The sequence below is a fragment of the Bufo bufo genome, chromosome 1 (genome assembly GCF_905171765.1).
Source record: "Bufo bufo chromosome 1, aBufBuf1.1, whole genome shotgun sequence".
Lineage (NCBI taxonomy): Eukaryota > Metazoa > Chordata > Amphibia > Anura > Bufonidae > Bufo > Bufo bufo.
The window spans coordinates 206,996,076-207,284,433 of record NC_053389.1 but is presented as its reverse complement, the minus strand read 5'-3'; the positions used below and the strand labels follow the sequence as shown (position 1 = coordinate 207,284,433).

The following is a 288,358-nucleotide window of genomic DNA, read 5'->3' as shown; positions in this document are numbered from 1 at the left end:
AGTCAACCTGTCAGCATTTTCAGTTGACAGGAGGATGGGCTTATCAGTTATTATGCCCCCAGCAGCACTAAATACCCGCTCTGACAAAGCAGGCCAGCACTTCCAAGGCGTAGAGCGCCAGTTCGTGCCACGTGTCCAGCTTGGACACCCAGTAGTTGTAAGGCACAGAGGGATCATTGAGGACGCTGACACGGTCTGCTACATTCTCCTTCACCATCTTCCAAAATGTTTCCCTCCTTGTGACACTAGGCCGTGCATCAGGGTGAGGGTGCTGGCGGGGTGTCATGAAACTGTCCCAGGCTTTGGAGAGTGTTTCCCTGCCTCTGTTGGAACTGCTGTGTGTTCCCCTCGTCTCCCCTCCTCGGTTGCCCAAGGAACTACATACTCTGCTGCCAGCGTTGTCAGCTGGAAATCTTTGGAGCAATTTTTCCACAAGGACCTTCTGGTATTGCACCATTTTGCTAGTCCCCCTCACCACAGGAATGAGAGATGAGAAGTTATCTTTGTAGCAGGGGTCGAGAAGGGTGAACAACCAGTAATCGGTGTTGGCTAAAATGCGTATAACGTGAGGGTCACGGGAAAGGCAGCATAACATAAAGTCAGCCATGTGTGACAGAGTCCCAACAGACAAGACTTCACTGTCCTCATCAGGAGGATGACTCTCAATCTCCTCATCCTCTTCCTCCTCTTCGGCCCATCCATGCTGAACAGATGGAATAAACCTGCTATTGGTACTACCCTCTGTAGTGGAGGCAACCGTCTCCTGCTCCTCCTCCTCCTCCTCCTCATCATCCAATTTGTACTGAGAAGACGAACGGAGGGTGGTCTGGCTATCACCCTGTGTACTGTCTTCCCCCATTTCCACCTATTCCACATGCAAAACAACCGCCTTAATTGTGAGCAGCAAGCGTTTCAGTAGACACAGAAGTGGGATGGTTACGCTGATAATAGCGGCATCGCCACTCACCGTCTGGTTAATTCCTCCAAAGTTTCTTAAAACCTCTCAGAGGTCAGACATCCATGCCCACTCCTCACTTGTGAAGAGTGGAAGCTGACTGGAAAGGCGACGACTATGTTTCAGCTGGTATTCCACTACAGCCTTCTGCTGCTCACAAAGCCTGGCCAACATGTGGAACGTCGAGTTGCAGCGCATGCTCAAGTCGCACATCAGTCGGTGAGCTGGCAATTGTAAGCGCTGCTGCAGCGTTGACAGGCCAGCGAAAGATGTTGATGACTTGCGGAAATAGGCACACACGCGGCGCACCTTTACCAGTAACTCAGGCAAATTTGGGTAGGTTTTGAGAAACCACTGAACCACTAAGTTGAATACGTGGGCTAGGCATGGGATGTGTGTGAGATTGCCGAGCTCCAAAGCTGCCAAGTTACAGCCATTATCAGACACAACCATGCCTGGTTGTAGGTTGAGTGGCGAGAGCCACAGCTCAGTCTGGTCTCTTATCCCCTGCCACAGTTCTGCGGCGGTGTGCTGTTTGTCACCTAAGCAGATCAGCTTAAGCACGGCCTGTTGACGCTTCCCCACTGCAGTGCTAAACTGCTTCCAGCTACCTACTGATGGCTGAATGGTGCTGCAATAGGATAATTCTGAGGTGGAAGTGAAGGAGGAGGCGGAGGAGGAGAAGTGGGGGTTGGAGCCACTATTGTAGGTGGTGGCGGAAACCCTGATGGAAGTAGGGCCCGCAATCCTTGGTGTCGGTAGCACCTGGGCCATCCGAGGGTACAACTCGCTCCCGGCCTCAACGTTCACCCAGTGTTTCATCAGGGAAATGTAGCGTTTCTGGCCAAAAGCACTTGTCCATGTGTCAGTGGTTAAGTGGACCTTCCCAGTAACTGCGTTGGTCAGGGCACGTGTGATGTTTTACAGGACACATGCTGGTGTAAGGCGGGCACGGCACACCATGAAAAATAGTGGCGGCTGGGTACTGCATAATGAGGGACGCCCGCTGACATCAGGCTGCGGAAGACCTGAGTGTCCACAAGCCTAAATGGCAACATTTCCAGGGCCAGAAATTTGAAAAGTTGCACATTTAGTGCTATGGCCTGTGGGTGGGTGGCTGGGCATTTGCGCTTGCGTTCAAATGCGCTGGGACACGGAAGTGGATGTGGTGGCTGATGGTGCTTGCGAAGGTCAAGGTGCAGGGCAGGAGCATCCCTTCGACAGGGGATTGTCCAGCACACAACACAGGGGAAGAGGAGGCAGTGGTGTGACCCGCAGACACAGATTGGGGATCCAGGTGTTCGGGCCACCTATTATGGTGCTTTGATGCCATGTGGCGGATCATGCTGATGGTGGTGAGGTTACTAGTGTTCACGCCCCTGCTCATTTTTGTATGGCGCAGGTTGCAAATTCCAATTCTTTTGTCGCCTGCACTTTCCTCAAAAAAGTGCCAAACTGCGGAACACCTACCCCTTGGCAAGGGAGATTTCCGCAAGAGTGTGCTACGGGGAACAGTTGCGGGCCTGTTTGGTGTGGCCTGCCTTCTCCCTTTTACCACCCCACTGCCTCTTCCAGCCTGTTGCAGTGCTGTGGATCCCTCCCCCTCTGTACTGCTGTCCTCGCTCGGCTTGCCACCTTCCCAGGTTGGGTCAGTGATTTCATCGTCCACCACCTCCTCTTCCACTTCCTCACTCTGCTCATCCTCCTGACTTGTCGACCTAACAACAACTTCAGTTATTAACAACTTTGTCTCATCATCATCATCAACCTCTTGAGACACTAATTGCTGTTGACTTATTGGCAACTGTGTCTCATCATCATCATCCACCTCGTGAAACACTAATTGCCGTTCCCCACCGTCATCTTCTTGTGACTGTGGATGCTCATGAGTTTGGGAATCAGGGTACAAGATCTCATGTCCCTCTTCAAGCGGGCTTGTCGGGAGGCCCAAATGAAGGAATGATGCTGAAAATAGCTCCTCAGAATATCCGAATGTTGGATCACTTGTTCCGCAAGACTCTCCATGGTAGGAGGAAGGAGGATCAGGATGAGAATTGTGTTGACCAGATTCTTGGCTACTGAGACTGGACTTGGTGGAAGACAGGGTGGTGCTTAACCGACTGGAAGCATTATCTGCTGCAATCCATCTGGTCGCACTGGTCTGACTTTGAGAGCGTTGTTCTGCGCCGCCCAGCAAACTGGAACATTAAGCTAGGTATCATGGATGATTGTTTTTCTTGTGCCCTGGCAGCAGGCACAGTTTCAACGTGCCCAGGGCCATGGCCTCTGGTGCACCATCAGCATCACGGCTACTTTCCTGTCCCTTACTGTTGACCTTCTTCATATTAAATGTTATATATGCTTGAAAGTATGTCACACGTACAGTAGCGTAGGATTTGTAAGTGTATGTGCAAAAAAAAATATATTATTTGGGATATAGAAAAGTCACACAGGAGATATACAGCAGATAATGTCTTTGATGTCAGCAGCAGCTAATAAAAATTACAGGGAATGTCACAGGTATTTTGGATGTGGAAATGTTACACAGTAGAAATACTGCAGATAATTTCGCTGATGTCAGCAGACATTATCTACGGAAAAAGTACACTGGATGTCAGAGATATTTTTGGGATGTGCACACGTTACACAGGAGATGTAGCACAGATAATATCGCTGCCTGCAGCGGCCTAAATATTGCACGCTATTTAGCACAGGATGCGCTAAAAATAGATATTGCTGCCACATACAACAGTCCTTAAAAAGACTTTTGGGTCTCTAAAGTTCTAGCAATTTAGCGCAGGTTGCCCTAAAAATATATATTGCTGCTGTCACATACAACAATAGTCCTTAAAAGGACTTTTGGGTCTCTGACTAAACTTCCCCCCAAAAAATTTCACTCCCTAAACTATCTTTCCCTTTTTCAGCACAGCTTTCCCTGACTAACACTGAGCCGAACATTCGTCATCTGGTGCTATATAGCACCCGATGACGTGTTCCGGCCAGCCAATCACTGTAATGCCAGTAACCAACATGGCTACGGCATTACAGTGAAGGGTAGCACTTATCTGCACGTTTATTGGCTGCGTAGCAGCCAACAAACGTGCAGGGAGGAGACTCAAGCATGGTGTTCGAGCACATGCGGTATTCGGCCGAATACTGCCATGTGCTGAACTACTCTTAATATGACAAGTGGTGGCAGCTAATATTCCTTAGCTGTGGATATAAGATAGATAATAGGGGAAGATTTAGAGTAACCCTGTGACTCAAACTAGCAGAGTGGGAAGTTAAATTTAAAATCTCGGGGACCCTTTGGCTATGTACACCATTCAGAGGCAATTTTTATTTATGATTGCATTTTATTTTTGGCTAAAAATTATATTTTCAATTGGCCTTTATTAAAAATATTGAGCTGTTCTGTCACAAAGGGTTAACAGTTTTTCTAACTGTGTGACTGGTACTTTTACTTGCAGTTTGTGCTGGTCATCTCATAAACCTTATCTCTAAACTACTAAGAGGTGAAAAACACTTATTAAAGCCACATTCCTATCAGTAAGATAAGAACTAAGCTATAATAAGTGTTTATACTGTCAGAGAGCAGAGATAAGGAGCCCGTCAGCTCCCCAACTGATGGAAAAGAGAAAAAATCCACAGGCTTCTTCTAGAGCATCTCAGCTATGTACAGAAAAAAATGACTCCATATTTTTAATAAAGACTAATTGAAAAAACTATTTTTAGCTCAAAATTAGTACAATGCAATAATAAAAAAGAATTGCCCCCAAAGGTGTACAGAGCCTTTAAGCAGTGGCAGACACAGATAGCAATAGTTAATATGGGTTAATACGCTTACAATTTGTATATATTTTTTTTCATACTAGGCCATGTAACGAGGCCCTTATAACCCAAATGAGTAGCTTCGTACTGTCCCAAGATCATGTTATTCGGACATCCAGAACCATGAGAACCTAATGTCCCCTTTTCCTCAGAGAAGACACCACACACCTCTGGTTCATGTGAACTCAGAACATAAACTGATTTATTGAGGCAAAACAACAGTTTTCATATCCCCCTCCCCAAGATGTGAGGGAAAAAAACAGTTTCAAATCTCCCCTCCTCTCATGGCAGGCCCCATGACATTATCACATTCCATTGCCCTTATAAGGCTTTACAGGTAAACAATCTTAAAGGGAACCTGCCATGTGGATATTTGATTATAATCTAATTATATACAATCATTAACTACTAAAAAGTACCTTAGATGTATTCACTTACTGGTGTGACAGATGGTTACCTCATAATATACACACAAAGATGCCACATGCCGCATGCTAATGCTGATTTGAGTCCAGCGTGATGTCATTGAGTTCAACGTTTATTTAATTCAGAGATATAGCCACTCCCTTGCCCACCTGCTGCTGATTCATATGGAAAAAAACTGTCAATCTGCAGCCGGTAGGCGGGGAGAGTCAGGAGCTCATAAATATTCATGACTTCCCGCACCTGCGCCGTGCGCTTCTGTATTCTCCCGGCGCCAGCTTCCTCACTACGCCTGCACCAACTACGTTACAGTGAGGAAGCCGTCACCAGGAGCACGGCATTCACTCACTGCGCCTGCGCCGAATACAGAAGCGCACGGCGCAGGCGCGGGAATTGGTACGAGATACTGAGAAGTTTCACGTCAATCAACAGGAGCGGGGCGGGCTGAAGGGACGCGATGGGCGGCTGAAATGGTTAGTGGACAGAGCCCTCTAGGTGCTAATGACGCCCACATAGCACCTAGATGCTCCTTAGCATATCTATAAAAGTAAGTTTTTAAGGTGAACAGCAGCAGACAGTTGATAAGTAAGAAAACTGTTATGGACTGCTGACACTAGCACATCGCTAGTGTCAGTCAGCTAAATAGGACCAAATCTGGTGGTAGAAGCCCTTTAAAGAAAGTGACCCAGCATTTTGCTAAGAGAATCAGTCACTTATTTATGTTGCTCTTAGTTAGGACACCATAAAACTGGTGACAGGTTCCCATTAAGTACAACTGTTAATCTGTTGTTGCCGGGCAGAGTCTCCGCAGGGGATGGTGGACACAGTTACAGCCCTTATTCTGCATAGGGGAAGAGATGATAGGATTTCTGCACAGTTCATGACATACAACCATGGCACTTGCTCTCCTGATGTAACAGGCCACACCTATAACTCTGCACAAAACATAACTGTACACAACCAGTCCCCTTAATGCTCCCACATAGTGATTATTCCCCTTTTGTACCTGCACATAGTAGTAATGCTTACACTGTGCCCCCTTCACAGTAGCTATGCCCAGATGTGTCCCCTTCACAGTAGTTATGCCCAGAGATGCCCACTTTACAGCAGTTATGCCCAGATATGTTCCCCCTTCACAGTAGCTATGCCGATATATGTGCCCCCTTCACAGCTATGCCAAGATATGTGTCCCTCACAGTAGTTATGCCCAGATATGTGCCCCCTTCACAGTAGTTATGCCCAGATATGTGACAAGATATGTGCCCCCTTCACATTAATTATGCCCAAATATGTGCCCCCTTCACAGTAGCTATGCCAGTTATGTGCCCCCTTCACAGTAGTTATGTCTAGACTTGTGCCCCCTTCACAATAGTTATGTCCAGATATGTGCCCCCTTCACAGTAGTTATGCCTAGATATGTGCCCACTTCACAGTAGTTATGTCCAGATATGTTCCCCCATCACAGTAGTGATGTCCAGATATGTGCCCTTCACAGTAGTTATGTCCAGATATGTGCCCCCTTCAGAGTAGCTATGACCAGATATTTCCCCCTTCACAGTATTTATGTCCAGATATGTGCCCATCACAGTAGTTATGTCCAGATATGTATATAGATGGGGGGGCACTCGACTATATGGAACTAATGGATAATCGATGCAGTATTATGATTGTTAAAATTATATTTAATCAATCAACATATTAGATGCAATTTCAACCACATTAAATCACATTAGTAATAAAAAGGCGCCATGTAAAAATAATTACATTAAATCATATACATAATAAAACACTAAATAAAATCATGCACATTACAAAACCCTGATGTTTGCAGACATAAAACAGCTACTCGGCAAACGCCAGGTGATTGATGGTACCACTATCACCTCAATAATAGGCAGAATAGGGATCACTGTAGCTCGCCTCACACTATTTTAAATAGTTCTTTATTGCAATTTTTTCAATTCATACAAAATTTTGCATAGGTTATCTTGTTAATACAGAGTTACATAAATTAATTACATATAAGTATTTCCCCGCCTCTCCACCCATAGTTTGTCAGTTGCCTCAAAAAAAAAAAAAAAGTTTTTTATTAACCTCCTCCCTCCATTGCCCCTCCCCCCAACTCCCGTCAGTTTTTATTTAGCCACCTCTGCCACAACCTGGTGAATCAGTGTTTTTTCTTCAGACTGGTCAAACAAAACTCCTCACTGGCTAGCGACATCCTTGTGCGGTTCTCCCATTCTTTAACTGTAGGGGCCTCACGCCCCGCCCCCCCCAGTGCCCAACTATACATTTTCTGGCTTGGAACAGTAATTTGGTTGCAATTTCCTTGTGTTGAATCCCTTCCAAGCCATCCAGCACCCCTAAAATGCATTCCTCGAAATGTCTAGCCACTGTAAACTGGTGGTGTTCCTCTATTTTTTCGATTATCTCTGCCCAGTAGTTTGGGATTTTTATACATGTCCATAATATATGTATATCGTCCACCCCTATCTCTCCACACTTTTGGCAAGAAAAAACTGTGGTACTATAAAACTTCATTAACTTTTTCGGAGAGTAGTAGAGACGATACAATATATTAAATTGGGTTATTCTATCAGAGAAATTTCTTGAAACCCCAGTCTTTGCCTGTAAAGTCTTCCCGCACGGGTTCCAAAATGCCCTAACATTTATGGGTCAGGTTATCGACTGCCCCTCTGTCATTCTTTTGGTGCGACAGCCATTGGTATATTCTTGAAATCAATTTCCTGCCGGGTATTAACTCAGTAATATTCTCCAAAGGCTGTGGCAGAGTGGCTATTTGTGTGCCTTTCCCTATCGTCTTATACAGTGTATGTTTTAATTGTAAATAATAAAACCTCGACCCTATATTTTTCAGTTGGTATTTCCTTTTTAGCTCTTCGTAAGGTATTATATCCCTTGCTTCCCATACCTGTCCCAGTTTGTATATTCCGTATTTCCACCAGATCTTCTGATCAATTAACTCTAATTCTGTGAGGCCAATATTGTCCCATAGTATGGTGTCTACATATAGCCCTGTTTGGGACCATAGTTCTTTTACCATCTCCCAGCTCCTGGCCATCAACAGAATCAAAGGTCTATGTTTACCTCCCTGTTGGGCCAGAATACCCGTTTCTATTACCTGAAAGACATTGCATTTCTCCAGTCTTTTATTTATCCCTGCCATTAGATTTTTATAGTTTTGCGTATTGCTCCATATTATCATATTTTTTATAATCCCTGCCCTAACGAAGAGTTCCAAATCTGGTACGGACAATCCGCCCTCCCTCTCCTGAATACTCAGTATCTGTGTCTTTATCCTCGTTTTTTTTCCTCGCCATATTAAATCGGTCAATAAGCTAGCTATTATTTTAAAGTATCTTTTAGGGATTATCACTGGTGTATTCCACAAGGCATAGTTCAAGGTGGGTAGTACACACATCTTAACCAGTGAAATACGTCCTGCCATCGAGATGTACAGTCTTTTCCATACCTCTACTTTCTTCTTAATTTCCTTAATTTTCGGAATCACTTTTAATCTAACATAATCATTGGGGTCCGGAGTAATCTGAATTCCCAAGTATTTAACGGGTTCATTCCTCCTCTTAATTTCCACTGTCCCGGTCTAAAATCGTTCAGAGGATCAATCAGGATACATGCCGATTTTGACCAGTTTATACTGAGTCCCACATATTTACCAAATTGCTCAAATACCTGAAATATCCTATTTAGTGATACATGTGAGCCCAAATAAATAGCATGATATCGTCCGCATATAAGGCAATTTTTTCCTCGTGGGTATGATATCTGAACCCCTCAATTCCCGGATCCTGTCTAATCATATTTGCAAGCGGTTCAATAGCTATAGCAAAGAGCAGAAGGGAGAGGGGACATCCCTGTCTAACCCCTCTGCCAATTGGTATGCTACCTGAATGTTCTCCGTTTACTATCACCCTTGCCGAAATTTCCATATACAATAGTTTTACCCATGTGACAAAGCGATCCCCAAATCCCATTTTCTTCATTGTGTTAAACAGGAAGGGCCATTCTATCGTGTCAAAAGCCTTTGAGGCGTCTATAGTTACAATCAACCGTTCTCCGCTGTTTGTGGGTTCAAACTGGGTGTTCACAAAATATCTCATGATATTCTCTGTGGTAGTTTTGCCCAACATGAATCCCGACTGATCCCCATGAACAAGCGCCGATATCACACTCCTAAGTCTATTTGCCAAAATCTTAGCTAATATTTTATTATCTGTAGTAATCAGTGAGATAGGACGATACGAGTCCATCAGGGCCGGGTCCTTGCCTGGCTTTAGGATAAGTGTGATCAAGGCTTCCCGCATAGAGTCCTGCAGTTTTCCCACCTGCTTCGCTGACTCCCAGACTATGAGCAGTTTCGGGATTAATATTTCTTTGTATTGAGCATACACCTCAAACGGGATGCCATCTATGCCTGGAGCCTTGTTCTTTGTTATCCCATTTAACATCTCATACACTTCTAAAGGGGTTAAGGGAGCTTCGAGGGACTTGCATTGATCTGTTGTTAAGCTTGAAATAGTGATTTCATCCAAAAACTGTTGTATTTGCTCTGAATTTTTGTTTATCTTACTTCTATATATATCGACAAAATATTTTTGGAGTAGCTCTATTTTGGCTGTTTGCTCAGTATTCTTGTGTCCCGTTTTATCCATTATACAATGGATATAGTTATTCTTTTTTATTTGGGTAATTCCAAGGCCGCTAATTTTTTTCCAGGGATATTTGCATGGATATAATTATCCCTTACATAGTTTTCTTTTTGTTGTTCTGCCAATAAGAGCAATTCGTCCTTTAATTCCGAGGCCTTTTCTACCCAGGTAATATAGTTTTGATCTGTAGTATTTGCAATATAATTGTTTTCATTTTTTTCTGCCTCGACTTCTAACTTTGTTATTTTCTCCCTTATTCTTTTCTTATATACCCCTGTGTACTTTGTTATAATCCCTCTAATATAGGCCTTGGCAGCCTTCCATATTATATTGACTGTCGTTGATCCATCGTTCGTCTCGAAAAACTCCCTTATCTCTTGCAAAATCTTATTGTGTGTATCCATCATATTTATCCATCCTATACTTATGTTCATCCCTCTTTTTTTTTTTTTTTTTTGTGTGTTTTAATATTTATGTTAATTGGATGATGATCCGAAACACCCCGTTGCCCATATTTCCAGTGAGCCTTTCTCATTTGTGAAAACTAAATCTATCCGTGATAGACTCCTGTGAGTCTTTGAGAAACACGAGTATTTACGTGAATTGGGGTGCATAACCCTCCAAATGTCGATCCAACCCAGCTCTTTAGTGATATTTTTTAATTTGGATCCCATACAGGGACCCTGATTATTCCCCAGTTTACATCTATCTATTCTTGCATCCATAACATTATTAAAGTCTCCGACCCCCAACAGTGATTTATCCCCTGCCTTAAGTGCAATGTCATAAATTTTTAATAGGACGTCGATTTTAAAGGATGGCGGTATATACACACTTCCTAATAGCCATGCTCTGCCTTCCAGTAAGCAGTCCAACAGGACGTAGTGGCCCTCCTTATCTATAGTAGCTTTCACTATTTTTATATCTATGTCCCGATGTATTAATATGCTTACTCCTCTCGCATATGCTGAGTACACTGAATGGAAAGCATATTGCATCCATGGTCTACTTATCCCATCCCTAGTCTCCTTCGTCAGGTGGGTTTCCTGCAAGCAAACTATTGCGGGAAGAGATCTATGTATTACATCAAAGACCGCAACTCTCTGGGAGCCCCTACTCATCCCCCTAATATTCCATGAGATAATTCTCATGTTTTTTTGTTCATAATCCTATCCATTGCCAGAGTTTAGAGGGCCCCCGTTATTGTAAAAGGGTCGGGAATATTGAGGCAGGAGAAGGAGGGGGATGGCACTGCGGGGGTAGAGGAGGGGGACAATGGGGAAGAGAAAAAAAAAAAAGGCGGCAACTGGCAATCTCACCCATCCCTCACAAATGATCCAGGCAACCTAGGTCCTGGTTCTCTAAACTAGCATTCCCCCTTACGGCACACCGTACATCCCAGCCCACCGCTCAGTCCTTTATCTTTTCCTTAACCCATTCTCCCGCCGCCTCTGCTGTCTCAAAGAACCTCGATTTGCTTTCCCACTCAATTCTCAGCTTAGCCGGAAACATCATTGAATATTTAGCATTCTTTGACAGCAATATTTTTTTCACATCCATAAACCGGCTTCTTTCATTTACCGTTTCCTTTGCATAGTCGGGAAATATCATAACTGTTGTACCCGCATAGTCCAGCCTTCCTTTCCTTCTTGCACTGCACAATATCTCCTCCCTGTCCCTGACCGAGAGCAGATTCAAGATCATTACCCTCGGTCTTGTACCTGGAGGAGGTATCTTTGCCGGTACTCTGTAAGCACTCTCCACAAAGCTTTTATATTCAGAAATATCCTGGCCCAGCTGTTCCCTCAACCAATCTTGTATACAAAAAAACAAGGGTCTTGCCCCTCTACTCCCTCTGGGAACCCCAGGCATCTCAAAGTTGACCTCCTGGCCCTATTTTCCAACTGTATTAGTTTATATTTTATTTCCTTATTTTCTACCATTAACATGTTTTTCTCTTTAACCACTGTCTGCTCTATATCCTCCACTTCTGATGTTCTTCTCTCTACTTCTGTCAGTCTATCTTTATAGTTTTGTAGATCCGCCCTAAGGAGTCCGACCGATTCCGTGATGTTTCCAGTCTGGATAGAGAGGTCCCGTATCGCCGTGTTACATTTTCTTATTTCCTGAAATATATCTTGCAGGCTAGGAGCCTGCTCCAAAGCGGCTCTTTTTCTTTCGGCCTAATCAGGCCATTCACATATAATAGTATAACCGTATAACTATCGCTTGCACATAAATCAACAATTTGCATATATTCACGGTCAGTTATCAGTTGACAGTCCTTCTTTACTCTCTCCCCAGACTGAGAGCCTTCCCCTACCAACACCGATTCCGAGTTTCCCTCCAGTAGCAGTTCCTCCTCCTGGTCTAATAACCCATCCTCTTTTTTTTTCTTTGCAGGGCTATGTCCGCGCATGCTAGTCAGGAGTAACTGTTTCGATTTCTCATTTCTTTTAGGCACTGGCGAAACCGTAGTGTTAAGCTCCAATTGCCCCTTTGCCTTTTTCCCTGTGCCCTGTCTCGCCATTGCCCTACTTCACCCCCGACCACCTTTTCCTCTTCCTCAGGATAGCCCAAACCGTCTATCAGTGTAGAGCAACAGAGGGGGACAGTTCACATATAATAGTATAACCGTATAACTATCGCATGTACATAAATCAACAATTTGCATATATTAACGGTCAGTTATCAGTTGACAGTCCTTCTTTACTATTAGTAGTGTAATAACAATTAGTTAATTAGAAATTGTACAATTAATAACGTCGGCAGTTAGTATAGCAGTAACTCTACCACCTGTACTCAAGCCAGCAAATTTTCTTATAGCCGCAGGCAATTATGCATTAACAGTCTATCTTTAGTTGATAGTAGTGTAGTGCGGTTAACTAAACAGAAGCTCAGCAGTTAGTAGCAACAGCAGTTCCAGGTTGTTAGTTCGTAGAGGTTATTTATGATATTTGGATAAGTTTCTGTTTACTCACAGTTGCCAGTCCCCGTACTTTCTCTTGTAGTTAAGTTACACTGGTGGTACTAGAATGCTGCACTGGTTTCAAGTTCCATACCGTGCTAACCATGGACAATTAGACCCTGGGGCAAATTAGCGGTCTCTCCTTTATAACACATCGGCTAGTCAGATTGAGGTTCAGGCCGCTTCAACATTTTTTAATGCATGCAAATAGGGATTTCTCTATAAAGGTGCTGTTGATGATATAAACACTCCCTGCTCCAATCCGCCAGGTGTATTCTCCCTCTAGCTGATCTTTCTAGCCCAATTCTCCACCTTTGTCACGGTCTAGCACCTGGGTGTCGACCAGAATTTGGGGGAGGGGCCACACAGATTCCGCCTGTATTGTTTAGAACCTGTTGTTATCACCCCCACTATCCCCCAACCCGCGCTACCAATCCCTTGCTATCGGATCCGGTTAGGGTAACACAGTTCCAGTGCGGGTATGACAGGGACACCCGAACAGATTTCCAGGGGGGGGGAAGCTCCCGCACCTCCGACCGACCCGCCACTTTCACACCTCCGTCCTATAGATTTACCAAGAGGGTCCCTCAGGTGCTTACCACCCACACCAGTGGGATGTTGACCTTCCGGCAGTGGGACCTCAACGTGGGGCGATTAGTAGACGGCCAGCAGATATGTAAGCCGAAAAGCGGGCGAGCGGTATCCAGCATGGCATCAGGCACCATCAGCTGTCTTCACGGCCGGCACCATTGCGGGAGCTGGAGTAAGCGGTTTCCCCGGCAGCCTTAGAACGAAGATCGCGGCAGAATCAGGGCATCAGGGCTTCACTTGGAGCGGGATCGCATCGGGCTGGGAGCACGGACGCCGACGGGGGGTGCGCACATCATCAGCGTGCGTCCGCACGCATGCTCCTCCTCCGGGCTCGCCTCACACTATAACTATAACATAGATGAATGGATATCAGTCCGCAATATCAACTAGAATAGATAAGTGGATATCAGTCCACAATGATGGTCAACACAGTCCGAAAAGAGAAGACCAACAACGCTATGTGGCAACAGGATATTGTTATTCACCACAGGTGCGTAGTTGTAGCTCGCTGCCCAATGTGCTGGTGCAGCGTGTTGCCAAATATATCTAGACTCAGTATGGTACAGACAAACTATATGCACAAATGTTCAGTACATTACCCCTCCAGATGACGTGTGTTGGAATTAAATCCTCTTAGGACAGATCAAGTCTCCATGCGGTCAAGACGCCAGGATAGTTGTGTAGGACCTTCCTGCTTGTTCCCGTGATCCCCGGTCACGTGATCTAAGTTTGTCCACGTGATCCGGTAGGGGGCGGTGTCGGAGGCTGTATCGGAGGCTGTATCAGCTTGTAACTTTTATAATAGTAAGGCGCGCTCCTGCTTCGTTGTCACTTAGCTCAAATCGATTGGTTCTTTAAAGTCTTTTAGAACGCCATGCGATATATGGGCTCCTTTGGGTCCTGTACCTGCTATCTCCAGACGCATTTCGGGGTCTGAACTTGCCCCTTCCTCAGTGGTGGAGTCTAGATATATTTGGCAACACGCTGCACCAGCAAGCTACAACTACGCACCTATGGTGAATAACAATATCCTGTAGTCACATAGCGTTGTTGGTCTTCTCTTTTCGGACTGTGTTGACCATCATTGTGGACTGATATCCACTTATCTATTCTAGTTAATATTGCGGACTGATATCCATTCATCTATTTTATAGTTATAGTGTGAGGCGAGCCTACTTCTGCCTACTATTGAGGTGATAGTGGTACCATCAATCACCTGGCGTTTGCCGAGTAGCTGTTTTATGTCTGCAAACATCAGGGCTTTGTAATGTGCATGATTTTATTTAGTGTTCTATTATGTATATGATTTTATGTAATTATTTTTACATGGCGCCTTTTTATTACTAATGTGATTTAATGTGGTTGAAATTGCATCTAATATGTTGATTGATTAAATATAATTTTAACAATCATAATACCGCATCGATTATCCATTGGTTCCAGATAGTCGAGTGCCCCCCATCTATATACGTACCTTTTTTGTTTCTTACTGCGACCAGGGGTAGGCCGCAAGGGTTGTGCACCGCATCCAGGTGATACAGGAGGTTTTGAGCCACTGTACTATATACTTATGTCCAGATATGTGTCTTCTTCACAGTAGCTATGCCCAGATATTGTCCCCCTTCACAGTTGCTATGCCCAGATATTGTCCCCCCTTCACAGTAGTTATGTCCAGATATGTGCCCTTCATAGTAGTTATGTCCAGATATGTGCCCCCTTCACAGTAGCTATGACCAGATATTTTTTCCCTTCACAGTAGTTATGTCCAGATATGTGCCCAACACAGTAATGTCCAGATATGTGTCTCCTTCACAGTAGCTATGCCCAGATATTGTCCCCCTTCACAGTAGCTATACCCAGATATTGTCCCCCCTTCACAGTAGTTATGTCCAGATATGTGCCCCTCACAGTAGTTATGTCCAGATATGTGTCTCCTTCACAGTAGCTATGCCCAGATATTGTCGCTCCTTCACAGCAGCAGTGTGATGTCTGACACTACATCGCGCTGCTGCTCTGGAGCCAGGGCCGTATTTTGATTTTATGCTGCCCTAGGCACTTTAGTGCCAGCTTCCTCCCCCAAATAAAGTACATATTTTTGAGATAACTGACAGTAAAATGCTCCCTAGGCCTTAAAGGGGTTGTCCAAGTTATATTTATTGATGACCTAGCCTCAGGATAGGTCATCAATATCAGATCGGCTGGGGTCCGACACTCGGCACCCCCGCCGATCAGCTGTTTGAAGAGAAGGCGAGCACCGTGCCAGCGCTGCCTCCTCTTCATTGTTTACCTGCTAGCCGTTGCATCTGCAGCGGTGAGCAGGTGTAATTACACCCAAGCCGTCACATTCATTTCAATGGTACGGATAGCTATAGAAGCGATCCGTACCATTGAAATGAATGGGACGGCTTGGGTGTATTTACACCTGCTCACCGCTGCAGATGCAACGGCTAGCAGGTAAACAATGAAGAGGAGGCAGCGGTGGCACGGCGCACGCTTTCTCTTTAAACAGCTGATCGGCGGGGGTGCCGAGTGTCAGACCCCAGCCAATCTGATATCGATGACCTATCCTGAGGATAGTTCATCAATAAATATAACTTGGACAACCCCTTTAAGCTATCCCTCAGGACTCCCTCATACGCTTGCACAATTAAAGGGCTGACCTGTTACATGTGCACTTGGCAGCTGAAGGTATCTGTGTTGGTTCCATGTTCATATGTGCCCACATTGCTGAGAAAAATTATGTTTTATTATATGCTCTCTCTGTAACTGCTGTGCCCTCTGCACTTCGACATGGCAAGTTGTGATGACATTTTCACTGCCGGGCCCTGTCAAAGTAGACAGGGAGCGGCAGTTTCAGAGAAACCGGAGCCTCTAGGTGTAACGGGAACGCCCCCATTGCTCTTAGAGGCTCATTTGCGTAAATCATTTTTCTCAGCAATGCGGGCACATATGAACATGGGACTAACACAGATGTCTTTAGTTGCCAAGTGCATACTTAACAGGTCAGACAGTTTCATAGGTTCAAAACTGCTGACAGATGCCCTTTAAAGCAGTTGTCTGGGTTCAGAGCTGAACATGGACATATCCCTTTCTCCCCTCACTCAGCCCCTCTGACATTTCATACTTTGATGCTCTCCCTTGGCCTGCACTGTAAAGCAGTGCCCTCAGTACTAATAATGCACCCCTAATAGAAATAAGGCCAACCTTTGAGGCACTCCTATGGAGCCCTCAGTAGTAATGCCCGCCACCACTGCCCACAGTATTTATAATGTTCCCTGCAGTGCCCCTAGTAATTATAATGCCTCCTGCTGTACCCCCTGGAGTTATAATCTTCTCTGTAGTGTCCCAATACATTTTAATGCCTGCCTTTATCCTTCAGTCTTCTATACAATACAGTCCCATGTAAATAGCATCACTCCTCTTCCTCCAGTCTTCTATACCATGCAGTCCCATGTAAATAACACCAGTCCTCTCCCACCAGTCTTCTATATGATACAGTCCCATGTAAATAACCTCACTTCCTTATAGTCTTCTAAAACTTACAGTCCCATGTAAATAACTTAAAGAGGACCTTTCATCTGTTTTACTTATAGGAGCTAAATACCTGTACTTGTGGGGTACCCAGGTTTTTTTTTTAAACATTGCCCGGCTGCGCCCGCCTGAAGTTCTCGCACTCGCAGCACAGCCATGGAGAAGGAGACGCCTATTGAGAAACCCTGGCGTCTCCTCTTCCCTGTTCCGATGCTCAGTATTTATATACTGAGTGCGAGAACTTCAGGAGGGTGTACCGGGGCATAAAGGCGATGTTTAAAAAAAAGCTGGGTGGCAGTATCAGCGGGGGGTACCCCACAAGTACAGGTATTTAGCTCCTATAAGTAAAACAGATAAAAGGTCTTTAAATCCGCTCCTTCAGCCCCTCCAACACATAGTCCCATGTAAATAACATCAATCCTCACCCTCCAGTTTTCTATAATATCCAGTCCCATGTAAATAACACCAGTCGTCTCCCCCCAATCTTCTGTAACATACAGTCCCATGTAACTAACACAGATCCCCTCCCTTCAGCCCCTCTAACATACAGTCCCAGTTAAATAACATATTTCCCTACCACTAATCAAGGAGGAGGTATAATAGGGAAGAAGTGAACCACATCTCCCAACATTTCTCTGGCACTTACATTCATTCCATGGCATGATGATTTTTCTTACTTCTCTCCACTGCTGAGAGCTGCCTCTTTCTGCAGTGGTCACATGACGGTGACCTCATCACAGGTCCTGCCACCACTTCCACTGTTGAAAAGATCACATGACTGTGATGTCATCGCAGGTCCTTCAGTTATGGAGTATAGACAGAACAGGCAGCAGATGATTCACAGTAAGTCCTAATCAGGCCCCCACCCCCAATGCCCTATAAATAAATAAATAAAACACCTCAACTGGCACTGGGAAGGGTCCCCTTCCCTCTCTGGGCCCCTGTGCAGCTGAACCAGCTGCACAGGCGGTATGTCCGCCCCTGCCTTTAAGCTAACATCCTGAGTCTAAGTCGTGATGCTGACAAAAAGCAAAAAAGAAAACATGTATGGCAGAATGCATCTTAAGTTAAATTCAATACCTTTATTCTAATACAAAACAAGGAAGTTTAACAATAAACTAAACAAAAGGTGCAAACATGCATGAACAACATCCTAACCCCTCACTTATATATGTTTTTGGCTCCCATAGAAGTGAATAGTGGCCACCTCCCCATTCACTCTCTGTCTGGGTGCTGCTACCAGCGCCCACCTCACCAGACAGGAAATTGGCTGGGACACTCCATTATGGAGATAGGTGACAGTCCCGGAGGTGGGACCAACATCTATCAGTTGGGAGTACCCTTTTAAAAAGCATATTAGCCTTGTACTCGAGACAGATATACTCCAAATGGTTCACCTTAAAATTACATTTGACTATTACAATCTCAAATCTTGCCATGTATTCTCAATTGGATTAAGAGACCAGTACTTTGACTAAGCATAGGTAACACATGATGATCTATCAGCAGTATTTGATTCCCACTTACTGTACAGTACCCCTGGGTCCACCAACAATGACAGTTGGCTGTGACTGACAGTCAGGATTCTACTGCACCAGTATGGATGAAAAAGTAGCCACAGCACAATGGTTCCCTTCGTCATCTGTCAATAAAATTGCTTATTGGGCAAAAACGTCATTAAAGTATAATAATGAAAACAGCAATATGACTTCCCCCCAAAAAAGTTCACATACGTGGCAAGTTACATGAGCACATCCTGTAGATCTTGTATAATTAATATTTTTAATTTGTCTTCCAGCCTATTAATGTGCTCTGAGGCATATCAGCATCGTTGGAAGATTGCCTTCTGTATTTAATAATTCATAGTCTTTCACAGTCTGTGAACTATTAAATACCGTAGTGTTTTCTTCATCTTCTGATGTTATGGGGGTTAGTCTGTATTCATTACTAGGATCTAGGACTAAAGTGCAGGATGTCAGTGGCGTAATTAGAAACATTGGGCCCCACAGCAAATTTTTTAACTGCCCCCCTCTCTTCCAGCAACTTCTTCACAACTTCCCCAACTCACATGCAGCCCCCAGCCCAGCAGCTGCTCCGTCCGTTTCCTACAGTGTCACTGTATATAATGTCATTGTATAACACTGTTGAGGGGGTCCTGACAAAATAAATTCTTTAAGTCCTCCTCCCGAGGGGGGCCTCTTGTGAGTTCGGGCCCCAAAGCAGCCGGTTCCCCTGCTTCTCCTATAGCCAGGGGCGTAGGTAAAGGCTCATGGGCCCTGGTGCAAGAGTTCAGCTTGGGCCCCCTACTTTGTGGCAAGGGACAGGGAAACACATAGCCTTCGTGCCACCTGAGGCAAAAATTGAAACAGCACCCCCCCCCCAATCCAAATTCCTGACCTAACCCCCTCCCTTCAGCCAGAGGTGTAACTTGACCAGCATGTACTTTCTATAATACCAGTGTCCTCTTATATGGCACAAGGGACTTTGGGCCCCCTCAAGCTCCTGGGCCCGGTAGCGACTGCTACCTCTGCACCCCCTATAGCTACGCCCCTGCCTATAGCTACACCCCTGCAGGATGTTCACTATAAATAGTGTAGCCAACGGCAGGCTGTCAAGTAAGGATGGTGGTAGACCCTGTGACTGATTTGGGACAGAAAACAATGCCAGGTCCACGACCCTCCCCATGGCGGAGGGGGGGCACTCCAAATTTTGCTATGGAGTCATATGATTTCTGTGTACACAACTGACTATAAATGATGAAATAACTATCATCCTATTCTGGGCTCTTCTCAGAATCTTTAGCACATCTAGGACCCAGTCCTGAAATAGATCAGTTAAACTTGCTAAAGTTATTCCGTGAAAGTTTCTTGCAGAAACTTGGTACTGATAAAATACTGAGGCAAATTTATCAAACTGTCTAAAAGTATTAAAAAGTATATATATATATATATATATATATATATATATATACAGTACAGGCCAAAAGTTTGGACACACCTCATTCAAAGATTTTTCTTTATTTTGATGACTATGAAGGCATCAAAACTAAGAATTAACACATGTGGAATTATATACATAAGGCCTCTTTCACACTTGTGTTGTCCGGATCCGTCGTGTACTCCATTTGCCGGAAGTGCCCGCCGGATCCGTAACACCGCAAGTGAACTGAAAGCATTTGAAGACGGATCCATCTTCAAAATGCGTTCAGTGTTACTATGGCACCTAGGACGCTATTAAAGTCCTGGTTCCCATAGTAGTAGTGGGGAGCGGGGGAGCAGTATACTTACCGTCCGTGCGGCTCCCGGGGCGCTCCAGAATGACGTCAGAGCGCCCCATGTGCATGGATGACGTGATCCATGCGACACGTCATCCATGCGCGAGGGGCGCCCTGACGTCACTCTGAAGCGCCCCGGGAGCCGCACGGACAGTAAGTATACTGCTCCCCCGCTCCCCACTACAGTTTACCATGGCAACCAGGACTTTAGCGTCCTGGCAGCCATGGTAACCATTCAGAAAAAGCTAAACGTTGGATCCGGTAATGCGCCGAAATGACGTTTAGCTTAAGGCCGGATCCGGATTAATGCCTTTCAATGGCATGCTGCAGTATTTTCTCCGGCCAAAAAACGTTCCGTTCCGGAACTGAAGACATCCTGATGCATCCTGAACGGATTTATCTCCATTCAGAATGCATGGGGATAATCCTGATCAGGATTCTTCCGGCATAGAGCCCCGACGACGGAACTCTATGCCGGAACAGAACAACGCAAGTGTGAAAGAGCCCTAACAAACAAGTGTGAAACAACTGAAAATATGTCATAATCTAGGTTCTTCAAAGTAGCCACCTTTTGCTTTGATTACTGCTTTGCACACTCTTGGCATTCTCTTGATGAGCTTCAAGAGGTAGTCCCCTGAAATGGTCTTCCAACAGTCTTGAAGGAGTTCCCAGAGATGCTTAGCACTTGTTGGCCCTTTTGCTTCACTCTGCGGTCCAGCTCACCCCAAACCATCTCGATTGGGTTCAGGTCCGGTGACTGTGGAGGCCAGGTCATCTGGCGCAGCACCCCATCACTCTCCTTCATGGTCAAATAGCCCTTACTTTCAAAGTTTTCCCAATTTTTCGGCTGACTGACTGACCTTCATTTCTTAAAGTAATGATGGCCACTCGTTTTTCTTTACTTAGCTGCTTTTTTCTTGCCATAATACAAATTCTAACAGTCTATTCAGTAGGACTATCAGCTGTGTATCCACCTGACTTCTCCTCAACGCAACGGATGGTCCCAACCCCATTTATAAGGCAAGAAATCCCACTTATTAAACCTGACAGGGCACACCTGTGAAGTGAAAAGCATTTCAGGGGACTACCTCTTGAAGCTCATCAAGAAAATGCCAAGAGTGTGCAAAGCAGTAATCAAAGCAAAAGGTGGCTACTTTGAAGAACCTAGAATATGACATATTTTTAGTTGTTTCACACTTGTTTGTTATGTATATAATTCCACATTTGTTAATTCATAGTTTTGATGCCTTCAGTGTGAATCTACAATTTTCATAGTCATGAAAATAAAGAAAACTCTTTGAATGAGAAGGTGTGTCCAAACTTTTGGTCTGTACTGTATATATATATATATATATATATATATATATATATATATATACAAAGGAAAAATGGCGGCACTGGCTGTAAATAAGTGAAAAATAGGGTGCACGATCCTAGGGAATAGACTTCTCACCCCACAAATAGAATCCAGAAAAAGGACGGCACTCCAGTAAGATGTAAAAAAAATGATGATACCTTTATTCAACCATCCAGTGCAACGTTTCGGCTCTAAATAAGCCTTTTTCAAGCAGAGATACAAGGTGAGTAGAAACAAACTTATAAGTGAATCAATTAACAAAGACACACCCATCTCTGGGGGTGGCTACACAATTACAAACATGTGAGTAAATCCTGAAGACACATCCCACATCGGGTGTGTTCACAAAACAAATCAATGTCATGATAAGGAAGTGCAAAACACTGAGTGCTGGATAAAAAAACATATATATCACATAGTTACACATTGCAAGTGCATTTATAAATGACATATTCCATGTGGATCCAAGGACACATACATCGATCGGGCACACATGACTAATCGATGCGTGCGTCCGGTACCCCATGCATGTAAAGGACAGAGTGGGAGCATAGAGATATGGACAATTCGACATCACCTGGAGACACATTCCATGCGGCTATACGGTATTGTGAACATTCCAACACATAGACACGGCGTAACCTTCATCCCGGACTTAGAACGTCATCAAAGCTTGCCGACATTGCTGCGTCATCAAGACGCCCTTGGCTGGTAACGGCGTATGCCCAGTATCGATCTATGTTACAGAGCGCCATCTTTGAAGCTGGAGTAATACCCTTAACCTGTGTAGCAGCATACTGAGGTATATTTAAGCATCAAACCTGTATAGAACCAGAGTGTGGCGGTCAAGACAGGTAGTGACAACAAGGTAAACCAATGTGTCAACAAACCATACCCAGGTATCAATCCTGTACACACACGGGAACCGCAGTGTGTAAACAGGTACATACTGTGGGTGTCATACTGCAGCTTTCACTCAAGAGGGCTCTCCTCTCCAGGTATACAGATGCCACAGGGGGTAAATCCAGCCGGCCAAAAGAGAGAATCTGGGCTGCGACGCCTCAAACCAGTACCACAGAACATGTGTATATATATATAAGTCCCAGGAGATTATTAAAGGGAACCTGTCACCGCGTTTTTGGGTATAGAGCTGAGGACATGGGTTGCTAGATGACCGCTAGCACAATTCCTCCACTTGCTCCTGCCCAAGAAAGTGCTGAAGTGAAAAATGGTGATCTAGAGATAAAATAGAAAAATGTATGAATATATATTTTAAAAAAAGAGAAATCTTGAAACAGATGTTAAAGGGAACCTGTCACCGGGATTTTGGGTATAGAGCTGAAGACATGGGTTGCTAGATGGCCGCTAGCACATCCGCAATACCCAGTCCCCATAGCTCTGTGTGCTTTTATTGTGTATAAAAAACGAATTTGATACATATGTAAATTAACCTGAAATGAGTCAGAGCTTGAAAATATGACTCTTCTCTGGTCACACAAGTAAGATATGACTCTTTTATGTTAATTTGCATATGTATCAAATCGGTTTTTTTACACAATAAAAGCACACAGAGCTATGGGGACTGGGTATTGCGGATGTGCTAGCGGCCATCTAGCAACCCATGTCTTCAGCTCTATACCCAAAATCCCGGTGACAGGTTCCCTTTAACATCTGTTTCAAGATTTCTCTTTTTTTAAAATATATATTCATACATTTTTCTATTTTATCTCTAGATCACCATTTTTCACTTCAGCACTTTCTTGGGCAGGAGCAAGTGGAGGAATTGGACACAGGAACATCATACACAGGAGCGTTATTTCCATGGGCTATGTGTATACAATATTATTATTTATTACATTTTTATTGTGTTTTTTATATATTTTTCCATATTACTAGGACCGGCGAACCTCCTGGGACTTATATATATACACATGTTCTGTGGTACTGGTTTGAGGCGTCGCAGCGCAGATTCTCTCTTTTGGCCGGCTGGATTTACCCCCTGTGGCATCTGTATACCTGGAGAGGAGAGCCCTCTTGAGTGAAAGCTGCAGTATGACACCCACGGTATGTACCTGTTTACACACTGCGGTTCCCGTGTGTGTACAGGATTGATACCTGGGTATGGTTTGTTGACACATTGGTTTACCTTGTTGTCACTACCTGTCTTGACCGCCACACTCTGGTTCTATACAGGTTTGATGCTTAAATATACCTCAGTATGCTGCTACACAGGTTAAGGGTATTTCTCCAGCTTCAAAGATGGCGCTCTGTAACATAGATCGATACTGGGCATACGCCGTTACCAGCCAAGGGCGTCTTGATGACGCAGCAATGTCGGCAAGCTTTGATGACGTTCTAAGTCCAGGATGAAGGTTACACCGTGTCTATGTGTTGGAATGTTAACAATACTGTATAGCCGCATGGAATGTGTCTCCAGGTGATGTTGAATTGTCCATATCTCTATGCTCCCACTCTGTCCTTTACATGCATGGGGTACCGGATGCACGCATCGATTAGTCATGTGTGCCCGATCGATGTATGTGTCCTTGGATCCACATGGAATATGTCATTTATAAATGCACTTGCAATGTGTAACTATGTGATATATATGTTTTTTTATCCAGCACTCAGTGTTTTGCACTTCCTTATCATGACATTGATTTGTTTTGTGAACACATGCGATGTCACTACCAGAGCTTTGAGACGTTCTCACAGCTCTGTTTCTCCACCCCTGTGATGATGTCACTACTAGAGCTTGGAGGAGTTCTCTCTGCTCTGTTTCTCCGCCCCTGTGATGAGGTCTTTACTTTCTGTTTCCTTCCTCCCAGCTGTTCCTCCTGTGTTTGATTTCTCTGCCTTTAAATCACCCCTCCTCCTTTCTAGGGTGCGGATTATATTTCTCATTTGAGTTGTATCTCTTGCTTGAGTATCTTCACTTGTGTGCTATCATTTCACTGGACCTGTGTTCTGCTGCAGCAAGTACTCCGGATATTGCCAGCTGTCTTTGGATCTGTCTTCACTGCTTCTGCAGCTCCTTCAGTTAAGTGTGCAGACATTGTAGTGTTTCTGTTTGTTTTCTGACTGGATCCGAGGCGACCCCGTTTCCGTCCATATACTGAGCAGGGCACCGGTGGCCGTGCCCCTTACACTATTGTAGGGGTTACAGTGGTCATTAGTCTTAGGTACGCGGGCATGCCTTGTTCCACCATTTGGATCCGGGCATGTGCTTAGCAGCATAGGGAGAGCTTTGAGGGTCTGACAGGGGTCACCCTTTATCCTCCCTAGTTTGGGTCCGGCCAGTAGCTCTATTTACTGTGTATGCTCTTGTTGCTCACATACAGCCGTGACATTATAATCCGCCAAAACTGTCCTTTTTGACATGGATCCGCTTTCTGGCCTGGTTGACCGCATGCAGGGTCTTTCTTTGGAGGTAGCGGATCTCCGTCAATCTATGACTCAGCTTCATGCATTGGGCTATGCTCCGGCCCATGGAGTCTGTTGCGAGCCAAAGGTCTCACTTCCGGAAACGTTCTCCGGGGGCAGAATTTTGTTCGCTTCAGAGAGGCATGCAAACTCCATTTTTGCTTGTGTCCCCATTCCTCTGGTAATGAGGAGCAGAGGGTGAGGATTGTCATCTCCCTGGTCAGGGGTAATGCTCAGACTTGGGCTTTTTCGCTGCCATCAGGGGATCCCTTCCTTCGATCCGTGGAAAGATTTGATGACCCGGATCGTGTTGCTCTGGCCGAATCTAACTTACGTTTTTTATGCCAGAACAAACTGTCTGCGGAGCTTTATTGTTCTGAATTTCGGAGATGGGCAGCTGATTCAGGTTGGAATGATGCTGCACTCTGGAGTCAGTTCTGTCATGGTCTCTCAGAGAGATTGAAAGATGCGTTTGCTTTCCATGAGAGACCAACGTCCTTAGAGTCTGCCATGTCATTGGCGGTATGCCTTGACAGGCGTCTAAGAGAAAGAAACGAGACCTCTCTGTCCAGCCATTGTCAGTCTAGGGGCAGTGGTGCGGACTCATTCAGTGTGCAGGGGCCTCATCCTGTCTCGGTCCACTCTGAGGAGGAGCCCATGCAGCTAGGTCGACTTGCCCCTGATAAAAGAGGATTTACTCCTCAGAGTATGGTGTGTTTTTGTTGTGGGGGCATAGGTCATTTGGCAAATGTTTGTCCGTCTAGGAGATTCTTGAACTGTACTAAGAGCGATAATAAGAGAAAAACCTCAAAAGGTAAATCATCAAACTCTGCTTCATCTGCTACTTTGGGCAAAGTTGATGTAGGAATTGATGCTTTTCCTCTGGCCTGCAGTTCCCGTTTTCTCCTGTCTGCCAGGGTGGCGCTAGAGAGCAAAGTCATTTCTTGTGAGATTTTTGTCGATAGTGGAGCGGCCGTCAATCTTATTGACACTCAATTTGTAGCCATGCATGGTTTTCAGGTTTGCACATTAGAAAAGGATATACCTGTTTTTGCTATTGACTCTGCTCCACTCTCACAGAGATCTCTGAAGGGCATTGTTCACAATATCCGGTTAGCTGTAGGTGACACTCATGTGGAGGATATATGTTGTTTTGTCCTTAACGGATTGCCTTCTCCTCTAGTTTTGGGGTTACCCTGGCTCACTAGACATAACCCCACTATTGATTGGCAAGAAAGGCAAATAAATGAGTGGAGTGACTTTTGTAGAGAGAATTGTCTCACAGCGACTTTTACATTGGTGTCTACTAAAACTGTGCCATCATTTCTCTCTGATTTATCGGATGTGTTTTCCGAGAGCGGTGTTCAGGAGCTACCTCCTCACCGGGAGTTTGACTGTCCCATTAACCTCATTCCCGGCCCCAAGCTGCCAAAAGCACGCCTCTACAATCTCTCACAACCGGAAAGAATTGCAATGCGAACCTATATCTCCGAGAGTCTCGATAAGGGGCATATTCGTCCCTCAAAATCACCTGTTGCCGCTGTTTGTTTTTTTTGTTAAAAAAAAAGATGGCTCTCTGAGACCTTGCCTAGATTTTAGGATGCTGAACCGTATCACGATTCGCGATCCCTATCCCCTTCCTCTGATCCCGGACCTCTTCAACCAAATTGTTGGGGCCAAGGTTTTTTCCAAATTGGATTTGAGAGGCGCGTACAACCTGGTCAGGGTCAGAGAGGGGGATGAATGGAAAACGGCCTTTAATACCCCTAACGGGCATTTCGAGAATCTCGTTATGCCTTTCGGCCTGATGAATGCTCCGGCCGTCTTTTAGCATTTTGTTAACAGTATTTTCTACCATTTAATGGGGAAATTTGTATTGGTGTATCTTGATGATATTTTGATTTTTCCCCCTGATGTTCAGACCCATCAGGATCATCTTTTTCAGGTTCTGTGGATTCTGCGGGAAAATAAATTGTACGCCAAGCTGGAGAAATGTCTTTTTATGGTATCGGAGATTCAATTTCTGGGTTTTCTCCTCTCTGCTTCTGGTTTTCGCATGGATCCGGAGGAGGTCCGTGCTGTACTTGAGTGGGAGCTTCCTGAGAATCAGAAGGCATTGATGCGCTTTCTGGGTTTTGCGAACTATTACAGAAAGTTCATTTTTAATTATTCCTCTGTTGTCAAACCCCTCACTGACATGACAAAAAAGGGGACGGATTTTTCCTCTTGGTCGGAGGAGGCGCTTGCAGCTTTTTCTAAGATTAAAGAGAGTTTTGCGTCTGCTCCCGTCTTGGTGCATCCCGATGTTTCCTTACCTTTTATTGTTGAGGTGGATGCTTCCGAGGTGGGTGTGGGTGCGGTTTTGTCCCAGGGCCCTTCTCCTGCCAAATGGCGACCCTGTGCCTTTTTCTCTAAAAAAACTCTCCCCGGCAGAGAAAAACTATGATGTGGGAGATAGGGAGTTGTTGGCCATCAAGTTGGCTTTCGAGGAATGGCGCCATTGGTTGGAGGGGGCCAGGCACCCTATCACCGTTTTTACCGACCATAAGAATCTGGCATACTTGGAGTCGGCCAGGCGTATGAATCTGAGACAGGCCAGATGGTCTCTGTTCTTCTCCAGATTCAATTTTGTCGTTACATTCCGCCCTGGGATCAAAAATGTGAAGGCTGATGCTCTCTCTCGCTGTTTTCCGGGAGGAGGAAACTTCGAGGACCCGGGTCCCATTTTGGCGGAGGGGGTAGTTGTTTCTGCTCTATATTCTGATTTGGAGGCCGAGGTCCAGGCTGCCCAGACTGAGGCACCTGCCCGTTGCCCTTCTGGGAAGTTGTTTGTGCCTCCTGAGCTACGTCACAAACTCTTCAAGGAGCATCATGATACTGTTCTTGCTGGTCACCCCGGGAGTAGAGCCACGGTAGATCTCATTGCTCGGAGATTTTGGTGGCCGGCTCTTCGTAAGTCGGTGGAGGGTTTTGTGGCTGCTTGTGAGACGTGCGCTCGCGCTAAGGTCCCTCGTTCACGGCCTTCAGGTTCCCTTCTCCCGTTACCCATACCTTCCCGTCCTTGGACACACCTGTCCATGGACTTTATCACGGATCTTCCTCGTTCCTCAGGAAAGTCGGTGATCCTGGTGGTGGTGGACCGTTTTAGCAAGATGGCTCATTTCGTACCTTTCCCTGGTTTACCCAATGCTAAAACGTTGGCGCAAGCTTTTGTCGACCATATTGTTAAATTGCATGGCATTCCCTCTGATATTGTTTCCGATAGAGGCACGCAGTTTGTGTCCAGATTCTGGAAGGCTTTCTGTTCTCGCCTGGGGGTTCGGCTGTCCTTCTCTTCTGCTTTTCACCCGCAGTCGAATGGTCAGACTGAGCGCCTCAATCAGAATCTGGAGACATAATTGCGCTGTTTTGTGGCAGAGAACCAGGAGGATTGGTGTTCATTTCTCCCTCTTGCTGAGTTTGTTCTGAACAACCGTCGTCAGGAATCTTCTGATAAGTCACCATTCTTTGGTGCATATGGGTTCCATCCGCAGTTTGGGACATTCTCGGGAGGGGCTCCTTCTGGTTTACCTGAGGAGGAGAGATTTTCCTCGTCTTTGTCTACCATTTGGCAAAAGATTCAGAGTAATCTTAGAAAGATGAGTGAGAAGTATAAGCGTGTGGCTGATAAGAGACGTGTGCCTGGTCCGGACCTGAATGTGGGTGATCTGGTGTGGTTGTCTACAAGAAATATTAAACTGAAGGTTCCCTCCTGGAAATTGGGTCCCAAGTTTATTGGGCCTTATAAAATCTTGTCAGTCGTCAATCCTGTTGCCTTCCGTCTTGATCTTCCACGGGTTTGGAAGATACATAATGTATTTCACAGATCTCTCTTAAAACCATATGTCCAGCCCACGGTACCCTCCTCTTTACCTCCTCCTCCGATTTTGGTTGATGGCAATCTGGAGTTTGAGGTTTCCAGAATCGTGGACTCTCGCATTGTCCGCGGTTCTCTTCAGTACCTCGTTCATTGGAAGGGTTATGGTCCTGAGGAGAGGATGTGGGTTCCGGTGTCGGACATTAAAGCCACTCGCCTCATCAGGGCATTTCAAAAGGCTCATCCTGAGAAGGTGGGTCCTGGGTGTCCGGAGTCCACCCGTAGAGGGAGGGGGGGGTACTGTCACTACCAGAGCTTTGAGACGTTCTCACAGCTCTGTTTCTCCACCCCTGTGATGATGTCACTACTAGAGCTTGGAGGAGTTCTCTCTGCTCTGTTTCTCCGCCCCTGTGATGAGGTCTTTACTTTCTGTTTCCTTCCTCCCAGCTGTTCCTCCTGTGTTTGATTTCTCTGCCTTTAAATCACCCCTCCTCCTTTCTAGGGTGCGGATTATATTTCTCATTTGAGTTGTATCTCTTGCTTGAGTATCTTCACTTGTGTGCTATCATTTCACTGGACCTGTATTCTGCTGCAGCAAGTACTCCGGATATTGCCAGCTGTCTTTGGATCTGTCTTCACTGCTTCTGCAGCTCCTTCAGTTAAGTGTGCAGACATTGTAGTGTTTCTGTTTGTTTTCTGACTGGATCCGAGGCGACCCCGTTTCCGTCCATATACTGAGCAGGGCACCGGTCGCCGTGCCCCTTCCACTATTGTAGGGGTTACAGTGGTCATTAGTCTTAGGTACGCGGGCATGCCTCGTTCCACCATTTGGATCCGGGCATGTGCTTAGCACCATAGAGAGAGCTTTGAGAGTCTGACAGGGGTCACCCTTTATCCTCCCTAGTTTGGGTCCGGTCAGTAGCTCTATTTACTGTGTATGCTCTTGTTGCTCACATACAGCCGTGACACCCGATGTGGGATGTGTCTTCAGGATTTACTCACACGTTTGTAATTGTGTAGCCACCCCCAGAGATAGGTGTGTCTTTGTTAATTGATTCACTTATAAGTTTGTTTCTACTCACCTTGTATCTCTGCTTGAAAAAGGCTCATTTAGAGCCGAAACGTTGCACCGGATGGTTGAATAAAGGTATCATCATTTTTTTTCATCTTACTGGAGTGCCGTCCTTTTTCTGGATTCTATATATATATATACAGGGAGTGCAGAATTATTAGGCAACCATGTTCTCAATGAACTCAAAAAACTCATTAATATCAAAGCTGAATATTTTTGGAAGTAGTTTTTAGTTTGTTTTTAGTTTTAGCTATTTTAGGGGGATATCTGTGTGTGCAGGTGACTATTACTGTGCATAATTATTAGGCAACTTAACAAAAAACAAATATATACCCATTTCAATTATTTATTTTTACCAGTGAAACCAATATAACATCTCAACATTCACAAATATACATTTCTGACATTCAAAAACAAAACAAAACAAATCAGTGACCAATATAGCCACCTTTCTTTGCAAGGACACTCAAAAGCCTGCCATCCATGGATTCTGTCAGTGTTTTGATCTGTTCACCATCAACATTGCGTGCAGCAGCAACCACAGCCTCCCAGACACTGTTCAGAGAGGTGTACTGTTTTCCCTCCTTGTAAATCTCACATTTGATGATGGACCACAGGTTCTCAATGGGGTTCAGATCAGGTGAACAAGGAGGCCATGTCATTAGATTTTCTTCTTTTATACCCTTTCTTGCCAGCCACGCTGTGGAGTACTTGGACGCGTGTGATGGAGCATTGTCCTGCATGAAAATCATGTTTTTCTTGAAGGATGCAGACTTCTTCCTGTACCACTGCTTGAAGAAGGTGTCTTCCAGAAACTGGCAGTAGGACTGGGAGTTGAGCTTGACTCCATCCTCAACCCGAAAAGGCCCCACAAGCTCATCTTTGATTATACCAGCCCAAACCAGTACTCCACCTCCACCTTGCTGGCGTCTGAGTCGGACTGGAGCTCTCTGCCCTTTACCAATCCAGCCACGGGACCATCCATCTGGCCCATCAAGACTCACTCTCATTTCATCAGTCCATAAAACCTTAGAAAAATCAGTCTTGAGATATTTCTTGGCCCAGTCTTGACGTTTCAGCTTGTGTGTCTTGTTCAGTGGTGGTCGTCTTTCAGCCTTTCTTACCTTGGCCATGTCTCTGAGTATTGTACACCTTGTGCTTTTGGGCACTCCAGTTATGTTGCAGCTCTGAAATATGGCCAAACTGGTGGCAAGTGGCATCTTGGCAGCTGCACGCTTGACTTTTCTCAGTTCATGGGCAGTTATTTTGCGCCTTGGTTTTTCCACACGCTTCTTGCGACCCTGTTGACTATTTTGAATGAAACGCTTGATTGTTCGATGATCACGCTTCAGAAGCTTTGCAATTTTAAGAGTGCTGCATCCCTCTGCAAGATCTCACTATTTTTGACTTTTCTGAGCCTGTCAAGTCCTTCTTTTGACCCATTTTGCAAAGGAAAGGAAGTTGCCTAATAATTATGCACACCTAATATAGGGTGTTGATGTCATTAGACCACAGCCCTTCTCATTACAGAGATGCACATCACCTAATATGCTTAATTGGTAGTAGGCTTTCGAGCCTATACAGCTTGGAGTAAGAAAACATGCATAAAGAGGATGATGTGGTCAAAATACTCATTTGCCTAATAATTCTGCACACAGTGTATATATATATACACTGCTCAAAAAAAAAAAGGGAACACAAAAATAACTCATCCTAGATCTGAATTAATTAAATATTCTTCTGAAATACTTTGTTCTTTACATAGTTGAATGTGCTGACAACAAAATCACACAAAAATAAAAAAATGGAAATCAAATTTTTCAACCCATGGAGGTCTGGATTTGGAGTCATACTCAAAATTAAACTGGAAAAACACACTACAGGCTGATCCAACTTTGATGTAATGTCCTTAAAACAAGTCAAAATGAGGCTCAGTAGTGTGTGTGGCCTCCACGTGCCTGTATGACCTCCCTACAACGCCTGTGCATGCTCCTGATGAGGTGGCGGACGGTCTCCTGAGGGATCTCCTCCCAGACCTGGACTAAAGCATCTGCCAACTCCTGGACAGTTTGTGGTGCAATGTGACGTTGGTGGATAGAGCAAGACATGATGTCCCAGATGTACTCATTTGGATTCAGGTCTGGGGAACGGGCGGGCCAGTCCATAGCATCAATGCCTTCGTCTTGCAGGAACTGCTGACACACTCCAGCCACATGAGGTCTAGCATTGTCTTGCATTAGGAGGAACCCAGGGCCAACCGCACCAGCATATGGTCTCACAAGGGGTCTGAGGATCTCATCTCGGTACCTAATGGCAGTCAGGCTACCTCTGGCGAGCACATGGAGGGCTGTGCGGCCCTCCAAAGAAATGCCACCCCACACCATTATTGACCCATGCCAAACCGGTCATGCTGGAGGATGTTGCAGGCAACAGAACGTTCTCCACGGCGTCTCCAGACTCTGTCACGTCTGTCACATGTGCTCAGTGTGAACCTGCTTTCATCTGTGAAGAGCACAGGGCACCAGTGGCGAATTTGCCAATCTTGGTGTTCTCTGGCAAATGCCAAACGTCCTGAACGGTGTTGGGCTGTAAGCACAACCCCCACCTGTGGACGTCAGGCCCTCATATCACCCTCATGGAGTCTGTTTCTGACCGTTTGAGCAGACACATGCACATTTGTGGCCTGCTGGAGGTCATTTTGCAAGGCTCTGGCAGTGCTCCTCCTGTTCCTCCTTGCACAAAGCCGGAGGTAGCGGTCCTGCTGCTGGGTTGTTGCCCTCCTACGACCTCCTCCACGTCTCCTGATGTACTGGCCTGTCTCCTGGTAGCGCCTCCATGCTCTGGACACTATGCTGACAGACACAGCAAACCTTCTTGCCACAGCTCGCATTGATGTGCCATCCTGGATAAGCTGCACTACCTGAGACACTTGTGTGGGTTGTAGACTTCGTCTCATGCTACCACTAGAGTGAAAGCACCGCCAGCATTCAAAAGTGACCAAAACATCAGCCAGGAAGTATAGGAACTGAGAAGTGGTCTGTGATCACCACCTGAAGAACCACTCCTTTATTGGGGGTGTCTTGCTAATTGCCTATAATTTCCACCTGTTGTCTATCCCATTTGCACAACAGCATGTGAAATTGATTGTCACTCAGTGTTGCTTCCTAAGTGGACAGTTTGATTTCACAGAAGTGTAATTGACTTGGAGTTACATTGTGTTGTTTAAGTGTTCCCTTTATTTTGTGTGTGTCGTTAAAAGTATCCCCCATAACAGTGACCTCTACAGCACCCCACCCTTTTAACAGTGAACTCCACAGTCCGCCACCCCTTAACACTGACTCCCCCACACTGCCCCGCTACTTTAAAATGGGAGCTCCTCATCAGCCCATCCACTTAACTTTGACCTTCACAGCAGCCCGCCCCTTTAATAGTGAGTTTCACAGCACCCCACTCCCTTGACAGTGACCTCCTCAGGGGCCCGCCCCCTTTACAGTATCCTCCACAGTACCTTGCTCCCAGAACAGTGACCCCACAGTACCCTGCTGCTTTTACAGTGACCTACACAGCAGTTGCCCCTTTAATAGTGGCCCCTTAACAGTGATCTCCACAGCGGTCTGGAGATCACTGTTAAGGGGCCACTATTAAAGGGGCAACTGCTGTGGAGGTCACTGTAAAAGCAGCAGGGTACTGTGGGGTCACTGTTCTGGGAGCAAGGTACTGTGGAGGATACTGTAAAGGGGGCGGGCCCCTGAGGAGGTCACTGTCAAGGGAGTGGGGTGCTGTGAAACTCACTATTAAAGGGGCGGGCTGCTGTGAAGGTCAACGTTAAGGAGATGGGCTGATGAGGAGCTCCCATTTTAAAGTAGCGGGGCAGTGTGGGGGAGTCAGTGTTAACACTAACATCCACAGTGAACGCCTCTTTTACAGTTACCTCCACAGTCCCCGCCCCTTTAACAGTGACCTCCACAGCGCCCTGCCCCTTTAATGCTAGGGCTACACGACGACATGTGTCGCGCGACATTTTGTCTCAACAATTTTTAAAATGATAAGCTATAGTGTTGCACTGAAAATCCAGGACTATCATTAGAAAAATTGTTGCGACATCAATGTCACGCGACACATGTAGCAGTGTACTTGTGCCCTAAGTGTCGTGCAACTTATTGTCATTGTGTAGCCCTAGCCTAAAGCTGACCTACAGCAGTGAAGAAAAATGGCTGGGTTGTTATGTAAAAACCTGGAGTAAAACTGTGTGTATGTGGAGACTAAGGACCTGCAAGCTTCTATTGGCTGATAAGGTGCATGTGACCATGTGTATAGCAGTTGAGATATGAAGGTGTAGCGGTCAGAGGAGGGAGAGACTGCAAAGCAGGATTCAAGTACAGTACAGCGGACAAGGGGACTGAAGCAAAAACCGTCTTTATTAAAGAACCAGATGTAACTGCCGGAAAATCGGATTAACAGTATAAACAGGTTTACACAGATTACATTAACACGAGTCAGAATAAATGCGTTCCACAGTATACACATCAGAGTCCAGGCTACACTCAGCTAGTATACTCGTATCTAGCCCTGCTACCCAGGGGACGCTTCTGCAGCGCACTGACTAAGTCCCTGACTCTATAACCTATCACAGATAAGCACCGGTGCCACTCACAGTTCTGAAGATTCTCTTGGATCCAATAAAATGCAGTCTGGCTCCAGGTCCGGTCGCTTGCTTGTCTGTCTTTCTCTCTCTGGTTACAGCAGATGCAGATCTCCACCTCTGGCAGGAAGGATCCGGCTGGTCTCTATACACACCCCCACTCCTCTGTAACACACAGTGAAGTCCTCTGTGTGCAGCTCCACAGCCGTCAGGAAAATCTCAGCTAATATAGCCTCCTGCTGCTCCAGTCTTTTACTGTTATCTCTCAGCAGTCCATCTCTCCCTGTTATCTCAGCAAGGCCCCCAGCAACTTCTGGAACAGCCCGGGAAACTTCTTAACTCTTTCTTAGCCTCTGGCCAGCACTACTCAGGTTCCTGTTTAGTCACAGTGGCCTCTGGTGGCCGGAGGGAAACATGACAGTCTGCATAGATATAAGTGCTGGAAATGCTGCTGGTTGAATCAGGGCTGCCTCTTACAAAGGGAAAGACTTACAGGCTTGTATTGGCTAATGCAGATAATTTTTTGGGAATATCTTAGGAACGGTACATCCTAGAAAGCTAAGACCCGGTCTAAAACCTTACCGGACACCTGATGTAACTATGTTCCAAATTTGAAGATCGGTCCAGTCGTTTGGTCGCTCATAAAGAACAGACAGACAGACGTCAGGACAGACAGAAACTCATTCTTTCCCAGATAGTAAGTGATATGTGTACCAAGTTTAGTAGAAATTGATCAATGAGTTTTTGAGTTACAGAACAATATGTGTGTAGCAAAAACAGTTGGAGTATACAAACTCCATGCAGTTGCTGTGTATGGGCATATGACCCCCACAAGATTTCTTTCCAGGTAGCAAGGGATGTGTATACCAAGTTTTGTTGAAATCCATGGTTGCATTAAGGCTGCATTACGGGGAAGGTAGCTGCCGTGATCTGTTGCTGGTGTCTTCCCATTCCACTCCATGGTTTTCTTCCCGCCCTGCACACTGCTTGGCTTCCAGCCTGTTCCCTGTAGCACCTCACTAAGGGCCAATGCACGTCACTTCCTATTCTTTAAAGGTTTTGCACATGTGACTTGAGTAACTAATCCCAGCACCTATATAACTGGTCCAGTCCCCTTCCCAGGTCCCTGAGCATCAAAGTTTTCTGTGTCCTGCAAAGTTAGAATTTGTTTGTGCTTGAGTTCCTTTGTTCATGGCCTGTATTCCACTACCAGTCTGATCCTTGCCTCTATGTCTCGACTCTCCTGTTGCACATCCGGATTGCCTGCCTGTATCTGTGCCGCCTGCCCTGGCCCATTGCTTGTACAAATATGCCTCTGCCTCATCCTTGGTCCTGCACTGTCGCTCTTGGTTACGAATCGGCCTGTTGATTACATCCATGCCGTTGGTACTTTGCTCTGGTACTTTGCTCTGTTTATCTATCCCCACCATTAGGATACTGTGAAGAATGAGGGGTTCACTTAGACAACGGTTTTTGAGGAGGTTGGTAACGTGACACAGTGGGTTCACACCCGCTGGTTTATGACAGCTATGCTGCTGCTTCGGCACTGCAGAGAAAAGTGCTGCCCTTTTGCTGACATAAGATGTGGTTTTACATCAAGACACGGAGGCGAGTATTGCTATCTCTTCCTTTACTGTCCACCAATAGCAGCAAAGAAATTTACATAAAGAACAATGTAACCATGGTAACAACCGTCCCACCCCAGCCAGCCCCTATAACAGGCCGCTCCTCTTCTGGATCTTCCTCTTTCTTTGCTGCTGCCACCAGATAAGTGCTGCACTATACTGTTTTTTTTGGTTGTCTACTTATATATTTATATATTTATATATATATCTCTATTACTGTTCATGCGGGGGGTTTTTCCCTTAGGTTACCCCTTCTCACCTGGTTCGGGGGGGTCCTGTCCCCTCTCTATTATGGGCATTTTCCCCCCTCATTTTCCCCCCCACCCTGTTCCCCGCCGCCGCTGCCACTTTGCCCTCTGTGTGTTTTTGTCCGATCGCTTTTAGCTCTCTGTTTGTTTTCTCACCCCCTGGGCCTTAAGCCCGTCTTCTCTGGGCGCTCTGCGCCATCCGCGCTCCATACCTTACTTCTCCGGCGGTCGCGAGATCTCGCGAGACCTCGGCGGTCATCTTGGATTTGTATCTTCGCCTATTCTCGCACGATTTCGGCGGCCATCTTCATTCCCTACAGCCCTGCTCACCCAGTCAGACTCCGGTCTCCCGCTCCTTCGTCTCTGGGGTGATTAACCCCTTACCTGCCTTCCCCCCCCCCCCTTAGATTGGGCTTAGTAGCTGTCTGTGTTCGTTCTCCTGGGGTTCTTAGGTTCCTCCCTATTGCCTATTTGCCTCATTTACCTGCCAGCATGTGTAGTACAGACCAGCCACCCACCCATACTAGCCACCTATCCTCCCCTGATGATGCTAGGATTGTGGGAGATGCTCAGACGCTGGCACTGCAGCGTTCAGTATCTAATGCCATTATGGCAGCTATGGGCTCAATGTCCTCTATTCTTTCCCAGAGCATCTCACAGGCCTTGACTGCCCACCCTCCTAGAGAGGTCCTGCAGACGGCCCCATTGATTAATCCGCAGTCTACCAACTTAGATCCTCCTGTTTCACAGGAGAATGTGACTGGTGTGCGTACTACCACCCATGAAAGCGTGCTGGGATTACGCAAAAGAGCCTTGCCGCGCCAGGCAGAACGGGCACGTATGTGGAAATGTGCTAGAGCACAACCTTGAAGTGACTCTGACTCCGAAAGGGGTTCAGACGAGGAGGCTTTTGTGGAAGCTAGTTTCCACTCTGAGGAGGATACCCCTGATCAGGTATCAGACCCCATTGGCCCCACGCCTTCGACTTCTTTAGTCAAGGACTCCTCATCATCCGCTACCAATTTGGCCACTTCCCAGGTGGACCCTTTGGACGAACTCATGTTCGACCCAGATGCCCTCCACCACCCGAGATCGGTGGAGTGGCTTCTGGCGGATCATGTAGGTAAATACCTTGAACGCTGCGTTCACCACCCCTCAGTAAGGAGGCACGCAGCAAGCTTAGAGCTGAGCGCCCCAGGCCCTTGGTCCCCAACAAAGTTTGCGACACTCCGGTTGTCGATCCGAAAATGACACAATTCCTGTCTAAGACTGGCTGGAACCCCCGTAAAGGGTTGGATTCTGCTTTGCGGAGCTGCCAGGACAAGCTCCTTGATGTATTCGGCCCTTTGACCAAACTGTTTGAGATGGCCGAGGTGGCCAGAGCAGATGGCTCTCCGATAGATCTGGAGGAACTGCGAGGCTGGGTACAGAGAGCAGGGAATGCCAATACGTCCCTGGCCATAGAACGGCATAAGGCCATTCTGTTCAAAATCGACCCCAAGTTGGCCAACCTTGCCCCTACCGAGGCAGGTAAAGATGCGCAGGGCCTTTTATTCGGCGATTCCTTTATTAAGGACCTGAGTCGCTTTGTGGGGGCGTTTACGACCTTAGACAAGGCCCAATCCTCTATGCGTTGAGTATTTCAGGGGCGTGTCTCCACCAGGGTCGGCAGTAGAAGGGGCCGCCTGTCCGGCCGATCCACTTTTCAGGCCCGTAGAGCGGGCCGAGGCTCCTTCAACCAGAGACCTCCCTTCCAGGAACAGAGGAACTCGTCGCCCTTCTTCCCAGCCAGAGGTGGACAGTGGCACTCCAGGTCCTTCCGAGGAAATTCCAATTCCAGGAGACCTTTTGGTAAGTCCTCCCCCAGTGGGGGATTTTTCGGACCATTGCATCGGGGGCAGACTCCGTAATTTTTTCCATGCCTGGTTAGCCATCACGTCAGACCCTTGGGTCTTGACCACAGTCAGGGGTTTCCACATCAAGCTCGTAGACTCCCCAAGACTCCTCCCTCCCCAACCCCCTCCTTTTGTGCTGTCAAGTCCCGATCGCAAACGAGCGATAGAGAGGGCTTCTCCATCCCCAGGGGAGTCCTCAGCAATATCTTTCTTGTACAGAAGAAAGGCGGTCAGATGCGCCCGGTTATAAATCTGCGGGCTCTAAATACCATGGTTCGCTATCGCAACTTCAAGATGGAGGGGATTCACCTCCTCAGAGATTTGCTACTTCCGGGGGACTGGATGGTGAAATTGGACCTCAAGGATGCTTACCTGACGGTTCCGATTTCCACACAGTCCAGAGACCTGCTCAATTTCCTATGGAGAGGGGAGATTTGGTGCTTCACCTGCCTCCCTTTCGGCCTGTCCTCGGCGCCTTGTTGTTTCACCAAGCTGATGCGTCCGGCCATGTCCTGGCTTCGCAGTCGAGGCGTACGTCTGATTGTATACCTGGACGACATCCTTATCATGCACCAATCCAGGTCAACCTTGCTAGTACACCTGCGCTGGACATCAGATCTCCTCTCACGCCTCGGATTTCTCCTCAACCTGGAGAAATCTTGCCTTACCCCGCTACAGAGGATAGAGTTTCTGGGATTCACCGTGGACTCGATCGCGGAATCGCTCAGCCTCCCTATGACAAAGTTGCGCTCTATTCGCAAGGAGCTTAGGCACGCTCTGTCCGTCCCCCAGTTGTCGCTACGTCATCTAGCCCGCATCATTGTCCTGCTAGCCTCTTCGATCCAAGCTGTGTTCCCGGCTCCCCTGCATTACCACACCCTTCAGCGTCTGAAGATCGCACACCTTTGTTTCGGTGCAGCGTTTGCGGATACAGTGACCCTGGATTCGGAAGCTCGAGAGGAACTCCACTGGTGGATCAACAAGCTGGAGGCGTGGAATGGCAAGGCGATTTTCGGTCTTCAGCCGGAATTCACGGTGGAATCGGATGCGAGCCTCCAGGGCTGGGGGGCCTACTGCGACAGTATCTCCACGGGCGGCCATTGGACGGTAGACGAAACGCGCCTCCACATCAATGCCTTGGGGCTTCTTGCCGGTTCCTTTGCTATTCGGAGCTTCACCAAAGGGATGGCCCATGCGTGCATCAGGTTACGTATGGACAATGTTTCAGCCGTACGGTACGTCAACCGTTTGGGAGGGACCCATTCGGCGACTCTAGCGCATCTCGCGAAGGACTTTTGGTCCTATTGCCTCTCCAAGGATATCATGGTTCAGGCAGAATACCTTCCTGGTCTACGCAACACTCGAGCGGATTGGAGTTCCCTCTGCTATATGGACAGCAGCGATTGCAGGCTGGCTCCGGAGATGTTCTCATGATATCCGATGTCTGGGGTCCTTTTACCATAGACCTTTTCGCCTCGAGACTCAACACACAACTTCCTCGCTTCTTCAGCTGGCGTCCGGATCCGGAGGCGGAGGATGCCTTTCTTCAGGACTGGTCCGTTTCTTTTCTGTACGCTTTTCCACCTTTCGCAACGACCCCGAGGATGCTGCGGCAGGCTCGTCGCCAGAGGGCTGACTTGGTCGTGGTGGTCCCGTTTTGAAGGACTCAGAGTTGGTTCCCGGCTCTGCTGGAGCTCATCATAGATGTGCCCCTTCTTCTTCCGAATCAAGTGGATCTTCTTCACGACCCTCGGGGGCTACGACATCCGCTCATGCTCGAGGGATCCCTACAGCTGCTAGCATGCCGAATCTCAGGATACCCGGAGAGGTCGATGGCAATTCGGAAGCAACTAGACGCCTCCTGGACAACGCATGGGCTCCCAGCACCAGAAAATCTTATCGGGCAGCCTGGAGATCTTGGGCTAGCTGGTGCTTGGAACGGGACCTGGATCCCATTTCGGCGCCTGTGAGTCACCTCTTACAGTTCCTTACCTCCTTATTTGAGGCAGGGAAAGCTTATAGAACTATTAACCTATTCAGGTCTGCCATTTCATCCACTCATCAGGGTTTTGAGGGTATCCCTGCGGGACAGCATCCTTTGGTGTGTCGCTTGTTACGTGGTTCTCACCTGGCTCGCCCTCCTCGGCCTCGTTTTTCTACCACTTGGGATGTTTCCTTGGTATTGTCCTTCTTCGCTTCCTGGCCCAGCAACCCGGATCTCTCCTTGAGACAGTTATCGGCTAAGTTGTTAATGCTCTTTTGTCTTATTTCTTGTAAAAGGGTGTCTGACATTCGGGCTCTTGATCACAACGCCAGATCCTTTACTCCTGAAGGCGTCTCCTTCAACATTTCCAGACGAACCAAGACTAACATCAGGGAAGTATCGTATCCCAGTTTCCCGTCTTCGCCGGCTCTTTGTCCGGTGGCCTGTTTGCGGGAATATGAATCCCGGACGAGGGCTCATCGCTCTTCTTCGATTCCTCAACTTTTTCTTTCCATTCGCCATCCCTTTGGCCCGGTCTCCAGCCCGACTTTAGCTCGTTGGATGAAGTGGGTTATGTCCCTGGCTAGAGTGGATACTTCCATCTTCACTGCACATTCGGCGAGAGGTGCCGCTGCTACCTCTTTAGCGATTTCAGGTGCGCGTTTGGAGGACATGTTACGTTTAGCTGACTGGTCGAGGGTCACGACATTCAGGGAGTATTATTTTCGTCCTCCTCCTCATCCGTTTTCTACCATAATTGACCAGCTTTGAACTTGCAATAGGAGCCTACGTGTCTTGATGTAAAACTACATGATTTTCCTAGTCTATGACGTAAAGTCATGGTTTTATTAAAGACATGGAGGAGAGTATTGCCCGCCTGGATTCTTTTTCCCATCCCTTTTAGCTATTCTGAGGGTTTGTATTATTTTTATTTTACTATTAATGTGGTTATGCTTACATGGATTGTTTATTAGAATTGTTTTCAGGTTAAGGTCTGACAGATGATGTCTGGTTTCTACCTGGTATTTACACTGGCCATATTGTCTGTTTTCTTTTTTCAGGCTGACATTCTACTGAATACAGGACACTACATCCTTCTGTTTTCTCTTCAGACATTTTAGCCAGGTTGGCGGCTTAGCTATTTTTGTCAGTCCCATTGAAATGAATGGAGGGAAGCACTTTACAAGCTAAAAAATGTGCTGGTCCCTGAGGTGGGACCCATACGTGTCAGGGTTTGGGTGCATATCTAAATCATTGTTCATTGTCCAGAATTCCGGGTATCATTTACAGAACAATTTCACAGTGGTTGCTTGCCTGACAAACCATCTATTACATGATCACACACAAATTATTACATGATACTCTGCTCATCTAAAGGGGTGGTTGTACGTTAACTCGAATAATGGCTCATTCATTGCACGGTCAAATCAATTATCGACTCATTTAAAGGAGCCTTAAGTGTCCATGAATTCCACATTTAATGGAAGCTAAGTGCACAATATTATTGCTAAATCACAAACTTTACAAGAAAGAAAAACATATCTCGTAATATCTGCTCGGTTTCAAGCTGCAGATGGTGCAGAAAATTATAATGCTCCATACATTCGCTTATTATAAATGTGTTACACTTAGAAGCACTTGAGCTGCAAATTCATTAATTAGCAGACTGTTTTCATAAATGTCCCAGATAGAATAGTACAGTCGTGGCCAAAAGTTTTGAGAATGACACAAATATTAGTTTTCACAAAGTTTGCTGCTAAACTGCTTTTAGATCTTTGTTTCAGTTGTTTCTGTGATGTAGTGAAATATAATTACACACACTTCATACGTTTCAAAGGCTTTTATCGACAATTACATGACATTTATGCAAAGAGTCAGTATTTGCAGTGTTGGCCCTTCTTTTTCAAGACCTCTGCAATTCGACTGGGCATGCTCTCAATTAACTTTTGGGCCAATTCCTGACTGATAGCAACCAATTCTTTCATAATCACTTCTTGGAGTTTGTCAGAATTAGTGGGTTTTTGTTTGTCCACCCGCCTCTTGAGGATTGACCACAAGTTCTCAATAGGATTAAGATCTGGGGAGTTTCCAGGCCATGGACCCAAAATGTCAACGTTTTGGTCCCCGAGCCACTTAGTTATCACTTTTGCCTTATGGCACGGTGTTCCATCGTGCTGGAAAATGCATTGTTCTTTACCAAACTGTTGTTGGATTGTTGGGAGAAGTTGCTGTTGGAGGGTGTTTTGATACCATTCTTTATTCATGGCTGTGTTTTTGGGCAAAATTGTGAGTGAGCCCACTCCCTTGGATGAGAAGCAACCCCACACATGAATGGTCTCAGGATGCTTTACTGTTGGCATGACACAGGACTGATGGTAGCGCTCACCTTTTCTTCTCCGGACAAGCCTTTTTCCAGATGCCCCAAACAATCGAAAAGAGGCTTCATTGGAGAATATGACTTTGCCCCAGTCCTCAGCAGTCCATTCACCATACTTTTTGCAGAAGATCAATCTTTTCCTGATGTTTTTTTTGGAGAGAAGTGGCTTCTTTGCTGCCCTTCTTGACACCAGGCCATCTTCCAAAAGTCTTCGCCTCACTGTGCGTGTAGATGCGCTCACACCTGCCTGCTGCCATTCCTGAGCAAGCTCTGCACTGGTGGCACTCCGATCCCGCAGCTGAATCCTCTTTAGGAGACGATCCTGGCGCTTGCTAGACTTTCTTGGAAGCCCTGAAGCCTTCTTAACAAGAATTGAACCTCTTTCCTTGAAGTTCTTGATGATCCTATAAATTGTTGATTGAGGTGCAATCGTAGTAGCTACAATATACTTGCCTGTGAAGCCATTTTTATGCAACGCAATGATGGCTGCACGCGTTTCTTTGCAGGTCACCATGGTTATGTCACTACCAGAGCTTTCAGACGTTCTCACAGCTCTGTTTCTCCACCCCTGTGATGATGTCACTACTAGAGCTTGGAGGAGTTCTCGCTGTTCTGTTTCTCCGCCCCTGTGTTGAGGTCTTTCTCTTATTATCACTCTTAGTACAGTTCATGAATTTCCTAGACGGACAAACATTTGCCAAATGACCTATGCCCCCACAACAAAAACACACCATTCTCTGAGGATTAAATCCTCCTTTATCAGAGGCAAGTCGACCTAGCTGCATGGGCTCCTCCTCAGAGGGGACCGAGACAGGATGAGGCCCCTGCACACTGAATGAGTCCGCACCACTGCCCCTAGACTGACAATGGCTGGACAGAGAGGTCTCGTTTCTTTCTCTTAGACGCCTGTCAAGGCGTACTGCCAATGACATGGCAGACTCTAAGGACGTTGGTCTCTCATGGAAAGCAAACGCATCTTTCAATCTCTCTGAGAGACCATGACAGAACTGACTCCGGAGTGCAGCATCATTCCAACCTGAATCAGCTGCCCATCTCCGAAATTCAGAACAATAAAGCTCCGCAGACAGTTTGTTCTGGCATAAAAAAGATTCAGCCAGAGCAACACGATCCGGGTCATCATATATCTGCCCCAGGGCCACAAAAAATCTTTCCACGGATCGAAGGGAGGGATCCCCCGATGGCAGCGAAAAAGCCCAAGTCTGAGCATTACCCCTGAGCAGGGAGATGACAATCCTCACCCTCTGCTCCTCATTACCAGAGGAATGGGGACACAAGCAAAAATGGAGTTTGCATGCCTCTCTGAAGCAAACAAAATTCTCACTGCCCCCGGAGAACGTTTCCGGAAGTGAGACCTTTGGCTCACAACAGACTCCATGGGCCGGAGCAGAGCCCAATGCATGAAGCTGAGTCATAGATTGACGGAGATCCGCTACCTCCAAAGAAAGACCCTGCATGCGGTCAACCAGGTTAGAAAGCGGATCCATGTCAAAAAGGACGGTTTAGGCGGATTATAATGTCACGGCTGTATGTGAGCAACAAGAGCATACACAGTGAATTATCTACTGACTGGACCCAAACTAGGGAGGATAAAGGGTGACCCCTGTCAGACCCTAAAAGCTCTCCCTATGCTGCTAAGCACATGTCCAGATCCAGATGGTGGATCGAGACATGCCCGCGTACCTAAGGCTGATGACCACTGTAACCCGTACAATAGTGGAAGGGGCACGGCCACCGGTGCCCTGCTCAGAATATGGACGGAACCGGGGTCGCCTCGGATCCAGTCAGCAAACAAACAGAAACACACAATGTCTGCACACTTAACTGAAGGAGCTGCAGAAGCAGTGAAAACAGATCCAAAGTCAGCAGACAATATCCAAAGTACTTGCTTCAGCAGAACTCAGGTCCATAGAAAGATATCACACAAGTGAAGATACTCAAGCGAGAGATACAGCTCAAATGAAAAATATAATCTGCACCCTACAAAGGAGGAGGGGTGATTTAAAGGCAGAGAAATCAAACACAGGAGGGACAGCTGGGAGGAAGGAAACCGAAAGTAAAGACCTCAACACAGGGGCGGAGAAACAGAGCAGAGAGAACTCCTCCAAGCTCTAGTAGTGACATCATCACAGGGGTGGAGAAACAGAGCTGTGAGAACGTCTCAAAGCTCTGGTAGTGACAGGTTAACAATGGAAGAACAATGATTTCAAGCATCACCCTCCTTTTAACATGTCAAGTCTGCCATTTTAACCCAATCAGCCTGACATAATGATCTCCAGCCTTGTACTCGTCAACATTCTCACCTGAATTAACAAGACGATTACTGAAATTATCTCAGCAGGTCCTTTAATGACAGCAATGAAATGCAGTGGAAAGGTTTTTTTGGGATTAAGTTAATTTTCATGGCAAAGAAAGACTATGCAATTCATCTGATCACTCTTCATAACATTCTGGAGTATATGCAAATTGCTATTATAAAAACTTAAGCAGCAACTTTTCCAATTTCCAATATTTATGTAATTCTCAAAACTTTTGGCCACGACTGTAGAGTGGCCATTATCCCAGGCCTGTACTATTCATTAAAGTAGGGTACTTGACAACAATGAGGACAGGATTTTTAAAACAAAAGAAAGCACTATTATCTAAAATATACTATAGTACAGTGATGGCGAACATATGGCACGGGTGCCAGAGGCGGCACTCAGAGCCCTCTCTGTGGGCACCCGCACTCTGGAAAAAGTCTATGGTGTACAATATACCTTAGACTTTTCCTGACATTCATCAGTGCAGGGCGCACCATAAACAGCACAGGCAGCACACTGAATGTAGGCAGGCTATTATAGCTATATGATAAAGTACATAGAGGATATACTATATTGGACTGAAGTATTCAGGTTAAATTGCTTTGTTGGCACTTTGCAATAAATAAGTGGGTTTTGAGTTGCAGTTTGGGCACTCGGCCTTTAAAAGGTTCGCCATCACTGCTATAGTATAATCAAAACCATTTAGAGCTCTTCCTGACCAGACACATTAATACATGCAACTTCAAATGCCGCAACTTTATTCTTGTTTGATTATTTAAATAATTTTTGCTTCTTTTTCATATACATGGACACTTATTTTTATGCCGTTTTTCTTATGATGTTTTTTAATGCAAAAAAAGGTAAAATAGCACAAAGTGCAATATGAGGTGAGTTCACATCACTGCTATATATTACCATTGTTATGCTCTTTTACAGGAGGAGAACATCAAAAAATATTGGAAGTACTGGATTTGGCACATAGCTGAGATGAATGGAGTTAAACAGAATGGAGTATGTTCGAAATCAGTTTTTTTACCAGATAAAAAAGTCAGCATGCAGGACTTTTTTGTTCGTCCTTTTTGACGGCCCCAAACTGAGCTTCCAATGCAGATGTGAACAAGCCCTAAAATACATTGCTAAATTGTGTCTCCTTTCCATGACAGTTGTTTTAAGAAGCAATATAAAGTTTACAGTGAATGGGGTGGGACTAAATGCTGTGATGTGGACTAGTGGTGGTGTTCTTTTTTATTATATAGCTATAGGGGTACTGAAGTAACAGATGAACCTGGGCCCTAAAGCTTAAATGTGCACAGTGTTATAAATGGCATGTGGCAAGTAAGGAGAGCATTTCCAACCTCCTTTAATTTTTTTTTTCTGGACAACAGAGCAAAAATTGCAGGCAGCTCAAAAGTTTCACTAATATATGCCCTACTCCTTTATATTGTCCCCGTGTTTTTATAACTTTGACCTATGAAACACTCTTGAATCAAAGGTACAAGAGAGCACATCTGTTCTGTAAAATTAATTAAGACAGGCATCAGACACCAAGATTAAGACAAACCCTGACATCTGACACCAGAAACTGATGTAGACTCAAATAGTGAGACTCCAGACTTCTCACCCCAAAATGAAAGGATTGTATGGGTCACAACTTAAAGGCTATATACACCTTCAGGGACAATTTTTTATGAATGAATTTTAGTCATTTGCGGCTAAAAATATATATTTTTTTCAATTATTGAGCCATTCTGTCACAAAGGGTAAAATGTTTTTTCTAGCTATGTGAATGGTACTTTCACTTTGTGCTGGTCATCCAATAACCCTTATCTCTGAATTACTAAAAGGTCATTAACACTTATTTAAGCCACATTCTTATCACTAAGATAAGAACTGAGCTTTAATGAGTGTTTATAAGGTTAGAGAAGCCCATCAGCTACCTGCCTGACTCAGCAGAGAGAAAATACAGATCCTGCTAGTAGATAAACTCAAAGCTGTGCAGCGAAAATGGCACTTTTTAGTACAGGAGGACTGGCGAGCTGTGAATGCAGCACTCCCTGTGCAGGCTCTGTGGCAGTGCCAATAAAGTAGGGAAGAAAAAAAAGGTTATTTTAAGCCCCCATTATGGCAGTGAAAACAAATGCTTTTGAATCACTTCTGTTAGCTGTAAAATGACTGTGCGTTACTATTAGGCAAAGTTCACACTTCCCTTATTTAGTAATTAACGGGTCAAAAACACAGAAGAGGTGCAGATCTTTTCATGATACCTTCTCTGAGAGTAGGATTACAGCGCCACATGTCGGCGCTGCAATGAACTGTACCAAACACTGAAAGGCTCAAGAACTGGCCCATCTTCTGCTGTAAGTACATATGGAGATTTTTAGAGAAGTAGTGACTGCTTGGGACTCTCTACCTTACAGTAGCTCAGCACAAGCCATCAGTTCACTGAGATGTGCAGAGTCAACCACATGGAAAAGGAGGGACTGTAGTACCAGCAACTTGGCCAGGAGCATGTTCACCTTTTGCGCCATTGGATGACTGTACACATAGTGTTGCTTGTTTGCAATTGCATCTGTGAACGATTGCTTAAGAAATGCGTGATGAGGAGATCGGAGGAGCATCAGGACTATGGTTGAGCGAACCCGAACTGTAAAGTTCGGGTTCGTACCAAACTTTAGGATTTTTGGAACCCGGACCCGAACCCGAACATTTCAGTAAAAATTTGGGTTCGGGTTTGGTGTTCGGCGATTTCTTAGTGCTTTTTGAAATCAACAAGCGTTTAACTGTGTGACCTTAAAAGCCATCACAGCCATGCCTACTAATGGCATGGCTGTGATTGGCCAGTGCAGCATGTGACCCAGCCTCTATATAAGCTGGAGTCAGGTAGCGCTGCACGTCACTCTGCTGTTACTAGTGTAGGGAGAGGATGCTGCTGGTGCTTTCAGGGAGAGGATAGGACAGAATCTGTGATCAGAACTCCAATTTAACTCAGCGATCTACATAGATTTAGTTGTGTGGGTGCAGTGCACAATCTTTTTACCCTGCCCTGAGCCCAGTGACAAAAAAAAATAACTTTTATCCGTCTGTTAGTTAGGTGGGTGGTGGCTGCGGCCATTTTATGCAAGATCAGTGCATCAGCACTGCATCTGAGCTTTTGTGACATTCAAATACAAGCTTGAAATACTGCACTAATAATCTGGTTTTAGAAAAACACCCTTTTTTGGCAATATACAATATCTGGTGCATTTGCAGGATTAGTCAGTGTGCAATTTAAGCTAGAAATACAGCCATAATTTTCTGGGTTTTTACAAACACCCTTTTTTTTGCAAAATACACTATTTTACAGCCCTTGATGCATCTGCACATGTGAAATTCAAGCGTTATATACAGCTTTCATATTCTGTTATAAAAAAAACAACCTTTTTTTGCAAAATACCTAATATTGCAGCCCTTGCTGCATCTGTGATTGTTAAAAACAAGTTTTAAAAAATTAAATAATTTTCTAGCTTTGAAAAAACACAAATTTTTGGCAATATCCAACATCTGGTGCCTTTGCAGGATTATTCAGTGTGCAATTTAAGCTAGAAATACAGCCATAATTTTCTGGGGTTTTTAAAACACCCTTTTTTGGCAAAATACACAATTTTACAGCCCTTGCAGCATCAGCACGTGTGAAATTCAAGGGTTATATACTGCTGTCATATTCAGTTATTAAACAAACACCCGTTTTGGGCAAAATAATTAATTTTGCAGCCTTTGCTGCATATGTCATTTTGAGATACACACTAGATACTGTGGTTATATTCAGTTATTTGAAAAACAGCCATTTTGTGAACAAAACTTAAATTCCGGCCTAGTCTGGATCAGTACGTGTGAGATACACCCTTTAGATACTGTGGTTATATTATTCTATTAATAAAACACCCTTTTTGGGCAAAAAACACAATTTTACAGCCCTTGCTGCATCTGAACGTGTGAAATTCAAGGTTTATATACTGCTGTCATATTCTGTTATTAAATTAACACCCATTTTGGGCCAAAAACTTAATTTTGCAGCCTTTGCTGCATATGTCATTGCGAGATGCACCCTTTAGATACTGTGTTTCCATTAAGATATTTGCAAAAAAGCCATTTTGTTCAAAAAACCTTAATTCCGGCCTAGTCTGGATCAGTACGGGTGAGATACACCCTTTAGATACTGTGGTTCTATTCAGTTATTTGAAAAACAGCCATTTTGTGCAAAAAACTTAAATTCCGTAATAGTCTGGATCAGGACGTGTGAGATACATCCTTTAGATACTGTGGTTCTATTCAAATATTTGCAAAACAACCATTTTGGGCAAAAAACTTTAATTGTGGCCTAGTCTGTATCAGGAAGTGTGAGATACACCCTTTAGATACTGTGGTTATATTCTTCTATTAATAAAACACCCTTTTTGGGCAAAAAAAACTTTAATTGCAACCTAGTCTGCATCTGTACGTATGAGATACCACCTTTACATACTGTCGTTCTATTCTGCTAATAATCAAACAGGGCAAGATCCTAAATTTGAGAAATATGAGTAGAGCGTTGCTAGTGGAGATCCTTTTGCATGGAGAGGATGTGGTCGATCTGTGCCAGCTAACCTTCCTCAGGTGCTAGTAGGCGACAGAACCTGCAGCGGTATTTGGTCAGGCCTAATGCGGCTCTACGAATGGTTAGGCCAGAACAAGTACAGGCGATAGTAGATTGGGTTGCTGACAGTGCCTCCAGTTCCTTCACATTGTCTCCCACCCAGTCTCCTGCTGAAAGATCAGAGTTGGCACCTGCAGCCGATGTCCATCAATCTTTCACCTCACCCCCTAGCAAATCAGCCAAGCAGTCTGAGCCCCAAGTGATGCAGCAGTCTCTTCTGCTTTTTGATGACTCTGTTAGCAGGGTTTCCCAGGGCCATCCACCTATCCCTGCCATAGAAGTGGAAGAGATTGAGTGCACCAATGCCCAACCACTTATGTTTCAAGATGAGTACATGGGAGGACCATCGCAGCACGTCTCGGCTGATGACAAAACACAGGTGCCAACTGCTGGGGCTTTCGAAAGTGTGCAGACTGACAAGGAGGGCAGGGGTGAAGACTGGGTGGAAGATGATGTGGAGGACGAGGAGGTCCTCGACCCCACATGGAATCAAGGTCATGCGAGTGACCTATGTAGTTCGGAGGAAGAGGCGGTGGTCGCACAGAGCCACCAGCACAGCAGAAGAGGGAGCAGGGTGCAAAAACGGAGCGGCCGTCCTCTAGACAGTACGATTGCAATGTGCTGACGACAAGACACGAGAGGTTCTCAACCTGAGCACAACCTGCATGACCAGGCATTTAAGTGCAAAGCACGAGCTGCAGTGGGGTAGACACCTCAAAAACCAAGAAAGGTCTCTGGCTCCTCCTGTTTCCTCTTCTGCTGCAGTCTCGGCCTCTTCATCCACCTCTGGAGTGACAGTGCCTTGCGGTATCCCAGCAGGCCAGTCAGGCCCTGGATATGTGCTGAATAGTAAGTTTTTCTTTTGTTGATCTGAGGCTCCATTCCCATTCTGATACTTTTCTTAACCACCTCCCGTCCGCACGTTGACTAAAAACGTCCGGGAGGTGGTTCTATATCTCTGAATGGATGTTTCTAAACGTCCATTAAGAGATTGCAGCTGCATGCTAATTGTGCAGCTGTAGATCGGGTTGCCCGCTATCAGTGACAGCAGGGCAACTCTTAGAGAAGGCAGGGACAGTTCCCAGGTGTCCCTGCCTTCTAGATCGCTGTATACATAGTGCAGGAAGCGCTATGCAGAGAGTGCAGGAGCTGTCAGGTATTTCACAGACCTCGAACAGCCCTGCACTGAGGCTGTACAGCGCAGTATACCACTGTACAGCCTCTCTGGGGGGTGTATTTCCCCTGTAACTGGGGCTACTATGTCAGCCCCAGTTACTGGAGAAATCAATAGTAAAAAAAATTAATAAAAGTGAATTTAAATGTCCCCAGAGGTCTTGTATGACCTTATGGGGGACAAAAAGTGTAAAATAAAAAATTTAAGTGTTAAAAAAAAAAAAAAAAAAAAAAAAAAAAAGGTTTCACATAAAAATAAAAGTAAGGAATAAAAAAATAAAAAATAAAAAATATAAGACAATTAAATAGACATATTTCCTATTGCCATGTCCATGACAGCTGGCTCTATAAATATATCACATGATCCACCCAGTCCGATAAACACCATTAAAAAAAAAAAAAATGTCAAAAAAAGCCATTTTTGTCACCTTACATCACAAAAAGTGCAACACCAAGTGATCAAAAAGGCTTATGTCCCACAAAATGGTACCAATAAAACCGTCACCTCATCCCGCAAAAAATGAGCCCCTACATAAGAAAATAATTTTAAAAATTTAAAAACTATAGCTCTCAGAACATGAACACATTAAAACATTATTTTTTTGTTTCAAAAATGCTATTATTGTGTAAAACTTAAATAAATAAGAAAAAGTATACATATTAGGTATCACCACGTCCGTTATAATCTGCTCTATAAAAATGTCACATGACCTAACCCCTCAGGTGAACGCTGTAAAAATAAATAAAAAAAAACTGTGCTAAAACAACCAATTTTTTGGACACCTTTTCTTCTGCGCCCTGCCGTGTGCCAATACAGCAGTTTATGACCACATGTGGGGTGTTTCTGTAAACCACAGAATCAAGGTAATAAATATAGAGTTTTGTTTGGCTGTTAACCCTCGATGTGTTAAAGAAAAAAATGGATTAAAATGGAAAATCAGCCAAAAAAGTGAAATTTTTTAATTTGATCTCCATTTTCCTTTAATTCTTGTGGAACGCCTAAAGGGTTAACAAAGTTTGTAAAATCAGTTTTAAGTAACTTGAGGGGTGTAGTTTCTACAATGGGGTCATTTATGGGGGTATCCACTATGCAAGCCCCACAAAGTGACTTCAGACCTGAACTGGTCCTTAAAAAGTGGGTTTTGGCAATTTTCTTAAAAATGTTAAGAATTACTTCTAAAATTCTAAGCCTTCTAACGTTTCCAAAATGATGTCAACATAAAGTAGACATATGGGGAATGTTAAGTAATAAATATTTTATGAGGAGTCACTTTCTGTTTTAAAAGCAGAGAAATTGAACTTTTGCAAATTGCTAATTTTTCCAAATTTTGGGTAAATTTGGGATTTTTTCATAAATAAAGGTGAACTATATTGACACAAATTTATGACTGTCATGAAGAACAATGTGTCACGAGAAAACAATCTCTTAATGGCTTGGATAAGTAAAAGTGTTCCAAAGTTACTACCACATAAAGTGAGAAATGTCAAATTTGCAAAATTAGGCCTGGTCAGGAAGGGTGCAAATGGCCCGGATGTGAAGTGGTTAATATGCAAGTTAGACATGTGGTACAATTATGGCATCTCCAATGAATTGCACTTGTTGCACTTAATCTCCACTCCTTTTTGTGGCCAGTCCCTCCCTGGCTGCTTTTATTGAAAGAGCAGGCAGTAGCAAAGCAGCCAGGGAGGGGCTGGCATACCCAAGAGATGGGGTACCAAACAGTTAAATTACAAATTCAGCTCTGTAATTGTATGTCATTTTTAATTATCTTTTGAGTTCACATCACAATGCCCCAAATTAGGGGAACATGAAGCTGTGCCGTTAAGATGACAGGATTCACCATCTGCTAAGACAATGACGGTTTAATCATTATTTTAAGACATTCATTCTTAGTGTTTCATTGACATTTAAGTGTTTTCTCAAGAATTGCTTAATAAAACAGTGTATCACATTTCCTTCCCTATACAGTGACCACTGAGGTCAGTAGAGATGGCCTTGCGGTTTGCCCGGCAGTCGTTTTGCGGTGAACTTTGCTCATTCGCTGTTCGCCGAACAGGCGAACATATGGCGATGTCCGCCAGTGCCATATTCTTTGCATTGTGTACAACTTTGAACCACGGCACATCCATCAGTTGGGACAGGACAGCCAATTGAGACATTTCAGCACATGGACACACCCCCTACCCTATAAATAAACCTGATCTGGCCGCCATTTTACATTCAATCTTTTGCCAGTGTAGGGAGAGATTGCTGTGTGGAGCAGGGGCAGACTGTTAGAGACACCAAACGCTAACTAATAGGGCCATAAAAGTCCTTTTAAGGACTGGTATAGGTGTGCTATCGATAGGTGTGACATGCTGAGGGGTGTAATATACTTATAATATACTTTCTAACATAAAAAGTATATTATAGTGCATTTGTATTGTGCAGCCGTTCTGTGCGGTTCTGCTGCAATACTGCAACTATACAGAGGGACAAACGCTATTGCAACAACTAATTGCAACTGGTGTGCTATACCAATTGCTCGCCCGAAAAACGGATTGAGGCAGGGGTGTGATATACCTATAATATAAATTCTATATAGTGCATTTGTATTGTGCAGCATTTGTGTGCGGTTCTTCTGAGATACCGCAGCTATATAGAGGGACAAACGTCATTGAAACAACTTATTGCAACTGGTGTGATATACCAGTTGCCCCCCAAAAAAAACTGATTGAGGAGGGGGTGCGATATACCTAGAATATAATTTCTATATAGTGAATTTGGATTGTGCAGCATTTGTGTGCGGTTCTGCTGAGATACAATAGCTATACAGAGGGACAAAAAACATTGGAACAACTAATTGCAACTGGTGTGACATATCAGTTGCCCCCAAAAAAATCTGATTGAGGCAGGGATGCGATATACCTAGAATATAATTTCTATACAGTGCATTTGTATAGTGCAGCATTTGTGTGCGGTTCTGCTGAGATACCGCAGCTATACAGAGGGAAAAACGTCATTGAAACAACTTATTGCGACTGGTGTGATATACCAGTTGCCCCCCCCCCCCCAAAGAACTGATTGAGGCAGGGGTGTGATATACCTATAATATACTTTCTTTATAGTGCATTTGTATTGCGCAGCATTTGTGTGCGGTTCTGCTGAAATACCGCAGCTATACAGAGGGACAAAAGCCATTGGAACAACTAATTGCAACTGGTGTGATATACCAGTTGCCCCCCAGAAAAATCAGATTGAGGCGGGGGTGCTATATACCTAGAATATAATTTCTATATAGTGAATTTGGATTGTGCAGCATTTGTGTGCGGTTCTGCTGAGATGCTGTCACGGCGGACAGGATATCAAATACATAGAAAAACAAACAAACAAGTTTCTAGGCGAGAAGCCAGGGATCAAGGTCACCTCCTGATAAATCCCTACCAGCTCTCCCTATACTGCTATGCCCACATTCAGACTCTTAAGGTGGGAATAATGTGTCCTCGTGCCTGGGCTGAAAATACCCTAGAATCCCTGAGATGGTGAAAGGGGAATAGAGGCAGCCTGCTCCCTCAGAACCTGGAGGGGCAGGCGTCTCTTTAACAGCCTAGAAAGGAAATCACAAGAGAACAGAAAAACCACTTATCTTTTCTGAGCAGGAAAAGCCAATCCTTTCTTCCTTACTTCCACAGAGCCTGACAGAAACTATAACCCGCAAGGAACACTGGGAGTGGGTGTGATTTAAACTGAATCCAACGACCCCACCCAGTGCACCTGAAGGAAGGCGGATCTAGCTCGACTCCAAAACAAAACAAAAGACTAGACACGTGCTGCTAATCTAGCAGACCTCCGCACATAGCCTGAGCAGGGCATGACAGATGCAGTAGCTATACAGAGGGACAAAAGACATTGGAACAACTAATTGCAACTGGTGTGACATATCAGTTGCCCCCCAAAAAATCTGATTGAGGCAGGGATGCGATATACCTAGAATATAATTTCTATATAGTGCATTTGTATAGTGCAGCATTTGTGTGTGGTTCTGCTGAGATATCGCAGCTATACAGAGGGACAAACGCCATTAGAACAACTAATTGCAACTGGTGTGATATACCAGTTGCCCCCCAAAAAAACAGATTAAGTGGCTCTATATATCTGCTTCCACAAATACTGCTCTTCTATAGGGACTTTGTCAGAGGATCATTTTGAAAATGACAGGCAGAGGAAGAGGCAGGCCATTCCACAAAGATGGTAGAGATTCAGCAGGTGCACCAGGCCGGAGCATAAGTGGGAAGTTGAAGAAGGTGCGTGTGATTACGTCAAAGGACACACCAGAGTTGGTTGAGTGGCTCACTTAGCCTTCCGCTTCTGCACCCTCCTCATCCGCTGTATCATCACCTTCCTCACTCTCTGCTGTGTGCACCCCCAAAGACACCACCACCACCATAGCCCTTCCACTCGATTCAGAGGAATTATTTTCCCATCCAATCCCAGACCTTACCAATGCGCAGCCATTCTTGGCATCGGATGAGGAAGAGGAGGTAGCAACGGCCGCCTCCCAGGACACCGGCACATGGCTCTGCAGTGTGGGCTTTTTTTAACTTGTCAGCTGCTGATAATAGTGTTGCCATCTACAGCCTGTTCTGTCAACGCATAAAACGCAGTAAGCCCAACACTCACCTAGTGACGACCGCCTTAAGAAGGCACCTGGCCTCCCATCACCGATCCCAGTGGGAGCAACGTCGTCAAAACCCACAAAGCCACACTCCCAGCGCTCCACGTCCTGCCTCTTCTCCTTTCTCCTCCCATTTGTCCTCCACTCCACCTCCCACCGTGCCGTCTTCACGTTCATCTGGCAGAAGGCAGGCTTCCGTGGCCCAAATGTTAGATAATCCTCTTGCCCAATGGCTGAACGCTGGCTTGTCAAAACTGCTAGCCCACCAACTACTGCCATATAAATTGGTGGACTCAGAGTCCTTTAGAAAATTTGTGACCATTTGCACACCGCAATGGAAGGTCCCCGGAAGGAAATATTTCTTCCAGAAGGGCATCCCAGCGCTATATGGCCACGTTCATCGGCAAGTGAATGTATCTCTGGCACACAGTGTCGGTGCCAAGAAACGTCTGACCACAGACACGTAGTCTAGCAAACACGGGCACGGAGGATACATAACTTTTACTGCCCACTGGGTGAACCTTCTGATGGCCGTCAAGCATGTAACCCATGGCACCCATGTGGATTTGGTGTTACCGCCACAGATTGCATGCAGGGTTGCCTCTTCTTCTCCTCCCCCTATTTCATCCTCCTTCTCCTCCTCGTCTGACTCCTCCTTTTCCACTGCTACCGCCTCTTCCGCTGCACCCCACAAGCTCCCCAGAACCTATTTGATGTGCCAACTGAGACGTTGCCATGCTGTGCTGCAGCTGTTGTGCCTGGAAGCCAAGAGCCACACTGGACCTACACTGCTTTCAGCTCTGCGGCCACAGGCTGATCAGTGGCTAACCCCGCTCAATTTGACAGCTGGTAAAGTGGTGTGCGACAACGGTGCCAATCTGATGAGCACGCTGAAACAGGGCAAAATGACACACGTGCCGTGCAGCGATTCATTGCCAAATTCCCCGGGGTCCAGGACGTCTTGCGGCAGGCCAGGAAAATCTCTGGCCTTTTTTGAAAATCTTACACGGCCATGGCTCGCCTTGCTGACGTTCATCGGCAACACTACTTGCCCGTCAGACGTCTGATTTGTATATGCTTGATAGGCTTCTCCAGCAGAAACGTACCGTTCTCAGCCAGCAGATAAGAGAGAGGTGCAGGTCCTGGTGGTCTGTAGCGTACGCAGAAATGGTGGTATTAGAGGGTCCAAATTTCTCCCAGACGCGTTTCGAAGTCTTATGGGTTCTGACTTCTTCCTCCTGAGGGTTCTGACTTCTTCCTCCTGAGGAAGAAGTCAGAACCCATAAGACTTCGAAACGCGTCTGGGAGAAATTTGGACCCTCTAATACCACCATTTCTGCGTCCGCTACAGACCACCAGGACCTGCACCTCTCTCTTATCTGCTGGCTGAGAACAGATTGCCCCGTGCCTGCTAAAGAAATCCCTGGAGCTACACTGTTCCACTCCACCTTAATTGGAGCAACCCAGGATTTAAGCACAAGGGACGCTGAAACAGCAGAGACCAGAGGAAAGCCTTTTTTGTGCTTTGGAGGTAAGGGAGTAGTACAGCTCATAAAGAGGTGGGACGCCACCAGAGAGCTGGAATCCCGAATTATTCAAGTTAATCTGTGAAATTGATACAGTGTTTCTATAACGAAATATTGACTTTGTGAGCCGACCAAATATATAGTGTTGGATTGATACAACACTTGTAACTCACAGCCAATAAACGAACTGAAACCACGTCCTGCTATCTGGGAAAATTATACAAATGCATTCCAACATGTTTAATGGTGACTACTAATGCCGAATATTTGGTGACCATCCAATCGAGATTCTGGTTTGAATGACTATTATATCTGTTAACCAGAGTATATTGTGAATTGCGGTTATTGAGTTTTTGTGGTTATCAAATATATGGTGATGGTCTGATCAACACCCAGCCTGAACGATCACCTTTATTTGATGACCTGACTACATTTGCTGCTAGACACATAGGTTCAACGAATACCCTATTCCTCAGCCTTTAACATAATAATCGTCATTTTAGTGACGTTTTAATGGTTTTATTGTGTATTTCTACTACAATTTACGTATCTTGTATGTTGATTTTAGATGCATGATTTTTAGTAATTTGTGACCTGCAGAATATTTGAATATAATAAAATCAAATGTTTGAGCAGTCTTCCGGATATATGACTGCCATATCTTTCTTGACTATCTATTTGTACTCGCCTGCAGTAAAATTAATATCTAATGACCGTCAAATATACCTCCAGCTACAAAATTACTTGTACCTGTTATTGAATTTCAACTATTATCATTTGGGGTTTTTTCAAGACGGGGGATTTTGTTAGCCATGTTTTGAATCCAATTTTATATTTTTTGTTCTTTTAAACATATGTATTTGACATCTATTTGTACTGCCCTGCAGTAAAATTGATATCCAATGACCGTCTAATATACCTCCAGACACATAATCAATTGATGTTTACTGTCAGGTGAATGCCTAATTTTTGGGACCTGTACTCCCGTGGTCTAAAATCGTTAATTTCTAACGATAATTTGTTTTCCCTTAGTCCCAACAGCAGCACAGATGGGGTTAACTGCCCCCCATGGACTGGTAGGACCGGCGGAATTTTTAATGAGCCCAAAGAATAACCAATAGAAGAACTCCAGCTCCCTTAAAGGGAGGGGTTCGCCCCCCAGCCCAGCGTGTTTATACCAAGAAAAGGTACTTAGGGCGGGAAAATTTGTGTGCTGCTGTTGGAACTAAGGGAAAACAAATTATCGTTAGAAATTAACGATTCCCTTACGTCCCACCAGCAGCACAGATGGGGAGATAGCAAGAAGAATCCCCTAGGGAGGGTCCTCATGCCCGGCAGAAGTAAGAACTGTCTGCCCAAAAGCCGAAAACTCTGCTACCTTAGCATCTATTCTATAATGAGAGATGAAGGTTGATTCAGAGCTCCAGGAAGCCGCCTTACAGATCAACCGTCGCGGGGAGAAGACTTATCTCCGCGACAGAGGTAGCTACGGCCCTAGTAGAATGGGCCCTCACAAACTCCGGAGGATCTAAGGATTGGGAGGTGAAAGCTTCCCTAATGGCTTCCTTGATCCAGCGACTAATAGTAGTTTTAGACGCCTTGCAGCCTTTAGACTTACCGGCAAACAGGATGAAGAGGTTCTCATCTATCCTGAATTCTCTGGATCTATCCACATAGATCTGGAGGCATCTCGATATGTCCAGTGGATGTCGGACTGGAACATCAGAGGAGGAGGCGGAGAATAATGCAGGTAGAGAAATTACCTGATTGATATTTTGAAAAGTTGGAACCTTAGGTCTAAAATAAGGTAGAAATTTTAAAAGGACTCTGTCCTGTAAGAAAATGATGTATGGGTGTAAAGCGGAGAAAGCTTGTAGCTCCGAAATTCTTTTGGCTGAGGTAATAGCCAGAAGAAAGACCACCTTGAGTGTTAGAAATTTAAAGCTTGCCTCCTCCAAAGGTTCAAAGGGGGGAGATGCTAACCCCTTGAGAACTACTGATAAGTCCCATTGGGGAACGGGTTTCAGTATCGTAGGCTTCAATCTTTCTGCTCCCTTAAGGAGGCGTTTGATGAGCGGGTCCCGAGAATATGGCCTGTTGAGACAGGCCGAGATGGCAAAAACTTGGACTTTCAGGGTAAAAGGGGAGAGACCTCTTTCCAACCCATCCTGGAGGAATTGTAAGATCGCAGAGAGGGGCGGATCTGCAGACGCCACCTGGTTGGAACTACACCATGAGGTGAAGATCCTCATGATCCAGGAGTAGGCCTTTTTGGTAGACTCTGCTCTAGAATGCGACAAAGTTCTCAGGACCGACTCAGAGAGCCCATCCACTCTGGGAAGGGACTCATCAACCTCAAGGCTGTCAGGTTGAATCTGTGCAGATCTGGGCAGAGATGCGTGTCCCACGACACCAGGGTCTGCTCCGGGGGGAGTTTCCAATATTGTCCCCGACTCATCTGAATGAGCTGGGTAAACCAGGATCTCCTGGGCCAAAATGGTATGATGGCTATTACCGAGGCCTGATCCTGACGGATTTTCATCAATACCCTCGGAATCATGGAAAAGGGAGGGAAGATGTAAGCCAGCCTGAACCTCCACGGTATTGTCAGAGCATCTATCGCCAGGGGGTTGTCCTCCCTGTATAGGGAACAGAACCTCTGTACCTTGGCATTGAACCTGGTTGCCATAAGATCCACTTCTGGCATACCTCATTTGAGGACTAGCTGCTTGAAGATCTCCGGGTGCAGTGACCACTCCATGGTCGGTAAGCCGCGACTTAGGTGATCCGCAATGAAGTTGAGGGAGCCTCGAATATGAGTGGCAGATAGATGGGATAGGTTCATCTCTGCCCACCGTAGAATTACCCCAATTTCTGAAAGAAGGGGTAAGGGTCTTGTGCCTCCCTGCTTGTTTATGTAAAGCACGGCAGTCATGTTGTCTGACTGGACTTTCACAGCTTTGCCCCGAATCTGAGGGGCGAAGTGAAGGAGGGCTATCCGGATAGCACGCATCTCGCTGAGATTTGAGGAAAGATGCCGCTCCTGAGGAGACCAAGATCCCCAAACTGGGGATCCGTCTAAATGGGCGCCCCAGCCTACAAGGGACGCGTCCGTAGTCAATATGAGCAAAACTGGTTAAGTCATAGACTTCCCTGCTGGTAGATGGAACCACCATCTGAGGGAATTCCGGGTTTGGTTGGATAGGGAGCACAGGGAATCTAGCCCCGCCGGGCTGCCGTTCCATTTGTTTAACCTCTTAAGGACACATGACGTACCGGTACGTCATGATGTCCTGGTACTTAAGGACACATGACGTACCGGTACGTCATGTGTTGTTCCGATCACTGCCGCCCGGCCGGCAGTGATCGGAACCCGGTGCCTGCTCAAATCATTGAGCAGGCACCTAGGCTAAATGCGCGGGGGGGTCCCGTGACCCCCCCATGTCGGCGATCGCGGCAAACCGCAGGTCAATTCAGACCTACGGTTTGCTGCGATTTCTGCAGTTTCTGGTCCGCGGGGATCAGAAACTTTATATGCCTAAAAAAAGTTTTATTCACCCCCCCCTGCACCCCCGAATGATTTTTATGGTGGCGGGAGGTGCAGGGGGAGGGTTGCGGGCGGTGTGGGCGGTGCGGGAGGCGGGCGGTGCGGCAGGCGGGATCGCGATCCCCCGCCCGCCTCCCCTTGAAAATTCATTGGTGTTCAGTGGGTATACCAGGGTGCCAGCACATTGCTGGCACCCTGGTATAAACGGCTGACATCTGCGATGCGATGTCAGCCGTTTAACCCTTTCCATACAGCGGTCCGTACGGACCGCTGTATGGAAAAGGTTAACAGCGCAGGGAGCTCCCTCCCTCTCCCATCGGGGGGCTGCTGTGCCTTTGCAGCCCCCCGATGGAGAGGGAGAGAGCCCCCAGACAGCCCCCCGAGAGATCCCCTCCTTACCCTTCCCCGTCTGCGAAGTTCTGAGCAGACGGGGAAGGTTCCCATGGCAACAGGACGCCTCTCAGGCGTCCTGCTGTCCATGGTGCTGAACAGATCTGTGCTGAAAGGCATAGATCTGTTCAGTGTAAGTAAAATACAGTGCAGTACAATATATATTGTTCTGTACTGTATTATACAGACATCAGACCCACTGGATCTTCAAGAACCAAGTGGGTCTGGGTCAAAAAAAAGTGAAAAAAAAGTAAAAATCAAAAAACACATTTATCACTGATAAAAAATGAAAAAAATAAAATTCCCTACACATGTTTGGTATCGCCGCGTCCGTAACGACCTGATCTATAAAACGGTCATGTTACTTTACCCGAACGGTGAACACCATAAAAATAAAAAATAAAAAACTATGATGAAATTGAAATTTTGCCCACCTTACTTCCCAAAAAAGGTAATAAAAGTGATCAAAAAAGTCGCATGTACGCCAAAATTGTAACAATCGAACCGTCATCTCATCCTGCAAAAATCATACCCTACCCAAGATAATCGCCCAAAAACTGAAAATACTATGGCTCTTAGACTATGGAGACACTAAAACATCATTTTTTTTGTTTCAAAAATGAAATCATTGTGTAAAACTTACATAAATAAAAAAAAAGTATACATATTAGGTATCGCCGCGTCCGTATCGCCCGGCTCTATAAAAATATCACATGATCTAACCCCTCAGATGACCACCGTAAAAAAATAAAAATAAAAACGGTGTAAAAAAAGCCATCTTTTGTCATCTTATGTCACAAAAAGTGTAATAGCAAGCAATCAAAAAGTCATATGCACCCCAAAATAGATGCCAATCAAACCGTCATCTCATCCCGCAAAAAATGAGACCCTACTTAAGATAATCGCCCAAAAACTGAAAAAACTATGGCTCTTAGACTATGGAGACACTAAAACATTTTTTTGGTTTTAAAAATGAAATCATTGTGTAAAACTTACATAAATAAAAAAAAATTGTATACATATTAGGTATCGCCGCGTCCGTGACAACCTGCTCTATAAAATTACCACATGATCTAACCTGTCAGATGAATATTGTAAATAACAAAAAAAAAAACGGTGCCAAAAAAGTTATTTCTTGTTACCTTGCCGCACAAAAAGTGTAATATAGAGCAACCAAAAATCATATGTACCCTAAACTAGTACCAACAAAACTGCCACCCTATCCCGTAGTTTCTAAAATGGGGTCACTTTTTTGGAGTTTCTACTCTAGGGGTGCATCAGGGGGGCTTCAAATGGGACATGGTGTAAAAAAAAACAGTCCAGCAAAACCTGCCTTCCAAAAACCATATGGTGTTCCTTTCCTTCTGCGCCCTGCCGTGTGCCCGTACAGCAGTTTACGACCACATATGGGGTGTTTCTGTAAACTACAGAATTAGGGCCATAAATAATGAGTTTTGTTTGGCTGTTAACCCTTGCTTTGTAACTGGAAAAAAAATATTAAAATGGAAAATCTGCCAAAAAAGTGAAATTTTGAAATTGTATCTCTATTTTCCATTAAATCTTGTGCAACACCTAAAGGGTTAACAAAGTTTGTAAAATCAGTTTTGAATACCTTGAGGGGTGTAGTTTCTTAGATGGGGTCACTTTTATGGAGTTTATAATCTAGGGGTGCATCAGGGGGGCTTCAAATGGGACATGGTGCCAAAAAAACAGTCCAGCAAAATCAGCCCTCCAAAAACCAAACGGCGCACCTTTCACTCTACGCCCCGCTGTGTGCCCGTACAGTAATTTACGGCCACATATTGGGTGTTTCTGTAAACAGCAGAGTCAGGGCAATAAAGATACAGTCTTGTTTGGCTGTTAACCCTTGCTTTGTTAGTGGAAAAAATGGGTTAAAATGGAAAATTAGGCAAAAAAATGAAATTCTCAAATTTCATCGCCATTTGCCAATAACTCTTGTGCAACACCTAAAGGGTTAACGACGTATGTAAAATCAGTTTTGAATACCTTGAGGGGTGTAGTTTCTTAGATGGGGTCACTTTTAGGGAGTTTCTCCTCTAGGGGTGCATCAGGGGGCTTCAAATGGGACATGGTGTCAAAAAACCAGTCCATAAAAATCAGCCTTCCAAAAACCATACGGCGCACCTTTCCCTCTACGCCCCGCTGTGTGGCCGTACAGTAGTTTACGGCCACATATTGGGTGTTTCTGTAAACGGCAGAGTCAGGGCAATAAAGATACAGTCTTGTTTGGCTGTTAACCCTTGGTTTATTAGTGGAAAAAATGGGTTAAAATGAAAAATTAGACAAAAAAATGAAATTCTCAAATTTCCTCCCCATTTGCCAATAACTCTTGTGCAACACCTAAAGGGTTAACAACATATGCAAAATCAGTTTTGAATACCTTGAGGGGTGTAGTTTCTTAGATGGGGTCATTTTTGGGTGGTTTCTATAATGTAAGCCTCGCAAATTGACTTGAGACCTGAACTGGTCCCTAAAAATTGAGTTTTTGTAAATTTCTGAAAAATTTCAAGATTTGCTTCTAAACTTCTAAGCCTTATAACATCCCCAAAAAATAAAATATCATTCCCAAAACAATTCAAACATGAAGTAGACATATGGGGAATGTAAAGTCATCACAATTTTTGGGGGTATTACTATGTATTACAGAAGTAGAGAAACTGAAACTTTGAAATTTGCAAATTTTTCCAAATTTTTGTTAAATTAGGTATTTTTTGGTGCAAAAAAAATTATTTTTTTGACTCCATTTTACCAGTGTCATGAAGTACAATATGTGACGAAAAAACAATCTCAGAACGGCCTGGATAAGTCAAAGCGTTTTAAAGTTATCAGCACTTAAAGGGACTCTGGTCAGATTTTCAAAAAATGGCCTGGTCCTAAGGTGTAAAAAGGCTGTGTCCTTAAGGGGTTAAGACCTCCGACTGAAGAGGTCGGAGGTGCCATAAAGCCCAAGGGACTGCATCCGCAGCCTCTGACATGAGCCCCAACATCTTCATGAGGGTCCGTATGGAGACTCGTCGTGGTACGTAAAGGAACCTTGCCAGGTCCTGAATCCGCGCTCCTCTTTCTGGCATCAACTGGAGGGACATCTCCAGAGAGTCGACTACGAATCCTAGATAATGGATAGAAGTTGAACGGCTCACGTTCGACTTCTGCCAGTTGATAATCCAGCCTAAGCGGAGCAGAAAGGAAATTGCGACACGAAGATGATGGGAAAGTAAAGGGACTGAAGAGACTAGAAGGAGCCAATCGTCCAGGTAAGGGACAATGGTCAGTCCCTGGAGTCTCAGAGCTGCTACCACCGATACTACCACCTTGGTGAAGATAAGGGGGGCAGATGAGATTCCGAAGGGGAGGGCGGCAAATTGATAGTGCCTGCGCACTCCTGAAATCTGGACCGCGATCCTGAGAAATGTCCGTGAGGAGGGATGGATCGGGATGTGGAGGTAAGCATCCCTGAGGTCCAGAGTAGCCATCACGTCCCCAGGACTGAGGAGGTGGCTGACTGACCTTATGGTTTTCCTACGGAACCTGGTTCTCCTTACGAAACGATTGAGGAATCTCAAATCTATGATCATCCGGAGATCTCCTGTCTTTTTGGGTACCAGGAATACTGGAGAATAAATCCCTAGACCCCTCTCCCCTGCTGGTACCTCCTCCAGGGCTCCCTTGGAAATGTAGTCCTGGATATAGGACTCTAGGATCCTTTGTCTGGCCGGCAAAAAACTGTGCGTGGCGATGAATTTTTCTGGGGGGAGAGAAACGAGGTCTATGGAATAGCCCGTAGCTACTATGCTTTGGACCCAGGGATCTGAGACTTCCTGGGCCCATACGTGTTTGAAAAAGGAAAGACGCCCCCCTACAGGGAGGTGAGGGAGGGGTACGGGAAAATCTAGAGGCGTAACAACAGGGGTAGCAGGGTTTATCCAAGAGCCTCTGAGAGGCCCATAGTCAGGAGGGCTTTGCCTCCCTGGTGGGTTTACGGGAGCGTCTAGAGAACTTTCTAGACGGCCCCCCCAGTCTCTACGTCCAGCCTGCTGTCCTGGTCTACATCCAGCCTGCTGTCCAAGCTTGTCTACCCCTGACCCGAAAGGGCTGTTGGGGGAGACTTTTTCCCTTTTTATCCGAGAGACCCTCCATAATGGAGTCTAATTCTGAACCGAATAAGCGGTTTGGTTCGAAAGGAAGCCCACAGAGGTTCTATTTGGAAGCATTGTCGGCATTCCAGGGCTTTAGCCACAGAGGTCTCCTAGCAGCAGACACTAGAGCCATTGTTTTGGCTGCCAATTTCAGCTGTAGCTGGGACGTGTCGCACAGGAAATCCATGGCCAGATTCACGGATTTGAAAGCGGCCAGGATGTCGTCTCGGGAGACACTCTGGTCGACATCCGTTTGGATTTGGTTCAGACTGGCTCTAAGGAAAGAAGAGACCTCAGTGGCCGCAATGGAGGTTGAGGCCGAAGCTGCGGCCGCCGAGTAACCCCTTCTTAGGGTGCACTCTGCCCTCCTATCTAGAGGGTCCTGCAGACTAGACCCATCGTCTGCAGGAACCAGAGTGCGCCTGGACAGTTTGGCTATCGCCATGTCCACCTTAGGTATGGAACCCCATGATTCCACTAAGGGTTTAGCCATCGGAAACATTAACTTAAATTTCCGGGTGAGGACTAGGCCTTTTTCTGACTTTTTCCATTCTGTGCGCATCACAGAAAGAAGGGTCTCATCTGCCTTAAAGACCCGCTGAGTCCGGCAGGCGGGATCGGAAGACTCCCCTATGTCGACATCATGGTCCCCCGACCTGATGGACTTTAGTAGCTTCTGTGTCTTTTCGGGGGGAAAGAAACATGAAGTTGATTCCTCCTCATCCGTCGGTTGGTTCCAGCAGAGGAGCAGACATTACTGTGAGTACCCACCAAACACCACACTTAGCCCCAGATCACCCTCCATCACCTTAATTAACCCCTTGATCGCCCCCTGTCAATCACCTAGTGAAAGGGAAAAAAGTGATCAGTGTAAACTGTCACTTTTTTTTTACCACTGGTATTGACTGATAGTTTTAGGATAGTTTAGGTCCCTTGGTTAGGTAGTTAGCGTCAGTTAGCGCCCAGCCCACCGCACCGCAGTCACTTATTCGCTGATTAGCGTATCGCTAATCAGCATTTGTACTTTTATAGTATCTGTAAGTGATCAAAACTGATCACAGTCAGATCTATAATTGTATTAGTGTCACCTTAGCTCGCCCTCCACCCAAAACGCAGTGTTTGCCCGATCAGGCCTGATCGGTCGCCCACACGTGCGTTCACCCACACCCACCCCACCGCAGTGACAACATTTTTTCTTTTTTTTGATCACTGCACAATCACTTTACAAGCACTGCGGCGATAAAATCAGTTTTGGTATTTTTTACCAATCGCAGCGGCCTCCGGTACTTCGCTAGCCTCCCATTTGTAAGACAGGCTTGCTTTTTTTCTTGGGTAGTCTCAGGGAATACCCCTAAATTTAGTAGTCCAAATGTCAAACAGGGGGTATTCTTCTGAAGAGGCCTACAGGATTCTGACCCAGTCGGATGAGGAATGGGAACCCTCATCTGACGAATCTAGCGGGTCAGAATATGAACCTGTAGAAAGCAGTGGCAGTCTGACCCAAAGTTCGGACGAGGAGGTTGAGGTCCCTGATAGCACCAGGCGTACCCGGCCCCGTGTCGCTAGACCACAGGTTGTGCAGGATCCGTTTCAAGGGCAGCAGAGTGGGGCTGGCACTGTCGGATTACGTGGTGAGGCATACACCAGCAGCGCAGCCCATCCTGGACCTAGTACCAGCACTGCCGTACAACATGGTGAAGTGGCGAGCACCAGAAGGGCAGTTGAAGCTGGTACAGTGGCACAGTACGGTGGCTTTCATGCCCAGCCTTTCCGGTGGAAACCAGTCCAAGTTTCCAAAATTAAAATTTTTCTGGGCCTTCTCCTCAACATGGGTCTAACCAAAAAGCATGAATTGCGGTCATATTGGTCCACGAACCCAATTCATCACATGCCCATGTTCTCTGCTGCTATGTCCAGGACACGTTTTGAGACCATCCTGCGTTTCCTGTACTTTAGCGACAACAGCACCTCTCGTCCCGGAGGCCACTCAGCTTTTGACCGGCTCCACAAAATTCGGCCCCTCATAGACCACTTCAACCAGAAATTTGCAGATTTGTATACCCCTGAGCAAAACATCTGCATAGACGAGTCCCTTATACATTTTACCGGGCGCCTTGGCTTCAAACAATACATCCCAAGCAAGCGCGCCCGGTATGGGGTCAAATCTGTGAAAGGGCCACAGGCAATACCCACAAATTTCGGATCTATGAGGGTAAAGATCAGACCCTGGAGCCGGTCGGTTGCCCTGACTACCTGGGAAGCAGTGGGAAGACAGTCTGGGACTTGGTGTCACCCTTATTTGGCAAGGGGTACCATCTTTATGTGGACAATTTTTACACAAGTGTGCCCCTCTTCAGGCATTTGTTCCTAGAACAGATTGGCTGCTGTGGCACCGTGCGACCTAAGAACTGCTCGCGGTGAAATGGAGAGACAAGCGTGACGTTTACATGCTCTCCTCCATTCACGCAGACACGACAATACAAATTGAACGGGATACCCGTGTCATTGAAAAGCCCCTCTCAGTCCACGACTTTAATGCGCTCATGGGAGGGGTGGACTTCAATGACCAGATGTTGGCTCCCTATTTAGTTTCCCGACGCACCAGACGCTGGTATAAGAAGGTGTCTGTATATTTAATTCAATTGGCTGCCTATAATAGTTTTGTTCTCTACAGTAAGGCTGGGAGAACACGATCCTTCCTCAAATTTCAGGAAGAGATCATCGAGAACCTCCTGTATCCAGGAGGTTCCGTGGGCCCCAACCACCAGTGTAGTGAGCCGTCTACACGAGCGACATTTCCCCAATGTCGTTGCTGGTACCTCAACCCAACCGTCACCCCGAAAAATATGTTGTGTCTGTAGCAGGAGTGGAATAAGGCATGACACCCGCTATTTCTGTCCTGACGGCGCTGACCACCCTGCCCTATGCTTAGGGGAGTGTTTCCGGAAGTACCACACACAGGTACACTTAGAATAGGGATTGCATCTCACAGGACAGGCACACAGGGCTATTAGGGCCCTTTTACTCACAGCTGCTGCAAACCTCTCCTTTCACCTGGGATAAAGTGCATAATGTACTTCGCCACATCTTTGGGCGATTTGCGGTTTGCACATTGTCCCATGGGGAAGGAGAGGTTTGTCCTATAAAGGTAAAAAAAAAAAACGGTAAGCAAAAAAAGTTAACGTTCAGTTCAATAAAGTTTATATGTTCTGTTCAAAAGTTATTATAAAGTTAATAAATTTATTGCGTTGCGGCCTGGTTTTTTCTTTTTTGTTTTGTTTTTTTTACCTTCCAGGTGGACCAACCGATCGACTAGCTGCAGCACTGATGTGCATTCTGACAGAAGCATTGCGCTGCTGTCAGATTACACAAAAGTCGGTGTATGCGGCGCTGCAAGACGATATTTCTCCTCTGCAGTAAAAGATACGTTTGCCGAGGCATATGAGCTGAGGAGGCGGCGGTGTTCATATACTTTGGCAAACACTGTATATAAAAAAAATAAAATAAATCCCGGCAATGATTTATTCATTCACATCGATTGATGTGAATTGAGAAATCTGGTTTGCCAGGGCATACGGGCTAAGTGGGTATGGATGTTGGGCGGAGCTCCTATGTCCTGGCAGACGCCTTTCCCCTCCTTTTTTCATCCACATTGATCGATGCGAATGAAGAAATCTGTGCCGTTCATTTTTTCTTTCAGCCCAGAGGCTGAACGAAAAAAAAAAAATCTCATTGCCCGTATGCTCTATATAAGGAGAATAGCAGAAACTCCTAATGCTGGCCATACATGTAATGATTGCGGAGACCCTCAAATGCCAGGGCAGTACAAACACCCCACAAATGACCCCATTTTGGAAAGAAGACACCCCAAGGTATTCACTGAGGGGCATATTGAGTCCATGAAAGATTGAAATTTTTGTCCCAAGTTAGCGGAAAGGGAGACTTTGTGAGAAAAAAAATAAAAAATCAATTTCCGCTAACTTGTGGCAAAAAAAAAAAAATTCTATGAACTCGCCATGCCCCTCATTGAATACCTTGGGGTGTCTTCTTTCCAAAATGGGGTCACATGTGGGGTATTTATACTGCCCTGGCATTTTAGGGGCCCTAAAGCGTGCGAAGAAGTCTGGGATCCAAATGTCAAAAAATGCCCTCCTAAAAGGAATGTGGGCCCCTTTGCGCATCTAGGCTGCAAAAAAGTGTCACACATGTGGTATTGCCGTACTCAGGAGAAGTTGGGGAATGTGTTTTGGGGTGTCATTTTACATATACCCAAGCAGACCGAACCTCACAGTATATCCAATCAGCTTCTAAATTATGGTTCTCGATCACGCCCCCTAGTGAGGCCCCTAGCAACCACGTCACAAACGAAGCTTATATAAGCTAGCCGCGAGGAGGACACGCTCACACTCTGCCCTAACCCCTGAAGACGCCGTGTTACGGCGAAACATGTCGGGGGGCAGCGTGAAGCTCTAAGTTTTATGACAGCTAATCACTGAGACCTAGTATTATTAGGGAAATGAATTGCACAGTGCATATTGAATACACAGGCAGCGCGCGACCTGGTGGCATAAGTGTGCATTAACCCTCTTTACCTAGTCAGGTGACAGTCCTGACAAGGTGGTCTACCAGACATATAAAGGCCAGTGATCACTGAAATTTTTAACCTAAAATTGCTATTCACACCAGTAATATTAATTAATATGAAATAAAAGTTAAGTCTTAGTTAAGTAGGTAGGTGCAGGAAAATTGGTGGTATTCAGTCCAAATGGACATTAGTAGTAGTGTAGGGTGAGAGAAATATCTCGGTCAAATGCCAACTTTGTATAAAAAAATGGGGAAAGTTTTTTTTTTTTTTTGTTTTTTTTTTCTTACAAAGTCTCATATTCCACTAACTTGTGACAAAAAAAAAAACTTCCATGAACTCACTATGCCCATCATGAAATACCTTGGGATGTCTTCTTTCCAAAATGGGGTCCCTTGTAGGGTAGTTATACTGCCCTGGCATTCTAGGGGCCCTAATGCGTGCGAAGTAGTTTGAAATCAAAATCTGTAAAAAATGGCCGGTGAAATCCGAAAGGTGCTCTTTGGAATGTGGGCCCCTTTGCCCACCTAGGCTGCAAAAAAGTGTCACACATCTGGTATCCCCGTACTCAGGAGAAGTTGGGGAATGTGTTTTGGGGTGTCATTTTACATATACCCATGCTGGGTGAGATAAATATCTTGGTCAAATGCCAACTTTGCATAAAAAAATGGGAAAAGTTGTCTTTTGTCAAGATATTTCTCTCACCCAGCATGGGTATATGTAAAATGACACCCCAATACACATTCCCCAACTTCTCCTGAGTACGGCAATACCAGATGTGTGACACTTTTTTGCAGCCTAGGTGGGCAAAGGGGCCCACATTCCAAAGAGCACCTTTCGGATTTCACCGGCCATTTTTTACAGATTTTGATTTCAAACTACTTACCACAGATTTGGGCCCCTAAAATGCCAGGGCAGTATAACTACCCCACAAGTGACCCCATTTTGGAAAGAAGATACCCCAAGGTATTTCGTGATGGGCATAGTGAGTTCATGGAAGTTTCTATTTTTTGTCACAAGTTAGTGGAATATGAGACTTTGTAAGAAAGAAAAAAAATCATCATTTTCCGCTAACTTCTGACAAAAAATTAAAAGTTCTATGAACTCACTATGCCCATCAGCGAATACCTTAGGGTGTCTACTTTCCAAAATGGGGTCATTTGTGGGGTGTTTGTACTGTCTGGCCATTGTAGAACCTCAGGAAACATGACAGGTGCTCAGAAAGTCAGAGCTGCTTCAAAAAGCGGAAATTCACATTTTTGTACCATAGTTGGTAAACGCAATAACTTTTACCCAAACCATTTTTTTTTTACCCAAACATATTTTTTTTATCAAAGACATGTAGAACAATAAATTTAGAGAAAGATTTATATATGGATGTCGTTTTTTTTGCAAAATTTTACAACTGAAAGTGAAAAATGTCATTTTTTTGCAAAAAAATTGTTAAATTTCGATTAATAACAAAAAAAGTAAAAATGTCAGCAGCAATGAAATACCACCAAATGAAAGCTCTATTAGTGAGAAGAAAAGGAGGTAAAATTCATTTGAGTGGTAAGTTGCATGACCGAGCAATAAAAAAGTGAAAGTAGTGTAGGTCAGAAGTGTAAAAAGTGGCCTGGTCATTAAGGGTGTTTAAGGTAGGGGAGCTGAGGTGGTTAACAACCGGATCTGGAGAACTGGAGGGAAATGGCTGAATCCCATGCCTGGAGGGGGTAACATTTTTGGGTGGTGGAGAGTTGCACCACAACCAGGAAGAACTGTTCCTAAAACATTGTAGGCCTATGGGTAGCTGGCATTGACTGCATTAATAAAATATGGTGAATGGAGAGCTGGCTGTGGTCCTGTGAGCCCACTTTTAGTCTGCTGCTGGATACAACCACTTTGAATGGTAGAATGGGAATCATTGGACTTATGAGACCCAGGGGGTTAATGCTATACTGTAATGTGGTCCACAGTTAAAAGAGTTATTCCCATACTGTAATCTGGTTTACTGCTAAAAGAGTTAATTTTTGTTAACTATTCTCTTTCAGTAGTACAACTGGTTAATATGACTATATTCTGCACTTGTATTCCAAAAGGCTGTATACGGGAAGAAAGTAGTTAGCATGCAACCTTTAGAGACAGTTTCCGGGTGGTGGGCTGACCCCACCCTCCTGCTTAGAGAGTTGCTAGCAAGTAAGCCAAGAGAGAAGATGTGTGTAGTAGTTCTTGGTGTGTAAGCCAGACAAGCTGTAGCTAAAGCAGGAAAAAAAAAAGAATCCTTACTCAGGGAAACACAATCCTTATGAGCGAAAAGCTGCCAGAAAAGCAACTGTATTAATGACCAACCTCTGAGGGAGAGAAGAACAGACTTCTATAGAAGGTTGAGGACCATTAAAAGAGTGCATGGACAAGAAAGTCGGTGAAAGGTAACCACTTTTATTGCTGTAGATTTCACTGCATGTGGTTTGAATTATATTGCTTCAAGTGCCCAGCACACTTTGAAGTAAGAAACAAATTGCACTCCTTTTTGTCAGTTGAGAAGATTGCTTGTATATATAGAAAAAGTCTCAGGCAGGACCATCCTAGTAACCACCAACTACACACAGCCTTCAAGAAAAGCCTACCTTGTGATATATTTAAAGACAGTGCCCATTACTTAGAATTGTACTGTGCCACTCATCATCCACTCAGGAAAAGAGAGACTGTGGGGCACATTTATTAAGACCGGCGTTTTAGATGTTGGTCTTAATAAAGGCCCATAGCTGGCGGTGGATCTGCCAAAGTTATAAAAAAAAGCGCAGGCCTCGCATCCAGCACTAGTTCTAAATGTAAGACAGCTTCCAAGCATAGAAAATGGTGAATAAAAAACGGGCCTACTGTCCCACACCCTGGTTGATTTCGAGATAGACCTGTTCTTGTCTATACGCAAGTTATATCTTAAGAGATTGTTCTCTGAAACTACCCCCCAGGTCCTCAACCCCTTACAGGGGGAGGTTCCTGCCACAATGTCTATTACTGATTTTCATTTGTCCGGTAAATTCAGTGATGAAGAAATTTCCTGCATCCATTTCCTTTCCAGCACTGAACCAGATGAACCCACAGAGGGAGTAGAATATTCCAATAAATACACAGGAGGCATCAGGTCCACCTTCCTTCCTCCCATGCCGGCCGGCTCACCTATTGACCTTTTCCATAAACAAGTTTTGAAAGAAATACGTGCGCTGGTGTACCCAGCAGCACCTTCCAACCTTTCGGTGGAAGAGTCTGACGCTTTATTGTGGTTAGGGAAGCAGAAAAATATGGTGATTAAGCCGGCCGACAAGGGAGGGAATGTGGTCCTGATGTCGAGGGAGTATTATATGGAGGAGGCCAATAGACAGCTGGGAGATAGTACGGTTTACAAGAAGCTTAGGGGGAACCCGATACCAGAAATATCTTCCAAACTTTATCGGTTTATTGACCAGCACATATACAATGGGTTTTTACCTAAAAATTTCAGGGATAAACTCGTGCCAGCCTTTCCAAAAATCCCCACCTGGTACTTTGTACCAAAAATTCACAAGTCCCCTACCCGGCCACCGGGACGCCCCATTGTGGCGGGTATCGGTTCAGTGCTGGAACCTTTATCCGGCTATATTGATTGGCTCCTTAGACCTTTACCAAGGAGCACTCCGACATATCTTAAGGACACGGGAGACTTCCTCCGGGCACTCCGTGCCTTGGAGTGGCGGGAGGAATTCAGTCTCGTGTCCTTAGATGTCGAGAGCCTTTACACCAGAATACCCCATGATCTTGGTTTGAGGGCTGTTGACACAGTCCTGAGCAGAAGCAATAAGAGTGCGGTTTTCATTGAATTCGTCCACAGGGCATTGGACCTTGTTTTGTCAAACAACGTCTTTCAATTTGATGGACAGTGGTACCGCCAGGTACTAGGTACGGCAATGGGCACGCCTGTTTCGTGCACATTCGCCAACCTGTACCTGGCGGTATTTGAGGAGACCTATATTTTCGCGGTGGATAACCCCTATGTGAGACACATTAGCCTATTTCTGAGATATGTGGACGACATTTTTCTGGTCTGGTCGGGGAGCGAGGAGTCTTGTCGTGCATTTGTCGACCATCTTAACGTATGTAACCACATGAACATGAAGTTCACCATCAATTTTGGTGGTGAAGTTCTGGATTTTCTAGATGTACATGTTATGGTTAAAGATGGAGCGATACACACCTGTGGTTATCGCAAGCCGACAGCGACTAACTCGCTCCTCCACCAGACCAGTTTCCATCCAGCATCCGTCACACGCGCAGTCCCATACGGGCAGTTTGTCCGTCTGCGTAGAATCAATGACACGGACGAAGGTTTCCTTCGCCAAGCTGAGGAACTCAGGGCTAGGCTCATTGATAGGGGTTATCCGCCGCGAGAAGTCTCCACAGCTTTATTAAAAGCATCCACACTTGAACGTAATTCGTTGCTCACTGAACGGAGCAACAGTACCAAACCTTCACGCTTCGCTTTTACATTCCAATATAGTCCGGTTGCCGAAATGGTCCGGCAGAGTATCAATCGAAACTGGGACCTCCTCAAGGGAGACCCCACTCTTAATAGCTTCACTGAAAATAGACCATTGGTCACATTTAAAAGATGCCCCACAATCAAAGACAAATTAGTCAGAAGTGTTTTCTCTTCACCAAGAGATGAAATTTGGTTAAAGAAACCGATGGGCAATTTTAGATGTGGCCATTGTTCCTTCTGCACACTTAATGTCTGTTCCAGGAATCTACAAATAGGCAGTGTATCACATACAGTACGGGACTTTATTAACTGCCGTACGTCATACGTGGTATATGTAGTTTTCTGTCCCTGCAGACGCTTCTACATTGGAAAGACAATTCGCCCCCTTTTTGAGCGCATTCGCGAACATGTTGGTTCCATTCGATCAGGCAAAGGCAGCCCTCGCCTCATTGAACATATCCGCACGGCCCACGACGCGTATCCGCGTTGTCTCTCCTTTGCGGGCGTAGAGCATGTCCGCCCTATCCCTCGGGGTGGTGACCGGCATCGCCTACTCCTGCAGAGGGAGGCAAGGTGGATTATGCGTACGGAAGCCATGCGTGCGGTAGGAATGAATGACAGAAATGACATGTCTGTATTCTTGTGACATTCCAGGCGCCCATATATGGAGGGACTTTGTGGCGATTTGTCTTTCCCATGTAGAAGCAGATCCTCCCTTTTCATCCCTTGCAGCAAAAAGCTTTGTAGCTGTTCTATCAGGCCTTATACACGTACCGCGGACTTTGGTCCATGTTAAAGCATTCTGATCCATTACCGTAGCTTAGACCAGTTATCTCATTTCCGAATCTCTTACATGCTCTAATATGTATTTTGCAACATTCGTCCTCTCTATGTATATGCTCCCTTTATTTGTCCTAATTCTGGCCCAATTAACCATATGATTGTAACCTAACCTGTCGTTTTGCATGTAATTTTAACACGTCATATCCGTGGGAGTGAGATACTTGCTGACGGCGTCGGCCGTCCCCTCATCCACTTTGCATAAAGCGCACATATGCGCAATGACGTAATCAGTGGCCTGAGGAAGCGCGTCTGAGCGCGCGAAACGGCCGTCGCTGCTCGCAACTATGTGTCCGCCCTGGATCCCCACTGCTACCTGTTGAGGAAGCTACAATAAAGGATACTTTTTGATACACTTCGGTGAGTGCCGCAACTTTGTTTTTCACTTCTCTCTCCAAGTTGCCATTTGTATACTATACACTATTTTGCTGAGCACCACGTTTAGAAGTGTTCCTGACTGCATCTGGCTCGGTTTTTGCAAGGCGTATTCAGTGCATGCAGTGCCGCCTGTTCACGGTTCATGTCTCCCTCCTCTCTCTACTGTCCCACACCCTTTACCCACCCACAATTTTACAACTGGTGTGAGCGGAGCGAAGTCACAGATAGCGGTGCAACTAACCGTTGCGCTGCCTCTGTGCCTGAAATACAGCTTAGTAAATAGCCCCTATATTTTGCTTTAACCAAGCTGGCCTGCTCATTTGTTTGCATGTCCGATCAGTTCTCCTGCTTTACCATCACCAGGCAGGAGCCCCCAAAACTGGGTGCTACCTTCCCATCAATGCATGACCCAAGGTGCTCTGAAGTGAGTTTTTGCCACCATGAGAACTACCACCACTCCTGTTCTCTGTCCTGCTCCCCATACAGGCCTGTTTCAACAATACTCTCTAGTAGAGATAACCATATGTATGTTTTAGACCTAAAAAGAATCTGTCACCCATTGTATGCTGCCCTATCTGAAGACAACATAAACTGGAGACAGAGACTCTGAGCAAAACACTGGGTCATTTGCTTGAATTTGATCAGTCATTTTGCTAATATCTGTACTGAGCAGCTAAAGCACTCAATACATTGCATGAGCTTGGGAGTCTTCATATTCATGGGCCTCTGGCTCCCACCTACCCCGATACTGACTACTATAATATAAGAGCTATCAGTGGTAGTGGGGTGTTATCAGCCAGAAGCTCGTGAATATGAGTAACTCCAGTGCTGGATTCATGCTGGAGCAGCTCAATATTCATTTTAGAAAAATATCTGGGTCAATTCAAGAACATGACCAAGCCTTTTGCAGATGCTGCCCTCAGATAGGGCAACATAAAACTGCCACCCTGCGTCACTATAATTTGAAAGTAGCGTGTGCCATCTGAATATCAGAATATCGCGCACACCTGTTAACCACCTCAGCCCCCAGTGCTTAAACACCCTGAAAGACCAGGCCACTTTTTACACTTCTGACCTACACTACTTTCACCGTTTATTGCTCGGTCATGCAACTTACCACCCAAATGAATTTTACCTCCTTTTCTTCTCACTAATAGAGCTTTCATTTGGTGGTATTTCATTGCTGCTGACATTTTTACTTTTTTTGTTATTAATCGAAATTTAACGATTTTTTTGCAAAAAAATGACATTTTTCACTTTCAGTTGTAAAATTTTGCAAAAAAAAACGACATCCATATAGAAATTTTGCTCTAAATTTATAGTTCTACATGTCTTTGATAAAAAAAAAATGTTTGGGTAGAAAAAAAATGGTTTGGGTAAAAGTTATAGCGTTTACAAACTATGGTACAAAAATGTGAATTTCCGCTTTTTGAAGCAGCTCTGACTTTCTGAGCACCTGTCATGTTTCCTGAGGTTCTACAATGCCCAGACAGTACAAACACCCCACAAATGACCCCATTTCTGAAAGTACACACCCTAAGGTATTCGCTGATGGGCATAGTGAGTTCATAGAACTTTTTATTTTTTGTCACAAGTTAGCGGAAAATGATGATTTTTTTTTTTTTTTTTTTTTTTCTTACAAAGTCTCATATTCCACTAACTTGTGACAAAAAATAAAAAGTTCTATGAACTCACTATGCCCATCACGAAATACCTTGGGGTCTCTTCTTTCCAAAATGGGGTCACTTGTGGGGTAGTTATACTGCCCTGGCATTCTAGGGGCCCAAATGTGTGGTAAGGAGTTTGAAATCAAATTCAGTAAAAAATGACCTGTGAAATCCGAAAGGTGCTCTTTGGAATATGGGCCCCTTTGCCCACCTAGGCTGCAAAAAAGTGTCACACATCTGGTATTGCCGTACTCAGGAGAAGTTGAGGAATGTGTTTTGGGGTGTCTTTTTACATATACCCATGCTGGGTGAGATAAATATCTTGGTCAAATGACAACTTTGTATAAAAAAATGGGAAAAGTTGTCTTTTGCCAAGATATTTCTCTCACCCAGCATGGGTATATATAAAATGACACCCCAAAACACATTCCCCACCTTCTCCTGAGTACGGAGATACCAGATGTGTGACACTTTTTTGCAGCCTAGGTGGGCAAAGGGGCCCATATTCCAAAGAGCACCTTTCGGATTTCACTCGTCATTTTTTACTGAATTTGATTTCAAACTCCTTACCACACATTTGGGCCCCTAGAATGCCAGGGCAGTATAACTACCCCACAAGTGACCCCATTTTGGAAAGAAGACACCCCAAGGTATTCCGTAAGGGGCATGGCGAGTTCCTAGAATTTTTTATTTTTTGTCACAAGTTAGTGGAAAATGATGATTTTTTTTTTTTTTTTTTTTTTTCATACAAAGTCTCATATTCCACTAACTTGTGACAAAAAATAAAAACTTCCATGAACTCACTATGCCCATCAGCGAATACCTTGGGGTCTCTTCTTTCCAAAATGGGGTCACTTGTGGGGTAGTTATACTGCCCTGGCATTCTAGGGGCCCAAATGTGTGGTAAGGAGTTTGAAATCAAATTCTGTAAAAATTGACCTGTGAAATCCGAAAGGTGCTCTTTGGAATATGGGCCCCTTTGCCCACCTAGGCTGCAAAAAAGTGTCACACATCTGGTATCTCCGTATTCAGTAGAAGTTGGGGAATGTGTTTTGGGGTGTCTTTTTACATATACCCATGCTGGGTGAGAGAAATATCTTGGTCAAATGCCAACTTTGTATAAAAAAATGGGAAAAGTTGTCTTTTGCCAAGATATTTCTCTCACCCAGCAGGGGTATATGTAAAATGACACCCCAAAACACATTCCCCACCTTCTCCTGAGTACGGAGATACCAGATGTGTGACACTTTTTTGCAGCCTAGGTGGGCAAAGGGGCCCATATTCCAAAGAGCACCTTTCGGATTTCACAGGTCATTTATTACAGAATTTGATTTCAAACTCCTTACCACACATTTGGGCCACTAGAATGCCAGGGCAGTATAACTACCCCACAAGTGACCCCATTTTGGAAAGAAGACACCCCAAGGTATTCGCTGATGGACATAGTGAGTTCATGGAAGTTTTTATTTTTTGTCACAAGTTAGTGGAATATGAGACTTTGTATAAAAAAAAAAAAAAAAAAAAAAAAATCAGCATTTTCCACTAACTTGTGACAAAAAATAAAAAATTCTAGGAACTCGCCATGCCCCTCACGGAATACCTTGGGGTGTCTTCTTTCCAAAATGGGGTCACTTGTGGGGTAGTTATACTGCCCTGGCATTTTCCAGGGGCCCTAATGTGTGGTAAGTAGGTAAATGACCTGTGAAATCCTAAAGGTGCTCTTTGGAATATGGGCCCCTTTGCCCACCTAGGCTGCAAAAAAGTGTCACACATGTGGTATCGCCGTATTCAGGAGAAGTTGGGGAATGTGTTTTGGGGTGTCATTTTACATATACCCTTGCTGGGTGAGAGAAATATCTTGGCAAAAGACAACTTTTCCCATTTTTTTATACAAAGTTGGCATTTGACCAAGATATTTCTCTCACCCAGCATGGGTATATGTAAAATGACACCCCAAAACACATTCCCCAACTTCTCCTGAGTACGGCGATACCAGATGTGTGACACTTTTTTGCAGCCTAGATGCGCAAAGGTGCCCAAATTCCTTTTAGGAGGGCATTTTTAGACATTTGGATACCAGACTTCTTCTCACGCTTTGGGGCCCCTAGAATGCCAGGGCAGTATAAATACCCCACATGTGACCCCATTTTGGAAAGAAGACACCCCAAGGTATTCAATGAGGGGCATGGCGAGTTCATAGAAAAAAAAAATTTTTGGCACAAGTTAGCGGAAATTGATATTTTTAATTTTTTTCTCACAAAGTCTCCCGTTCCGCTAACTTGGGACAAAAATTTCAATCTTTCATGGACTCAATATGCCCCTCACGGAATACCTGGGGGTGTCTTCTTTCCGAAATGGGGTCACATGTGGGGTATTTATACTGCCCTGGCATTCTAGGGGCCCTAAAGCGTGAGAAGAAGTCTGGAATATAAATGTCTAAAAAATTTTACGCATTTGGATTCCGTGAGGGGTATGATGAGTTCATGTGAGATTTTATTTTTTGACACAAGTTAGTGGAATATGAGACTTTGTAAGAAAAAAAAAAAATAATTCCGCTAACTTGGGCCAAAAAAATGTCTGAATGGAGCCTTACAGAGGGGTGATCAATGACAGGGGGGTGATCAATGACAGGGGGGGTGATCAATGACAGGGGGGGTGATCAATGACAGGGGGGGTGATCAATGACAGGGGGGGTGATCAATGACAGGGGGGGTGATCAATGACAGGGGGGTGATCAATGACAGGGGGGGTGATCAATGACAGGGGGGGTGATCAATGACAGGGGGGGTGATCAATGACAGGGGGGGTGATCAATGACAGGGGGGGTGATCAATGACAGGGGGGTGATCAGGGAGTCTATATGGGGTGATCACCACAGTCATTGATCATGCCCCTGTAAGGCTTCATTCAGACGTCCGGATGCGTTTTGCGGATCCGATCCATCTATCAGTGGATCCGTAAAAATCATGCGGACGTCTGAATGGAGCTTTACAGGGGTGTAATCAATGACAGGGGGGTGATCAGGGAGTCTATATGGGGTGATCACCACAGTCATTGATCACGCCCCTGTAAGGCTTCATTCAGACGTCCGGATGCGTTTTGCGGATCGGATCCATCTATTAGTGCATCCGTAAAAATCATGCGGACATCTGAATGGAGCTTTACAGGGGGGTGATCAGGGAGTCTATATGGGGTGATCACCACAGTCATTGATCATGCCCCTGTAAGGCTTCATTCAGACGTCCGGATGCGTTTTGCGGATCGGATCCATCTATCAGTGCATCCGTAAAAATCATGCGGACATCTGAATGGAGCTTTACAGGGGGGTGATCAGGGAGTCTATATGGGGTGATCACCACAGTCATTGATCATGCCCCTGTAAGGCTTCATTCAGACGTCCGGATGCGTTTTGCGGATCCGATCCATCTATCAGTGCATCCGTAAAAATCATGCGGACGTCTGAATGGAGCTTTACAGGGGGGTGATCAATGACAGGGGTGTGATCAATGACAGGGGGGTGATCAGGGAGTCTATATGGGGTGATAACCACAGTCATTGATCACGCCCCTGTAAGGCTTCATTCAGACGTCCGGATGCGTTTTGCGGATCCGATCCATCTATCAGTGGATCCGTAAAAATCATGCGGACGTCTGAATGGAGCTTTACAGGGGGGAAATCAATGACAGGGGTGTAATCAATGACAGGGGGGTGATCAGGGAGTCTATATGGGGTGATAACCACAGTCATTGATCACGCCCCTGTAAGGCTTCATTCAGACGTCCGGATGCGTTTTGCGGATCCGATCCATCTATCAGTGGATCCGTAAAAATCATGCGGACGTCTGAATGGAGCTTTACAGGGGGTTGATCAATGACAGGGGGGTAATCAATGACAGGGGGGTGATCAGGGAGTCTATATGGGGTGATCAGGTGCTAATAAGGGGTTAATAAGTGACGGGGGGGGGTGTAGTGTAGTGTAGTGGTGCTTGGTGCTACTTTACTGAGCTACCTGTGTCCTCTGGTGGTCGATCCAAACAAAGGGGACCACCAGAGGACCAGGTAGCAGGTATATTAGACGCTGTTATCAAAACAGCGTCTAATATACCTGTTAGGGGTTAAAAAAATCACATCTCCAGCCTGCCAGCGAACGATCGCCGCTGGCAGGCTGGAGATCAACTCTCTTACCTTCCGTTCCTGTGAGCGCGCGCGCCTGTGTGCGCGCGTTCACAGGAAATCTCGCGTCTCGCGAGATGACGCACGGATGCGTCCAGGAGGAATGAATCAACCACCTTCCGGACGCATCCGTGCGTTAGGCGGTCGGGAGGTGGTTAATGCGCAGCTGCAAAGTGATGCCGCTAAAAGCACTTATGAACAGAAAAGGGGAAAAATATATTACAAAATCACTTGTGCTACTTGGCAAATGTGTTGGATGCCACATATTCTGAACACCTGAAAATGTGTAAGTCCTCTCAATGTGCAGTAATCTAGGGCATTCAATTGTATCATTTCATTTTTATCTACTGCAAATAGGCCCAGATTACTTATCTATCAGGGGTGTAGCTATTGGGGTGCTGAGGTAGCAGTTACCACGCCCAGGAGCATGAGGAGGCCCAAAGACCCTTGTGCTACATAAGAAGACACTGGAATTATAGAAAGTGCATGCTGGTCAAGTTACACCTCTGCCTGGAGGAAAGGGGTTAGGTCAAGAATTTGGCATGGGGGGTGCCGTTTAAATTTTTGCCTCAGGCAGCATGAAGGGTATGTGCTTCCCTTCCCCTGGCCGCAAAGCACTGAGGGGAGGGGGGCCCAAGGTGAACTTTTGCACCAGGGCCCAAGAGCCTTTAGCTACGCCCGTTCTCTACTGATGTTATAGATTATTATAGAGGTCGGAGCTCCATTGTTCTGATATAGAGCCTACCATCTGCCTACCTTCTCCTAGAGTCAAATGATGACATTGCTTTTCCCCCACTGTCAAAACTAGGGAGAGCTCATTATCAAATTTAGATAGTGTCCGTTGAATTCAATGCTGTCTGTGTAAATCAGCATCATGCAGCCTATCCTCAGGAGTCAGAAATACCGTAAGTGTGTCATTTAATTCCGTGTTACTGGGTGTCAGAGGGCACAGCAGGCCCCTATTCGGTGCCCCCTGAGAACAGTACAATTTGTAATTCCTTGTGCACAGCCCTGATTATTGACTGTATGTCATGTTGTTACAAAATATTTTAGGTAGACATAATTGTGAAACATTGTTAAATGGAGCCCTCAGATATCATTATCTAGCAGAAAGGATAAAAACATAAAACCTGGTATTGACTTTAGATAATAATAATTATGCCATGCATAATATTTATAAAATTATTATAAATCACACAGCCATAATTAGTAACAAAATGAAGTTTTAGCCAGAAGGACATTGGTATTTAAAGATGACCTCTGGTAGAAAATGTAGGCAATCTGTAATGTTTGCTGTAAATACTGTAGTAACATCAAGATTTATGATCACCCAAAAAAAAGTCCCCATGGTTTTATTGTTGAAAACTAGCACAATTAACAATGATGTGCGATACAGTACACAAATCCATACATGACATGTCGACAGGTATAAGGGGCCGCAGCTGCCTGTGTTCAGTGGGTCTGTATTGTTTATGGCCGCGCAGTACCTTCAATACCGCAGGCCATTAACAATGCAGATCCACTGAACAGTGCAGACTCATTAGTTTAATTAGAGACAGCTGTGCCCATAAGACCACACCATGGTCACTTCGCAACAGCAAAATGACTGTGCCGTTTGGTCATACCCTTAGAATAGTAAGAGTGATCAAATCATAGAGACCTTTTTTTCTTTTTAAAAGCCCGAGGAGAGTGCTTTCTATACCCGTGCAACAAAATCGTGCAGCGTGCCACCAAAAAAAATGTGCACAAGGTTACGGTCTACCACAGGCCCTCTCCATAAGAGAAGGGCTCCCCATAAACCTTTCCCAGTCCCTCCGGGCCAGAAGGTACCTGCAAAGGACCGAGACAAAAGGCAAACCCCAGCCGAAGTTGGGGGTACACCCTGGCAACCCTCAGTGGAAGCCGAGAGCACGACAATCTGTGCTCCGGCCTCCACCTAGGCTGCCACCCTAGGTGTTGGCATGGAGCTCAACAATATTAGATCTGGGCTCTCCCTGGAGAAGAATCCAAGGAGTTTTGCAGGGGCGTGAGGAACCAGATGGCCACACCCCTCCCCAGACCTCAAGGGGGGTAACCCATAAGGGTGCCGCAACCCCTAGGAATCTTTGTGACCGGAACAAGATGGCAACCCCCCCAGACCTCAAGAGGGGTAGCCCATAAGGGCGCCGCAACCCCTAGAAATCCTTGTGACAAACAAGTGAACACACAGTGAACAGAAAAAAATAAAGTAAATGTGTGCTAAAACTCAGCCTAGACAATCGGACATAAAAATGATTCCTCCTTACGCCAGGCCTAATGGCTGGGCAAAGAATAGAGGTGAGTGCACTCAAAATGTGAGAAAGGGAAGTGGTGCAAATGTTCCCTCACTCAGTGGGCTCCCACCCCCATTGAGTTCAGGCACCCCAGGGTCAACACTCCTGGGGCACTTCTACACTTCGGGCTTTCAAACACCTCAGGCCCTGGCTTAGATCCTTCAGGGTCGTTAGTCACCTAGCATAGGGCACTAATGGCCAAAGCAGTATACCCTAGGGATACCCTTTAGTTCTTTGCCTCACTGTCACGGCGGGCGTGCACTCAGAATAACAGAAAACCTACCAGCCAGGCTCTGGGCGAGAGACAGGGGAAGGGTCACCTCCTAGCTAATCCCTGACCTCTTTCCCTGCACTGCTCAGTCCACCTGCAGACCTTTAAGGTAGGTATGAGGTGTCCCCGTGCCTGGGCTGACAAAACCTTAACCTCCCTGAGATGGTGAAGAGGGGAAATAGGAGCAGCCTGCTCACACAGAACCTGGATGGAAAAGATGAAACAAAATAACTAAACCAGAAATCACACTTATCTCTCTGAGCTGGAACAGACAGAGAACCTTCCTTCCTAGCTTCCAAGACCACAATGATTTGTATAATCCGCTCAGAGCACTGGGCTGGTGAGCCCTTTAAACTAATGACCCCACCCAGTGCACCTGATGAGAGGCGGATCCAGCACGGCTCCAAAACAAACACTAAACTCGTGCTGCAATCCTGGCCGACCTCCGCACATCGTCAGAGTGGGGCATGACAGTACCCCCCCTTCTACGGGTGACCTCCGGACACCCCGGACCAACCTTATCCGGATGGGATCTATGAAAAGCCCTCACCAGTCGGCTGGCGTTGACATCCACCGCCGGAACCCACATCCTCTCCTCAGGACCGTATCCCCTCCAGTGCACCAGGTACTGAAGGGAACCCCGAAGAACTCTCGAGTCGAGAATCCTGGAGATCTCAAACTCCAAGTTTCCCTCGACCAGAACAGGAGGAGGAGGCAATGGCAATGGTTCCACCGGTCTCACATATTTTTTTAGTAAAGACCTGTGAAACACATCATGGATCCTCCAAGTCTGCGGAAGATCCAGCTCGAAACGCCACAGGATTGATTACCGCAGAAATTTCATACGGACCAATAAATCTAGGACCCAGTTTCCAAGATGGCACTCTCAATTTGATATTTTTAGTGGACAACCACACCAGATCACCCACACACGTCCGGACCAGTCACACGTCTCCTGTCAGCCATTTGTTTATACCTCTCACCCATCCTCTCCAAATTCCCTCGAATCCTCCGCCAGATGGAGGATAAGGCAGAAGAGAATCTCTCCTCCTCTGGCATCCCAGAGGAACCAGACCCAGAAAAGGTACCAAACTAAGGATGGAAACCGTATGCGGCAACAAAATGGCGACTTACCCATGGACTCCTGCCTACGGTTATTCAATGCAAATTCTGCTAAGGACAAGAATGAGGACCAGTCCTCCTGATTCTCAGCCACAAAGCACCTCAAGTAGGTCTCCAGGTTTTGATTAGTACGCTCCGTCTGACCATTCGACTGCGGATAAAAAGCCGAAGAGAATGAAAGTTGAATGCCAAGCCGAGAGCAGAAAGCCCTCCAAAACCTGGAGACAAACTGCGTGCCCCTATCAGAGACCACGTCTGAAGGAATACCATGCAATTTCACAATATTATCCACAAAAATCGTAGCGTTAGGCAGATTCGTTAGTGGTATAAAGTGAGCCATTTTACTGAAACGGTCAACTACCACCAAAATCACTGTTCTCCCAGAGGAACTCGGCAGATCCGTAATAAAGTCCATAGACAAATGCGTCCAAGGACGAGACGGAATAGACAATGGAAGAAGCGAACCAGGCGGTCGAGTATGAGCAACCTTTGACCGAGCGCAGGTTTCACAAGCTGTCACGTAATTCTCAATGCTCTTACGTAACCCTGGCCACCAGAACCTCCGGGATACTAGATCACAGGTGGACTTACCACCAGGATGTCCAGCGAGAACAGTATCGTGATGTTCCTTGAACACCTTATATCGTAGGCCCTCAGGAACAAACAACCTCCCTGGGGGACAAGAACCAGGAGCCCCCTCCTGGGCTCCCAACACCTCCATCTCCAATTCAGGGTACAGAGCAGAGACCACCACCCCATGCGCCAAAATCGGAGCAGGATCTTCTGAATCACCTCCCCAAGGAAAGCTGCGAGACAAGGCATCTGCCTTGACATTCTTGACCCCTGGGCGAAAGGTAACCACAAAATTGAACCTGGTAAAAAACAGTGACCATCTGGCCTGCCTAGGGTTCAGACGCTTGGCAGATTGCAGGTAAGTCAAATTCTTATGGTCAGTATACACCGTAACGGGGTGAGACGCCCCCTCTAACCAGTGACGCCATTCCTCAAAGGCCAACTTGATAGCCAACAACTCTCTATCTCCAACATCATAATTCCTCTCGGCGACCGAGAGCTTCTTGGAGAAGAAGGCACACGGGACCCACTTGCCAGGAGATGAACCCTGAGACAGCACCACCCCGACCCCCACCTCTGATGCATCAACATCCACTATGAATGGTTGAGACACATCCGGCTGCACCAGAATGGGAGCAGACGCAAAACGCTCCTTAATAGCCGAAAAGGCCTGCAATGCCTCATCCGACCAGACAGAGACATTGGCGCCCTTCTTGGTCATATCAGTAAGAGGTTTTACTATGGTAGAATAATTCAAAATACATTTTCTATAATAATTTGTAAACCCCAAGAACCGCATTAAAGCTTTCTGATTCTCTGGTCGGTCCCACTCCAGAACCGCCCGGACCTTTTCGGGGTCCATACGAAAAACCGGAATCAGAAAGCATGTATCCCAAGAACGGAAGTTATTGCACCGCAAACAAACATTTCTCTAATTTGGCATACAACTTATTCTCCCGAAGGATCGTCAAAACCTGTCTCACATGATCCTGATGGGTCTTCAAATCAGGAGAATAAATCAAAATGTCATCCAGGTAAACTACTACGAACCTCCTCATCAAGTGATGAAAAATGTCATTGACGAATCTCTGAAATACTGCTGGCGCGTTCGTCAACCCAAAAGGCATCACCAGGTTCTCAAAATGACCCTCGTGCGTATTGAAGGCCGTTTTCCACTCATCCTTGATTCTGATCAGATTGTAGGCCCCTCAAATCCAACTTGGAGAACACCTTGGCTCCAACAATCTGATCAAAAAGATCAGAGATCAAAGGAAGGGGATATGGATCGCGGACTGTAATATGGTTCAATTCCCGGAAATCCAAACACGGTCTCAGTGATCCATCCTTTTTCTTTACAAAGAACAAACCTACTGCCACTGGAGACTTAGATGGTCTAATATGACCCTTTGCCAAACTCTCGGCGACATACTTTCGCATGACCTCTCTTTGATACGTCTATCCAACCGTATAGCCAAAGACATAGCATTCTCCAGAGTATCCGGTTACTCATGAAAAGCCAGGGTATCTTTCAACCTTTCAGACAACCCCTGACAAAACTGACTACGTAACGCGGGGTCGTTCCACCCCGACTCAGTAGCCCATCTCCTAAACTCTATACAGTAAACCTCTGCAGTACATTTACCCTGTAGTAAGTTACGCAATATCGATTCTGCCATCGAGACCCGATCCGGATCATCGTAAATCAATCCCAGGGCTTTGAAAAATTCCTCCACCGGCCGGAGGGCCAGAGAACCGGGCGGCAGAGAAAAAGCCCAGGATTGCGCGTCCCCTTTAAGCAGAGACATGATGATACCAACCCTCTGATCTTCATTACGTGACGAAAATGGACGCAGTCGAAAATACAATTTACATGACTCTTTAAAACGGAAAAAATCATCCATATCCCCTGTAAATTTCTCAGGAAGAGCGACTTTAGGCTCCCCACCAATTTGACCTGTGTGACCGAACTACGCAGATCCGCAACCTCTAGGGATAAACCCTGCATGCGGTCAACCAGTGCATCAATTGACGCCATCACAAAACCACTGAGTGATGGCAGTCACAGTATGGCGGATTATAATGTCACGGCAGGCGTGCACTCAGAATAACAGAAAACCTACCAACCAGGCTCTGGGCGAGAGACAGGGGAAGGGTCACCTCCTAGCTAATCCCTGACCTCTTTCCCTGCACTGCTCAGCCCACCTGCAGACCTTTAAGGTAGGTATGAGGTGTCCCCGTGCCTGGGCTGACAAAACCTTAACCTCCTTGAGATGGTGAAGAGGGGAAATAGGAGCAGCCTGCTCGCACAGAACCTGGATGGAAAAGATGACACAAAATAACTAAACCAGAAATCACACTTATCTCTCTGAGCTGGAACAGACAGAGAACCTTCCTTCCTAGCTTCCAAGACCACAATGATTTGTATAATCCACTCAGAGCACTGGGCTGGTGAGCCCTTTAAATTAATGACCCCACCCAGTGCACCTGATGAGAGGCGGATCCAGCACGGCTCCAAAACAAACACTAAACTCGTGCTGCAATCCTGGCCGACCTCCGCACATCGTCAGAGTGGGGCATGACACTCACATTCTGGTGGCCTGATACTGCCTCCAGAAATGATAAGAACAGATACCACGCTTCATCTCAGTCAAAAGGCGGAGACCTTTTTTATGGTTCTTGATCTCCATCACTACAGAGCAGGATTCTGGTTGGCTGGATGAATTGCCTTAGACGTAGCTCAGGAGTTACTGGTTCTCATTGAACAGAAACAGGGGGAGATTTATCAAACTGGTGTAAAGTAGAACTGGCTTAATTCCCCACACAACCAATCAGATTCCTCCTTTCATTTTCCAAAGGAGCTGTCCGAAATGAAAGGTGGAATCTGATTGGTTGCTTTGGGCAAATAAACCATTTCAACTTTACACCATTTTGATAAATCTCCCACACAGTGAGTATTCAGAAACCTCTTCACAGGCAATGCTTCATGGGAATAAGTGTGCAAATTAGTCGGTGTCAAACTGTAGCTAATATCTGTGGCACCAATTTGGTTTTTATTTATGAATAATATATAGAAAAGGAGAAATCACATTTGTACACATTCTGATCTTCATTTACAGCGCTATTCCCATTAACATTCACATTTATCCCTCATCCCTTTCTACAAACTTTTTTTTTTTTTATGCAATTAAATAAATTGAATCGACGAGAAAAAAAAAAATATCACAATCCAAACAAGTGGGATCTTCTCTTTGATTGCTCCGCAGCTCTATTTGCACGAGGTCATGTTTTCATAATCCTATCCATACAAATGAGTGTACTTCAAACCACAAAGCTTCAACGAACAATTTATAGATATAGAAAAACAGACAAATCAATATATAACTGAAAACTAATAAGAGTACTTTCACACTTGCGACAGAGTGATCCAGCAAGCAGTTCCGTCGCCGGCAATCTGCATGCAAACAGACAGCATTTGTAGACGGATCCGGATGCAGATCCATCTCACAAATGCATTGCAAGAACAGATCCGTCTGTCCGTTTGTCATACGGACAAACTGATCTGTTTCTATATTTTTTTTCCACATTTTTAAAGGTCTGCGCATGCGGTATTTTTAATGTCAATTTATTTCAATGTAAATTAATGCCAGATCCGGCATTCCGGCAAGTGTTACGGAGTCTTGAACGGAGATAAAACCGTAGCATCCTGCGGTATTATCTCCGTTCTAAAAAGTCAAAAAGACTGAACTGAAGACATCCTTATGCATCCTGAACGGAATGCTCTCCATTCAGAATGCATGGCAATAAAACTGATCAGTTCTTTTCCAGTACTGTATAGAGCCCCTAGGAAGGAACTCTATGCCGGAAAAGAAAATCTGTGGATGGCACTGTTATGGGGTGGGGGGTCTGTAGATGGCACATATATAACAATGCCATTCACAGATCACACATAACAGTGCCATCCACAGATCCCCCATAACAGTGCCATCCACAGATCCCCCATAACAGTGTCAGCCACAGATCCCCCCCTGTAACAGTATCCTTCACAGATCCCCCCCATTACAGTGTCCGTCACAGATCCCCCCATAACAGTGTGTCATCCACAGATCCCCACATAACAGTGCGTCATCCACAGATCCCCTATAACAGTGCGTCATCCACAGATCCCCCCATAACTGTGCCATCCCCAGATCCCCCCATAACAGTGTCCTTCACAGATCCCCCCATAACAGTGTCCTTCACACATCCCCCATAATAGTGCCATCCACAGACCACCATTAGTTCCATACCCACCAAAAGCACACCTTTTGGTTAAAAATATTTTTTTCTTATTTTCCTCCCCAAAAACCTAGGTGCGTCTTATGGGCCGGTGCGTCTTATAGGGCAAAAAATACGGGTATTTGCTGTTCAACGGTGCAGTTATATGTTCTAAAGCCTTTTTGTCATGTAGTAGTGGCAAAATAAAAATATATTTGCCGTTCAGTGGTGCAGTTATATGTTCTAAAGCCTTTAGTGGGGTGTATAAGTGGAAAAAATAAGGGCCTATTTGCCGTTCAGCGGTGCAGTTAAATGTTCTAAAGCCTTTTGTGGTGTGTATATGTGGAAAAATAAATATATATTTGCCGTTCAGCGATGCAGTTATATGTTATAAAGCCCCTTTTGTCATGTAATAGTGGTAAAATATAAATATATTTGTCGTTCAGTGGTGCAGTTATATGTTCTTAAGCCTTATTGTGGCGTGCATTAGTGGCAAAAGATAAATATATTTGCCGTTCAGCGGTGCAGTTATATGTTATAAAGCCCTTTTTGTTGTGTAAAATAAAAGGGGGCTCTGATGTGGTGATCCAGCCTACCACAGCAACCACTGCATCACCCAGTGGCACGCACCCGGTTTCAGGCATTCAAGGCTCCAGCACCTCAGCTGAAGGGAGCTGTCTGTCCTTCCCATCATCTGCTGGTCCTTATCAGGGGCGTAACGATCGCGGTCGCAGGGAGTGCGACTGCGACCGGGCCCGGCGGGGGGAGGGGGCCCGCTGTACTAACATGTAATGAAGCGCTGTGAAGGGGCCCGGCATGAAGTACAGTGACAATGCCGGGCCCCGTCAGGGCGCTCCATTACATGTTTAATATGAGGCAAGGTGGGGGAGGTTTGCGCAGAGGGGGTGGGAGGAAGAGGGAGGACGCGCGCACTCACTCACATACACTCGGCCCGGCAGTTCTTGTCACTGCCGGGCTGTCTCCAGATCATCAGTGAAGCAGGAGCTCTAGCGCTCCCTCTGCTGGCCGCACATCGGGCTGCTGGCTGTGGGAGGAGCTCTGAAGGCCCGGGAAACTGCCTTTAGTACAGCCAGCAGTGCGATGTCAGTGTGGCAGCGCAACATCAGGGAAGAGGGTAAGTATGTGTTTTTATTTTATTTTCCTAACACTGCAGACTGGGGGCAAAGGGGAAGGGGGGGGGGGGTTGATGGGCACAACTAGAGTGAGGGGGCACAAAAGTGGGCATCTCTACTGAGGGGGCACCTAATCTGCCATAACTACTGTGAGGGGGGCACATAATCTGGCATAACCACTGTGAGGGGCACATATGTGGGCATATCTAATGTGAGGGGCACATAATCTGGCATAACCACTGTAGGGGGGCACATATCTGGCATAACTACTGTGAGGGGGGCACATATAAAGGCATAACTATGAGATGGCACATATAAAGGCATAACTACTGTGAGGGGGGCACATAATCTGGCATAACCACTGTGAGGGGCACATATGTGGGCATATTTAATGTGAGGGGCACATAATATGGCATAACCACTGTAGGGGGCACATATCTGGTCATAACTACTGTGAGGGGCACATAGTCTGGCATAACTACTGTGAGGGGGAACATATCTGGCCATATCCACTGTGAGGGGCACATATCTGGGCATAACTACTGTGAGTGGGCACATATCTGGGCATAACCACTGTGAGCGGGCACATATCTGGGCATATCCACTGTGAGGGGCACATATCTGGGCATATCCACTGTGAGGGGCACATATCTGGCATAAATACCGTGAGGGGGCATATATTTGGCATAACTACTGTTAGGGGGCACATATTTGGCATAACTACTGTGAGGGGCACATATCTGGGCATAACTACTGTGACAGGAACAAAGGTGGGCATAACTGCTGTGAGGGGCCACAAGAAGGACATAACTTTTGTGAAGGGACCACAAGGTGGGCTTAATTACTGTGAAAGGCCACAAGATGGGCATTACTACTGTGAGGGGCCACAATGTGGACATTAGTACTGTGTGGTAGCACTTAGGGGAAATGTCCTAAATTACCCTGCTATACATTGGCATAGCTCAGTCTACCAGGCCAGCAGAGCGCCCCCAGCTGGTAGTTTCACAGGGGTAGTCACCATCCCTTCCTTATGTGATTATTCTTTTTTTTTCTATCACCACAGGGACCTTGTTCTGGATCCAGCGGACATCACACCGACGCCAGCGACACCCTGGATGAGGTAGGACCAGATTTTATTAGGATTGGGTGAGTGTAGCCATGCATTGGGCTCTTTCACACGAGCGGATCCCGTGTGGCTAATCTGCTGTGTGAAAGAGAGCCAAGCCCCGCTCCGGACAGCAGAGACACCGAGCAGTAACATGATTGATAATGCTCCATGCCTCTCTATGATCGTTTTGCTACAAAATCACGGTGACCACTTTATCTCCCTGTGATTTTTTAGTAAAAAGGTCACAGAGAGGCACGGAGCATTATCAATCGTGTTACTGCTCCGTGTCTCTGCTGTCCGGAATGGGGCTTGGCCCTCATTCACGCAGCGGACTAGCCACACGGGAAAGCCATTAGTAAGAAAATCTGCCGCTTCTTTATAAAAATCGGGGGGTAGGGGGGCCCCGATACAAAGTTTGCACTGGGGCCCATAACACTCTAGTTACGCCACTGGTCCTTATGCTCCTGCTCCTCGCCCTCCTACTCCTCGTCAGTCATTCCGTCAGCAATCGATAACCAAAGCGATTGCCAAGGGACAACAGTATGTGTGCACTTATCCAACGGCGCAGAAGCTGAACGTGCTCCTGTCCAAGTTGCTGGTGCTACAGTCCCTCCCTTTCCAAGTGGTGGACTCTGCACCTTTCAGAGAACTGATGGCTTGTGCCGAGCCGAGGTGGGGAGTCCCAAGCTGTCATTTATTTGCCAAAAAGGCAGTACCAGAACAGAACAGAAGATGGGCCAGTTCTTGAGCTTGTCGGTGTCTGCCAAAGTGCACGGCAGCGCGACGTGTGGAGCTGTAACTACGGTCAGGGACAATACTTGTCCTTTACGGCCACTGGGTGAATGTGGTTCCTGCACAGCCACACCAGCAATTTGGCCAGGTGATGCCACTTCCGCCTCCACTTTCTCACGCCGTTGGTCCTCCGACAATGTCGGCCTCTGCCTCCTCATCCTCCACTGTGTCTTTAGCCTCAACTGCAGGAACAATTCACAGTGCCCCTCTAGCATACCACATGTGCAGGGCCTGGCGGTGTCACGCTGTTCTGCACCTCGTTTGACTGGGCGAACAGAGTCACACAGGGGAGAAACTGCTCCGTGTCCTTCATCAAGAAATCGAATCCTGGCTTTCTCCGCCACAACTCAAAATGCGACAAATGCGCATGCGCAGGTGACCACGTCATGCTGTCCCATACCAGTCATGTGATGGGGGCGTGACCGTGGCGGATCGCTGCAGAAGCTGTCCAGCGGTAGGTATGGGAGGGGCTGCTATGTGTGATAGTCCAGCCCCTACAACAACACACGTACCGATGCTGGGGGGAAAAAAGTAACAATCCTCTCCAGCATGGGACCAAAACGGGGGACTTATTTGACAGTCCGGTCGCGGGTATAGATAGGAATAATAGCAATATAAGCTACGCAAGCGTTCCACTATACACTAAAGTAGGGAACTATCGGCATATAGCCGCTACAGGTTAAAAGTGAAATAATCAAACAGGGGGCATAGCCTAAGTGTGTCGTCCACCTGCAGATCTAATGATGTGACGCAGAGTGGCCCACGAGCTGATCTGCAAACAGGAAGAATCAGCCCATAATGTATCTGTCATATATGGGGACACCAGTGGAGGCCAATTTGTAAAAAATTAGCATGATGGAGATGATAGGGGATAAACTCCAAAACATGTAGTCACAATAGGAGGGAAGAGAGGGATACAAACAATATACATGGTCCACACAGGAGATAACTGCTCTTAGAGGAACTGTATACTAATAATGTATACAGGGAGTGCAGAATTATTAGGCAAGTTGTATTTTTGAGGATTAATTTTATTATTGAACAACAACCATGTTCTCAATGAACCCAAAAAACTCATTAATATCAAAGCTGAATATTTTTGGAAGTAGTTTTTAGTTTGTTTTTAGTTTTAGCTATTTTAGGGGGATATCTGTGTGTGCAGGTGACTATTACTGTGCATAATTATTAGGCAACTTAACAAAAAACAAATATATACCCATTTCAATTATTTATTTTTACCAGTGAAACCAATATAACAATATAACATATAACAAAAACAAATCAGTGACCAATATAGCCACCTTTCTTTGCAAGAACACTCAAAAGCCTGCCATCCATGGATTCTGTCAGTGTTTTGATCTGTTCACCATCAACATTGCGTGCAGCAGCAACCACAGCCTCCCAGACACTGTTCAGAGAGGTGTACTGTTTTCCCTCCTTGTAAATCTCACATTTGATGATGGACCACAGGTTCTCAATGGGGTTCAGATCAGGTGAACAAGGAGGCCATGTCATTAGATTTTCTTCTTTTATACCCTTTTTTGCCAGCCACGCTGTGGAGTACTTGGACGCGTGTGATGGAGCATTGTCCTGCATGAAAATCATGTTTTTCTTGAAGGATGCAGACTTCTTCCTGTACCACTGCTTGAAGAAGGTGTCTTCCAGAAACTGGCAGTAGGACTGGTAGTTGAGCTTGACTCCATCCTCAACCCGAAAAGGCCCCACAAGCTCATCTTTGATGATACCAGCCCAAACCAGTACTCCACCTCCACCTTGCTGGCGTCTGAGTCGGACTGGAGCTCTCTGCCCTTTACCAATCCAGCCACGGGCCCATCCATCTGGCCCATCAAGACTCACTCTCATTTCATCAGTCCATAAAACCTTAGAAAAATCAGTCTTGAGATATTTCTTGGCCCAGTCTTGACGTTTCAGCTTGTGTGTCTTGTTCAGTGGTGGTCGTCTTTCAGCCTTTCTTACCTTGGCCATGTCTCTGAGTATTGCACACCTTGTGCTTTTGGGCACTCCAGTGATGTTGCAGCTCTGAAATATGGCCAAACTGGTGGCAAGTGGCATCTTGGCAGCTGCACGCTTGACTTTTCTCAGTTCATGGGCAGTTATTTTGCGCCTTGGTTTTTCCACACGTTTCTTGCGACCCTGTTGACTATTTTGAATGAAATGCTTGATTGTTCGATGATCACGCTTCAGAAGCTTTGCAATTTTAAGTGCTGCATCCCTCTGCAAGATATCTCACTATTTTTGACTTTTCTGAGCCTGTCAAGTCCTTCTTTTGACCCATTTTGCCAAAGGAAAGGAAGTTGCCTAATAATTATGCACACCTAATATAGGGTGTTGATGTCATTAGACCACACCCCTTCTCATTACAGAGATGCACATCACCTAATATGCTTAATTGGTAGTAGGCTTTCGAGCCTATACAGCTTGGAGTAAGACAACATGCATAAAGAGGATGATGTGGTCAAAATACTCATTTGCCTAATAATTCTGCACTCCCTGTATAGTGAGCTGACCTACAGGGGAGGTCACAAGAAGCAGCCATATTGTAATTGGTCGTTCAGGCCGAGGGGTTGGGTGGTCTTTAATTTAAAAATCCACCAGCACTCTCTCTGGAGGATCTTTTTGTCCCAGTCTCCCCCTCGTGGTGGCTTCCTGATGTTCTCTAGGCCTATGAATGTTACGACGGACGGACGTCCGACGTGGACAGAGTGGACATGTCTTGCCACTGGGGTATCCCTGTTGTTGCGGATGTCCCCCATGTGTTCGCCTATGCGTACCCGTAATTCCCTACGGGTCTTACCCACATATCTCATGCCGCACTCACAGGTTAAAAGGTAAATAACCCCAGTGGTGCGACAGTTGATGAAATCACGGATATGATGGGTAAAGCCCGTTGGATCCGCTGGTAGGGACTTGCACTGTGTGATGAATTTACAAAAAGTGCAGCGGCCACACTTGAAACATCCACGGACTGGACTATGCAGCCACGTACTTTGCTTAGGGGGATTATAGTGGCTGTGAACGAATCGGTCTCGTAAATTGGTCCCTCTCCTAAAGGTCACTGACGGGTGGAGGCTGACCGCGTCGGCCAGATCTGGGTCCATCAAGAGGGTACCCCAGTTCCGTCCGAGAATTTCTTTAATTTTTGCGGCAGCTGTGTCAAATGTGCTTATGACCCTTAGTACATTTGGACGCTCAGCTTTCTGGTCCCCGGTCGGATGTAACAGTCTAGTGCGTGTCGTCTGTTGTGCTCGCTGGTAGGCCTGTCTAAGGGTATTGTCTGGGTATCCCCGTGCTAGGAAGCGTTCTCTTAGTTCACCCGCCTGCCGTGTGAATTCCTGCTGGTCAGAACAGTTGCGTTTGAGCCGTAGGTATTGGCCCACAGGAATCCCCCGCTTCAGTGGGACAGGATGGCAGCTGTCCCAGCGAAGCAGAGAATTGGTGGAGCTCTCTTTGCGGTATATGGTGGTCTGTAGGTCCCCTTTAGTATCTCTAGATATACATAAGTAAAGAAAGGGGAGATTATTCCGTACAATGGATGAAGTAAATCTGAGATTAATGGTGTTATGATTTAACTCCTCCACCAACCTACCGAAATCGTCCTCTGAGCCGCTCCACAAGATGAAAATGTCATCTATGTAGTGAGCCCAGAGGACGATGAACTCCGTGTACCACCCAGGCACATCACCAAAGACAGTGGTCTCCTCCCACCAGCCCAGGAGCAGGTTAGCATACGATGGTGCGCAGGAACTTCCCATCGCAGTGCCCCTGAGCTGGTGGTAGATGCGTCCGTCAAAAAGGAAACAGTTGCTCGTAAGCACAAAGCTCAGGAGATGGAGAATCAGCTCATTGTGCGCAGCAAACTGTAATCCTCTAGCCCTCAGATAGTGTGCAGTGGCTGTAAGACCCTTGTCGTGGGGGATGGAGGAATACAGGGCCTCAACGTCGATGGAGGCCAAAAACCAGCTAGGTTTGAGGTTGAGGTGCTCAAGTTTCGAGAGTAGGTCACCTGTATCCCTCACATACGAAGGAAGGGACTGCACAAACGGCCCCAATATGCGATCCACATAAATCCCGCAATTTTGCGGGAGACTGTTCGATGAGGAAGAAGAGGCAGAAGACCCAGACACACTGTGGCAGTATGCAGTGGAGATGGAGGCAGGGAGTCCCTCTGAATGACTTGCACAAATGGCCCGATGCATACTCACTTGCTTGCGTAGTGACAGCCGAATTGTCACCATTCAGCAGAGGGATAACTTCTGTCTCTCCACCTTGTTGGACCCTCGCTACGGGTGCAAAATGGGGGCCTTTTTACACCCACTGAGAGGGAGGACAAACTGAACTACTATAGAGACATCCTATGTAGTCAGTTGGCTGCTGCCTATCTGCGCCATCATCCATCCTCTTGCAGGTTTTACAGGGGGGCCCTCTGTGCTCATGTTCCACTGCCATGGCTGCTGGGGAGGGTTGGGGTGGCAGGAGCAGTACATCAGCATCAGCCTGAGTCTAGAGTCGCCGATGAGCAGTTTTCTTCAACCGCCTAGTGAAGAAACTACTCACCAGCAGCTTGACATAGAGCAGGACCTGAACCAGCAAGTGGTTGCATACTTGGAGTGCACCCTGCCAGCCATCATTGAAGATCGGCTGGACTACTGGGCAGCCAAACTGAATTTGTGGCCACAACTGGCCAAATGTACCCTGTAAAAGCTGTCCTGCTCGGCCAGTAGTTTGGCATCAGAGCGGGTGTTTAGCGCGGCGGGGGCCGTAGTTACCCCAAGAAGAACTTGCCTGTCGACCCAAAATATGGAGAGACTAACCTTTGTCTAAGGTGAATCAGGCGTGGATCAGCCAGGATTTCCACCCACCAATGCCTGATGCATCAGACTAGATCATCCATGGTGCCACACTAACACTTTGACAAAAGAGACCGGTTTCTTCTGGCTACCTGTCACTGCCAGATCTCTGAGAAGTTCTGACCGACGTTCTTCAGTACCTCTTGCATGATGTTCTTTTGTTTTGGTTTTGTTTTGTCATCTCTTCTCCCTCTCCCAGCTGTCATCTATTAGCAGTGATTGCCTCCCTTTAGATCCCCTCCCATGCTGCTTCACTTTGCGGTTTATACTACTTCCTGGATTGTGCTCACTGCTAGATGCTGCAACTGCTGGTCCCTCAGATAAATCTATTCCTTTATTTGTGTTTTCCTGTTGGCTTGATTCTAGGTGACCCTGACTCCCTCCGTATTGAGTGCAGGGAGCCAGTGGTCGTGTCCCCTCACTATTATAGGGTTTTCAGGTGTCACTCAGTCTAGGTACGTGGGCATGCAGTTTTCTATCATAAAGATCTTTGCATGGGCTGAGCAGTCAGGGAGAGCTCTAGGGCTTTTATAGGGCTCACCCATATGTTCCTTAGTTTGGGATCAAGTCAGTCGGATCTTTATTTGTGACTTCTAGTTTTCTGCAACACCTTCCGTGACACTACCTGCCTCAGCTACTATTCTGATCTGCCACCCGCCTGATGCCACACATCTGATGCCAAGTGCTCCTTCTTACACCCACCATTGTCAGCAAGTACTGTTATTGCCACCCACCTCCCCACTCTGTCACCGGGTCACTCTGAGGTCTCCTCATGCTGCTGTCACCTCCACACTATATCACCTTACCACTCTGTGGTCTCCTCATGCTGCTGTCACCTCCACACTATGTCACCTTACCACTCTGTGGTCTCCTCATGCTGCTGCCACCTCCACACTATGTCACCTTGCCACTCTGTGGCCTCCTGATGCTGCTGCCACCTTCACACTATGTCAACTTGCCACTCTGTGGCCTCCTGATGCTGCTGCCACCCCCACACTATATCACCTTGCCATTCTGTGGTCTCCTCATGCTGCTGCCACCTCCACACTATGTCAAACTTTCCACTCTGTGGCCTCCTGATGCTGCCGCCACCTCCACACTATGTCACCTTGCCACTCTGTGGCCTCCTGATGCTGCTGCCACCCCCACACTATGTCACCTTGAAACTCTGTGGTCTCCTCATGCTGCTGCCACCTCCACACTATGTCAACTTTCCACTCTGTGGCCTCCTGATGCTGCTGCCACCTCCAGACTATGTCACCTTGCCACTCTGTGGTCTCCTCATGCTGCTGCCACCTCCACACTATGTCAACTTTCCACTCTGTGGCCTCCTGATGCTGCCGCCACCTCAACACTATGTCACCTTGCCACTCTGTGGCCTCCTGATGCTGCTGCCACCCCCACACTATGTCACCTTGCCACTCTGTGGTCTCCTCATGCCGCTGCCACCTCCACACTATGTCAACTTTCCCCTCTGTGGCCTCCTGATGCTGCTGACACCTCCAGACTATGTCACCTTGCCACTCTGTGGCCCCCTGATGCTGCTGCCACCTCCACACTCTGTCATTGTGCCACTTTGTGGCCCTCTGATGCTGCCGCCACCTTCACACTCTGTCATTGTGCCACTTTGTGGCCTCCTGATGCTGCTTCCACCTCACCACTATGTCATAGGGGCACTCTGTGTACTTCTTATGCTGTTCCCACCCTCCACACTTCATGACTGTACCACTATTTTGCCTTTAGGCCTGGCTGAAATCATCTTTTATTTGACCCTTCTTCTGATTTGTCAGAAGGAAGGAAAAATTAGACGCACAACAGATCCTCTCTGTGTAGCAGCTGTAAGGCCTGTATGGTCCCATCAGAATCGGCTTGTGATTCGATTGCCAAAAGCAGGAGTGGGTACAAAACACAGAAGACATGCAAATTTTCCATTCACGTGTCATCTCTGTTTTAGATTCACTCCTGTTTTTTTTTTTTTCGCATTAGCAATACTGATGGATTACTGACCAAATGCTGACCGAGTGAAGGCGGATGCTCCACAGACCGGATCCATTTTTTTGTGGGTTATTGTTCTGATGGATCAGTGCCGTCAACACAAACTTACTGCTGACACCCTCTCCACTCTCTCGGGGGGCTCTACTTGTATAAGCTTTTAATAGAACAGGGTCTGTAGACATTTATGTGCAATCAGCTGACGGTGTAAAAGGAGTGCGCTTCTTCTTGATGCTAACATCGACCTGTAAGGCTGAGTTCATACTTGAGTTATTTGGTCAGTTTTCGCCTGTGAAGTGTACACTGATTCTAAGAGTGACGCCTGTCATCTGCATGTCATACTGACTCACAGTATTATTTCACTACCACAGCAGACTCTCTATGCGTGTTACTGCAAGGCACAGTGTTCTACACCACTATAAAGGCTCTCTGCAGCATTTTTGAACGCGATTCGCGGCAAATAAATTCGGATCGAACATAATTTTTTCAGAAAATTCAGAAAAAAACAGCCATGTCGAATTTTAGAAAAATTTGCTCATCTCTAGTAATAATAAAATAATAAGAGCAACAACAGTACTACTAGGAGAGGAAAATTCTGTTAATGTGTCATCGGATTATCCACTTCTTTTCAACACAAAACTTCAATGCAATATGCAATTTCAATTCACTGATTGAGATATGTTTAGATTACGTTCACCTCTAGCGCCGATGCTGCCGCCTCCACAACTGAGAGGGGCAGCTCTATGTGTTTGTCTGCTATATGTTGTGTGTCTAAGCCCCGGCTCCTGATGATATACGTTCTAAGAAACGCGTCGAGCAAATAATGGGCATATTATAGACATACACAAACGCTAGCTGCTAGGTTCAAGGCGATGTGCCGTCCCGGGCACTGAATTATCCGTGAAAGGGTGGAATTATTTGGGGCTGAATTAGGAGTAGCTGGGGACCTTGGAGTAGCTGTGCAGGATGAGCATACAATAAGGCTCTGAAGTTTACTGCAGACAGCACCCTGGCCCATGTCTCTCCTGGTTACAATGCCCCTCCCCCCACCCCTCTCTTAGTGCTCGGTTTCTGTTGATTTACTTGTGGTAGTATCACATCAGAACTGCTCCACAATTGATAGGGGTTCATCCACCTTGTAAGCTTTTGTCCGGCGAATATGTTCACCCCATATACCCAATACAAGTGAAAGGGGTGTAACATATGACTGGCTGGAGCTAGTGCCTTTTCAGGCTTTTTTTGCTATACAAGGGATAACCCCTATTGTGAACACAAGTCCCTGTAGGACAGGGATGGCCAACCTGAGGCTCTCCAGATGTTGGAAAAACTACAACTCCCAGCATGCCCAGACTGCCAACAGCTATCAGCCCACAGCAGGGCATGGTGGGAATTGTAGTTTTACAACAGCTGGAGAGCCTCAGGTTGGCCATGCCTGCTGTAGGACATCACTCTCGTTCTATATTTTAAGGTATACCAATAAAGTCTAACATTTTAAGTATACAATAATACAAACGTTCAGTAGTTCAGTGACCAATATGCAATTTCACAAGACCAGCAGCAGAAAAATAATCATAGGTAACCAATCCGAAAATCCTTCTGATTAAAAAACTAATTTAAAGAAGTTATCTAGGCCTTTAAAAATTGATGATTTCTCCTTAGGATAGGCCATCAATATTAGATTGGAAGGGCTCCATTTTCTGATCAGCTGTTTGGAGGAGTGAGCGCTGTAGTCTCTGCGTTTTTTACGTTGCTCTTACACCATCGATGGACGTCACGTGGGTGCCCATAAGAGAGGAAGAGGAAAGGAGTTCAGAAGGAGCAGCAGATATGGAGGAGAAGCAGGCAGAACTCGCAGTGCACAGGAGGCAAAAAGCAGACTGCAAATGTATCTGGAGCGAGCCATCCACCATGCACGGTCACATCTTGCACTCCCAGAACGCCGGCACATGGCTCCACAGTGTGGGCTTTTTTTAACGTGCCCGCTGTTGACAATAGTGTTGCCATCTGCAGCCTGTGCAGTCATCGCGGTAAGCCTAACACTCACCTAGGGATGACCGCCTTAAGAAGGCACCTGGCCTCCCATCACCGAGCCCAGTGGGAGCAACGTCGTCAGAACCAACAAAGCCACACTCCTAGTGCTCCACGTCCTGCCTCTTCTCCTTCTCCTCCCATTTGTCCTCCACCATGCCATCGTCGTGTTCATCTAGCAGAAGGCAGACTTCCGTGGCCTAAATGTTTGAGCGTAAAAAGTTGATGACGCCAGATAACCCTCTTGCCCAATGGTAAGTGAATATATCTCTGGCACACAGTGTCGGTGCCAAGATACATCTGACCACAGACACGTGGTCTAGCAAACACGGGCAGGGAAGGTACATAACTTTTACTGCCCACTGGGTGGACCTTCTGACGGCTGTCAAGCATGTAACCCGTGGCACTCGTGTGAATTTGGTGTTACCGTAATGGATTGCATGCAGGCCTGCCTCTTCTTCTCCTCCTCCTTCTTCATCCTCCTTCTCCTCGGCTGACTCCTCCTTTTCCACTGCTACCGCCTCTTTCACTGCACCCCCCAAGCTCCCCAGAACCTATTTGACGTGCCAGGTGAGACATTGCCATGCTGTGCTGCAGCTGTTGTGCCTGGAAGCCAAGAGCCACACTGGTCCTGCACTGCTTTCAGCTCTGCGGTCACAGGCCGATCACTGGCTAACCCCGCTCAATTTGTCAGTTGGTAAAGTGGTGTGCGACAACGGTGCCAATCTGCTGAGCTCCAGCAGCAACATGCCGTTAATGACTACGTGCAGCAGGACAGGTTCTGGGGAGCTTGGTTTCTTTTCACTGCACCATTGGCTGCTCATGCACGACGCATGCAGACTTCTGTGGCCAATTGATGAGATCACCAAACTGGTCAGTCGCAGCCAGGGAACCATCAGTGACTTCATATCTTACACCTTCTTTCTGGAGTGTGCATTGCGTCGTGTCATTGATCAAGCAGTCAAGGAGCAGTAGCCGGAAGATGAGGAAGTCGCAATGCTGACTGAATTTCCAGGGGGGGGGTGACAAGTCAGCAGGAGTCTGAAGAGGAGTCAGAGGAGGATGGTGGCTGAGGGGAGGAGAAGGAGCAAGAAGAGCAGGCTTTGACGGGGACTTTAAACTTTTCGGGGATCCCTGGTGTTGTCTGTGGCTGGGGGGAGGAGACCGAAGACGACATTATCCTGGGCGATGAGCAGGAGCAAGGGCGCTCCACCGCTTCCAATTTAGTGCAAATGGGGGCCTTCATGCTCCAGGGTTTGAATAGGGACCCCCATATAAAAAGCATAAAGGGCAAGGACCAGTACTGGGTGGCAATGTACTTAGACCCTCGGTACAAACACAAAATGGCGGACATGTTACCAGTATCACAGAGGGCTGTCAGAATGTAGCATTTCCAGGCCTTGCTGCGAGAGATGCTGCATTCTGCTGTTGCGGGCGCTGGCAGAGGAATTTTCACCCACAGCAAAACAGGTGCAGGTATCAATCCTACCGCGCCTGCAAGAAGAGGGCAGTTTGAAGATGTGTTGGTCACTTCGGATATGAGATCATTCTTGCAGCCAACCCATCGACAGCCGCCCTCCGGATCCAGCCTCAGGGAACGCCTAAACCGACAGGTGTCCGAATACATCGGGCTAACGGCCGATGTGGACACTTTGAGAAGCGAGGAACCCCTGGACTACTGGGTGTGCAGGCTTCACCTGTGGCCAGAGCTGGCACAATTTGCCATGTAACTCTCGACTTGCCCCTCGTCCAGTGTCCTGTCCGGAAGGACGTTCAGCGAAGCAAGGGGGATCATGACCGATAGGCGCACTCGCCTAGCTCACGACAGTATGGACTATCTCACATTTCTAAAAATGAATGAGGCATGGATCTCTGAGGAATTCAACATCTGTAACGACCATGTGCAATTGAATTTCCTCATGCCAGCCCACACATATCCGCCACCACACAGAACAAAGAATGGTCCTTGTCTTATGTATATACAGCGTCATAAAAGGCCTTTTCTGTCAGATGAATGCCTAATTTTTGAGGCCTCTACTACAGTGGCCTACAGTAAAATTGTTATTCAGTGAACGCCTAATGTACCTCCAGCCACATAATCACTTGTTCTTTTCTGTCAGGTGAATGCCTAATTTTTGGGGCCTGTACTGGCCTAAAGTAAAATTGTTATGCACTGACCGTCTAATATACCTCCAGCCACATAATTACTTGTTCTTTTCTGTCCGGTGAATGCCTATTTTTTGGGGCCTGTACTTTTTGAGAGTTTCCCTTTAAGACGCATACAAATGGCCCCTGATTAAAATACATATTTTTTGTGAGAATTTTTGCCATTGATCCCCCTCTGGTATGTCACTGTCCATGTTGTGGGACGATTTGTGCACTTCTAGTAAGTATTTGATGGCTGCAAATATGACCTGATGGTTTTTCAGGTTCGCCTGCCATTAAAGTGAATGGGGCCCACCGCAAACGCATGGTTCACGAACATTTGATCGCGAATGCGCGTTCGTGAAACGTCCCGGCCGATGTCTGTCCATCACTAGTGATAGGGAGAGCTGAGACACGCCCCCTTAGCTGCAGCACAAAAGAAACTCCCCTTGAGCTGTCAGCTTGATAAAAATCTAGCAGAGCAATGAACAGGGAGATCTCTGGATCCGTGTGAGGCAAAAGGTTCTAGATTCGTTTTTAGAAAGAGATTGTCATGTAGTATTTGATGTCTGATTTTCATTTTTTACATTAGTCATGGGATAACCCTTTTAACATGTGTGTATTTACTGCTGACCAACAATGATTTTTAGGTCAGCGTAAAAAATGTGACTGATGACATACAAGTGAATTATCACTTAGCCTTGGATCATTTTAGGTGTCTACACTGGACAATGATTGTGAATGACTGTTCATATGAATGACTGTCCTGCCAATAATGGCTCTTAATGGGTATAACCTCCAGGATTGGACTGGGGTTCCTTAATGGGCCCAACCTCCATATCATCAATAAAGTCAAAATAGATGTCTCCAAAGGAATCTCCAAAAGTATTTTTCTCCTGGGTCTTTGGACCCATTATGGGTCAGAGCCTTGGCCCACCAGATGATTCCCTGGTACTCTGCTGAGCCAGTCTGATGCTGATAGCCTCTTTAAAACTTTCAAAGGTCAAGTAAGCTTTCTATGAATGTGTCCAATATTGCCACCAGATTACAAGGGATCAGGGAGCCATGTGAATGAATGAATCATGTACTATACTGTGCTGTGGAACATGTTGTCTGTATAGTAATAATGAGAAAAAATGACTACATATGATCAAAACCTAAATCTTGACAAGTGTAGGAAATAACACAGTGACATTCCCATCTGAAGCAGAAATGCCATTAGTCTAAATGGGCTCTATCATGGTGGGCTGCTCTCCTGCTCCTTCTGTATACTAGTAAATAATGCAGGAGAAAGTGAACATTTAAAGCAGAAGTCACAAATCAATCAGGGAAGGGAAAAGAAGGCATTGTGATGAAATGGAGAGGGGAGAGGGGGGGTGTGAGGGAGCGAAAAGTAGGAGAGGAGGAAACAACAAGAGCGCAGCCCTGACAGAGCTGCAGATGGGAGGTTAGCAGCCGCCGCTCAGGCAGCAATGAGTTAACATTGTGTGTGTGTGGTGGGAGGTGGAGTTTCACACTTCCATGCATAGGTGTGCCTGAAGCCCTACTGAGAGAAGGCACATACTGCAAGGTGAGGGGCAACCCGAAGAGCTTGGCAAAGTTTTCCCCTAGTACAGAACCAGCGCTGGGCCCAGGATGCTGGTGAAAGAGTACCGGATCTGCATGCCACTAACAGTGGACGAGGTAAGCCGGGGATCCTCTTCTCCTCTTGGTTTGGGTTAGACACTGTAGTCTCCTCTTTCTGCAAAAGCCAAACGTGCTTCATCCATTGCAGCGTGAACGCAGCCAGAATGGTGGGCTGCCTGCGCCAGCTGGAGGGGGCATCTGCCCGCCGCCCTTTGTGCTCCAACCACGGGCACGTCTCCTGGAGCCAGCGCTGACATACGCAGGCTGAATGGTACCACAGGCAAGTGTGCCTACGTCAAAGCATTTTCTGGCTGCCCGTGCCAGTCTGCATTCACCCTGGAGAAAATACCGCGATGGAAACCGCATTCCAGCGCTGCCTAGAACTTGTAGGCACAAGCCAGTCCAGCAACACATCTCCTGTGATCCTTCTAATTGCTGCACTTTCCCACAACCTCCAGGACCTGTCCTCTCAAATGTCCCCATTGCTTCCCAGAACCAACACAAATTGTGCAGATTAACTTGATGTTAATCCCCCTTTCAATCCCAGTGAAAGTGAATCTCCACAGAATAGCATGGTGTGCTCCTGATAAGTTTCTGCAGAACTCAGTGGTTTGCAGGCATGGATCTCATCTTTCAAAACTAACCATGCAGAACCTGAACATACATGTACATGGGGGTCTGGGAATGGGACATATCATGAGCAGGACCCTCATCCTTCACTTCTTCCACAGTGGCAGGCCGTCAGCTCTCCAGTATGAGGACCCCTCTCTTGCAAGAAGTTTCATCCTAGGGCATAACAAATTTGATATCTCAGCTCCTTTGGCCCTGTGAATGTGACATGGGAAAGTGAGGGTAAATTGCAGTCATGTTGGAATGAAGCTGGTCTTCATGTTGTAACTTGAATCTAGAGTCTCATAATATCTCGTATGCCTGCATTCCGGAGAAAAAAAGACTTTTTGTGGTTTGCAAATGACCTCCTGGGTGCAATGGTGCCTGGTTGCACCTAGGGGCTATCTGCATACCACAAAAAATCTTTTTTTTCTCTAGATTGCTAGCAGATATGGAGAAGCCACAGATATCATGAGACTCTGCTTTGGTCTACAGTGGCCCACCACTTTACCTACTAGTGTGTGATGACAGATGCCCTAGTTCCTAGTGCGCAGTGCAGGGAATGCTTTCTGCATCTGTGGTGGCCAGGGTCACGGGAGTGAAAACAGGGACACATGCATGCCAGCCACCTTACCTCCACCTCTGTGGTATCTGTAGAACTGATCCAGGGCATGCGCAATAGCCCTGGAGCTCTTCTACTGAGCTAGTGCCGACGCTTCAGAAACGTCCAGGCACAGGCAAGCGGCGCAATGGCATCATCAAAGAGTCGCTTACCTGTGCTGTCAATTAGGACAGAAGTAACCCCCCTCAAAAAATCAGGAAGTTTACGGCTTTGGACCAGTGACAACCCTGAACTGATGAGATGGGACAACCCCTTAACCAATCAACACGAGAAGTCAATTATTTTTTACTTATCCCGGGTATAGATTTAGTGACCCCCCATAGTCCAGACCCCAAACTTTAATGAACTTCCAAGACATAGAAGGATATCATTCACTAATGTATCAGATATTGCGATTCTTTTTCAAGCGCTTTGTTTCCAAAATAGACACATTTCATAATATGAGTAAGTTCACGTGGCCCGCAATATCATCTTGACTATTAGAATTGGTGACAATGTTCCTTCATGATATAGAAAGATGATTCATGGATCGCAGACGTTTCGTTGAGACGGAAAAAAGACTTGATATTTTCATATGGCTCCTCTTCAAGAACTGTGCCAGCCCTTAGCAATGTTCAGAGAAAGTGTTTACATCTTCAGAGCTTCTCAGTTCTTCTGTAACATTCACCAGTCCACTACGGGTATTACATTTTACGCGTTACTTCTCACCCCATTCACAAGGTAAAGCGGGTAATAAAAGATAAAACCAATGGCTCATTGAAGCGGAAAGTTGGGTGTTCTTCATGAATCCTCTATTTTTTTATCTCCAGCAGACACATTCCTTCTGTGAGATGAGGAATGGACCCACAAGTGGGCCATGCTGGTAGCAGGGCACATGACCAGTTGCTAACATACACTTTGCAGCATACCTGCGCTTGCATAGAGTGCTATGTATGCTTTGTGTTCTGACTTGTTTATATAGGTCAATCGTTTCTGCTTACATTGTATCCATGTGAAGTGAAAAATTCATTTGGCCAATGTAAACACAAGGACTTGCTTTTCGTAACGAGTCTAATGTACTCGTTGCGAAATGCATCATTGGCCGCAGTATTGAAGATGGGTGACCTGCACTCTCGAAAGGACTGACGTACCGCTAGAATTGATGTCCATTAGCAGCCTAGACAAAGGAATGGCTACATGTCATTTTGTGTGAGGGTTGTGTTTTTCCGCAGAGTAATGTTACTAGAATTAGAGTATTAGGTTATGGATTTAAAAGGGTTTAATGGTTTCATATAAATAAAACTCAAACATCAGAGAACATGCCAATTAGTACTCTGTAACAATTTGTCCCAGAAACTTTAGCCGCTCATTTCCCAAGATCTTATCTATGGGCAGAACTATAGCCATAGCACTTGTAATGTGGCCCAGAGATTGCGGGGGAAGGGGGCCTATCAGGTGTAACAATATTGTACTTTTTTTTTTTGTGTGGAATAACAATATGGCAGCTTTTTGCTATAATGTGGGTTTCCTGATACATGGTGCTAGTATACATGCCTTTATTATTGCTACTTATGCAATTTTGCTATGGGGCCCTGTGAATCGTAGTTACGCTCCTGATCCTATCTTGGAGGCCATCAATGTGAATATGTTGCATGTCAATAAACACCCTTCAGCCCCTGAAATTAAAGAGGACCTTTCATCGGTCCAAACATTGTGAACTAAGTATCATGACATATACAGCGGCGCCCAGGGATCTCACTGCACTTACTATTATCCCTCCGTTCTCCTGTTATGTCCTCCGGTATGTTCGGGGACTTGGTTATAGTAGGCGGAGTCTGCCCTTGTTCTGCTGGGCGTCTCCTTCTCCTAGGCTGTAGCGCTGGCCAATCGCATCGCAGAGCTCACAGCCTGGGAGAAAAAAACCTCCCAGGCTGTGAGCTCTGCGCTGCGATTGGCCAGCGCTGCAGCCTAGGAGAAGGAGACGCCCAGCAGAACAAGGGCAGACTCCGCCTACTATAACCAAGTCCCCGAACATACCGGAGGACATAACGGGAGAACGGAGCGGCGCCCAGGGATAATAGTAAGTGCATTGAGATCCCTGGGCGCCGCTGTATATGTCATGAAACTTAGTTCACAATGTTTGGACCGATGAAAGGTCCTCTTTAACTTTTAAAACTGTAACAGGTTAGAGCTCTGCATAAACCCTGATGATAGGACCCCTATTAAGCTCTGAACCCGGGCATAAGCTCCCCTTTACACACTTAGCCTGTATCAGCGGGGCATTGGATCATTTCTTGCTCCGATGCTCCCCCTTGCCTTGCGATGCATCGTGCAGGACAAAGGGTTTTTTCTTCACTGCTGGTAACGTACCGGGTTTCTCATGGGCATGCTAGGCGGAGGCTTTGGCCTAGCAGTAAGCCTGGTGATGTCACTGGCACAAATGGGCAGTCTTTAGCTCTGCCCTAGGCTGTTTTACAGGCTAGGGCCAGTACTAAAGACTGCCCATTAGTGCGGGGGACGTCAACGGGATCACTGGTAGGCGGAAGCCTCTGCCTAGCATACTAAAAAAAAGCCTGGCACGTCATCTGCAGTAAAGAAACAGCCCATGCCCGGCCCTATGCAGCACAAGGCAAGGGGGAGCATCGGAGTAAGAAATGCTCCAATGCTCCACTGATACAGGCTAAGTGTGTGAAGGGGAGCTTATGTCCAGGTTCTACTTTGTACTAGAATGTTCTTTTAGCTCATTCTACATGAAAAAGTATTCTGCACCTCTGTAATGACTTCTGTAGCAACCAACAGTAGCAGTAGATATGTCCTAATAATTTATGAAAGCAAGTGAAAACGGAGTTCCTGGTACAAATTAACTGCAGGAAGGGAACCCTTTTACAAGTGTAGACCTTGTGCAAGCGAGTAAACAACAGAAGTCCTGGCTATGAAACCATTCACGTTATGTCCCAATGTTCAGGAAGTGGATGAAAGTGGCCAATGTCAAAATATTATTTCGTTTGTCACAAGGATGTCACACACTAAAGGGGTGTCTCACTGCAGTAAATTACATTTATCACGTAGAGAAAGTTAATACAAGGCACTTACTAATGTATTGTGATTGGCCTTATTGCTTCCTTTGCTGGTTGGATTCATTTTCCATCACATTATACAGTACACTGTTCATTTCCAGGGATTACGACCACCCTGCAAGCCAGAAGCTGTGGTCGTGCTTGTACACTATAGGGAAAAGCGCCGTCCTATGTGCGCTCCCACACTCTCAGCAACCAGGAAGGCCGCTGCTTTTTTCTACAGTGCACATGCACGGCCACTGCTACTGGATTGAAGGGTGGTCGTAACCAATCATAGAAATGAGCAGTGTATAATGTGATGGAAAAAGGAATCGAGCCAGCAAAGGAAGCAATATGGCCAATCACGCTACATTAGTAAGTGCCTTGTATTAACTTTCTGTACATAATGAATGCCATTTACTGAAGTGAGACCACCCCTTTAAACCACTACCCTGCACTGTTACCAGTAGTTGGCGCCAGTACTATTGCTATTGTCTTCTATGTTTTGGCGCATGCGTTGTGCACAGATGAAGCTGCGCAGGTCCAGGAAACATTAAGCAGGCGCAAGATTTCAGGAGATATTCTGCTGAACCTCTTTGGCATGTCAATTATGCCACAATGGGCATGATTACTATCCTAGACATCTTGACTATTCCCTGATATGGCCGTTTCCAGATTTAGGGTAATTGGCATAAGGCATGTACCAGGTTATAGCTTGTTTTTTACAATATCCATGTTCAGAATTTTTATACACAAGCATGCCCATGAAGCTGTTCGACAGCACAATAATTGGGTGGGGGTGGTTTAGTATCTGAAAAAAGTCTTAAAGCAAGGTGTTTGTTAGGTAGGCATGAAATGGTAGAATTACCATTGGCTTGAAGTGGTTACATGGAGCAGCATCCCACCTAGCTATAGTTTGACGGGTGTGAGTGTATGGTAGAACCTTAGAGCCTTTGGGAAATGTGAGGGACCGATTAAAGACTCATGTAATCCGTCTAGTGGAGCATGGAGGAAATGTTCTCATGGTGCTGATGATGAGCATCGAGCCTGGTTGGAATATACCTGAATGAGCATAATTCATCCTCCCTTCTGAGATCTTTCCATAGCCTAAATAAGATATCAGTTGAAACAGATCTGAAATTAAGAAGCTGGATCAGTTGCTACAGGGTTCAAGGCTGGAGAAGACCACTCATGCAGAAACGTTCATTTTCTGTGGAGAAAAGATCAGGGTGCTGTCTGTCTCCTATCTACTATCCAATTTTATGTAAAAGTATCAGTTTGCATCACTATAGATAGGGGGTCTAGTCCTGACTTTGCTTTGAATCTCTGTACATTCTAGTCATGGCAGGGGCGTCACTACCGAAGCGGCAGACCATGCGACTGGGCCACAGGGGCCCAGTCTTAGTTGGGATTATCTCCTCTTCTACTGACCGTGAAAACTTGGTCAGGACTCTACCCTCTAAAGGAACAACTTTTAGCAAATGAAGCAGTGGAAAAAACGACTCAAGGGTCATTGAAAAGGGTTTAGGCAGGAACCCTTCTGTGCTGTGTGGGGGGCCTGGTTTGATCCTTGCTATGGGACCCTGACTTCTCTATGTACGCCACTGAGTCATGGCACTATGTTGCATTGCATTTTTCCCCCAAATTGTTAGTTCAGTTTTGGAAACAAAATAGCACAATCAAATCCATGAATGGGGCATGATTTATGCCACACAAGGATGCAATGTTCTTTTTTTATACATCTCTCAGTTTTTTCAAGGACAAGTGTTTGTACTATAGCTTTCCTGAACAACAAATCCGGAATAATAATTCTACTATACACCACATATCAAGTAACTGCCCAGAAATACATGACACGCGAGGCTAGTATCATTGTAATGGTCCTCTTTATACCCTGAGATTTCCTCCACTCCCTACAGAAAGGTTGGGTGATGATAGACATGTAAAAAGTATAGTTAAACAGGTTGTCTGATAGCATGAGATAAGAAAGTGCTGCAGGAAATGGTATCAAATAACAAACCAGACATTACTCACCTTTTTAAAAGGGTTGTCCAGTTTCCTCAGGCAAGCGCTGGGTTCTCTTCACTTTTGACCTACTCTCCATCAACATTGCAGCAACGGAGCGGTGTAATTACAGTAGGATGGAGCAGCTGTACTTAGACTGCCCTGCCACTGCGATGTTGATAGCGAGCAGGTAAAAAGTGAAAAGAACGCAACTCTCACAATCACAAGATCTCTGCAATCCCTTCAAACAACTGATCGGCGGGGTCCCGAGAGTTGGATCCCTGCCAATCTGATATTGACGGCCTATCCCGTGGATAGGTAATAAATATGAGAAAACCAGACGACCCCTTTAAATACCCCACTGCTCTAACTCCAATGTATTGGGGATCCCTGCTGGTCTTTGTTGTCCTTTCCTATAGGCTTGACGTGCCAAACATCCATATATATGTTATAGCTAGTCACTGACCTACATGCTGTATGTGCAAGAATCACCTTTTTGGGGACCTTAGGGGGGAAACTTATCTTTCCCCTATGGCATGTTTTTGGAATACAAAAGTGGCAAAACCCAGTTTTGGGACCCTTTTAAACACCATTACAACTAATTATAATTGCAACTGGTGTATTTATGCCGCCCTCTTCGGTTTCCAAAATAGGGAAAGTAGCAACAGCGGGGGGAGGGTCGGGCCATCAGTTCCAACACATTCATCATTTGAACCAAAAACTGAATAAATGATACCTGAAATCTACGCCAGCTACAAGCAGGACTGCCAGAGGAGGAATTTAATTGATGATAAGGTCTGCACCTCATAAATGACACGCCTCCTCCGGCAGCACAGGCCCTAATAAGACTGGCATAGCTACCAATGTTCTGGATAAGTAAAGGCCCTAGTCTTTGCTGCTCTAAAGATCCTTGTGACTCTTCATATTTCCTGCACCTTCTTCACGGCTGCATGTCAAGGTCCCAAGGAGCAGTTGTCATGAGTTGGCCTGGAACCTGTACAGGAAATGGCTCTCTCTCCAAGTAGTAAAACTCATATAAATACACACTTAGGGTCTTCTTACATAAGCCGATGCCAGGCAATAAAATAACATTGACCGAGATTCTACAAGGTGACTGGCACTCATTTAAAGGACCTTTCAAATAACTTCATGCAAAGTGAAAGGAGGACGAACTATTGTGATCACTTGTTCCCCACTGACTTTGCTGATTGTTGGCAGCACATCCTCTCTTTACAAAGAAACAAAGATTTTAAAGGGAACCTGTCACTTGTACCATGCTGCCCTCACTGAGTACCCTCTGATGTCGGCGGCAGCACTTTTATAGTACTGACATGCCAAACCTCTCAGGGAGATGAGTCTGATGAGACTCGCTGGCCCCGCCCTTCCCCACCTCCTAAACATGACTGGCAGCTTTATTTCCTGTTATACATAGTTATAGTCCGGGAGAGGGCGGGGCCAGAGAGTCTCATCAGACTCATCACCATCGCAGGGCGCACTGTGAGGTTTGGCTTGTCAGTACTATAAAAGTATTGACTACCAGCTCAAATATGACAGACCACGGAAATTAATAGGTCTGTCCCTAAACTTTTCTGACCTCACTGAAGGCAGCATAGTACAGGTAACAGGTTCCCTTTAAGTCCTGCAGTTTTTTTGTTTTTTTTTTACATTTTTCGATGATAAGAAGCACCTATACAGTGACAATTTTTGGGAAAGAGCATTAGGGTACAGCCACACAATCAGGTTTCTGCATGGGGTTTTAGAAGCCAAAACAGGAGTAAATTCAAAGAGGAGAAATCATATCTGTCCTTTATACTTTCTCTCCTTTTATGATCCACTCCTGATTTTGGCTTCCAAAACTGCATCAAGGAACCTGACTGTATGGCTGTACCCTTAGTTCCTGATAATTGGCCAGATCCTTGGCGGGTATAAAAGGGTTTTTAGACAGTTTGGCTACAGGCGGCCCATTATTCTAATGACTATGATTTCAGATATATTTTTATTTTTTCTCTCTATGTATTTTGTTTGAAGGAAATAGTACAGTTAATGATTATCATCTTCTCAGTTAAGGTACACTTCAATAAAAATGGTTTGGTGCCTCCGTTTACATGATAAGTATTAAAGGCATAATTACTTTTCCATTAAGCTTTGATGTGATAGGAATGATAAGGTATTTCTGGTTTGTTTTGTGAATCAGAATATTTCACTCACAAGGTGGCCTGATCATCATACTATATAAAATTAAAAGTTAAGATGAAAAATGAGTCCTTGTCAACAATACTGTTCCACCAGTTCCTCAAACAGAAAAACAACTGAACTAAAACCAGTAGTGTAGACTAAATCCAGCAAAACTGGTTCAGCATTTTCTTCTTTGTTTCCTTTTGTAAGTCAAGTGACACCTTAGACGAGACAAGTGACATCTTAGACGTCAGAAGACTCAGTCTTTATAACTCCTGGAGACAGATTTTTTTTTTTTATTGTTTTTCGGTAGACATTGTATACCTTGTAAATGAAATGGAGCTTGCAAGTAGATCTGCCATCAGTCTATACTGCCCTTTGCATAACTAAAGGCCATTTACATGGGCTGTCTTTGCAGGCAATTACCTGAATGTCAGCAGTTGTCTAACTGTAGGCCACTTATTGGTTGGATGCCTTCATAACAAAATTTTGGTGCAACATTTTGGTGCAATATGTAAGACCTTTAGCCATGCACCCGTTCCCGCTAAACCAAGCCTCCTCTCCGATAATTCCTCAGTAGGTGAGGCACAGTGGATTATTATTTTTGTCTTACTTCCTTCATATATATGTCTAAAATAAGTTGTGTCCAATTCCAGCAAAGATGCATCAAAATTTGAGGCGAATTATGCCAGAAATTCAGGCATAGCCAAAATACTAAATGCAGATCATTGTGCTTAGCCAGACATCTACATTTTTGTATCTAAAAATTACAACTTTACCAAATTCAGTACATGATTGTGACACGCTAGCTAAACCTTTCAGAGACCGCAATGCACATCACAACCACTGGGTGGCCACAGAGAGACACACATAGTGTAAACATCTCTGAGCAAAGTATCACAAAATCATATTTTCTTTCAAAACGAGTCATCTCACATCCCTCATTTTGGGATATGTCAAGGCACGAGGAAAGATAAGGAAGGAAACATCTGTACAAGGCTGTGTTGTTACACACAAATGTCCTAATTAAAGTGCTGTACCATATCTGCCTCCAAAAGTGAACTGCAATGTGGTTGCAAGACAATGGGAAACTGCATCTTTGTTCTAGTGGTCTACAATACTGCCTGCATAGCTACAAGCAAAGATATTACCATGTAGTACTGGTTATAATACTGTAATAAGTGTATGCTCCTTGCTTGATATTTGGATAGATTAGACTGGATCCTATAATATCTGTTAGTCAATGGTGTAGAGGGTTGCCAGACGTCCAGAAATGTCTGGACAGTCCAAAAAATAAGTGACTTTTTTCCTGTAGGTATGTGTCTGTGATTTTTTTTTGAGGCTGATGGTACTTGAATAGATTATTTTGGTGGTAATTATCATCATTTTACAACTCACAGTAAATACTGGTAATGAGTTCTTATCAGTATTTTGAGCTATAGACATGGGTTACTTAAAATCTTTATAATTTATTATGATTTTCCCCCAAAAATGTTGGCTGTTTGTGATTTTGGTTTAAGTTGTCCAGAAAAAAGAAAAATTCTGGTTGGCAACCCTGATGGTGTACTTATAGAGGCAGACCACGCAGTTGCTATGGGGCCAATGGAGGAAAAGGGCCATCTGTACAGGAAAGGACCCACCCCCTAATTACACTTACATGTCTAGCTGTGAGAAGAACAGGACCTGGGACCTGGACCTGCGATGATGGACAAGGACCTGCGATGATGTCATCGTCAAATGATCAGGGCAGGAATACAGTGCTTTGCAGGTGAAGGACATGTGATGATGATGTCATCATCATGTGACCAGTGCAAGGAGACCGATCTCAGCAGTGGAGAGAAATATGTGGTGAACAACCTCGGGTGGAGCTTCTGTACCGTGCCTGGAGAGATTTTATTTTTAGCTATAAGGCCTGTTTTTCACTATCGGCAGTAGTTCCAGCAGGCTGTCAGAGGTGTCTGGATCTGGAATTACTGGAGGTTACCAGAATGCCCTCCAGCTCCATTTTACCCAGATAGCTCTGGCAAGCTCTTTTAGGCCTGTTTCACAATGCCAGAACTGGCCATTATAATGTTCTGCAGAAGCTGAGGTATGGCTTTGTTCACATCTGTGCTAGTGACATTCGTTTTTCTTATAGGAGCACAACAACAAAAATCATAGCAGTGCTGGATTTGGCGCCTCCAGACATGGGGGCCCAATGATTTTTTTGTACGTCCCTACTGGTAGTATTCTTATTTATACACTGCTGATTTATGAAGATTATTTATGCAGGGACCCAGAAAGGAAGTAATTCAACAGAAACCCTGAGAGGTTAATTTACAATATATTTTGCATAAATAATAAAGCAAATTCTAAAGTCAAAATACCGAATGTTCCTACATCCTTAAAGGGAAACTGTCACATTGAACATAGTGCCTGACCTGCAAGCACCATGTTAGGAAGAGCTGAGCTGACTGATATATAGTTTTATAGGAAAAGATTCAGTAAAATTTGTATTTTATTAATTTAAATTCCTACTCATTCTGGTCTTTGAAGTCACGGAGACGGTCCTATCAGTGATTGACAACCTTCCCTCTCTATGACTGTGTATACAGAGATACAGTCAGGTTCATAAATATTGGGACATTGACACAATTCTAAAATTTTTAGCTCTATATACCACCATAATGGATTTAAAATGAAACAAACAAGATGTGCTTTACCTGCAGACTGTCAGCTTTAATTTGAGTGTATTTACATCTAAATGAGGTAAACAGTGTAGGAATTACAACAGTTTGCATATGTGCCTCCCACTTGTTAAGGGACCAAAAGTAATGGGACAATTGGCTTCTAAGCTGTTCCATGGCCAGGTGTGTGTTATTTCCTCATTATCCCAATTACAATGAGCAGATAAAAGGTCCACAGTTCATTTCAAGTGTGCTATTTGCATTTGAAATCTGTTGCTGTCAACTCACAAGATGAGATCCAAAGAGCGGTCACCATCAGTGAAGCAAGCCATCATTAGGCTGAAAAAAACAAAAAAAAAAAACCCATCAGAGAGATAGCAAAAACATTAGGCGTGGCCAAAACAACTGTTTGGAACATTCTTAAAAAGAAGGAACGCACCGGTGAGCTCAGCAATACTAAAAGACCCGGAAGACCACGGAAAATAACTGTGGTGGATGACCGAGGAATTCTTTCCCTGGTGAAGAAAACACCCTTCACAACAGTTGGCCAGATCAAGAACACTCTCCAGGAGGTAGGTGTATGTGTGTCAAAGTCAACAATCAAGACTAGACGTCACCAGAGTGAATACAGAGGGTTCACCACAAGATGTAAACCATTGGTGAGCCTCAAAAACAGGAAGGCCAGATCAGAGTTTGCCATCGACATCTAAAAAAGCCTTCACAGTTCTGGAACAACTTCCTATGGACAGATGAGACCAAGATCAACTTGTACCAGAGTGATGGGAAGAGAAGAGCATGGAGAAGGAAAGGAACTGCTCATGATCCTAAGCATACCACCTCATCAGTGAAGCATGGTGGTGGTAGTGTCATGGCATGGGCATGTATGGCTGCCAATGGAACTGGTTCTCTTGTATTTATTGATGATGTGACTGCTGACAAAAGCAGCAGGATGAATTCTGAAGTGTTTCGGACAATATTATCTGCTCATATTCAGCCAAATGCTTCAGAACTCATTGGACGGCGCTTCACAGTGCAGATGGATAATGACCCAAAGCATACTGCAAAAGCAACCAAAGAGTTTTTTAAGGGAAAGAAATGGAATATTCTGCAATGGCCAAGTCAATCACCTGACCTGAATCCGATTGAGCATGCATTTCACTTGCTGAAGACAAAACTGAAAGGAAAATGCCCCAAGAACAAGCAGGAACTGAAGACACTTGCAGTAGAGGCCTGGAAGAGCATCACCAGGGATGAAACCCAGCGTCTGGTGATGTCTATGCGTTCCAGACTTCAGGCTGTAATTGACTGCAAAGGATTTGCATCCAAGTATTAAAAAGTGAAAGTTTGATTTATGATTATTATTCTGTCCCATTACTTTTGGTCCCTTAACAAGTGGGAGGCACATATGCAAACTGTTGTAATTCCTACACCATTCACCTGATTTGAATGTAAATACCCTCAAATTAAAGCTGACAGTCTGCAGTTAAAACACATCTTGTTCGTTTTATTTTAAATCCATTATGGTGGTGTATAGAGCCAAAAATGTTAGAATTGTGTTAATGTCCCAATATTTATGGACCTGGCTGTAGCTGTCAATCACTGATAGGACAGTCTTGACTTCAAAGCCCAGAATGAGCAGGAGTTTAAATGAATAAAATACAAGTTATAGTGAATCTTTTCCCATAAATCTATATATTTATGTGCTCTGCTCCTCCTGCTCTATAACATGCTGCCTGCAGCTTACAGTAAACCTGTCACCATGAAAATGCAATGTAACATATTCATCCCAGCTTGTAATGGTTTTATTATAGACATCTGAAATGTTCGATTTGTAAAGCAGTCGTTAGTCCCAGGCTTCTCCCTTTAAATATTCGATTGTGTTCTCTTAAGAGGATTATTTCAGAAGTGAGCGTGACTAATCGAAGATGATGACTGGTGGCGTAGTTAAAAGCAGAGATTGGCATATGATGGGGCCTCTAGTCTTAATTTGACAGTTACTAATTTCCTCCCAGTTTTCGTGGCAGACCAATATAGTAGATGACAGAATGAAACATTTTGTAATAATTTCTAATTGTTTCCTAAGACATGCCGTCAGTGATAAAGTAATCAACTTGCGGGAGTAGCGGTATAACAGATTTGCTATTTACATCATCGCCAGCAGTGCATTTTTCTTATTTCAAATAAAAGATAGTAGACATGTTTAGCACAGCGAATTGGATTCTTGGAATTCTATTTTTCTTTTTTCGCACGTATCATTCACATGTATGTTTACACGTACCGTTTCCGTCAGGATCTGTTGGAGGAACATCTGCAGGGTTTTAAAGTAGCAGCAAAGTAATGAGACTCAAGGAAATCTCTTTCACACAATGTAGGAAAAAAGGGTATAGATTGGAAATTGACAGGTAGTGTAATTATAATGGCTATGGAGATCTTTGCATTATACTGATTTGGGCTAAAAAATACTGATTTGGGGCAATTATTTTTTTCAATTGCTGTTTTTTTTAACATCTTTTTCTGTACAATGTTTAGTTTCATTGCATCTATAGACTATTTCTGTTTGATTTACACTGAATCTGTCAGGAGGCTATAGTCCATATCTCTGAACTCCTGACAGCTCATAAACACTCATTATTGCTAAATTCTTATCAAATAAGAACTCCGCTATAATAAGAGCTTAGGAGCTGTCAGGAAAGTACAGATAAGGACTACAGACCAAGCCATCAGAGCAGCCCCTTGACAGAATCAGTGTAAAGGGGAATTCAGTAATCTACGGATACACTGAATCTGAAAGCTGTAGAGGAAAAACGGTTGAACATTTTGTAATAAAGACCAATTGAAAAGTGAAAAAGTGTTTTTCAGCCCAAATTTAATAATAAAAAAGTGCCCCCTAAGGTATCCATCGCTTTTAAATCCACAGCATATTCTTTGTGCAGATTTTCACCGTGGATTTCACCTTTTTGCAGTACATACCATGATATCTGTAGACAGGATTTTTTCCATCACATGTGGACCTATCGTAACATTTTAACACATTTTAACACATTTTAATCAAATATCACACATGTCTCTTATAGTAGCTAATAAGAACGCAGCCAGAGCAATACAGTAACAGGTATATTCCTTTTTTTTAACCCTTCATTCTTTGACTCCCATCTATGTCCAAATTACCTTCAGGTCTTGCTTACAATGCAGTATTTAAGGTTTCTTTTACAAGGACTGATGTTTCAGGCAATTATCAGAACCAAATAAAACTTAGTGTTACATGTTACTCTGCTGTACAGGCCTGGGCCAATTACGCTTCTCTAGCATCTGCAATTTGTGGCTAGAAGGTCTAGAGGACTGGTCAGTTTAGGTTTTCCCTGATTGCACTGCATGACCCAGGGGGTCCTGCTAGAACTGATTGGAATGGAGGTGTCTACTTTTAAATCGCTCTTTTCTGAACTTCTCAAATTACCCCCCCCCCCCCCCAACAAGATGATCAAAAATAAACTGACTACCAAGTGGTTGGCCATAGCCATTACAGGAAAATTTCCTGGTGGGCCAATGCCCATGGGGGCCACCTGAGCCTTCCTTACAGCCTCCCAGTGGAAGTATTTGGGGATGCATTTTGTGCTGCTGGCAGTATTTTGTGATGGACTGTGGTATTTGGCACTGTTGATGTGGTATAATGTGCCACAATATGGTATTGCTGGCCATGCCTTCCATCAATTTGGACCCGACTACAAAACGAGTCCACTTTTAGTATTTTTTCCAGGGCCACTTTAAGTTCCCAGTCCGCCCCTGCCTGGACCTCTTGACCAGAAGAATATGGTTGCGTAGATAAAAACCAAAGCTCACGTACAGACACTAGCACCATTAATTGTTGTGTCCTTTTAAAGGGGTTGTCCAGGTTTAAGGAAAAAGAAAACAGTAGGCAGTTCAACCTATTTCACTTCAATGTAGCTGAGCTGCGATACCAGACACAACCTGTGTACAGGGTCTTTTCTTTTCAGGAAGAAAGCAGCCAAGTTTTTGCTTTTCTAACATTAGACATTCCTTAAGGTTCTGATGTACAGATGTAGTAGCTACCAAGTGAATGTTGTGTTAATAGCGTAGGGCGCCAAATGTTCATGCGCTAGCTGTTCCGATGCAAAACAAATGGATGGTTGTGCTGATTCGCTAGTTCTTATGGAGAATGCTGTAGCCCGATGTTGTCTTTATAAAATTGTAGTAGGGACTGAAGATGATTTCTAGAAATACTGTGTGCTGTGCTAGAAGGGTCAACTTGATACAACTGTTGGTCTACATTTGGCCGGTGCGCTGCATTGTATTATGGTGGTTTTTAATTCAACCGTATAAACTGAAGGAAGAAAATACATGACAGTCAACCTTTGAAATAAATATTGGGACATCTACACAATTCTAACATTTTTGGCTCTATACACCACCACAATGGATTAGAAATTAAACGAACAAGATGTGCTTTAACTGGAGACTGTCAGCTTTAATTTGAGGGTATTTACATCCAAATCAGGTGACCGCTGTAGGAATTACAACAGTTTGCATATGTGCCTCCCACTTGTTAGGGGCCCAAAAGTAATGGGGCAATTGGCTTTTCAGCAGTTTTTATGGCCAGGTGTGTGTTATTCCCTCCTTATCCCAATTACATTGAGCAGATAACAGGTCCAGAGTTCATTTCAAGTGTGCTATTTGCATTTGGAATCTGTTGCTGTCAACTCTCAAGATGAGATCCAAAGAGCTGTCACTATCAGTGAAGCAAGCCATTATTAGGCTGAAAAAACAAACCCATCAGAGAGATGGCAAAAACATTAGGCATAGTGTAACGGTCGCGTACACACACACACAGGGGGGAGGGAAGTGACCACTGCACTCCACCCTTACCCCTGCCTACTTGCCTCGCGAGTCCTAATGATAGGGGACAACTGGACGGCAATCCCTAACTTGGAATAAGTGCAGGGATGACAGACAGACAAACAGGACGTGAACGGACCGAGTCAATACCAGGAAAGCTACAAAGTACAAATGGAGCAAGCAGAGAATTGTCAGGAGAAGCCGGGGTCATAAATACCAGGAGAGACGTGAAGTACCAAAGGGGTCAGCAGAGGATCGTCAGGAGGAGGCCGGGGTCAGAATACCAGGAGAGCAGCAAAGTACACAAGGAGCAGGCAGAGGATCGTCAGGAATTCAGCAGGAGGTAAGTACGCCAGGAAAGACCAAATCACAGGTGGAACCTAAATTAACAGGCAACCTGTGGCCAGCAGGCTGCCTGTATTTATAGTGGGGAGTGAGGGTCATGTGACGTGGCCAGCGTCACATGACCGACAGACCAACCAGTCGAGCACCGAGTGATCAGCTCGGCGCTCAAGGCAGACTTAGGAGCAGGGAGCCACCCAGCTAGTAAAGCCGCCCTGGGAACGAGGTAAAACACAGATCCTCGTTCCCGAAACTAAGCAGCAGGTCTGCGGCTAATGGGGGACCGAGTGTACCTTCGGGACCCCGTTACACATGGCCAAAACAACTTAAAAAGAAGGAACGCACCGATGAGCTCAGTAACACCAAAAGACCCGTAAGACCACAGAAAACATTTGTGGTGGATGACCGAAGAATTCTTTCCCTGGTGAAGAAAACACCCTTCACAACAGTTGGCCAGATCAAGAACACTCTCCAGGAGGTATGTGTATCAAAGTCAACAATCAAGAGAAGACTTCACCAGAGTGAATACAGAGGGTTCACCACAAGATGTAAACCATTGGTGAGCCGCAAAATCAGGAAGGCCAGATTAGAGTTTGCCAAACGACATCTAAAAAAGCCTTCACAGTTCTGGAACAACATCCTATGTACAGATGAGACCAAGATCAACTTGTACCAGAGTGATGGGAAGAGAAGAGTATGGAGAAGGAAAGGAACTGCTCATGATCCTAAGCATACCACCTCATCAGTGAAGCATGGTGGTGGTAGTGTCATGGCGTGGGCATGTATGGCTGCCAATGGAACTGGGTTCTCTTGTATTTATTGATGATATGACTGCTGACAAACGCAACAGGATGAATTCTGAAGTATTTCGGGCAATATTATCTGCTCATATTCAGCCAAATGCTTCAGAACTCATTGGATGGCGCTTCACAGTGCAGATGGACAGCGCCCCAAAGCATACTGCAAAAGCAACCAAAGAGTTTTTTAAGGGAAAGAAGTGTAATGTTATGCAACGGCCAAGTCAATCACCTGACCTGAATCCGATTGAGCATGCATTTCACTTGCTGAAGACAAAACTGAAGGGAAAATGCCCCAAGAACATGCAGGAACTGAAGACAGTTGCAGTAGAGGCCTGGCAGAGCATCACCAGGGATGAAACCCAGCGTCTGGTGATGTCTATGCGTTCCAGACTTCAGGCTGTAATTGACTGCAAAGGATTTGCAACCAAGTATTAAAAGGTGAAAGTTTGATTTATGATTATTCTGTCCCATTACTTTTGGTCCCTTAACAAGTGGGAGGCACATAAGCAAACTGTTGTAATTCCTACACCGTTTACCTGATTTGGATGCAAATACCCTCAAATTAAAGCTGACAGTCTGCAGTTAAAGCACATCTTGTTTGTTTCATTTTAAATCCATTGTGGTGGTGTATAGAGCCAAAAATGTTAGAATTGTGTTGATGTCCCAATATTTATGGACATGACTCTATACAGCTATATACGTATAGCATGATTTTCTCACACTGCCCCACTGAATGTTATTGGTAGACTTAGACTCTTTTCACTTGGCACTGACAATAGAAAACTTCATGCTAAACCGGATTCATCACAACGTAATGAACAGACTTTGCCGACTTTTAATGGGGTCTGTCAGGATGTCCATCATCTAGAAAGGAAAATATGTGCTTTATGTAGTGCTATTTTTCCTGTCAAATTTGAGAGAATTGGCAAAAAAGGCCTTGAGACTAGTCTGAAGATGTTTGGTTCAGGATTGTTCCTGGGCAGCCAGTGCTGGACACAGATTAAAGAGTTGTCTGGGCTACAGATATTGTAGATGACCTTCCCTCAGGCTAGGTCATCAGTATCAGTAGTATTTGACCCCCTTCCACCCCACCAATTAGCTGTTTAAGGCAGCCGCAGGGCTGAAGACTATACAGTATACAGAGTGGAAGCAGAAGGCTTCTTATACTGTATATTTTCTGGCGCCGACATACTGCAGCTGCAATTCAATTGAATGGGAGCTGAGCTGCAGTACCCTGGCATGGCCACTAGGCAGTGTATAGAGCTGACTGCTTCCAGCTCCATACACTGTATCATTTCCGATGCAGTGGGCGCCTGAAACAGCTGGTTGGTGGTGGTACCTCCTCCGATCTGATATGAAAGACAGTAAATCACATTAAGATATGAACTTTAGAAGAGAGGCTCATGGTTTTGTCCCTGCGGTTTTCCCTTCTGTTACAATCTATGTTGTGGTAATCTTTTCCATGCCACGTTCAGTGTTGTAACATGCCTCCCGGGCAGTGGGTATGAGGAATACTAGATATGCCTTGTGCAAATGTGTTATGTAACCACATGACATGAAGTGAAATTACTGTATTTGCAGTCATGAGCAATATTAATTATATCTACTCTGTAATTACCGGTAGTCATATTTTCCTTGTCAAGTTACAGAATGTTCCCTAAATCATCACCGACACAACACGTAATGCCCCCTCTAACTAACTGGTTTTCTATTTTCTTAGAAAATATATACATACAGAGGAAAAATAATAAAAAATTATGGAAAATATTTAAAGAAGAATAGACTTTTATCATGTTGTTCACTGTACATATAAAAGAGGACCTGCCAACGCGCATGGCGTAAATCCTTGCATCCCCAAGAAATAGCCATTTTTAGAATGTAGTTCATTGTTATTCCTCCTGGAAATGTATGGCCAAATTGACAACTGGGCAATGCAATTTTACTTCTTAATTGGGGGTGTCATATAGTCAGCACCGAGTAGATATTTCCAGGAGGAATAACAAAGGAATGGTATGAAGAGTTCTGAGAAAAGATGCTCCAGAATTAGTATTTATGAGGAATGCAAGTGTTCACGAAAACAGACATGTCAGGAGAGGTGAAGGGTCCGCTTTAAAGGGGCTTTCCCATAAATTTAAAATGGTTTTTACTCGCCTATTTGGAGGACTATCTTCCCTTTCTATGGGTGCGTAGCAGCTCATCAAGCAGTTGCATCTGCACTGCACCTTCATATATAGCACCAGAGATACAGATGATATGCAGGGGGCGCTACCAGAGAGGAAAATTGTAAAAAATATTGTATATTTAAATAATGCTTGATTTGCATAGTAATACTTTTTGTGGGATAATCCCTTTAAGTAGCTGCACCTCTGGTGTAAACTGAAATCATCCTCTGACTACAACACTGCACAATGGCACATATACTGTACCAGGCAGTAATTTGCAAGTTGAGACTGTGCCAAGCTACAAATCAATGGAACATGAAATCAAATGACTTGTGAAACTCCAGGCCAACCGATCAACCGGCTCACAGTAGGAAACTTCACGACGAAAAGGTAGATCTGTCTTCCGTGTATAAACAGCTGCATTATTGGACTTCTAGCTAATGCATTTTATTAAAGAGCCCTTGTCAGTTATCCTGATATTTGGTATTCCCCATACGGTAACAATTCTGGAGCATATTTCCTTAGAGCTCTGCATGCACCTGCCATGTATACATAAATTGACATTACTAGTCCACTTGCCCCTACACTCTCCTGCTGCCCAATCAGTGCTATGTCTAAATATGTTGGCTTGTCAATTGCTTTCTACTTTTCCAGGAGGAATAACAGAAGTGCTCCTGCATAATTATTTGGAGGAATGCAAGAGGCATGTCAGGAGAACTGCCCAGTGTTTTTAATAATTCCAAATAATAAGTATAATTTTCTAGGTAGTAATCCGCACACAGAATACTTTCTGTATGAGCTACAAAGGCATATGTCTGGAACGTGAAGCTTTGCCACGCTGTCCAATAGCTCCACTAGAAAATAACCCAATAAAAAAAGTCTTTGCGTTCCCTCCATGAGTCATATTTTGACAGTTATCTAGCATTTCTACCGACTTCTTTAGTAATAAGAGGACATCTGGAAATCGTTTCTTTTTTTGGCCAGACTAGAGTTTACCGTAATTTACTGTTATCTAGACTGTCACAGTGCTGAAGCCAAGCTGGTGATGCCTGTTTCATAGAAGGTCAGGACAATGGAGATTAATGTAGTGTTCTACAAACAGATGAGCTTTAGAAGACTCAATGTGACGATAAAACGGCACAGGCCGGTCATTCATTAGGGAGGAAATTATTAATATGATTGAGCCTTAGACTTTGTCGTTTGATACGGCAACATTTATCACCAATTTACGGAAAAAATGCACAAAGTGGAGTTTTCCTGCCTGACAAAGGGTCGTGCCTTAGCAGAATGGGGAATTACTTTAAATGCAATAACTTGTACAAAAATGTTGGTTCAAAGTAAGGCAACCAATAGGTGGTACAAAGCAGGGGCGTAACCACCATAGCGGCAGACCATGCGACTGCTATGGGGCCCAGGGCAAGAGGGGGCCCAGTCTTAGTTGGGATTATCTCCTCTTCTACTGGAGGTGAAAACTTGGTCAGGACTCTAACCTCTAAATGAAAAACTTTTTGCAAAATAGGCAGTGGAAAAATAACCCAAGGGTCATTGAAAGGGGTTTAGGCAGAAACCCTTCTGTCCTGTGTGGGGGGCCTGGTTTGATCCTTGCTATGGGGCCCTTACTTCTCTATGTACGTCACTGGTACAAAGTAAGACAAAAGTGTCTAGCCAGGCACCAGATTTATCTTTGCTGCTTCTTTGTAAGGGAGGAGTTTATCATGAGTGAATTTTTAAATAGGTTTTCCAAGATATTTTAAATGATGACCTAACCTCAGGATAGGTCATCATCAGTATCTGATCAATGCTGCTCCGACACCCAGGACCTTCTCCAGTTAGCTGTTTGAGAAGACACTGGTGCTCGCAGTAGTACCATGGCCATCTCCATGCTCACTGAGCATAGCGCTGTATGTTGTATAGCAGCTGTGCTTCACCTAGGCCATGTGACCAATAAACGTGACTTCACATAGCCTAGGCAAAGCTGCATAGCCTAGGCAGCTAATCATCAAGGGTCCTGGGTGTTGGACCCCCATGAATCCGATACTGACGATCTTTCCAGAGGATAAGTCATCAGTTAAAATATCTAGGAAAACCCCTTTAAAGTTAGTTTAGCAGGCATCTGTGTTGCTGTAATTTGCACCAAAATTATTAAATGGGCATGATCGTTGATGAATTTGGTGCATCTTTAGTCTGACACTTTTTTGTCTTGAGATGTTTGAGATTTTTAGAAGCCAGAATTCTGGAGAGCAGGGCTTGATAAATACTCCAAAATCCACACTATCTACATTTTCGACAAGATTAGTAAATCTAACTCAACGTTCCTCACCATTTTCTGGTGAAGCCATAGACAGGGTTAGGCTTCTAGTCTTTTTATAGCGTGTTAAATTCAGATGAGCTGCAGGGAAGCTGGGAAGAATGTGGCATTACTATGGTCTCCACGCCTTGTGTGTTTTGGACATTTTTTTTTTTTTTACCTTGTGCAACATGAGGTGTTTCTAAGCAGAGAAGGTACATGGCTTGCTGAAAAGGGTTGTGGTATAAATTTAGGAGGTTGGAGCTACATTTGTAGCCAGGTTTATCAATGCAAATTTTTGCAAAAAGTTGCCTAATAGCCACAAGTGTATTAGAGTCCCCAAAGTGGCGTACAAAATCCATAGGTAACAATTGATGCAACATTCTTTAAATGTGCCACAAAAAAGGTCTTCAAACCAAGCAGAGAGTTGAAGAGGGAAATCAATATGCTACTTTTTTGCTTATTTTTTTTTTGTCTGCTTGGTTTGAAGCCATTTGAAGCTCTAAATCTGGCAAAAAGGTAGATCTACCCATAAAACATCTGACGTCCCCTTAGTAAATGCAAACTGCTAGGCATGGCACAAAACACCATAAAAATGAAGCAGATACACCAATTTTTCCTCAAATGTCTACTTCACTAACTAAGGCTACTTTCACACTTGCGTTCGGGGCTCCGCTTGTGAGCTCCGTTTGAAGGCTCTCACAAGCAGCCCCGAACGCATCCGTCCAGCCCCAATGCATTCTGAGTGGATGCGGATCCGCTCAGAATGCCTCAGTCTGGCTCCGCTTGGCCTCCGTTCCGCTCAGCAGGCGGACACCCGAACGCAGCTTGCAGCGTTTGGGTGTCCGCCTGGCCGTGTGGAGGCAAACGGATCCGTCCAGACTTACAATGTAAGTCAATGGGGACGGGTCCGTTTGAAGTTGACACAATATGGTGCAATTTTCAAATGGATCCGTCCCCCATTGACTTTCAATACAAAGTCTGGACGGATCCGTCTGACTAACTTTCACACTTAGATTTTTTTTCTGAAATATAATGCAGACGGATCCGTTCTGAACGGATACCATAGTTTGCATTATAGGAGCCGATCCGTCTGTGCAGACACCAGACGGATCCGCTCCGAACGCAAGTGTGAAAGTAGGCTAAACTGGCAAAATCACACTTTTCTGGCACAGCGCACTGAATACATTATCCTCTTTAAGGATGTACCAAATTTATCTTCCAGCATCAGCCACCGTGATAAATCTGGTCCCACCAGTATCGGCTTCCTGGTCCTTCTTGACAAACAGGAAATGACTAGGGAGATTAGGAAGCATCAGCATGGGAGTGGCGGGGGGATTAGTTAAAATGAGTATATAAATATTTTTTAGTATTTTACACCATACAGAGCCATTTCAAATAAGTTTTAAATGGATGAACAAACCCTTTAATTTCATATTTTGGATATCTAGAAGGATGTGTCTCTAGTAACCCAGAATTTACTCTATAACTTTGCACTGATATACTCGTTGCATGATTAAAATACCCAACATCCAAAATGTTGTTTTTATACAAGTGTACATGCTCAGCGTCCATGTCAATCTATACAAACTGCCTTCTTGTAACACTAAGGGAACATGCCCATACCGCGTATTACATACAGATTTTTTGAGCGGAAAATACTCAGAATAAGGGTATGGCCACACGGTCAGATTTCTGCATGCAGTTTTGGAAGCCAAAATTTAGAAGTGAATCGTAAAAGGAGAGAAAGTATAAAGGACAGATACGACCTCTTTTTTTAATTCACATCTGGTTTTGGCTTTCAAAACTGCATCAGAAAACCGGACCGTGTGGCCATATCCTAATACAACACCGGCTAAGCAGAGGAGATTTTCAAAATCTCATCTACACGGTGCAGAACTTTTCAGTACAGAAATTGACCTGTGATGCGGATTTTGAAATCCTTAATGTGTCAATTGTTTGTGTGGCTCTTTAAGGCAGTTTTGGGGCAAATCTGTGTTTAAAATCCATGACAAAATCTGCAAGTAACACGTGAGGACATTTATGTGGATGTGGTGAGGACACACAATACGGTTTTCACTAAAATCCACATGGAAAATCAGTGTAGACTACACTGTCTCGCGCATGTTGTCTAAATTTGCAATACAATACAGTCAGTTTCCAGCTCTATCAACAGCTCTTGGCACGGGAGAGATTTGGTTATCACATTTGGCAGCTTGTCTTTCCTGAATGACCACGCTGGTATGAGCAATACTGCATAGTATTTCTGAATAGTTACATTGTAACAGTACGGCACGTTCTTATCACAGTTTTTTATCACAGTTTTTTATCTGTTTAAAGTTTACATGATTTTTATATATTATCAATTTTAACCCCAACGTAGAGGTAGAAAAAAACTTATGGTATATAGAAGATTTTTTTTTTCTGTCTGACCATGAGCAAATCCCAGTATCAACAAGTAATGGAGCTTGTCCATAAACAAGTATCCACTTGTCAGTAGGCGAGAGATCTGCCATATTGGATCAGTAGTGTCTCAAGTTTCCCAATTCGGATTTTATCCAAATCTGAATAGTTTCGGATTTGATTCGGACAAATTTCTCAGAACGCTGGCCAGAAGGCAGAGAAGACTGCATCTGCCTCCAAAAAGGTTGAAGAGGTTGTTCAGGCTTTTTCTATTGATGTTCTATGATCAGGATAGGTCATCAATATCAGATATGCGGGAGTCCAACACCCGGCACCCCCGCCGATCAGCTGCTTGAGGACACGGCACGCGCGATAAGTCATTAATTGATAAAGCCCGAACAACCCCTTTAATTTGTTGACCATGTTTCAAGTAAAACCTGACAGTGCGGTGTGTTATTACACAGGCTGTTACCAGCCACCATCCGTTTACCCATAGCCATATATTTCACTGTCACGTTGACGCTCTTAATACTGTCTTCGTGTTAAAGACCTTGAATTGGGTTGCATACAGTCCTAGAATAAATCAGAGTGTCATATACAACTTTCCAGGTCAATATGAGCACTTTTGGTTTGGGTCAAACTTATTCATACCCGAATCAAATCTACCAACTGATTTGTTAAAATCAGACCCGAAATGAATTTTCACGAAATTTCGATTCGCTACTAATAACCAGAGCTGAATAAATTTATACAGATGTAACAAACTTTAACTTAAAGGGGTTATCTTGGAACTTGATATTGGTGGTGTATCCTGAGGATAGGTCATCAATATCAGATCGGCAGGGGTCCGACACCCATGACTCTACTGATCAGCTATCCGAAGAGGCCGCACCATTCCATGAACACTTAGGCCTCTTTCTAGACCAGTGACCTCACCATACGTTGGTCACATGGCCTAGGCGCAACTCAGTCTCATTCAAGTGAATCGGGCAGACCTGCAATACCAAGCACAGCCGCTGTACGGGACTGGGCTTTGTTAGCTGTGAAGAGACTATAGCACTTTCCATAGTTCTGGTGAGCATAGTGTCCTCTTTAAACAACTGATCGATGGGCGGGCTGAGAGTAGGATCCCCACCTATCTGAGGATATCCTGAGGATAGGCCACCAATATCAAATTCCTGGATAAACACTTTAAGCTGGAATTATTCATAGTTTTTAGTAGGAATTTAGAAATACAGGGCACGTTTTTATTTTATTTTTTTCTGCTGTACATTTGCAATGTAGGTGCATTTTTTTTGGTTCTAGCATTTTTTAAGGCAGCATCATACTGAAGAAATTGAGTTTTTTGCAGACACTTACAAAGGAAAGGAGAGAAAATTTTATGTTGTATTTGTGGTAATTTTAGACAATTTTCAACAGTAAAATAAAGCCAAACCGATTTTTATGTGCAAAGGTGTCTTTAACGTGTTAAATACCCAGTTGCAGCAGGCCTTAAAAAGGGTTGTCTAAGATTTTACTATTGATGGCCTATGCCCAAGACAGACCATGAGTATTTGACACCAAGCAAAACCGCGATAAGCTTTTCTGCAGTAGCTTTGGTGTCAGAAATCAGCACCAAAAGTACACAGCTCCATCCACTGTGTAGTGGACAGATCTGGTAATTGAATGAAACAGTGCTGCAATAACCAGCTCCAGCCACTATAGAATGGACAGAGCCGTGGAGTAAAGGTGCCAATTTCAGCAGACTGGAGATCATGCTGGGTTTCGGACTCCTTCTGATCAGGTATTGATGGACACTCCTGAGGTACAGACCATCAATAGTAGAATCTTGGATAACCCCTTTAAATTGACATTTAACACAACAACCATTGAAAAGTTCAAGTTAAAGTTTATTGCAAATCGGTATTTAATGTGTTTAGTATTATCTAATGTGTATGGCCAGCTTTAGCATGCCCAACCTGGAGGTCCAAAGTTTAATCCCAAAAAAGACAATATTTGCATTCAAAGTACCATATATGCTCTGGCTGTGTTTGCATGGTTTAACTCTGCAACTTAAAGGGGTATACCAGTAATTTGAAGTGATCCTATATAGGATAGGGGATAACTACTAGATTGGTGAGGGTCTGACCCTAAAAATGAACAGAGCGGCAGGTAGAGCATGCATACTGGTGCTCCATCCATCTCTGAGTCTGTTAGAAGATAGCCAAGTCCAGTGCTTGGCTGTTTCCAGCAGGTCCCATAGAGAAGAAAGGAGCAGAAGAGGCCCCTGTGCGGTATGGGGCACCTGTTCTTGTGATCTGTGGGGGTCCGAGCACTAGGACGCCCACTGATCTGATAGTTATCCTCTATCCTGTTGATATGTTACAACTCCTGATGACCAACATACCCCTTTAAGTTTTTGAAGTTTCTAATGTCAAAAATGGTTGTTTTTATGCCACATTAGTATTATAAAAGCTCATTATTTCCACAGTGTACAGCGTTCTTCATTAGCTTTTTTTTTTATACAGCCATATGTTACTTTAAGTACATTATTAAATTCACTACATACAAAGTGTTTTGGGGGCATTTTCATGTTGAAGTTGAGCATTCTTAGCTGTTTTGAAATTTTTTCAAAGGTCCGCATGTTCCAGTTATGTCATTTTTTTCTGCCATCTTTTCCCATAGACTTCTGTATAAACCTAAAAAATTACACCTAAAACTCTTGAAAAAAAACCCCATTCGAATGCATGGAAGCAAATAGCATTTTTACAAGCCACAAAAACTATGTGGAAAGGTTTTCTAAGCACACTTGTGATGTCACATGAGCTTACGTCACCAAAATTCACTTGTGATGTCACCACAGCTTATCTTTGAAACTGAATTTTGAAGTCACAAAAGCTAAACAAAGAGAATTAATTGGTGATGTCACAACAGACTCTGAAACTCACTTATGATGTCACATCTACTTACTTTTTGATGCAGGGTACCGTGGAAACACGTTTGTGAGGTCACAACAACTTAGGCTAGTTTCACACTAGCACGGCAGGAAAGTTGAGCAACAGCCTGCCAGAGTTCATTGTATCCGGCATCGCTGGATACTGCCTTTCACCACTGGATCCCATTGAGTTTAATGGCACCCGGCGGTGACCCAACATTATTGCTGGGATTTGGCCAGAGAAAAAACTCTGCTTGCAGTGATATTTGTTCAGCCAAATCTCAGCACTGATGCAGGAAACAGGCTGGATCCTCGCCTGGTTTCATTATAGCCAATGGGGCCTGGTGGTGCTCTAGCAGTTTTCGGCTATTCCGGATGCGATGGACAGTTTAGCGCTAGCATGAAACTAGCTTTACTTGACAGAAAGAAATGTGTAATGTCACAGCGGCTTACCTGACAGTTTCATGTCACACCCTGAACCACTCTTGTGATATCAACAGATGGCCCTGTATAAGAACAGTATATAAGTTCCTTGATGCTAACTCGATGACAGTGGTGACCATCCTCATCCATGGCACCCTACAAAAACCCTTATCACAACACCATTCCACCAGTAATTGGTGGAAAGGAAGTAGCATAGTCCCTTACATGTGACCTAATAAACATTAGGAACCACTCTTATTTTTAAGGTGGCAGTGCCCCTGTCCCCTTCCTTGCCTGCAGGGTTCCTGGGCCATATGTAACATGCATATTATGAAGGTATAAGTGTATATGATATGGGTTACAATAAGTGTAACAGACATAATGTACGAGGCCAAACATGCATATAACTGATAACGCCCCTCTAGAGTTTGGAGACTAATCACAGTGTCTCTGTCCATATACTATTTTAATCTAATTTCCATTGTAATCTATTCTTAGTGCAACCACCAAAATTATTCTGGGCATGACACATGGTAACAAATGTGTCCCTTTCAGTCACATTAGATATTTTGATACTCTGTAATGTTTGGTTGAATTTTATTTAATTTTTTTAAATACTTTTCCACATTGCACTCACTCACTTTAATGGTGATCTGTTCACACTGTCAATTATGGGATAAGACATTGCGTTCAGTGATATCATATTCCAACTGTTCCTTAATTCTCAGTGAGGTGTTTTCCAGTGATTTACATTGTAGGATCAGAAAGGCAAATGTTCTGTCTGAAATTATGGCTTCCACTATTCAATTCACTTACGCCCACCCCCTGAAGCTGGTGTTTTGCTGGGGTACATTACTTTTCTATAGCTAAAGGACTGGCTGGAAACAGACTTTCAGTGTCAACTTTCGCTTTGAAGTCTACTTAGCACTTGAGTTGAGCACGGCTGGAAGTCATCAGCTTTACATATTTATAAAGATAATTGTCTGTTCTTACTGCTCTTCTATGCAAAGCTGAACATGAAAAAATCTATGCCATGCTATTTTCAATGGTTAGAATCCAAAACAGCAAAAAGGTTACAGAAAGAGAACAAGCAGAGAACATTTTACATTGTGTTTTCATGGGTGAGTAGACTAAACAGTTAATCAGAATCACTACAGGTTACTCAGACACCTTCAAAAGAATTCTGAAGAAAATAATAAGTCACAGACTAACAACGCCAGAGATGCTCCTATTCACTTCTGTGTCCACATGGATGGAGCTGTAGGTCCAGAGCCAAAGCTACTGAAGAACAGTTGATTGTTGGAGGTTGCCGGAGGTCAGACCCTCACCAATCAGATATTAATGGGCTATAATGTGTATAGGCCATCAATCTAAAAGGAATCGGAAAACCGTTTAAAACGTTAGTTTACTGTAGGAAGACATTACAGTAAGCAGGCAAGAGTTGTAAACTACAAGACAAGAAATGTCGATCCTTAGATGGATGCAGTAGCAATAACAAGACGAGGTGAAGTGAAAACACAAACAGTGCGGTAACCAGGCAGGCCAGGAACAAACCGGGAAGGCTCAGCAAAGCCAAGTACGTAACTGTGAGGTACCAGAGTAACTGTGGAGTAGAAACATTCAGTTTGTAGCTATGGAGCAGCAAATGTCATTTTGTTACTTAGCCGAACTGAAAGATAGACATAACTGGTACCAAAATGCAAGATGGAAGCAAGACACGGGTTGGTAACTGGTAGCAAGATGCAGGCTGGTAGTAGTATACAGTGGTAGGAATATAATCCACTGGTAATGTAGAAAATTAGACAAATGATACCAAGCGTCAAAACTAGAAGGAGACTAGGAACTAGTGAAGGGAGGCAGAATCCACAAGGACACAGTGCCAGGTAGGACAGGAACCAGGAGCTATATTGTGGAGAACATCTACTGTAGAGAACATATTAATCTACAATTAGTCACTGCCATAGCAAACAAGGCTTAAACAGCAGAGTTCATCAAAATGGATAGAATTCTGTTGCATTACAATTGAATCCAGTCTCAGAAAAGTTTTAACCATAGCTTTGCATGATGTGGTGGAGAAGTTTAGGCATGGCAGAGTGCCACAGAGTTGGATTGCAGCCAGAATAGCAGAGTTGAATTCATAGAGCAGACCCAAACAAGCCACCTGGGTCAAGAAGTATGCAGCCAGCGGAGGAGTAACAGTTTGTGACATATATACTGAATAGCATTTCTTTTATATGCAACAGTTTAAAATGTGGACAAAACATATATAAAATAAAACATGGATAACGTCTAGAATTTAAATTGGAAACTGAAAAAATTTGGCACGTTTGTTTGTGAGGCACAAACTAATCACAACATTCCATTTAATGCCATATTACATTAAATGAGACAGAACCAATCGAACCTATATAGACATGTAGCACTTGTTTAAACTAGTGGGAGGGTAATGGTTCCAACATCTCCAATAAATGAAATGGACAGTTCTGCTTGCGCTTAGCTAATCGCCATTTGCTCTGAGAAGCTGACTGACAGGCACGGTGCAACTCCCAAATGTCATTTTGAGCTTGATGTAAGGAACAATACACAGATATACACACAAAGACACTGACGGTGGGAGCCGCATAGTGGGTGCTCCTAGCACCCACTGGTTTCATTTTGTATGGATATTTTGTACATGTTGGCATTTAAATGAACCATTTAAAAGAAATAGATGGACATCGAGTTCTTAATTACCTTGCACAATTTTATTTATGTCAATGCATAAGGTTGATAGAAAAACTTAAATTAAAGAAAGCAATAGAAAGAAAACGGTCATTGGAGTATCACCATTTGTCAATTTCAGTTATCAAATTTCTAATTTGTTCTACCACAGCTAACACTAAAGCTCTGACCAATCTACTGCTATTAAGTGGTCATCTGATGGATAGTAAATAGGGATAAGCGAACCCAAACTGCAAAGTTTGGGTTCGTACCAAACTTTGTGAGTTTAGGTACCCGGACCCGAACCCAGACTTTTTCAGTGAAGTCTGGCTTCAGGTTCAGTGTTTGGGTGATTTTATTATTTTCCATTATAACATGGTTATATTGGAAAATTTATAGCATTCTTAAGTCAGAATGCAAAACAATATGGCCATTCAGGAATTACGTCACGCGGTGACGTCATCACGCACTTTGCAGGTCCTTTGGCAGGTGAAGATAGAAGAAGGTGCTGCAGCACAATCAAGTGGATGAGGTGAGTTGTTAAAATAGGGTTCGGGGTCAAGTTCGGGTCCCGAACCCGAACTTTGACCTGAAGTTCGGTCGAACTCGGCGAACTCGAACTTCCATGGGTTCGCTCATCCCTAATAGTAAAGAAATCAGCAACACCGGATAAAGACCATTGTATGGTGCACACCTCAATATAGGACAATCGCTGGAGTGCTGCCTATATTTCTAGTATTGGATTTTTCTGATGAATGATGGTAGAGTGATCTCCTAAACCTGGTGCAGACATGCTATAGACATAGGGGTAAATGTACTAAGACTGGAATTTCATATGCAAGTCTAAGAGTCAAAGCACAGTGGAGTAAGTTTAGGCATTCAAGGGGTTTTTCAGGAGTATAGTATTGATCATGTGTCCTTAGGCTAGGACCTCAATATCTGATCAGTGTGTGTCCGACCACAAATCAGCTGTCTCTGGTGAGTGCTGCTGACTCTTCACAGCATACCAAGCACAGCGCTGTGTAAGGTACAGTGGCTGTGCTTGATATTGCGTCCAGCCCCATTCACTTGATTGGGACTAGAGATGAACAAATCAAATCCCGCTAAGTGGAATTCGATCCGAATTTCAAGATAAATTTGATTCGCCTCGAAGCGGAATTTCCTCGTCCTTCATGTTAGCAAATCGATTTAACCTGAAATAGTGTAAAAAAACAAAAAATCCAACTTACCTCGTCCATTTGCTTGTCTTGTCATAAGACTATGAAACCAATAGATGACGCTGTTCATGAGTCATGAACAGCGCCATCTATTGGTTTCATAGTCTTATGACAAGAATATTAGTGTAGCCTTTTGCATGGGAAATTCGCAACAAAAATTCACAATTAGAATATTCGCAATCTACACTACTCATGAACAGCGCCATCTATTGGATTCATAGTGTTGTCTTAAGGCTATGAAACCAATAGATGGCGCTGTTCATGAGTCATTACAAGCAGGGCAATAGTCATCAGATACACCCTAGCAAGCTTATATTACCGCAGATAAAGTGCTAGAAGATGTGTGAATGATAGCAATCCGATATACATCTCAGTGTTAGTGCAGGCTATTATAGGCTGAGTGCTACACTGTGTGTGGACTCTGTTGAGCAGTGTGCCCCACTTACTAGCACCCCAACAAGATGAACAGCACCATCTATTGGTTTCATAGTCTTATGATAAGAGTAATAGTCTTGTCATAAAACTATGAAACCAATAGATGGCGCTGTTCATGAGTCATGAACAGTGCCATCTATTGGTTTCATAGTCTTATGACAAGACTATTACTCTTGTCATAAGACTATGAAACCAATAGATGGTGCTGTTCATGAGTAGTGTAGATCGCACATTTTTCATGCAAATGTTTTTCAGCTGAAAAACAAGGCAGATTCTGCTCATTTGCATGTCTTTCCCATATGCCCATGTTTATGCAAATGAGTTTTTACATGACAAAACTGTATAGAAAGGTTGAATATTATGTTAGGACAATCAGAATTTTTTTTGGCACCCTAAAAGATATTGATCTAGGTGCGCAGGTCCACCCAAGCCATTCAACAGATGTGAAGCAACTTTGAGGCTTACTGGCTCTCAGTCAGATGAGAGCTGGTTTGGAATGTCTCATAAGGCACAAGTCTGCCATTGTAAGGTATGCTGACTGCTATCTGTCTCATGGATAGATTGATGGCTTCCACATACCTGGCTTTTGGCATATAGCCTTTCTGTGGTTGTTTATTGTATGTCATAGATAATAGGAGTCCAAGACGCATCCAGCCTTCCATTTAATACTGGTTCCAAACCATTTTGATGTGGTTTCCATGAATTTCTAACCTTTTTATGTGAACCAGACACCCTCTCTTCTTCAGAGCAGGGGGTGCCTGGTTTGATGCTCGGGTCTCCCATTGACTTTCATTATATTATATTGCATTCGAGCACCCGCAGTATTTGGCCGAGCACTCCGATGTGCCGAGCATAGCGATGTTCGAGCCGAACAGCAGTTCGGCCGAACATGCTCGCTCAACACTAGTCACCACGCATGGGATTTCGGCCAAGGTCTTCAAGCAAGGCCGGCCCGTCACAAGCAAATGGATCAGGTAAGTATTTTTTTTTCACACTATTTCAGGTTAAATCAATCCGCTACTGCAAAGCATGAGGAAATTCTGATTCATGGTGAATCAAATTTATCCTGAAATTCAGATTGAAGTCCACTTTGTGGACTTCGATTTGCTCATCACTAAGTGGGACTGAGCTGCACATAGGCTATGTGACCAATGAACATGACGTCCCTGGCCTAGAAAGATGCCATGGTGCTCACGGGGGCAATGCAGCCTCTGCAAACAGCTGATCAGCAGAGGTGCCTGGAGTTAGACGCCCACATATTAATGACCTATCCTGAGATTTGGAACATCTTTGCCTGTTCGTGTGCTTGAAATTGAAATGGATGTCTATGTTGCCCTATTATTTAGGCCAACTTAAAAAATTTGCAATTTTTATATGCCCAAAAATTCCCATTTAATAAATCCACCCCCTCCCACACCTCTACATTTTCTACCTCCTATTTTGTTTGCAAGATTAAAATATCCTCATATAATGTCATGTAAATGTAAAAAGTTGCAAAACTCAACTGATTGTGTAAATGCTATCTATATGGGCACTGACATTTTACCAAAAATGTGATGTACAGTGCTAATGAAAGATCTGTAGTTTCTCTGATTGTGACCAGGCCTGACCCCATTATCAGTCTGATCAAAACTTTGATTTTTAAAAACATGTAATATAGAAAATAGCGGGATCCATGACTGCAGGTTTTCAGATGTTCTCAGTTAAATGGCAACATCCGATCCAGTATTTTGTATGACAAAAAGTCTCCATTTATACTTGTTCCATAAAGATTATAATCATCCTTTCTATATGTTAATCTCGGGTATAGTTACTTAACAAATCTACAGCTTTGATTTATAAGCTACTCACACAAAATGGCTGTGCATGTGTGTCAGGGCCCATTTGCTGATGTCATCGGGGGTCATGTGCTAATGTTCTGACAGTTTATTGGTTTAGAAAAGTCACAAACTTTTGGCGCAAGTGCCATTTTGTGACAAAATGTGTGATTTTTTTTTTCTTCCGATACTCTTGTCACTTTTCCTAAAAATGAATGGGGAAAGGGTGGCAAGAGGAATTTGAAAACATGTTACAACCTGGCTGGAATAGACTTATTTTCTGGCGCACAGACAACAAAGATGCAACAAATTTATCAAGTGTGTGTGAAACGCCAGTCTTTAGTAAAAGATCCTCATTGTGCCTAGATGCAGAGTAGACACCCATCTTGCATCATACAATATACTGTATCTTATGTGATTTTATAAGGTATATCATGTTTTCAGATTTTTTGAAGTATGTCATATGGTAGTAGAAACATTTTCCAGACTCTCCATTGCGATCAAATTAACATCTGCATCAGATGCAAACAACATTGGTGGTACAACTAGGCTCCTTTTAAACTTAGGCATGCACAGTTCCTCATAAACCCAAATCGCTCTATCCCATGGAAATTCATGAATGGCCCAGACATTAAAGGGGTTCTCTGGGAATTAAGAAAATTAAATTTTGTTTATGAGGAGACATGAAGTACAGAGAGGATGGACAAGACTGGCTGTGGTAATGTGTTGCTGTGGTAATGGAGACTGTGAATAAGTGCTGCTGCTCAATACCCCCACCCCATCCTCCTCTCATGTCTCCTCATCATCTACATTCCCACAGAGATTCACCTGTATTCAGGATCATGATTCCCAACAAGCAGAGCAGGTGGAATGGCTGCACTATGGCTCATTGTGATGAGGTAACTTGTCCTGTGTGATTAGGACAGGTTTTGTGTGTACTGATAGGATGATGGACATTTTATTTCTTTTAATAATTGCTCCCTAGACAAAACGAGCCATTCCAAGTAATGAAAGGTATTCATGAATATATTTATTATAAAATAATATTGAAGTATTTTCATTTTTTTCATTCCTGGAGAACCCCTTTTAAGTGGGTCATTTATCAAACTGTTATAAAGTAGAACTAGCTTAGTTGCCCATAGCAACCAATCAGATTCCACCTTTCATTTTGGACAGCTCCTTTGGGAAATGAAAGGAGGAATCTGATTGGTTGTTATGGGCAACTAAGCCAGTTCTACTTTACATCAGTTTGATAAATGACCCTCACTCACACCAAGGGCTTAGAGACATGCCTGTCTCTACATAGGGATACAAGTGAATATATAATAGATTGTTAATCATTCCTGCTGGGACCTATACATTAATAATTTTCACAATCAAATTTAGTACATCATCGGCTTCGCATAAAGCCCAACAAGCCATACCTTACTGCATGTGTACCTGACATGTCTGTTTTTAATAGCTTCATGCATTCCCCATGTAATACCAATTCTGGGGCCTAAATTCTTATGGCTCTATGTTGTGTCATCCCTTTATTATTTCTTCTAGAAGTTATGAAGGAATTTCTATGAACATGGCAGCACTGATTGGATAGAGTGAGTCTGTGCAGGCACACGGCCCCGACCTGTTACCTCCCCTCTGTACCTTTACTGAAGGCTAATAGCAATGTATTCATAACTTCTAGTAGAAATAACAGAGGAATGGCACACCATAAAGCCATAAGAATAGAGGCTCCAGAATTGTTACTTGGGGAATACATGAAGCTATTAAAACAGACATGTCAGGAGTGGTGAAAGGTCCTCTTTACCAAGGATCTCATGTTCTGTAGGAACTACATCACTCATATTTAGTGTCTATACTATCTGTATGATGAAATACGAGTTATGAATGTATGCCTGTGCTGGTAACTACTTCTGTACATGCTTAGAGTCATATTTTATTCATATTTCACATCTGCCAGTTTGATAGGGAGGTGGAGCGACCATGAATAATTAAGATCCTCCCTGGGGGCTGAACCAAGATGGAGAAAGTTGTCCTCCCAGCCCGACTCCTTCTGTTGTAGTGTTTTTTGGCAGCAAAGGTGTTCAAGGGTGTGGGGCATTTGTGGGACGAATGTGAGACTGAACTGTGGAGTGGCGTTACCCCTTAGAGGCACACTCTGGTCATGATGCTTGAGGGTAGTAAGGTGGGGGGGGGGGGGGGGGCGATATAATTCCCCATCCCTCTTATGTGACAAATCTTGTCATAAAATACAACACAATTTGTTCCAATTTGATGAATTTAGTTTTAGAAATACCTAACAGAAGGGACGTTGTGTGCCAAAATTACCACATAAAATTTTGTCACAAACTAAGCCAACCAATGGGTGTCATAAGGTTAGAGAGAGAAATCTACATCCCTGCACCAGATTTCTCATCCAGCCTGTGATAAATTTGGCGCATCGTTAGATGGTCTTATGTTGGCTATATTTTAGACAGGACAAGTGAATAAATCTGTCATATTGATTGCATGTTTCCATTTTTATGGCAGCAAAATGAAGATATGAAACACATACAGTAGGGTTAGACTGAGCTTTTCCACCGCAAAGTCTTCCACAAATCGTCTTGTGTTCATGCCTATTTTGCAGCTGATTTGTCCCTATGCATTGTAAAGACTAAGGGGTCATTTATTAAATTGAAATGCGCCTATATTAGGCGTATTTCAAGCACAGATTGTGGCCCAATGGTTAGTTGCGCCGCAATCTGCCACTTTTCCCCACTCATGCCAGGTCTAAGAAAGTGGGAGTAGCGCAGGTGGGGACTGGTAGGGACCGGTAGGGCTGATTTTCCACTCCTGATTAAGGTGTAGACAATGATCTAAATGTAAGACAGCTAGGAAGCTGTCTTACATTTAGAAGCGGCACTGGATGCGCTGAAGTTATGGTGCGGCCTGCGCTTCTTCATAACTACGGCAATCCACCGCCAGAGCAGGGGCTTCATTTACACCAGCATCTACAACACCGGTCTTAATAAATGACCCCCGAAAAGCAGCTGTGAAAGTCTGCAACAATTCAGCAATATAAAAAGCATACTGAAAATAAAAAATGTTGAAACATGCCATGAAATTAGCTTTGAACACCTGCAACGAATAATATCTGAACCTACATTATCATACAGATCAGTTATGAGAGAAGCAATCTAAATGACAAAGTAACAAGGGGTAAAGTGACACTAAAGTGCATAAACTGCTAACACAGCACAGTAAAAATAGAACAAGCCATCCAAAACCGGTTTTACTTTTCCATAAATGAGATTTTTCTTGGATGCATCTTTCTTGAGGATCTAGATGTTTCAGCAAAAGTCTGTGTCCTGTGATCTGCTGCCCCTGTTTCAAACCGAAGAACTGTTTTTTGATACCAATATGGATATTAAAAAAGTGATTACATTGTAGTGTATCTTTGTCACTGCATTGTCGATGAGTAATCATAGTGTGTCATCAGAATTAATGACGACAACCCCTTAGTTATATAAAATCCAGCCTGGAGAATAGCAGTTACCACCAGGGGAAGACGTATCTGGCCAGACATGTTCTGTCCATATAATGACTAGTTTATACAGTTTTCCAATATTTGGCAGTCAATACACATCTACAACTACATACACTGGCTGCTGCTAGCATGCAAGACGGCTATTATATAGGCTAGCAGCCTCCCTCCCTCCTAAGTGTTCAAGCCGCAATTTTAACACTGAAAAGTAAGTTGGCATGGCAACTACAAAAGCTATTATAGTATGTGCACAGGAAATATTTCCTTACAACCAGAGTCCCACATACAGTTAAAGAGAACCTGTCACCACAAAATGCACAGCAATCTTCAGATGGCATGTTATAGAGCTGGAGATGGGCAAATCGCTATATACTGTAGTGAAAAAAGATTCGGTAAAGCTTGTAATTTATACATTTATTTTATACTTCTGAATTTTCTGACTTCAGTTGTACACGGAGGCCGTCCGATCAGTGATTGATAGCACTCTCTGTATAAGGATGTATACATAGACACTGACAGCTGTACCAAGGGTGGTCTTAGGGTTAGAAAGAGCAAAGGTTTAAATGTATAAATCGGTTTTACTCAGGGGCAGATTGGCCATAGACCTTACAGGGAAATTTCCCGGTGGGCCAATGCCCAGGAGACCGCCTAGGCCCTCCTCATGGCCGGCCACTGGAAGTTTTTGGGGATGTATTTTGTGAAGGACTGCGGTATTTGGCTCTGTGGTATAATGTGCCACAATATGGTGATGCTGGCCCTGCATTCCATCAATTTGGACCTAACTACAAAACGGGGCCACTTTTAGTATTTTTTACAGGGCCACTTTAAGTTCCCGGTCCGCCCTTGATTTTACAAAATATTTTCCCATAAAGGGCAATTCCCAAATTATTTACCTCAGCAGTCACGTGCTGTACAAACGTGCATATCCACTGAGGTCAGATGTATTGGTCACCTGACGATACGGCACATCATAAACCATGGCAGGCAAACAACTATTCTCGTCCATGGTCTGTAGACTGACGACAGCAGCCGACTGCTTGAGAGGCTCAGGAACAATGTTTCGGCTAAACCTTTTTAGCTAGTCAGCAAGGTAGTTTGGAATTTGGATGCTCCTTTTGAGCCAAGCAATACAGAGCTGCAACAATTAAATATTAGCGCATAACACCTTATTAATAATCTAGAAGACAGCCAGATAGACACATCTACAAAGCATTCAGGCAAATAGCGTCAAACAGCATCCAGGTTTAGTGCATTCAATGTTCTATCAACATCCCTGGTGGTCAAAGGCAGAAAAGGTGTTTATGAATGCATCACTGGTGGTCTAGGGCAGTGAAAGGGTTAATATCTGTATGCCTGATAGTCTATGGTAGTAAAGGTGTTTGTGTCTATATTCCTGGTGATCTAGGAAAATAAAGAGTTAATGTCAATAGTCCTGGTAGTATATGCCACTGAAGAGGTTAATGTCAGCATTAGCCTAGGGCAGTGAAATGGATAATGTCAGTATTTTTGGTGATCTAGGACAGTGAGTTTGGTAATTACACTATGTTTGGTGGTTTAGGTAGTGAAGAGATTAAAGTAAGTACCCCTGATGGTCTTGGCAGTGAGGGAGGTTAATTATAGTATCCCTTGTGGTATAGGGTAGTGAAGAGGTTAATATAAGGATCTCCAATGTTCTAGGACTGCAAAATTTTAAGATCCCTGGTGGAGAGCGGTACACATGTGGTATCCAGTGGTTACTCACCAGTCCAAGCTCCAGCGTTGCCCTGGCCGTAACAAGAGGCTGACCATTGATAGTTTATATCTTCCTGTTTCCTCCCTTTACTGATCATAGAGAATAATGCAAAGGGAGACAGAGAGAACTGTGCAGTTGAAATTGTATGGGAGTCTGTGTGGATGTAGAATGTGCCTGAGTATGTTGAATCAGTGAGGGTATGACTGCTGGGGCTCATGGGTCACATGGGTAGAATGGGAAACCCCAGACCCCTAACCATCATCACTGAAGTATCAAAGAACCAAGGAGTGCTTAGATGTTTCAGTTGCTTTCATAGAGTTTTATAAAGTGGCATTCTGTATGCTTATCATCCACATATACTTGGTGTGGGTTTGACCAGGAGATGTTGGATGTCGGTGGGTACCCCCACTAATCTAGCATTTATCACCTCTATTGTTAATAGTTGCTAATGCTAATCTCATTGTAAAGGGGTAATTCTGTAGAGCACTTGCAGCGGCCTTGTGAGGAGGTGGAGAGGATAGGAGTAATAGTGCAGATGGAAGTTGCAGTGGTCACTGTGGTTGTCCTCCTCAACGTTTCCTGAGGCCGTGCAGTGAAAATGATGAAGTAAACTGTAGTGTAGTGCAGTACAATGATGAGACCAGGTTTGGTACAACAAATCTACTGTACTTTGCTGAACTCGGTCACCAGATGACTCACACAAACATGGTATACATGAAATGCAGTCTTTACCGTTGACACAAATACTTCTCAAGGTTGTCTATGAAGGCTAGCTTCTCTCTAATAATCTAGCAGTACAAACTTTCTTTTTCACATCCTAAAGGGGTACACCTTATCTCCAGATGTATGCACGGTATCCTCAGGGTAATACAGTCTCTGAACAGAGGGCTCTTTCTGTTCTTTAGCTATGAGAGGCAGCCTGTAGCTTGTAGCTTACAGTCAGGTTGTAGACCTGCTATGCCAAAATAGTCCGCAATCCTTTTTGTGACTGCTAAATACTCTGTATATTTCTCCTTTCTGAGGGCTTGTACAAAAACAGTTTGAGAGCCACATGGTTACAGTCTTTTCTGGAAAGTTCTGCTCCTAGCTGTTCTGAAGTGTTTACTTCAACACAAGACTCCCAATGACTGGGAGCGGTGGCCGCGCAAGCATGGTGGTTCCCATTCACTTGTATGGGGAGAGCGCTTGGCGGTGGCCAGATCCCGGGAAACCTGGGGTCCTCCAGCCACCGCTCTCCCCACTCCGTTCTCGGCGTAGGTACGGGACCTGCACCTATCAGATAATGGGGGCATATACTAGCGATATGCCCCCATTGTCTGTGATGGGAATACCCCTTTAATGATAAGACATAAGCTGGTAGCAAAATGAAGACTGATGGCTGGACACAGCAGCATTACTTGAATCTGCAGGTAAGTAATGACAGAAGCATGAAACCAGAAGTATACCGGGTACTAGTGGTGGGAGGCAGAGTGTACAAGGACACAAAGCCAGATGGGACAGGAGCCTTACAGTGGACAACACATTAAAGGGGTATTCCAGTTGTAAAATATTATCCTCTATCCAAAGGATCTGTTAGATAACAAATGCATGCTGCTGCTCCATTCAGATCTATGGTACTGCTGGAGAGAGCTGAGCGTTTGTACTTGGCTATCTCCTGCAGTCCCATAGAGTTGAAAGGAGCAGCAGGCGTGCATGCCTATCTGCTGCTCCTTTCAAATGAAGAGGCCCCAATTATTGTGATTGGCAGGGGCCCCAGTGGTTGGACCACTGTTGATCAGACACTTATCCTCTATTCTGTGGACAGATGATGCGTTGATGTCATGAAACAGCCTCTTTAGAGGGTTCTTAAAGTGTACTTACACTTTATAAAAACTTTAGATATGTCATAATGACATATCAAAGGTTTTGTTTGGTGGAGGTCTGAGTGCTGAGACCCCCACCAATCAATAGGATGAGAAGAAAGAAGCACTTACACAGAGAACTCTCTCTCCTTGCTACAGGAGACTGGAGGAGGGCTCGTAGACTTTTCTACTATAAAGAGAGAGATGAGACAACTCTTTGTGTGAGAACTTTTTCCTCCTCATTCTATTGATCAAAGGGGGTCTCAGCACTCAGACCTCAGACTCTGATTTTTTTTTTAATACAAGGACAGTGGCACTATACTTTCAGTAAACTTTTAATATTTTACAGGGACATATCAAAAGTATTGATCATTGGGGCACGATCTCTCTCTTCGCTGTAGGACAGAAACTGAGAGAGACTGAAAAAAAAGAGTCTATGGGCCGATCTCGCTCCTGTCTCATGCAGTGAGGAGAGAGAGGGCGCTAAGCGAGTGCTTCTCTCCCCTCATTCTAGAGATCGTGACCCCCTACTGATCGAAACTTTTGATATATTCCTAAACTTCCTATGTCATATCAAATGTTTTCTGAAAGTACAGTACAATGCTGGGCTACAACTTTGATATAATGGAACAAGCATTGGAAACACTCACTGTCTAGAATTATTCCACATAATAACAAGTGAGGATATGGAATTAAAATCTGGAATTCCGTACATGTAAAGAGTATTTTTTTTAATTAAATATCTTCATCACTTTACAGCTCCCTGGGCGCATTGTTTTTCTGTTACCCCGTGATGGGTCACACTTGTAGTTGGTAATACTGACAGATTGGTAATCTGCTTCACTCATCCAATTTCAGTCTGAGTCAAAAGGCTTGGAATGTACTGCAATGTACTAAATGCCCTCCAGCATATAAGGAGATAATCCTGTTTTTCTTTTCTGCTAGCAAAGCAGTGGCTGAAGAACTCCAGAGAACACAGGCAAATGAATTTCAATCGTTCTGGGTATTCAGACAGTAACTAATACTAGAACAGAATAGGACTGCATGTCCTTCTGCCCTCAAAATAGGGCAAAAAGCTATTTCACTATTCAAAAGTGCTAAAACATATAATATTTGCAGCCAATAGACTTTTTATGTGACCCATTTTTATAATGGCTAGCTTTAGCAGTTAAATAGACTTCACTCTCCTATGTATGTAGAGAGAGACAAAATAAACACATAAAATCCTAAGGTACAGAAAAGGCTTCTGGATCTGAAGGTACATCCAGTAGAACACAATATCTCTGACTCACTTTCCAGATGTCTGTTCATTTTAATATTCCTTATAAAATGTATTTCAGAAATATTCAGGTTGGCTAGCAAAGGAGTGCATCAAAGCCAATGCAGATAGCTAGCGTGCCATATGTCATGTATTTTTCCTTACTTCGCAATCAAGCATTCTTAAAGAAGTCCTCTGGTGGAAAAAATAACTGGAACAGACTGGTAAAACCCTTCACTGCAGTAATTACAGAATTCTTTTTAATTAAGCTGTATTTTTATGTCCGTTACGTACACTTCACCATATGTTGCTTGAAGATTTATACAGTATCTGCCTAGTGTAAGGTATGCGTACGAGCTTAGCAACACTAGCCTGGCTGCATCCAGTACTGTAATCGCTACACTGACCTCTATTTCTGGTGCAGTACCCAAGTCGGACTACTGCAAAGGGTTAAATGTTGGCAAAAATTAATGCAATGTTATAAAAATGTGTCACCAAGAATTGTATCTGACAGTTAAAACCGGATAATAACAAATCTTTTTTTTCTAATCTGTTGTTATTTTCTGAACGTGATTATGGGGGCGGCCATCTTGCCTGAGCTGTTCTTAACAGCATTTAGAAAGCATTAAGAATATTGCTTTATGGCAGCCACATGGTCCATAGACACAATGGTCAGGAGGGGACCTCATTGGCTCCTATGGGAGAGTTTTCCAGGCAAGATCTGTGATCTGTGCAGAGGTCATTGTACAAGGAAAGAGTAGATAAGCTGTGATATCATCAATTGTGAATAGTGGTTCCTGTCTTATCTATACACAGAGGTGATATTATTACAGGCAGGATTAGAATGATAGATAAGCAGGGAGCTTAAAGGGCTTCTGTCACCCCACTAAAGTGTTTTTTTTTTTTTTGGGCTAGTTAAATTAGTTATATTGCGATATATGAAAATATAATGGTGTTACTTACTTTGATCCAGCAGTTTCTTCCAAAAACAAAGTTTTATAATATGTAAATTAGGTCTCTACCAGCAAGTAGGGCGGCTACTTGCTGGTAGCAGCTGCAGAAAACCGCCCCCTCGCCGTGTTGATTGACAGGGCCAGCCGGGATCTCCTCCTCCGGCTGGCCCTGTCGGCATTTCAAAAATCGCGCGCCTGTGTTCATTCGGCGCAGGCGCTCTGAGATGAGGAGGCTCGCCTCCTCAGAACACCCTCAGTGCGCCTGCGCCGATGACATCACCGAAATAGAAGACGTCATCGGCGCAGGCGCACTGAGGGAGTGCTGAGGAGGCGAGCCTCCTCATCTCAGAGCGCCTGCGCCGAATGAACACAGGCGCGCGATTTTTGAAATGCCGACAGGGCTGGCTGGAGGATGAGATCCCGGCTGGCCCTGTCAATCAACACGACGAGGGGGCGGTTTTCTGCAGCAGCTACCAGCAAGTAGCCGCCCTACTTGCTGGTAGAGACCTAATTTACGTATTATAAAACTTCGTTTTTGGAAGAAACTGCTGAATCAATGTAAGTACCACCATTATATTTTCATATGATCTGTACAAACCAAGAAGTGAGGCCTAATGTTAGGCTTGGTGGTCAGAGCAAAAACTGCAGGATTTTATAGTATTTATTTAACTATAGATTGTGACAAAGAAAATTTAAAATAACATCACCAACAATTCTTTAAAAATATGTTAAACATAAAAATGTGATATAAAACAATCGGTCATTTGCTGATAACACATTCCTTTTAAGTTAAATCTTGATGTTTAATATGTTTATGTGCTCAGTCAGTAGCAATGTATGTAATGGCGCGTTTATACGGGGCAAGGAGCAGTCGATCTACCTTTACATACATTTACATGCAGCGATCACCGCCATAGTATGAGAGCAATCGTTCATCCTCATACAGCTGCATTGTTTCTGGTCAGCATATCACTTTTTAGAAAGCACGCTCTGCTGCCCAGAAACAATAATTTAGTTCCCGGCAAGAACAACAGTTTCCCTCGATGAACGAGCGTTTGGCTCATTCACTGGGTAATCTGCTACACCTTTAGACAGGCAGATTGTTGGCAACGAGCATTTGTAGGAATGCTCGTCCCGGTTATCTTCCCGACTATCGGGCCAATTTCAAATGTGTATCACACATGGGGTCGGCTACAAAAAAGTGCTGCAGTGGTAATTTACCCCTCACTGCCTACATACTACAGTATATATGTTACCGCTTTCCCGTTACGTTGGAGAGGCTGTGTTGAAAGGTGCTCTTTATACTGTGTTTCATGGCTCGGTCCCCTTATATGACCATTTTAGGCACAAGTATCTGAACTCACTACATGCAACATATCTTTGTCTCTTTGACTGCCCTCCTCTTCTTGGGTTTGGAGCATAATTGCACCAAAATGTGTGACTTTTTGAGTCTTTTGCTACTTAAAAGTGGTAAGAAAATGGGGTGGGACATATTTATTATAATTTATGACAGAAGATGCACCAAAATATTAAGATGCCTGTGCCTAATGCATTTGGAGCATCTTACTCCAGTCCTCTCTTTACTACAACTGGCATAGGAAGCACGTGCGCCTACAGCTCTGGAGTTCTTCATAGGGAAAGGGGAGTAAATTGCTCTCAGTCACTCTGAGGGACCCTGAACTCCCTTAAGAACAAAAGGATCCAGCATGTTGGATTTCATCTGGAATAGGGAGAGGTTTGGAATGCCACTATATACATTAGAAGGTTAACTGGTCATGCCAAATCAAGTTGGATTTAGGTGGCATTGATCTAATGTGTATAGCCACCATAAGGTATAATAAAGATGTTTGCTTGCAGACATTTTAAAATAAGCTAAGTGAAGTTTGTTGAGTTTCACGTAAAGAGGACCTGTAACCTCTCTTGACATGGTTGTTGTAGCAACTACTTGCATCGCCCATTCAATAACAATACTATGACTCTGTGTTGTACCATTCCCTTAGTATGTGTGCTATAAAGTCCGACACCAGCTGTGTCTGCACAGTCTGACACCACCCAGTCAGTACTGCCAGTGTTTTTAGTTTACTGAATATTTAAAAAGTTATGGGCCCTGGAAGACAGAAGGTAAAAAAAATAAAAATGAAAATGCGTCCTTTGGGGGGTTAGAAAGACCTGTTATCTTTACTGTACTTGTTTATTTTATTTAATACTTGCATTCCACATGAAATAACAATTCTGAAGCATCTTTTCCCATAACTTTGTGTTTTCTGGCAACTTGGTTTTCTGTTGTTTTCTCCTGGAAATGTACATAAATCAGCTGACAACTCGGTGTTACTATTTTCTTTGTCAAATTGGTGGTTTTCAACACATTGTGTAACAGTCAGCCCTGCTTAGGGTGTGTAGGAACATGCCCCCGATTGGTAATATCCTGTTGTCAATTTATTCATAAACTTGTAGTAGGAATAAGAATGGCACAATAAAGAGTGCTATGAAAAGATGTTCCAGAATTGTTATTTTACGGAGGAAACAATTATCTACTAAAAAAGATGTGCTCTGAGAGCTAACGAGTAAAAAAATTTTGGTTATCTGTAGTTGCCACTATGGGGCATTCACTGTATTCTATGGCTAGTATTGATTTCAATGAGCGCTCAATAAATCTGTATAAATTGCTGATGGCTAAAATGTGTCTCTATGTCTGTGTGATGAGATGCAGGGTTTTCCTAGCTTCATACCAGAAAAACTGAACTCTAACCCCTACATTGATATACCATGAATCATACCTCCTAAATACCCTCTTTTAGTGAAATATAATGCAATGGTGGGTGATCCCCCAAGCAGATGCCTGCCCCTGAATTAACTTCCCTGCTGCTGCTATTACTGTATGTCTCACATCAATTATGTTAGTAACGGTCACAAACCAAGGCCAATATGGGTCATTGAAAATGATTCCACCTGATTTTTCACTATGCTATTTGATAATTCCTTTTGCAAGTACTGTTATTGATTTATATAACTCCATTATCCATAAAGTACTGCAAAATATACATCAGTATATAATTCATAGTTTAGTGTGATACTGTAAGATTATTGCAGAATAAAGTAGACATAATTAAGGAGAGCATTGCCCATATTAATTTACTTTGGGGACGTTGATGGGATATCGATAGTGAGATGATTATCAATGTCAGATAGGTATGGGTCCCTCTTATGGGACCCGCTTCTATCTAGAGAATGGAGAGAGCACACTGTACATGTGTTTACTCATAGTCATATATGTCACTATCACTTTAAGATTACTATGCTGGCTTGGCGTTAAGAACTTAAAATGAGTTACATACAGTCCTAAGAGATCCCAGAAGAGATCCACAACTTTTAGGGGCAATTGGAGCACTTTCGAATATCGTCAAATTTATTTGGAGCCTAATTGAATTGAAGAACCAATCTGTCTAAGGGTACTTTCACACTTGCATTGTGAGGATCCGGCAGGCAGTTCCATCGCCGGAACTGCCTGCTGGATCTGGAAATCCGTATGCAAACGGATATCAGTTGTAGATGGATCCGGATCCGTCTGACAAATGCATTGAAATTCCGGATCCGTTTCTCCAGTATCATCCGGAAAAAAGGATCCGGTATTTTTTTTTTTTGCATTTTTAAAAGTCTGCATGCGCAGACCGGGAAACCGGATCCGATTTTACGGAACACTTGGTACCGGATCCGGCATTAATACATTTCAATGGGAATTAACCACCTCAGCCCCCAGTGCTTAAACACCCTGAAAGACCAGGCCACTTTTTACACTTCTGACCTACACTACTTTCACCGTTTATTGCTCGGTCATGCAACTTACCACCCAAATGAATTTTACCTCCTTTTCTTCTCACTAATAGAGCTTTCATTTGGTGGTATTTCATTGCTGCTGACATTTTTACTTTTTTTGTTATTAATCGAAATTTAACGATTTTTTTGCAAAAAAATGACATTTTTCACTTTCAGTTGTAAAATTTTGCAAAAAAAACGACATCCATATATAAATTTTGCTCTAAATTTATTGTTCTACATGTCTTTGATAAAAAAAAATGTTTGGGTAAAAAAAAAATGGTTTGGGTAAAAGTTATAGCGTTTACAATCTATGGTACAAAAATGTGAATTTCCGCTTTTTGAAGCAGCTCTGACTTTCTGAGCACCTGTCATGTTTCCTGAGGTTCTACAATGGCCAGACAGTACAAACACCCCACAAATGACCCCATTTCGGAAAGTACACACCCTAAGGTATTCGCTGATGGGCATAGTGAGTTCATAGAACTTTTTATTTTTTGTCACAAGTTAGTGGAAAATGATGATTTATTTTTTTTTTTTCTTTTCTTACAAAGTCTCATATTCCACTAACTTGTGACAAAAAATAAAAACTTCTATGAACTCACTATGCCCATCACGAAATACCTTGGGGTCTCTTCTTTCCAAAATGGGATCACTTGTGGGGTGGTTATACTGCCCTGGCATTCTAGGGGCCCAAATGTGTGGTAAGGAGTTTGAAATCAAATTCTGTAAAAAATGACCTGTGAAATCCGAAAGGTGCTCTTTGGAATATGGGCCCCTTTGCCCACCTAGGCTGCAAAAAAGTGTCACACATCTGGTATCTCCGTACTCAGGAGAATGTGGGGAATGTGTTTTGGGGTGTCATTTTATATATACCCATGCTGGGTGAGAGAAATATCTTGGTCAAATGCCAACTTTGTATAAAAAAATGGGAAAAGTTGTCTTTTGCCAAGATATTTCTCTCACCCAGCATGGGTATATGTAAAATGACACCCCAAAACACATTCCCCAACTTCTCCTGAGTACGGAGATACCAGATGTGTGACACTTTTTTGCAGCCTAGGTGGGCAAAGGGGCCCATATTCCAAAGAGCACCTTTCGGATTTCACAGGTCATTTTTTACAGAATTTGATTTCAAACTCCTTACCACACATTTGGGCCCCTAGAATGCCAGGGCAGTATAACTACCCCACAAGTGACCCCATTTTGGAAAGAAGACACCCCAAGGTATTCCGTGAGGGGCATGGCAAGTTCCTAGAATATTTTATTTTTTGTCACAAGTTAGTGGAAAATGAGACTTTGTATGAAAAAAAAAAAAGAAAAATCAGCATTTTCCACTAACTTGTGACAAAAAATAGAAAATTCTAGGAACTTGCCATGCCCCTCTCGGAATGCCTTGGGGTGTCTTCTTTCCAAAATGGGGTCACTTGTGGGGTAGTTATACTGCCCTGGCATTTTCCAGGGGCCCTAATGTGTGGTAAGTAGGTAAATGACCTGTGAAATCCTAAAGGTGCTCTTTGGAATATGGGCCCCTTTGCCCACCTAGGCTGCAAAAAAGTGTCACACATCTGGTATCTCCGTACTCAGGAGAAGTTGAGGAATGTGTTTTGGGGTGTCTTTTTACATATACCCATGCTGGGTGAGATAAATATCTTGGTCAAATGCCAACTTTGTATAAAAAAATGGGAAAAGTTGTCTTTTGCCAAGATATTTCTCTCACCCAGCATGGGTATATGTAAAATGACACTCCAAAACACATTCCCCAACTTCTCCTGAGTACGGCGATACCAGATGTGTGACACTTTTTTGCAGCCTAGATGCGCAAAGGTGCCCAAATTCCTTTTAGGAGGGCATTTTTAGACATTTGGATACCAGACTTCTTCTCACGCTTTGGGGCCCCTAGAATGCCAGGGCAGTATAAATACCCCACATGTGACCCCATTTTGGAAAGAAGACACCCCAAGGTATTCAATGAGGGGCATGGCGAGTTCATAGAAATTTTTTTTTTTTGGCACAAGTTAGCGGAAATTGATATTTTTAATTTTTTTCTCACAAAGTCTCCCGTTCCGCTAACTTGGGACAAAAATTTCAATCTTTCATGGACTCAATATGCCCCTCACGGAATACCTGGGGGTGTCTTCTTTCCGAAATGGGGTCACATGTGGGGTATTTATACTGCCCTGGCATTCTAGGGGCCCTAAAGCGTGAGAAGAAGTCTGGAATACAAATGTCTAAAAAATTTTACGCATTTGGATTCCATGAGGGGTATGGTGAGTTCATGTGAGATTTTATTTTTTGACACAAGTTAGTGGAATATGAGACTTTGTAAGAAAAAAAAATAATAATTCCGCTAACTTGGGCCAAAAAAATGTCTGAATGGAGCCTTACAGAGGGGTGATCAATGACAGGGGGGGTGATCAATGACAGGGGGGTGATCAATGACAGGGGGGGTGATCAATGACAGGGGGGGTGATCAATGACAGGGGTGTGATCAATGACAGGGGGGTGATCAATGACAGGGGGGTGATCAGGGAGTCTATATGGGGTGATAACCACAGTCATTGATCATGCCCCTGTAAGGCTTCATTCAGACGTCCGGATGCATTTTGCGGATCCGATCCATCTATCAGTGCATCCGTAAAAATCATGCGGACATCTGAATGGAGCTTTACAGCGGGGTAATCAATGACAGGGGGGTGATCAGGGAGTCTATATGGGGTGATAACCACAGTCATTGATCACGCCCGTGTAAGGCTTCATTCAGACGTCCGGATGCGTTTTGCGGATCCGATCCATCTATCAGTGGATCCGTAAAAATCATGCGGACGTCTGAATGGAGCTTTACAGGGGGGTAATCAATGACAGGGGGGTGATCAGGGAGTATATATGGGGTGATCACCACAGTCATTGATCATGCCCCTGTAAGGCTTCATTCAGACGTCCGGATGCGTTTTGCGGATCCGATCCATCTATCAGTGCATCCGTGAAAATCATGCGGACGTCTGAATGGAGCTTTACAGGGGGGTAATCAATGACAGGGGGGTGATCAGGGAGTCTATATGGGGTGATAACCACAGTCATTGATCACGCCCCTGTAAGGCTTCATTCAGACGTCCGGATGCGTTTTGCGGATCCGGTCCATCTATCAGTGGATCCGTAAAAATCATGCGGACATCTGAATGGAGCTTTACAGGGGGGTGATCATGGAGTCTATATGGGGTGATCACCACAGTCATTGATCATGCCCCTGTAAGGCTTCATTCAGACGTCCGGATGCGTTTTGCGGATCCGGTCCATCTATCAGTGGATCCGTAAAAATCATGCGGACATCTGAATGGAGCTTTACAGGGGGGTGATCATGGAGTCTATATGGGGTGATCACCACAGTCATTGATCATGCCCCTGTAAGGCTTCATTCAGACGTCCGGATGCGTTTTGCGGATCCGATCCATCTATCAGTGGATCCGTAAAAATCATGCGGACGTCTGAATGGAGCTTTACGGGGGGGTGATCAATGACAGGGGGGTAATCAATGACAGGGGGGTGATCAGGGAGTCTATATGGGGTGATCACCACAGTCATTGATCACGCCCCTGTAAGGCTTTATTCAGACGTACGGATGCGTTTTGCGGATCCGATCCATCTATCAGTGGATTCGTAAAAATCATGCGGACGTCTGAATGGAGCTTTACAGGGGGGTGATCAATGACACGGGGGTAATCAATGACAGGGGGGTAATCAATGACAGGGGGGTGATCAGGGAGTCTATATGGGGTGATCAGGGGCTAATAGGGGGTTAATAAGTGACGGGGGGGGGGGGGGGGTGTAGTGTAGTGTAGTGGTGCTTGGTGCTACTTTACTGAGCTACCTGTGTCCTCTGGTGGTCGATCCAAACAAAGGGGACCACCAGAGGACCAGGTAGCAGGTATATTAGACGCTGTTATCAAAACAGCGTCTAATATACCTGTTAGGGGTTAAAAAAAACACATCTCCAGCCTGCCAGCGAACGATCGCCGCTGGCAGGCTGGAGATCAACTCTCTTACCTTCCGTTCCTGTGAGCGCGCGCGCCTGTGTGCGCGCGTTCACAGGAAATCTCGCGTCTCGCGAGAGGACGCGCCGGCGCGTCCAGGAGGAATGAATCAACCACCTCCAGGACGCGTCTGTGCGTACAGCGGTCCGGAGGTGGTTAATGCTGGATCTGGTATTTCGGCAAGTGTTCCGGAATTTTGGCCAGAGAAAATACAGCAACATGCTGCGGTATTTTCTCCGGCCAAATACTGTAAAGGGACTGAACTGAAGACATCCTCGTGCATACTGAATGGAATGCTTTCCATTCAGAATGCATTAGGATAAAACCGAAGCATTTTTTTCCGGTATTGAGCCCCTAGGATGGAACTCAATATCGGAAAAGTATAACGCTAGTGTGAAAGTACCCTTAATCGAATAAGATTTTAAAAAATTGCCTAATCACTAAACACCATACAGTTTCTAGTATTTTTTTGGGATGCAACCATTTTATATGTCTGTCATGGGTAGGGAGCAGTGAGCCCTAGAATTTCCTGTAACACTGTTCCTACCTACTTGCATGACCGTACTAAATGGCCGACCACAACTGGATGGCAGTCCCTGCTTAACTAAGTGCTGGGGCTTAAGAGGGAAAAAGCCAAAGACAAAACAATAAATGTATTGACATACAGGCACAGGGGTAAACAAAGATTATGAGGCAGAGAACGCAGATGCCACACAGAATACCAGAAGCAATGGCCAAAACACTAGAGTCAAAACACTAGGTCACATCCGGGTACAAAACATTAAGCAAGACAAGGTCAAGTCAGAAACTGAGGTTAGAAATACCGGATCAGAGTGGCGGCGTTAATACCAAGCCAAGGTTCAAACCAGGAGAGCATGTCAGAAGCCAAATCAAAATCCACAAATGTAGTCAGGAATTAGCCAGGTCAGAGTCCAAAATTTCAGTTGGATCAACACTAGTGAGGGTCAGAGGCAAAAGCCTCTTTAAATACTCTGGTTCCTGGATTAGCAGCTCTGGCGCAGAATCTAGTTGTCACGTGATCTGGTGTGGACGTTATCACACCCGGCTCACTGAGGTGGATGCCACAAAACCCCGCAGTGATGTCATCGCAGCCAGGTTACAAGCGCCAACTCTAATTGGTCCCTGGGCTGTGACACCGCACTATGAGACCATGCCCTGGAAGCAGCCTGGGGATGACGTGACCGCCGACCAGTGCCCGGCCCGGTCGTGAGAGTACTTAATGCTGTGATGAACAAGTCCGCTTGTTCCAACCTATCATTACATTCCACCCAATTCATGAAACTATTCCCTTGCCTCTGTATCCTCTCCAGCACTCCTATATTAGTTTACCCTTGTGTAGCCCAAAACTGAACCCTATGGGCATTGTTCTAAATGTTTTGTTTTATCTGGACATCCTGTAGATAACTCATTGAACTGAAGAATCCATCCAACCCAATGTTTTGTCATCAATTAAAGGAGACAAGTCTACACTGTGTCACATATTTAACCAAACTGACTACAAACACGCATTAACACTGTGAAATATTTTAATCTACATCCCTCTGTGTGTTCAGCTAATCAAAACTGGCCTGGAGGGAGCAAAAAATGGAAATGTGGACAAAGTGTTGCTTTCTTAAAAGTTTGCTAATTTTTACCTTCCAGGGGATGACTGTAGGTTACGAGGTTATAAGGATTAGATTTAGCACTGTTCAGAAATATGTTCACTGTTACTATGGGGCTTGTTGGTAACCCATTTATATTTCTGGGAAGGTTTTCAAAAAGATTATTGCCAGAGATGTGCCACTTAGCATTACATAACAAACATGCAATTTTCTTCGTTTCATTAGGGATAATCTGGGTACTTCCTTGTGTAAATACTAGCTGTTTCATTGCCCAAATTAAGGCATCTTTCAGGAACATAAATAACGGTGGACTTAAAGATGCCTTTTTCCTTTCCTTTTTACACAGTGACTACACACATTTTCTGCTTTTTTTTTTACACATCATAAATCGCCCAGCTGAGGCTTCTTTCAAATTAGCGTTCGCCTGTACGTTCTTCTGCTCTGTTATTGGAGCAGAAGAACGGAAAGGGTGGATTTGACACATAATAGAGCCGAACGTAGCCTGCATGCATGCAGGACTTTTGTCTCTGCTTCAAAAATCTTCCCTGAGTGGAAACCTAACGGGATCCCATTATAGTCTGTGGTCAATAGGCTTCGTTTGGCTACGTTATGTGCCTATAACGGAGCAGAAGAACATAACGCCCACGTTGATGTTAAAGCAGTCTGAAATTCCTTGGTGGCATGCCAAACTCTATTGTTTTAGTTTTATCACTTGTTTTTTTTCTATACAGCTACACATTATGTGCAAACAATTGGTATATTACATTGTCTGTTTTCTCTTAGTAAGCAACTTTTTGGAATTTAGAATTTAAATGGAGAGGTCCTAATCTGAAATTCAACAAAATATCTTCAAATGTGACAAGTGATTGTAGGACAGTACATACATGCGATCCACTCTTATCTGCAGGGAACCAAATGCCCATTCCCCAGCTGATCTAAAGGAAAGACTGCAGTCCTCCATAGATGTCAGCTATAACTGGCATGGCTTTGGCTAACAGATGAAGTAGAAGAATATACTTTAGTGGATTTTGTATAATTTTTAAAATAATATCCTTATAGATGTTTTGTTGTGCAAAAACTTGGGGTGATGCGTATTCAAAACTGGTATTTTATGCATGGTAAATACATAATTGATATTTGATGCATTATGGATTGCAATGTGTATAGACATGACTTCAATCCTGTATGGTAAAATATAGGCATGTGAAAATCTATATGTATTCTCTGTAGCAAATCAAAACAGGGCTCTGATAAGTGCTTCAAGGTCTGCTGAAGACAAATGTCACAGACGCAGAAGAACTTGGGTTAAAAAGACAGTGGTAATACCGCTATATGGATGAATTATTACTGAGTGACTATATTGTTCCCCATTAGAAAATTGCCAATGCAACATACAATATAAGGCACGACACAATGGAAGTGAGTCATTACCCACAGGAAATACAGGATTTAATTTAACCCATTAAGAGCTTACCCTTTCTCAGAGTGAGCAATATACAAGCATCATAGAGATAACTCTAGCAGCTGCTACTGAGCTCAGGGTTAGGGGGCATCTAGCTTCGACTGTTTGGTACGAATATCAGTGCCATATTGGTACTGATGTTTGCACAATTGTTTCACACTTTGGCCCCGTTGTTGAAGTAATGTTTCCCTATTCTCATGTGCTGTTCTGTGTTACATTTTGGAGTTATGAATAGAGATTTTATTAGGATTCTTTAAGAGATTATGAATAGAAATTTGTTTTGGATCAGATTCAGTTGAATTGGCCTGCAGATTAAGTTTTTCCAAATAAATTAGGTCCAAATTGAAAGTTCCTCAATTTCCCTGAAAAGCCACATAATACACTGAGGTTTCATAGGACTGCAACCCCTTTCAACCTCTCTATAGAGAATCCGTGACCATGATCAAACCTATTAAACCAGGCACACTGCCTGGTAGAGTTGATCATGGTGAATAAAATTAGCCCCCGATTGCTGCAAATGGATGTACGGTTGGACAATAATTACTTTGATTTTATGCAAGTGAGGGGATCAGAGCACCAAGGGGCTGGCCTAGTCCATCGGAGCACCGTTTCACTTCCTCTGCTCCCTCACAACTCCCTCTCATGGCCTGATTGACAGGACTAGGAATCCTCACTAAACAGATGCCTGGCCCTGAAATCTCGCTCTTGCGCTAGTGAGACTTCGGCACATGCAGGCTCTCCCTGCTGAGATCTGCACTGCACAAGCACCGATGATGGCATTAGCACTTGTGCAGAGAGGATTGAGGAGCAGAAAGAGCATTCTGAGAACAAGAGGAAGCTCTACCCGCTGAGATCTACACTGCGTGAGTGCCAATGACGTCAGTCTCCTCTTGGAAGAGAAGACTCTCGGCTTTGCTTCCAGATTAGTGAAGTTGAGCATCTTCTCTTCCGGGAGGAGAGTGACATTATCAGGGTTTGCACAATGCAGATTTCAGTGGGGGATCATCCTGAGAACTAACATGCATGCGCCGATGACATCTTGCTGGTGCGGACGAGATTTCACAGCTGGGCATCCAAACAGAATGCCTGGTCCTGTCAATCAAACCATGATGGAGAGTGGTGCCACGGGAGTGGAGGAGGTGAAGTGGTGCTCCGAGGGACTAGGCCAGCACCTTGGAGCTTTGATCACTCCATTTGCATAAAAAAGACATGTGATAATTATGCTGCAATGCCAAATCTGTTTGAAGCAATAGAGGGCTTATTTAATTCACCATGATCAATTCTACCAGGCAGTATGCCTGCTTTAATAGGGGTTGATCATGGTGACAGATGCTCCTTAACATCAAGACAACATTAGTAATGAAAAAGTGGCAGGGACATATATGGCTATGGGTAAATGGATGGTAACCTGTGGTAACAACAGCCTGTTTAAAACACACTGCAGGGTCAGATTATTTTTTTAATTAAAACATGGTTTAAAAATGATCCCTTTTTAGTGGAAAATGCCTTCATCTTTGCATTCTGAACTGTAAAATTGCAGCTGCCATTGTGTGCGATTTTTGTGGGATGAATCCCAAAAATTTGGATTGGTTGGAAATTGAAGTTTTTGGGAAGGTCATATCACATTTGATAACTTTTGAATCAATTCACTCTTCTCTAGATATGAGATTAATACGTAATTGTGATGCCAAAATAACACATTTTTAAAAATGTTACATATATGTAACTAGCGGTTATTTCCTAATCCAATCTACCCATGTACAAGTCATTTTTTGAATAGTGTTGCTTTGATCCTACTCATTTTAAGCATGCATTGTGTGCTCTCCACCTTCTCTGTAATGGGTAAGCGTATTAACATTACAATAAATGAACCTTTCTTTTTAAAAAGCAGATAAGCAGTGGGCGCAGAAGCTGTATTTTCCTGCAGCTCTGGAGATTTAGATTATTGCAGGATATTCATAATTATATGGTAGGGAAGCCCTGTAACTAGTTCTCTCTCTTGCTCCATTGTTCCTCCATGAGGCTTGACTTTTCTAGCACCGCTGAAGTCAGTGGGAACCAACGCTGCTTGTCTGGACAGGAAAACAATGTCAGTACTTCCCACGCTTTCCTCTGCCTGTGATTTTCTGCCTATGAGCAATGCAATGTCTAACAAGTTCGCATGCCCCAGATTCCCACCTGTTAAAACAAGTAGTTCTGCACTGTTTTCAGATTAAGTATGTAATTTCAAAATATGGAAATTAAAAAAAAAAAACGGGAGCTTTTCCACTAATGCATGTCAAGTCAGGTCATGTGTAAAGGGCATTGTTCAAACATACAAGACTAATTGTACCATGACTGGCTTACAGTGTCATATGTCTCTTCCCTTTGTAGTACAGAATCGGACAACTGTACATGATCAGCAAACACAGCCATGAGCAGAGTTCTGATGGAGAAGGGGTGGAGGTGATCATCAATGAACCTTATGAAGATCCCATTCATGGCAAAGGGCAATACACGGAGAAGAGACTCTACCTAAACAGGTATGATATAAAAATTGCATAACGAGTATAAAACATTTGGACAACATAGTCACAAATCAAATAAAAATGTCAGGCATCACATAATTTATTATTTATAAACTATCTAAGATATTTTGCGATTATTGCTGGAATTCAATTTTTCTGATATATTTTTTTTAACTTTCCTTGCCTGGGTAGAAGTTATTAAAAATTACATCTATGTAGGGTCCACCAGGAAGATCAACCCTATTGAACCAGGCATACTATCAGGTTGATCCTGCTGATTAAAATGATACCTGTCTTGTGAAAATCGGTTGCGGAATTCTAGAGAAAAGAGACTTCTATTCCATATGCAAATTAAGACTTCAGCGCTTCAAGGGATAGGCGCTAGACCCTCATTCATTGCACTTCAGCTCCTCAGCTTTCCAGTGCCGACTATATCCTTCGGTGCACTGAAGCCCTCATGTGCATAAAGAATAAACAGCTCACAGGACCGGTATCATTTTAATCGGCATCCTTACTAGGGATTTACCTGGTTTAGTAGGATTAATCCTGCTAATAGGTGCTCTTTACTGACATATTTCCTGATCAATGACGTGCATCTGTGTATGATAGTGTTCAAGCTTTCTCCCTGTCGCAGATGTCATAGGAAAAAAGGATCAGGTTGTTGGATTTCAACATGCCCAATCCTTTTTCTTTCAACAGGTGTCTGGCAATGGCTTACTCCTCTTTGCCTACTGAGAACATATGTACTTGTGGCCGAACTGTGCATGCATATGTATGATGGGGATTAGGGATTGACCGATATTGATTTTTTAGGGCCGATACCGATACCGATAATTTGTGAACTTTCAGGCCGATAGCCGATAATTTATACCGATATTCTGGGAATTTTCATTTTTGCGAAAAAAAAATTTTTCTACACAAATCTGCTGAAAATTAATATGTTTATTGTTAATGTGTATTATTTTTTTTTTTATAAATCTTTTTATACTTATAAATCATTTATACTTTAATATTTTTGTGTTTTTTTTTTTTTACTAACTTTTAGCCCCCTTAGGGACTAGAACCCTTGTCCTATTCACCCTGATAGATCTCTATCAGGGTGAATAGGAGCTCACACTGTCCCTGCTGCCCTGTGCTTTGTGCACACAGCAGCATGGAGCTTACCATGGCAGCCAGGGCTTCAATAGCGTCCTGGCTGCCATGGTAACCGATCGGAGCCCCAGGCTTACACTGCTGGGGCTCCGATCGGAGGAGCAGGGGAGAGGGGATCCTGTGGCCACTGCCACCAATGAGTAATACTGGGTGGGGGGGCGCGCACTGCGCCACCAATGTTTTTACTATTGGCCGGGATTGGGATGGGGGTGGGGGGCGCACTGCGCCACCAATGATTAATACTGGGGGGCTTGGGGGGGGGGCGCACTGCGCCACCAATGAAGATAAGTCTCTCAATCATTCATATACAGGAGGCGGGAGCTGGCTGCAGAATCACATAGCCGGCTCCCGACCTCTATGAGCGGTAGCTGCGATCCGCGGCACCTGAGGAGTTAACTACCGCGGATCGCAGCTATCGCTCATAGAGGTCAGGAGCCGGCTATGTGATTCTGCAGCCAGCTCCCGCCTCCTGTATATGAATAATTGAAAGGCTTATCTTCATTGGTGGCGCAGCGGCCACAGCCCCTCCCCTCCTCTTATGTTCTCTCCTCTCATTGGCGGCAGCAGCAGCACAGGGGGAGGGAGACACTGCTTCCTGCTCCCCTGTGCTGCGGAGGGAACACAGAGAGCGCTGAGAGCAGCGCGTTCTGTGTTCCCAATATGTTATCGGTATATCGGCAAGATAGATGCCGATACCGATAACGTTCAAAATCCTCAATATCGGCCGATAATATCAGCCAAACCGATAATCGGTCGATCCCTAATGGGGATTGGGAGGAATAGATGTCTGCTGAATGACCTTTTGGCCGACAGCGATCTACAGTGTATGGCCATCTTTACCTACAGTTGAACTTGTAACAGTTCTAGTAGCAGTTATGGGGCACAGAGAGCAGGCTTACCCAGTAATACAAATATTGGGGCACATTTTTTAAGACTGGGGTTTTAGACACTGGTCTTAATATCCCCTATAGCTGGTGGTGGATTCGCCAGAGTTATGAAGAGGAGCAGGCCTCTTCATAACTTCAGCGTATCAACTGCCGCTTCTAAATATAAGACAGCTTCCTAGCTGTCTTACATTTAGAACATTTTCTACACCTAAAACAGGCATAGAAAATGGCCCTTCCTCATCCACGGCACACCCACTTTTTTAGACTCAGCATGAGCCGGGAGAAGACATGGCTTGCGGCGCAAAGGACCTTTGCGCCGCAAGCAACGCCAGTAGTACTCCTAATTTAGGCATATTTCTATTTAATAAATGACCCCCATTGTTCCTTATGGGAAAAGAAAATATGGTGCTCTGTCACACCTTTTCTTAGAACTCTACTTTGTGCCATTACTCTTTTTTACTCCTAGAAACCTATGAGTAAATTTAAAACTGGGTGTTAGCATTTGCCTTGTCGAATGGGTATGTCCCTTTACAGTGTGATATGGCTAGCACTGATTGGACAATGTCAGAGTCTGCCCTTGCTGACTGTGTCCTAACATGCCACCATCAGCCTGCCTACCATCATGTTGATTACCATACAACTGCTGCTGCTGACACCATCATGCCACTGTCAGCCAGCCTACCATTATGTTCCATACCATATGTCTGCTGCTGCCACCATCATGCCACTACATCTGTCTACCTGCCTACCATCATATTCCGTACCGTATGGCTACTGCTGCTGCCATCATACTGCTGCTGCTGTCAGCCTGTATACCATCATGTTCCATACCATATGGCTACTGCTGCCACCATCATGCCACTGCCTTTGTCACCTGCCTACCATCATGTTCCATATCATATGCAAATGAGCCTTTAGGACCAACGGGGCATTTCCATTACTCCTAGAGGCTCTGCCCTCTCTGCAACTGCCTTGCCCTCTGCACTTGATTGACAGGGCCAGGCAGTGTAAACTCAATCACGTCTTGCCCTGTCAATCAAAGTGGAGAGGGCAAGGCAGTTGCGGAGAGGGCAGAATCTATAGGTGTAGCGGCAACACCCCTGTTGCTCATTTGCATATATTAAAATATTGTTCTCAGCAATGTAGTCACATATGAACATGGGATGAACACAGATGCCTTCAGCTCTCAAGCACACATGCAACAGGTCAGCCAGTTTCATAGGTACAAATCTTCTGACAGATGCCCTTTAACACATTTTGGGTGCTTGTGCAGAACAAGCCTCCATTTCTTATAACATTAACATGTGTGTATAAACAGGGGCAAATATTTTGCATATTTTTGGATGCTTGGTCCCCTAAAAAGCCACTGTGTTTTTCCCTGAAACACTGTGTGTTTAGACACCATGTGCCCCCAACAAGGGACAATTTTTGGAGGCTTTCTAACATGAAAAACATGTGGCGACACAGTGTTTTTTTTAAACATGTTGTTTATTAACACGGTCAACCATGCATTTATCCATAGCTATATATGTTAGTATCACTCTGACATTATTTGCTAATTCGTCAAATCAGGCACAAAACAAAATTTAAAAAAATTGCTCATCTCTAATACAAATACATACAAATATTGTAATAACTCTTTTACCTTATCTGAGTTACAATAATGTTGGCTAGGTTGTTCTGGGCCATTCTGCTCATGCATCCTACCTTTATGTAGGGTAGCAGCTTAATTTTTTATCGAAAAGAAGCAAAAATCAAGTGAAAGCTACAAGTGTGCTACCACGAAAACCAGGCTGTATTGTAGCAGACATGGCAGATTTATGAAAACAGTCTAAAAGAAAAACTGTGCTTGTTATCTACAGATACCAATAACAGCACCACTTTCTCTTCTCAAGATCAGAATATTAAATTAACTGTGACTGGTTGCTGCGGGCAACAGATACTTTTTATTTTTATTTAGACAGTTACAAAACGTAATGCAACAAAATGATCAGCATTACATCCATACTTTTACTGAGCATGTGTACGGAGCCTGTACAGTGGTACAGAGTGCCTGCTTATCAGTATTACAGACCCATAGGTGCTTGATGCGCCATTGTATAGCACCTCCATACAGCAATTAACAAAGTATTCTACTCAAAAACAATGCTCCTATGGGAGATTGAGGTGTCCGATGGAGAAAGCCACAATCATTTTTTGGATTTGTATGAAATTAAACAGAAAAAAAAAAAAAAGAGCTTTACACCTCTGTATCAAATCGGAAGCATGTGGAGCATATTAATGTACAGTATGTGTGCCATTTTGCAGCTCTGCATGATATGAAAAAATCCTCAGTAATCTTAACCCCTTGGTGCTGTTAGAGTGAAAACTAATTTATTTACTTGTTTCCAAAAAAACTGAAAGAAAAAAAAAATGACAAAAATTTGCTTTGTGTCGTTTTTATATTTCAATCTACAGAGCCGTGTATGGTCTCAATTTTTGCAGGGTGAACTGTAGTTTATATTTGTTGTATTTTGTGTTACCTATTACTCTTCGATCACTTTTTATTCCGTTTTTTTCTGGAGGTGAGTTGGGCATTTTCATTTAATAAGGACTAAATAGAAAGATTACAATGGCTGGCCTGCGCTCCACAATCAATTGGTACCCCTCAATTTCGCTGCAGGGTTTTTGCAGCATCTGAGGGGTTAAGTATCATGATTGTAGTTATCTCTGATCACAGACAAGACCCGAGGGTGTCAGCTGTGTAACATAGTGAAGATGAAGAAGGTCACGGCACTCCAAAAGCTAGTTCAATGTTCTTTAATCCACCAAATGTTCAGCAGCAACGTTTCGACAATAGTCTTTATCAAGCTACATACGTAGCTTGATAAAGACTATTGTCGAAACGTTGCTGCTGAACATTTGGTGGATTAAAGAACATTGAACTAGCTTTTGGAGTGCCGTGACCTTCTTCATCTTCACTGGTAATTTGGGGGTCTCTGAGGCCGAGACCTGACGCCACGAGCACCGCCGCAAAGTTTTTTTTGAATGCTTTCAAGTAAGTGGTGCTGTCCTACCATCCATTTTTTGTTTGAGCTGTGTAACATAGCCATCACCTTCCGGCTATGGAACTAGCTCAGCTCCTGAGCAGTGACCATCTTTGAACTACAGACATCCATTGTACATGTACAGCAGATGTCACCAAGGGGTTGCACCAATTCAATATGGCCGTATCGCTTTTTCGATTTGCCCTTCTAAATGAATCTACAAGCACCAGTGACATTCGTACAAATTAGAACATGCAGACACAGCTTGGTGCCCTAAGCACAAATCAATCATTAAATGAACAACATCACACAATGACGTTTTGACCATATTTAAATTATCCTTGATGTCTAAAATCTATAAAAATATTAGGAGAGGAGCAGCAAATGTAGTGAACTACAACAGTAGGAGAGCATTAAACATATTACATCTCCAGCACCTCACAGTTTGTTCCAGAATAGCTGAAAGGAACTCATCCTGAGTACACTGTGCCGGAGATGTCAATTACAAACATACTGCAAAGTCTCTGACTCACTCTTTTTGTGTAGACGTTGGGGAGTAAGAGCTGAAAATCTGCTAAAACTTGCAAAAAAGACAAGTATTAATTTGCTCAGCTGCCACTAAACTGGTGACATGCATGAATGCTTACCCAGGTCAATCATTCACAGAGCACAATATGAATGTATGTCACAATCATTACATGGCAGAAAAGAATTGTCCATATCGAAACAGAAAAAGATGATCAGAAGAGTGTCATATAGATAGACTGTAGCAACGGTATGACGTAGTGGGTCCTCACAATGTCAATTCTAAGGTTCATGAACATCACCAACGTTTTCTATGATTGTGTAGAGGGCGCTCAGAGGTCATTGAAAAAGTTTAGGCTACAGTCGCATCTAATTTTAGGAACAGAGGAACAGACTACCCGAATTACCGTATCTGGCATAGACAAACACTGCTGCAAACAACTGCACACCACTGGATCCACATTGACTATAACAGGAGCCAACAAGGATCTGACAGGTTTCTGGCAGAAAACCGTCCTTGAAGCCGGAAACCTGGCAGTCCCCCAATAGCTCCCATTATAGTCAATAGAGATCTGGTGGTGCACGGCTGTTTGTGGCCGGATACAGACCCCTGGAATACATACACAATGGTGTGAACATAGCCTTATTTTCACTAAAAGGTGTTAGAGAGATTTTACCTACAAGCTCCATTCAACTCATTGGGTAATACTAAAATAGCTCTTTTCTATAGAGTTGCATCACACACATCCAGAACTAGTAGGAGTTAGGCTAGGGCTACACGGTGACTTTTAGTAGCACAACTGAGTGATTTTAACTATTGAACGACAGCTGCAGTCCAAATTTGGTTGAATGCAATCTTGTGGACTGCAGCTGTCATTTAATAGTTGAAATCAATGGGTTGTGCTAAAAAAAAAATGCAGTTCAGCCCAGGCCTGCCCACAAGAGCTTACAAGTTATGAGGAAATAATGGTGACACACAAGATAAAAGTGTTTGTCTTTTACAATGATCCAGCCATCTTTTGTGAAAACATGGTAGTACAAATGAAGTTGCACGAGCTTCTCACCAGCCAATATCCCTGTTTGCCCAGAAATGAAATGTAATTGTACAGAGTGTGGGGGTTATTGTTGGATAAAGAGATTGGTTTCTTCTGAGTAGTATTGTAGAAGGTTGTGAACAGAGAAGATTGAATATTGTTTATTCATTGATGATCAAGAGGTACTTCTGACTGAAAGGTGCAACCTCCTGTCCCTAGTGACTTTCTAGCTTAGAGCTCTATGTATATTGTTTATTCATTGATGATCAAGAGGTACTTCTGACTGAAAGGTGCAACCTCCTGTCCCTAGTGACTTTCTAGCTTAGTGCTCTGCATAGCAAGTGTAAATTCTTAGCTCTTCTGTGCAATTCCATGCTGTTTTCATAATAATAATAATAATTTGTATTTCTATAGCGCCACCATATTCCGCAGTGCTTTACAGTTCAGTGGGTTCATGTACAAAACAAAAGACATTGCAAAGTTACCGGCTATGAAACAATAAGAGTGAGGTCCCTGCTCGCAAGAGCTAACAACCTATAAGGAAGTGGGGCGACACCAAAGATAGTTGATTGTTATATGAAGTGGTCCAGCCATCTTTGTATTAAAAGGACTGTTGTAGGCCAATCTGTGTGTGCTCGTGCTTTGGGTGTGGGAATTGTGGGGAAGAGTCATTTTAGGAAGCATTATAAGCCTGCCTGAAAATTTGTGTTTGAAGGTAGGGAAGTTGGGAATTGACCTGATATTACGGGGCAGAGCATTCAGCAGAATAGGTGCAGCTCGAGAAAAGTCTTGAAGACAGGAGTGAAAGGTACGAATTATGGAGGATGTTAAGGATGTTAATTTTAGATCACTGGCAGAACAGAGAGAGCAAGTAGGTTGGTAGACTGAAATGAGGGAGGAGATGTATGGAGATGCAACACAGTGGAGAGCTTTGTGGGTAAGGGTGAGACGTTTGAGCTGTATTCTGTGGTGCATGGGCACAGTCTAGAAACATCAGTGTAGTGTAGTAAGTGGAGATATACACTCACCTAAAGAATTATTAGGAACACCTGTTCTATTTCTCATTAATGCAATTATCTAGTCAACCAATCACATGGCAGTTGCTTCAATGCATTTAGGGGTGTGCTCCTGGTCAAGACAATCTCCTGAACTCCAAACTGAATGTCAGAATGGGAAAGAAAGTTGATTTAAGCAATTTTGAGCGTGGCATGGTTGTTGGTGCCAGACGGGCCGGTCTGAGTATTTCACAATCTGCTCAGTTACAGGCATTTTCATGCACAACCATTTCTAGGGTTTACAAAGAATGGTGTGAAAAGGGAAAAACATCCAGTATACGTCAGTCCTGTGGGCAAAAATGCCTTGTGGATGCTAGAAGTCAGAGGAGAATGGGCCGACTGATTCAAGCTGATAGAAGAGCAACGTTGACTGAAATAACCACTCGTTACAACCGAGGTATGCAGCAAAGCATTTGTGAAGCCACAACACGCACAACCTTGAGGCGGATGGGCTACAACATCAGAAGACCCCACCGGGTACCACTCATCTCCACTACAAATAGGAAAAAGAGGCTACAATTTGCACGAGCTCACCAAAATTGGACTGTTGAAGACTGGAAAAATGTTGCCTGGTCTGATGAGTCTCGATTTCTGTTGAGACATTCAAATGGTAGAGTCCGAATTTGGCGTAAACAGAATGAGAAGATGTATCCATCCTCTGATGGCTACTTCCAGCAGGATAATGCACCATGTCACAAAGCTCGAATCATTTCAAATTGGTTTCTTGAACATGACAATGAGTTCACTGTACTAAAATGGCCCCCACAGTCACCAGATCTCAACCCAATAGAGCATCTTTGGGATGTGGTGGAACGGGAGCTTCGTGCCCTGGATGTGCATCCCTCAAATCTCCATCAACTGCAAGATGCTATCCTATCAATATGGGCCAACATTTCTAAAGAATGCTATCAGCACCTTGTTGAATCAATGCCACGTAGAATTAAGGCAGTTCTGAAGGCAAAAGGGGGTCCAACACCGTATTAGTATGGTGTTCCTAATAATTCTTTAGGTGAGTGTAGATGTAACATAGTACATAAGGCCGAAAAAAGACATTTGTCCATCCAGTTCGGCCTGTTATCCTGCAAGTTGATCCAGAGGAAGGCAAAAAAAAAAACTGTGAGGTAGAAGCCAATTTTCCCCACTTCCCCAGATAAAAAATTCCTTCCCGACTCCAATCAGGCATCAGACTAACTCCCTGGATCAACGACCCCTCTCTAGTAGCTATAGTCTGTAATATTATTACACTCCAGAAATACATCCAGGCCCCTCTTGAATTCCTTTATTGTACTCACCATCACCACCTCCTCAGGCAGAGAGTTCCATAGTCTCACCGCTCTTACTGTAAAGAATCCTCTTCTATGTTTGTGTACAAACCTTCTTTCCTCCAGACGCAGAGGATGTCCCCTCGTCACATTCACAGTCCTGGGGATAAATAGATGATGGGATAGATCTCTGTACTGACCCCTGATATATTTATACATATTAATTAGATATCCCCTCAGTCGTCTTTTTTCTAAAGTGAATATGTGCCTGGCTTTGGCATTTAGTACAGACTGAAAGGGGGAGAGTTTAGTGAGAGGAACACCAATGTTTACACTGTAAGAAAAGGGCAGATTCTGGAGATGTTCTTGAGGTGCAGATGACAAGAGCGTACAAGTGATTGGATATGGGGAACAAAGGAAAGATCCGAGTCAAACATGAACTCAAGACAGCGGGCATGCTGCCCAGGATTATGATAGTACCACAGACCAAAATTAAAATATCAAGTTTATGTATATAATTGTAGGTCGGTTAGTAGATGAGGGAAAGACAAGAAGATCAGTTTTTGAGACGTTCAGTTTTAGATACAGAGAGGACATGATGTTAGAGACAGTTGCCAGACAAATACTGGTGTTTTGGAATAAAGCAGTGGTAATGTCAGGGGATGAAGTGTAGTGTCGAGTGAAGTAAAAAAATTGATTTGGCTGCTTTGCCGAATTTCACAAAAAAATTTGCTTTGTGATGAATTATTTTTCCACGAAGTGCATTTCTTTGTAAGTAGCAGGTGCAATGATGGTGAACAATGATTGTACCACCCCCATCATTGAACCCTTCAGATGCTGTGTTCATCGCTGATCATGGTATCTGAGAATAATAGTGAGGGCTTTCAGGGGTTAATCTGGTAAAAAAAATACAATACTCACCTTATCCATTTCAGTGTGAAGAGGCAGCCGCGGCCAACTTTATTTAAGACACCGCGCAAAATCTTGCGCTGTGCGTGGTGACATCATATTTCACTGCACACAATATTTTGCGTGGGATCTTCAATCAAGATGGCTGCAGTGGCCTATTTGCAGTCAAATGGATGAGTATGTTTTTTTTTTTTTTTTTTTTTTACTGCCATTGCAGGGAAAATTGATTGTTAATTGTTTCGCAACAAATCAAATTTTTCCAGAAATTTGGATCAAAGTCCAGTTCAGATACTTCGATTCGCTCAACCATAATGAAGTGTAAAGTTGGGTTTAATTAACATACAGATGGTACTGTAAACCAAATCTAATGATAGTCTGTCCAATTGGGGCTGTGTAGAGAGAGAAGAGTATAGGACCGAGGATTGAACCCTGAGAAACCCAACATCAAGAGGAAGAGGAAAAGAAGTAGAGCCAGTGAATGATACACTGAAGAAGTAGCCAGAGAGATTGGGAGCAGGGTGGATAAAAATCAATGATTTTTTTTAAAAAAATCAAAAGAAAATCAAATTTTTTTAAATTTAAATCTGATTTTTTTTATTTAAATCTGATTTTTTTTTTTATATATAAAATGCTTTTTGAGGAAAATATATTACCATCCAAAGGTTATTCCATCATGAAATAAAGATTTGTTTTTTAATTATGTAGAATAAGGCTGTACGTAGACTCCCATATTGTTGAATGGATTAGGCAGTGGCTGAGGAACAGACAACAGAGGGTTGTAGTCAATGGAGTATATTCAGACCAAGGTCTTGTTACCAGTGGGGTAACTCAGGGATCTGTTCTGGGACCCATATTGTTTAATATATATTGCAGAAGGCCTCGATGGTAAGGTGTGTCTTTTTTCTGATGACACAAAGATTTGTAACAGGGTTGATGTTCCTGGAGGGATACACCAAATGGAAAAGGATTTAGCAAAACTAGAGGAATGGTCAAAAATCTGGCAACTAAAATTTAATGTTGATAAGTGCAAGATAATGCACCTGGGGCGTAAAAACCCAAGAGCAGAATATAAAATCAGTGATACAGTCCTAACCTCAGTATCTGAGGAAAGGGATTTAGGGGTCATTATTTCAGAAGACTTAAAGGTAGGCAGACAATGTCATAGAGCAGCAGGAAATGCTCGCAGAATGCTTTGGTGTATAGGGAGAGGAATTACCAGCAGAAAGAGGGAGGTGCTTATGCCGCTCTACAGAGCACTAGTGAGACCTCATTTGGAGTATTGTGCGCAGTACTGGAGACCATATTTCCAGAAGGATATTGATACTTTGGAGAGAGTTCAGAGAAAAGCTACTAAACTAGTACATGGATTGCAGGACAAAACTTACCAGGAAAGGTTAAAGGACCTTAACATGTATAGCTTGGAAGAAAGACGAGACAGAGGGGATATGATAGAAACTTTTAAATACATAAAGGAAATCAACAAGGTAAAAGAGGAGAGAATATTTAAAAGAAGAAAAACTGCTACAAGAGGACATAGTTTTAAATTAGAGGGGCAAAGGTTTAAAAGTAATATCAGGAAGTATTACTTTACTGAGAGAGTAGTGGATGCATGGAATAGCCTTCCTGCAGAAGTGGTAGCTGCAAATACAGTGAAGGAGTTTAAGCATGCATGGGATAGGCATAAGGCCATCCTTCATATAAGATAGGGCCATAGTATTCAGTATATTGGGCAGACTAGATGGGCCGAATGGTTCTTATCTGCCGACACATTCTATGTTTCTACTGTATATGTGTAATTTTTTTGGTAAATAAATTCCATTAATCCATTCACAATGTCATGCTCTTCCAGAGGTTTTTGTAAGATTATTGGGCAGTTTCTCTGCCTACAAGATATTATCACAGATGCTTGGTTTACTTTTGCAGTTCTCAAAACTGAATTTGACTCAGCAGAGATCACATGCCTCTTCTTCACAGCAAAAATGTTCTAGCATGAACAGAGTTGAGAAAAATACCTTAATCCTAACTTCTACAAACCTATGAATGCAGAATCAACCTAATCAAACTAATATGAAAAGTTGTTTAAATCTTCATCTACTTGCATATTATAAGTTATACCAGCAAGAATTAGTCTTTATGTAGAAAACTATGATTTAAATCAAGCCTTTCTGACTAGTGATTTAAATCGTGATTTAAATCATTTTGATTTAAATCAAATCCACCCTGATTGGGAGAGAACCAGGAGAGAGCAGTGTCCTTAAAGCCAATTGAGTGGTGCATGGTGAGGAGGAGTTTGTGGTCTACCATATCAAATGCTGCATAGAGATCCAGAAGAATCAGTCGATAATAGTTGCCATTCCTTCTTGCTGTCAGGAGATCATTAGACACTTTAGTAAGGGTAGTTTCTGTAGATTGGAGAGGAAAAAAGCTAGATTGTAAGGGTCCAAAAAGAGGGGTTTTTAGAATTATAGCTTATTAAGCGAGATGTTCCAGGAGTTTAAAGAAGAAGAGGAGGTCAGAAACATGTTGGTAGTTAGCAGCACAGGTCAAGAGACATTTTTTTTGTAATGTAGTTATAACAGAATGTTTGAAAGAGGACAGAAAGTTACCAGAAGAAAGAGGTTTAATATTGTAGTAAGGTGAGTAATGATAGCTGGAGAGAGAGAGTCTGGAAGAGGTGTGAGGGAATAGGATCACTGCTGCAGGTGGTGGGTCAAGAAGAAGAGAGAAGCCTGGAGACTTCATCTGTTACAGCATCAAAAGAGGAGAAAGAGCACTGGGGAGATCAAAATTGGTTGGGGAATGGGAGATTATTTCCTACCAGATGTTACCAATCTTGTCTCTGAAGTAAGTGGCCAGGTCGACAGCGCAGATATAAATGATGAGCATGTGAACTATAGGGTTTAGAAGGGAATGAAAAGTGTCAAAGAGTCATTTTGGTTTATTCGAGAGTGAGGAGATGAGAGAGGTGAAGTAGTTCTGTTTTGCAATGTTGAGGGCTGAATTGTATGTTTTAAGCATAAATTTATAATGGAGGAAGTCTACTGATATTTGTGATTTGACATCTACATAAGTATTCTGCACATCTGGAGCACCGCTGGAGAAAAGGTAAAAAGTAGGAATATCATGAGAAGAGTGAGAGGTCTTTAATAAAGACTTTATAACTCAACTTTACCGCTTTCTAACCACAGTCTTCTTTCCTTTAGTATAAAGACTCTTTATATTAAAGGAAAGTAGATTGTGGTTAGAAAGTGGTAAAGTTTAGTTAATTTAGTTTGAGACTGAGCAGTGACAGAAGTAGACTAGATCAAGTATATTGTCCTCTTCATGTGTGGCAGAGGAAGTAAGTCGTGAGAGGCCAATAGAAGAGGTTATAGAAAGAAAGTGAGAGGTTGATGGGGAGACAGGATAATCAATGGGGATAATAAAATCACCCATAATAAGGCATGGTGGAAAAGTAGGCATAAAAAACAGAACATAAAATCCAGCTCAATCTTGTAAAGAGGAATACTTTATTGAAGCCATAAAAACTTCCAATACGAGACTGTCCTGTATTGGAAGTTTTTATCGCTTCAATAAAGTATTCCTCTTTGCTACAAGATTAAGCTGGATTTTATGTTCTGTTTTTTATGCCTACTTTTCCACCATGCCTGTCATCAGGTCTGGGGGTATGGAAAAAGTGAAGTCCACCATAGGATAAGGCGGCAGGGGAGGCAGTGTCAGACTGTTGAAGCCAGATTTCGGTAAGTGCCAGCAAGTTCAGAGATTTTGAGAGGAAGAAGTTGGGGATTGTGGGGAGTTTGTTACAAACCGACCACGTGTTTCAGAGAGCACAGTTAAAAGTGACAGGTGAAGATGTACATTAAATATGAATATTTACTTATATTCATATTAATAATGTTTTTCAGGGGTTTCTATGTGTGGCAGATAAGAAGCTGAAGTTAGTAATAGAGGGAGGTCCAGGGTTTGGCAGGAGAACAGAAAGAGACAGCAATTGGTTGTGGTTGAATGATTTGTAAGGGTATTTTTTATGCTACAGCATGGAGGAAGATGGGTCAGGGTAAAAAGTGTATGTGAACTGAAGATGGATGAGGGAAGGAGGGAGGGACTGATGTGGAGAGAAGGGACAAAGGCTGGACGTTGTGGGTGAGTTTGAACTTGGACAGCAACAACAATGAGAACAGAAACCGTAAACAGACTGAAAGAATACTGTAGCTGTGTGTAAATGTGTTTGATCAGCTCACATAGCATTCCTGTCTTCTACCCTGTAGAACTGCAAAGATTAACGGTCAGGCGCTTAGGCAAAGCTGGTGCTTTTGGCTCGTGTTTGACCCTTGTGAGTGCCTCCCTTTAGACTGTGCCTACATTTATAGGGAGTGTGATCATAGAACTAGGGGTAATTTAGCTCCTTATTCAATTAATCACTTAAGCAAGACACAAGAAGAGATGCTATGTGTAGGTAAACAAGCAGAGCTCCGGATCTGGATGGGCCATACAGTCACTACAGACTTCATATAGTGACGTGCCATTCTCCAGTATTAATTATTGAAGAGAGCTATAATCAATGACTGGCTAACAATACTGTAGTTATGCCAGAGGTAAATACACTACACGGGAGGACAGGACTGCGTACATCTGTTCACTTTTCTAGATGAACAATCGTCAGGTTTTGGAAGCAGATTGGATGTGACATTAGTGTGATAGAGGAACGCATGCTTTATGTAAAGATGTTAATAATAACTCAGGGAAGCAGACATGTTGCAGACATCTATCCCCATACACATGGCTAGATATCAATTTTATGCTTCAGTGTGTGCAGCCTGGCATTGACGACGCAATGGATTAACCTAACTGTGAAGGGAAATGTACTGCTTTTCTAAGCAATGACAATCTACTTGAGTTTTTTGTTGTTTCGGTGAAATGATTTAGATGAAGTCTCAGATGTGCTTCTGTCTATCTGAAATATAATTGGGAGTCTGCGGTGACTGGGTGAATGTATAAATCTCAGCTGCATCCTGTCCTACAATTTCTTATTAAATAGAATGGTTATTTCTCTCTTATGTAATGTAAGTTGTTTGCCTTTTTATGTACATTTTGCTATGAAATTTTAAATGGCTTCTCCAAAAAAAAGTCCTGTTTCCAAAAGTTTGATTAATACAGAAGTGGGGGACAGAGAAAAATCTTGTCTAAAACTATGGGGGAGAGTTATCAAACTGGTGTAAATTAGAACTGGTTTAGTTAGCTATAGCAACAAACCAGATTACACCTTTCATTTTTCACAGCTCCTTTGGAAAATGAAAGTTGGAATCTGATTGGCTGCTATGGGCAACTAATCCAGTTCTACTTTACACCAGTTTGATAAATCTCCCCTATGTTTCATACATGACACTTCTCTCTGTCTCTATCTATTCTCAATGTAAATTTGGCCTTAAATAGCATATGTCAGCAGAATCAACCCTATTAGGCCAGGCATACCTTCTGGGAAGATTGATACTGCTTATCTCTTCGACACAATTCTAAATTTTTTGGCTCTATACACCACCACAATGGATTTGAAATGAAACGAACAAGATGTGCTTTAACTGCAGACCGTCAGCTTTAATTTGAGGGTATTTACATCCAAATTAGGTGAACGGTGTAGGAATTACAACAGTTTGCATATGTGCCTCCCACTTGTTAAGGGACCAAAAGTAATGGGAGAGAATAATAATCATAAATCAAACTTTCACTTTTTAATACTTGGTTGCAAATCCTTTGCAGTCAATTACAGCCTGAAGTCTGGAACGCATAGACATCACCAGCCGCTGGGTTTCATCCCTGGTGATGCTTTGCCAGGCCTCTACTGCAACTGTCTTCAGTTCCTGCATGTTCTTGGGGCATTTTCCCTTCAGTTTTGTCTTCGGCAAGTGAAATGTATGCTCAATCGGATTCAGGTCAGGTGATTGACTTGGCCATTGCAGAACATTCAACTTCTTTCCCTTAAAAAACTCGTTGGTTGCTTTTGCAGTATGCTTTGGGTCATTGTCCATCTGCACTGTGAAGCGCCGTCCAATGAGTTCTGAAGCATTTGGCTGAATATGAGCAGATAATATTGCCCGAAACACTTCAGAATTCATCCTGCTGCTTTTGTCAGCAGTCACATCATCAATAAATACAAGAGAAGCAGTTCCATTGGCAGCCATACATGCCCATGCCATGACACTACCACCACCATGCTTAGGTGGCATGCTTAGGATCATGAGCCGTTCCTTTCCTTCTCCATACTCTTCTCTTCCCATCACTCTGGTACAAGTTGATCTTGATCTCATCTGTCCATAGGATGTTGTTCCAGAACTGTGAAGGCTCTTTTAGATGTTGTTTGGCAAACTGTAATCTGGCCTTCCTGTTTTTGAGGCTCACCAATGGTTTGCATCTTGTAGTGAACCCTCTGTATTCACTCTAGTGAAGTCTTCTATTGATTGTTGACTTTGACACACATACACCTACCTCCTGGAGAGTGTTCTTGATCTGGCCAACTGTTGTGAAGGGTGTTTTCTTCACCAGGGAAAGAATTCTTCGGTCATCCACCACAGTTGTTTTCCGTGGTCTTCAGGGTCTTTTGGTGTTGCTGAGCTCACCGGTGCGTTCCTTCTTTTTAAGAATGTTCCAAACAGTTGTTTTGGCCAGGCCTAATGTTTTTGCTATCTCTCTGATGGGTTTGTTGTGTTTTTTCAGCCTAATGATGGCTTGCTTCACTGATAGTGACAGCTCTTTGGATCTCATCTTGAGAGTTGACAGCAACAGATTCCAAATGTAAATAGAAGACTGGAAATGAACTCTGGACCTTTTATCTGCTCATTGTAATTGGGATAATGAGGGAATAACACACACCTGGCCACGGAACAGCTGATAAGGCAATTGTCCCATTACTTTTGTTCCCTTAACAAGTGGGAGGCACATATGCAAACTGTTGTAATTCCTGCACCGTTCACCTGATTTGGATGTAAATACCCTCAAATTAAAGCTGACAGTCTGCAGGTAAAGCACATCTTGTTCGTTTCATTTCAAATCCATTGTGGTGGTGTATGGAGCCAAAAATGTTAGAATTGGGTCGATGTCCTAATATTTATGGACCTGACTGTATATAAAAATAAATTTCTGTCTGTCTAGACGTCTGTCTGGACGTTCTTTATGCGCGACCAAACGACTGGACCGATCTTCACCAACTCAGCTCTCTAGGACGTACCGTTCCTGAGATATTCCCAGAAAATAACCCACATTAGCCAATACAAGCCTGCAAGTCTTTCTCTTCGAATCCCAACTACCATAAACACAGTTTTACTCCAGGTTTCCCTAACAATCCAGCCATTTTTCTTTACTGCTTAAAGGAGCGGGCACTGTGAAGGTCACTGTTATTAAAGGGGCGGGCACAGTGGAGGTCACTGTTATTAAAGGGGCGGGCACTTTGGAGGTTACTGTTATTAAATGGGTGTGCACTGTGGAGGTCACTGTTAAAGAGGTGGTCACTGTGAAAGTCACAGTTAAAGGGGCGGTCACTGTGAAAGTCACTATTAAAGGGGCGGTAACTGTTAAAGGGGCTGTCACTGTGAAAGTCACTGTTTAAGGGGCGGTCACTGTGAAAGTCACTGTTAAAGAGGTGGTCAATGCTAAAGTAGCGGGCACTGTTAAAGGGGCGGGCACTGTGGAGGTCAATGTTAAAGGGGCATCCACTATGGATGTCAATGTTAAAGAGGCGGGCACTGTGAAGGTCATTGTTAATGGGGCGGGCACTGTAGAGGTCACTGTTATGGGGGAAACTGTCGATACCTTTTACGACACATGGAAACATAAAATGAAATAGATGAAATATACCCGTGCGAAGCCGGGTCCTTCTGCTAGTACAATATAAATAGGGAAGCTCACCGGAATATAGCCCAGTCTGCTGCACCACCCAGCTATTAAACTGTATAATTAATATTAATGGCCGGCTTTGTATGTAAAATACAGATCAATTTATTTATCATACATATATACAAACACAATTGTCTCCGTATCTACAATAGAGAACCATGAGAAAATACCTTAAAATATCATAAAAAACATACAAATAATAAACCAAAAATAATTGTACATGTAGTCACTATCATGTGATATTCTATAGTCCCAGTCCCTCTATTTATTCCACTGCGATGCTCACGCACTATTTTGGAATATATAATATTGTACAGCGATAGGGCAAGATGAAATATTGTTTTTTGATCTCTCTCTCAGTGTAACATTCTTGCGTTCTTACTATAAAGTCTTATTGTTGTTACTTACAGTTCAATGCAACTTATTGGCCATCTACTCAGGTGCGATGTGATATAATATTTCTCTGCTTACCAAAGTCCATTTGCGGTGATACCGGTATCGCTGGTAACAGGTCATACGTACATGTGTTTTTCCATATGCGGCTAAGTGTTTTCACGATCGCAAATTCACGCAATCTATCCCCGCGCTTGTGCCGGCACTTACTTCTCTGCGCCTATACTTCTCAGCGCACGCGTATTGGGGATGTAGAAATGTCGACTTTGTTCAATGGATGTGTATACTTCTTCTTTTAAATTCAGGTTTTCCGCTCTGCATATGTCGCTGTATTCACCCTTATTTCACCAAAAATAAGGGTGAATACAGCGACATATGCGAAGCTATCAAGTATTTCACAAATCAGGCTTTTCCAAAACGGTGTGTATAGGGATGGCTAGGGTGTTGTCTCTTTCTATAGATACATGCAATCTTCCCAAATGTCCAAAGGCTTGTAATCAATATTTCTCTGCAATGCACAACTGTGGGATGCAGTCTAAGGTCGGCCCAAGTCTGTATCAACAGTGTGGTGAAAGCCAGAAGCAATATAACACAAACCACATGCAGTAAAGGCTCTAGTCTTATACATGCGCTACCTTTACTGCCTTTGTCCAAGCACTATCCTTTAATGGTCCTCAACCTTCTCCAAAAGACCAATGCCTCTTTCTCTCAGAAGTTGGTTCTTAGCAAAGTGTATTTTCTGGCAGCTTTCACTCACAGGGATGGTATCTTCCTGGAGAATTATTTTCTTCTGTTTTTGCTTGTCTGGTTTACACACCAGCAGCAGCATGCACTTCTTCACTCTAGGCTGACTTGCCAGCAACTCCTCTCTAGCTAGGGAAAAGTTGGGCCAGCCAAACACCCAGCAACTATTACTAAGGACTTCTATTAACCCTTTAGCAATGAACCAGCAGGTCACTGCACTTGACTAACAGCTCATGAAAAATTTAATGTAATCTGTATGAAGTGAATTTTGTGTAGTCACACAGACCTGATATAATGTCAATGTATGCCTGACCTACACCAAATTCATAAGGTGGTGTAATGCATACATCATTCAGACTGAAAAAACCTTCCTCTGTATTATTTTAATTAGAGATGAGCGAAGTTTACAGAACTTCGATTTGGTTGCTTCGCCGAATTTCACAAAGAAATTTGCTTGTTGACAAATGACTTTGCCAAGAAGTGCATTTCTTTGTAAGTAGCAAGCGCATTGAAGGGGAACGTCGATTGCGCTGCCACCCATTATTGAACCCGTCAGATGCCACATTGCCGCATCTGAGATATTTAGGGGTTAATCATAAAAATAAAAATAAATTAAACAATACTCACCTTATCCATTTGAGCGCTAAGAGGCCACCGTAGCCATCTTGATTGAAGATCCCAGGTGAAATCTTGTGCGGTGTACAAGACATTTCATGGCGGATCTTCAATCCAGATGGCTGCAGTGTCCTCTTCGCACTCAAATGGATGAGGTCAGTATGATTTTTTTTTTTTACCGCCATTTCAGGCAAAATTGATTCGTCACCATGAAGCACAAGGAAATTCGGCTTCGAGGTGAATCGAACTTTCTCTGAAATTCACTTCCAAAGTCCACTTTTGATACTTAGATTCGCTCAACGGTAATCTTAATGTTTATTCATGGAACAATTTGCTTAATGAATTGGTGGCCATTTCTGGAAACCTGACCCACAGACTAAGAATAAATACAATGTGTGAGCCAGATCCAAGCCTAAGGTGTGTGGAAGTCATGTTCCGTACTACCCTCAAGGACTCTTGGTAAACAATGTGATTTAGCTGAAATTGACAAAGTATAAACAGCTAGTGGAGCTTGGTCAATGATCACATAAGCAAAGTGGTGCTCCCTTAATATTGGGTTCTGTAACAGGGTATATGTTGAAGCAGAGTTATATGAATGCTGAATGGTATCAAACATTACTGCGATGCAGATCGTCACACTGGCATGGCAACAGACCTAGAGATGCAGGAATCCTCCTATGGTATGTCATTCCAAACGCCCCCGTTGCTCCTAGAGGCTCATTTGCATAGATTAAAACATAATTCGCCTCAGCAATGCAGGCACATATGAACATGGCATCCACACAGATGCCTTCAGCTGCCAAGTGCACCACATGTAACAGGTCAGCCAGTGTCATAGGTACAAATCTGCTGACAGATGCCCTGTAAGACTATACCAGGGATTAGACAACAAACCTTATGAAGTATGGCAGGCAGTCGACAACCCCAATGTATAGGTGAAGTAGATCATGTGCTGATATATACAGTATATGTATATATAGTTATTTTACACAAGCAGAAGAGGATCAGAGTCTGACTTAATAACAGGGATTAAATACAACAAAGCTCAATAGATCATCCGCCACCTCAAGCTAGCATCAAAGCAAACTGCATGCAGAGTATAACACTTTTTTTTTTTTTTTTTTTCACACAAGCCATTATTCCATACTAATGTTATTACTAGTGTTGAGCGAACTTCTGTTTTAAGTTCGGCGTCTAAAGTTCGGCTTCCGGTTAGCGGAGAATCCCGATATGGATTCCGAATTCCGTTGTGGTCCGTGGTAGCGGAATCAATAATCGGCCATTATTGATTCCGCTACCACGGACCACAACGGAATTCGGAATCCATATCGGGATCCTCCGCTAACCGGAAGCCGAACTTTAGACGCCGAACTTAAAACAGAAGTTCGCTTAACACTAGTTATTACCTATTTGTGCACTTCAATTGAAAAAGGTAAGTAACATGGGCCTTAAAATATTTTTCTAGTGGTGGGTCTCAGATACCCTAATCAAAGTCAGTTTTCAACCTTAATTTGTCCTTGTATCATATATTGTAGATAGTATTTTTTGATGCAATGAGATATTACCCCCATCTTTGTAAATTAACAATTTCTCAGGAAGGTGAGTAATGGTGGAATGCTGGTACATCTCAGTGTAACCTTGTAATATTTCAGACTCAACTTGTTGCTGTCTAGTAGTTGAATATTTGAGAGATCATAAAGGGAAGAAAGTTCAGGAAAACAATTTTCTCATGATAAACTTTATGGGAAGTCTAGTTGAGTGCAATTATTTCTGCATTGGTGTAAAGATTTTACGTTTGGTCCAAGTTATTTTTATTGATGACTTATCCTCAGGATAGGTCATCAATATCAGATCGGGGAAGGGGGGGGGGGTCCCAGCCCCCGTACTGATCAGTTGGGGGGGGGGTCCCGGCCCCCGTGCTGATCAGTTATTTGAAGAGAAGGCTTTACTCAGTACCAGCGCAGCCTTCCCTTTATTGTTTACCTGCTCGCCGTCGCAACTGCAGCAGTTAGCAGGTGTAATTACAAGAAGCCGTCCCATTCACTTCAGTGGGAAGGCTCGTTCTTATTGAAGTGTATAGGAATGTCCCATTGAAGTGAATGGGACGGCGTTTTGTAATTACACCTGCTTACTGCTGCGGTGCGAGGGCGAGCAGGTAAACAATAAAAGGAAAGGCTGCGCTAGCATAGTGTGCGGACTTCTCTTCAAACAGCTGATTGGCGGGGATGCCCGGTTTCGAACCCGCACCCTGTCATTCAAAGTGCAGAGGGCACGACAGTTGCAGAAAGAGCTGAGCCTCTAAGGTCCCTTTCACACGAGCGAGTTTTCCGCGCGGGTGCAATGAGTGACGTGAACGCATAGCACCCGCACTGAATCCTGACCCATTCATTTCAATGGGTCTGTGTACATGAGCATTGTTTTCCACGCATCAGTTCTGCGTTGCGTGAAAATCGCAGCATGTTCTATATTCTGCGTTTTTGACGCAGCCCTGGCCCTATAGAAGTGAATGGGGCTGCGTGAAAAACGCATTGCATCCGCAAGCAAGTGCGGGTGCGATGCGTTTTTCACTGATGGTTGCTAAGAGATGTTGTTTGTAAACATTCAGTTTTTTATCACGCGCGTGAAAAATGCATCAAAACGCATTGCACCCGCGCGGAAAAAACTGAACAATTAAACGCAACCGCAGACAAAACTGACTGAACTTGCTTGCAAAATAGTGCGAGTTTCACTGAACGCACTCTGAACGCATCCGGCCCCAATCCGCAACGCCCGTGTGAAACCAGCCTAAGTGTAATGACAACACCCCCATTGCTCCTAGAGGCTCATTTGCATATATTAAAACATAATTTTTCTCAGCAATATGGGCATATATGAACATGAGACCAACACAGATGACTTTAGCTTCCAAGCGCACATGTAACAGGTCAGACAGTGTCATAGGGACAAATCTGCTGACAGATGCCCTTTAAATATTGAACTTTGAACACTGTATTGTCATTCATTTAAGAACGTACATTTTACTTAGCTATTCATTAACCTTTTACTAGTTTTGTTTTATATGGTGGTATAATATTAAAAACTGCCAGGGTACAAAAGTAAAATATTGTTTGGTTATATTTTGCTATTACAAGAACCTGTGATCACATATGAAGCATCTAAACAGCCATCATAGCATTGTACAGGATGGTAATATGTTTGTAAACATGTTACTCTACTAAAATGTCACTATAAGCATGAAGAATACATTTATTAAGTAGTTACCAGTTTCAGAAATAGTTGTGTAGTCCTGGCTTGTAAGCTAGCTCCAGCAGCATCCAGCACAAGGGCAGTGTGAAGAGAAGGCTGAGACCAGATGAGCCTAATCATTTTAGCTTTCATCAGCTACCTCCACGCAATACTGTCTAATAAATATTCATATGCATATGATTAATGTGTCAGTTTGTGGCATATCTTCCATGGAAGCAGACCATGTGACTGCTATGGGGCTAGTGATGGAAGAAGGGGTGGCAATGAGCTGTATCGCAGCTTCTCAACAAAGTCAAAATAAATTTCCTTTAACCACCACCAGGGGGAGCTCACATATGGAGCTATACAACACCTATTCAGTTCTATTGTATGAGTTCTATTGTAGCTTACAAATTCATATGTACTGAGCTCACTCTAGTGGTGGCTGTGGGCAGCCACAGATTTCTTATTTACAGTTGGATATGTTCACTAGGGGAAATCACTATGTGCACCATACTTTTTCTGCCATGTGCAACTGTGTTGTACAGAGTGTCAACAAAAGGTTTCACACCTTTTTGCTAATAGTGATAATATATATAAGAAATTTCATTAGTGTCTGTTACACTTATCATTTTGTGTTTTTCAGCAAACTGCCAACGTGGGTGAGAGGATTTGTTCCAAAGATATTCTACATTACAGAAAAGGCTTGGAACTACTATCCTTATACTGTAACAGGTAACAAGAAAACCATGCTGCCTTACAGAATGTTAAAATAAATGAAGACTGTGAACGTCTTGTCCTGTAGGTCCTATAAAAACATGACTGAAACAAAAGTGAAAGAATTTACTTAAAGAGGACCTTTCACCAGAAGAAAGCCTCTATACTGACTATACAGAAGTGTAGAGCGGCGCCCAGGGATCCCCCTGCACTTACTGTTATCCCCGGGCGCCGCTCCGTTCTCCGGTTATAGCCTCCGGTATGTTTGTAGTTAGGCTCCACCCACTTGATCCTGCCACGGTCTTCTTCTCCTATGCTGTAGCGCTGGCCAATCGCAGCGCTCAGCCTCAGTTTAGAGGCTTTCTTCTGGTGAAAGGTCCTCTTTACCATTTTAAGCTGTCACCATCGCTATGTTCACTAAAGTACCTTATTTCCAGCAGTCTTCTTTTAACTTTATTTCGTTTTGTCCTTTTGATATGAAAGCCCTCTTTATGATATGCTATTGAGGCTCCAAGGTGCCCAGAGGGGCGTTTTTTTCCCTCTCCGGTGCCCAGTGACGCCCCCCTGCAGTGCCCAGCCCGCCTTAATTTGAATCCCAAGAACGCCTCCTGATCCTCAAATAACCTCCCACAGCCCCGGCAAACGGTTCCGCCCCCTCCCCACGTCATAGTCTACCTAATAGAAATGCCCCGTCCTTCTTCCTGTCGGCGGCCAGAAAACTCGCGCAGGCGCAGTACCGCCTGCGGCCTGCGCCTGCACGATCATCAACCTCCTCAGGGCAACAGCGCTCAAGTTACATCACTGGGCTCGGCGCATGTCCAGTGAGACTTTTGAGGCTGTTGCCCTCAGGAGCTTGATAATCGCGCAGGCGGTACTGCGCCTGCGTGAGTTTTCTGGCCGCCGACAGGAAGAAGGACGGGACATTTCTAGAAGGTAGACGATGACGTGGGGAAGGGGCTGAACCGTTTGCCGGGGCTGTGGGAGGTTATTTGAGGATCAGGAGGCGTTCTTGGGCACTGCAGGGGCGCGTCACTGGGCACCGGAGAGGGGAAAAATACGCCCCTCTGGGCACCTTGGAGCCTCATTAGCATATCATAAAAAGGGCTTTTATATCAAAAGGACAAAACGAAATAAAGTAAAAAGACGACTGCTGGAAATAAGGTACTTTAGTGAACATAGCGATGGTGACCGCTTAAAATGGTAAAAGCAGGTGACAGATTCCCTTTAAAAGTGTTTTGATTTTATGTATATTGACTGATGTATAAAATGTAAATGCCCACTGAACATGGTGATGGCAGCACATACTTTAGTGCTGCCTTAGTACTGTGAATTGGAGTTCTATAACCGTCAGTCCGCCACTGCCAACAAAAAATGGGCTATTAAGCTGGAGATTTATTGTGAAAAAGTCCACATATCCATGTCATACTTGCCAACCAACCCAAATTCATCAGGATTGTACTAAATTTTCAGAGACAGTCCCAGAAATTCGGCTTTTCCCTGTTCCCGGCATTCCTCACAGCGTTGCTCCTTAGGGCAGTGCAGTGAGAGGAGGGCACACCCTTTCTTCTGCTGGGGCACACTTTGGTTCTGGGGCTCCTGCCTAATGGTAGTGGGGGGGCCTATGATGTTAAGTGTCTTTATCGGTGGAAGGCAGGTTGTGTAGAATGCAATGGCCAGCATATGGTCTAGGAATCAGAAAAACAAAGGTAGAAAAATAAGAATCTCTCTTTACTCAAGTGCAAAATGGATGTTCTAGGATGTCCAATTATAGCAGACCTAGTTCCAATTGTACACAGTTTAACTCTCTCTCAGATAGCGGTGTATGGATTTAGGCAAGGATGGGAGTTATAGCCCTCTTTCATCTCTATCTTGATAAAGTCTCTCTCAGTAGAACCTATGGTGGGCAACAATACCTTGGCAATAATGGCTGTAGTGTCCACTGTGGGATACAAGGTCTTGAAGGCACAACTAAACAGGACGTATCCAGGTGTGAAGGATGGCTTAAAGGGGTTCTGCAGTTTGTTTTAACTGATGATCTATCCTCTGGATAGATCATCAGCATCTGATCGGCGGGGGTCCGACAGCCGGGTCCCCCGCCGATCAGCTGTTTGAGAAGGCAGCGGCGCTCCAGCAGCGCCGTGGCCTTTTCACTGTTTACCACTGGCCCAGTGATGTCACGACTAGTATCAATTGTCCTGGGCAGGGCTAAGCTTCAGTCAAGTGAACAGAGCTTAGCCGCGCCCAGGCCAGTTGATACAAGTTGTGATGTCATTGGGCCAGCGGTAAACAGTGAGAAAACCGCTGCGCTGCTGGAGCGCCGCAGGAGCGCCGCTGCCTTCTCAAACAGCTGATCGGTGGGGGTCCCGGGTGTCAGACCCCCGCCGATCAGATGCTGATGATCTATCCAGAGGATAGATCATCAGTTAAAACAAACTACAACCCCTTTAACGGTGTCCCTCACAGCAGCAAAGTTAGAACTACTCTAGGTACCAGGTTACCTTGCTGACCTCTATTCTTGGCCATGCAGATTCTAAGTACTCCCTTACCTTCCTCTCTTCCACTTCTTCTCTTTCTCTTTTTCTATAAAACTTGCAGAGATCTTTTAGTCTCTGAAACTTTATGGCCTAAGGAGAGAAAGCATGAGACAACAGCTTCCCTTCTCCTAGACTTGTCCTCTACACTCCCAATCTAGGAGTGGAGCCAACTACCACCTAGCCTCCTACAAGGGCTGAGCCAGGATTGTTAACCTTGGCTGTGCCATCCATACATGGACATTCTGGGTACAATACATAACATTAATATATAACAATATGTAACAAACCATTTGCAGATACCTCCTCCTGTGGGGTACTGCACCTATGTGTCCATATCGTGTTATAACTGCCAGAAAAAACTATAGGTGACACATTCCCTTTAATCTTTTGGTTGTCACTTCAACAGTATGGGGGTAATTTTATATTTAGTGCAATATTCAGTTATTACAGGTATCAAGAGTAAGCCTGCAACCACTGTGTACTATTTTACTTTTATGGCATAGTCTATCCTATATATTATAGGGACTGTGGGAGCTGTTTGTGAATATATTAGGCATGTTTCGCAGAATGTGATGCAATTAATTTTTAGTGATCCTTTTCGTGATTCTATGGGATTGACTGCTATGAGCAAAATCACTCACCTGTTTTATTGTGATATCTCTAACATCACAGTTATTTAGAACGCAGCTTCAAATATCCCATTTCTTGAGAAGGAACTACTACATCACATTACATTTTAAAAGTACTTTATATTGGCATAAAATGCTAAGTTCAAAGATTTTATATCTTACATTGGATCTTTGAACCGTGTAACAACAATGTGCTCTATTCACACCACATTTGGCCATACAGTTGGCACTATACATCTGACAATAAAGTACCAAACAGAAGGATACCGTTGTATACTGAACAACATCCATATCATCCTATGGGACAGGCAGGAGCCAAAAAAATGTCCTTTTGGTATATGACTGATGTTTATGGATAAGGGTACTTTCACACTAGCGTTATTCTTTTCCGGTATTGAGTTCCGTCACAGGGGCTCAATACCGGAAAAAAACTGTAGATGACACGCTGTTATGGAGGGATCTGCGGATGACCTGTGGATGACACTGTTATGGGGCTGATGCTGACACACCGTTATGGGGGGATCTGCAGATGACATACTGTTAAGGGGGATCTGCTGACACAATTGATGACACACTTTAATATGGGATCTGTGGGGGTGTGGAGGACTCAATCTAATAGGGGATCTGTGAAGGTGTAGAAAACAAACTTTTTTTGGGGCAGGTACAACCGGCTGGGGCAGCTTGAGTAAAGCCTGCACCAGACCACTGGTAACCCAACCACCGTATACTTCCACCAATGTACCAGCCCACCATATCTCCTTCCTTAAACCAGGAGGCTGGTTTTCCCTCCCACTCTCTGGAAACGACAATTGCCCGCTTATGGTCACTTACATGCTCTGCTGGTATGGCACATGGGGGACATAGGACAACAAATGTGTGTACCGGTACTTCACATGTATGTACATAGCAGGCCATTCTCCCTATGGAGCACAGCCTGTGATGTACCTGCGATGTGTCGGCCATGTTGCTGCCAGTAAGATTGCTCTATTCACTTTGTAAGACACACTGACATTTTCCTCCACTTTTGGGGGATAAAATGTGTGTCTTATAATGGGAAAAATACTACTTAGCTGCTGCATCTAAACATCCCCAATCATGTTGTTCTTGGAAGGAAAAACCAACACTTAAGCTAGTTAGGCTATGTTTACATTGGCTCTCGCAATTCCGATATCCTGGTCCAGCATAGGAATACAATACCAGAATTGCTGTATAAAAATCTGCCAGTGCTAGACAGTTCTGGCACCTGACAAATCCTATTCTCTATAATGGGGTCCTCTGGGTTTCCAGCATGAATACCGGTATCTTGCCAGACAAAATCCTGCTGAATGTATATCCTGGATACAGCAATTCTGGTGTTCTGATCCTGTGTGGACATAACCTTGTCCCCCCCGTGCCCATTCAGAACCCATGGATGCTCATCCATACTGTGCACATGTATGGTGGAGTCGTAAGACATAGCTGTTGGCCAAACAAGAAGACAGCAGTTGAATGTGCATGGTCGTCTTTAGCGCATCTCTTTTACAAATCTCCCTCGGTCTTGAATAATGTTGTAAAAGTCTTCTTCTTAGCTCCTTTCTCCAGTATGTCTGAGATCATTTTGAATATTATTTCATTTTTTTTATGTTAGCAGAGCAAACAAGTGAGACTATGTTGCAAGGGCAAACAGTTGAAAATCAAAGCACGGGGCAGTGATGAATCCTTTATGCTCCATATAATAGTTTGTATGGTACAGTACATACCTGAACAATGGGACTGATTTTAAATACCAGCTGCTGTAGAATGATCAAATACTGGGGTCAGACGTGAGTTCTCTCATCATTTTCTAACCAGAAAAAAAGAACTATAATTTAAATAATCTAAATGCAGTTAATAAGGAGTTATATGATTGTGCAGAGCTTCTTGCTCTTTTGTAACACTGAACTAATTATTTTTTCATTTCTGCACCTGCACATTGGTAAGCACATCAAGGTATGCTTAATGGCGCCTGTACATGTTGCGGTAACTGCTAATTGCCGTACTTTACCTGTTTTCGCCATGGCTTCAGGTATGGGCATGCTTAGTCTTCATGATGGTAACAGCAGAAAGAGTTTTGGGGAATGTCACAGAGAATTATTATTATTTTTTTTTTAACTCTTTAAGGACCTGAGTTTTTTTTTTTTTGCGTTTTTTCCTTTTGCGCTCCCTGCCTTCCCAGAGCCATAACTTTTTTAATTGTTTGTTCACATAGCCATATGAGGGCTTGATTTCTGCGGAACAAGTTGTAGTTTCCAACACCACCATGTAATATTGCATATGATGTAGTGGGAAGCGGGGAAAAAATTCCAAATGAGGTGAAATTGCAAAAAAAAAAAGCAATTCCACCACAGTTTTACGGGTTTTTTATTTACAACGTTTAACCAGTTACTTTTATTCTAAAGGTCAGTACGAATCCGGTGATACTTTATATGTATAGTTTTTCTTGCGTTTTGATAGTGATAAGAAAATTAGACAGTGGGCGATCTGAACTTTTCATCGATACCATTCTGGGGTGGGTATGACTTTTTGATCATTTTTTATAAAAAAAAAATTGTAGAAAGTGAAGCGACCAAAAACGGCGATTCGGCCATTTGGAAGCTTTTTTACGTTTTGCTGTTTGCCGTATGGGGAATATACACTGCTCAAAAAAATAAAGGGAACACAAAAATAACACTTCCTAGATCTGAATTAATTAAATATTTTTCTGAAATACTTTGTTCTTTACATAGTTGAATGTGCTGACAACAAAATCACACAAAAATTAAAAAATGGAAATCACATTTTTTAACCCATGGAGGTCTGGATTTGGAGTCACACTCAAAATTAAAGTGGAAAAACACACTACAGGCTGATCCAACTTTGATGTAATGTCCTTAAAACAAGTCAAAATGAGGCTCAGTAGTGTGTGTGGCCTCCACGTGCCTGTATGACCTCCCTACAACACCTGTGCATGCTCCTGATGAGGTGGCGGACGGTCTCCTGAGGGATCTCCTCCCAGACCTGGACTAAAGCATCTGCCAACTCCTGGACAGTCTGTGGTGCAACGTGATGTTGGTGGATAGAGCGAGACATGATGTCCCAGATGTGCTCAATTGGATTCAGGTCTGGGGAACGGGCGGGCCAGTCCATAGCATCAATGCCTTCGTCTTGCAGGAACTGCTGACACACTCCAGCCACATGAGGTCTAGCATTGTCTTGCATTAGGAAGAACCCAGGGCCAACAGCACCAGCATATGGTCTCACAAGGGGTCTGAGGATCTCATCTTGGTACCTAATGGCAGTCAGGCTACCTCTGGCGAGCACATGGAGGGCTGTGCGGCCCTCCAAAGAAATTCCACCCCACACCATTATTGACCCAATGCCAAACCGGTCATGCTGGAGGATATTGCAGGCAGAAGAACGTTCTCCACGGCGTCTCCAGACTCACATCTGTCACATGTTCTCAGTGTGAACCTGCTTTCATCTGTGAAGAGCACAGGGCGCCAGTGGCGAATTTGCCAATCTTGGTGTTCTCTGCCAAATGCCAAACATCCTGCATGGTGTTGGGCTGTAAGCACAACCCCCACCTGTGGACGTCGGGCCCTCATATCACCCTCATGGAGTCTGTTTCTGACCGTTTGAGCAGACACATGCACATTTGTGGCCTGCTGGAGGTCATTTTGCAGGGCTCTGGCAGTGCTCCCCCTGTTCCTCCTTGCACAAAGGCGGAGGTAGCGGTCCTGCTGCTGGGTTGTTGCCCTCCTACGGCCTCCTCCATGTCTCCTGATGTTCTGGCCTTTCTCCTGGTAGCGCCTCCATGCTCTGGACACTATGCTGACAGACACAGCAAACCTTCTTGCCACAGCTCGCATTGATGTGCCATCCTGGATAAGCTGCACTACCTGAGCCACTTGTGTGGGTTATAGACTCCGTCTCATGCTACCACTAGAGTGAAAGCACCGCCAGCATTCAAAAGTGACCAAAACATCAGCCAGGAAGCATAGGAACTGAGAAGTGGTCTGTGGTTACCACCTGCAGAACCACTCCTTTATTGGGGATGTCTTGCTAATTGCCTATAATTTCCACCTGTTGTCTATCCCATTTGCACAATAGCATGTGAAATTGATTGTCACTCAGTGTTGCTTCCTAATTAGACAGTTTGATTTCACAGAAGTGTGATTGACTTGGAGTTACATTGTGTTGTTTAAGTGTTCCCTTTTATTTTTTTGAGCAGTGTATTTTTATACAATGGGCATTTTCGCACATTGTGACACCCATGATGTGTATTTTTTAAATATTTTTTAATTTTTAAAAACTTTTTTTTACACTTTTTTTATAGTTCTCATAGGGAACTATAACATGCAATCATTAGATTGCTATTCTCATAGACCCCACTGCACTAGCATTGGAGTCTATGAGAAAATTGCTTGTTTCATATGGAGCCCTATTACAGGAAAGGATCCATAGGAAATACTATGCAGCAGCCTCCTGTCATTAACAAAGACAGGAGCTGTGCACGCACACTCCGCCTCCTCCGATCGCCGCACGGGGGAGTCGGCAACTGAGGGGTTAAATGCCCGCGATCGGCATTACTGCGGGTTGCGGACATGAGCCGCGGGTGTCTGCTATAAAAAGCTCAGGATCGGGCGCCATCTTTAAAGACCCGACCAGCGCCATACATGTACGGCGCTGGTCGTTAAGGGGTTGTTAATAAGCCCCATGTATAAAACAAAAAAAACAACTATATATATTTGGTATCACTCTAATCATACTGACCCAGAGAATAAATTTATCATGTTACTATGTTATGAAAAATGATGGTGGCGGTATTGTTGTTTTTTTTTAGCACCCAAAAAGAGTTAATAAAAAAGTACCGTACGTTATGTGTACCCCAAAATGGGGCCAATAAAATTTTCAGCTTGTCCTGCAAAAAAAACAAGCCCTCATATGACTACATCGATGGAAAAATAAAGTTATAGCTCTTGGAAGGCGATAATGAAAAAATGAAAAATATTGCTTGGTCACCAAGGCCCAAAACAGGCTGGTCACAACTGATTTTTTTGAATTTTTTCCAATTTTTTCTTTTTTTTGGGCAGTACTATATCATTGAAAATGAAGTACAATATATTGTCTTTTCTAGCAGTCACAACAAATGATAAGACTTCCTTTATAGATAGTAATTAGTTTAGGAAAACTTCGATCCACAACTAATTTGAATTTCCTCACCCTTCATGGTAACCCGGTAAAAAGCGATCACCCATAATGCCATGCATCCAGCCAATCTGCAGATCAGCCATCCCCTGTCATGTCACAGCCCTATAAAACCCTCATCCCACGAGGTCTCTGCCATTGTCCTGTGAGCTGAGCATACGGCGAGACGTGGCAAGCGCTCATGCGCTGAAAGAAGAATATTGGAGAGAGTCAGTGCAGGGAAATTTAATCTTCACCGGTTTTAATAATTTATTCCTACATTTACTTATTCTTATATCATCCATAAACTAAGCTATGTAATTCAATACTAATCAGATGGAAGCCTTTATTATTCCACTGCCAGCGTGCCAACCATTACCATCCAGTTTGTACCCCTTAGTGGGGCCAGGTCTTAATGATGACCATCCTCATGATTTGCTGGCTTTAATTCTTCCAAATCATCCTTCTTGGTCTGCATTTCCTAGAAAAGTCAAAAAGATGCAGAGACGAAGAGCTGGATGTTCCTGATGACATATTTCCATTGATATTTGATGATAGGAATGGAATGGAAGAAAAGCAGATTGCAGAAGAAAGGGCTCCCGTCTGTAGGGCAGGAGAGCGCTGGGGTTGGAGAAGTGGGTATGCCAGAGTTGATTAATAATCTGTTTACTGTCAAATATCCTGCAGGAGATTACAGGTCAGATCAGTAATAGTTTGCATATTGTGCCCCCATCTAACCAGCCAAACCCCATACCAGCAACACCCCCTTTTTAAAGGTGCATTAAAGGTTCCACGCAGCCAGTAACAATGAAGACCGGCTCTACAGTATGACAGCTGCAGGCTAATTGACTGCGTGGTTCTTCACCGTAGCATGGCCGCAACTCCTCGGCAGCATAGCCGCAACTTGCCCACAGCCGTTTGCATGGCCTGGCTATATCTGGTTTATAGCAATTCGTGAAAAATTAATGAATTTCTTGGCTAACTTTGGTGAAATTGCCAAATCAAATATTTCTAAACTTTGCTTTAATAGTAATGCATTGTCATTTTTTGTAATCTGAGGGGAAGATGTTATCTGTAAAGTAATCCTCATTATAACAGTATGTGTAGAATTAGGATAACAGCATTCCCATAGAGGAGTACTGCATTAGTCAGTGTAATGTGTGATGCTCTCTCTGGTCACAGTGAACGGTTTGCCATGCTTAAAGTTCAAGCAAAGAGGAAGTTAAGGAGCCTGTACAGGAAGTAGAATTCATGGAATGGTTTAAAAATAATTTTCAGAAAACCATCCACTCTTTTTTATTTAAAAAAATACAGAGAATAATCACATATTGGTTGTTAATGTGTGATAAAAATGATGGAAGTGTCCTTTTACTTCACCTAAACTGAATTATGGGAACACGGGGCTAGTTCACAATGAGATTCTGCTACTTTAAAAATGTACTCATAAAATCACTGCAAACCATGAGAGAGTTATGGAGCCTATAGGTGGAAAAGTGCCAAACCTAAGACATGATGAATTTTTATTGTACCATAAAAATAGACCAAAAACAACATATTTAAGGCGCAGTGGGCACATTTAACAAGCAGTTAATGTCAGTTGTAAACATTTACTGTAAAATTGGCAACTTTTCATATCACTTGTCAAATCTGAAAAGGAACAAGATAGGTGGGAATAGTCTCCAAGGAGATGTAATTTAATAGCAAGTATTTGGTTTTCTGCCAGGTTGACAGGTCAAAATGTAAAGGTGTGCTTTAAAAGAATTGCTACCAACTACTTCCTTAGATAAGTTTAAAGAATACTAGTTTAATACTAGTAAATTATGTGGAAATTGTACAAACCTCATCAAATCTTGCTGTTTAATTTCTGAGTTTTTAAAGACATGACATAGTGTGATGGTGTTATTTTTCGTATAAACACCAAAATACCTAATTTGGGGATATACCGCACACTTTATGATATTTATTCATTCGTTGCACATTTAAAATTAAGTTGACCAATAATCTTTAGTCTAAAGCATAATAGGGTGAAGTAGGCAAGGAACAGTGATGGCCAGTAAGCATTGTTCACCCGCGAACATATGCGGGCTGCCATCTTTTTTCACAAGTCCGGCGAGGCACAGGTAAGCCCTCACCTGTGCCTGTGCCGCGAGCCGGTCTGAAAACAAGTGCGGTCAGCGGGAGCAGGTAGTTCCGAGAACAGCCACCGGGGGCCTTTATCGGGCTGTTCTCGGAACTGCCTGCTCCCGGTGACCGCATTTGTTTTCAGACCGGCTCGCGGCACAGGCACAGGTAAGGGCTTACCTGTGCCTCGCCGGACTTGTGAAAAAAGATGGCAGCCTGCATGTGTTCGCGGACGAACAATGCGAACTGGCCATCACTGGCAAGGAATAAGTAGGAAATGATTAATAACGATTAATTAGCATTATGTAAGGAACATAAGTAAATAGGGTACCTTCAGGTATGTGAACTTGATTGTTGCTTACTGTATTCCTTACTATATTCAGAATGTCTGGAGAGAATAAAAAAAAAACTGACTTATGTTAAGGTGAGATCACTGTCTTTTTTTCTGTGAAGGATAGTGTGCTTAAATGTTTAGCTAATAAATGAAAATCTATGCAAATTTTTTTTTTTTTTTAAATATTTTTCTATTGGTTGAAAAATGTGGCAGGTGTAATATGAGTTTAGCCTGCCAGTAGTACACTGTATATGTAACATGATGAACTTCCTGTCCATGGATAACATGTTTTAAAAGGAAAGGCTTCACAAAATTACTGTGCATATATTATATTTTCACTTGAGGTATGGTATGGCCAGATTTATTTTTTTTTTTTTACTATAAAGGAAAATAGGAAATTTCTTTTAAGATATGTTTTTCCCTTGCATATATGTAATTTCATAGTAGATAAAAATTCTCTTGTGCCCAGATAAGAACATCTCACAGCCAGATAGCTTCTATCTGCAACCCAAAAGCCACACTATTATGTTTTATTCCTCGTCTGATCTTATGTAGCCTATGATAGTTGACATTAAAGATCTCACAGCAGCGCAGTTATTTCCACAGGGCACCAAAAGGCTGACTCCTATATGTGATACAGAGAACAGCGTGAAACTAGCAGGTTATTTCAGGCCAGTGAGGGCAGAGCAAGGTTGAATGGAAGTTGGAAAATGTGAGACTGACTGCCTCCAAGCCTGTGCCAACCTGTATTGTCTACCACAGGGACACGAGGGAAAGACAAGTCTCTGAAAACTATTTATTCCCCCATTATAAAATGAGTTTGCTTAGAATCTCAAACCTGGATCCAAAATGTCTAAAACTAACCCCACTAGCGTATAAAGAATATGAACACTCCAGCATCCCTCTTTTAGGAATCTTTAACACGTCAGTGAATTGGGGACATGTGCTGTCTGTAGTCTTCATGGGCTGCTCGCATATCCATTGACTTTAATGTGTGTATTCACACATCAATGGTTTTCTACAAACCATGGGTCTGCGGTGACACCATGGAAGCGGCCCTATTTTTGTCCCTGATTAGAGATGCCTCATGCACATTACAGTCTATGGGTCTGTGGAAACCACAGATGCCATCCATGTTTGGTCTATGGTTTTCATGAACCATTGGTAGGAGATGCTCTGGAAATAAATTTTCAGCCTTGCAGAGTCCATGGAATACAGATAACACATGGAGAATAAAAAAAATGGACGCACAGACTAAACATGGATCCTTCATGGATTTCTTCACAGATGAACCACTGACAAGCTTGCCAGGGATGTAATCACGGACATGTGAATGAGGCCTAATATTTATGTCATCTATAGTGTTTTTCGCGAATGTACAAAATGCTTCTTGAAGGGATTACACACATGGCTCTTAAAGTACAATACCCCTTTAGATAACATATAGCTCTTTTTATCTATCTGCAATAATTTGCATACACCGTTCATGTGCAGTGTAGTGGTGCCTGCACAGTCACTTCGCCAGTGGCAGAGCTTCAGCGATTCCCTTGCTACTTAGAGCAGTAGTACCGGCGCGCGATTGATAGTGCCTGTTGAGGTGTCCAGCCCTGTCAGTCAAGTGGGAGGGGAGAGCCTCTTGGGCTGCTACCTGGTCAAGAACTCTGATGAATCGATTCACTCATCTCTACTGCCTTTGTATACACACACACTGCCTGGGTCCATCTTCTTTCGTCATCTTTCCTATGTTCTGATCTGAAAAATGGCGGATGTCAGTAAAAAAATCTAAAAAATTCTAATTTTACCTGACAACAGAGCAAAAGGCACAACACCCAGCTTTGTATGCTATAACTGGCTTCAAAAATAAGAATTCAAAGCAGTCAATTGCAATATGCTGACAATAATAACTAATACTGTAGCTACAGTCTCTTGAACAATTCGCTTGTAAAATGGGACTAGAGCAATTAGATTCAGCCTCAGTACACCAGGTGCCCTTCTCCTTGTGGCTGGCAGAGCACACAGCTCACAAGTGCTCTCTCAGGAACAGTACTACTCTCACGTGCATCTACACACCCACTTCCTGTCTGGGATGATTTTCCTTCTCTGGCGGTTTTCATCAAGGATTTGGCACCCTCTTCTGGAGTTAGATGTTATAGGATAATCTCTGTGTGTTACACCTTCATCTTCACCAATGCTTCAAATGCTATTTTTTATTTTTCACTCTACAGCCTGAGAACAGATATCAGATAGCAGTGACAGGCTGTATTGTCCCTAACCTCTTTGGGTTAGGGACAGTACACCCAGGCCAAGGCTATGGGAAAGTAAATTCAGAACCCATAGGGCTTCATATCTGCCCCCGATACATGGTTGGAATCGGTGGTTATGTATTTTTAGAACGTTAATGTTACAGGCGCAGTTGTAGTCACTCCTGAATAGTTTTACTTGCGGAAGTCTGGTTGTGCGTCCATTGTCTCTTGCATTGTGAGTCACAAACCCCTGCTAAGGACCAATAAGGTGTCTCTGGTGACTGCCTAATAATACGCTGTCTCCTGTGATCGCTTGCTTAAAAGCTTAAGGCAAGCAGGTGCACTCTGCTCCATGAACGGGAAAGGGAGTTTGAGTGAAGCTTGTAACTGAACTGGCACAGAGCAAATACAGAACAAGTGTTTGTAAGAGTGTCATTTGAACAAAAGTCAACATGGGGGAGGGAGGCTTTATATTCACAGAAGGCACGGTGAAAGGGTTTATACACAGAATGAAAGCAAGATTTACTGGGGGAGTCTATGAATATAGCCTGCTATTTAAAAACCAGAGAATAAATAGCAGTAGCCCAATGTGTCCTAGAGAATAGGAAATACATTGAAAATCAGCAGCAAACCTTGCAGCCTAAAAGTGTCACAATGTTACATAGATTTTCTCTCCAAAAAGTTGCACCTTGCATGTACAGTGTCATTCATTTAAAAAAAAATAATATATATATATTTAGCGCGGATGTCCAACCTGTGCCTCTCCAGCTGTTATAAAACTACACCTCCCACAATGCTCTGCTGTAGGCTGATAGCTGTAGGCAGTCTGGGCATGATGGGAGTTGCAGTTTTGCAACAGTTGGAGAGCCTCAGGATAGCCTTCCCTGCCCCAGAGCATAAAAGCTGTATCTGTCTGATCACCCGTTGGAGGATGGTTATGATTGACAGCCACCGTCCAGCACTCGCATATTACTTTTTATGCGTCATCTCCAATGCATCATAGGGCTGACAAAAGGAGGGGGATGACCATTGCCTGGGCTTACAATTTTCGGCTTGGTACTAACAAAGGTCCCAGTATAAGGGTACCTTAATGGTATGGCCACATGGTCAGTTTTGGAAGCCAGGAATGGATAAAAAAATTAAAAAAAGTCGTAGCTGTCCTGTTACTGTCTACTTTTATGATCCACTTCTGATTTTTGCTTTCTGCATGCAGAAAGGGACTGTGTGGCCATTCCCTTAACGCTTTAAGGACCCAGGATGAGAATGCTAGTCCTAAAGGGCCGGTACTTTGCGCCCCAGGACGAGCATTCTCGTCCTGAGGTCCTTATCTTCCCCCACGCGCCAATGCCGGTGGATTAACCCCTCATATGGGAGGTTTGCTCTCCCTCTACTTAGCCATCGGGTCCCCGCGCTCCGGTGGCAGGGACCCAATGGTTGCCATGGCAGCCCAAAGCCATTCCAAGGCCTTGGAGCTCGGCATGTATGGAGGCCTAAGAGGCCCAGCCCCCAGGCTGGGTTTCATAGGCAAACTATCAGTGTATTAGGCCTCCTGCACATGACCGTATGGCTTTTTCTGTGTTTTGCGGTTCGTTTTTCACAGATCCGTTGTTCCGTTTTTGTTTCCGTTTTTCCGTTCCGTTTTTCCGTATGGCATATACAGTATACAGTAATTACATAGATAAAATTGGGCTGGGCATAACATTTTCAATAGATGGGTCCGCAAAAAACGGAACGGAAACGGAAGACATACGGATGCATTTCCGTATGTGTTCCGTTTTTTTGAGGACCCATTGACTTGAATAGAGCCACGGAACGTGATTTGCGGGCAATAATAGGACATGTTCTATCTTTAAACGGAACAGAAATACGGAAACGGAATGCATATGGAGTACATTCCGTTTTTTTGGCGGAACCATTGAAATGAATTCCATATACGGAACGCAAAAAAAACGGCCAGTAAACAGGGGGAAAAAACGGCCATGTGCAGGAGGCCTTACACTGTGTGATACACTGATAGTCAATGCAGCACAATACAGATGTATTGTGCTGCACTGAACCAGGGATCAGATCCTGTAATGTTGAAGTCCCATAGTAGGACAAAAAAAAAATTTTTTAGCAATAAAAAATGTTTTAGTTTCAATTAAAAGAAAAGCCCCTTTCCTATAAAATTGCAAAAAATAGAAAAAAAAAAAAAAAAAACTGACATATTAGGTATCACCGCGTGCGTAACAACCTTCTCTATAAAAATATTTCATGATTCACCTTACATCACAAAAAGTGTAATACCAAGCGATCAAAAAGTCATACGCGCCCCAAAATTGTACCAATCAAACCGTCATCTCATTCCGAAAAAAATGAGACGCTAACTAGGACAAAAAATAAAAAAAAACTATGGCTCTCAGAATATGGAGACACTAAAACATGATTATTTTTTTTGTTTCAAAAATGGTTATTGTGTAGAACTTTAAACAAAAAAGTATACATATTAGGTATCGCCGCGTCCGTAACAACCTGCTCTATAAAAATGCCACATGACTAGAGTTGAGCGAACACCTGGATGTTCGGGTTCGAGAAGTTCGGCCGAACTTCCCGTAAATGTTCGGGTTCGGGATCCGAACCCGATCCGAACTTCGTCCCGAACCCGAACCCCATTGAAGTCAATGGGGACCCGAACTTTTGGGCACTAAAAAGGCTGTAAAACAGCCCAGGAAAGAGCTAGAGGGCTGCAAAAGGCAGCAACATGTAGGTAAATCCCCTGCAAACAAATGTGGATAGGGAAATTAATTAAAATAAAAATTAAAAAAATAAAAATGAACCAATATCAATTGGACAGAGATCCCATAGCAGAGAATCTGGCTTCACGTCAGCAGAGAATCAGTCTCTTCATGCCATAGCAAAGAATCTGGCTTCATGTCAGCAGAGAATCAGTCTTCATGTCATAGCAGAGTATCAGGCTTCACGTCACCCACCACTGGAACAGGCCACTGTCACACATTTAGGCCCCGGCACCCAGGCAGAGGAGAGAGGTCCCGTAACAGAGAATCTGGCCTTATGTCAGCGCAGAATCTGTATTCATGTCATAGCAGAGAATCAGGCTTCACGTCACCCACCACTGGAACAGGCCACTGTCACACATTTAGGCCCAGGCACCCAGGCAGAGGAGAGAGGTCCCGTAACAGAGAATCTGGCCTTATGTCAGCGCAGAATCTGTATTCATGTCATAGCAGAGAATCAGGCTTCACGTCACCCACCACTGGAACAGGCCACTGTCACACATTTAGGCCCAGGCACCCAGGCAGAGGAGAGAGGTCCCGTAACAGAGAATCTGGCCTTATGTCAGCGCAGAATCTGTATTCATGTCATAGCAGAGAATCAGGCTTCACATCACCCACCACTGGAACAGGCCACTGTCACACATTTAGGCCCCGGCACCCAGACAGAGGAGAGGTTCATTCAACTTTGGGTTGCCCCGCAATATAATGGTAAAATGAAATTAAAAATAGTATTGAATGAGGAAGTGCCCTGGAGTAGAATAATATATTGTTAAAGGGAGGTAGTTAATATCTAATCTGCACAAGGGATGGACAGGTCCTGTGGGATCCATGCCTGGTTCATTTTTATGAACGTCAGCTTGTCCACATTGGCTGTAGACAGGCGGCTGCGTTTGTCTGTAATGACGCCCCCTGCCGTGCTGAATACACGTTCAGACAAAACGCTGGCCGCCGGGCAGGCCAGCACCTCCAAGGCATAAAAGGCTAGCTCTGGCCACGTGGACAATTTGGAGACCCAGAAGTTGAATGGGGCCGAACCATTAGTCAGTACGTGGAGGAGTGTGCACAGGTACTGTTCCACCGTGTTAGTGAAATGTTGCCTCCTGCTAACACGTTCCGTATCAGGTGGTGGTGCACTTAGCTGTGGCGTGTTGACAAAACTTTTCCACATCTCTGCCTTGCTAACCCTGCCCTCAGAGGAGCTGGGCATGACACAGCTGCGTTGGCGACCTCTTGCTCCTCCTCTGCCTTCACCTTGGGCTTCCACTGGTTCCCCTGTGACATTTGGGAATGCTCTCAGTAGCGCGTCTACCAACGTGCGCTTGTACTCGCGCATCTTCCTATCACGCTCCAGTGTAGGAAGTAAGGTGGGCACATTGTCTTTGTACCGGGGATCCAGCAGGGTGGCAACCCAGTAGTCCGCACACGTTAAAATGTGGGCAACTCTGCTGTCGTTGCGCAGGCACTGCAGCATGTAGTCGCTCATGTGTGCCAGGCTGCCCAGAGGTAAGGACAAGCTGTCCTCTGTGGGAGGCGTATCGTCATCGTCCTGTGTTTCCCCCCAGCCACGCACCAGTGATGGGCCCGAGCTGCTTTGGGTGCCACCCCGCTGAGAACATGCTTCATCCTCATCCTCCTCCACCTCCTCCTCATCCTCGTTCTCCAGTAGTGGGCCCTGTCTGGCCACATTTGTACCTGGCCTCTGGTGTTGCAAAAAACCTCCCTCTGAGTCACTTCGAAGAGACTGGCCTGAAAGTGCTAAAAATGACCCCTCTTCCTCCTCTTCCTCCTGGGCCACCTCCTCTTCCATCATCGCCCTAAGTGTTTTCTCAAGGAGACATAGAAGTGGTATTGTAACGCTGATAACTGCGTCATCGCCACTGGCCATGTTGGTGGAGTACTCGAAACAGCGCAACAGGGCACACAGGTCTCGCATGGAGGCCCAGTCATTGGTGGTGAAGTGGGTCTGATCCACAGTGCGACTGACCCGTGCGTGCTGCAGCTGAAACTCCACTATGGCCTGCTGCTGCTCGCACAGTCTGTCCAGCATATGCAAGGTGGAGTTCCACCTGGTGGGCACGTCGAATATGAGGCGGTGAGCAGGAAGGCCGAAGTTACGCTGTAGCGCAGACAGGCGAGCAGCGGCAGGGTGTGAACGCCGGAAGCGCGAACAGACGGCCCGCACTTTATGCAGCAGCTCTGACATGTCGGGGTAGTTGCGAATGAACTTCTGCACCACCAAATTCAGCACATGCGCCAGGCAAGGGATGTGCGTCAAACCGGCTAGTCCCAGAGCTGCGACGAGATTTCGCCCATTATCGCACACCACCAGGCCGGGCTTGAGGCTCACCGGCAGCAACCACTCGTCGGTCTGTTGTTCTATACCCCGCCACAACTCCTGTGCGGTGTGGGGCCTGTCCCCCAAACATATGAGTTTCAGAATGGCCTGCTGACGTTTACCCCGTGCTGTGCTGAAGTTGGTGGTGAAGGTGTGTGGCTGACTGGATGAGCAGGTGGAGGAAGCTGAGTAGGAGGAGGAGACAGGAGGCAAAGAATGTTGCCCTGCGATCCTTGGCGGCGGAAGGACTTGAGCCAAACAGCTCTCCGCCTGGGGCCCAGCCGCCACTACATTTACCCAGTGTGCAGTTAGGGAGATATAGCGTCCCTGGCCGTGCTTACTGGTCCACGTATCTGTGGTTAGGTGGACCTTGCCACAGATGGCGTTGCGCAGTGCACACTTGATTTTATCGGACACTTGTTTGTGCAGGGAAGGCACGGCTCTCTTGGAGAAGTAGTGGCGGCTGGGAACAACACACTGTGGGACAGCAAGTGACATGAGCTGTTTGAAGCTGTGTGTGTCCACCAGCCTAAATGACAGCATTTCATAGGCCAGTAGTTTAGAAATGCTGGCATTCAGGGCCAGGGATCGAGGGTGGCTAGGTGGGAATTTACGCTTTCTCTCAAATGTTTGTGAGATGGAGAGCTGAACGCTGCCGTGTGACATGGTTGAGATGCTTGGTGACGCAGGTGGTGGTGTTGGTGGTACATCCCATGTTTGCTGGGCGGCAGGTGCCAACGTTCCTCCAGAGGCGGAGGAAGAGGCCGAGGCGGCGGCGACGGCAGCAGCAGCAGAAGAGGCCGAGGCGGCGGCAGCAGCAGAAGAGGCCGAGGCGGCAGCAGCAGAAGAGGTAGCAGGGGGAGCCTGAGTGACTTCCTTGTTTTTAAGGTGTTTACTCCACTGCAGTTCATGCTTTGCATGCAGGTGCCTGGTCATGCAGGTTGTGCTAAGGTTCAGAACGTTAATGCCTCGCTTCAGGCTCTGATGGCACAGCGTGCAAACCACTCGGGTCTTGTCGTCAGCACATTGTTTGAAGAAGTGCCATGCCAGGGAACTCCTTGAAGCTGCCTTTGGGGTGCTCGGTCCCAGATGGCGGCGGTCAGTAGCAGGCGGAGTCTCTTGGCGGCGGGTGTTCTGATTTTGCCCACTGCTCCCTCTTTTGCTACGCTGTTGGCTCGGTCTCACCACTGCCTCTTCCTCCGAACTGTGAAAGTCAGTGGCACGACCTTCATTCCATGTGGGGTCTAGGACCTCATCGTCCCCTGCATAGTCTTCCACCCAGTCTTGATCCCTGACCTCCTGTTCAGTCTGCACACTGCAGAAAGACGCAGCAGTTGGCACCTGTGTTTCGTCATCATCAGAGACGTGCTGAGGTGGTATTCCCATGTCCTCATCATCAGGAAAAATAAGTGGTTGTGCGTTAGTGCATTCTATCTCTTCCACCCCTGGGGAAGGGCTAGGTGGATGCCCTTGGGAAACCCTGGCAGCAGAGTCTTCAAACAGCATAAGAGACTGCTGCATAACTTGAGGCTCAGACAGTTTCCCTGATATGCATGGGGGTGATGTGACAGACCGATGGGCTTGTTTTTCATGCGCCATCTGTGCGCTTTCTGCAGAAGACTGGGTGGGAGATAATGTGAACGTGCTGGATCCACTGTCGGCCACCCAATTGACTAATGCCTGTACCTGCTCAGGCCTTACCATCCTTAGAACGGCATTGGGCCCCACCAAATATCGCTGTAAATTCTGCTGGCTACTGGGACCTGAGGTAGTTGGTTCACTAGGACGTGTGGCTGTGGCAGAACGGCCACACCCTCTCCCAGCACCAGAGGGTCCACTAACACCACCACGACCATGTCCACGTCCGCGTCCGCGTCCCTTATTAGATGTTTTCCTCATTGTTCCCGTTCACCACAATTTTGAGAATGGCAAATTTGGGAATGCTTTTTCAACCCAGAAAAAAAAGTGTGCTTTTACGGTCACTACAAATAACTTTACGGAGTTCTATCCCCACACACACAGACATTATCATGCCCCTTTGCTCAGTGTCCGTCTTCTCATTTGTTGTATTTTTATTCCCACAGCCATCTGGCCAGTCTCTCTGCTGACGCCCGATTAAGGTAAACCCCCCCCCCCCCCCCACTACATTCCACCAAATACCGTCTTAACACACACACCACCTTCCCAATACCGCACTAGGGACACCAGCTTTCACACGCTATATACATTCACTCATCCCATAACTACAGTCCTCCTGAAACACACTTGAGCACACAATCCTTTATGCCAGCAGAAATAGTAGACACACCTGGGCCCAAAAGTGACCCTATACGTGGACCACTGAATACTTACGACTTCCTTTGTTTTTAATCAACTGCTGCTGTTACTGACATTTGCATATTTATTTCTCTCTGCAAACTACAGATCCTATTATTGTTTTTATCATCATTATTATATATATATTTTTTTGTATATAATTATGCACATTTTTAACGCTTAAAGGCACGCGCACAAACTCTCTAAATATTCTACTGTTTAATGCATGTCCACACCCATCTAACCAGGTGGGGATATACCTTTTGCCTCCGGCATTTTTTTCTTTTTTACCCTTGTTTTAGACTTGATAAAGGAGTTATAAACTCCGAAACGCGTTGTCTACTGAACAATAAAAACAGCTATTTCACCAAAGTCCGCTGACTGAGGTCGTCCTTTTGTGCGCCAAGCAAATACCCTACTGTGTGCATTCGCACACAAACTACAAATAACTTGACCAGCTAAAACAGTGCAGATTTGGTTGAATAGAGATGTGAGACCTGTTTTTTTTTGCGCTGTGTGACAGGTATAGGTTTAATCACAGAATCACACTTCTATCAGCACGCTAGCGTGTGTCTTAGGTTTTTCTGAATGACACTATCAATACCTTCAATGTAAGATTTTCTTTTTGGGATAGATTTCAAGTAGGCCTCAAATACCAGAATCTAGTTATTTTGAGAATGGCAAATTTGGGAATGCTTTTTCAACCCAGAAAAAAAAGTTTGCTTTTACGGTCAATACAAATAACTTGACCAGCTAAAACAGTACAGATTTGGTTGAATAGAAATGTCAGGTCTATTTTTTTAGGCGCTGGGTGACAGGCTCAACTTGCCCCTGATGTAATATATGGCCAAAAAATAACCACACTGTTGATGGTTAAATGCACTTGGGTGACACAGGCTCAGCCTGCACCAGATGTAGTATATGGCCAAAAAATAATCAGACTGTTGATGGTTAAATGCACTTGGGTGACACAGGCTCAGCCTGCAGCTGATGTAGGATATAGCACAAAATAACCACACTATCGATGGATAAATACACTTGGGTGACACAGGCTCAGCCTGCAGCTGATGTAGTATATGGCCAAAAAATAATCAGACTGTTGATGGTTAAATGCACTTGGGTGACACAGGCTCAGCCTGCAGCTGATGTAGTATATGGCCAAAAAATAACCAGACTGTTGATGGTTAAATGCACTTTGGTGACACAGGCTCAGCCTGCAGCTGATGTAGGATATATAACAAAATAACCACACTATCGATGTTTAAATACACTTGGTGATAGCTCGTGCTGGCGCACCACAAGTCACAAAATGGCCGCCGATCACCCCAGAAAGAAAGTGATCTAAAAACGCTCTGGGCAGCCTCAAAAAAGTGAGCAAGTCAATAATAGCACTTCAATGATCCACAGCTGCAGATCGATCACAGAATGAAGTCTTTTGGAGGAGTTATTCTGCCTAATCTCGCCCTAACGTCGCAGCTGCAACCTCTCCCTATACTGATCATAGCAGAGTGACGTGCGGCGCTACGTGACTCCAGCTTAAATAGAGGCTGGGTCACATGGTGCACTGGCCAATCACAGCCATGCCAATAGTAGGCATGGCTGTGATGGCCTCTTGGGTCAAGTAATATGACGCTTGTTGATTGGCTGCTTTGCAGCCTTTCAAAAAGCGCCAAGAAAGCGCCGAACACCGAACCCGAACCCGGACTCTTACGAAAATGTTCGGGTCCGTGAAATGTTCGGGTCCCAAAATTCGGTACGAACCCGAACTATACAGTTCGGGTTCGCTCATCCCTACACATGACCTAACCCTTCAGATGAACACCGTAAAAAATGTTTAATAAAAACGATGTCAAATAAGCAATTTTTTGTCACCTTACACCACAAAAAGTGTAATACCAAGTGATGAAAAATTCATATGCACCCTAAAATAGTACCAATCAAACCGTCGTCTCATACCGAAAAAAATGAGCCCCTACATAAGACAGTCGCCCAAAAAACTTTAAAAAATTGGGCTTTCAGAATATGGAGACACTAAAAAAATTATGTAAAACTGAAACAAACAATAAAAAAAGTTGTCATATTTGGTATTTTCGCGTCCGTAACAACCTGCTCTATAAAAATACCACATGATCTAACCTGTCAGGTGAACACTGTAAATAACAAAAAATAAAAACGGTGCCAAAACAGCTATTTTTTGTAATCTTGCCTCACAAAAAGTGTAATATAGAGCAACCAAAAATCATATGTACCCTAAAATAGTACCAACAAACCCCTATCCCGTAGTTTCCAAAATGGGGTCTTTTTTTGGAGTTTCTACTCTAGAGGCGCATCAGGGGGTCTTCAAATGTGACTTGGCAACTTAAAATTATCCCAGTGAAATCTGCATTCCAAAAACCATATGGCATTCCTTTCCTTCTGCGCCCTGCTGTGTGCCCATACCGCAGTTTACGACCACATATGGGGTGAATCTGTAAACTACAGAATCGGGGTAATACATTTTGAGTTTTATTTGGCTGTTAACCCTTGCTTGGTTACTGGAAAAAATGGATTAAAATGGAAAATCTGAAATTTCATCTCCATTTTTCTTTAATTCTTGTGGAACACCTAAAGGGTTAACAAAGTTAGCAAAATCAAGATTTGCTTCTAAACTTCTAAGCCTTCTAACGTCCCAAAAAAAGAAAATGGCATTTACAAAATGATCCAAACATGAATTAGACATATGGGAAATGTAAAGTAATAACTATTTTAGGAGGTATCACTATCTGTTTTCAAAGTAGAGAAATTGAAATTTAGAAAATTGAAAATTTGTTTTTTTATAAATAAAAATGAAATATTTTGACTCAAATTTACCACTGTCATAAAGTACAATATGTGATGAGAATATGTCCGAATGGCTTGGATAAATAAAAGCGTTTTAAAGTTATCACCACATAAAGTGACACATGTCAGATTTGCAAAAAATGGCCTGGTCCTTAAGGTCTTTAAGGGGTTAAGGAGTCTGTCACCAAATTCTTTCATCATAATTTTACAAATTATCGGACAAAATGACAGGGAATGGCAATTGCGCCGCCCCCCATCATTTTACCCCTCAGATGCTGCGTTTATCGCTGATCGCGGCATCTAAGATGCACATTGTGGCTTTCAGGGGTTAATCCGGTGAGAAAAAAAAAATACTCACCTCATCCATTTGATCATGTAGAGGCCACAGTTTGATCCCACCCCCATTCCCCCATAATTTCAGGGAAAATTGATTTTTTTACTATGAAGCATGAGGAAATTTGGCTTTGCGGCAAAAAAAAAATACAAATAAAAAAATATATATACCGTATGTATGTATGTGTGTGTGTGTGTGTGTGTGTGTGTGTGTGTGTGTGTGTGTATATATATATATATATATATATATATATATATATATATATATATAATATATAATATATATTATAGCAAAAAAAGAGCCACAGCAACACAGGACCAGTGAAGGTGGGTGCAGGTAATCCTCACAGCCGCAGGCTCACACTGCTATCGTAAGCATAGCATCAAAGGATGAGGCAGCACTCCGAATAAAGTGAAAGAATGGTGGATCTTTTATTCCCCTTGCAACGTTTCAACCGCTCAATGCGGTCTTTCTCAAGCTTGAGAAAGACCGCATTGAGCTGTTGAAACGTTGCAAGGGGAATAAAGGATACACCATTCTTTCACTTTATTCGGAGTGCTGCCTCATCCTTTGATGCTATATATATATATATATATATATATATATATATATAATTCTGCAATTGTTGACACTGACCACTAGACCTAATAAGTAAGTATTTCCTGTTCTGTACAGGTAACTTGTCATTATCGTCACATGCGGAATTACAATGGCAAGTAACATCTCTATATACTGTAGGTAACACAGGATCCACCATTCCCAATAGGTGATATCACAACTTATTAGCTTCCTCCTGACCTTTTCACAGGTCACAGAGCATGCCTAGAAAACTCTCCCACATAAATCCATCGGGTCAGCTCTTGTCCATTATCCCATGTAGCTGTTCTTAAAAGACAGATAGTCTTAGTTAACGTTTTATGTTTAACATATTCTTAAAGATTTTTTTAAATTTTATTTTGCATGTCACTATCTCTTCTTAAACAAAAAAACATAAAATCCTGCAGTTTTCGCACTGGCCACTAAGCTTAATAATAGGTGTCACTTAATGGTCTGTAAAGATCGCTTTACTGCAGTTACCCGCTTATCTGTCATTCTAATCTTGCATGTAGTGATATCACCTCTGTGTATAGATAAGACATGATCCACCACTCTTTCCTTGTACAATGACCTCTGCACAGATGACAGATCATGCCTAGAAAACTCTGCCATATAAGTTCAATTGTGTCAATGGCCCACATGGCTGTCATAAAGCAATTTTCTTAATGCTTTCTAAATGGATTTAAGAACAGCTCCGGCAAGATGGCCGCCTCTATAATCAAAATGAGGAAATTTGCAATCAGAAAATAAAAACAGATTAGAAAAAAGATGTATTACTATCTGGTTTTAACTGGCAGATAAAATATTTGGTGACACATTTCCTTTAACATACTTTAGGACTAGTGGCCAGTGTGAAAATTACAGGATTATATAAATTTTTTTAAATATAGATAGAGACCAGAGAGGTCTAAAATTATAAATCTAATGGAAAGGGGGCGTGATTAAAAGCAGAGGGACGTCATAGTCTAACACCAGGGCATCACTGGAGCAATGCTCAAACATGGTGCTTGAATAGCTAATTTGCATAATGGTAAAAGTTTATATTACTCTGGAATTGTAGTACCAACAGACATAGGAAAAGTATAGTTTTACTCAGCTGGATCAACCCTGCCAGGCTATATGCCTAGTAGGGTAGGGTTGATTGGGTGATAGAGCCTCTTTAATATATACTACAGTAGACCTAAAGATGGTACCAGGGCAGTGTCCAAACGCTTCAGTTTTTTTCTCAAGCTGTACTATAAAAAGGATAAAGTTTGCTGTACACTCTGAAGGGAGAACATAAAAAGATAAATATATCCTTATGAGTTTTTTTTATATACCTCACCTTAAAGTAACTGCTTTATAATGCTGTAATTGTATGTACGCCCATCTTGTGATGTTGGGTAGACTAGTTATAGTGTTTTATGTCTATTTACAGTGTTATTTCTGGATCAATGATATCACACAGAAGTGTCAATAAAGCCAGTTTTAAAATGTTGACAACCTTTCTTCTCCATACAGAAAAAACTTGTTCTAGACAGTCACTACGTGTACAGGATATGCATTCCGGAAAGAAGAAATAAAGTGACTGATTGGTCTATCTTTACTAATCGTTTGCGTGTTAATTTACATTTTAGGCGCCATTATTTGTGGCAGCAAGACAGACATAGTGTTATGGTCATATACTGGAGAGCTGAATTAGTGCTCCATTTGACTTTGGCCACACTGGGTTGTGGAGTATAAGGGATTCCCCCGCTTCCTTTCCCAAGGAGGTATGAATTTTGCTGCAGGAGGATCCCCAGGTCGCAGTTCATAGAATCAGTGGTTGGCAGCAGTAGCACTGATGCAGAAATAGCGATCAGAAATGAAGCTAAAGGACGTCACTGGTACCAAATTAACTATCCAATGGACGAGGCAGACACAAAATCCAGGAAAGAGGCTGAGGTCAGGACCAGGTTTAATCAGAAGTCAAACCAGAAGCAATAACTCAAGGAAGAAGAACCAGGAGAGGGAATAAACCATAATCAACAAGCAATATAATGCATGTTACCCCTCCAGTCAGTTGTACATGTACATCAGTTACTTGGTTACATTCAAGTGAGTGGGCCTATACTGCAATATCAAGCACAGCCGCTATATAATATATGGTGCTGTACTTGGTAAGATGTGAGTAGGCCACAGAGCTCACCAGCCTTCTCAAACATCTGACTGTCAGGGGTCCCAGGAGTCAGAGCCCCATAGATCACATATTGTTCACCTATCTTGAGTATAGGCCATCAATATCAAACTGTCGGACAACGCCTTTAAAAAGGCCACCAGGTCTGATATCTTTGAGCACCAGTTGCTTACCAACCTGACACCACTTTGCAGCCAGAGTAAGGCAGCTGCCCACACCTGCAGAGCCACTGTGGGGGATGGGAGCAGAAGCAAGTGTGGAGGAAGTATTGGGTTGCCGAACAATTGAATGCGGCTATTGCTAGGGACAAAGACCACTCGTCTGAATAGTAAGTAAGGACATAGAGAGGCACTAGGTGCACCAAACTGAGTGGCCTTGCTCACGGTGCAATGAAAAGCTCTGGTGCATAAAAATAAAAAGAAGCATTTCTCAGGATTAGAAAATAGGATTTGCACAAGAAAGGTAGGGTCATGTCTCCAGACATTTACCTTACATGGCAGTATGCTTACTTTGAAAATGATTTTCAAGATTACAGATTGCCTATAAAAAAATTCTGCAATAAAATAAATATGAAATTCTGCAAAATTCACAGGGGCCACAAGACATTCTCAGACCACACCTATAGCGTAGCTGTGGATGTCATAAATGTCAATATGGGAATACCCCTTCAAGCTGGCCATAGATTTTAGGTTTTTGTGTGCGGATATCACCGATTCTAATGATCCCATGGCTATCAGGTGGTTTAACTGTTATCACCAAAAGACACAGAGCTCTGACACACTGGATTTGTCTAGTAAATTCTTTGATTTCCCGTCACGTAAGCTGCACAATGTATGTCAACTAGAATGTCTTCCCTCTGCACTGATCAGCTAAATGCGGTCAAAAGCTTACGACTAGTGATGGACGAACATTGGCCGGGACGTTTCGCGAACGCGCATTGGCGATCAAATGTTCGCGAACCGCACGTTCATGGCAGGCCCCATTCACTTTAATGGCAGGTAAACCTGAGAAACCTTCAGGTCATATTTGCAGCCACCAAATACTTACTAGAAGTGCACAAATAGTCCCACAACATAGACAGTGACATACCAGAGGGGGATCATTGGCAAAAATTCCCACAAAAAATATGTATTTTAATCAGGGGCCATTTTTATGCGTCTTAAAGGGAAACTCTCAAAAATGTGCACTATTGGAGTCAAGAATTTTTTTATTTTAGGCCACGGGAGTACAGGCCCCAAAAAATAGGCATTCACCTGACAGAAAAGAACTTGTGATGATGTGGCTAGAGGTACATTAGGCGGTCACTGGATACAAATTTTACTGTCGGCCAGTATAGGCCCCAAAAATTAGGCATTCACCTGGCAGAAAAGAACTTGTGATGATGTGGCTGGAGGTACATTAGGAGGTCACTGGATGCAAATTTTACTGCAGGCCACTGGAGTACAGGTCCCAAAAATTAGGCATTCACCTGGCAGAAAAGAACTACTGATGATGTGGCTGGAGGTACATTAGGCGGTCGCTGGATACGAATTTTACTGTAGGCCAGTACAGGCCCCAAAAATTAGGCATTCATCTGACAGAAAAGAACTTGTGATGTTGTGGCTAGAGGTACATTAAGCGGTGTCTGGTTGCAAATTTTGCTGTCTGCCAGTATAGGCCCCAAAAATTAGGCATTCACCTGACAGAAAAGAACTTGTGATGATGTGGCTAGAGGTACATTAGGCGGTCACTGGATACAAATTTTACTGTCGGCCAGTATAGGCCCCAAAAATTAGGCATTCACCTGACAGAAAAGAACTTGTGATGATGTGGCTAGAGGTACATTAGGCATTCACCTGACAGAAAAGAACTTGTGATGATGTGGCTAGAGGTACATTAGGCGGTCACTGGATACAAATTTTACTGTCGGCCAGTATAGGCCCCAAAAATTAGTCATTCACCTGGCAGAAAAGAACTTGTGATGATGTGGCTAGAGGTACATTAGGTGGTCACTGGATAAACTTTTTACTGTAGGCCACTGGAGTACAGGCCCCAAAAATTAGGCATTCATCTGACAGAAAAGAACTTGTGATGATGTGGCTGGAGGTACATTAGGCGGTCACTGGATAAAAAAAATTCTGTAGCTCACTGAGGTACAGGCCCCAAAATTTAGGCATTCACCTGGCAGAAAAGAACTTGTGATGATGTGGCTAAAGGTACATTTGGCGGTCACAGGATACAAATTTTACTGTCGGCCAGTACAGGCCCCAAAAATTTGGCATTTTTCCTGACAGAAAAGAACTTGTGATGATGTGGCTGGAGGTACATTAGGCGGTCACTGGATACAAATTTTAGTGTCAGCCAGTACAGGCCTCAAAATAAGGCAAGGACTATTCTTTGTTCTGGGTGGTGGCGGATATGTGTGGGCTGGCATGAGGAAATTCAATTACACGTGGTAGTCACAGGTGTTAATTTCCTCAGAGATCCATACCTCATTATTTTTTTTAAATGTGATGTAGTCCACACTGTCATGAGCTAGGCGAGTGCGCTTATCGGTCACGACCCCCCCCCCCCCTCCTGCTGCGCTGAATGTCCTTTCGGACATTGAAGCTAAGGGATCTGAACCTACCCTCCCACCCTCTTCTCGTCAGTTTTGACGTGGTCTCGCTGTATACCTCCATTGAGCATACATATGGACTAGATGTCGTCGATGTGGCCCTGGCCGGCACAGGTCTCTTCCCGGGTGGCTGAGGGTTTGTCCTCCATCTCCTAGAGGTGGTCCTGAGGCAGAATTACTTCCGCTTTGGGGACACCTATTACCAACAATTGCGTGGTGTGGCCATGGGTTCGAAAGTGGCACCCACATATGCCAACATGTTCATGGCGGAGGTGGAGGACAAACTCATTTACAGGTCGACCCTTTTTGGGGGGGCCCGGTGCTGGTGGCGCTACATCCACAACATCTTTGTAGTCTGGGGTGGCTTTCATGCTGAACTACAATTGTTTTTTCAGTACCTCAACAATATGTTACCTGGATTGGGGTTCACCATGACAGCCTCTCCAGTCGCATTGCAATTTCTAGATGTGATGGTACACCTTAGAGATGGGGTAATTGAGACAGATATCTTTCATAAAACCACAGACAGAAATAATTTACTGGAGTTTGACAGCAATCATCCACGACGGATGGTGGAGTCGCTGCCCTGGAGCCAGCTGTTGAGTTAGATGGGTGGTGTCGGAGGATGAGCTATTCGAGAAGAGAGTGGATGAGATGGGGAAGAAATTCCTGGATAGGGGTTACCCGCGTAAATTAGTGGAGAGGATTTCACAAAGGGTGGGGACTGTTGGCCGCGAGTCCATGTTCCAAGGGAAGAAGAGAGATAGGGACCAGAAACGGATCCCTTTTGTTTCCACATATGGAACCAATAGTGGAGACATAGCCCGTATTATACGGAAAGAGTGGCATATACTACAGAAAGGGTTACCGACGATTGCTCAATTTGAGTTTCCCTATGATGGCATACAAGAGAGGTGCCAACCTACGTGACAAGTTGGTAAAGACAGAGGTTGAGGGGCCTTGTGGGGATGGGCAGAGGTATCTGGCGCCAAGGAAGTTAGGATGCTATCCTTGCCTTGGCTGTTGCAACTGCGGCAACATGGTGAAGGGAGATACCTTTGCCCATCCCTACAGTGGCAAAACCTACAAGATCAAAGATTTTTTTACATGCAGATCACGGGATGTGGTGTATATGATGACGTGTCCGTGTGGCCTCATCTACATAGGTGAGACCACAATGGAAGCCATGAACAGATTAACTCTCACAAGAGTAACATCAGGAGGACCCAAGTTGACAAGCCTGTGGCTAAACATTTCTTGGAACGTGGACACTCGGTCAACCAGCTTAGGTTCCGAATCATAGATTCTGTTGGCAAATTGAGGCGGGAGGGCGATAAAGATCGGATCCTACGCAAAAAGGAGCTAAAGTGGATCTTTGAAATGAGGGCACTCCAACCCTTTGGGATGAACCTGGATTTCTATGTGGGGAATGTGTAGGTGACCCTAGTGACCTCTATAGGAATCTGTTATCTGTATAGTGTTTTTAATTGATACTTGTTTTTTCACCTATTTTCACATGCACCATCTTTATTCCAGCCAATACTGCTACATGGTGCACTTGATCGAAACGCGGATCCCCTTCCGTTCGGATCCCTGGCGTACATGTATGGGATCCCTACATGTGTGGCAGATACATGGGCAGGCGTCTTTCTGTGCATCCCTAGCAACGATGAGCTGATTTGATGGGGATTGGGAGGAGTCTTGACGTCACTATGGTCGCGTGGGTGTGTTTGCTGGCGACCGGGTGACCAGTGACTGATATGTGTTTGCATTGCTCCGTCTCCCCTGGTATGTGCCCTAATCGCTGGAGGATGCATCTGAAACGTCCAACTTGGGGTATGATACTGATCTATGATGTACCTTATTGGAGCACTGTCCCCCCTCTGCTAGGAACTCTGACGCATAGACATGAAATTCCTGCATTGACGGCAGAGATGTGGGCGAGTGGCTCTGTGTGCGTCCTTAGCAGCGATGCGCTGACTGGGGGAGGAGGGGGAGGAGTTCCGACGTCACGATGATCGCTTGGGCGGATTTCGCTTGCGATCATGTGACTCGCGACGGACATGGAATTACATGGCCCCGCCTCCCCAGACATGCGCACTGACTGCCGGAGGACGCTCTAGAAACTTGCATCATGTAGGTATGTGGATAGCTGGATCTTATGCCTGAAGTGGGCGAACACTATGACACTGCTAATGTGTATACATACACCTGAGGTATAATGAGCAATTTACTGAATGGGTAATTGGTTACAGCGATGTGAGTGGGTGTGGTTTAGGGTTTTTAAACAGGATCTTTTGGAGTACACATGGTGTTTGATAAAGGCTATGTGATAGCCGAAACGTAACTACCTTTTGCACATTTTGTTCACTTAAGCGGCCCCCAATAAAGGGACTTTTTTGTACCGGACATGCTGCCTCCATCCTTATTCATTGGACTGTATGTTCAGGAGCCCTGATGGATCTAGCACAGCATGGCAACGTCTCCCCTGGCACGTAGAATAGGTTCTGTGGAGCTTGGGGGCACAGCGGAAGAGGCGGTAGCAGTGGAAAAGGAGGAGTCAGCCGAGGAGGAGACGGAGGATGGAGTAGGAGAAGAAGAGGCAGGCCTGCATGCAATCCATGGCAGTAACACCAAATCCACACAGGAGCCACAGATTACATGCTTGACGGCCGTCAGAAAGTTCACCCAGTAGGCAGTAAAAGTTATGTACCTTCCTTGCCCGTGTTTGCTAAACCACTTGTCTGTGGTCAGATGTAGAGATAGCCTTGCAGTTCGCCCGGCGGTCGTTTCGCGGCAAACTTTGCTCGTTCGCGATTCGCCGAACATATGAAGTTGTTCGCATGCGCCATATTCTTTTTCATTGCGCCAAACTTTGACCCATGACACATCCATCAGGTTGGATAGGACAGCCAATTGATACGTTTCAGCACATGGACATATCCCCACCCTATAACAGAACCCCATCTGGCAGCCATTTTACATTCTGTGTTTTGCCAGTGTAGGGAGAGGTTGCTTTCACAAAATATTGATTAAGGGGTTTGATATACCTGTTCCCACAAAATACTGATTGAGGGGTGCAATATACCTGCTTCCACAAAATATTGAGTAAGGGGTTTGATATACCTGCTTCCACAAAATACAGATTGAGGAGTTTGATATATCTGCTTCCACAAAATACTGATTAAGGGGTTTGATATACCTGCTTCCACAAAATATTGATTGAGGGGTGCGATATACCTGCTTCCACCAAATATTGATTCAGGTGTTCTATATACCTGTTTCCACAAAATACTGATTGAGGGGTGGGCTATACCTGTTTCTACAAAATACTGGTTAAGGGGTTCTATATACCTGCTTCCACAAAATACTGATTGAGGGGTGTGATATACCTGCTTCTACAAAATACTGATTAAGGGGTTTGAAATACCTGCTTCCACAGAATACAGATTGAGGGGTGCGATATACCTGCTTCCACAAAATATTGATTGAGGGGTTTGATATACCTGCTTCCAAAAAATACAGATTGAAGAATGCGATATACCTGCTTCCAGAAAATACTGATTAAGGGGTTTGATATACCTGTTTCCACAAAATACTGATTGAGGGGTGCGATATACCTGCTTCCACCAAATATTGATTCAGGTGTTCTATATACCTGTTTCCACAAAATACTGATTGAGAGGTGGGCTATACCTGCTTCTTCAAAATACTTATTAAGGGGTTCTATATACCTGCTTCCACAAAATACTGTTTGAGGGGTGCGATGTACCTGCTTCCACCAAATATTGCTTCAGGGGTTCTATATACGTGTCTCTACAAAATACTGATTGAGGGGTGCGATGTACCTGCTTCTACAAAATACTGATTAAGGGGTTTGAAATACCTGCTGCCACAAAATACAGATTGAGGGGTGCGATATATCTTCTTCCACCAAATACTGATTAAGGGGTTCTATATACCTGCTTCCACAAAATACTGATTGAGGGGTGAGATATACCTGCTTCCACAAAATACTAATTGAGGGGTGCGATATACCTGCTTCCAGAAAATACTGATTAAGGGGTTCTATATACATGCTTTACAAAATAAAATAGAAAATATATTATAAGTATATCACACCCCTCAGAGACTGTGATTTTCCACTGAACTGTGCAATTTGCATGAATAAGGGATTAAAATTGAATGAATAATATTGCCATATGTTCGCATGTTCGGCAAATCGCGAACGCACAAAGTTCGCCGCGAAACGACCGCCGGGCGAACCACAAGCCCATCTCTACTTACGACTATAGTGGTGTCTCCTGTGCACTTTGTATTTGTTCTTCTTTATACCGATTTCTCACAGTGATCATCTCAGATTTGAGATACTTTAACCCCTTCAAGACCCTGTTATATTTCATTTTTGCGCTTTCATTTTTATACTCCCTGCGTTCCTTGACACAAATACATTAGGTAGAATTGGTAAAAAACTATTCTGACATAGTTTTATAGGGTTTTAAGGTGTTCCCTAACTGACCTGTTCCCTTCATTCTTGGGTCAGTGAGATTACATTGATATCATATTTATATTGTTTTTCTGTGCTGTGTGAGGGCTCACTTTTTGTGATCTGTAGTTTTTTGATTGATATAATTTTTGAGTGTGTATAACTTTTTGATCACTTTAATTCTTTTTTGAGAGGAGGTGAAGCGAAGAAAGAATGGCAAATTTGCCATTTTGTATTTTCTTTTACATTACGCCATTATGTTTTACAAGTATGGGTATTTTGATACACGGCAGTTCTAATTATGTTTATTTTTATTTATTTCAATTTTTAATGTGGTTGAAAAAAGGTGATTTCATTTTTTTTTTTTCTTTTTTCTCCGTCCCCTAGAGGACTTAAACATGTGATTGTCAGATCGCTTGGTCCATAGACTGCAATGATTTAATAATGCTGCCTATGGGAGTTTCATTATGTTCCTATGGAGCCCTGCCACAGGGCTATAGCTGTGACAGGCTTCAGGGCATTCAGAAGAGCCCCAGGCTGCTACAGCAATCAAACGGCCAAGAGTATCTGAGGGATTAAATGTCTGATCGGTGTTATTGCTGATTACAGACATTGTCTCTGAGTGTCTGCTATGTAAAAACAGAAAGTACCCAGTGGCTATGATACAAGGGCGGATTGGGAACTTAAAAGTGGCCCCAAGTTGTCGAGTCTGAACTGACAGAAGGCAGGACAACACATATAGGCAGGGCCAACACAAGGCGCAAGCAGACAGACCAACAGAAGTTGGCGTGGCCATCAATACCACAGTACAGCAAACAATACCGCCCCAGCAAAGCCAAATACCACAGTGCAGCATAAAATACTACCCTATAACCATCAGGATGGTGATACAATTGAATTCAGGAAGAACCTGCGGCTACTGGCCAAGGGCAGATGTACCTGATGCTCCTAGCATTAATTAATGCCGTGAGCATCAGATCGTTATGTACCTGGCCAGCGTATGTAAGGAGGCTTAGGTGGCCCCTTGGCCATCAGCCCACCAGGAAATTTCCCTGTATGGTATATGGCCAATCCACCCCTGCTATGATACCTGTTCAGCTTCTGAGCAGGTGCCATGTTTTAAGACCTCTGCCGTACTTGACGGAGGTCAGGAAGGGGTTATCGTTAAACTTTATAAAAACTTGAAGTTCAATGACCCCTTAAAGGGAACCTGTCATCAACTTCATGCTGACCTCACTCATAGCAGCATAAAACAGTGACAGAAATGCTGATTTCAGCTGTGTGTCACTCATGAGCTTACAGTAAGTGGTTGCTGAGAACCAGCATCATAATCATTGCAGCCCAGTCCTTGAAAAGAGTCAAATCTACCTGAGAAGAGTCCTGGTTATTCATAATCTCCTGCACTCTCACCCATCTGCTGATGATGGTCAGTTCTCTCCTAGGGAGAAAACTAGGGTGTCATTGCAGCTGCAGCATACTTGCTGCCTTGTTAGTGATTTAAATGACTCTTTACAATCCCAATATTTCGAACCTAGCGTCTCATTCACATTTATTCACATTTTGCTTTTTTCTGCAGCACAGGATACAATAATCGAATAGCACAATGTTTCCTGCTGCCGGTTCCAAAGTAGCCACTATCAGTCAAAATTATTTAAGATTGTACAGTATGAAGGTCATTTTATAGATAAGAAACATTTACCAAGTTCATTGATGCTTTTCTTTAGATATGAAATGTATTTTAAAGCATATAGTGGCAAATATCCATTATCTATAATTTAAATCTGAGGACTGCCTTCCATGGCCATGATATTTACTGTTCATACAATAAATTTTATTAAGTTCACAGAAGGCAAAGTGCGATAGAGGCACGTTATAGCTAAAATGTATTAAATCTTGTTATCAAGAAGAATGCAAACTCCAGTTTATGCGCTTTGATGAGTTGTATTTAATAGGAAATGCGGTAAATCATATATGCGTGACGTTTCGGCCACAATCCGGCCTTCTTGTTATGCCATATCCGCCACTACGAGAGCACAGTAAGGACCTAACTTTAAGACTAAAACATCAGCGACTTACCAGCTAATCTATATAGGGCTACTCCTTCTGGCAATATTCTGCCATCATTTGACTATATCCAGGGCAAGTGGTCCTGTAAAAAAAAAAGTAAAAGTAGCCTCATATAGGTGAGTTGGAAATTACCAGCAAGGCAAGGTCAAAAAACCATTAGCCACGGCTACACTGCTGTTAGATGGGGATAATGAGAAAATGGAATGGCTCGCAGAATATTTGGGATAGGCAGAGGAGAAACAATATTGGCCAAGGTGGGCTTCCAAGTTTCCTACCACCAGTCTGCAGTTGGTATCCCTACCTTTTCCCTACACGCAGCAACATGCACATTATGTCGCTTGGGCATATGGGGCATAGAGGATGGCTGATCCCTGATGTGGCAGTACCAGCCATACTACTTTGAAGCCCTAACCCGAACAACCTACTGGATTTCTCCTGGTAGAGTAAATACCCCAATCCACCCCAGTGATTAGTATAGCAGTAAGAATATATGATTTGAGACATTACTGTAATAAAATTAAAATGTGGATTTTCTGTGTTACAATTTTACAGATGCATCCATTTTTGTTTTCCTTTTGCTCATAATATGATGTATAATTGAATGAGTTTTAATATTAGAAACATCCTAGATACATATTAGCACATTTTCCCATCTTAGTTGGATCATAACAATGTACAGAAGACTCTGAAGGAAACACAGTAATGACAAGGACCTCCTTTACTGAAATATGGGTAGCAGAATTTGGAAGGCTATTTAGAGGCATTTTTTTGGCGCAGAAAACACATGAAAAACGGCACCAAAAAGTGTTGCGTGAATGGGCACTAAGTGAGATTTCCGAGGGTAATGATCTTTTCCTCCTGTCTACCTATATTCTGTCAATACATTGACATTAAGGAGTGTTTTCCTATTCACACATCAGTGTTTGGTCAGTGATTTCCATCAGTGACTGTGAGCCAAAACCACGTGCGGCTCTAAACACCGAACAGGTGCAGATCTTTCACTTATACCCCTTATATATGGAGTGGAGCACTCCTTGTTTTGGCTCACAATCCGTAATGGAAATCACTTACCAAACACGGACGTGTGACTAAGGTCTAACACTGCTATAACAAAAAAATACATAATAAATATGAAACATTCCAAGGGTGTGAATATTTTTATAGATAACTTTTATGTCTTATGTTTGAACTGACATTAGACATTAATGTTCATGGCAGCCAGGTCCTTCTTGAGTGTCCACTGCAGGGCCAAAATCAGCACTGATCAACTACGGTATATAACATAATGATTGACCCTCAATTAAAAGGCCATCACACTGGGCAATGGATACTGTATGAGGTATGAAAGAACATTACTACAAAGGATACATATTATGCCGAGCTGTGGGCATTTTTATGCTTTCATATGAGATCAGATCAGCCAACAATTGAGTGTTTGTTTGCTTGTCTGCTGATCGCTGCCCTGTTTAAAAAGGACTTAAAGGGGTTGTCGGGGCTTTTTCTATTTTGCGAACCTGCACAAACTAGACAAGGGGTAAAGGTGAAACAATCAAAAGTGCAGTCGGTCAGTATATGCTCAACACAACTAACAAAGTCTGCGTGCTGTCTCTTAGCCCACGGGTGTTCACTTCTCTTGTTACGGAGATATACAGTTGCAAGAAAAAGTATGTGAACCCTTTGGAATTATATGGATTTCTACACAAATTGGTCATAAAATGTGATCTGATCTTCATCTAAGTCACAACAATAGACAATCACAGTCTGCTTAAACTAATAACACACAAAGAATTAAATGTTACCATGTTTTTATTGAACACACCATGTAAACATTCACAGTGCAGGTGGAAAAAGTATGTGAACCCTTGGATTTAATAACTGGTTGAACCTCCTTTGGCAGCAATAACTTCAACCAAACGTTTCCTGTAGTTGCAGATCAGACGTGCACAACGGTCAGGAGTAATTCTTGAACATTCCTCTTTACAGAACTGTTTCAGTTCAGCAATATTCTTGGGATGTCTGGTGTGATGTCGCTTTCTTGAGGTCATGCCACAGCATCTCAATCGGGTTGAGATCAGGACTCTGGGCCACTCCAGAAGGCATATTTTCTTCTGTTTAAGCCATTGTGTTGTTTATTTACTTCTATGCTTTGGGTTGTCCTGTTGCAACACTCATCTTTTGTTGCGCTTCAGCTGGTGGACAGATGGCCTTAAGTTCTCCTGCAAAATGTCTTGATAAACATGGGAATTCATTTTTCTTCGATGATAGCAATCCATCCAGGCCCTGACGCACCAAAGCAGCCCCAAACCATGATGCCCCCACCACCATACTTCACAGTTGGGATGAGGTTTTGATGTTGGTTTGCTGTGTCTCTTTTTCTCCACACATAGTGTTGTGTGTTTCTTTCAAACAACTCAACTTTAGTTTTATCTGTCCACAGAATATTTTGCCAGTACTGCTGTGGAACATCCAGGTGCTCTTGTGCAAACTGTAAACGTGCAACAATGTTTTTTTTGGACAGCAGTGGTTTCCTCTGTTGTATCCTCCCATGAAATCCATTCTTGTTTAGTGTTTTATGTATCGTAGATTCGCTAACAGGGATGTTAGCATATGCCAGAGACTTTTGTAAGTCTTTAGCTGACACTCTAGGATTCTTCTTCACCTCATTGAGCAGTCTGCGCTGTGCTCTTGCAGTCATCTTTACAGGACGGCCACTCCTATGGAGAGTAGCAGCAGTGCTGAACTTTCTCCATTTATAGACAATTTGTCTTACCATGGACTGATATACAGCAAGGCTTTTGGAGATACTTTTATAACCCTTTCCAGCTTTATGCAAGTCAACAATTATTAATCGTAGGTCTTCTGAGAGCTCTTTTGTGCGAGGCATCATTCACATCAGGCAATGCTTTTTGTGAAAAGCAAACCCAGAACCGATGTGTGTTTTTTATAGGGCAGGGCAGCTGTAACCAACACCTCCAATCTCATCTCATTGATTGGACTCCAGTTGGCTGATACTTCACACCAATTAGCTCTTGGAGATGTCATTAGTCTAGGGGTTCACATACTTTTTCCACCTGCACTGTGAATGTTTACATGCTGTGTTCAATAAAAATATGGTATCATTAAATTTTTTTGGGTGTTATTAGTTTAAGCAGACTGTGATTGTCTATTGTTGTGACTTAGATGAAGATCAGATCACATTTTATGACCAATTTGTGCAGAAATCCATATCATTCCAAAGGGTTCACATACTTTTTCTTGCAACTGTACTTCAGTGCTGAATGCAGGTACCGCAATGCTCGTTTCTGCGCATTAATACAGCGCTGCAGGCTTAAGAAAAGATGCATACATAGTGCTCACCTTGTATACCCGTACCAGAAGTGAATCTCGGCACGCCCCTGACGAAGCAGAGCGAAACCCTGGTCAGGCAGTGATATTTTATGTGATTTGATTAAGACAACAACTTTTTAAGTACAATAAAGTGCGACTATTTTTATCTATACGAGGTCAGCACTATGTATGCATCTTTTCTTAAGGCTGCAGCGCTAAAATAATGGGCAGAAAAGAGCATTGCGGTACCTGCATTCAGCACTGAAGTATATAGCCGTAATAAGAGAAGTGTGAACGCCCGTGGGCTAAGAGACAGCACGCAGACTTTGTTAGTTGTGTTGAGCATATACTGACAGACTGCACTTTTGATCGTTTCACCTTTACCACTTGTCTAGTTTGCGCAGATCTGCTACCTTTTGTCTTTTGCTTTCTATACGGAGGACTCGGATAACTGCAGATAGGATCTTGCAGCATACAATACGCATGTGTATTAAGAAACCATCAATAATCATCAATAGAAAAAGCCTGGACAACCCCTCTAAAGGTGTTGTCCAAATGTTTAATACTGATGAACTATCTTCAGGATAGGCCATCAATATCTGGTGGGTGGGGGTCCGACTCCCAGCACCTTTGCCAATCAGCTCTTTGAGGAGGCCCCGCTTTTTAGGCCAGTTATGTCACATTTATCGGTCATTTGGCTTAGGTGCAGCTTAGTCCCATTCAAATGAATGAGGCTGAGCTGCAATACCAAGCACAACCGCTATCTAATGGACGGCAGTGTGTATGGTAAGGTTCGGTGAGCGCCGTGGTCTCTTCAAACAGCCGATTGGTGGGATTGCCAGGAGTCAGACTGGACCCCTGTCAATCAGATACGGATGACCCATGCTGAGGACAGGTCTTTAGTATCAAACACTCGGAAAACCCCTTGAAAAGTCTGTGGTTTATAATTAACTTTTCACTGAGATATAGAGACTGTGTGATTTTCCACTGAATTGTGCAATTTGCATGAATAAGGTATTAAAATAGAATGAATAACAAGAAGTGGGAGTTTTTAAATTAGCAATATACAGAATGCATAATATCTGACTGACATTGTGCTGAGCTTCTACACCTGTCTAATGTATTTCTTCTTTTTCTTTTTTTCTTGGTTTCCTGTCGCCTGGTAAACAGAATACACAGTAAGTTACACAATCCTACGTCCTATTTGTTTTGTCTGAAACTTTTGAACATTATCAAGGCTTCTTACAATGCTGACTCTGTAGTATACTTGCCAACTTTTAAGAAGATATTTCAGGGAGAGTCCAAAGATGGGAGCAAAAAGGGCCACCGGAAATGTATATAGACCCCAGATTAGGTTCCCCGCAATCATTTATAAACCCCACACCCCCTGTTTACAGACTGTTGTGTTTGCAAAGCTGAGACCAGGTCACTCTTGTTAAAGCGGTGGTCTGAGTGCGTGATACTGATGACTATCCTCAGAATAGGCCGTATGTGATTGATGAGGTCAGACTCCGGGACCTCCAGCAATCAGCAGTTTGAGGAGGCTGTGGCACCCTGGTGAGCGCTGTGGCCTCCTCACAGCTACCAAGTACATAGGACCAAACTGTGCCACAGCCTCTTCAAGCAGCTAATGGGCAGGGGTGATAGGAGTCGGACCCCCACTGATCAGATACTGATGACCTTTCCTGAAGATAGGTCATAAGTATTAAAAATTTCGACAAACCCTTTAACAAACTCCAGATTAAATTTTCCTCCAGATATGCTGGCTCTTCGGAGCTGAATCTGAGTCTTCTGGACAATCCAGGAAAGTTTGCAGATACAATCCTTAGTGAAAGAACCTTTCAGTCTAGAATGTTTGAAGTCTCTTATGGCAAGTAAACCTGAAATGCAGGTTGCTGAATAAATTTAGTTTACAGAAGCACCAACACATTTAAAGACTTTACAAGAAGTGACTGTACACAAGGCAAGATAGTAGTCATGGTGGATGTATATTCAAGCACATGAATACAGTAAACTGACTTGAATGCTTCTTGTGAGGAACTCATTTCATCATGAGATCAGCTTTGTTGGTCATAAGCATTACATAAAAATGTGTGACCTGTTCAGCCTGTAGCCTGCCCGATACAGCTGCAAAATTGTCAGAAACAATTATTTTTAGTACTGTGGAGGGCGAATAATGCTCAAATCACACCATATCTGAGGTGCATGTTTGCTGCATAGGATGGAAAAATCTCCCAGCAAATGGACAGAACTGCTTTTAATGGACAAACATATGCCAAAGAGTGTCTTTTTGGCCTAATTTTGGCAGGACTTCATTGATATCCTGCAGGCTCAACTGTATTGAAAATGTTAATCTCTGTTTAATATAGCCGTAGACAAATAAAGTAAACCTCTTGGCAATAAAAAGCATATAATTGTATATATTTAGCCATATGTTTAACTGGACCATTTCAAAAAGTTCAGCGAAACAAACGCCAAACATGGTGTGTAGATAGCCTAAGGGCCCTATTACACTGGCAAATAATTGCTAAGACCATCGCTAACAAGAGTTTGTATGAACGTTTGTTAGTGATGTTAGTGTAATACTGCCACTGATTACCAGATGAATGAGCGTTTAAAAAGAATCATTGTACCGTGCAATCAGCACTCTGCTGCTGGCAAACAACGATTCTGTATGGGGATGAGTGATGGTATTAGCAATAAACGAAAAACCCAACTGGTCCTACCTCATCCAGGGTGTTGCTGGCATGTCAGCGTGATGTCCGCTGGATCCAGAACAAGGTCCCTGTGGTTATAGAGAAACAAAAGAATCACATAAGGAAGGGATGGTGACTGTACTGGGTAAATACCTACGATGGGGCGCTGTGCTGGCCTGTAAGACTCAGCCACTCCAATGTATAACAGGATAATCTTGGGCATTTCCCAGCGCTACAACACAGTATTAGTGCCCACATTGTGCCCCCTCACAGTAATTATGCCCACCTTGTGGCCCCTTCACAATAGTTATGTATTCCTTGTGCCCCCTCACATTAGTTCTGCCCACCTTCGTGCCCCCTCATGGTAGTTATGTCCTCCTTGTGGCCCCTTACTGTAGTTTTGCTCACCTTTGTGCCCACTCACTGTAGCTTTGCCCACTTTTAGTGAAAAGAACTGCCAGGCGGGTGTGCCCCTCCCTAGCCACTGCACCTGCCTGTAATAGGACGTTAAGGGTCAAAAGCATGCTGTATTATAACATAAGTGTTCACATCATAAGCCTAAGAATATAGCAGCCAGGGGAAAAAGTTTATATATACATACACTCACCTAAAGAATTATTAGGAACACCATACTAATATGGTGTTGGAACCACTTTTGCCTTAATTCTATGTGACATTGATTCAAGGTGCTGATAGCATTCTTTAGAAATGTTGATCCATATTGATAGGATAGCATCTTGCAGTTGATGGAGATTTGAGGGATGCACATCCAGGGCACAAAGCTCCCGTTCCACCACATCCCAAAGATGCTCTATTGCGTTGAGATCTGGTGACTGTGTGGGCCATTTTAGTACAGTGAACTCATTGTCATGTTCAAGAAACCAATTTGAAATGATTCGAGCTTTTTGACATGGTGCATTATCCTACTGGAAGTAGCCATCAGAGGATGGGTACATGGTGGTCATGAAGGGATGGACATGGTCAGAAACAATGCTCAGGTAGCCCGTGGCATTTTAATGATGCCCAATTGGCACTAAGGGGCCTAAAGTGTGCCCAGAAAACATCCCCCACACCATTACACCACCACCACCGGCCTGCACAGTGGCAACAAGGCATGATGGATACATGTTCTCATTCTGTTTACGCCAAATTCGGACTCTACCATTTGAATGTCTCAACAGAAATCGAGACTCATCAGACCAGGCAACAAGGCATGATGGATACATGTTCTCATTCTGTTTACGCCAAATTCGGACTCTACCATTTGAATGTCTCAACAGAAATCGAGACTCATCAGACCAGGCAACATTTTTCCAGTCTTCAACAGTCCAATTTTGGAGAGCTCGTGCAAATTGTAGCCTCTTTTTCCTATTTGTAGTGGAGATGAGTGGTACCCGGTGGGGTCTTCTGCTGTTGTAGCCCATCCGCCTCAAGGTTGTGCGTGTTGTGGCTTCACAAATGCTTTGCTGCATACCTCGGTTGTAACGAGTGGTTATTTCAGTCAACGTTGCTCTTCTATCAGCTTGAATCAGTCGGCCCATTCTCCTCTGACCTCTAGCATCCACAAGGCATTTTTGCCCACAGGACTGCCGCACACTGGATGTTTTTCCCTTTTCACACCATTCTTTGTAAACCCTAGAAATGGTTGTGTGTGAAAATCCCAGTAACTGAGCAGATTGTGAAATACTCAGACCGGCCCATCTGGCACCAACAACCATGCCACGCTCAAAATTGCTTAAATCACCTTTCTTTCCCATTCTGACATTCAGTTTGGAGTTCAGGAGATTGTCTTGACCAGGACCACACCCCTAAATGCATTGAAGCAACTGCCATGTGATTGGTTGACTAGATAATTGCATTAATGAGAAATAGAACAGGTGTTCCTAATAATTCTTTATGTGAGTGTATATATATACAGTACAGACCAAAAGTTTAGTCACACCTTCTCATTCAAAGAGTTTTCTTTATCTTCATGACTATTAAAATTGTAGATTCACACTGAAGGCAACTATGAATTAACACATGTGGAATTAAATACATAGCAAACAAGTGTGAAACAGCTGAAAAGATGTCATATTTTAGGTTCTTCAAAGTAGCCACCTTTTGCTTTGATTACTGCTTTGCACACTCTTGGCATTCTCTTGATGAGCTTCAAGAGGTAGTCCCCTGAAATGGTTTTCACTTCACAGGTGTGCCCTGTCAGGTTTAATAAGTGGGATTTCTTGCCTTATAAATGGGGTTGAGACCATCAGTTGCGTTGAGGAGAAGTCAGGTGGATACACAGCTGATAGTCCTACTGAATAGACTGTTAGAATTTGTATTATGGCAAGAAAAAAGCAGCTAAGTAAAGAAAAACGAGTGGCCATCATTACTATAAGAAATAAAGGTCAGTCAGTCAGCCGAAAAATTGCGAAAACTTTGAAAGTAAGGGCTATTTGACCATGAAGGAGAGTGATGGGGTGCTGCGCCAGATGACCTGGCCTCCACAGTCACCGGACCTGAACCCAATCGGGATGGTTTGGGGTGAGTTGGACCGCAGAGTGAAGGCAAAAGGGCCAACAAGTGCTAAGCATCTCTGGGAACTACTTCAAGACTGGTGGAAGACCATTTCAGGGGACTACCTCTTGAAGCTCATCAAGAGAATGCCAAGAGTGTGCAAAGCAGTAATCAAAGCAAAAGGTGGCTACTTTGAAGAACCTAGAATATGACATATTTTTAGTTGTTTCACACTTGTTTGTTATGTATATAATTCCACATGTGTTAATTCATAGTTTTGATGCCTTCATAGTCATGAAAATAAAGAAAACTCTTTGAATGAGAAGGTGTGTCCAAACTTTTGGTCTGTACTTTTATACACTAACAGAAGGACCCGGTTTCGCACAGGTATACAGTGGCGGAAATAATTATTTGACCCCTCACTGATTTTGTAAGTTTGTCCAATGACAAAGAAATGAAAAGTCTCAGAACAGTATCATTTCAATGGTAGGTTTATTGTAACAGTGGCAGATAGCACATCAAAAGGAAAATCGAAAAAATAACTTTAAATAAAAGATAGCAACTGATTTGCATTTCATTGAGTGAAATAAGTATTTGAACCCCTACCAACCATTAAGAGTTCTGGCTCCCACAGAGTGGTTAGACACTTCTACTCAATTAGTCACCCTCATTAAGGACACCTGTCTTAACTAGTCACCTGTATAAAAGACACCTGTCCACAGAATCAATCAATCAAGCAGACTCCAAACTCTCCAACATGGGAAAGACCAAAGAGCTGTCCAAGGATGTCAGAGACAAAATTGTAGACCTGCACAAGGCTGGAATGGGCTACAAAACCATTAGCAAGAAGCTGGGAGAGAAGGTGACAACTGTTGGTGCGATTGTTCGAAAATGGAAGGAGCACAAAATGACCATCAATCGACCTCGCTCTGGGGCTCCACGCAAGATCTCACCTCGTGGGGTGTCAATGGTTCTGAGAAAGGTGAAAAAGCATCCTAGAACTACACGGGAGGAGTTAGTTAATGACCTCAAATTAGCAGGGACCACAGTCACCAAGAAAACCATTGGAAACACATTACACCGCAATGGATTAAAATCCTGCAGGGCTCGCAAGGTCCCCCTGCTCAGGAAGGCACATGTGCAGGCCCGTCTGAAGTTTGCCAATGAACACCTGAATGATTCAGAGAGTGACTGGGAGAAGGTGCTGTGGTCTGATGAGACCAAAATAGAGCTCTTTGGCATTAACTCAACTCGCTGTGTTTGGAGGAAGAAAAATGCTGCCTATGACCCCCAAAACACCGTCCCCACCGTCAAGCATGGGGGTGGAAACATTTTGCTTTGGGGGTGTTTTTCTGCTAAGGGCACAGGACAACTTATTCGCATAAACGGGAAAATGGACGGAGCCATGTATCGTGAAATCCTGAGCGACAACCTCCTTCCCTCTGCCAGGAAACTGAAAATGGGTCGTGGATGGGTGTTCCAGCACGACAATGACCCAAAACATACAGCAAAGGCAACAAAGGAGTGGCTCAAGAAGAAGCACATTAAGGTCATGGAGTGGCCTAGTCAGTCTCCGGACCTTATTCCAATCGAAAACCTATGGAGGGAGCTCAAGCTCAGAGTTGCACAGAGACAGCCTCGAAACCTTAGGGATTTAGAGATGATCTGCAAAGAGGAGTGGACCAACATTCCTCCTAAAATGTGCGCAAACTTGGTCATCAATTACAAGAAACGTTTGACCTCTGTGCTTGCAAACAAGGGTTTTTCCACCAAGTATTAAGTCTTTTTTTGTTAGAGGGTTCAAATACTTATTTCACTCAATGAAATGCAAATCAGTTGCTATCTTTTATTTAAAGTTTAATGTTTCTGTGTGTCGTTAAAAGATATCGACAGTATCCCCCATAACAGTGCCCTTTACAGCATCCCGTCCCTTTAACAGTGAACTCCACAGTTCCCCACCCCTTAATGCAGCCCATCCCCTTAACTTTGACCTTCACAGCCCCCTGTCCCTTTAACAGTGACCTCCACAGTGCCTGCCCCTTTAACACTGACCTCCACAGTGCCCGCCTCTTTAACAGTGACCTCCACAGTGCCCGGCCCCTTTAATGCTAGGGCTACATGACATGTGTCGCGCAACATTTTGTCTCAACAAGTTTTATAATGATAGGCTATGGTGTGACATACGACATGCTGCGACTGCGACACGACAGTCGCAAAAAATCCATCCAATCCAGTGTAGTTGTGCCCTATGTGTCGTGCGACTTATAGTCATCCTGTAGCCCTAGCCTAAAGCTGACCTACAGCAGTGAAGAAAAATGGCTGGGTTGTTATGGAAACCTGGAGTAAAACTGGGTGTATGGCAGTTGGGATTTGAAGAGAATATCTCAGGAACTGTATGTCCTAGAGAGCTGAGACACCTAATGTACCTGTATGCCAAATTTGGTGAAGATTGGTCCAGTCGTTTGGTCGTGCATAAAGAACAGACAGACGTCCAGACAGACAGAAACTAATTTTTATATATATAAGAGATATATATCTCTTATATTTAGAAAAATGAGTTTCTGTCTGTCTGTCTGTCTGTTCTTTATGCACGACCAAACAACTGAATTGATCTTCACCAAATTTGGCACACGGGTGCATCAGGTGTTCGGGAAGGTTTTAGACCGGGTCTCAGCTCTGTAGGACGTACCGTTCCTGAGATATTCCCCAAAAATTACCTGCAATACAAGCCTGCAAGTCTTTCTCTTCAAATCCCAACTGCCATACACCCAGTTTTACTCCAGGTTTCCATAACATTCCAGCCATTTTTCTTCACTGCTGTAGGTCAGCTTTAGGCTAGGGCTACAGGACGACATCAAGTCGCACAACACATAGGGCACAACTATGCTGCTACATGCATCCATCTTGGATGGATTTTTTGCGACTGTCGTATCGCAGTCGCAGCATGTCGCATGTCGCAGTGCGACACCATAGCCTATCATTATAAAAATTGTTGAGACAAAATTTCGCACGACACATGTCATCATCCCTAGCATTAAAGGGAAAGTGCACTGTGGAGGTCACTGTTAAATGGGCGGGCGCTGTGGAGGTCACTGTTAAAGGGGCAGGGCGCTGTGAAGGTCACTGTAAAAAGGGGCTAGAACTGTGGAGGTCACTGTAAAAGGGGCGGGCACTGTGGAGGTCACTGTAAAAGGGGCGGGCACTGTGGAGGTCACTGTAAAAGGGGCGGGCACTGTGGAGGTCACTGTAAAAGGGGCGGGCACTGTGGAGGTCACTGTAAAAAGGGCGGGCACTGTGGAGGTCACTGTAAAAGGGGCGGGCACTGTGGAGGTCACTGTAAAAGGGGCGGGCACTGTGGAGGTCACTGTAAAAGGGGCGGGCACTGTGGAGGTCACTGTAAAAGGGGCGGGCACTGTGGAGGTCACTGATAAAGGGGCCGGCACTGTAAAAGTCACTGTTGAAGGGGCGGGTACTATTGAGATCACTGTTAAAGGGGCGGACACTGTGAAGGTCACTTTTAAAGGGGGGGGGCGCTGTGGAGGTCACTGTTAAAGGGGCGGGTGCTGTGGAGGTCACTGTTAAAGGGGCGGGCACTGTGGAGGTCACTGTTAAAGGGGCCAGCACTGTGGAGGTCACTGATAAAGGGGCGGGCACTATTGAGGTCACTGTTAAAGGGGCGGACACTGTGGAGGTCACTTGTAAAGGGGTGGGCACTGTGAAGATCACTGATAAATGGGCGGGCACTGTGGAGGTCACTTTTAAAGGGGTGGGCACTGTAGATGTTACTGTTAAAGGGGCAGGGCACTGTGGAGGTCACTGTTAAAGGGCGGGCACTGTGGAGGTCACTGATAAAGGGGCCGGCACTGTAAAAGTCACTGTTGAAGGGGCGGGTACTATTGAGATCACTGTTAAAGGGGCGGACACTGTGAAGGTCACTTTTAAAGGGGGGGGGGGGGGCTGTGGAGGTCACTGTTAAAGGGGCGGGTGCTGTGGAGGTCACTGTTAAAGGGACGGGCACTGTGGAGGCCACTTTAAAAGGGGCGGTCACTGTGGATGTTACTGTTAAGGGGGCAGGGTGCTGTGGAGGTCACTGTTAAAGGGGCGGGCTGCTGTAAAAGTCAAAATTAAGGGCATGGGCTGCTGTGGAGGTCCCATTTTAAAGTGGCGGGGTACTGTAGGCGGGTCAGTGTTAAGGGGTGGGGAACTGTGGAGTTCACTGTTAAAGGGGCGGGGTGCTGTAGACGTCACCGTTATAGGGGATGCTATCGATATGTTTCAACGACACACAGAAACAGTAAATGAAATAGATGAAATATACTCAAAGCGAAGCCGGGTCCTTCTGCTAGTCTCATATATATTTATATATATATATATATATATATATAGGAACGAAGAAAGGACAGCACTCCAAGTGAAAATATACTGGTCTTTAATCACCCATGCAGATGGCAACGTTTCAGCTCCAAACAAGAGCCTTTTTCAAGCTTGAAAAAGGCTCTTGTTTGGAGCTGAAACGTTGCATCTGCATGGGTGATTAAAGACCAGTATATTTTCACTTGGAGTGCTGTCCTTTCTTCGTTCCTGTACATCTGGGGTAAGCAGCAATATCCCTGGACATAGCACCCATATTGCTTGTTTCCAGTGCCGCCGCTACTTTCCCTTTTTTTATATATATATATATATATATATAAATGAGTTTCTGTCTGTCCCGACGTCTGTCTGTCTGTCTGTTTATGCGCGACCAAACGACTGAACCGATCTTCACCAAATTTGGCACACGGGTATATCAGGTGTCCGGGAAGGTTTTAGATACAGCTCTCTAGGACGTACCGTTTCTGAGATATTCCAAAAAAATACCTGCATTAGCCAATACAAGCCAGCAAGTCTTTCTCTTCAAATCCCAACTGGCATACACCCAGTTTTACTCCAGGTTTCCATAACAACCCAGCCATTTTTCTTCACTGCAGTAAGTCAGCTTTAGGCTAGGACTACACAACAACATGCATAGCTAAGCAGACAGTATCACACAATAGACTTAGATACACAGCTCAGCAGACAGTATCACACAGGATAGGATTAGATTCACAGCTCAGCAGACAGTATCACACATGACATGATTAGATACACAGCTCAGCAGACAGTATCACACAACATAAGATTAGATACACAGCTCAGCAGACAGTATCACACAGGATAGGATTAGATACACAGCTCAGCAGATAGTATCACACAGGATAGGATTAGATACACAGCTCAGCAGACAGTATCACACAGGATAGCATTAGATACACAGCTTAGCAGACAGTATCACACATGATGGGATTAGATACACAGCTCAGCAGACAGTACCACACATGACAGGATTAGATACACAGCTCAGCAGACAGTATCACACAGGATAGGATTAGATTCACAGCTCAGCAGACAGTATCACACATGACATGATTAGATACACAGCTCAGCAGACAGTATCACACAACATAAGATTAGATACACAGCTCAGCAGACAGTATCACACAGGATAGGATTAGATACACAGCTCAGCAGATAGTATCACACAGGATAGCATTAGATACACAGCTCAGCAGACAGTATCACACAGGATAGGATTAGATACACAGCTCAGCAGATAGTATTACACAGGATAGGAATAGATGCACAGCTCAGCAGACAGTGGGGCTCACAGAGAAGATATCCGTTCTTGACTGGAGAAAGGCCGCCAAAGGACCTGCGGCAAGCGTGGTGACATCACCACGCCAGGAGCGCACGGTGATGTCATCAACTGAATGTGACTCTCAGATGCCGCGATCAGTATTGACTGCGTCATCTGAGAGCTTAATTGACGGGGGACGGCATGATTGCAGTTCCCCGTCATTGCGCCAGGTCCATATAATGGAGTGATTTGTGATGAAGTAATTCGTAACAAATTAAATTTCTTGTTGAAGTTGGCCGAAGAAGCCGAAACTAATTTTTCAAAACTTCGCTCATCTCTCATATATATATAATGCAGTAAGTAAAGTTCAGGGTTGGCACTGGGTGTTCAGACTGGACTAGAGTCAGCGTACTAAGGTAGTGTAAGCAAGGTGGTGCTCAGCTAAAGTAGCGCTTTAATATATAGTCGTATAGAAGTAGCGGCACTCACCAACATTCTATAACTTTTATTTCTTTCTTTGATTAAAGTTTCACGCAAAGAGTACGCCTCAGCCATCTTGATTGAAGATCCCACACGAAATCTCGTGCGCGATGACATATGACATCACTGCGCGTCATCATGCACAACGCGAGATTTCGTGCTGGATCTTCAATGAAAATTGCTGTGGTGGATTCTTCGCAAGCAAATGGATAAGGTGAGTATTGTTAATGCCGTGATAAGCGATGAATGTGGCATCTGAGGGGTTCAATGACGGGGGCGGCACCATCGCCGCTCCCCGTCATTGCACCCGCTACTCACAAAGAAATGCACTTTGTGACAAAGTAATTTTTATTACCTCTTAACAATTCTAGCACATCATATGCCAGCCAGGTGTGTTATTAAGACATAAGAAATGCCCATCTTCATGCATTACTCCCATGACCTATTAAGGACCAACAGTTGGATGAAACATTTAAGTGACTTGAATGTATTATTTTTCTTCCTGAAGAGGACCTGGGCACAACTTCACAGATGTGCAGCATGATAATCACTGACTCTGAAAAAATGCTTCTCTTTTGTTTCTAGTTTCTACTGTTCCATGCTATTGATATCATTCGTTTTAGTGAATTGTCAGGTCAAGTGGATGGTCCCCAGAGCTCATTGTCAATGACTAAGGTGACATTTCACTGACTGAGCGCTGGGGATTGCTCAACTAACAATTCACTGCTATCGGCACCAATAGTTGCGGTACGGGAGAAGCTAGAATAAAAGAAATCACTGCCTGAGTCGGTAATGATTCATCTGCAAAGTTATGTAGCCTGTGGAACTTCTGTGAGGACATGACAGCTCCTCTGTGAAGGGGTCATTACACAAATTTTTTTTTTACATTTTCAAACAAACATCTGAGTTGAATACTTTTGTACTTGCATTTAGCTGAAAATGTAGTTTATTTAGTATAGCTACTTAGGGGTCATTTACAATTCTGAAATACGCCTAAATTAGGCATATTTCTGGCGCAGATGGCAACGCAGAGGTTAGTTGTGCCGCTATCTGCGACTTCGCCCCCCTAACGCCAGGTCTAAAATTGTGGGTGGAGAAGGGTATGGGCCAGCAGGCTTGTTTTATTCATCATTTTCTATGCCTGTTTCAAGCGTTGAAAATGGTCTAAATGTAAGACAGCAAGGAAGCTGGGGACATGGCTAGGAGGGGCAGGAGATGATTTCTGCATGTTAACACAGCTCTCGCCTCCTCTGATGAGCAGATAATTATTGGGGATGAAACTGTTGCTTGTTGAGGTGGTCCATGTAATGGCGCCTTTAGGCAAGGCAATGCCAACATATACTGGAACATATTTACTGCCAAGATGTGGCCACTCTTCACATATACTGCAATATCTGGGCATTTGTCCTGTATCTGCTTTAATCTCAGTGTGTTGTTTAGCTTAAACAATGGCAATTGTTTTTATTCCTTTAACCACCTCCCGTCCGCCCATAGACTATAAACATCCGGGAGGTGGTTCTCTATTTCTGAATGGACGTTCCAGAACCTCCATTCAGAAAGTGCAGCTGCACGCTAATCGTGCAGCTGCTGATCGGGTTGCCCGCTGTCAGTGACAGCAGGGCAACCCAGAGAGAAGGCAGGGACAGTGCCCAGGTGTCCCTGCCTTCTGGATCGCTGCATACACAGCGCTCACCGAGCGCTGTGTATGCAGAGAAGGAAGCGCTATGCGCTTCCTGTTCCGGCCCGGCGGTCATGTGACCGCCGTGACCGGAGTGTGCAGGAGCTGTGTGAGGTCTCTCAGAGACCTCGATCAGCCCTGCTCTGAGGCTGTACAGCGCTGGATTGCTGCTGTACTGCCTCTCTGGGGGGTGCATTTCTCCTGTAACTGGGGCTACTATGTCAGCCCCAGTTACAGGAGAAATCAACAGTGAAAAAAAAAAGTTAAGTAAATGTCCCCCAGAAGTCTTGTATGACCTTATAGGGGACGAAAAGTGTAAAATAAAAAAATAGTGTTAAAAAAAAAAAAAAGGTTTCACATGTAAAAAAAAAAAATTACCCAAGTAAGGAATAAAAAAAAAATGGTAAAAATAGAAAAAATAAAATCGACATATTTGGTATTGCCGCGTCCGTGACAGTCGGCTCTATAAATATATCACATAATCGACCCAGTCCAATAAACACCATAAAAAAAAAATAATAATAACTGTCAAAAAAAGCTATTTTTGTTATCTTACATCGCAAAAAGTGCAACACCAAGTGATCAAAAAGGCGTATGTCCCACAAAATAGTACCAATAAAACCGTCACCTCATCCCGCAAAAAATTAGCCCCTACATAAGAAAATCTCTCAAAAAATAAAAAAAACTATAGCTCTTACAACATGGAGACACTAAAACATCATTTTGTTGGTTTCAAAAATGCTATTATTGTGTTAAAGTGAAATAAAAATAAAAAAGTATACATATTAGGTATTGCCGCGTCCATAAAAAACAGCTCTATATAAATATCACGCGACCTAACCCCTAGGGTGAACACCGTAAAAAAAACAAAAAAAAAAACTGCTAAAACAACCAATTTTTTGGTCACCTTGCCCCATAAAGTGTTATAATGAATGATCAAAAAATCATATGTACCCAAAAATAGTACCAATAAAACTGGCACCTTATCCCCTAGTTTCCAAAATGGGGTCACTTCTTGGGAGTTTCTACTGTAAGGGTGCATCAGGGGGGCTTCAAATGGGATATGGCATCTAAAAACCATGTGGAGTTCCTTTTCTTCTGCGCCCTGCCGTGTGCCCATACAGCAGTTTATGACCACATGTGGGGTGTTTCTGTAAACTGCAGAATCTGGGTAATAAATATTGAGTTTTGTTTGGCTGTTAACCATCGATGTGTTAAAGAAAAAAATGGATTAAAATGGAAAATCTGCCAAAAAAGTGAAATTTAAAAATTTGATCTCCATTTTCCTTTAATTCTTGTGGAACGCCTAAAGGGTTAACAAAGTTTGTAAAATCGGTTTTAAGTAACTTAAGGGGTGTAGTTTCTACAATGGGGTCATTTATGGGGGTATCCACTATGTAGGCCCCACAAAGTGACTTCATACCTGAACTGGTCCTTAAAAAGTGGGTTTTGGCAATTTTCTTAAAAATTTTAAGAATTGCTTCTAAACTTCTAAGCCTTCTAACGTCCTAAAAAAATAAAATGACATTTCCAAAATGATGCCAACATAAAGTAGACATATGGGGAATGTTAAGTAATAAATATTTTATGAGGTATCACTTTCTGTTTTAAAAGCAGAGAAATTGAAATTTAGAAAATTGCAAATTTTTCAAAATTTTTGGTAAATTTGGGATTTTTTCATAAATAAAGGTGAAATATATTGACTCAAATTTATGACTATCATGAAGTACAATGTGTCAAGAGAAAACAATCTCTGAATGACTTGGATAAGTAAAAGCGTTCCAAAGTTATTACCACATAAAGTGAGATATGTCAGTTTTGCAAAATTAGGCCTGGTCAGGAAGGGGGCAAATGGCCCAGATGGGAAGTGGTTAACATACTTTTAGTCCTTTAGCATTCTTTATGATTCTATTGGGCATCATTTATCAAAGCTCCCTAATTGTTAGACTGTCTTTGTTGCCTGTAGCAGCCAATCACAGCTCAGCTTTCATTACTTAAATTCCTCTGGAAAAATGAAAGCAGAGTTTTGATTGGTTGCTATAAACAACAAAGGCAATTGTTGGACAATTTTAATAAATAAAGCCCAATAAACGTCTCTTTTAAATAGTGTTTCATAGACACCTGGTTAATGTCCCTATTGCCTGCACACAAAGGCATCCAGACAGCTTTATAGGAAAGGCTTCAGGCCAGTGCAGTATCCAGCCTTTTGTACTTCATTGCTTTCAGCATTTTCAATGATTTCAGGAATGTTTTGTTGTGTTTTTTTAGTCTGTGCTGTATAATAAAATTGTATGAAACTCACACAAAGACATGTGCCTTATGTTTTGTTCCCATAGTGCTCTTTCCTGCCAAAATTTCAAATCCGAATAGAGACCAAGTTTGAAAATAACAATGGTTGCAATGCACAGGTAAGGATTGTCCATTTGCTTTAAAACCAGCATACACATTGATACACTGGCTATAACTTTTTGTATTATTATGGTTTGGATACCATTTTTTAAAATCCTTGCCAAATCAAGTAGTAAAGTTCTGTGCTGATTAATTTGTTACCAATATAGGAAGCATAGGAGCTAACTGAACACAGGGGTGCACCTAACCTTTCTGCTGCCTGAGGCGAAAACTGAAATGGCACCCCTCCCTCCCCAATGCCAATTTCTTAACCTAACCCCTTTCCTTCAGCCCATGGCCCTTTGGCTGCCCCTCTCTTGCCCCTACCTGGTGCTGCTTGAGGCGATCGCCTCTCCTGGCCTCATTGGTGGTGCACCCCTGACTGTACACTATCTCAATAATAACGCAGTATGCATTGAGCTACCAAGCTCCCTCTAGTGGCCACTGCAGGCAGCCAGAATGCTTTGCTTTCATTTTATACCCATACAGGACATTTGGAGCTTTTTATAAAAAAAATATATGGTAGTTATGGAAACGGCATAGCATGATGAGCTCAGCCATTACAGTAAACCCAGCCACCTCCCTTAGTCTGGATGTAATGGCTAGTGAGACCCTGTTTTAGAGATCGGTGGGATCAGTATCTATCAGACATTTATGGCATATCCAGTAGATTTAACAGATTATGAGTAAATGTCCGTTAGAGTACAGCCTGATGGTGCAGCTGGCTACATGCGGCCAAGCCATGCCCACCCACGGCAGTCAATGGGCTCATGACATTGCCGTAAAATCATTGTGCCGCACCGTCAGGCCATACCTTTAAGCCTTTATTTTATCTATTTGATCCAATTTCACATTTCTCACTTTTGGAATATGGAGAGCTTCATAGCCCGACCCAGACATAATTTTTAATACACATGACATTATACTTCAGTGTGTACCAATGATAAACCACATCTCGAACAAGGATCCAAATCTAATCCGGAAAACTGGTTTCTTGCAAATCTCGGCCACTCTGGGCCTGTCAATATTGTGTTCTGCTATGCACGCATTTTGGTGGTTAATTGCTTTTCCTGGAAATGAATACATTTGTATTGCAAATCTGAAAGTACAAACGTCTCAGTCATTTGCATCAATGTAAAAAGACACTAAACAAATACTTATACAAATCAGAGGCATGCAAAGAACGAAGAGCGAGACGGCAAAAGAATAGCTGGCAGACTGCAATCAGGGTTGAAATTTAGCGGGCAAATATATACCTGGAAGTATTATATCAGCACATAGAGATGAAAAGCTTTTAGTAAAAGTAAAAGCAGCGATGTAAAATTAGCCTTATAGTTAGAACAATGTAAGAAAATGCACAAAAAGTGCAGTGTAAATATAGAAATAATTGGACAGAAAATGTTGATTGATGAAATAAAAAACAGCGAGCTTCATTTTATAGTCTGGGAAATAGGTAACCACTCTAGCCATGCAGCACATGCAAAAAAATGTCTTCTGATGTATGAGGCCTATGTCACAAGGGACTTCTTTCAACATCCATTTGCTTCTGTACATATCTGTCATCTCAATGTACTTGAAAATGACTGAAACATCAAGCCTGTCTTCAATGTATGCCATGACAACTTAAATTATGAATTCATATACATGCCCCAATATGTTATATAAACATATACGAGCAAGTGAAATATGTTGAGACGGTTAAAATCATGCATTGTTAAAGGGATTTATTCACTTATGACATGGTAATCAAACATATCACAAGTATGATCATTCCAGCAGGCCAAGGCTAGTTTCATACCAGCAGAGGAACAGCCTGCCGGAGATCATCGTATCTGGTGTAGCCAGATACTACCTTTCCCTGCTGGAGCCTATTGACTATAATGGGACCTGGCAGGGATGCGGCCTGTTTCTTGCATTAGTGCTGGGATTTGGCCAGACGAAAAATTGTGTTTGTCCAGCCAAATATTGGCATTAATGCCGAAAACAGGCTGGATCCCCGCCGGGTCCCATCAGTCAATGGGGCCTGGCAGTGCTGCCGCAGTTTTTGGCTATGCCGGATGTGGTGAACTCCGGCAGCCTGCCAGAAGATTTTAGCTCTAGTGTGAAACTAGCCTAAGCTTCTCGAGAACAAAAAGATTGGGTCGTTGGAATAGAACTGCCCTATCTGCAGCATCTGCTGTTAGGGGAGAGTCGGGATGCCCCCATACATAATAGATGGTCAACCAATCCTGGTGAAATTGGCAGGTTCGGCCAACATACTTCAGAGAAGCTTTTTTTCTACAATTGATCAAACTAAAATCTGAGCTGTTATTTCCTTTTCTGGGTCTCTACAGACCATTGGTCCATAACCTGGGGCTCTGCAGCTGTAACTAACCTAAGTCTGAATATGCTGTTGTAGTTTCACCACAGGTTAGAGACCATTTATACAGAATTTTTCCTTACACAAGAGTGATTTAAAGGGTTTTCCAAGAGTTCAGTACTGATGGCCTATCCTCAGGGTAGGTCATCAATATGAGCGATGGGGTCCAAATCCAGGCACCACCACTAATCAGCGTACCAATCACGGCACCATACATTGCATAGTGCTTGCTATTACATCTCAGGCCCATTCTCTTGAATAGGACTGAGCTGCAAATAAGCCATGTCACCACTGAATGTGATGTTATTGAGCTAAGAAGAGGCCATGGCACTCTCTTCAAACAGCTGATCGGCAGGGGTGGATAAGCCATCAGTACTGAATACCAGAAAAATCCCTTTGATATAATAGATAAAGACTGAAGAGACTACATATGTGATCAATAGCAACCTTAAGATGGCAAATATCAGTCATAATAAAATCAGCTCTCATTCTTGAAGGTATTTGGTGAAAAACCAACTCCAGAAGATGATGTGTGTTTTATTGATATAGCTGAGGACGAACTTCCAGAAGGTTATTACAAAAAATCAGAGGTAAGAATTAACACTTGGATAAAATTATAGCTTGATAGTTATTGACTGTACTTTCCAAGTATCTCTAGTATTCCTGTATGCATAACACTTTTGTGTGATTTTGTAACTGCTACAAAACATATAAATATTGTAGGGCTGTGTCATGGCAGACTGGCATATTTACTAAAGATTATACCTTAGAATAGGGTAAATTGTCATTGAAGTGTTAGGCAGTGCCTCTTAATTACTAAGACTGGCGTGTGAAATGTCTTAGTAAATTAGGGCCTGAAATTCAGGTGTTATTGCCATTTTACATTTACAAAATTTTACTTGTCAGTTGGTAGAAGTGCCATACCAGTAAAACATGGGAAGAAAGACACGTAAGTTCCTTAGAGCAATTGTGTCCATTGCCATGGTTTTAAACATATTGAGGGCTTAGAAGGTCACCCAAGACATAATTTTGGGGGCACAATTTACAGCGTAAAAAAAACTAATGATTTCAAATCAAACAACAAAGGTGAATATCAGGGACAGAGGTGGTTGTGGCATATTCTGAGTTCCCTGAAGCAACAAAATAGCTTACCCCACTAAATAGAAAGAAAAGTGTTGTTTGGATCACTTTGAACATATGAGCTCATCACTAAATTAATCTCTCCTTTGAATGCCTATATACCACTAATATAGAAGGGTATATTATGCTAAACATTCTTTGGGCACCACAATATATACCATAAAAGTAGCTTAGATGATTGCTATTGGGCCCTTGAAGGAAGTTGGCTGAAATCAAGCTGCCCCATTCTTCTCCATGGATAGTGTGAGCCTGCACAAGGCTCCTTCTACATAGCAAAGGGGAAAGCAGCTGAAGAACACAATGTTTTGCAAGAGATCAGTAGGAGAATCAACAAACACCACGTCAACAAATACCAGACTGTCCTGTTATGCAGATATGCGGATGGCGCAATCAAATGAACCAGAACCATTGAGGAACCTCTGGTCTCACCACTGAATTCATACCACCAAAAATATAAATGTTACCACGACCAGTTGAATACTTTTTTAATAGAATGTACATTTATTTATTGTTATATATATATATATATATATATATATATATTATATATTATGAATTTTATGCCTTCTATAAGACAAAGGGCATATTGTCATCTTTCTTTTGTATGCTATTTATTTTATCATTAGGACCTCAGAACTTTCCGTTCAGAAAAGACTGGTCGAGGGCCATTATTGCAGGATTGGCATGAAACCACAAAGCCCATTATGTGCTCTTATAAATTAGTAGCAGCTAAATTTGAAGTGTATGGATTTCAGTCAAGAGTAGAAAGCTTTATTCATAAGGTAAGTATCTCATTGCTGTGAAGTACCCCCAGATGAATTAGAGATCATTAATATAATTAAGGGCAACTTTAGGAAAATATACCGTAATTATATAGTTATCTGGATAAATAATGGAAATGAGCTTAACTAATAAGGGTAAATGGCATGGTACTGCCGATCATAATTATTACCCCTCATAAGTTCCAATCTTGTTCTTGCCTTGGTTATACTGTATTTTATAAATTAGTAATTGTGACTTTTTGGCGTTATGTTTATTCAGATGTGGCGACTACTTTAGGCTACTTTCACACTTGCGTTCGGGGTTCCGCTTGTGAGTTCCGTTTGAAGGCTCTCACAAGCGGCCCCGAACGCATCCGTCCAGCCCCAATGCATTCTGAGTGGATGCGGATCCGCTCAGAATGCCTCAGTCTGGCTCCGCTTGGCCTCCGTTCCGCTCAGCAGGCGGACACCCGAACGCGGCTTGCAGCATTCGGGTGTCCGCCTGGCCGTGCGGAGCCAAACGGATCCGTCCAGACTTACAATGTAAGTCAATGGGGACGGATCCGTTTGAAGTTGACACAATATGGTGCAATTTCAAACGGATCCGTCCCCCATTGACTTTCAATGCAAAGTCTGGACGGATCCGTCTGACTAACTTTCAGACTTAGAATTTTTTCTGAAATATAATGCAGACGGATCCGTTCTGAACGGATCCCATCGTTTGCATTATAGGAGCGGATCCGTCTGTGCAGACACCAGACGGATCTGCTACGAACGCAAGTGGGAAAGTAGCCTTATACTGTATTCATTCTTTTGCCATTCTTTTGTTCTCATTAATAAAATTATATACAAGGATAAAATTGTTATTTTTTATACTGTTTTAGAACATCAAAGACATTTTGCTTGCTGGCCACAGACAAGCTGTGGCATGGATGGATGAATGGTATGGTAAGTATCTGACTTCCACTTGGATACTTGCAGAAAGCTTATAATTAGTGCTGTGCCCGGCTGTGAGTGGGGCCTCCCTTCATAACGTGACATTCTAGTCTTAGTCGAGACCCTCTCATCGCTTCTGCATATTTGACCTCCACTACAAACCTTTGGCTTCCAACATCATCACTCGGAGGGAGTTCTACAATGGCTGTATTGAGATCTACTTTGCTCAGTCTCCTCTTGCGCCTCATTTGGTTTCTTCACACAAGTTGGCACCATCAACCATCCTTTATGGGTTTCACAGTGCCTTCTCCAGCATCATGATGCACTGCTCAGCGCTATAACACTCACCATAACATCAGTTTTGAATTCTGCATGGGCACCTTCTTCTGTGACAGGGTTTGGCAGCACTACTGCATACTGCACAGACAACTGTGTACATACAGAGTACATAACACATTAGCAAACATAAGTCTCTTAAATCGAATTACATATAATTTTACCTCAGGGGGAAATATAAGGTTTACAGCCCATTACAAGGGTCTCCTTTTGGCAATATAGGCTGCTGCATAGTATTATATGGTAAAAATTTTGTAAAAGAAATTCAATGACAGTAGATGATTCTTGGGTTAAGCCATACGCAAATGACTGTGCACATTTTGTTCCATAAAATGGTATATAGGACAGAACTATATCATACACTATACTGACGGTCAAAAAAACTCTGTGGGCTTTCATGCCTGCTATGATTAACAAGTGTGTATGTGTTCTCAGTTGATAGATGGGAATAAGCTCCTGTCAGACTCCTAGATAGGCGGTAACCTATCTCCCATAAGAACAAAATAATCTGTCACGTTTTTTCAACATTTCCAAACTTTTTCCCTGACATCTGCCTTTGGGGGAGGGTTGGGACACCATCATTAACATAAGTCTTCTGATTAGACTCTGATTAGAGTGATATAGGGTTGGACAATTCTCCAATTGGATTGCGTGGGTGTTAGGAGATGGTTCCCAAACCAGATACATATAATTTAGTAAGACTCCTGTACTCCACTTGGATTTCAATATAATGCTTTTTATTTTGTGCGGTTCCAGTCAAAAAACGTTTTCGGCTAGACAGCCTTCTTCAGAACAATGGCAATCCGGCACACAGGCCTAAGCCTCCCGGAACGCATGCCAAACAGGGCCATAGAGCCCACGTGAAAGGCAGCATCCTGCCACCCACTGAGGGAGCTCATTTCAAAACGCTCATCTATACACTTCTTTGCGGCCAAATCCGGTTGTTCTGAAGAAGGCTGTCTGGCCGAAAACGTTTTTTGACTGGAACTGCACAAAATAAAAAGCATTATATTGAAATCCAAGTGGAGTACAGGAGTCTTACTAAATTATAGACTCTGATTAGACCCATTGTTATGTCTGAACCTTGGAAAATACTTGGGGAAATAGTTTTTGGAAATTTTTCAGGAATTTCTTAAAAAAATAATAAAAACACCCTCATTACTGCAGCAAATAAACACATGTACAAACTTGAGGATTTTAGGGCATAATGGTGCGACTTTGCAATGTTTCTATCATTATAAGGGTAGTTTGTGTTGTGTGTCCGGTTCCCCTTTGTTGTCCTATTAACCTTTCAAACATGTCTAAATAACAAGATCAATATTTTCTTGTTTTCCAACAGCATTGTTTTGGACTCACACATATGGTGATTTTTTGGCCAGCTTAACAGATGAAGTCACAGTGTGTGGCCAGTGATATTTAATTAGCATGCTGGTGTTTTCTCTTGGTTTGTTTTGCCAATAGCAAGAATTGCTATTTTGTCACTAATCCATCTGTTAACTGTTTGATCTAAGTCAAAAGCCCCTGGCGTAGTGATCCCGAATGTAAGGCTGTGATTGATTACTCAAGGAATCTACACATGAAGATCATATGTTACATATGTTTACAGGTATGTCACTGGAAGATGTTCGGAAGTTTGAGAAAAAGCTTCAGGAGGAAACCAACTGTAAAGTCAATTCTCAGAAAAAGAATGCAGGTGAGCAAATGTGTGCCAGAAATTCCAGCACAGGGAAATATGGCATAATAAAATATAACACCAATTCCCAAAAAGTTGGGACACTGTGTAAAATGTAAATAAAAGTAAATAAGAACAGAATGCAATGATTTTCAAATCTAGACCCATATTTTATTCACAATAGAACACAGATCAGATGTTAAAAGTGAGACATTTTACCATTCCATGAAAAAATTATCTAATTTAGAACTTGATGGCAGCAACGTATTTAAAAAAAGTTGGGACAGGAGCAGCAAAAGGCTGGAAAAGTACGTGGGGGAGTAATTATCTACTAAATCGTATAACTGGATATAAAAAGAGCATGTTATAGAGGCAGAGTCTCCCAGAAACAAAGATGGGCAGGGGACAGAGATTCACCAATCTGTGAAAAACTTTGTCTTAAAATTGTGGAACAATTTCAGTAAAATTTTCCTCAACATAAAATTGCGAAGACTTTGAATATCCCACCATCTACAGTGCATAATATAATCAAAAGATTCTGAGAATCTATAGAAATCCATGTGTGCAACAGTCAAGGCTGACAGTCAATATTGGATGCTTGTGATTTACAGGCCCTAGGATGGCACTGCATTAAAAAAGGCATGATCCTGCATTTCAACAAGACAATGCTAAATCACATACTGCATCCATCACATCAGCATGGCTTCTAAGAGTCCCAGTGCTTAACTGGCCTCGCTGCAGTCCACACCTTTCACCAATAGAAAATATTTGGTGCATCACAAAACGAAAAATACAGCAAAAAAAGAGCAAGGACTATTGAGCAGCTAGAATCCTACATTAGACAAGAATGGGACAACATTCCTCAACCAAAACTCCAGCAACTGGTCTTCCCACTTCCCAAATGTTTACAGACTGTTGTTAAAAGAAGAGGGGATGCTACACAATGGTCCTGTCCAAACTTTTTTTCCAAGGTAGAAAGGTAGAGTATTCAAAAGCAATTTTGCGACATTTTAGGGACTTGAGGAATAGGGTGTGGTCCCCAAAACCTTGAGTTTGCCCTGAATATTCCATTAATTTTACATCTCTTTGAGGATCAATGGACAGTAGTAGAACTAATTCAACCAATTACCATGTCACTGCATTAAAGGAGTTGTGCAGCAATTTATATTGATAACCTTTCCTAAGGATAGGTCATCAATATCTGACACCAAGGACCCTCACCCATAAGCTGTTTAAAGAGGAGGTGGTGCTCCATGCGAGTGCCTCTTCCTGGTCATTACATTGCACTTAATGATGGAAGTGCACTGTAATGGAGCTTCAAACAGCTCCATGCTTCAAACAGCTGATCAGCGCGGGTCCCCAATGTCGTACCCTCCCCAATCAGATATTAATGACCTATCCTGTGGATAGGTCATTAATATAACTCACTGCACAACCCCTTTAAAGTAAAGCATTCCTTCAATGCAGGAAATACTAGGACAGATGTATCAAAATGTCTACATTTTTAGAATGTCACACAGCTCATAATATGTGTTCCTAATACTAATGCAGACAGCCCATTGTCTCCCAGTCATCGAAAGCTGCATTTACAAAAGCCAATAATTGTCCAATCTGCTAGTGTAAATGTGCCACTGATCACCCGATGAACAAGCGAAACGCATCAGTATCTATAGGCGATGCAAGTAATAAATCAGAGCCTTCCCCCCAATCTTATAATGTCAGATATGGTAGCCTGTGCAATGAGTGGGAGGAGGAACGTCAGGGCTGCCATAACTTTAAATATGAGTCAACCGTGTCCCCTATAGTAGCAGCAATTTTTTCGTATATGACCATTCTATCCATCCGCTGCATGACCTCAGAAAGGTTTAGGGTGTTAGTTCGCCATTTGGCCGCGATATGTATGCGAGCCGTGAGTAGAAGGAATGGAGCTATTTTAAATGGTTTGTATTTTAAGCTTATAGGTTTATCCCCTAGGAGACTTACAGATGGCATGTTGTGAAAAGTGGTGCCCAGAACATCTGATATAATTGAGCAGACATTCGACCAGAAAGAACTTACTATAGAGCATGCCCACCAGATATGATACATTGATCCAATGGAATTACAGCCTCGGAAGCAAAAAGGTGTAACCGATGAATAGATACAGTGCAATCTTTCGGGCACCAAATAAGCCCTATGAAGAACCTTAAGAGTAGTCTCGACTAGAGACACCTGCCAGCTGCCCCTGGTAATAGTAATAGCATGCATGCCACCTAGATAAGGGTATCGAGCAGTGGCTGTCCTCCTCCTTCACTTTGACATGAAAGGCAACTTGTTGTCATTAGATGGGGTATTTAACCATGAAAAGAGGCGAGAAACCAGTCCCACCCTATCAAAAGAATATAAGAGGAAATGTTCAAAAGGAGTATATGTAATGGACAAGGAGGTCCCCATGATGGACCGCCAAAAGGACAATGCTTGGACCAATCTATAATACTCAGATGTGGGGATAGAGTGTTTAGATCTCAGTTGGGCGGCTGAGGGTAATTTTCCAGCAATAAGAAAGTCATGCAGACGTGTCAGGCGATTGGCGGACCACCAGGAGAAAGCCCCCAGGTCCACCCCTGGTGGGAAAACCAGATTGGCCAATAGTGGGTTGAGGGGAGCAGGTCTTGATTGAGGACAAGCCTTGAAGCGTACAGACCTCCATAGTTGTAGGGCGTAAAAAGATAACAGGACCCTAGACCAAAGGTCAGAGGGAAGAGGGTTTGTGTCCCAAAATAATGCAGGCCAGGAGAGGGGGGAGATCATGAACATCTCCAGGGCTACCCACATCGGAAGGCGTCGATGACCGTGGACCAGGAGGAGCTGTGCTAGTCGTGCTGCTTTTTAGTACTTAATGACATTGGGGACTGAGAGGCCTCCCATTCGCTTGTGTAGGAACATGACCTCTAGCTTGATCCTCGATCTTCGACGTGCCCAGATGAAATAGGAAAGGTCTCGTTGGAGCCATTGGAATTGGCAGAGTCCTAAATAAGTCTAAAAAACGCGGTAATATTACCATTTTGATGGCGTAAATTCTGCCTGACCAAGATAACAGAGGCGAGTCCCATTTGCCCATATCAGACCTGATCTCTCGATAGAGGGGAAGATAGTTCACTCTATAGATATTGGACAGCTGGGGGGTAAGGTAAATGCCTAAGATAGTTTACTGGGGTAAGTACGGAAGCCAAAATCTCGTTCTACTAGGTAAATGGTGTTGGAAGGAGTGTTACAGTGGAGGACCTCAGACTTAGAGGGATTTATTTTCAAACCAGAAGCTTTAGAGAACTCTTGCAGTAGGACATTAAGGTTGGGGAGAGAAATGGCTGGGTTAGTGATTGTGAGGAGTAGGTCATCTGCAAATAGATTCAGCTTTAAATCCTGAGTCCCAATAGTAATCCCTGTGATATTGGGGTCTTGCCGTATAAGGGCAGCTAGAGGTTCGATTGCTAAGGCAAAGAGGGCTGGAGACAGAGGACATTCCTGCCTCGTACCTCTTCCAAATTTAATAGGTGAGGGGGAAGTAGAGGGCAGTTTTAAGAAAGCTGTGGGGTGGGAATAAAGGGTTGCCAGTGCCTGAACAAAAGGCCCATGAAATCCCATTACCCTAAGAACTGACAACAGATATTCCCAAGAGAGGCAATCAAAGGCTTTTTCTAAGTCCAATGAAAGTAATGTTAAGGGAAGTTGGTGTTGGTGTGACCATGAGGTTACATTAAGAATTTTGTAAACATTGTCAGGGGCTTCAAGTTGGGGAATGAATCTCACCTGATCTGGGTGGACCAGATGGGGGAATAATTGATTTAGTCTAAGGGCTAAGATGGATGTTAAAATCTTGGCGTCAAGGTTTAAGAGATATTGGCCTATAGTTGTGTCTGAAGAGAGGGGGTTCCTATTAGGTTTGGGAAAAACTGTTATGAGAGCATCAAGGAACTCATCTGGCATTGCATGGCCCTGAAGAAGGTGGTTGCAGTAGGCCCTAATGTGAGGAGTAAGGATTGTGGAGAATTTTTTTTTTAAATAGAAGGCAGTCAAGCCATCTGGGCCAGGGGCCTTCCCAAGTTTCAGGTATTTGAGGGTCATTTCAACTTCATCAACAGATATCTCCCTATTAAACTGTTGTAGGACCTCTGGGGTGAGTTTGGCCAGGTTGGCTTTAGAAATAAAAGCATTAGAGCGTGTGGGGAGTTGAGGCTGGCGATGCCTGTTTAGAGCTTGATAGAAGTTAGTGAAGGTATCAAATATACAGTTAGGGTTACTCTCGTGACCTGACCTTCTTGAGTTTGAATCCTAAGGATTTTATTAATGTGCTGCTGAGATTTGAGCCTTCTAGCCAGAAGCTTATCAGGTTTGTTGGCTCACTTATAGTATTTTGCTTTAGTCCAGCGTATGGCCTTCTCTGTCCTATGAGATAGGATAGTTTCTAATTGCAATTTAGTGGCTTTAATGGCTTGGTGTAGGTACAAGGATGGGTGTTGTTGGCGAGCATGAACTAGCCTAGCTAGTATAGATTCTAGGGAGGTCTGAGCCTGGTCCCTGTCTTTCTTCCTCTTTGATGCTATTGCTATTAATTTGCCTCTGATAAATGCTTTATGGGAAAGCCATACCCAGTGAGGGGAGGAGTCTGTGGTGGTATTTTCACTGAAGTGAGCCAGATCAGTGGCAATCTTAGTCTGGACTGTAGGATCAGGGAGTAAGGCCTCATTTAGGCACTAGGAGAAAAAACAATATCATGGTCGGACCATGCTGAGACAATATGTCTACTATACAAAAGAAGTATGGGAGTGCATTAGCTGAGGATAGAATTATATCAATACGGGTGTGAGAGTGATGTGCAGAGGAGTAGAATGTATAAACCCTGGCTGGTCCATTATGCTCTCTCCAGGTATCTGCTAAGGAGAGTTGATGCATAGTGTCATTGATGATCTGTTTATGCTCACTCATGTGCTGTGAATCTGACGAGTGGGAACTATCAAGGGTGGTGTTTAGTACAAAGTTGAAGTCTCCACACCAGATTAGGTAATGGTATTCTAAGGGGTCAATTGCTTCAGCTAAGGTTTTGAAAAAGTGAATGGGATGTTCATTATGGGCATAAGAGTTTACAATCCATATGGATGTATCCTGAAGGGTGCCTACTAGAATCAAATACCTGCCCTCTGGGTCAGAAATGGTCTGCTGTACCTGAAAAGGGAAATTATTCCTGAAGAGAGTTAAGTAGAATATCGGGGTGGACATAGGTGGGGAAAAAATGTGACTCCTGCAGACAGACAATGTCAGGGTAATGTTTTAGATATTCTATAAACGCTTTTTTGCATTTAGGGGGTGAGTTAAAACCCCTGACATTATGTGAAATTATACGACACATAAATTAGAATTGGGTGTCCGCAGGAATAGATCAGTCACAGGAGTACTTAGTCTCACCCTCCCAATCACCGCCCCTGGATCCATAGGGCCAAAGCATTATATAACATGAGTAGATGTACCAAAGGATTTCATAAAGAACAGTGTAGTAACCAAAACAGATTAAATAGTACAGGCCTCTGGTCCCCTAGACCAGGGAACAGAAAGCAACATGGTAATCCAACCACTGCAGGGTAGTTGTAGATCCCTGTCAGGGCTGACCAGGTGGCATAGCAGGATAATTGCCTATAGCAGTGGCATAATGCTGTGGCTGAACCCAACAATAAACCTTCTCACTTAGGAAGGGAGCTATAGGGATGCCACCGACCAAGATCCTACCCAGGTTTGTAGCTAATGTCCATGGAGGACCGGTAGATATATCACGTTGAGTTCTGAGTTCCTGCTCTTGCTCCCATCAATGGACGCGTCTTGGTAGACCAGGATCTAGTCGGTCTCAGGGTCCACGGAGGGAGAGGTGCTAATATCTCAATGAGGATTCCTGCTTTAGCCAGTCTCCTTGCCTTGGTCAAGAGACTGGATCAGGTAGGTTCTGGAGTTATAAGAGAAAGTCAGGGAAAATGGGAAGACCCAACTGTAGCATACCTGAGCCTGCTGGAGAGCCGATGTGATGGGTTTCATGTTCCTGTGGCACCCCAAGGTGGAAGGAGCCAGGTCGGGGTACAGCTGCGTCGTGGGTCGTAGGCCCGGCAGCGTCGGTAGATTGCTGTGAGAAGCTGGTCACGGGCCTCTGGGTAGTGGAGTTTGAGTACAATGTCCCTGGCATAATCCGGGTTCTTTGGGGTGCCCAGAGCCCTGTGAATCCTATCAATTCGGAACAGGGAGTCGTCCTGTTGAGTCAGCAGGGCCTTGACGAGATCCATGATTGTTTAGTGCAATGAGGTATAGTCTTCGGGGACTCCCTGCATGCGGAGGTTCACTCTCCTGGAGCGGTTCTCTAAGTCCTCAAGTTTTAGCTCCAAAGCCTCTAATTGTGCTGCCTGGGTGTCAATGTCTTGTCTATCCACTGCTATGGCATCCACCATACTTTCGGCCCTTGCTTCCACATCTGCGACCCGTTGGCCCAGGTCATGAATTTGGTGGGTAAACTCAGCCACCGCCTGGGTTAGCTCATCTCGGAACAGTTGTTCAGGTAGAGATCCTCGGTGGAAAAGCAGTAGGCGAGAAGGAGATGGTGGTGGCGAGCATGGCACTCCATGATTAGAGTCCTCGTTGTTAGCACAAGCAAGCAGGTCCGCCATTTTGGAGGCCACTTGCAAGGCAAACATAGCCTGAATGGATTAAGATAGAGGCTGGAAAGCCAGCTTGGTGCCCGATTTCTCGGACTTAGTCATAGTCCCAGGTGGATAGGGGTTCTGGTCAATACTTTTGGAGCTGCAAAGCAGCGCTAGATCAGCCCTTTAGCAGTGGCAGGCACGGAGCTCACACAGCGCACATCCGCTCCCGTGAACTGAGCACATGCGCCCCCTGTTTTTAGTGATTTAATTGCTTTCTTTTTGTCACTTATTGCTTTCTTTACATTTCTATTTATCCACATTGTTGTTTTTTTTTTTTTGGTCCCTTAACCTTTTATTCCCATGAGGTATGTACCTCTCCCAAAAAATTTTTAGAATGCTTTAAAAATATCCCATTTTGTGACTGTATTTTTATTTTTAAGGACTTTTTCCCAGTTAGTTAGGCCTATGGCCTCTCTTAGTTGGCTAAATTTAGCTTTTTTGAAGTTTGGTATTTTTGTTTCTCCCTGAAGAAAAACTCTTTTGAATGACAATTGGAAGGTTATTACTTTATCCTTACTATTTCCCAGGTGTCCCCCCAACCTGCACATCTGTTGTTCTGTCAGATCTATTGGTTAATACTAAGTCCAGTGTGGCCGTCCATCCAGTCGGGTCCTGAACTAGTTGGGAAATACTTGTAATACCTGTTAGGTTACATAGTAACCTATGCTGAAAAAAAACATACAGTAGGTCCATCCAGTTCAGCCTGTTATCCTACAAACTTGACCTCATGAGGTAGAAGCCAATTTTCCTCATTTTAGGGTAAAAAAATCCTTCCCTAACCCAATCAGGCAATCAGAATAACTCCCTGGATTAACGACCCTTCTCCAGATTTCTGCACTATTATTATAGTCAAGAAATACATGTTTGTATTTACACTACACAATGTTTGTGTAGAAACCTTCTGTCCTCTAGATGCAGAGGATGTCCCCTCATCACAGTCACAGTCCTGGTGATAAATAGATGATGGGAGAGATCTCTGCACTGACCCCTGATATATTTATACATGGTGTGGGGTTTCGCTCTGGTAGATAGGGTAAGCGGGCACAGTACAGAGGCAAAATACAAGTTCTTAACTCAAAACATCAGTGTTTATTCACACTTGAGGCAATTGCACAAAAAAGCACGTTACTTTGCAGTCTTAGTGTTAATTCACACACACTGGAAAGTTCATATAACACATGTCACCTTGCTGGCAGTTATGCCTCCAGTAGTCCACAGCAGGTTTTAGGGGGCCTGTTTCCCCAGCATGCAGCTCTTAGCCCTCCAGCACGGAACAAAGCCTCAGATCCCAAAAACAGAGACATCTCTGCTGAGCTCAGCTGCCTATTTAAGGACAGCCAGGTGCTGCCAAAACCCAGACCGGCACCTAAACTCCGGTCCGGTATTTGACCTCACCTGGATGGAAACCAGCCCAGCCGCACATGCTGGGAGGAAAATACCTGCCTTGCCAGACACAACTCCTCACTGTGTCACAATAGTTATTAGATCTGCCCTCAGTCATCTTTTTTCTAAACAAAATAACACTACTTTTGATAATCTTTCTGGGTACTGTATTCCACCCATTCCAGTTATTACTTTAGTTGCCCTCCTCTGAACCCTCTCCAGCTCTGATATGCCTGTCTTGTGCACAGGAGCCCAAAATTGTACATAATACTAAGACTAGTGTGGTCTGACCAGTGATTTGTAAAGTGGCAGGACTATGTTCTGATCACGGGCTTCTTTTGATGCAACCTATAATGGTTATTATATGCTCCAAGTGATCTAAAAGAGTTTTGGGGTGGCTTAACTACACTTTACAATGTGGAATAACGTTGTGGCTGCATTGTTGCATTGGCAGTGGCTTGGCTACAATTTTCATAATTTTTTTAATAATTTGTTCTTCTTCATACTTTTCATAGTTGCCGAATCATGTAAGAGTAGTTAAATACTCGGTTCAGACCTGCTTATTGGATGCCTTTGGGAAAGCATTACATAACAAGTATTTCCACAAAAGCAACCTCAATGTTTTGGGTGTAGCTGAATAATGTGCTGAAATATTTCCTTTACTTTAATCACTCCCCTGTCTTGATGAGTGTGGGGAGTTCCCCCTAAACTTTAGATTGTCGACTGATTCTGCCCAAAAAAATCAGGTCTGGACAAAAATGGTCTAACATGTATAGAAGCCTTCAGACTGGGGCTATATACCTAGTGACTTTCACTGTAGGACAGTCATTTGCATGCCAGAGGAATGCATTGAATTGCTTGCACATGCAACTTTCATTAGCCGTAATGTGACAAATACAGCATATCAGCAAGAAAGATACAAATCCTGGGATGATTATTATGTTTGAAATACAGCTATCTAACCACAAAAACTTTTTTGTGCGTAGCCCCAGCTTGAATAGCAACTGCCAGTAACAGAACAATCTGCAGGAACCATGCTATAGAGCAGGAGGAGCTGAGCAAGCTTCATATCTCATTTTGTGGAAAAAGATTTAGTAAAACTTTAAATATATACATTTATATTTTTCTAACTTAACCCGTGAACAGCTCTCAGGACATGGGGAGGTGTTTTCAGTAAATGACAGCTATCTAGGTATACACTTTACACAAGCCCAGATCCTCCCTAGGGCCAGGTCAGTGATACGAGGGTGCACCCTTTCTTCCCTCAGGGCACACCCTGATGTTGAGGCCCCTGTCTCATGGTAGGTGGGGTTCCCTTGGTGTTATAAATGTTGTTCGGGTGCAAGGCAGAAGGTGTAGGTACTGTGGCTGACGTATGGTGTTGGAGTCAGTAACCAGGCCGATTGTAGAAAGTAAACAAGTTTCTCTTAACTAAAGTGCAGAATGAAAGTTGTAGTACATCTAATGCTATCAAGGCACAGTTCCAATGCAAATCACAGTGCAGTCACTTCCCAATGGCTGTATATAGGCAAACTGCAACAATGACGATAATAGGAGTAGTAGTCTCAGTAGTCTACTTCTAAACACTTTGCAACCTATCCAATATATGATAAAATCACAATGCTGTAATAGACAGACATTAAAACAAACATGGATAACAATTGTGCATACAATCATATAATTATACATTTTATCCACGTTTGTTTTCATATGTCTGTTTGTTAAAGCATTGTGTTTTTATCATATATTTAGTATTTTTCCTAGTGATGTTCAGAATATGCTCCAAGCTACCACTCTACTTAATTACGGCATGTCATTCCATAAAATGCATGTCATAAGTAAGGTTGTTTAACCGAAACGCGTTGACTGTACACCACATATATATACCATTGAGGTCTACATTTAAGATGCAAACAAAGTTTTAATCTCCGGAGTGCTGTGCAATTTTTACTACATACGTTTGATTATGCCTACTGGTGGCTGAACCCATGCACCAGAGTGGAACTATCAGCAAGGCTAGATGGCATAAGTCCTTTCTTATACTATCTCAGACTACAAATTATCCACACACATAGCAAGAAAGTGTCATAGGCGCCACAGACTACAAACCATACACTTGCAAAAATTAGGTTTGCAATTTCTGTCTGAGCCATACAGAATGCCAAATGTTAAGCCAAACCATTATACACAGGGTGGCCCACGAAAAAGTAGCCTGACTCCAATATCTCGAAATCAAACTGCCTAGTAGTAAATCTGTCTATATTGTCCATAGCAACCAATCAGAGCTCAGCTTTCATTTATTCAGAGCTCTGTAGGAACTGGAAGCTGAGCTCTGATTGGCAACTAATCAGATTTATGGGCAACTAAGACTGATTTGTTATCCAATTTTCTTCAAATCAACTGTGACTACTACAATTTACCTGGACATCTTTGAAAAATTTTACAACCAACTAGAAACCATGTCCTGCTTTCCAACAAGATCGGCAACATGCCACACCTAACGGAACTTGCTGGCCCAGGTTCATGAACTGTTTACAGAAGAGCGAACTGTAAGCAAGGGGTTATGGCCACCATGTTCCCCAGATCTCCAGACTTGTCAACATGGGATTTTTTTTAACTGATAGGAAATTTAAAACAGAACCTGTACATTAACAATCCACATCCCCTGGATGAATTCAAGGAAAACGTCACAAACACTATCCACAGCATAACTGTTTAAGAGCTGTCAATAGGGACCACTTTTGGCATCTTGTGTGACTTGTATTTAATTATAAAAAAAAATAACATTCCACTTGCTCATTCATCTTGTCATACTATTGCTGGGGGCAGACTACTTTTTCGTGGGCCACGCTGTATAAGTTTGAGATGTGCCAGTGAGTGTAAATTCTTCAACAAGCAGCAAAGTCTATAGCCATAAACAGGGAATACCTTGCTAACTTGCTGGGCCTTGTTATCCTGGACAGTCTAGGAAAGTCTTCTTCAGTTTTCCCTTAAAGATTGTTCTCTTAACAGGGATGATGTCTCTCTTGGTGCAGAACTAGCATCTGCCCTGAATGGCAGGCAATGCTAAAACTGTACATAGGCTTATGCAGTACTCACTAGAAAGCTGCTCCCTCAGAGGGGTAAGCTAATTTTCTCTTCTGTGTCAGGGCATAATTAACTAAAGAGTGTCACCTACAGACAGCTTTTGGTAAAACATACAAAGCATGAACAGATTAAATACATCAAATAAAGAAAAATTTGGAAGTACTCTGTTCCGGTGTATATTCATCTCGTGTGGACATTCCCTTAGGCTGGTTTCATACAATAGTATTGGAAGTGCATTTTTGCACCTCAATTATGGCCACAACCTCCATCATGACCATAAGTCTAATCAATCAAACTGAATGCATCATAGCAATCTAATCTGAAGTGCTACAAACCTGTTCACTTGTGGTAAAGGCTGAGTAGTCCACATCTATCAAAAATCTCAAAACAACTGTATATACATATATATATTTTGCTTCCCTGTCATCTCACTAAAAGATATTCTGAAATATTGGAAGTACTGTCATGTTTTGAGATATGGAAGGGACTTTATTTACAAAACCTACTGCATATAAATTGTCATTTGTGAAATAGTTGGGCTCCTTTACCTAGGAAATGGAAGCTCCTGGCATTAAAACTTTCTCACATCTCTTGTAGATTGTAGGTTCCTTAACTGAAGGTGTTCCCAGCCCAGTTACAAAAACATTCCTGGAATACAGTAAGAGTTGATTCACCAAGGAATTTTCCCATTTTCTTTCATAACAGGCACTTAACAGCAGTGGTTTTCTCTTAAGGTCTCAAAGTTAACTAATACATACCTTTACCACATCTAATAGATACAGCTATAAACAGAGCAAAGAACCAAGCTAAGGTCTTTGGTTGCATGACAGCATATCTCTCCTCCTTTTATCTCTCATCTTCTTCTTTATCTTTGTATTCATGTAATGTGTTAATGTAGAAAAATATTGAACTTTTCTCTCCTAACTGTTGCAGATTCAAAGAGTGAAAACTTGCTAAACATTGGTGGAGGAAAGCATTCAATTAACAGATCAACCTCCTGGAATAATGGGACAGAGGCAGGCCCCTATGCATCAACCAATGGAACTGCAGAATCCAAGCCCCGACCAAGGCTGCCTTCAGCTCCAGAATAATATTTAGAGATAATGAGATCTTCAGCTATAGCATAGGACATTGTCTGAACAAGTCCTGGAAGATGTTACTGGGGTTTTCTGAACAACCCAATTACTATATACTTTATGGGATGAGGAGGTCTCCTTGATCTCCATCATGTTTACCTTTGATTAGTAAGATGCAGAAAAAGGCTAAGACTTGAACTTGTTCTTGTACGATTGCGGCACACAGCATAAACTTGTTAATATAACATATAGAGGAGAATTTAATCTACTTTAGGATGTTTATTTCAGGGTAATGTTGTAATGGGTGCAGGAGAAATAACTGAAATAGGGCACAAGAACTTACACATTGAACACATCACCACCACCCAGAAGTTGCAGAAAAATAATTTTAAGTGACAGATGAGAAACAACTTGTAAATATGTTTACTACATGTATATTCTTTATGTTGTACAGTTGAGGTATGCAGGTCATTTTATCTACTATTTTTTTAATTCCTTTTTTCTTGGGCACAGAAAATGTTCAGGCAACTTGCATGGACCAGCAAGTAAACGGTTAGTGTTGATCGAATCTTGATTGAAGAAAACTCGCACCAGTGGTTAGCTGATGACGTCACCACACGCACCCAGCGTGATTACGTGGTGATGTCATCACACTCGCCGCAGGTCTTTGGCAGGTTTTCTTCAATCAAGATAGGAACGGACAGCCTCTCTGAGATCAACTGGATGAGGTGAGTATAATTTTTTTTTTAACCCCCGAGCAACTGAATGTGAGTCACAGATGCAGTAATCAGCGTTGAATGCGGCATTTCAGGGGTTAAATGATGGGGGCGGCGCAAACGCCATTCCCTGTCATTGCGTCCGCTTCGTACAATGGAAAGCAATTCATGACAAAGTAATTGCTCATCTCTGTAAATGATAAAACGGTGAAACCTCTGTAACCTGTGCTATATGTGTACAAATATTATAATGTCCACAAAGCCAGGCTTTCAGGTAACCCATACCCAAGCAAACAAACGTTGGCTTAAGCAAGGGAGTAAATAGTCATGTGAAGGCTTTATAACTAAACTTGGAATCTCAAAACCCACCTAGCCCATCAACAGCATCTGGACAGATTTGGTTAAACTTGAGCATCATAGAAGCCGTCAAGCCCGTCCAGTTTGGTAACTCATGGTTATGGTGAACCCAACCACCTAGGAGGGGATTTATTATTGGGGTGATAGTTTTGCTTGAGTCTGCATTAGTGTACTAAATTTATCAAATGTCACGTGTATTTTTGATAAATTTGACTTTTATATGGCCCTCCAGTTTTATATGCCACTCCCATTTTTCAAAAAAAGTCATAGTGAAAAATATAGAGTGAAACTAATTAACATAGCTAATCACACTCTTTTCCCCACCTACTTTTCAAAACTCAAGTGGGTGGTGTAAAAATGCAAAAAGTCACACATTTACACAAATTGGCCCAAATAAAGTGGTAAAAGCTCTATTTTGTGACTTTTTGAAGCTAGAATTATGGAGTGCAGGTTGTGATAAATTCCCTCCATTGAGTTTTTGTATATCTAAAACTTTTGCTGAAATAAAGATAGAAAAAGTCACTCTTCCATTATTCAGGTAGATGAACTCAAGCAGGACATGAGGAATGTTTAACAGGTTGGACAGGCCCTAGTAGTGTGATAGATAAATGTGCTGATTTCCAATGATGTACAGTACTTATATCTGGTGGAGAAAAACTAAAAAATAGCTGAGAGTTTTTTGTTTTTTTTAGATATGATAATGTAAAATATGTTTTCTTGGTCTGGCTGTCGTTGATTTATTCCTTTTGGTGGGACAAGCTGTTAATTGTGGAGAACTTTAGGAAAGTGGTAACTATATATCACTTCTAACTGTACTGTTTGCTATCCTTATAGCTGTTCTCTTGTCCTAGAAATTGTATTCACCCTTCTATATTTTGTGCTTTAAATGGTACTGTGTAGTAAAATGATACCGCACAAGTGACTTTTACTTTATGCTGACAATAGTGCATTTAGGATATCTAAAACAGTCTAAATATTTATATTTTAAAGTTTTCATACAGTAATTCCATTGCCAAGGTTAAGTTCAATATCCCAAAGCTAAATCCTAGTTTAGCTTAGCTTAGGTCCAGCAATGTAGATATCTCAGGGTTTCTTTGTGCCTGCTTGTTCTGCATCATGACAGCTTCAGTGCCTGCTTGCCATGAACTGTCCAGTCACCTTTATGAAGAATAATCCATCAGCTAGGTCATTTGTCTTGGTAAGGAAATAGTTCTTTATATGACAGGGTATTTATGACACCTTTTAATACAGGTACTTTGTGTCATGCCAACATTTCCCTAAAATGGTCCAAGTCTATATGCAATAAGAATATAATGAATTTTATACTGTTAAAAATCTCCTCCAGTCCTAACCACTAATCTCTTCCAACCTTCACTGGCTTATGTAGAAACTAGATGTGACTGTAACCTTCTAGATTATTACTGCAGATCACATTGATCAAATTGAACATTGTATTGTCCCATATCAGTGACTGCAAGATGCAGACGTGTCATGTCATGTCACTGAGGACACAATGTCAATGAGGCCTAGCAACTACACAAGCCAAATGAGGACCTCAGGTGAGCAGTGGTGTGGGACCAGAGAAGAATTTCAATAATAATAGTAAAGCTGGTGTTTTCAATAAGTCAGGTGATTTAGTTAAAATTCTTTGGGGCAGATTTATCAAACCTGGTGTAAAGGAAAACTGACTTAGTTGCCCAGAGCAACCAATCAGATTCCACCTTTGTTTTTGTAAAGGAGCCCTGAAAAATGAAAGGTGGAATCTGATTGGTTGCTATGGTACCTAAGCCATTTGTCCTTTTAAGCCTGGTTTGATAAATTTTCAAATTTATGTTTTAAATGAAGAAAAATATAGATAGCTTTTAGGACAGATGCAACAAATGTGAAGTGTTCAAATATAAGCAGTTATTTGGATTATTACTTTTTTTTTAGTCTTAATTTTGCTTGTATATAAAATGAAAGAACACCAAGTGTATGTACTAACTCCCTGGTCAACCGCAGATGTGTATCACGTGTTTAGCTAATTTTCTTCTCCTGTGCATCTACTGACCAGTTTTGGTGACGTGCCTGACCTTTATCAGTCTGCTTATGTGAAAGATATTATATTTACTATTTGAGGTATTTTTCAAGCACTGTGTACTGTACAGAATATTTTGCACATATCTTAATAAATCATAAAGTGAACTATTTTTCACTATACTTATATCTTTGACTATTTGTTTTCATTTACTTGCCAAGTCAAATATAGATCTTCTTTTAGGTATGTGAGTTCATTTTAAAATACTAAAGTTCAATTAGCCATAGGCTACTAAGTTCCCGTTTCTGGTCATTTAAAACATAACATTTATTTCCTTTTATTATATTAAAACTAATGAGTCGGGAAGAAAAAAGAAAATACTTTTTAAAATTCTAGGTGTCGGATAGGGATATAGGTGTCACAACCAGACAGTTGAGAAGCTCTGACAGAAGCTTTCCAGATCCTCCTCCTTGAGTTTCTTTATTACTCCCAGAAAACTGCCTGAATCTCCTAGAGGGACAAACATTTGCCAAATGATTTATACCTCCACAGCAAAAACAAACCCTGCCATGCGGGCTGAATCTTCTATTGTCAGAGGCAATCAACCCCAGCTGCATGGGCTCCTGCTCAGAAGGGGCTGACAGCGACTGAGACCCCTGCGCACAGAAAGAGACCGCTGCACTGTCCCGGGACTGAGTATGACAGGAAGGAGAGATCTCTCCTCTCTCTCTAAGACGCCTGTCAATACGAACGGCCTGAGACATAGCAGAATCCAAGAAGGTAGGTCTCTCATGAAAGGCAAATGCATCTTTCAATCCCTCTGAAAGACCATGGCAAAATTGACTTCGGAGTGCAGCATCATTCCAACCAGTATCAGCTGCCCATCTCCGAAATTCTGAGCAGTATATCTCTGCGGATTGTTTACCCTGGCATAACAGACGTAGTCTAGACTCAGCCAGAGCAATACGATCCGGATCATCCTATATCTGACCCAGGGCTAAAAAGAATTCATCCACTGAACGGAGGGGCCGTGCCCCCTCCGGCAGCGAAAAGGCCCAGGATTGAGCGTTACCCCTGAGCAGCGATATAATGATCCCCACCCTCCGTTCTTCATCACCAGAGGAATGGGGAAGAAGGCGAAAATGGAGTTTGCAAGCCTCTCTAAAACGCACAAAATACTCCCCACCCCCGGAGAACGTATCCGGGAGCGAGATCTTAGGCTCAGAACAAACTCCATGAATGCAAGCTGAACCGGTCACTTGAAACTGAGAAAAAGTCTTATGGAGATCAGCTACCTCCAATGAAAGACCCTGGAAGCGCTCAGCCAAAAGTGAAACCGGATCCATGCTTGAGACGGTTTTGGCGGCTTATAATGTCACGGATGGTGTACAGGAAACAAGACAATGCAATACAATAATGACTCACTGGATCCACAACTAAGGAACACAAGGGAGACCCCTACATGAGACCTGCCACTCTCCCTAATTGCTCAGCCTATGCGAACACCCCAAAGGTGGATGGGCGCATATCCATGTACCTCGGCTATCTAATACCTGAAGACCCTACAATAGTGAGGGGACACGACCACCGGCTCCCTACACTAGACACGGAGGGAGTCAGGGTCACCTGAAAATCCAGCAGACAGAAAATCACAAATAAAGGAACAGCACTTATCTTGCAGAGGACTGGGAAATAGAAACAGCAAGCACACACACTCCAGGAAGTTGTATAAGCCGCAACCTAATGCATCATGGGGAGGAACTTAAAGGGAAGCAATCAGTCCAACTGCATGACAGCTGAGATAGACTAACGAGATGAGGAACTTAACCAAAACAAAGAAACTCAAGGAGGAGGATCTGGAAAGCTCCTGTCAGAGCTTCTCAACTGTCTGGTTGTGACAATAGGTTACTTCACCTATATATTCTGCCTTCATCACATGCGTCTATCCTTCTCATAGTTGCTGTTGCACCAGATTTGTTATTTCTGCTTTCCAGCTCTTTTATACATTGGCTGGGTTCTTACATTGTTGTCTAAATAGATCGCATTCATACAGGTCATATATAGTCGCTTTTATATTCCAGTCCCTCACTTTCACTTTATTGTGTTTCGTTTTGTTGCGACTCCCTACCATTAATGTGTCTAACACGAGGTGCGTCTGCAGTCACGCCACGCTCGGACACATAGTTTCAACTACACCTAACTTAAAAATCGGATTGCAGCTCCCCCAACATGTTTCGCCACATATGTGGGCGTCTTCAGGGGAAATGGAGCTACTGTCAACACGAGCGCCAGGTAAGTAGGAGTTTTTAACCACTATGGGTGGGTCCTTCCTTATCCTTCATCCAATAAATTCTAGGCGCTCGTGTGACAGAGAGACAATCCAACCACTCACCACGTCCAGAAGTGATTCGTCAAACTTTCGCGTCGATCATGTATTTATGCAAATACGCATGCGCCAGAACTTTAAATCTGTTTCTAGTTACAGGGACATACCGTGCATGTCCCAGGATTGTCCCGCGCACGCGCCCGGACTCTAACTTTATCCGCGATCGTAAGTTCATTCCACGCCAGTTCTGAAGATCAAGTGCTTTTCTTCTAAGTCCCCGCGCATGCGCAAGATCTTTTTCTTGGTGTTAACAGATTTGATCTGCGCAGGGAGTCCGGTATATTTTCTACTAAATCTATGCGCCTGCGCAGGATCTTTTGTGTTCAATCCTTTTCAAATCTACGCCTGTCCTATAAATTGCGGTCAAACAATTCTAAGTCCACGCGCTTGCGCAGGGACTTATTTCTAATCGTGGGATTCTTTCTGCGTATGTTTAGGAGTAATATGCACATCTACCCATATATGCATGCATTAGATCTCAGTAGACCAGCTTCACCTCGTTTATAGGTTTAAGTGATGTCCATCTTATTATTTTCATTATTTTTCTTTTCTATGTATATATGTGTAGATGCTTATCCATATTTTACAGCGTTATCATCATGTAATGTCCATCTTATTATTATTTTTTTTTCTTTTTTATGTATATGTATGTAGATACTTGTCCATATTTTACAGCATTATCATCATGCCATAGCATGCAGGTATCTTTTAGCAACAATAATGCTCAATCCTGTTGTTTTTATTTTATTTTATTTTGATCTTGCTGTTCATATACGATGGTCTATGATATTCAATCAGTACCCTCAGTTACATATACATACCAGTCATACAGACTCCTATCATATTGGATGTTCCTATCATATTGAATGTTCCTATCATATTGGATGTTTACATTCACTTGCTGGTGTAGCTTTAGTCCTTGTTGATCTTTGATGGCTTAATGGCATACGCATCTATCATATACCGTATTTTTCGCTTTATAAGACGCACCTAATGATAAGACGCACCTAGGTTTTTGAGGAGGAAAAATAAAATAAAAATTTTGAACCAAAAGATGTGCTTTTGGTAGGTTTTGAACTAATGGTGGTCTGTGGATGACGCACTGTTATGGGGATCTGTGGATGACGCACTGTTATGGGGGGATCTGTGGATGGCACTGAGGGGGGATCTGTGAATGACACTGAGGGGGGATCTGTGAATGACACTGAGGGGGGATCTGTGAATGACACTGAGGGGGGATCTGTGAATGACACTGAGGGGGGATCTGTGAATGACACTGAGGGGGGATCTGTGAATGACACTGAGGGGGGATCTGTGAATGACACTGAGGGGGGATCTGTGAATGACACTGAGGGGGGATCTGTGAATGACACTGAGGGGGGATCTGTGAATGACACTGAGGGGGGATCTGTGAATGACACTGAGGGGGGCTCTGTGGATGACACTGAGGGGGGCTCTGTGGATGACACTGATGGGGGATCTGTGGATGACACTTATGGGGCTCTGTGGATGACACTGAGGGGGATCTGTGCATTACACTGATGGGGCATCTGTGGATGACACTTATGGGGCTCTGTGGATGACACTTATGTCATCCACAGATCCCCATAAGTGTCATCTACAGATCCCCCATCAGATGCATCAGTGTGGAGGGAGGAGGCGGGGACACTCATGGCGGGGCCCGGTGCAGTGACTCTACTCTAATACACCGGGCCCGCAACTGTTAAACATTCAATCTGATCTATATCTAATTGTATACGCGCTGTACGGTACTTACTGTAGTACCGGAAGTATAACATTAAGACGGCGCAGTCCGGCATCTCCCTCGGTCATGCGCCGCCTGCCGCAGCTCCCTCCTCATGCCCGCCTGCCCCAGCTCCCTCCTCATGCCCGCCTGCCCCAGCTCCCTCCTCATGCACCGCCTGCCTGCTTATCTCACTTTATGAATGAACAGGCAGGCGGCGCATGACAGAGGGAGCTGGGGCAGGCGGCGAATGAGGAGGGAGCTGCGGCAGGCGCTGCGCCGTCTTAATGCTATACTTTCGGTACTACAGTAAGTACCGTACAGCGCGTATACAATTATATAGATCAGATTGAATGTTTAACAGTTGCGGGGCCCGGTGTATTAGAGTAGAGTCACTGCACCGGGCCCCGCCATGAGAGTCCCCGCCTCCTCCCTTCACACTGATACTTCGCTGGCCGCGCTGTGCAGCATAACGGCCAGCAAAGTATTCGCTTTATAAGATGTGCGGCCATTTCCCCCCCACTTTTGGGGGGGGGGGGGGGGGGCGTCTTATAAAGCGAAAAATACGGTATTTGTTGGAGGCTGCATATTTCATCTGTCATCTATTTTTTTCCGAAAAACTATTTGTGGTTGTGAATTCTCTTCTCCTTCCTTCTAAAACATTGTTTCTACATTATTTCAATATTATAATATTATACTCTAGGGTTCCTCCAAAGTTAGAATATCTAGTTATATAAATGCTGTGAAGGAAAATCCTTCATTTAGTCCCTGTGGACTCATAGTGCCCAGTCTGTAAATCCAGCGAGCCTCACTTTGTAGGAGTTTTTTGTCCAAATTTCCCCCTCTTGGTCCCAGGGATATTTTCTCAATACCCCAGAAACGTAGGATGGAGCACTTATTTCCATGAAAGTATTTTATGTGCCTAGCTATAGGTGTATCTTTTTCAGTCTCAATAGTGCTCAGATGGCCTGAGATGCGGCGTCGTAGTTCTTGTATGGTTTTGCCTACGTATAATTTAGGGCATGGGCAGGAGGCCACGTATATCACTCCCTGTGTTTTGCAAGTTATAAGCTCTCTTATTTCATATTCTTCTTTATCCGGGGGATATACTTGCAAAACGAGCAGTCTCCACATGGTGATGAGCCTCAATATTTCTCCCTTACCCTTCCAAGGTTGGCTCCCTTCTCCGCTAGATGGCTATGGACCAGTTGATCTTTTAGATTTGGGCCTCTTCTATATGTTACGGATGGATTTGGAGTAAGTATCATGCCTAGATCTCTGTCAGATTTTATTATATGCCAGTATTTTCTGAGAATACCATAGATCTCTCTATTATATCCGTCATATGTCCCTATGCATCTAATCACGTCACTCTTTTTAGGTGACGTTACCTTAAGTAGATCCTCTCTATCTACCCTATTGGCTCTGTTATATGCGTTTTTTAGGGATCTATTAGGATATCCTCTTTTCCTAAACCTTTGGTGAAGTTGTTCACTTTCTCTACCGCATGAGGCCTTATCCGAGCAGTTCCGGCGTGCCCTCAGATACTGGCCTACAGGGATTCCCCTTTTCAGGGGGGAAGGATGCCAGCTGTTCCAATGCAGGTAACTGTTTGTTGAAGTAGGTTTTCGATAAACCTCTGTTGTCAGCTGTCCGCTCTCTGTTTTCTTTATTTTTAAATCCAGGAACACAATCTCTTTATCCTGAATTTCATAAGTGTATTTCATGCCTATATTGTTATTATTCAGTGTCTGAGTGAATTCGTGAAACATTTTAAAATACCCAGCATGATGCACTGGATGGGAATCTGGACTGGAGCCTTGGACAGGAACAGATTTGTTTCAAGTGAAAAGCTGTATACAGTTGTAATGAAGCCATTGTGTGATAAAGGTGAGGAGATAGATAAAGATGGCAGCTGATTTAGATGCAACACCAAATAACTGAACTTTATGCACTCTGAGGTTCATATTTCTTGACTACAAAATACAGGCACATATGCTTGGTTGCCATGGTCATGAACAGGCACTTCGCAGTTTCAACAGTATATACAGCAATATGCACAGTGGGGTAGTCTTTCAGTCTCCCATGTGGATTATAACAGTACAGTATACTCTGTAGCCCTTAGAAGTTGATCTGACCATCATTAGGGATGAGCGAACCTGAACTGGTATGGTCGGGTTCGTACCAAACATTGTGGTGTCTGGGCACCCGAACCCAAACACGGACCTTGCCATGGAATTCTGTGTTCAGGTTCAGTGTTTGGATGGTAAATAAAGCATGTTGAAAGGCTGCAGTGCAGCCGACCAACAAGCTTTTAAGTTGTTGGCACTTTGAAGCCATCACAGTCATGCCTAGTATTGGCATGGCTGTGATTCACAGACGCAGCACGTGAGCCAGCCTACATAAATGCCGGATCATGTGTTGCGCCGCCATTCTGCTCTAAATAGTGTAGGGACAGGATTCTTCTGCAGTGAGGGACAGTGTTAGGCTTTTTATCTGGCTGTTAAATCTTTGGGTGACCTATAGACATTTTTTGTGGGTGCAATACACCTCCTTTACACCAGTGACACAGAAATACAATACTTAATCTGGCTGTTAATTCTCTGGGTGACCTATAGCCATTTTTAGTGGTACAGTACACCTCCTTTGCATCCGTGACACAGAAATACAACACTTAATCTGGCTGTTAATTCTCTGGGTGACCTATAGCCATTTTTAGTGGTACAGTACACCTCCTTTGCATCCGTGACACAGAAATACAATACTTAATCTGGCTGTTAATTCTCTGGGTGACCTATAGCCATTTTTAGTGGTACAGTACACCTCCTTTGCATCCGTGACACAGAAATACAACACTTAATCTGGCTGTTAATTCTGTGGGTAACCTATAGCCATTTTTTGGGGTGCAATGCACATCCTTTGCATCTGTGACACCGAAATACAATACTTAATCTGGCTGTTAATTCTGTTGGTGACCTATAGCCTTTTTTGGGGGGGAATACAAATCCTTTGCACCCGTGACATGGAAAAACAATAGTTAATCAGTCTGTTAATTCTGTCGGTGACATAAACCCATTTTTGGGGTTGCAAACCACCTTCTTTGCATCCGTGACACAGAAATAAAATAGTTAATCAGTCTTTTAATTCTGTGGGTGACATAAACCCTTTTTCTGGTTTGCAAAATACCTACTTTGCATCCGTGACACTGAAATAGAATAGTTAATCAGTCTGTTAATTCTGTCGGTGCCCTCAAAGAATGAAGCGAGCATCAAATAAGAGATGTGGCCATGGTCGTGGTGCTGCTAGTGTTGGTGGAACTCCAGCTGCAGGGAGAGAATGTTGTCGATCTGTGCCAGCTACGTGCCCAAATAAAACACCTTCCTCTGGTGCACGCAGGCGACAAGACGTTATGTGTTATTATGTAGGCCCGAATACCGCTGTATGAATAGTGAGGTCAGAACTATTAGAGGCAGTATCAGATTGGATGGCTGACAGTGCCTCCAATTCCTGCACATTGTTTTCCCACCCGGTCCCTTGCTGAAGCTCAGAGTTGGCACCAGCGGCCCATGGGCATCTGTCTTCCACCTCAACCCCTTTGCAAATCAGCCAAGCAGTCTGAGTCCCAAGTCATGCAGTAGTAACTTATGTTTTTTGATGACTCTGTTGGCAGGGTTTCCATGAGCCATCCACCTAGCCCTGCCACTGAAGTGGAAGAGATTGAGTGCACTGATGCCCAACCAATGTTTGAGGATGAGGATGTTGGAGGACCACTGCAGCACGTCTGAGGATGATGATGAAACACAGATGTCAGCTGCTGCGGCTTTCTGCACTGTGTAGATCGGCAAGGAGGGCAGGGGTGAAAAGTGGGTGGAAGATGATGTGGAGGATTATGAGGTCAGCACAGCCAGGGAGAAACGACAACAGGCTGTTATGAAACTCATATGTTTGGGGGAAAAACCCCACACCGCGCAGGAGCTGTGGGAGGGCATGGAAGAACAGACTGATGAGTGGTTGGTGCCACTGAGCCTCAAGCCTGGCCTGGTGGTGTACAACACCGGGCGAAATCTTGTAGCAGCTCTGGGCCTAGCCGGTTTGATGCACATCCCTTGCCTGGTGCATGTGCTGAATTTGGTGGTGTAGAGGTTCTTGAAAAATAACACCCATACGTCAAAGCTGCTGCAGAAAGTGAGGGCCGTTTGTGTGGTCTTTCGGCGTTCTCACCCTGATGCCGCTCGCCTGACTGCGCTGCAGCCTAACTTTGGCTTTTCAGCTCATCGCCTCATATGCACATACCTTCAAGTTGGAACTCCACCTTGCACATGCTGGAGAGACTGTGCGAGCAGCAGCAGGCGATAGTGGAGTTTCAGCTCTAGCACGCATGGTGAGTCGCTCTGTGGAACAGCACCACTTCACCACCAGCAAATAGGCCTCCATGCGGGACGTGTGTGCCGTGTTTCGAGTACTCCACCAACATGACCAGTGCTGATGACACCGTCATCAACGTTACTATCCAACTTCTATGCATCCTTGAAAAAACTCTTCAGACAACGATGAATGATCATGTGGCACAGGAGGAGGAGGAACAGGGATCATTCACAAGGTTATCAGGCCAGTTTTCCACAGGTAGTTCAGAGGGTGGGTTCCTGCACCAACAGCGGCCAGGTACACAACTGTCCAGCCAGGGCACAGTTTTGGAGGATGATGATAATGAGGAGGAGGAACCATGTTCACAGTAGTGTGGCACCCAAATCAGCTCACGAGCATCAATCGAGCGTGGCTGAGGGGATACAGAGGAAATAGACAATACACCTCCTACTGAGAACAGCTTGTTGTTGCCTCTGGGCAGCCTGGCACACATGAGCATTGCATGCTGCAGTGCCTGCACAATGACCGCCGGTATCTTGAGATAGCTATTCAAAAAACCTGAGAGGATTTCTTTTGCCACCTGTATAAAGACCTTATTGATTTTCATCAATATGGATATTGTCCACTTGATCGGCAGTATATTGTATGACTTCAGTGGAACATTAGGCATATAAGCAGCATAGCCATGTGGTGACAAATACCACATCATTGGAACATTGCCCCTTGTTATTTCTCTGTATCTCTTTTTCATTGTGCTATTTTTCTCCCCCCTTTCCAATTATTTATAATGTCAATTATTGAAATATGTATTTGTTATAGTATACTTTTATGGTTTTGTTGGAGATGTATGTAATATATATTTATGGACTCTGGAGGTTACTGGATAGCTCTGTGCGGTGGTTGTAGGTTGTTTAGGAAGTTCAGTAGTGAAATGGCCAGTGTATGGTGTAGTAAATATCAGAAAATCAGGCCAGAAATAGAAGAATAAACATCTCTTTTTACTTGAGTACAAAATAGGAGTTTTAGTACATCCAACAATAATCTGTACACAGTTCAAATCCTTTTCCCAGATTGATAGATATTGAGGTCCGCAAAATGGCAAATAATGGCACTATTTCTTATGCTATCTTGTCCATCTCTGTAGAATTTCTGGTTAGCAACTGTAATATGGCAATTGTGGCTGTAATGTTCACTGCGGGATACTGTGAGATACATGCCTTAGCCAGGGACTTTTCAAGTTCCTTTCTTTCTTTCTTTCTTTCTTTCTTTCCTTTCTTTCTTTCTTTCCTTTCTTTCTTTCCTTTCTTTCTTTCTTTCTTTCCTTTCTTTCTTTCTTTCCTTTCTTTCTTTCCTTTCTTTCCTTTCTTTCTTTCCTTTCTTTCCTTTCTTTCTTTCCTTTCTTTCTTTCCTTTCTTTCTTTCCTTTCTTTCTTTTCTTTCTTTCCTTTCTTTCTTTCCTTTCTTTCTTTCTTTCCTTTCTTTCTTTCCTTTCTTTCTTTCCTTTCTTTCTTTCCTTTCTTTCTTTCCTTTCTTTCTTTCCTTTCTTTCTTTCTTTCCTTTCTTTCTTTCTTTCCTTTCTTTCTTTCCTTTCTTTCTTTCCTTTCTTTCTTTCCTTTCTTTCTTTCCTTTCTTTCTTTCTTTCCTTTCTTTCTTTCCTTTCTTTCTTTCCTTTCTTTCTTTCTTTCCTTTCTTTCTTTCTTTCCTTTCTTTCTTTCTTTCCTTTCTTTCTTTCCTTTCTTTCTTTCCTTTCTTTCTTTCCTTTCTTTCTTTCCTTTCTTTCTTTCTAAGCCTAAGGAGTAGGATCAAATGGACTTGCTTCCTTTCCCTTCACTAGAATAGAACTTCTTCCTCTAGACCAGGCATCCTCAAACTGCGGCCCTCCAGCTGTTGCAAAACTACAACTCCCAGCATGCCCGAACAGTCTACAGGTATCAGCCTACAGCAGGGCATTGTGGGAGTTGTAGTTTTACAACAGCTGGAGGGCCGCAGTTTGAGGATGCCTGCTCTAGACAGTAAGCAGGACCTTTCCACTTCTGCCAAGAGAGAAGGAACCCCATCCCTGCAAACCATACAAGGTCATGTTGAGTGTACATAACATTTCATAACAATAGGAACAAACTATTTGCTGATACCCCCCTGTAATGGCGTACTGCATATGCAAGGTGGAATTCCAGATGAAACATTGAAAATAAAGTGGTGGAATGGCCGACCATTCTATCACTGCAAGCCCAAGAGGGAGCTCCATGCCACATAAAAGTGTCTAAAATGCAAAGATACTCTCCTGGACATGGTGAGCACCCTCTGCAAGCCAGTGCACTTTTTCAAAAAACAACAAAATGAATCACTTGTACCATGCAGGGAGCACGTGTTATTATCCCCAAATGCAGCACAGACACAATCTTCCTGTCATTGTTGCTGTCCTCATTGCCTATTTGAAGTTGATGGGGAGACAGCCAGCAGGATGTTTACTGCTTGATGCACTTTAGTAGGTGACTACTCTCACCCAGGCTGATCAGATCTAACACGGCATGGCAACTCTTCACTCCACACATATGATGAGGGAGGAGGAGTGGGAGCGACGATCTGCCCTGCTTCTTTTGGGGATTGGGAGGATGTCCATGGAGATGGACATCAAGGTATATAAGTTATGGGAATCAGACACAAGAGCTGCAGTGTCAATAGGACCTGTCCATCTTGCTGCGGTGCAGCTTCTCCACTGCCGCAAAAAGCATTGACTCAGTGGGCCGTGAAAGACATGCACTATCCCTGCCCCTATCGGCTGCTCCAAGTGTCCACTGTGGCATGCACCTTGCTGGACAGCAACAACTACAAGTAGCGGCCCACATTCTCCACCAAGTGTGAGTTAAAGAAACAAGATACAGAAACCTAGTGCAGTAACTTTGTGTAGTAATCTAGGTGATGAGCAAGTGGGAGCTCACCTTATGGGTTCTGCAAGTAGGCATAGCTCTATGAAGAGTGTATCGTAGGAGACAGTCCCTGGATCCTCAACACCAAGAGAGCTATGGCTGAAAATGTTTAGTAGCACGTGTATAATGCAGTGAAATGCTAAACTACAAACAGCAAATTTAAACTTATTTTTAGAAATGAAAGTGCAGTTGTTCAGCGTCTGCAGTAGAATATATGCTATTAGGATGCTGTCAATATGTCTATGAACTTTTTCTGGCTGCCTGTTCATACAGAAAAATATGATTTTCTTGCATGTAACATGGAACTAGTTGCCTGCATCTCACTAGATTTGTGGCTTGTGTCTGTAATACCTTCTCGTCAGACACTAGCACTAGACGTCCTTTCAGGTCACAAGCTGTACACAGAATGACAGTTCTTCTTTCTCTTCAGAAGGACCTGAATAAATACAGCCCCCTGATTGTTGGCTGTGCAAGCCCCCCCCCCCCCCCCCCCCCCCCTCATTATCATATTATCCTCTATCTTCTTCGTTCCTCATGGTTTTCTCTATCAATATTTACAGTAAAATGGTGCTGGGAGCTGTTCTTACTCTTTTCGTTCAAAATTAATAGCCCAAAGATTAGATTTGTTTGGCGACAATTTTTTGGGAGAAATTCATACTGAATCTGATTCATTAAGAATCAATTGCTCATCTCTACTTCCCACTATATGTTGAATGCAAATCATTAGAAGGCCAATGTCTGACACCGGCTCTCACTGACCCAGTTACAGCCTCTCCCAAGTTTGAAGTCTCTCACAACTGAACAAACTTTGGTTCCTCAAAGAATTCATGTCTATCACAGCCCATATAGACCTCATAGTGCTACTCTACCCAACACTGGTGCTAAAACCCACACCACCCAAGTGTTTCTAATTTCCCCAGTCAGCTTACAATCTGCACTCCGGTACCCAGGACATTCTATATGGCAACACTTTGATACTTATGAATCTGATCTTCAGGGTCATGCAGACCTCCAGGAGATACTCTGCAATATGTTCACTCAGGCACACTATCAATCACTCTTGCCTCCAGCCAACTAAAACTCTCACAATGTCTGTTATATAGACCAGCAACAGGTTCTCCAGGCACCACACATGGTTCAACTGAACTCATCCCCTTGGCACCAAGCCACTCCTTCATATTAACTGCTGTTTGCCTCACACAACCACCCGCACCCCTCCTCAACACAATTGTGAAGCAGCATCCTTGCACTGAAATGCACACACCTACATTAGGCTGGGTTCACATCTGCACTGCAAACTCCGGCAGTCTGTTCTGGCATGTGAGCATTGTGGTTACATTGAAGGTGCCACAGACGTCAACCAACACCCTTGTGACTTGTAGAATATTTGATAAAGGGTTAAATGCCTGAAGAAAACGCTTAAAAATACTTTATTCAATTACTTGTTAAAAATGTGGCTACCCGCCAAAATGAACACTAATCAGGCTAAGCATGGAGGAGCAGCTCCCAGCACTGTAATAATGGGTGTAGATGTAGACCACTACTCCACATTAGTAAAGCAGTGTGTTTAGCTGGGAATATGTGATTTTGTATTTGTACCTTTCCAGACTACAAACACTCTGCAAAGGATGCTGTTATATGCTGGATATAAAATTGCTACAATATCATCTATTCCAGCCAGATGGACACATATCCTGTCAGTGCGTCCCAGCAACCCCACAGCATGCATAAATAGCAGTTTTGGGATGGGCTGTATGCAGGCGAGTGCTATACTTGTCAAGCACTACTGTATAGCCCGCAAGTGGGACGAATAGATGACGGATGATCAGGATGCTCCATGATCTTCCCAGCAGCTGCTTTTGTGAGCCGTGGTTCATTTCTGAGACGTCTGTGTGGGAATCCGAATACCACCACAGGATGTCCTCCTCCTCCTGTGTTGGGAAAAATTTCATTTTTATTATAAAATTTATTAAATATAATAAGGATGCCCTCCTTTCCATTCCATGAAGACTGGGAACCCCTGACAAAGAGGCTGGGCCCTGGTTGGTTTGAATCATGATTAAATTCGCAACTCTCCCAGGCTCCAAGCAATCTTGAAGCTTTGTCTTCTTCTCATTGTCTGTCGCTAGTAGAGGCCTAAGCCTGGCAGGCAGGTTCCCCTAGAAGTATCTTGCTGGATGAGCAGCCAATACTGCACTTGCATCAATCTTGACAGGATTCGTCTCCAGGTGGAGAATCATTTTTTTTCTGAAGTACTTTCTCCATCGCAACACCACGTCGTTGAATAAACAGATAACTGGACGATTCTCTCCTGTCTTACGCAACATTTAATTTTTATTATTAAATTTATTAAATATTTTAACATTAATTTAATTAAACCAAAACTTGATTAAAATGATAAGAAAGTATACTTAAATTTGCCCAAACTGGCCTAATAACTCAAGTATGAACTCTGCCTTATAGGTCGATGTTAGTGTAAAGAAGAAGTGCACTCCTTTTACACCCATGTCAGCTGATTCCTCATAGATGTCTACAGAACCTGTTCTATTACACACTTATGCAAGTAGAGTCCCTCTGACAGAGTGGAGAGGATGGAATTAGTAGAACTACAAGTAACAGCACACTGCTAGTCAATTGCACAAAGATATAAGCAAATACTGAATAAAAAATAGCTGTTTGGTGGCCATACTTACTGCAAGGGCAGTTAGAAGCTCTTTGCGCATATAATTGATCAAAAATATGTTTGGCCCATCTACCAGACGACAAGGTGGCTTCTAATCAGATGGGGCCTACTCTAACATGCCTCTCCTGGGCTTACAGCCTACAATCTGGGCAAAGTAGCACCCAGCTATATCCTACACATGCCTCTCCCAGGCTGTCAGCCTGCAATATGGGCAAAGTAGAATACAGCTGTACAATCTATCTAATTAAAAGCACATGGTAAATGGGCGGTGGTGCACAGTTTAAACTCACCACCAGGAGGCGACACCCCCCAGCCCCCCTCCCGCCCCCCAGTGGCAGTGACAATAGGGAAGAAAAACAAATGAACCAGCACCTCCATAATAAGTGAATTTGAGAACGCAGGTGCACGCTACCTTGGCTGAAACACTATGGAATTTGTAGAACTACAGGTAACAGCACACTGCTAGTCAATTGCACAAAGATATAAGCAATTGACTAGCAGTGTGCTGTTACCTGTAGTTCTACTTATTCCATTGTGTTTCAGCCAAGGTAGCGTGCACCTGCGTTCTCAAATTTACTTATTATGGAGGTGCTGGTTCGTTTGTTTTTCTTCCCCAGAGTGGAGAGGATGTCAGCAGTAAGTTTGTGTTGCGTCACTAATTAATTTGCCCTTCCTCTGATCTGTCAGAACAATAACCCACAAAAAATGGATCCTGTCTTTGGAGCATACGCCTTCACTCGGTCAGCATTTGCTCAGTATTGCTAACGCCAATAAAAACAGGAGTTTTGTACCCACTCCTGTATTTGGCTACCAAATCATAAGCCAATTCTGATGGGACCACACAGGCCTTTCAGCTGCTACACAGACAGGATCTGTTGTGCGTCTCATTTTTCCTTCCTTCTGACAGATCATGATGTCAGCCAGGCCGAAAGCCAAAATAGTGGCCCAGTCATGAAGTGTGGAGGGTGTGAACAGCATGAGAAGTCCCAGAGTGTCCCTATGACAGAGTGGTGAGGTGGAAGCAGCATGAGGAGACCACACAGTGGCCCAATGAAAGTATGGAGGTGATGGCAGCATCAGGAGACCACAGAGTGGCACAATGACAGTGTGGAGGTGGCAGCAGTATGAGGAGGCCACTGAGTGGCACAATCACAAAGTATGCAGTTGGCAGCAATATGTGGAGTCCAGCGAATGGCCAGGTTACATAGTGTGGAGATGACAGCATCAGGAGGCCAGAGTGGCAAGGTGACTTAGTGTGGACATGGCAGAAGCAGCATGATACAACAGAGTGGCACTGTGACATAGTGTGGACATGGCAGCAGCAGCAGCATAATACAACAGAGTGGCATGGTGACATAGTGTGGACATGGCAGCACCAGGAGGCCACAGAGTGGCAAGGTGACATAGTGTGGACATGGCAGCATCAGTAGGCCACAGAGTGGCAAGGTGACATAGTGTGGAGGTGGGTGGCAATACTAGTACTCGCTAAAGATGGTGGGTGAAAGAAGGAGCACTTGGCATCAGATGTTTAGCATCAGGCGGGTAACAGCATCAGAATAGTAGCTGAGGCAGGTAGCCAGAAGAAAACGGTCTCTTTTGTCAAAATGTTGGTGTGAATTATTTAGAATTTTTGTGCAGGGTTAGTGCATAGTGTATTTACCTGTATTGGTGCGCCACTCTTATGGACATAGTCACGTAAGTGCGCAGTGTGTGAAATGTAAATACAAAATTTCAAACACAACGTAATTCAGTCCATACCGCAAAAAGGACTTTCCTACATATAACTGCAGTGCTGAACGCTGAATATATCTTGATTTTTGTACAGAAATACGCCACTAAAGGCTTTACCTCAGATAACTGCAACAGTGAAAGCTGAATATATAAAAAAAAAATTACTCATATATGTCAATAAATGTTTTTCAAGATATAAGTGCAGCAACGAATGGCGAATGTATATTTCTTTTTCTACTGATATACGTCAATAAAGGTTTTTCTACATATAAGTGCACCAGCGAATGGACCGTATTATTCGCCCTATAAGACGCACCGGCCCATAAGACGCACCTAGGTTTTTGAGGAGGAAAATAAGAAAATAAACAATTTTGAACCAAGAGGTGTGCTTTTGGTGGGTTTTGAACTAACTGTGGTCTGTGGATGGCACTATAATGGAGGATCTATGGATGGCACTGTTATGGGGGATCTGTGGATGGCACTGTTATTGGGGGCATCTGTGGATGCCACTGTTATGGGGGCATCTATGGATGCCACTGTTATGGGGCATCTGTGGATGCCACTGTTATGGGGCATCTGTGGATGCCACTGTTATGGGGGCATCTGTGGATGCCACTGTTATGGGGGCATCTGTGGATGCCACTGTTATGGGGGCATCTGTGGATGCCACTGTTATGGGGCATCTGTGGATGCCACTGTTATGGGGGCATCTAGATGCCACTGTTATGGGAGCATCTGTGGATGCCACTGTTATGGGGGCATCTGTGAATGCCACTGTTATGGGGGATCATTATGGGGGCATCTGTGGATTGTACTGCTATGGGGGGATCTGTGGATGACACATATATAGCAGCTTATCTAATGTGTCATCCACAGATCCCCCATAACAGTGTCCCTGTGTAGTGAATGGGGGCCGGCATCCGCTTGTGTAATGGCAGCGAGGCCCGGTGCAGTCATTGTATTCTACTACACCGGGCCCCGCTCATAGTAGTATAATCATATCTAACTTGTAGGTATTGTTAAACTATTCAAATATCATCTAAAATCCAGCGTTTTACTTACTACTAATTTCGTAGCAGTCAGGAGATGTCACGGGTGAAGTTTGCAGATAGCTGGAACTTATGAATAAACGAGCGACTGGCTTGATCCCAAACTAAGAAGCTTATAGGTGAGCTCTATAAAACCCTAAGAGCTCTCCCTGACTGCTATGCACATGCAAGGGTCTCGATGGTAGAGGATTGCATGCCCACGTACCTAAGACTGTGTGACACCTGAAAACCCTATAATAGTGAAGGGACACGACCACCGGCTCCCTGCACTTAATACGGACGCAGTCAGGGTCACCTAGAATCAAGCCAGCAAGGAAACACAATAAAGTAAAGGACTTATCTGGGCAAACAGCAGAAGCAGCCTCCAGCAGTGAACACTTCATCCAGGAAGTAGTATAAACCGCAAAGTGAGGCAGTATGGGAGGGAATATAAAGGAAGACGATTAGTCTAAATAAGTGACACCTGGCAGAAGGAAAGGAGATGAGAAAGTGAAACCAAAACAAAGAACATCATACAAGAGGTAGAGAAGAACGTCTGCCAGACCTTCTCACAGAACTGGCGGTGACCGTACCCCTCCCTCTATGGGTGGACTCTGGACACTCAGAGCCCACCTTCTCAGGATGAGACCTATGGAAAGCCCTGATGAGACGAGTGGCCTTAATGTCCGCCACTGGGACCCACATCCTCTCCTCAGGACCATAACCCTCCCAATGAACGAGGTGCTGAAGAGAACCGCGGATAATGCGAGAATCCACAATCCTAGAGACCTGAAATTCAATATTACCATCAACAATAATCGGAGGAGGAGGCAAAGAGGAGGGTACAGTGGGTTGGACATAAGGTTTAAATAGGGACTTGTGAAAAACATTATGGATCTTCCAAGTCTGAGGAAGATCAAGACGGAAGGCAACGGGATTGATGACGGACAAGATCTTGTAAGGCCCAATAAACTTAGGACCCAACTTCCAGGAGGGAACCTTCAGTTTGATATTCTTTGTAGACAACCACACCAGATCACCCACATTCAGGTCCGGACCAGGCACACGTCTCTTATCCGCCACACGCTTATATCTCTAACTCATCCTCTTCAGATTACCCTGAATCTTTTGCCAAATAAATGACAAAGACGAGTAAAATCTCTCCTTATCAGGTAAACCAGAAGACCCCTCTCCAGAGAATGTCCCAAACTGTGGATGAAACCCATATGCACCAAAAAATTGTGACTTATCAGAGGACTCCTGGCGACGGTTATTTAAAGCAAACTCAGCAAGGGACAAAAAAGAATACCAATCCTCCTGATTCTCCGCCACAAAACAGCGCAGATATGTCTCCAGATTCTGATTGACGCGTTCGGTCTGACCATTCGACTGCGGGTGAAAAGCAGAAGAGAATGACAACCAAACCCCCAAGCAAGAACAGAAGGCTTTCCAGAATCTGGAAACAAATTGCGTGCCCCTATCAGAAATGATGTCTGAAGGAATGCCATGCAATTTAACAATATGATCAACAAACGCTTGCGCCAGCGTCTTAGCATTGGGTAACCCAGGAAAGGGAATGAAATGTGCCATTTTGTCAACGGTCCACTACCACCATAATCACAGTCTTCCCCGAGGAACGAGGCAGGTCCGTAATGAAGTCCATGGACAGATGCGTCAAGGACGGGAAGGAATGGGTAACGGGAGGAGAGAACCCAGGTCTCGCAGGCTGCCACAAAACCCTCAACCGTCTTACAAAGAGCCGGCCACCAGATTCTCCGAGCAATGAGATCCACTGTGGCTCTACTCCCCGGATGCCCAGCAAGGACAGTATCGTGGTGCTCCTTAAAAACCTTGTGTCGTAAAGCGAGAGGCACAAACAACCTCCCAGGAGGACAAAGATCAGGAGCCTCTGCCTGGGCTGCCTGAACCTCTGCCTCCAAATCAGGATAAAGAGCAGAGACGACCACCCCTTCAGCCAAAATGGGACCCGGGTCTTCAAAGTTCCCCCCTCCCGGAAAACATCCGCCTTCATATTTTTAACCCCAGGGCGGAACGTAACAGCAAAATTAAACCTAGAAAAGAACAAAGACCATCTGGCCTGTCTCGGGTTCAGACGCTTGGCCGATTCCAAGTAGGCCAGATTGTTATGGTCTGCAAACACAGTAATAGGGTGTCTGGCTCCCTCTAACCAATGACGCTATTCCTCAAAAGCTAATTTGATGGCCAACAACTTCCTATCTCCCACATCGTAATTTCTCTCTGCAGAGGATAGTTTCCTTGAGAAAAAGGCACACGTCCGCCATTTGGCAGGAGAGGGACCTTGAGATAAGACCGCACCCACACCCACCTCAAAAGCATCCACCTCAACAATAAAAGGTAGAGAGACATAAGGTTGTACCAAAATGGTAGCGGAAGCAAAACTCTCTTTAATACTAGAAAAGGTTTTAAGCGCATCTACCGACCACGAGGAAAAATCCACCCCCTTTTTAGTCATATCAGTGAGTGGCTTAACAACAGAGGAATAATTCACAATGAACTTTCTGTAATAATTGGCAAAACCCAAAAACCGCATCAGCGCCTTCTGATTCTCAGGAAGCTCCCAATCAAGCACAGCGCGGACCTTCTCAGGGTCCATCCGAAAACCAGAAATGGAGAGAAGAAAACCAAGAAATTAAATCTCCGGAACTGCAAACACGCATTTTTCCAGTTTAGCGTACAATTTATTCTCCCGCAGAATCAGCAAGACCTGACATAGGTGGTCCCGATGAGTCTTGAAATCAGGAGAAAAAAATCAAAATGTCATCTAGATACACCAGTACAAATTTACCCATTAAATGATAAAAAATGCTGTTCACAAAATGTTGGAAGACGGCCGGAGCATTCATCAAATCAAAGGGCATAACCAAATTCTCGAAATGACCCTCAGGGGTATTGAAGGCCGTCTTCCATTCGTCCCCTTCCCTGACCCTGACTAGGTTGTATGCCCCTCTTAAATCCAACTTAGAAAAAACTTTAGCCCCAACAATCTGGTTAAACAGGTCCGGGATCAGAGGAAGCGGATATCGGTCACGAATCGTGATACGGTTCAGCTACCTGAAATCCAGACAAGGTCTTAAAGAAGCATCTTTTTTCTTAACAAAAAAAAAAACAGCAGCAACAGGTGACTTCGAGGGTCGGATGTGTCCCTTTCTCAGGCTCTCAGAGATATAAGTACGCATAGCGACCCTTTCAGGTTGGGAGAGATTGTATAGTCGTGATTTTGGCAGCTTGGCGCCTGGGATGAGATTAATAGGGCAGTCGTACTGCCGGTGAGGGGGCAACTCCTGGACACCAGTCTCGGAAAACACATCCGAAAATTCAGAGAGAAAAGATGGCACAGTCTTGGTAGAAACCTCTGAAAGAGATGCCGTGAAGCAATTCTCTCTGCAAAACTCACTCCAACCATTTATTTGCCTTGCTTGCCAATCAATGGTGGGGTTATGTTTAGTGAGCCAGGGTCGCCCCAACACTAGGGGAGTAGGTAATCCGCTTAAGACGAAACATGACATATCCTCAATATGAGCGTCACCCACAGTCAAATGGATATTGTAAACTATGCCCTTTAACGATCTTTGAGAAAGTGGAGCGGAATCGATAGCAAAAACAGGTATATCCTTTTCCAAAGTGCATACCTGGAAACCATGCATTGTTGCAAATTGATTATCAATGAGATTGACAGCTGCTTCACTATCTACAAAAATCTCACAAACAATGTTCTTGCTGTCTAGCGCCACCCTGGCAGGTAGGAGAAAATGGGAACTACAAGAAAACGGCAAACCTTCAATTTCCGCATCAACCTTGCCAATAGTAGCAAATGGAAAGGTTTTAGAGGTTTTTTTTTTGTTTGTTTGTTTTTATTACCCCCAGAAGACTTCATGAATCTCCTAGAGGGGCAAACATTAGCTAAATGATTTATACCCCCACAACAGAGCCCAATCCTCTACTATCAGAGGCAAGCAAACCCAGCTGCATGGCCTCCTCCTCAGAGGGGATTGAGACAGACTGCGACCCCTGTGCACTGAATGAGACAGCCCCACTGTCCTTGGGCTGAATATGACAGGAAAGAGTAGTCTCCTCTCTCTTTCTAAGACGCCTGTCAATACGAACAGTTAGAGACATGGCTGACTCTAACGACGCTGGTCTCTCATGAAAAGCAAATGCATCTTTCAATCTTTCCGAAAGACCATGGCAAAATTGACTTCGGAGTGCAGCATCATTCCAACCAGTATCAGCTGCCCATCTCCGAAATTTAGAACAATATATCTCTGCGGAGTGTTTACCATGGCATAAAAAACGCAGTTTAGATTCAGCCAGAGCAATACGATCCGGGTCATCATATATCTGCCCCAGGGCTACAAAAAATTCATCCACCGATCAAAGGGGCCGTGCCCCCACCGGCAGCGAGATGATGATCCCCCACCCTCTGCTCCTCATCACCAGAGGAATGGGGAAGTAGGCGAAAATGGAGTTTGCAAGCCTCTCTAAAGCGAAAAAAATTCTCACTACCACCGGAGAACGTATCCGGAAGCGAGATCTTAGGCTTGGAACAAACTCCATGAATGCAAGCAGAACCGGTCACCTGAAACTGAGACACAGTTTTACAGAGATCTGCTACCTCCAGTGAAAGACCTTGCATGCGGTCAATCAGGGCTGAAACCGGATCCATGCTTAAGACGGTTATGGCGGTTTATAATGTCACGGGTGAAGTTTGCAGATAGCTGGAACTTATGAATAAATGAGCGACTGGCTTGATCCCAAACTAAGGAGCTTATAGGTGAGCCCTATAAAACCCCTAGAGCTCTCCCTGACTGCTATGCCCATGCAAAGGTCTTTATGGTAGACGATAGCATGCCCGCGTACCTCATACTGTGTGACACCTGAAATCCCTATAATAGTGAGGGGACACAACCACCGGCTCCCTGCACTTAATATGGACAGAGTCAGGGTCACCTAGAATCAAGCCAGCAAGGAAACACAATAAAGTAAAGGACTTATCTGACAAACAGCAGAAGCAGCCTCCAGCAGTGAACACTTCATCCAGGAAGTAGTATAAACCGCAAAGTGAGGCAGTATGGGAGGGAATATAAAGGAAGACGATTAGTCTAAATAAGTGACACCTGACAGAAGGAAAGGAGATGAGAAAGTGAAACCAAAACAAAGAACATCATACAAGAGGTAGAGAAGAACGTCTGCCAGACCTTCTCACAGAACTGGCGGTGACAGGAGACCGGGCAGGCGCTCGCAGCGTGACTCACTACGTCACGCACCTGCTTCATTCATAAAGTGGGCGGAGCAGGCGCGTGACGTAGTGAGTCCGGCCTCCTGTCTGCTACGAAGTTAGTAGTAAGTAAAGTGCTGGATTTCAGATGATATTTGAATAGTTTAACAATACCTACAAGTTAGATATGATAAAAGTACTGTGAGCGGGGCCCAGTGTAGTAGAATACAGTGACTGCACCGGGCCCCGCTGCCATTACAGAACCAGATGCCGGCCCCCAGCCCCTCCTCCCTCTCAGCCGATACACCCGACGGCCGCAGCATCCGCCCCCATAAGACGCACTGCATCCGCCCCCATAAGACGCAACTTATAGGGCGAAAAATACGGTATATTTCTTTTTATACTGCAATGCCAGTAAAGGCTTTACCAGATATAACTGAAAATATATTTTTCTTGTAGTACTGAAATACGCCCCTATACACTTTCAACAGAAATAACTGCAGAAGTGACCTGTGAATATATATTTCTTGTTGGACTCAAATAGGCTACTATACGCTTTCAACAGAAATAACTGCAGAAGTGAACTGAAAATTTATTTTTCTTGTTGGACTGAAATAGGCCACTATACACTTTCAACAGAAATAACTGCAGAAGTGAACTGAGAATATATTTTTCTTTGTTTACTGAAATACGTCCCTATACGCTTTCAACAGAAATAACTGCAAAAGTGAACTGAAAAAATATATTTCTTCTTGGACTGAAATAGACCACTATACGCTTTCACCAGCAGTGCGTATGTATTTTAATTTTTTTTATGAAATAAGCCCCTATACTCTTTCTTTAGAAATGAATGCAACCGTGCAGTGCGTTTAAATGTTTTGTGTATTACTAAAATACCGCCTTGTGCTCTTTCACAAGAAATTACTGCAAATGATTTTAGCGTAAATAACAACAAAAGTGACCTGCGTATATATTTTATGTATTGTATTGAAATAGGCCACTAAATGATATCAGCGCAGTTAACAGCAAAAGTGACCTACGTATATATTTATCTTATTCCACAGATAAAAGCTACTAAAGGCTTTTCAACATAGCACTTGCACCCCAATAACTAATTGCCGGAATGACAGAGCTATATTATGAGACTATCTGGATCCCCAAGTAATGTTTCCCTGCACTTGTAAATCGCTTTTTTTCACAATGAGGATTTTCCTCTGACTCTCCCTAGCATCTGCACACGTCTCCCCCTGCTTGTGAAATGATTCCTCTCACTATCCTTTCCCTGCACTAGTAAATCGTGTCTTTCCTTTTTATTTTAAACAATTTTCTTTCACTCTCCCTAGCACCTGCATAAACGTCTGTCCCTGAACAATGTACGATGGTGAATGGTAGCATCTAAGATGGCCGCCGTATTTATAGGGCTGTGACATCACCGGGCTGGCTGGCTGCTGATTGGCTGCATGCATGGCATTATGGGTCATCCCGCCTTCCCAGAGTTCCTTGCCCCGCGTCCTCACGCGTGTAGTCGCCATTTTAGGAAATAATGCGATTCGTTACCACGAAGCGTGAGGAAATTCGCATTCGTTTAGAATCTAATTTTTCCTGAAATTCGTAACGAATTAGACTTCGTCAGTTTCGATTCGCTCATCCCTAATCACAACAGTTGCAATTAGTTGTTCCAGTAGCGTTTGTCCCTCTGTATAGCTGCGATATCTCAGCAGAACCGTACAAAAATGCTGCACATGCACGATATATAAATTATATTATAGGTATATCACACCCCTGCCTCAATCAGTTTTTTGGGGGTTTGTCCCTATCTGTAGCTGTACTACCTAAATTCACTATATAGAAAATATATTATTGGTGTATAACACCCCTGCTTCAATCTTGTTTTTGGGGGGCAACTGGTAAATCACATCAGTTGCAATTAGTTGTTCCAATGTCGTTTGTCACTATCTGTAGCTGCGGTAACGCAGCAAAACCGCAAAAAAAATGCTGCACTACCTAAATGCACTATATAGAAAGTATATAATTTGTATATAACACCCCTGCTTCAATCTTCTTTTTTGGGGGGCAACCGTTATATCACGAGAAGCAAGGGAGTGAGCACTCACAACACCTGGACCATAGGGTGCAATATTGATATTTATTCAGATAGGACCTGCTAAGTCCAATAGGTATTAAAATATAACAACCACATACAATATAAAATATGACAATCACAAATCACATACAATATAAAATGGTACCAATAGACTGAGGTATAGACCGTATTAATACAACCTAAACAGGAATAAGACACTTGAAAAAACCGCATGCAATGATAGTAGTGTCACAATCTGCAGTCCATAATGTTATCTAATTCTTAGAAAAGGACGGTCACAAGCAATGTAGGCACTAATAGTGTTCGTTATGCCACACACCGCAACTTGTTTAAAATGTCTCAGTGATATGTGTCATAAATCACTCCAAGTACTGGTTTAAATGGTGACCAGTTTCGGCATCATAGTATAATGAATCACTCCAGATGTAATCCTCTTCTTATCATTAGTCTAGCCGCCCTGAACGGAGAATTCACTGGTATTCAGATTTAACAGTCCAGGTTCCTACCTGAATCCTGGCACCGCGTCCTGCTGTCAGACCTTGCACGTCTCAGGCGGATGACGTCACGTTATCGCGGGGCTGGATATGCAGGATCGGTGCTTTGTACAATGGAGTCCGTACTTGTATACCAGGGCGGTATATTAAAGCGGTAGTCGTACCTGAAGAGTCTTCTATCGCATGGCCATGCAATTTAATAGTAGATGTTGAATGAGCGCTTCTCGTACCTGAAGAGTCTTCTATCGCATGGCCATGCAATTTAATAGTAGATGTTGAATGAGCGCTTCTTCCTGTCAGGAAGAAGCTCTCATTCAACATCTACTATTAAATTGCATGGCCATGCAATAGAAGACTCTTCAGGTACGACTACCGCTTTAATATACCGCCCTGGTATACAAGTACGGACTCCTGGTATTTCACACCAGTAGAAATTATTTGTTCCAATGGCATTTGTCACTCTGTATAGCTGGGGTAATGCAGCAAAACCACAAACAAATGCTCCACTACCCAAATTCACTATATGGAAAGTATATAATTGGTATATAACACCCCTGCTTTAATCAGTTTTTTGGGGGGGCAACTGGTAAATCACACCAGTATAAATTATCGTTTGTCCCTCTGTGTAGCTGCGGTATCGCAGCAGAACAGCACACAACTGCTGCACAATACAAATGCACTATAATATACGTTCTATGTTAGAAAGTATATTATAAGTATATTACAGCCCTCAGTATATCACACCTATCGATAGCACACCTATACCAGTCCTTAAAATGACTTTTGTGGCCCTATTAGCTAGCATTTTGTGTCCCTAACAGTCTGTCCCTGCTCCACACAACAACCTCTCCCTACACTGGCAAAAGACTGAATGTAAAATGGCAGCCAGATCAGGTCTATTTATAAGGTAGGGGGGTATGTCCATTTGCTGAAACGTCTCAATTGGCTGTCCTGTACCACCTGATGGATGTGTCATGGGTCAAAGTTCTTCACAATGTGAAAGAATATGGCAGCCATCGCCATATGTTCGCCCGTTCGGCTAACAGCGAACGAGCAAAGTTTGCAGCGAAACGACCGCCGGGCGAATCACAAGGCCATGTCTACCTAAGACAACAGTATTATAACTGGCACATGGGGATCCTCTTCCAGATTGGATTTAAGTGCAAAATGCATGTATCAAAAAATAATACCAGATCAGCTCGGCCAATTGCAGATAAGGCAATCCTTATTGGCACAATTTGCTCTTCATGCAGTTGACAGGCATGCATTATGTTCTGCTAGAGCACTTCAACTGATTTATTTACATTTTGGTCACATCAATGAGAAAAAAAGTGAGACTATTTAGATATTTTTATTTGGCCTGTGATTATGGTGCCATCTGGTGGTGAATAAACAAGTTGCTACAAAACGTTACAAATCTATCAAGTTCAACCAAGGGAAGGGAGGGGACACAAATTGTAGAAAAAGGGAAGTGAGACCCAGATTTCTACACGTTTTCATAAGCATTAATGTTATTTACTTTTAAGAATTCATCTAAGCCCTTTTTAAAACTGCCCACTTTTCCACAGATTCACAGTTCTTACAGTAAAAAATGTATTGACGCTTCTGGAGACTGAACTTTTTCTTCTTCAGTTGGAGGCAGTGCCTCTTTATCCTTAGAGGGG

The 288,358-nt window shown here is 43.8% G+C and overlaps 1 protein-coding gene across 3 annotated transcripts; it reads left to right on the top strand.

The window, feature by feature from the left end:
* The first annotated feature begins 105,355 nt into the window (after nt 1-105,355).
* On the top strand, nt 105,356-259,702 carry LOC121003066 (cytoplasmic phosphatidylinositol transfer protein 1-like). 3 transcript variants are annotated; one of them, XM_040434643.1, is made up of 11 exons: nt 105,356-105,599; nt 161,613-161,761; nt 185,107-185,195; nt 225,200-225,207; nt 239,369-239,440; nt 242,277-242,369; nt 243,546-243,701; nt 244,565-244,628; nt 246,559-246,645; nt 258,408-258,468; nt 258,744-258,850. In XM_040434643.1, the coding sequence occupies exons 1-10, from the start codon at nt 105,552-105,554 to the stop codon at nt 258,425-258,427; spliced, it is 786 nt and encodes a 261-aa protein (XP_040290577.1). In that variant the 5' UTR covers nt 105,356-105,551; the 3' UTR covers nt 258,428-258,468; nt 258,744-258,850. The 3 variants fall into 3 exon arrangements, with proteins under 3 accessions (XP_040290577.1, XP_040290560.1, XP_040290570.1); XM_040434626.1 differs by lacking the exon at nt 258,408-258,468 and having other exon boundaries at nt 258,744-259,702; XM_040434636.1 differs by lacking the exons at nt 258,408-258,468; nt 258,744-258,850 and adding an exon at nt 247,236-247,583.
* The last annotated feature ends 28,656 nt before the right edge of the window (nt 259,703-288,358 follow it).

Bases quoted from the DNA above. Each gene is read 5' to 3' on its own strand.
- LOC121003066 (XM_040434626.1), top strand. From the start codon at position 105,552: ATGCTGGTGAAAGAGTACCGGATCTGCATGCCACTAACAGTGGACGAG. The intron at 105,600-161,612 runs GTAAGCCGGGGA...TTCCCTTTGTAG, and splicing joins TGCCACTAACAGTGGACGAG to TACAGAATCGGACAACTGTA. The intron at 239,441-242,276 runs GTAAGGATTGTC...TCATTCTTGAAG, and splicing joins ACAATGGTTGCAATGCACAG to GTATTTGGTGAAAAACCAAC.